This window comes from Camelina sativa, chromosome 10, assembly GCF_030686135.1.
Source record: "Camelina sativa cultivar CO46 ecotype springtype chromosome 10, ASM3068613v1".
NCBI lineage: Eukaryota > Viridiplantae > Streptophyta > Magnoliopsida > Brassicales > Brassicaceae > Camelina > Camelina sativa.
In genome coordinates this window covers 23,367,765-23,632,029 of record NC_141889.1, presented here as the reverse complement: position 1 = coordinate 23,632,029, position 264,265 = coordinate 23,367,765, and the positions used below count along the sequence as shown (strand labels likewise).

Genomic DNA, 264,265 nt, shown 5'->3' with positions numbered 1-264,265 from the left:
TTTCTTCTTTAGTTGCATTTCAAACGCCTGCATCATCCCAACAAATTGATTGTACTTGAGCTCATCAGAATTCAAAGACACATCTATAGCAGATCTGTGACGTTGGAACTTGTCAGGCAAACTTTTGAGGAATTTCTTCACCAACATCTTGTGCTTGTATCATTTTCCCAAACAACAGATTCTGGTGCAATACCACTCAACCAACTACTATAATCTGCCAGAGACTCGGTTTCAGTCATTTGCAAGTTTTCGAAGTTAGATGCAAGATTGTCCAGCCTTGTGAGCCTTACTCTGCTTGTGCCTTCAAACGTGACGACCAGAATGTCCCATGCCTCCTTGGCTGATACACATCCTTGAACTTGGTTGAAGATGTCTCTTGGCAGAGATTTGAAGATGATTGTCATCGCCTGCGAGTTATGCTTGGATTCTGTCGTTTCTTCAGCTGTCCACTTCTTTCTGTGCTTAGGCACCAGTTCACCTTTTTCATTCTTCTCAGTAGGATGTGACCAGCCATCCTCCACTACAAACCAGGTTCCATGTCGATGCTCGAGATGGCCTGCTTGAATGAAACTTTCCAGTAACCAAAGCATTCTGGATCCAGTTTCAATGGTCCTTGTAACACAACAAACTCCAGTGATTTCTCCATACCCTTGTCGCAAGATCTCACCTGTTGAAAAAGATACCAGAACTTTTATCATGTGTCCGCTCTGATACCAATTGTTACGGCATAGAGAACACCACACAACAACTAACACACTTGAAACGCGCCAAGCAAATGCTTTAATCAATCTTATATAAAAACTCTCGTTTCTTACAAGACTTGAAACTAAGCTCACTCTCCTATCTATTTAAAATAGGAAGAGTATGTAAAACATTGCTTTTAAAACAGAAGATTTACATTTTCCTAAAGTCCTACACATTCAACTATGGTGACTTGTTCTTCCAAAGATAGTTTTGGAACATATGCATGTTTTTATTGTTAACAATAAAATTTATGACGTTAAAAAAGTTTTAGTTACAAAATTCAGTCAAATACAAGTATAAATGTATAACTAAGGATGTACATTCATCTCAAAAATGAAATTTAAGATACAAAAATATCAAGTGTGGGAAAAGAGTTGTAAAAACGTTGTTAATTCAGGTGTTAGTCGCTATATCGTCGCAAAACGGATGCATAACGGTCGCAACATAGTTGCACAATGGTGGCAAAGTGTTACTCTTTTGTGACTATTTGTTTTTAGTCAATTTAAAAGTTTGATTTTCACACATAATGAGCTTATTTGCATCCATAAATCACTCATATTAGTAGTAAAGAGTATATAAAATAGGAAGAGTATGTAAAACATTGCTTTCAAAACAGAAGATTTACATTTTCCTAAAGTCCTACACATTCTATCATGGTGACTTGTTTTTCCAAAGATGGTTTTGGAACATATGCATGTTTTTATTGTTAACAATAAAATTTATGACCTTAAAAAGGTTTTAGTTACTAAATTCAGTCAAATACAAGTATAAATGTATAACTAAAGATGTACATACATCTCAAAAATGAAATTTAAGATACAAAAATATCAAGTGTGGGAAAAGAGTTGTAAAAACGTTGCTAATTCAGGTGTTAGTCACTATATCGTCGCAAAACGGATGCAGAACGGTCGCAACATAGTTGCACAGTGGTGGCAAAGTGTTACTCTTTTGTGACTATTTGTTTTTAGTCAATTTAAAAGTTTGATTTTCACACATAATGAACTTATTTGCATCTATAAATCACTCATATTAGTAGTAAAGAGTATATAAAATAGGAAGAGTATGTAAAACATCGCTTTCAAAATAGAAGATTTACATTTTCCTAAAGTCCTACACATTCTACCATGGTGATTTGTTTTTCCACAGATTGTTTTGGAACATATGCATGTTTTTATTGTTAACAATAAAATTTATGACCTTAAAAAGGTTTTAGTTACTAAATTCAGTCAAATACAAGTATAAATGTATAACTAAGGATGTACATACATCTCAAAAATGAAATTTAAGATACAAAAATATCAAGTGTGGGAAAAGAGTTGTAAAAACGTTGCTAATTCAGGTGTTAGTCGCTATATCGTCGCAAAACGGATGCATAACGGTCGCAACATAGTTGCATAGTGGTGGCAAAGTGTTACTCTTTTGTGACTATTTGTTTTTAGTCAATTTAAAAGTTTTATTTTCACACATTATGAGCTTATTTGCATCCATAAATCACTCATATTAGTAGTAAAGAGTATATAAAATAGGAAGAGTATGTAAAACATTGCTTTTAAAACAGAAGATTTACATTTTCCTAAAGTCCTACACATTCTACCATGGTGATATGTTTTTCCAAAGATGGTTTTGGAACATATGCATGTTTTTATTGTTAACAATAAAATTTATGACCTTAAAAAGGTTTTAGTTACAAAATTCAGTCAAATACAAGTATAAATGTATAACTAAGGATGTACATACATCTCCAAAATGAAATTTAAGATACAAAAATATCAAGCGTCGGAAAAGAGTTGTAAAAACGTTGCTAATTCAGGTGTTAGTCGCTATATCGTCGCAAAACGGATGCATAACGGTCGCAACATAGTTGCACAATGGTGGCAAAGTGTTACTCTTTTGTGACTATTTGTTTTTAGTCAATTTAAAAGTTTGATTTTCACACATTATGAGCTTATTTGCATCCATAAATCACACATATTAGTAGTAAAGAGTATATAAAATAGGAAGAGTATGTAAAACATTGCTTTTAAAACAGAAGATTTACATTTTCCTAAAGTCCTACACATTCTACCATGGTGACATGTTTTTCGAAAGATGGTTTTGGAACATATGCATGTTTTTATTGTTAACAATAAAATGTATGACCTTCAAAAGGTTTTAGTTACTAAATTCAGTCAAATACAAGTATAAATGTATAACTAAGGATGTACATCTCAAAAATGAAATTTAAGATACAAAAATATCAAGTGTGGGAAAAGAGTTGTAAAAACGTTGCTAATTCAGGTTTTAGTCGCTATATCGTCGCAAAACGGATGCATAACGGTCGCAACATAGTTGCATAGTGGTGGCAAAGTGTTACTCTTTTGTGACTATTTGTTTTTAGTCAATTTAAAAGTTTGATTTTCACACATTATGAGCTTATTTGCATCCATAAATCACTCATATTAGTAGTAAAGAGTATATAAAATAGGAAGAGTATGTAAAACATTGCTTTTAAAACAGAAGATTTACATTTTCCTAAAGTCCTACACATTCTACCATGGTGATATGTTTTTCCAAAGATGGTTTTGGAACATATGCATGTTTTTATTGTTAACAATAAAATTTATGACCTTAAAAAGGTTTTAGTTACTAAATTCAGTCAAATACAAGTATAAATGTATAACTAAAGATGTACAGACATCTTAAAAATGAAATTTAAGATACAAAAATATCAAGTGTGGGAAAAGAGTTGTAAAAACGTTGCTAATTCAGGTGTTAGTCGCTATATCGTCGCAAAACGAATGCATAACGGTCGCAACATAGTTGCACAGTGGTGGCAAAGTGTTACTCTTTTGTGACTATTTGTTTTTAGTCAATTTAAAAGTTTGATTTTCACACATTATGAGCTTATCTGCATCCATAAATCACTCATATTAGTTGTAAAGAGTATATAAAATAGGAAGAGTATGTTAAACATTGCTTTTAAAACAGAAGATTGACATTTTCCTAAAGTCCTACACATTCTACCATGGTGACTTGTTTTTCCAAAGATGGTTTTGGAACATATGCATGTTTTTATTGTTAACAATAAAATTTATGACCTTAAAAAGGTTTTAGTTACAAAATTCAGTCAAATACAAGTATAAATGTATAACTAAGGATGTACATACATCTCCAAAATGAAATTTAAGATACAAAAATATCAAGCGTCGGAAAAGAGTTGTAAAAACGTTGCTAATTCAGGTGTTAGTCGCTATATCGTCGCAAAACGGATGCATAACGGTCGCAACATAGTTGCACAATGGTGGCAAAGTGTTACTCTTTTGTGACTATTTGTTTTTAGTCAATTTAAAAGTTTGATTTTCACACATTATGAGCTTATTTGCATCCATAAATCACACATATTAGTAGTAAAGAGTATATAAAATAGGAAGAGTATGTAAAACATTGCTTTTAAAACAGAAGATTTACATTTTCCTAAAGTCCTACACATTCTACCATGGTGACATGTTTTTCGAAAGATGGTTTTGGAACATATGCATGTTTTTATTGTTAACAATAAAATGTATGACCTTCAAAAGGTTTTAGTTACTAAATTCAGTCAAATACAAGTATAAATGTATAACTAAGGATGTACATCTCAAAAATGAAATTTAAGATACAAAAATATCAAGTGTGGGAAAAGAGTTGTAAAAACGTTGCTAATTCAGGTTTTAGTCGCTATATCGTCGCAAAACGGATGCATAACGGTCGCAACATAGTTGCATAGTGGTGGCAAAGTGTTACTCTTTTGTGACTATTTGTTTTTAGTCAATTTAAAAGTTTGATTTTCACACATTATGAGCTTATTTGCATCCATAAATCACTCATATTAGTAGTAAAGAGTATATAAAATAGGAAGAGTATGTAAAACATTGCTTTTAAAACAGAAGATTTACATTTTCCTAAAGTCCTACACATTCTACCATGGTGATATGTTTTTCCAAAGATGGTTTTGGAACATATGCATGTTTTTATTGTTAACAATAAAATTTATGACCTTAAAAAGGTTTTAGTTACTAAATTCAGTCAAATACAAGTATAAATGTATAACTAAAGATGTACAGACATCTTAAAAATGAAATTTAAGATACAAAAATATCAAGTGTGGGAAAAGAGTTGTAAAAACGTTGCTAATTCAGGTGTTAGTCGCTATATCGTCGCAAAACGAATGCATAACGGTCGCAACATAGTTGCATAGTGGTGGCAAAGTGTTACTCTTTTGTGACTATTTGTTTTTAGTCAATTTAAAAGTTTTATTTTCACACATTATGAGCTTATTTGCATCCATAAATCACTCATATTAGTAGTAAAGAGTATATAAAATAGGAAGAGTATGTAAAACATTGCTTTTAAAACAGAAGATTTACATTTTCCTAAAGTCCTACACATTCTACCATGGTGATATGTTTTTCCAAAGATGGTTTTGGAACATATGCATGTTTTTATTGTTAACAATAAAATTTATGACCTTAAAAAGGTTTTAGTTACAAAATTCAGTCAAATACAAGTATAAATGTATAACTAAGGATGTACATACATCTCCAAAATGAAATTTAAGATACAAAAATATCAAGCGTCGGAAAAGAGTTGTAAAAACGTTGCTAATTCAGGTGTTAGTCGCTATATCGTCGCAAAACGGATGCATAACGGTCGCAACATAGTTGCACAATGGTGGCAAAGTGTTACTCTTTTGTGACTATTTGTTTTTAGTCAATTTAAAAGTTTGATTTTCACACATTATGAGCTTATTTGCATCCATAAATCACACATATTAGTAGTAAAGAGTATATAAAATAGGAAGAGTATGTAAAACATTGCTTTTAAAACAGAAGATTTACATTTTCCTAAAGTCCTACACATTCTACCATGGTGACATGTTTTTCGAAAGATGGTTTTGGAACATATGCATGTTTTTATTGTTAACAATAAAATGTATGACCTTCAAAAGGTTTTAGTTACTAAATTCAGTCAAATACAAGTATAAATGTATAACTAAGGATGTACATCTCAAAAATGAAATTTAAGATACAAAAATATCAAGTGTGGGAAAAGAGTTGTAAAAACGTTGCTAATTCAGGTTTTAGTCGCTATATCGTCGCAAAACGGATGCATAACGGTCGCAACATAGTTGCATAGTGGTGGCAAAGTGTTACTCTTTTGTGACTATTTGTTTTTAGTCAATTTAAAAGTTTGATTTTCACACATTATGAGCTTATTTGCATCCATAAATCACTCATATTAGTAGTAAAGAGTATATAAAATAGGAAGAGTATGTAAAACATTGCTTTTAAAACAGAAGATTTACATTTTCCTAAAGTCCTACACATTCTACCATGGTGATATGTTTTTCCAAAGATGGTTTTGGAACATATGCATGTTTTTATTGTTAACAATAAAATTTATGACCTTAAAAAGGTTTTAGTTACAAAATTCAGTCAAATACAAGTATAAATGTATAACTAAGGATGTACATACATCTCCAAAATGAAATTTAAGATACAAAAATATCAAGCGTCGGAAAAGAGTTGTAAAAACGTTGCTAATTCAAGTGTTAGTCGCTATATCGTCGCAAAACGGATGCATAACGGTCGCAACATAGTTGCACAATGGTGGCAAAGTGTTACTCTTTTGTGACTATTTGTTTTTAGTCAATTTAAAAGTTTGATTTTCACACATTATGAGCTTATTTGCATCCATAAATCACACATATTAGTAGTAAAGAGTATATAAAATAGGAAGAGTATGTAAAACATTGCTTTTAAAACAGAAGATTTACATTTTCCTAAAGTCCTACACATTCTACCATGGTGACATGTTTTTCGAAAGATGGTTTTGGAACATATGCATGTTTTTATTGTTAACAATAAAATGTATGACCTTCAAAAGGTTTTAGTTACTAAATTCAGTCAAATACAAGTATAAATGTATAACTAAGGATGTACATCTCAAAAATGAAATTTAAGATACAAAAATATCAAGTGTGGGAAAAGAGTTGTAAAAACGTTGCTAATTCAGGTTTTAGTCGCTATATCGTCGCAAAACGGATGCATAACGGTCGCAACATAGTTGCATAGTGGTGGCAAAGTGTTACTCTTTTGTGACTATTTGTTTTTAGTCAATTTAAAAGTTTGATTTTCACACATTATGAGCTTATTTGCATCCATAAATCACTCATATTAGTAGTAAAGAGTATATAAAATAGGAAGAGTATGTAAAACATTGCTTTTAAAACAGAAGATTTACATTTTCCTAAAGTCCTACACATTCTACCATGGTGATATGTTTTTCCAAAGATGGTTTTGGAACATATGCATGTTTTTATTGTTAACAATAAAATTTATGACCTTAAAAAGGTTTTAGCTACTAAATTCAGTCAAATACAAGTATAAATGTATAACTAAAGATGTACAGACATCTTAAAAATGAAATTTAAGATACAAAAATATCAAGTGTGGGAAAAGAGTTGTAAAAACGTTGCTAATTCAGGTGTTAGTCGCTATATCGTCGCAAAACGAATGCATAACGGTCGCAACATAGTTGCACAGTGGTGGCAAAGTGTTACTCTTTTGTGACTATTTGTTTTTAGTCAATTTAAAAGTTTGATTTTCACACATTATGAGCTTATCTGCATCCATAAATCACTCATATTAGTTGTAAAGAGTATATAAAATAGGAAGAGTATGTTAAACATTGCTTTTAAAACAGAAGATTGACATTTTCCTAAAGTCCTACACATTCTACCATGGTGACTTGTTTTTCCAAAGATGGTTTTGAAACATATGCATGTTTTTATTGTTAACAATAAAATTTATGACGTTAAAAAGGTTTTAGTTACTAAATTCAGTCAAATACAAGTATAAATGTATAACTAAGGATGTACATACATCTCAAAAATGAAATTTAAGATACAAAAATATCAAGTGTGGGAAAAGAGTTGTAAAAACGTTGCTAATTCAGGTGTTAGTCGCTATATCGTCGCAAAACGGATGCATAACGGTCGCAACATAGTTGCACAGTGGTGGCAAAGTGTTACTCTTTTGTGACTATTTGTTTTTAGGCAATTTAAAATTTTGATTTTCACACATTATGAGCTTATTTGCATCCATAAATCACTCATATTAGTAGTAAAGAGTATATAAAATAGGAAGAGTATGTAAAACATTGCTTTTAAAACAGAAGATTTACATTTTCCTAAAGGCCTACACATTCTACCATGGTGACTTGTTTTTCCAAAGATGGTTTTGGAACATATGCATGTTTTTATTGTTAACAATAAAATTTATGACCTTAACAAGGTTTTAGTTACTAAATTCAGTCAAATACAAGTATAAATGTATAACTAAGGATGTACAGACATCTCAAAAATGAAATTTATGATACAAAAATATCAAGTGTGGGAAAACAGTTGTAAAAACGTTGCTAATTCAGGTGTTAGTCGCTATATCGTCGCAAAACGGATGCATAACGGTCGCAACATAGTTGCACAGTGGTGGCAAAGTGTTACTCTTTTGGGACTATTAGTTTTTAGTCAATTTAAAAGTTTGATTTTCACACATTATGAGCTTATTTGCATCCATAAATCACTCATATTAGTTGTAAAGAGTATATAAAATAGGAAGAGTATGTTAAACATTGCTTTTAAAACAGAAGATTTACATTTTCCTAAAGTCCTACACATTCTACCATGGTGACATGTTTTTCGAAAGATGGTTTTGGAACATATGCATGTTTTTATTATTAACAATAAAATGTATGACCTTCAAAAGGTTTTAGTTACTAAATTCAGTCAAATACAAGTATAAATGTATAACTAAGGATGTACATCTCAAAAATGAAATTTAAGATACAAAAATATCAAGTGTGGGAAAAGAGTTGTAAAAACGTTTCTAATTCAAGTGTTAGTCGCTATATCGTCGCAAAACAGATGCACGGTGGCAACATAGTTGCACAGTGGTGGCAAAGTGTTACTCTTTTGTGAATATTTGTTTTTAGTCAATTTACAAGTTTGATTTTCACACATTATGAGCTTATTTGCATCCATAAATCACTCATATTAGTAGTAAAGAATATATAAAATAGGAAAAGTATGTAAAACATTGCTTTTAAAACAGAAGATTTACATTTTCCTAAAGTCCTACACATTCTACCATGGTGACATGTTTTTCCAAAGATGGTTTTGGAACATATGCATGTTTTTATTGTTAACAATAAAATGTATGACCTTCAAAAGGTTTTAGTTACTAAATTCAGTCAAATACAAGTATAAATGTATAACTAAGGATGTACATCTCAAAAATGAAATTTAAGATACAAAAATATCAAGTGTGGGAAAAGAGTTGTAAAAACGTTTCTAATTCAAGTGTTAGTCGCTATATCGTCGCAAAACAGATGCACGGTGGCAACATAGTTGCACAGTGGTGGCAAAGTGTTACTCTTTTGTGAATATTTGTTTTTAGTCAATTTACAAGTTCTATTTTTACACATTATGAGCTTATTTGCATCCATAAATCACTCATATTAGTAGTAAAGAATATATAAAATAGGAAGAGTATGTAAAACATTGCTTTTAAAACAGAATATTTACATTTTCCTAAAGGCCTACACATTCTACCATGGTGACATGTTTTTCCAAAGATGGTTTTGGAATATGCATGTTTTCCAAAGATGGGTTCCAGCGACGACTTTGCTACTAAATCATAATCAAAAAAGTCGTTGCAAATAAGTCTGTTTTGGGACATATTTGCGACTACTTTGACGGACCAAAATGGTGTTGCAAAGTAGTCACAAAATTCATATTGTTTTGCGACGAAATAATATCCGTCACCAAAGAGTCTGTATGCGGTCGGAAAAGTGAGACGTTGTTGTGACTGTGTTGTTTCGTCGTAATTTTGCGACGGGTTTCCTTCTGTATTTCATACGGTCGTTAATAAGTATTAAATCAGTTGTAAAACCGTCGCAAATTACTGCGACTAAACAATCAGTCACAAACGGTAGTCACAAATGGCCTGTTTTCTTGTAGTGTCACTCATTGGCGCATCTTAATGTTCAAAGTTCTTTTGTTGACGGTGAAAATAGTATATTGAAATCAAAGAATGAGAAATCAAAATTTGATACCTCGATGGAATACAATATGATGTCTATCAACGAGACAATTAACGCACATGATAAGGGTGCCTCTGGATCTAAATGGTGTGAGAAGAATAAGTTATGGATGCAAAGATCTAACACGACAAAGGATTAACTTTCGAAGATCATTTTATAATTAATATTTTAATTTTTTTAATAATACCTACTTTATTTAGTAGTTATGATCATGATGTTACTATAATCCATTATTGAATTATTACAAGAGATTTTCTCATTTTCATTAGTTTCTCAATATTTTGTTTCGATAACACATTGAAATAGCTTTTTAATAATGATTACTATATGTTAATACAACCAAACCTATATTAATAATATAATGTTGCTAATAAATAATTAAATTTAATAGGTTTATATAATTTATTTGTAACTATATATATGTTATATTAATCCGACCAATAGTATATAAATAAAGTAATGCTTAAATTTAAATCCAATATTGATATGTAGGATTATGGAAGTATAATTAAATAAAATATTGATAAACTTCAAGAAAGTAAACCTTAAAAAATTGTATCAAAGATCTGTATACATAATTAGAAACATAAATAACAAATGATTTTTTCCAAAAAAAAAGTTAAGAGGATATATAGAAACATAAGTTAATATTCGTCTATATCAATAATTAGTACATTTTTGGTTTAGAGAATATATACGTACCATCTTCCTATATAAATAGACCTAACAGCGATATTCACTAAATGACTTCAGAAAATTAAGGTATAAACAAGAAGGATCATAATTAGTCGATTATATGAATTCTTGATCCTAGTTTCGTTTATTTTTTGCATATCGCAATTCTTGGCGTCACATAATGAGACCTTCGAAGATTCTATACTGAAGGAAGAATGTATCGACACATGCTGTCTCTAGAAAACGTAATGACATTTTCAATTTTTAATATTAAGAGATATAATATATTTAAATCTAAGATATCGTACGCAATGACAGTGAAATTCAGGTGTTAGTTCTACGATAAATCTTCCTGCTTTTACGAATGCATTGAATATTCACTATCCTGATCCACATAAGATGGCAAGGTTGAAAAGAATGGAAATATTGAAGTCTAAAAGGGCGAAAAGAAAGAAAAGAGGTCATATGTCCGGAAAGGAATTAATTAGTATTTATGTAAATAAATAAATGCCAAGTAACTAATTCAATCGTTAATTTTGCAGAAAAATTACTTCTTCCAGGACTACACGAAGATTTCGCATGTTACGTCGCAACTGATTCGGATACGAATGTTGAAAGCGATTCTGATAGCTCTACTGATGAGAATTCATGTGAGATAAATGAAAAAAATACGACATCTGACAAGTTTCTTGGGTTTCCTCCCATAAAAGCTGAGTTACTAAAAAATGGTATATCTCGATGCATATGTGAATGGTTATATGATAGTTTTGTCATTATGTATTTATTTAACTAATATATATTTAAAATATTAACAAATATTTTTTATAGGTTATTATGATGATGGAGATCCTTATTTTTTTTGTGAAAATTGTGGAGCATATATGTGGTATGGAGAACGGGTGAATAAACGGACTAAAAAGGCAAAGCCGGATTTTTCATTGTGTTGCCATCGTGGCAAAGTAATACTTCCTACGTTGAAGACTGCACCTAAAACGTTACTACCGTTGTTTTATAATCACGACGACCGAAGTAAAAACTTTCGTGATAACATACGAGCATACAACATGATGTTTTCGTTCACATCTTTAGGTGGTAAAATTAACCATTCCATAAATAATGGTAGAGGTCCTTATCTATTTCAGATGTGCGGGGAAAACTATCATCGTATTGGTGATATTTTACCAGAACCTGGCAAGGAACCAATGTTTTTACAATTATATATACATGACGTATATAACAAAGTATCTAATAGAATTTCTGCATTTAGGTAATTATTAATAATGTTAAATATGTATATAAATATTTGTCATATTTTATAAGTATGTAAAATATCTTTAATATATGTTATATTCTACTAATCAAAATTATTATATTTTTAAAATTGGCATTAATATAGGACATCTGGATCTGCAGGAAATTTAAGACGTGAGATTGTTGAGCTTTTAAAAAAGATGCTTGATAGTCATAACCCGCATGTTAAGGCGTTTAGATCGGCACATGAAATATTTAATATAGAAGACGGTAGCGAAGGTTTGCGATTAATGTTACCTTCGGAAAGTACCACTAATGCAAGGACTCATAATCTTCCTACCAGCAAAGAGGTTGCTGCTCTAATTCCCGGAGAATTTACGGCTGGTGTAAATAAACGTGACATTGTTATAGAAAGTCGTTCGGGAAATTTACAGCAGATAAGTGAACTTCATCCTGTGTACTTGCCTTTACAATACCCATTGTTTTTCCCTTATGGTGAAGATGGTTACAGATTAGGCATCGATATAGGGTTCGTGGATACCCGTGGACGTAAAAGGAAAACGGTCACCATGAGAGAATTTTATGCATATAGAGTATTTGAAAGATATGAAGAATCTTCGATTATTGTTATGGCAGGCAAATTATTCCAGCAGTTTTTAGTCGATGCATTCACTACAATAGAATCAAACAGGTTGAACTACATTTGGATGAACAAAAGCAAACTCCGAACTGAAAGAGTTGATAAGATAATTGAAGCTGCTGAAAAAGGACATGGAGATCTTGCACAACACGGAAAGAAAATTTATATTCCGTCATCGTTTACAGGTGGAAAGAGATATATGATGCAACATTATCTGGACGCGATGGCTACTTGCAAGTATTATGGATTTCCTGACCTTTTCATAACCTTTACGTGCAACCCAAGATGGTCTGAAATAGATCGTTATCTACAAAGGCATCGTCTTAGTAAAGAAGATAGACCTGATATATGCAGCCGAGTTTTCAAGATGAAACTTGATAGATTATTGGACCAAGTGACAAAGGAAAAAACGTTTGGTATCATAAATTCTAGTATGTTTTATAATATTTATTATAATTTCAATTAGTCCGGAAAGTGTAAATATATTAATGTTTTTTCCAGCAATGAATACAATAGAATTTCAGAAAAGGGGTTTGCCTCATGCGCACATGATTCTGTTTTTACATCCAGACAATAAGATGCGTACAACGGACGACATTGATAAATTCATAAGCGCTGAAATTCCTGATAAAGAGGTGGATAAGTATTTATACGAAGTTGTTCCTGATGTGATGATTCATTGTCCTTGTGGTCCTATGAACAAAGATAGTGTCTGCATGAATAATGGAAAATGCACTAAATTCTTCCCTAAGCCATACATGGATAATACTATTGTCGATGATGCTAATTATCCAATATATAGACGACGAAACGATGGGAGAGTTGTGGAAAAAAGGGTTTTTCAATACGATAATAGTTATGTTATTCCCTATAATTGTGATTTGTCTCTCCGTTTTCGTGCTCATATAAATGTTGAGTGGTGCAATCAGACATGTTTAGTCAAGCATTTGTTCAAGTACATCACTAAAGGTCCGGATTATGTTAGAGCCAATGTAGGAGGAGAAGATCAAGAAAATGAAATAAAAAAGTATTTCAATTGCAGGTAATAACTGTTTATACAAATTGTCAAACATTCTCATATTTTTTATCCAACTAATTCAAGCCTTTTTAGATACGTATCTGCATGTGAGGCCTCTTGGCGAATATTTGCTTTCCCGATTTGTTATCATACTACACATGTAGAAAAGCTCCTGTTTCATCTTCTAGGACAAGAATTAGCTATTTACAACGAGGATGGTCCAATAGAAGATGTCTTGCACCGTACAACGAACAGAACTTCTAAATTTTTGGGCTGGATGGAATGCAACAAGATATATCCCCAAGCTAGATAACTCACCTATGCTGAATTTCCATCTAAATTTGTGTAGAATAAGAAAGAAAAACTTTGGAAGCCAAGGTCGGAGAAGCGGAAAAGTTTTGCAATAGGCAGGATTACATACGTACCGCCATCTGTAGGACAAGCCTATTACTTGAGAGTTTTGCTTAATAAGATTCTAGGACCAACAAGCTTTGACTATGTAAAAACAGTCAACGGTGTTCTTTATAAGGATTTTCAGGAAGCTTGGTATGCATTGGGATTACTAGACGACGATAAGGAATACATTGCGGCTATAAATGAAGTAGGTGAATGGTGTTTTGGGGAATTTTTAAGAAAATTATTTTTGATCCTACTGCATACAAAGAGTTTAACTGTTCCTCTTGAAGTTTGGAATAAAACAAAGGACATCTTGTGCGAGGATATTTTGTTTAAAGAAAGGAGACGCAGAAATGATCCAAGTATATCAAAATGATTTTATTTTAATCGAAAATATTTATTTTTTTCCGCAAGACAAGATTATAAATAAGTGTTTAACTTACTGTGGTAGGTCTAATGTTGACACGGGCTCAGACAGAAAATATATGTTTAACTGAAATAGAACTTATGTTGCGATCAAATGGGACGTCTCTTACAGACTTCGAGAAAATGCCTAAACCAGATGATAGTATCATGAACACAGGAGTAAATAGGCTTATTGCAGATGAAAAAATATATAAGCCTCATAAACAACAGGAATTGTAGGATAAGTTGTTACCAATGCTAACTGATGTGCAAAGACGTGTTTATGAAGAAATCATTCACTCTATGAATCACGACAAAGGTGGTATGTTTTTTGTCCATGGTTTTGGTGGTACTGGAAAAAATTTCATGTGGACTATTCTTGGTGCTGATATAAGAGCTAAAGGTAATATTGTTCTGAATGTTGCTTCAAGTGGTATAGCTGCATTGCTTTTGGAAGGTGGAAGAACTGCTCATTCAAGATTTGGAAAAACTGCTCATTCAAGATTTGGTATTCCAATCAATCTTAATGAATATTCTGTGTGTTCGATCGATGTCGAATCTGATCTTGCTGATTTAATTAGAGAAGCAAAGCTCATAATATGGGACGAGGCTCCAATGATGAACAAGCTTTGTTACGAAACTTTGGATAGGAGTTTGCGAGATATCATGAAGTGTGACCAAATATTTGGAGGTAAAGTAGTAGTGTTAGGAGGTGATTTTAGACAAATACTACCTGTTATTACCGAAGGAGGAAGATTGGCGACAGTTTTAGCATCTATAAACTCATATGTTCTTTGGAATAGTTGTAAAGTTCTTAAACTTACCGAAAATTTGAGACTTCGCAAGGCAAGTAATAGTATGGACGCGGGTGCTCTCGCTACTTTCTCAAAGTGGCTTCTCGATATCAGGAATGGCAAAATCAACGAGTCAAATAGTGGGGATGTGGAGATTGAAATTCCTAATGATTTATTAATTAATACAAGTGGGAATCCTATTGAAGCAATAGTTAAAGAGATTTACGGAGAACATTTTGCAACGAGGACTGATCCAAAATTCTTTAGTGAAAGAGCTATTCTAAGTCCAAGGAATGACGATGTTGATAAGATAAATCAGTTTATGCTTACTAAGCTCCCATGTATGCAAATTAAATAGAATATGGAATATGGATATTGGAGAAAAAGTTTTTATTTAAAAATATGGATATTGAAGAAAAAGTTTTTTTTTAAAAATGTCTATTAAAACATACCTAAAATTCTTTATTTTTGTTGATCACAGGTGAAGAGAGGTGATATCTTAGCTCTGATAGTATTTAAACGTCTGACACAAGCGGACATGATGATATGATCTACACTCAGGAATTCTTAAACAGTATATAGGTTTCTGGATTGTCAAGCCATGTTTTCACGTTGAAAATAGGAGCACCTGTCATGTTGTTAAGGAATATAGATCCAAAGGGAGGTTTGTGTAACGGTAAGAGACTAATTATTACTCAGATGGCCAATCATGTAATCGAAGCAAGAATCGTGACAGGAAAAAGGTTGGTGATAGGGTACTTATCCCTAGGATGTATGTTAGTCCACCTGATGCAAAGTTTCCCTTTCGTATGAGGCGACGACAGTTTCCTATTACCGTGGCGTTTGCAATTACTATAAACAAGAGTCAAGGTCAAACACTAGAACATGTCGGATTGTTTCTACCGAAACCGGTTTTCACACATGGACAGCTTTATGTTGCCTTCTCTAGAGTCACAACCAGAAAAGGGCTAAAGGTGTTAGTTACAGATAAAGATGAGAAGTGTGACAATAAAACACTTCATGTTGTTTACAAAGAGATATTTGAGACTGGCTAATTATGGTTTGAAATTGCATTATTGTTTTGGATTGTTAGACTTGAACTTTGTTTTATCTTTTAAAATAAATTGGTTTTAATTATATTTATAAAACTTTGTTTGCCCCATTTTTTACTATATTTTACTTTAACTTCTCTCAAATGATAAAAATGTTATGTCAGAAGGGTGTAGACTTTCACATTGGAAAAAATCATATCCTTAATATCCTCTTATTCTATATTATAAAAGAAGGACTAGAGGAAAATATCACATTTTATTAGTTTCAACAATGTTGATTAAAATTATGTAATTGTTAGATATATCTTAAGTTTATATATTAACTATAAAATGCTTAACTCTAACATATCTCAAATAATAGGATTGTTATGTCATTATGATATAAACTTTCAATTTAGAGAAAACCAAATTCTAATATTCTCTTATTCTAAGGGCATCTTATTTTAATTTTTACACATCATTACATTTTATTAGTTTCAACAATGTTGTTTTGAAAAATAAAATTGTTAGTAATACCATTATTACATCTTTTATTATACATACAATAATAATTTTTAAAATACTTAACAGTCTAGATAAAAGGTAAGAGACGCTAACACGTATAAGACGCAACGTTTAATCGTGACTGTTTGTATTCTTACAAATCTCCAATCCCCTTTTCGATTTCGTTAACAGAAGATAAACAGGAAAACCCTAATTAGTGGAAATCATGAAGTACGATTCTATATCTCATCTTCATCCCGACAGGACGAGATGGTGTATCTACGCCAAGGTCTTAAATTCTTGGTATGTCAACGAATTCTTCACAAAACGGGTTCTTCTTCTTGTGGATGAAAAGGTTAGAGTAGTTAATAGAACGAGAATCTACTTATGTTTGATTTAAAACAGTTCTTAAATCATAGTTTTCTTACACAATGTTTATCAATTTTGAAGGGTGACACAATTGAAGTTTCCTTTATACCAACTACACTACTCAAGCTCCGGAAGTACACCTACGAGGATGAATGGTATGATATTAGGAATTTCAAAATCATCAATCCAACCCTCAAGGAGAGGAATACCCATCATCCTTATCAAATCAAGTTTACGGATGAAACAACCATGACTCTAAAGGAATCGATAAATTCCAAAAATTATTTCCGATTCGAAGATTTGGATGATATTTTACGAGGAAGAATCCACCATATCATCTCTTTTGGTACGTTTTCCTTAAATTAGTTTTAAATATATTAAGTTGAACTCCGTGAATTTAGGTTTTTGATATCCTTGTGTTGAGAAATCTAGAGTCTTTTTAGGAAATTTGGAACTTTCTGTAATGGTCCCTTCCATAGAAAAATACAAATTGAACTTTAATACTAAAATAGTTATATGTGAGTGTTAAATAGTTTTGGAAACATTCATTTATTTCAATGTAAAGATAATTTCTGACTTTTTCTCAAAATAGATGTTTTAACTCTGTTAATATAGTTATGAAATCTTTGTGTTAAGGAATCTTGAGACTTTTTAGGATATTTGGAACTTTGTGTATTGGTCCCTCCCATAGAAAAGTACAAAAAGAACTTTTTACCAAAATAGTTGTATGTAGATGATAGATTTTGGAAATGTTCATTCATCTCATTGGGGGAAAATATGACTTTTTGCCACAATAGATGTTTGTGGATGTGTAGTAGCTGTGAAGGACAACAGAGATCATTATAATGAAATTGTCTTCACGCTATTAAATGGCAGGTAAAATACATTTATTCCACCTATCATGTTACTAAAATTTAGAGTTTGACTATTTCATAAAATGTTTCGACTATCTACATTTGAAGGAATAAAACTATCAAGTGTCGTGCAGTAAGCGACTGTGCTACCCGTTTTATGTGTTTATGTGAGGCATCTGGATGCCATCTCACATATCATACCGAACCGGTGTTTTGTGTACTGCGTTTCTGGAAGGTATATGAAGGTATGTACTATTAATAACACTCGCTTGATTGATCAAATGCTAAACACTATGTGGTATAATCATTTATCAAACTTTTATACCTCTTAAAACATCGTTAGGTAAACCGTGTATTGTAAACACACTGGCCTCCTCCAAGATATTTATAAAACCGGAGTTTGAAGGGCTTGAGCATCACAAGGCCATGTAAGTTTTGAATGTTCATTAATATCAAGTAGTGTATCATGCTAGGGTTTAACTTATGAATGTGTTTTCTATATCTTCAGCTCGGAATTTGCTGGACGTTATTACATAAATCATGTAATGGAGCATGAAGGAGAAACTACATGGACGTAAGCTGAAGGCACATTAGTTTTCAAATTTTGTGTATATGCAAACTTGATAATATGTTGAATGTTTGTATGATCAAGTACTAGAAACCCTTATATGGGTTGCTTTCTATATTAGCTTAATGGACTAAACGAAGGAATTCAATTAGAACATTAGTTCATATATTTTTAGATCAAAGAATTAACCAAATAACATTAGTTCATATATTTATAGACAAAAAAATAAACTAAAGTACATTAGTTCATTGATTTCAGAGATCAGAATGATCTCCTTTCCTATATTATTCTAATTAAAATTATTCATAATGAATGTATTGGGCTTATTAAATACTTGAAATTTTGAAAATGGGCCTTTAAATCTTAATAAAGATATTGCATATGTAGAATACTATAGTAAACATCTTATTGAGTTCTTTTATTTGTTTCCATTTTAAAAAATGGAATTGAGAAAATTTAAACATTAAAAAAGAAGAAAAAATTATTTTAGTATTTTAGAAAATAAAATTAAATTTATTTTCTATTAAATTCCTGCCTGCACAAGCGTGCGGGTAACTCTCATAGTAATTCATACATCAAATAGTATTGTGTCACACCTTACCGACGGAATTGAACATTTAAGTAAGAGATATCGTTTATTATTTTCAAAATAGTAAGAGATACATGCTTTATTATTTGAAAGTGGTAAGAGTAAGAGATAATCATTTTAATTTTGTTTTATAAGTAGTAAGAGATATATCATTTATACTCTAGATAAGTAACTTTGGTTCCAGCTGCTACACTTGGAAGTTCACGTTCGATTTGTACTTCGCACCGGGTTGCCAGCCGACAGGAATGACATCGGTAGCCACAACAGTCTGGCCGGACTCCAGCGAAGTCACTCGGAGAGACAGCGGTGCCCGCAAAGGTGACGACACTTGAAGCTTCCACACAGCGCCCCATAAGTGGCTCATAGACATCCACGTATCAGAATCTAGAGCTTGTTTGATTTCGACTTGGCCAATTTCTCCGTCTCCATACGCAACCAAAGCCGCGAAGTAGTGGTCGTTTGAACCTTCTTCCACTCGAAACGTTACCGTTTCACCAGCAAAGTTGCACTCAACTCTACACACACATCAGTGGAACACAATAAAAAAAAAACAAGTAAATACATAAACCTAAGTAATCATGAAATATACTCATCATATAACTTGTTAATGTCAAATCCTTAATTAGATACATACTTTTTGTAAAGAATCTCCAAAACACCGGCATTGCGAAGCTGACTACCTTGACCAGAAATCGCCATGGCCCCAAACGCTGTATCACTCAAATCGAAATGACCGATTCTCTATAGCAATCAAGACATGCGTCTGTAATCACTACCGTAACCGGATCTTTCGAACACTCCGAGTTCGAAGTGCATTTAATCTGTACGTACACATATGATCAGTATATATAAATATTTCATTTTAAATCTCTTCTGCTTAATCAATTGTAATTAGTAACCTGGTAACATGCGCCACATCCTATCCCTGACTTAAACAACGAAGCACCTCCGGCTGATACCATGCTCGAAAACGGAGGTTGTGCTACAGCGGTTCTATAACCACAAGCTCCAGCTTCATTATAATCAATATATATCGTGGTTAGTACGTAATTAGTTAAATATATAGCTAGCATAGTTACTTGCTTGTTTATTTAGAGATGTAATTGACATATATAACGCATGTATTATGTATATATATACCGTCGCTTCCGTATCCGTTGGGCTCGCCATAAAACGTAGCTGCAGCGATAGACCAATCAGAATCGTTGGTCGTGACGGCTGAAACGTTGAGTTTCTTGGGGCTAAAGCAATGAGTTAAGTTTGAGAAATGACAAGTTAGAGCAAAGAGCAAGGCCATAATAATTCTTCTTCGTTTCCCCTAAACCAAGGTAATTTGCAATGATATTGATGGTGAAATTTGTACGTTATAGTAGTGTAGCCGTGAATGGTAGTTTGCTTGGTCGTTGAATCCTAATCGCACGGTTGAAAACATGCATATGTACAAACTTGTTTAACGTGTTTGAAAATAATCGCAGAATGTTTAACGTAATTTGGCGTAAATCAGGTTTGTCATGACGATTTACAGATACAATTTTGTTTTCATAAAATAAAAACATCAAGGTCTAATGAATTATGTTATCAAGCAAGTTGTATTGTATATATATATACGCATATATATAAGTGATACATAAACAATTATGTTTATTATGTTACAGTATAGAGAACACCACACAACAAATAACACACTTGGAATGCGCCAAACAAACGCTTTAATCAATCTTATATAAAAACTCTCGTTTCTTACATGACTTGAAACTAGGCTCACTCTCCTATTTATCTAACACACAACCTTGAAGGTTTACAATTCTCACAACTTTTATCCCACGAGTGCTAACTCTTTTTGCTGTTGCCCTCGTCTACTTATACCCGCACAAATGATTTCTAACCTAAATCTTTGTGCATCCTAACTAAAAGGAAATATTCCTTATCCCTAAGAATATATCCTTCCTTATCTCTTCTAACCAAATATACTCTCAATATCTTCGAGTATATCTTGATCTCTTCTTCCTTCCTTCTCACGCATCTTGTCACGGCGTCTCACAATCTTTCTCCACATCAGCACTTCACGCCACATCAGCATATCGATCTCTGAGACACTTCACAACCTCCTGTTATCTTCGGAGCTCTGACGTACTTTCAATCTCCCCCTTTTTGACTGAACTTGTCAAACAAGCACCCATTGCATTTAACCTAACAAAACAACCAGCAACAGCCAAAAGCGACAAAACTGTACCAACAGTGCATCACATCTCTAAAGCAACAAACAGTTAAACGATCAACGGATAATCATTAAGACCAATCAAATTATATGACAAATCCAAAACAAGTCTTAAAATCTAGTTAACCAGAGACATAAAACAAGTCTGAAAAAAAATAAAACTACAGAGAGCAAAAGCAAAAACAGCTAAAAGGGCTCCCCCACAGCTCAAACTCCCCCTCAAGCTTCAGAATCAGACTCATCTCCTCCTGCTTGTTTGGCACGGATTAGTCAAAAATACCAATAAAAATAAGCCTAGGAAAATTCAGATGGATGAAACACTAGGCCTAGGGAAATTCTCAGGAAATCATGGAAAATTAGATCAATTAATTAAGTAAGCAGGATTCAACAATTAAGCACCGTTCTTGAACTCTAAACAAAATTATAAAATAAATCAGTTCTCACCGCAAATATTATCTAAATTTAAAACCATAAAATCTAAATCTCTTTGTAAAATTCTAGGTTAAAAATCAGCAATAAAATCGAGTTTAGGTAAGTTCACAAAACTATTAAATCAAATCTCTTTGCAAGAAGTAATTTTGCTCACCAAAGATTTTTGTCAGAAAAATCAATTATATTCTCATATCAATTAATAATCCTAAGATCTAAATCCAGATGACTAATCAAAGATCTAGCATTAAGAACAACATATGATGAAGAACAAGAAAGATAATGAATCCAAACAATTAATCAATCTAACAATCCATGAAATCCCTAATGAGAAACCCTAAATCTAACAAGCAGATCTACTCAGACATAATTGTAAGAACACAAATCATGAATAAAATAGATAGCATTAAGAGATTAAAGGAAAAAGAAAAGGAGTTATGGATCAGGGAAAACTAAAGCTTAGGCCTAAAAAATGACCATAAAAATCCTATATATATTCCTAAAACACGTCCAGGAACTAATGATGCAAATATGGAAAACTTTTGATTTCTCTTCTTTGGCATCGATCGACACTATCAATTGCATCGGTTCATGCACTCTCTGAATTTGTCTCCCAACTTTGCAGCTTCAGCCTCAATGCTTGAATGTATTCCAAATCCTCCTATTTAGCTCCATTATGCTCCCATCCATGCTAAATCCTATAACACCTGTAAAGACTCTTAAAAACTCTAAAAACACCTAAAATACTCTATAGATAAGACTTATATCATCGCTAAAAACACCTCAAAACCATGATATCTCAATTCCCCCACACTTAGCTTTTGCTTGCCCTCAAGCAAATCAAGAACTTAATATGTGGAAAAGGATTGAAAACGCGTAAACTCCTTTTCTTCTTAAAGTATTGCTTAGCAGATAAATCCAATTCGAACCGCCTTGTACTTCTCCGTTGACATTCGTAGCATCCCAAATTCAAACCAAATTCCACTACTTCCTCCACTAAGCCTTCATTGGTGAGTCTCATCAATTTGATCAATGTCAAGAACCTTCTAGAATCATTCCCGTACTATACCATAACAAGCAAGATATAACCGTGTAAACATGTGGTACTCTTTCTCTCCCCCATACTTAGTCTATCTAATCTTCCTTTGAGATTTGCTTCATTTTTTAGCTATTTTTTTCCTTTTATCAAAGGTGTAGGCGAATAATAGGGTCATTGGTAATTTACCTACCCCTCGCTTCCAAGCTTTGTGTGATCATTTGAGTCAAGAGTAGAATAATGAGGTCACTGGTAATTTACCTCCCTCTCTAAACTGATCAAAATCATCTCATCTTTTATTCTCTCTTTTTTTTTTCTTAAGCAAAGCTCTGAGGAAAAATATTTTAAACTTAAACAAAGGAGAGGAGTACCAATTTTTTCTGAAATCCTACTTGTGAGGTATGAACATGGAGTCAAGCTCTATGAACATCAATCTCCTTGATGAGGTAAAAAGAAAGACGCAGAAATTACCTCAGGCTTTTGTGGATTCTGTTGGAAATTTGGATGTCTCTAGTTTACTGGTCAGCCATTGGATTTTTCATTAGTCGGATTGTGGATTCAATCTGCAGCATTAATCAATCAAGGCAATATACTAAAAAGAAAAATCACAGTCCCCAACAAATTTTGACTCAATAATACAATATTTTTTTTTGACTGACTCTCAAAAACAAAAACGTAGTTAGTAACTGGCTCCCCCAGACTTAAACAACACTGCCCCCAATGTTATCAAGTAAGAGATTGGCGAATAAAATAAAAGTAAAAATAAAAATAAAAATAAATCAAAAGAAAAAGGAAAAAGAAAAAACCTACCAGTGGGTTGCCTCCCACTAAGCGCTTGTTATCAGTCATTAGCTTGACTGTGTTGGATTTCAGGTATCTGGTGGATCGGAACATGGCAATGAATGCCTTTCAGAAGAATGTCTCAAATCCATGGGGGGGGGGGGGGTATAAGCTTTAGTTGGATGAGGTGTGCCAAGGATGTGAGGAGCATGACCAGGGCGGGACTGAGGTATGGGTGACATTCTTTTATGTCCTGCAAAATCATCAGTAGAAGAAACAAGTGCTCTACGATAATCTCGTGGTTTGGTTATCTGCAAAACAGTTTTTGTACCTTTGAAATTCTTATTGATGAATGGAGAAGGTTGGGGTGAAGAAGATGCATACCTTGGCCTTACCTGTGGGTTCTTGACTGTGGAATGATGAGATTTCAACTTTATAACTGGTCTAGGACTTGCAGCTAAGGAATCAACTCGAGAATCTTTGGTTTAGACAAGTCCAAGTCGACTCGTGGAGGTGTGTCGATCGATGCAACAGCTGCATCGATCGATGCTAGGCCTGCAACTCGTTTTTCTTCAATGATTCTGCAACTAACCTCAACAATCCGTGTTTCAAATACAAAAACGCCATCTACCAGCGACTTGTCATGGATCAGAACCTCATCATGATCTCTAGTACTAATTAGATGATCTCCACTCCAATCTTCAAGCTTAACAACTTGCTTACTCACTTCCTCAACAGGCTTTAACTCTTTGACATACCCAGCAGTATTGTCTCCAAGAAGCTCAATGATCAGATCATCATCAGAAGGAATTTCCACAGAAAATGTATGACCATCAATAGTGGGAGCTCTTTTCAGCTTGTCCATCTCAAAGTTCATGACCAAATCATCCACATTCATAGATATATGTCCCTTCTTTACATCTATGATAGCACCAGCTGTAGCCAAGAATGAGCGTCCTAAGATGAGAGGATCACTAGGCTCTTTGTCATATTCCAACACTACAAAATCAGTGGGAATCATGCAATCTCCAATCTGAATCGGAACATCTTCTAAGAAACCTTCAGGAATCCTTCTAGATTGATCAGCTAAGATAAGAGAGATCTTAGTTGGCTTGAAATCTGTCATCCCACGTCTCACAGCAATAGAATGTGGCATTAAATTGATACTAGAACCGAGATCACAAAGTGAGTGAGCAAACCTTCCTGCAGAGATAGAGCAATCAAGTACAAAGCTTCCAGGATCTGGTAATTTCTCTGCAATTCTACTCTGAATCACTGCACTCACTTTCTCAGATACAACAACTTTCTCTTTCCTCTCCTTCTTCCTTTGTGGGGGCTGATTCAACAAGATTGAGCTGACATCCTTGGTTAGCAAAGCTCCTTCCTCAGGACTTAAACCATTAATGACCATCCTCTTCACATATCTCTTAATCCGAGGAGAAAAATTGACTGCATCTATCAAAGGCATCTCAATCATTACCTTGTCCATCATAGCCTTGCATCTTGCTTCCTCAAACTCCTACTTAGACCTCCTAGGCTTAGGAAAAGGGACCTTGGGCTTATAAGCTTGTTCTGTAACGATTGATGGAACTAGAAGAGAAACCGAAGCTGTTCGTGGGGGTGTCGATCGATGATGATATTGTGTCGATCGACGCTTGATTTAGTTTGCATCGATCGATGCTCTTGTGTAGTGTCGATCGATGCTGGCTCGACTAACATATCTTTGTCTCCTTCCTTCACCAAAATTGCATTACAAGCATGCTTGGGGTTCGACTTTGTTCTTCTTGAAAGAAGTTCATCTCGTCTTTTAATAGACCCAGCAGTCTTAATCACTTGATTCTCCAGCTTATTGACATGAGTGTTTAATGCATCAAACTTCACAGTCAGCTCAATGTATACATAATCAATCTTCCCATTGAAGTCTACTGTTAACTTCTGTTGACCTTCCAAAATCTGTCCAATCATTGATTCCATCTTGCTCTCTGAATTGGGTGGAGGGAGGGGTTGGTAAGAAGAAGAACCATAGTTCCTAGTGAAGTTGTTGCTTGGATTTTCTGTGAATGAATTCTTCTGACCAAATCTCTGATTTTGATACCCAGCTCCATACACATAGTTGACATCTTCTTTTGTAGTCTCTGGCTTTGGCTCAAAAGTCTAAACATTCTTAGTATTGTTGCTTGAGGCTAGCCTTTCTATCAACTGTTCATGTTCACTAGCAGCATTCAAAGCCATCTGATACCGCCAATCAATACCACTGAAAAAGATACTAATCAACTGCACCTCTGAGAACCCATGATGCGAACAGTCTCTCTGGTATGCTTTGAACCTCACCCATGCAGTTTTGTAAGATTCAGCTGACCCTTGTCAAAATGTGGAGAGCTTAATCCTCAGCTCATCGGACATCGCGTAGTTGAGGAATGCCACCTTGATATCATTCCAGGTCTTCAAAGATCCTGGTTTCAGCTGCCTTAGCCAATGAGATGCTTCCCCATCAAGAGAGTAAGGGAAAAGCTTGCAGTAGAGATAGTCCTCTATGACTCCATTCGCCTTGATGCTTGTGACTATGTCCTCAAGGTGCTCAATTGGGTCTAGAGGCTTCTCATGTGGCAAGTTTTAGAATGGTCTTTGTCCAACAAGAGCAAAGTAGGCAAGCTTCAACTCAAAATCATTCCTTGGGAATGGAGGAGGGACAATTGCTAAACGGTTCTCATAGAACAAGTCTGGTTTATTGAAGTCCGCAAGAATCTTAACAAGCTCTTCATTGTTATACCGTCGCCTCTGAACATTCTCTGCATCGGCTCTGGAATTGCAACGATCGACGCTAACGTTGCATTGGTCGATGCCCTCCTGGTTGCGTCGATCGATGCTATCGTTGCGTCGGTCGACGCAACGTGCATTCTCATCGACCATGACGAGTTCTTCCTGAATAACTTGTCCTTCAGCATCATGTTTTTGGCCTTGCTTGTTGTGCACATTACCCTCTTGATCCTTCAAAACTCCAGCCTCATCCGGTCTCAATATGATTGGATTGACCATCTTTGCTGACTTGGCTGCTTTCTTGTTGTCACACTCTAGTTGTCCTAACTCTTGGTTTCTAAGCTTCACAACTGGACCAGTAGGATTTTTCCTGGTGCTAGGTTTAGGCATGTACCTGAAATACACAAGAGAAAAGAAACAAAAGCGTGTGAGTAAAATAGAAAAATAAAAAAAAATTAGACAAAATCAAAGACTTTAATCTCATGGTGAATCAAAAGAGTCCCCGGCAACGGCGCCAAAATTTGATATGCTCAAATTTACCCTAGAGCTAGTCTCTCAAATTAAGAGTTCAATTGTAGTACTTAGGAATCAAATCCACAAAGACTCTAGATTCACACAATAGATTTAATAATCTTTTCATTATGCTAAATAAAAATATTGTAATTAAATTGCAAGATTAAACAGAAAATAAAAGAGTTGTAACATTCAGATGGATGAAACGCTAGGCCTAGGGAAATTTTCAGGAAATCATGGAAAATTAGATCAATTAACTAAGTAAGCAGGATTCAACAATTAAGAACCGTTCTTGAACTCTACACACAATTGTAAAATAAATCAGTTCTCACTGCAAATATTATCTAAATTTAAAACCAGAAAATCCAAATCTCTTTGTAAAATTCTAGGTTAAAAATGAGCAATAAAATCAAGTTTAGATAAGTTCACAAAATTACTAAATCAAATCTCTTTGCAAGAAGTAATTTTGCTCACCAAAGATATTTGTCACGAAAATCAATTATATTCTCATATCAATTAATAAACCTAAGATCTAAATCCAGATTACTAATCAAAGATCTATCATTAAGAACAACCTATGGTGAAGAACAAGAAAGATAATGAATCCAAACAATTAATCAATCTAACAATCCATGAAATCCCTAATGAGAAACCCTAAACCTAACAAGCAGATCTACTCAGACATAATTATAAGAACACAAACCATGAATAAAATAGATATCATTAAGAGATTAAAGGAAGAAGAAAAGGAGTTATGAATCTTCTCTGAAGGAGTCTTGATTCTTCTCTCCAAAAGCTCTCAGGGTTCTCTCTCAAAAGCTGCAGGGAAAAATAAAGCTTCGGTCTAAACAGTGACCATAAAAATCCTATATATATTCCTAAAACACGTCCAGGGACTAATGATTCAAATATGGACTCTTCTTTGGCTATGCATCGATCGACACTATCAATTGCATCGGTCGATGCACTCTCTGAATTTGTCTCCCAACTTTGCAAATTCAGCCTCAATGCTTGAATGTATTCCAAATCCTCCTTTTTAGCTCCATTATGCTCCCATTCATGCTAAATCCTATAAAACCTGTAAAGCCTCACAAAGACTCTAAAAGTACCAAAAAGACTCTATAGATAAGACTTATATCATGGCTAAAAACACATAAAAACCACGATATATCAATTTTCCCAAAGTTAGCTTTTGCTTGCCCTCAAGCAAATCAAGAACTTAATCTGTGGAAAAGGTTTGAAAACGCGGAAAGACCTTTTCTTCTTGAAGTATTGCTTAGCAGCAGATAAATCCAAATCGAACCACCATGTACTTCTCCGTTGACATTTGTAGCATCCCAAATTCAAACCAAATTCCACTACTTCCTCCATTAAGCCTTCATCGGTGGGTCTCATAAATTTGATCAATGCCAAGAACATTCTAGACTCATTCCCGTACTATACCATAACAAGCAAGATAGAACATTGTACACCATGTGGTACTCTTTCTCTCCCCCAGAATTATTATATTTAATCTTCCTCTGAGCTTTGCTTCATTTTTTATTATTTTTTATTTTTATCAAAGGTGTAGGCGAATAATAGGGTCATCGGTAATTTACCTACCCCTTGCTTCCAAGTTTTGTGTGATCATTTGACTAAAGAGTAGAATAATGAGGTCACTGGTAATTTACTTCCCTTTCTAAACTGATCAAAATCATCTCATCTTTTATTTTCTCTTTTTCTTTTTATTTTCTTAAACAAAACTCTCACGAAAAATCTTTTAAACTTAAACAAAGGAGAGGAGTACCAATTTTTTCTGAAATCTTACTTGTTAGGTATGAACAAGGAGTCAAGCTCTATGAACATCAATCTCCTTGATGAGGTAAAAAGAAAAGCGCATAAATTACCTCAGGGTTTTGTGGATTCTATTGGAAATTTGGATGTCTCTGGTTACTGGTCAACCATTGGATTTTTCATTAGTCGGATTGTGGATTCAATATGCAACATTAATCAACCAAGGCAGTATACTAAAAAGAAAAATCACAGTCCCCAACAAATTTTGACTCAATAAAACAATTTTTTTTTCGACTGACTCTCAAAAACAAAAACGTAGTTAGTAACTGCCTCCCCCAGACTTAAACAACACTGTCCTCAGTGTTATCAAGTAAGAGATTGGCGAATAAAATAAAAATAAAAATAAAAATAAACCTACCAGTGGGTTGCCCAGATCGAGAAAACACACGTGAGCAGTAACATTTTTTTAAAATTTTTTATTATTTTATTATATTTTTATAAAAAAAAAACTAAACAGAACAAGAAACTGAACATACCTTTGCTGTGTCAACTACTTGTTCAGAACCTTTGCCAGAAGCTATAAAACCTCTTGAATTGTTGAAGATCAGGGACTTGCTGCATATGGGTAGTCTTTCACACTGTCATGCCTTTAGTCTGCAGTCCATCCCAACATGTTAAGGCAGCTGGAGATTCTCTCTTTGAAGAGCACATATATATTTGTTTTTTTTTTTTTTTTTTGTTTTCTTTTTTTTTTTATATATTCCACTCAGCCTTCTGCTAGCTGTTTCACCATCTTGAACATCAGTGACATCACTTGAGTTTGTCAATCACTGATTCCAGACTTGTGATCCATTTAGAACATTATTCCTGAAAATGTATGTGCATGTCTCTTCACAGCTCTTTGACCTCCTTAAATCATGACAACATTTAACAGGATGGACAGACCGGCATGACAGGTAGCTATTTACCACAGTTGCTTTCAGAGTGCTGATCTTCTATATATTCTAGGATTTCCATGATTTGTCCTAGCTCACGTTCCTGTCTCAGATCAACACAGCTTAGGCAAACAGGTTAGAATTCACAGACACCAATGGACTTCCTTAGATTCACAAATCTGTTGAAATCCAGAGGCTTGGTAAATAAACCAGCTAACTGCAAATCAGTGCTCACATGATCAATCTCAATCTGTTTCGCCTCAACTAGTTCACGAACAAAGTGGTGTCTAATATCAATGTGTTTGGTTCGCGAATACTGAACAGAATTCTTTGAAATATTTATTACACTCAAATTATCACCATGAATTAGAAGAGTATCAGAATCCATACCATAGTCAGAGGCCATTTGACGCATCCACATGAGTTGTGTGCAACAGCTTCCTAACGCAATGTATTCATCCTCAACGGTTGATAGAGAAACACTGTTTTGCTTGTTGTTGTGCCATGATATCAGGTTGTTGCCCATGAAGAAGCATCCTCCACTTGCACTACGACGATCATCCACAGATCCTGCCCAATCAACATCACAATACCCACTCAGACTGATGTTGGTATCTTTGGTATAGAAAATAGCAAAGTCCAATGTTCCTTTGCTGTACTTGATGATCTTCTTTACAGCAGGTAAATGTGACATCTTGGGCTGGACTTGATAGCGTGCACATATCCCTACTGACAGACATATGTCTGGACGGTTAGCTGTCAAATACAGCAGGCTCCCAATCATCCCTCTATTTAATCTCTAATCTACATCATCTCCTTCTTCATCCTTTGAGAGTTTGTCATTTGTGCCCATAGGAATATTTGCTTCTTTACTCTTCCCTAATCCAAAGCGCTGCACTAACTCCTTAGTATAGGTTCTCTGAGATACAAAAATCCCATCAGCTGATTGTTCAACTTGCAATCCTAGAAAATATCTTAGCTCTCCCACCATACTCATTTCAAACTCCTGATACATGCTTTCCACAAACTGTTTTACCAGAGGTTGACAGGTGGAACCAAAGACAATGTCATCTACATAGATCTGAGCAAACATCAGTTCATTGTTGTTGTTAAGAACAAATAGCGTTTTGTCAACACTTCCTCGACTGTATCCCTGGTCCATGAGAAAAGTAGTCAGCCTCTCATACCATGCTCTCGGTGCCGGCTTTAGACCATACAAGGCTTTCTTCTGACGGTAAACATGTTCAGGATGTTGTGAGTTCTCAAAGCCTTTTGGTCAACATAAACCTCCTCTTGTTGTATTCCGTTTAGGAAGACACTTTTAACATCCATCTGATGCAAGGTAAACTTAAGAGTGCACGTCATACCCAACATAAATCTGATTGATTCCAACCTTGCTATCGGATCAAAAGTTTCATCAAAGTCAATTCCCTCGATTTGAGAGTAACCTTGAGCTACCAACCTTGCTTTGTTCCTCACAATGTAGACACTAGCATCACTCTTATTCTTGAATATCCCCTTCGTTCCTACTACATTGACGTCAGTAGAACGCTGAGTGAGTTCCCATACATCACTCCGTTCAAATTGTTCCAGCTCATCTTGCATAGCAGCAACTCAGAACTCATCATGAAGTGCCTCCTTGTGATTCTTGGGCTCAATAGAGGAAACAAAACACGGAAATTGAACTAAGTCAGAGTCGTGAGAGACCGACTCCGAAACAACAGCCTTTTGTTTCTTTCCTGGCAGCTGAAAAAAATCAATATGCTTTCCTCTGGTAACTCTATCCCCCTGAATTGCACCTATAACATCAGTTTAGGAGTGATTCCGATGAACCTGAGAAGAGACAGGGACTGAATCCAGAGATGACACAGACCTGTCAGAGACAACACGGCTAGAAGATTATGGCACAGACTTCTCATCATCAGTAACCAGGTCCTTGTCGGAGACGACATGCACCAATGCGACTCGTAGAAATGAATTGTCGTCAAACACGACATTGACAGTCTCCTAAACAGATCGCATGCGTTTGTTGTAAACACGAAAGGCAATGTTATGTCCAGAATAGCCCAGAAAGATGCCTTCATCGCTCTTGGAGTCAAATTTACCCAACTGATCTTTATCATTCAGAATATAGCAGAGATATCTAAACACATGGAAGTAATGGACGGTTGGAGACTTCCCTTTCCATAGCTCATAGGGAGTCTTGTTGGTCCCGGGGCGAACATACACATAATTGATGATATAACATGCTGTGTTCATAACTTCATCCCAGAACCGATGAGGAACCTAATTTCCATGCAGCATACCTCGTGCCATCTCTTGAAGCGTCCTGTTCTTACTTTCAACAACTCCATTCTGTTCTGGTGTTCTTGGTGCAGAGTATTAATGAGTAATGCCTTGATGCCCACAGAATTGGTCAAACTTGTCATTTTGAAACTCACCCCCATGATCGCCTCGAATGGTTTCGATCGAACACTTCTCACTCTTGATCTGCAAGGCAAGTATACGAAAACACTCAAGTGTATCAGATTTATCACGATGAAATCTTACCCAGGTGTAGCGAGTGAAGTCATCAACCATCACAAAGATGAATCGACGGCCAGATATACTCTGAGTTTTGATAGGACCCATTAGATCCATGTGAACAAACTGAAGAGCACGACTTGTGCGAATGTCTATTAAATACCCATGAGATGCCTTGATATGCTTGCCCTTGTTGCACAGACCGCATATGAAATGTGGATCACCCTTCAGTTTAGGCAGTTCACGTACAACTTCTTGGCTTGCCAACTTCAGCATTGTGCGAACATTCAAATGACTAAGTTTCTGATGCCATAGCTTTGTGTTCAACTTAACAGTTGTTGGTCAACTACTTTACGGTCCTTCTTGGTAAAGGTAACATCCAAGCCTTCATCACACAACTGACTGACACTGATTAGATTGGCCTTCAAGGCATCAACCAAGAACACATCCTTCAGATGTGGTTGAGTGTCACCACTAGTTTCTCCATTTCCTCGGATTGTACCCTTTCCTCCATCTCCGAACGTGACTCTTCCACCAGCAACATTTTCTCTATGGGACAGATTATCAAGAGCACCTGTCATATGTCTGGAGCACCCGAAATCAAAGTACCATTTAGCCTGATCAACCTCAGTTCTACCAGCTGTGTATGCCACATGGCAGTACAAATCATCTTTCCTGACATACCCCTGACTAACTCTTCTTACAGCTGGATAAAAACTACCATGCTGCACCAGATTTGCCACACGGTTCTAAAACTTGTAGCACTGAGCCTTATAATGATTAAGATGACCACAATATCAACATCCTCTTCTTCTGCTGAGTATAACAGGACGCTGAGCAGGCTGTTGATAACCGTGAGAACCATATGACTGTCTTCCCGACAACCCATGCTGCACACTTATTCGCCTGTGATTCAGATTCACATTAGGGAACTGATTACGTTGACAGGTTGATGTAGTCAGAACCTGTTCTTTCAGTTTTAGCTCAGACTTCTGCCATCTAACGAATTGAGTAGACTTGTCAGAGTTGGTTCCTTGATAACCAAGACCCCACTTAACAGTGCTTGGTTGTCCAGTACTAAGTAAGGTATCCAGATCTTTAGTTCCCTTACTCAGCAGCCTGATATTCTTCAGTTGTTCCTCCAATTGCTTCTCAAGACGCATAGACTTGGCCTTTTCTTCACTCAGTTTTTTAGAAAGCATTGCAACATTCATCTGAAGTGTATCTCTCTCGGTAGTCAGCTCGCTGTTGTCTTGAGTCTTTTGCAACACTATCTTGATAAGAAGCCCTATCTGATCTTCCGTTAACAAGTCAACCTCCTCTCCATCTGAGTTAGACTCAACCTTCTTGTCTAAGTCTTCTTCTAACAACAGAGCTTCGTCTTATTCATCTTCTTCAATGACTCCCAGCAGAGCCACAAAATTGTTCAGAATCTCACATTTGTTGTCTTCTTCATCTGAATCACTTTCACTCCATGTGATGTAGGATTTCTGCTTGTTTCCACGTGAAGGACAATCAGTCTTGGTATGACCATAAACCTTACACCCATAGTATTGCAGAGAGTTCTTACGTTTGTTGTTTGGACATTCAGCCTTGTAATGCCCATACCCTTCACACTCAGCACACTGACGCTCCTGCTTATCACCTTTCCTGAACTCCTTATCAGAATCAGTATTTGTGAGTAGCGTTGTTCCCTTTCGCTGACCTCTCTCAATCTCACGAAAGTATTTCTTAACTTACAGACCCACTTTTTCTTCGTCTGCAACCTCCTGAGATTCAACAAGTCTTTGTTCTTCTATAGCTTTGAGAGCAAATGACTTTGTGTTCGTCTTCTCTTTCTTCTTTAGTTGCATTTCAAACGCCTGCATCATCCCAACAAATTGATTGTACTTGAGCTCATCAGAATTCAGAGACACATCTATAGCAGATCTGTGACATTGGACTTGGCTGACACACATCCTTGAACTTGGTTGAAGATGTCTCTTGGCAGAGATTTGAAGATGACTGTCATCGCCTGCGAGTTATGCTTGGATTCTGCCTTTTCTTCAACTGTCCACTTCTTTCTGTGCTTAGGCACCAGTTCACCTTTTTCATTCTTCTCAGTAGGATGTGACCAGCCATCCTCCACTGCAAACCAGGTTCCATGTCGATGCTCGAGATGGCCTGCTTGATTGAAACTTTCCAGTAACCAAAGCATTCTGGATCCAGTTTCAATGGTCCTTGTAACACAACAAACTCCAGTGATTTCTCCATACCCTTGTCGCAAGATCTCACCTGTTGAAAAATATACCAGAACTTTTATCATGTGTCCGCTCTGATACCAATTGTTACGGTATAGAGAACACCACACAACAAATAACACACTTGAAACGCGCCAAGCAAACGCTTTAATCAATCTTATATAAAAACTCTCGTTTCTTACAAGACTTGAAACTAAGCTCACTCTCCTATCTATTTAACACACAACCCTGTGTAGATCTTAAAGAGTTAAACACACTCACCTTCTAAGCTTTTTGTGATCTCTTGAAGATTTACAATTCTCACAACTTTTACCCCACGAGTGCTAACTCTTTTTGCGGCTAGCCCTCTTCTACTTATACCCGCACAAACGATTTCTAACATAAATCTTTGTGCATCCTAACTAAAATGAAATATTCCTTATCCCTAATAATATATCCTTCTTTTATCTCTTCTAACCAAATATAGTCTCAATATCTTCGAGTATATATTGATCTCTTCTTTCTTCCTTCTCACGCATCTTGTCACGGGGTCCCGCAATCTTTCTCCACATCAGCACTTCACGCCACGTCAGCATATCAGACCTCTGAGACACTTCACAGCCTCCTATTATCTTCAGAGCTCTGTTGTACTTTCATATTACATTTTGATGAAGATGTTAAAAACAGAAGAAACTGATGATGCACATCCAGCCCACAAAATATACCTTTAGATTATGCCAAAATATCTACTAGACCGACCAAGTATAAATTAACCAGACTATTAGAGCATGTACAATGCACATAGACTTACAAGGTCTCTCAAAAAATAGTATTTAATTACTTTTAATTTATTTTAATTATTTATTTAAATTTTAAATAAAAATAAAAATTTAAACAAATCATATATTGAAATGTGGACAACACTATCTCTCAAGGCTTCTTAAAACTTCTCTGTTGAGAATTGATTTTATATCTCTCTTACTTTTAAGTATTTTATTAATTTATTTTTGTGAGAACTAATTTGAGAACCTTCTATTGCACCTGCCTTTATGCCCATGAATTTTTGTATTTTTAGGCACACCGCACATGCAAAAATATGAAATGTGAATTTCACTATTATAAAAATGATTGATATATAAAAATACCGTTAAATCCAATTATCAAAGTCGTAGAATAATAACATTGAAAAAGACAATAAAATCAAATTCCATTAGTGAAGATTGTATATGTATAGTAAAAAAAAAAAGGCTTTCAATGACTAAAATAAAACAATCCCGTGCATTGCGCGGATCTCCTCCGTAGTTTACTTAATTACTCTTACCTTTCTTGATCTCCTCTCCCTCCTCTGTATTCTTGTAACCAAGTTGTTATTAGTTTTATATAATAGTTACACTAAATTCTATCTCCATAATAAAATTGTATTATATAATTAGTCTGCTGTAACGGCTATTTCCACTAGACTTCTTTTTGCTTTCTTATGGATCATAATATTTTAGTTAAGCTTAGATAATTTCCGATTTGGTTTATTCCACTAAATTTACCTTTACTGAAAAAGAATTGTTGATCGCGGAACCGACTCTGACAGTTCTAGAGTTCTCGAGGTGAGCCGAACCTACCATATTGTAAAATTGATCCGGTTTATCTCGGTTTACTCCACTGAAATTACCTTTTCTGAAAAGGACTTGGGCAAATAACTATTTTCCTTTTTATTTTGGTTAAAGAAACTATTTCCATCTCAAAAAAGGAATGGTTGATTTTACCGACTCGGGCATATAAATACGGCGCATAGGGTTCACAACTTCATTACCTGACAAACAATTTAATCGCTCTCTCAATTCTTAAACTTTTTCTCATCAAAGAAAAGATCTCACCCCACAAGAAACAGACTATGTCGACGAAGAAGATGATCATGTTGAAGAGCTCCGATGGTCAGTCGTTCAAGGTGGAAGAAGAGATCGCGATCCAATCGCAGACCATAGCGCATATGGTTGAGGACGATTGCGCCAGTACCGAGATCCCTCTTGCTAACGTGACGAGCAAGACTCTTGCCCTAGTGATAGAGTACTGCAAGAAGCACCACGTCGATGACGCTAACCCAATCTCCGAGAAGCAACTCAAGACCTGGGATAAGGAGTTCATGGAAACAGATCAATCCACGATCTTTGATCTCATTCTTGCTGCGAACTACCTAAACATCGCAAGCTTGCTTGACCTGACGTGCCAAACTGTTGCTGATATGATCAAGGGCAAAACTCCAGACCAGATTCGTGCACACTTCAACATTGAGAACGATTTTACACCTGAGGAAGAAGAAGAGGTTCGTAAGGAGAATCAATGGGCTTTTGAATGAGCGGATCATGGAATCAAACATTAAGCACCTTTCTTTCTGTTTCTTCAGTGTGTGTTTTTTTTCTTTTCGATTTCTTGATCAATGTATGATGATGATGATGATCTTCGTCTACTTTGTTTTTTTTTTTAATAATTTCAACGAGATAATAAAACCAATGTTTCTTTTTCTTTATATACCCTAGTAAGTTAAACTACCTACCTGAAGCTACGAACACGGTTATATAATAGATAATTAATCAAATAAATTAGAAAATATAGAAAATTAAAATTAATACCTAATATTATATATAATTAAATCTATATTTATATGCCCACCGCCTAGGTTTTTCTATTCTAGCTTTCGTCTAGTTCCTATGTGTGTGCGGCTGTGTGTTTTTTCTCGTCTAATTAATTCGTTTAGTTTGCATTCTAGTAACAATAGCTTGGGTTTTGTAAGATATGGACAAAATCAATGGATTGCCTGATGATGTGGTGGTGAAGATATTATCATTTCTTCCGACAAAAGAAGCTGTATCCACTTGCGTTTTGTCTAATCGATGGGAGTTTCTTTGGATGTGGTTAACTAAACTCGAGTTCAATTCTATGTCGGATCCAAGGCCTGGACTTGGGGATTTTATAGACAAGAAGTTGCCATTACATAGAGCTCCCGTCATAGAAAGCTTGCGTCTCCACATAACTTGTAATTCACATATTAAACCTAAAAACGTGAAACGGTGGATTGAAATCGCAATTTCTCGCTGTGTACGTGAGCTGGAAATTGATTATTATCCCATTGGTGAAAATTTTTTCATATTTCCGAGTAGCTTGTTTACATGCAAATCGCTCGTGACCTTGAAACTCCAAAAGATAACTCACATGGATGTTCCCTCTATGGTTTGTCTTCTCTCTCTTAAAACTTTGCAACTTGAGACGACGGCTAGTTCTTGTTGGTTGAAAGTCGGTTTGCGCCCATGATTTATCAGCATACCGAACCGGTTTAGTTGACCGGTAGTTATGTAAGTTAAGAGTCATAACTCTACGACTAACTCATTTGTGTCCCTTCGTAAAGACACTTATCTTTGTCTATAAAAGAGGGAATGTAGACAAACAAAAAAAAATAACTTTGTGGGTATCGACACAAAGACAAAGAGAGAAATTAGAGAGAATACGTTCTAGAGAGAGAAAACTTCGAGAGATCAACGGAAAGGGCACTTGAACGGTGGCTTGTGGTTGATTTCCATCTGTGATTTCAACCCCGATCTCTGCATCAGTTCTCAGACGATTCATGCCATATTCGTCACTAAACCGGTGAAGGTACGTTTCCGGTTTCACGCTTCCGCATAGTAGTCTAACAGTTCTTTTTTGTAGATGGAGAATCTCTTCAACGACTTCTATCTGGTTGTCCTGTTCTTGAAGATCTATCGTTGTCTTTCGAAGCAGATGAAGAACAAATGAAGGAGTTCACTATAATCATCCCGTCTTTGGAGAGTTTATCACTCTTTGTACGTACTGATGGGAATTTTGATGGTTATGAGATAGATACTCCTTCTTTAAAGCATTTGAAACTAGTGGACTGGACTCATGAGCCACACCATTACTCTTTAATCAAGAATATGCCTAAGCTGAGGGAAGCATATGTCGATGTTCTATCCTCTTATCCAAAGAATCTTCTTCTTGGATCAATCACATCTGTCAAGTGTCTTACAATATGTTGTTTAGAGGTAACTTACTTTTCATTTTTATCAACTGCGAGACTTCAATCTCATTTATAGACTTCTTTGTTAATACGTACTGTTGATATATATTGTGGGCAGGTTTTGGATGGTGATGGTTGTGTTTTTACGGAGCTTGAACATCTAAGCCTATGTCTGTGCAAAAAGGATTCGTGTAAACTCCTTGGCCAGTTTCTCAATGGTTCTCCTAACTTACGAGTATTAGACATCTGTGTTATGAAAGTAAGTTTCATAATTGATATAGAATTTCTTGTTTTTTAATAACCATATATCGTTTTTAGTTTAATTCTTCTACTTGGTCTTAGGGTCATTCGGTTGATATGAGTAATGGTATGCTTTGCTGGAATCAACAGACTTCTGTTCCTGAATGCTTGTTGTCGAGTCTACAGATTTTCAGCTGGTCACCATACTTTGCTAGACAGCAGGATAGAGATATTGTGGTTTATATCTTGAAATACGCCTGTCACTTAAAGAAGGCAACAATATTGGTTAATACATGGAATAATTATGTTCCAGAAGTGATCAATGACTTGAGACTTCTTTCCCGAGCTTCAACCACATGCCAACTAAGTATTCGCTGAGGGACTTGGATCATACTGAGACTTGAAAAACATTAGATGCTTTTTTTTTTGTATACCAAGAAATCTATTTTCCCATCTATTCCCATTTGTGTTCAACAAAGGTCGTATTGTTTCGAATTTTAGTAAAGTGGCGCGATCGAGGTCCGAATTTTAACAACTTGCTTTCGAAAAATATGTAAAATTTTTTATACACAGCTTCAAAGTATGGACTCTTATAAGAAACAAAAAAAATTTCGCCAAACATTCCAAATAAAAACTTTTCTCTCACAGTTTAACAAAATGAAAGATAGCTTCCACAGATTAGCCACCTCTTAAAAATAGACAACTATATCATTATAAGTTGTAACTAGCCAATTCTAGTTCTGTTTTATAACCCAACTGATGCACTGTTACAGTTAATTAAAAATATTCATCTAATAATCATCTGATGCACTGTTCAATTAATTTAAAAGGTAAAAAAAAATTAAAAAAGATAAAAGGTAAAAAAGAAAAGAAAATATATTTATATTAATTTTATTTTATTTTTTTTGATCAAATAAAAGTGAATAAAATTAGAGTGAGATGATTAGTTAATTAAATTTTGTCACACAAACATACTAACTCTTTAGTAAAAAACATATACATATATCTCGTAATAATCAATATTTATTTATTATATATTTTTATGTGAATAACAATAATAATAAAAAGTCCTCTAAGTTGGTTTATTTACAAACTGTAAAACTGCCTTTTCAAGTTTTATAGATTATACCTTATTTCAGACTAAACTTTATTAAAAAAAAATCAAAAGATTCAGAAAACTTTCTTCATTGTTGTTGTGTACGTAGATTATAATATCTTCGATGCAACGTTGATATGTCTATATTTTGTCTCTGCTAAACATGTATTTGTCATGCATTTAGTTAGGATAACTAGTTGTTTTGCATAAATTTCTAGTCTCTTTTGTACACTTTGCATATTTAGGTAGTTCTTGCATCATCTTTGCATACATTGTACATTTCGGAGTATTTCAGGTGTTTAGGAGACGTCGGAGTCGCACCGTTCGAGTCACCCACTCGAGCCACCACTAGATCTGTTCGAGTCGACGTTGTTCGAGCCAACACCATAGCCGTTTGAGTCACCTAGGTCGAGCTACGATGACATTGCATTCCACTCGATGTACACGGACTCGATCACACATGTCATGAAGAAAGATGTTTGGTCTCACACGCTTGAGGGAATTCCCAAAACCGACTCCTTACCTTGTCGTTTTAAGTTTTATGGTTTTCCATGTTGGACTACTATATATACATTTTGTTAAGTCTTTGCCGAGACATGACATCTTTTATCTTGCTTTTTCTTAAGGTTTTACCTAGCCACCAAAACCGCACTCCGATCTTGTATTCCAGATAGCTTTCATTTTATTGAGTTTTTGTATTGGATTTCTTCTACAAAGTTGTTCTTCTCATTTCTATTAATCATACTATGTTTTGTTCTATGTTTTCTGGGTTTGCATTTTTGGTGATGATTTCCGGATCTGAGTAGTGCTATAGTTCTTGGGGATGGGATAGACTAGGTGGAGGATCATATGATGCAGAGTGTTTAAGCTTTGATTTGTATGATTCCCTTCTGGACTAGTGTTATAAATGCTAGTTTCTCTCTGATCAATTGGAATTAGGTTCGAGACATTTCCACACCCAAAAGGTGTTTGATGAAATGTCTGACCAACTAGTGCCAGAGACTTACGTTCCTAGCCTAAGATATTAGTTGTCTAGGATGTTTGTTGACGTGAATGAACTTGTTTGTCATGCCTGCTCAACCATGTTTCTCTAGCGAGGGCTGGGTATGGAAGTGGTTGAGTCTGAGTAGCTTTTGCCAAGAGGTTGGATTAGCTAAGTCGTGATGTTCATTGTGTAGGGATAAATTGCTTGTGGCATGTTAAACCCTCTGTCGACTAGGATACTCCACATCAATTACTCCCATCCTTAGCACTTCTTTCTTTCTGATTTTTATTACATCCTGAACTGTTTCTGATCTTGCTATCTAATTCTTGCTTAGACTCGTTTTCTGTTTTCATTCATTTTCGCTTCATGTCATACATTATCGTTTCTAGTCCCTTAGCTCATCTCTTTAAATTGGCCTGACTTGTGAAATCTTGATTGCATCTTGAGTGACTAGCATCATCCCATTTGGATTGACACCTTAAGTACTACAACTACATAAGGTTAATTGAACCTGCTAGGATAGACACACAAAAACCTTAGTATCAATTTGGCGCTGTTGTGGGGTAACATATGAAGATTGGCGAGCTGGAGAATGGACCGGAGAAGGTGTTCGTTGGTGAGTTCGCTCGAGGCTCGTTGAAGCACGACCTTGCATGGGTCTGGTGTCCTCGGGGACAGACCTAAGGATGGCGGTAGTGGATGTCGAGCAGCTGAACTTCCGCATGAAGTTAGTGAAGGTCTTGGTGAAACTGGTGAGCGCCTTGTCTCTTTCCTTCCCCCATCGCTGAAGCTTGTTGAGGCGATCGTGAGCTGCTCTGACCCCTTTGGCCATTTGTGGTTCTGTCCCCAAATTGGAACTGCTCAGGGCGGTACTCAAACGTACATTTATTTGTTTCACTGGTGTTGTGTACATATATTGGAAAAGAGAAATTTGGTACACCGATTTATTTGTGTCATTGTTGTTGTGTACGTACACTATAAGTAAATTTGATGTTTTGTACATCTATTTATTTTATTATTGGTTTGTACGTATATTTGATTTTGTTTGATATATGTAATGTACGTACATCAGAAACTTAAAGTATTTATTAAATACTAAGTGATAATTGATGTACGTGATATAAGTACATCGGTTACTCAAGGGGAAGAAATATAACTAGATAAGGTTTGGTTTCTTTGTTTAAAGGGTATAATTATCTTAACATTGGCAAGTAGCTAATATGTGAACCCTAAACGTAAAATGTAACCACTTCGCGACTAATCCAAATTATAAAATCTCCAATCCTAGTGGCACAATAATTAATAAAAACGAAATCCTTAGCGACTACATAACGAGAGTCTTAACTTAGTCGCAATAATAAAAGACTAATTTGCGACTCAACTACCACTACAATAAAACAGACTTCACAACCCTTTTGGGACTAATAAGTTGTCCGTAATCAGTCGCTAAACCCATACACTCCCAAAACCGTCGCAAGGATACGACTGTTATATATAGTCACAAAATTGTCCTTATGTAGACTTCGTTGCGGTTTAGTCGAAAATGTACAACTACCAATTCTAGTCACATTTTTAACTCTAATATACGACTATATCATGGAGTCCGCAATCCGTCGCAAATCAGCAACCTTGTTGCGACCTACATATTTTGCGACCGTTTTTTTTTTGTGACCATCGGAAATAGTCGCGAAGTAGTCGCAAAACCCTTATTTGCGACTAATGAGAGACTATTATAGGAGTCGCAAATGGCTTGTTTTATGGTAGTGACATAATTTGTTTCCTTAATTTTTTTTGCTTTTTAATTTAATTTTGATTTATTTTTAATGAAATATTAGATAAAAGATTCTGATTGGTTGATAGGGGAGGAGGTGAATACAAGCGTACCTAAGTATTTTTCTATAAACATTACCTGAACAAAACAAAACAGGATAGTCATAAAAACAAAACATATACTAAATTATCTTATCTAAATTACATGAATCTAAGAAAAAGTTCGAATCAAATCCGACTCAAATCTTGAATGCCCATCCCTAGGTAAACTAGGATAAAAAAATAAGTTCGCTTCTAAATTGTACGTAAATTTTTTGGATTTTTGGATTGTATTTTTATAAAGATACATTGCTGCAAACATATTTTAAAAGATAAATATACAAATTACTTAACTATTTACGTACACGTAAACACAAAAATTATTACCGTGTACGTACACATGAGTAAATGATAAGTATTAATTTTGAATAATATTAAAAAAACAAGTTAGAACATAAATTATAATTCAATGTAAAAAACAAATTAAAAAATGGATCTTAAAAGATAGAAAAAATGATTTATAATTATAATTACAAAAATAAAAAAATAGTCATCAAATTGAATAGAGAGAAAAAATGAAAAAAACAAAAAATAGAGAAGAATAATAGTAAACTAATCTTAATTATCTAACACATTTATTTTTCTCAGTTCAGTCGTTACATTGTAACAAAAGAGATCAAATTTGTTGTAGGGACATTTCTGTCCAAAAAATTCTTGTGGCTAATAGGTGGAAACTCCATTTGACTTTGCCAAATGGTGGTTAAAAAACATCAACCCTGGTTACTGTGTGCAATTTACCCAACAAACAATTAGTGTATCTGTAGCTACACACCTGGACTACATTGGTTCAACTACTAAAGAGCTTTTCAACAATTCAAATCTGAGGTCCACATACAACTAAGTGTTGATGATCTTATGTAAGTGTTGATGATCACAAGCAAACATAATCTTGTATCATCAAAGTTAAGTCGTTCCGAAGTATCTCCCATTGTCGTCACTACTTCAGTTGCTTCTTTTTCCATATATTATTTCTATTGTTGCAGGCTGTAGCGTCTGAATTGTCTTTATAGAGAGGTATGATGATCTCCTTCATTCTTCATTAAGTGCAGTTTTCACTATACGATGCCTCTTCCTGTGGAATTGTTAAGAAACAATCTCTGACTTCAACCCAAGACGACCAAAAAAATATGAACAACGTCACTTAAAGACTTGTTAAGAAAAATCGGACACTTTAGGATTGTATATATAGGACTTCGAAGCTAAAAATAGAACAATTTTAACAAAGATATGAAGATTGAAAATACCTTAGTCCTGACTCTGTATATACAAACAAAGACGGTATTTAACTAAATAATTTTTCAAGACGCTGCAAACTAGTTAATACACCCACATAAAATTGGACTAAAAGTATCCCAAAAATCCTCTTCTGGTCAAACTACAGTATTAGTTGTATGGTTTGGTCAAGTGAAGAGTTCAAATCCTAAAGCAGCCATCTTTGCAGATTCACCTAGAGGAAAACTACAAATATGTAGTTTTATGCTTCCTCGATGGAGAAATCTACCCATCAAGTTAACCACCGTTTTCATCAAAAACTTTCATTATGCTACATGCTAATGGCAAAACTAACAAAGGAAGACTTACTCAACGTTCTTTGTATCCCTACATTTACTAATCTTAAATCAAAGTAACCTACAAACCTGAAAGTTTTCTCTTCCGAGGCACTAGAATATGACAAAAAAGAGTAGGCATTGGAATAGTGGTGCATTGGAAAAAATAACATATAGAAATGTTAATTAAGTGTTTGTCATTTGGATTTTAAATAGAAGAATATGATGATTTCCGTATTACAATGACGTTTATTTACCAAAAATGATTCAAATTAAACGACAGTGGAACATATATATATATAAAATAAAAATTACCTAGAATGAACCATATCTTTGTGAAAATAATTAGAATGGTTCTGTTATGGATGACATTACGCCTGGGTAAAATACCTGAACCTAAAATCCTGATCTAAACCCGATTCAAAAAATCCGACCCGAACCCGTATCCAAAATTTAAAAATACTCGAATGGGTCTATGACCTATTAAGATTCGATAACCAAATCTGATAGGGTATTATCCGATATTCGAACGGGTATCCAAACTAACCCGAACATGTAACTTTGAGCATTCGAGTATCTGATCAGATTCAGGTTCGGATGTTTTGGTGCATTCGGGTTTGGATAATCTCGGGTATACCCGAATTGATAAAAAGAAATTTCTTTTTTTCTGTCTTGGAAAAAACAAAAATTTACCTTTTACCTTGTTCTTCTTCGTCTCCCTCTTCTTTCATCTCTCTCTACTTCAGCCAAAAACTCTAGATTTGTTCATCAATGTCAACCACTTCAAGAACCAAATTCTTCAAATCTCCTACCAAATCGAACAACATCTATAGCAAATTATATGATATGATTTATATTTATCTCTATTTCGAACCTAACTCACTCCTCAAATCCCACAAACTATCACTCTTTTTTTTTAGATTTGCTTGTCATGTTTCTCGTAAAATTGATCTGGGTAATGAAAAAACTAAATCGATTACAGATTTTAGAGTTCTTATATTGATTGAGAAAGGAAAAAATAAGTCAATTATGGATTTTGATATATATATATATATATATATATATATATATATATATAACATTTTCATACTAGGATAGAATAACTAAGGTGTCAAAATGGTTTGCACCAATAAATGTCTAGGATAATGTGTTCGAATGCACTTAGGTGCATTTCTGTACTTATTTCAATTTTATTCAGGTCTTCTTCGGGAATCCAAATCTCAGAGAAACTTAATCCGATCGGGTATTACATACCACCCGAATCCAAACCAAACTGTTTATTTCGGGTCGGGGTCGGGTTTCGGATTCAGTGAATATGCCCATGCATACGAACGTATATAAGAATTATCCCTAAACCAATGAAAATAGTCACAAGTGGGATTCATACCCATCACCTAAAGCATTTAGTGGATGCATTGTAACCATTTTGCCACTTTAATCTGATAGGTTAATACTAAAGCCTCAGGTATTTGTATATTACTAGGCGGATCTTTTTTTTTTTGGAATTTTAGATATAAGAGATTTTACTTATTTTGTAGAGACTTAATTGTATTTTTTTTTTATTTCACATTCATGAAATCTAAAATCCAAAAACAAAATTCTACATATTAAATATATAAAAATGGAAAAAATGCAAAACAAATAGAATATTTTCAACAAATAACGTGTTTTTCATAACTTTTCTTCACCTTTAATATCGGAGTCGGGGAAATTTGAATTCGGATTTATTTGGAATATGGATTAAAGTTGAGTTGTTTGTTGAGCTTAAGATGTAAATTATCAACACCAAACCCAAATCTGAAATATATTTTGGGAATTGGGTAAAATTTGAACTCGATCCGAACCTGCTGAGTGTTTATCCAAAACTCAACCCGAATACTAGAAATACCCAAATGGGTCTAGGACCCCTTTACAAAAATACCCAAAAATCTAAAATACCCAACCCGAACCCGAACCCGAACCCAAACCCGAACAGGTACCGAACACAGAGGCCTTAAGTTGTCTGTTATATTTACGTTCAATGAACTAAGCTTGAGAAGCAATGCTAAACACTTATCCTCACACTTGTCACAAATGTCTTCATCTCTACCATGATGGATGGTTGAGATTAAAGTAGAAGACAAAACCCTTATGAGGAGTGAGGTTCTCTTCCCTCCTATAAATAGATGGTTTGCTCCATCACAAATCATCATAAAAACAAAACAACACATCAAAAAAGTGTTTATATGAAAGGGGAGAGAAACTTTATCTTCCATCTAAAGATCATCTAATAGTTCATTTTCAAGTCTTCAAGCCATCAAAAAAGAAAGCTTCAAGAAATCATTCAAGGGTGCACCATTTCTACAATGAGTGGAGGTATTCCTTTAATTCTCTTTACGTTCTATTATCTAATTAATATAGATGTTTATGATCTTAACGTTCATGTTAAAAGTATGTTTAACATGTGGTATTAGAGCTTATGGTTATGAACATCTAATTAATCTATTAAGAATAATAGATCTATGGTTTAAAGAACTGAAAATTAAAGCTTTAAGTTATGATGTTTGTACAATTGAATTTTTGTTTGATTTAAGCTTCAAGTTACAATCTTTGTTTAAATTATAAAAAATTTCTTAAGTGATAAAAGATTGGTTTTTCTTAATTTTCATAATTAAATTGATATCACCATACTAGTTTTATCTTATAATGATTTGCACATAGAAAACCAAAATATTTAAATGATTGTAGACGATTAATTTCTAGTCTAATTTATCCTAAATTTATTACCTGCTCAGTATGGACCATTTCAGATCAATTATAATACAATTTATTAAACCTAGACATCTAATGAATTGGCTAATAAACTAGTCCAAGGGGAGGCTAGACTTAGTCGTGAAGGCATTAGTGTTTTCCATTATGTTCAAGGAGCTGGACCCAAAATTGGGAAAAGGCATGAAAAGAGCCATCAAATAGCACCACCTACAATGAATGAATTCGATCAAGTTTATCTAAAGAAAAAGGCAAACAAAGATTACATATGCAAATTTTGTAAAAAGGTGTAACATCCGCGAACCAATTATTGGGTTTTTGGGATGGGTGTCGATTGACACCAAGGTGGTGTCGGTCGACACCAACATTTTCTGGTTTGACCAGTTCGATTTAATTATCGATGTGGGTCGGTTTGGTTTAAGGAAAACCATTAAACCAAGATATTTAAGTGGATTATCGAGATAAGGGTTTTGGCAAGTTATGTTTGTCGCCGTTCTCTTGCTTTCGAGAGAAAAGAGAGAAAAACCTTGTTCTTGAGATTTTGGTGATTTTTGAGAAGATTGTTAGCTGTTCTTGGGAGATCTGAGGCTAGGAGGGTGATAGAAACTTGCTGGGAGTGTGGGATTCGTCATTGTTGGCCAGAAACTTCCTGCAAAGAGGTGAGTGCATGACCATGGCTTATCTAAGCTAAGATCTCTAGTTTTTTCTGTGATTTGGTGCTTATGTGGTTGTTTCTTTGAGTTCTCTATGGTATTTCGTGGCTGCTATGACTGGGTTTTGCTTCTGAGGATGCATGGAGCAGATTGGTGAAGCTTGGAGGCAAGATTCGGAGTTTCTGGTAAAAGGAAATCGATGTTCGGCATCGGTGTCCATTGACACCAGTTGGGGTGTCGGTCGACATCAACGCGAGGATGGCTCGACAACTTTGGCGAGGGTCGATCGACACCATGTGGAGGTGTCGTTGATGTGCGTGGTTTATTTCGCTCCAAAATCTTTTACCTTAAATAGACCACACAACGGCTGCAAATGCACATCTAATCGGTAGTAGTATTTAAGGATCGATCCCACAAAGAGAGAGAGAGTTGTTGTTAAGAGAATCCGTCCGAAGAGATGTAAGGCTAGGACTCAATAAAATGGGGGTTTTGGTGTCACGGTCGTAGTAAGCAATAAACGTAAATAAAAAGCAAGTAAAATAAATAAAACAAGCGTTGGGCATCAAGGGAAATCACATGGGTTTGATGATCTATCTATCTAGGAAAGTTTAGGATTAGTTTGTTTATCTAAAACTCGGACTACGAAACACGAATGAACCGTTAACTTATAGTTCACAAGCTAACCATCTAAGATCACTATACTCTGTTACTCAACTGTCTCAGGCAACAATGCATAGATCAAAGCATTTAAAACAGGTTCGATTCTAATCCATGAAATTCCATAGGTAAGTGATATGTGCTTCCTATGACTCCGCACACATCTAAGCTAGGTCAAGCACACATGCAAGCTTTTGACAAAGCACACACACTTTAAATCATAGTTAGTTCTTGAGGCTAACTTAAAGCATTAAGCAAAATCTTAGAATTAAAGCATAGAATAAATTAGAATATAAATCTAACAAACCCTAAAAATTGCTGCATAAACTAAGATCATCTTCCCCCTTTGATTATCTCTTTAAACCCAACTAGAATACTACTCTAGCATGTTTAAGGGAATCATCAAAGCAAGGTTTAAACAATTCATAAACATAAAAGAATAAATAGAGAAAAAGGATTTAGATATTACTTCAATGATTGTCAAACAAACTTGTAGGATGTTCTTCCTTTAGAATCAAAGATCAAAACAAATAAAATAGAAAGAGTTGGTGGATTGAAAGACCCCGACCCGGACGTCCCAGCGTCCGCGGTCACGGCTTCCATTCGGCCCCATTCCCGGCCGAATATCCTTTGATTTGGTCACTAAGCTTTGGCTCATGGCCTTGCTTCGTAGACCCCTTTACGCAGCAGAATATAACTTTAACCTTGACCCATCCCTTTGTGCTTAGCCATACAACCAACCAACCCCACTGACTTGCACATATTAGGGATGGGGACATATTGTCCCTTCGGTGCACGGTGAACGGTTGCTCTATCGGCTTCCCGAACCACTCGCGTACCCAAAGCTCGGTATCGGACGTACCGTTTAAATGACCCATTGGTCATACCATTAATACCCCGATTAACTCGTCGGTCTTGGTATCAGAGCCAGGTCCGATCAACGATCCGACCCCATAATCGAAACGCTGATCAACCACAGACCTGGGCCGATACTTCCGACTGACTTGTCGACCACTTGACCACCCGACCGATCAATCCAACCTACGGCTCGTATCGTCGATCCTTTGATCACCCGATCCGACTAGCGATTGAATCACCGGTCAACTCTCGATCGATCCGTCCATTGACGTGGATCGTCGATAACCTTTCGATCGGTCCGACTCTCTGATCGAACCGTCGATCATCCTGCGATCGGTTCGTCTCCCCGGACGAACCGCCGCCTATCCTACGATCGGATCGGCCCGCTTGCCGAACCGTCGCTCGTCTCATCGTACCTTCGATAGAGAGGTAGCATGCGCATCAGTTCGGACGAGTAAACTCGCCGAGCCGCATCCCCTTTTCTTCTTAGGCTTAGATGGACGATGGAAGGATGATGGTGTGTTGGAATGAAGGCCTTGCCCTCTATTTATAGTGCCCTGGCCGAAGTCTAGGCTCCAAAAGGCACCTGTCCATCAAGGCCCTTCATTCGTGCACGTTCGGACATGCCTGTCCGTCCGTGCCTGTCCGGCCATGCCCGTTCGGTCATGCCGTCCCATTACCGTCCACGAGCTCCCCAGCTGGCCCGGAGACTGTCCACCACCGTCCAGCTGGCCGAGCTTAGTCGAGCTGACGCTAGCTGGACGCTAGCTGGACGAGCTGATACTAGCTGGCCTAGCTGTCCACAGCTGGTCCATAGCTGTCCGCAGCTGGCCTATAGCTGTCCGTAGCTGGCTGATAGCTGTCCATAGCTGGCCAATAGCTGTCCGCAGCTGAACTACTTGTTCATCGAGCTTGTTCAGCTCATTCAGCTCGTATTCCAGCTATTTGAGCTAGTAGCTTAGCTACTTAAGCTCATATAGCTATCGATTTCCTTAAAACAAACTGCCCCTCCTTTCGGATCGCGGGACGCGGGTGTTACATGGATCTTCAGAGCTTCAAGAGATGAACGAGAGAGGGCTCTGGTCGTGGCTGCTTCTCTGGTCGTGATCTCTTTGGAGGCAGGTGAAGGCACTTTGAAGGCACACCCTAAACCCTAGGGCTTAGAAGAATATTTATAGGGTTTTGTCTAAGTTTAGGGTTTTGTAAGGGTAGAAATGTCTTTTCTTGTTGAGTGCAGGACAAGGGGCGGCATAGGAATGTTCTGGAACATCGTGACTCCTCTGGACCGGGCCGCCGTGATGGTTGCTAATCGGGCCGTCATTAAAGTCCACTTGGCTGGTTGGTTCTCCTTACGTTGGTTTATAACACGTATTGGTAAATCGGGCATAACTTCCTGATGAGTGATCGGATTGACTTGACTCTCTCAGCTTTCCATTGACACCAATCACGTCAAAATGTGAGTTCTTGAAGTTCTTCAAAGGTTGCTCGTACTGTAAAGCTCTGAATCTGTCCTGAAACGTATTTTCCTTGTCTTTTGGTCTTTTTTGCTATAAAACCTGTAAAACCTTCTTCAAACCTAAAATACTTGATAGTAGACATTAAAGCCTTGAATCATGTCAAACTCTTCCTAAATGCATACTAAAACTATAGCTAAAATGGATAAAATAATGATGTTGTCAACTCCCCCAGACTTAGACTTTGCTTGTCCTCAAGCAAACAATAAAAGTAAATCATGGAAAAGAGGTTTTGAAAATCACGGGAATTCACTTATCTTTGGGGATATCGTCTTTGGACACTTCTTCGCCTTGACATTAGGAACTTACATTTGTAATCGTCCATGATAATCATCAACGCTCCTTGATCCCACAATTCTTTAGAGTCTCCAAAATCTCCATTGTCATCTCTTTACATAAATTAAAGCAATAATAAAATCGATCAAAGGCTTGCAGACTCTCTTCAAGCCAAGACTTTCTTCATATGATTCCTTTCGTCTTCCTTTTCTCACTTCTTCCCTTTTTTTTTTAAATCAAAGGTGTAGGCGAATATTGGGGTCATCGGTAATTTATCTACCCCTCGCTTCCAAGCTTTGTGTGATCATTTGACTCAAGAGTAGAATAATGAGGTCACAAGTAATTTACCTACCCCTCTAAAATGATCAAAATCATCTTTTATTCTCTCTCTCTTTTTTTTTCCTTTTTTTAGAGTATTGAAGGGAAGAGAGAGAGGGGAACATACTATTGAAGAATTACAATGTCTTGTGTGGCTTGAATGTGGAGATCTAGTCCAATGTATACCAATTCCCATGGTTGAAAATTAAGTCCGGTTTAGGTGCTATAAAAGTTAGAGACAGTGTTAGATCATCTGAATATCCATCGAATAGGGACGTGGAGGATTGTTGAGTCGGCTCACAGTCTTTCCAAACTTTGGTTCTGTTGTCAAGCATAATTAAAAGTCATAAGGGTGTTAATCCAAATCAAATAAACCGTTAGAATAAGATCCTAATCCCCTACTAGTTTTGACTCAATAAAAAAATGTGACTCGATAAAAACGTCAAAATTATTGATGTAAAAAGTGGAAAAAGGTCTCAAGTCAACAAAATAGCAACTATCATTAGTATAGGATGGAACATCCTCCCCCCCCCCCAGACTTAAATCACACGTCCTCGGTGGGAAAAAAGAAAGAGTTGAGGATTAAAAATCATAAGGAAAATTGTAGGGTTAAAGAACAATGTCACCTTGATGGAATGATGTTATGTCGACTCTTAGATGTTTAATGGTTGCCCAAAAATTGTCTAGAGGTCGGCTGTGGTATGAATATGTGGTGACTAACCGTTTGTACTTCCTTTGGTGCTTGCATCCTCCTTGAAACAATAACCTAAAACCATCAATAATATTGAGAAAATAAAAATAATAAAAACATACCTAAATAAAAGAATGGTGATGGTTGGTGGTAGGATGGTGTGGGTTCAGAATTGCCTCACGGTACACGGATGAACGGTCGCAGACATAGCAGTATTTGGTGGGTATGGTACGCGGTACGCAGGACATGGTACATGGTACATAGGACATGGGACAAGGCATCAGTTACGGTTGGTACAACTAGTGGGGACTCTCGGCATCGATCACATGAGGATTGTGATTGATCCGTCGCCTTCGGCTTGCTTCGGTCATGTTGAAAATGGCCGGTCAGTAGGTGGTGCTTGCCATTAGATATAGTGTGCATAGTCAATCCATGGATCTTCTTCTTCCTTCTCTTTTTTTTTTGGCTTTTCTATTTTCCATTTTTATTGTTTTTTTTTAAAACTTGAAACTAAAATGCAAAAATATTAAAAGTAAAAGAAAATAAATCCTAAAATTAAATCTTACTAGACATGGGTTTCCTCCCAAGTAGCGCGCTTGTTTAACGTCGTTGGCTCGACGTTAGCTTGCTTTCTCAAGCAGGGTGAGGAGAGTCTATTGTCCTAGCTCTCTTGGATCTTTCTCCAATGTAGGCATCAGGTGGTTCTCTAGCATAATCTTCTTCTCTACATATTCGAGTAAGCGGGTTCAATGGTTTAGCTTCATAGAAAAGGTCTCCATTGATGTTGGTAAGAGTCATTCTTTGGTTAGGCTGGTCCATGACGGCTCCAGCAGTGGCTAGAAATGCTCCTCCAAGGATAAGTGGTGTAAACCTTCCTTTCTCGGCATTGATAACTTGAAAGTCGGTTGGAACATTGCAGATTCTAACTCGCACATGAATGTCTTCGACCATTCCTTCGGGTATTGTGAATGAGGAATTAGCGAGTCCTATGCGTATGTCTGAGGGTTGTAAGTGTCTCAAGACAATCTTCTTAGCAGCATCGTTTGACTTGATGTTGATACATGAACCGGAATCACATAATGCATCTTCAAATTTAACACCATTGATAGAACAAGTGATGAGGAATCAGCCAGGGCTCTCCACTTTGTGTAGTGTGTTGAACGACCATGGGTAGTGTAAGGCTTGATCATAGAGCTCTTTCATATCTTTCCTTGACTCACAACTCTCAAGAAAGAAACGGTCAATATCACTACAGGAAAATTGGGCATTGATAGCGTCCAATAAACGCTATCGATGTTTATAGTAGCGAAGTTAGAAACGTTATGTAATCGACCGCGACTATAGGTTCACGATATATTGTAGCGGTTTTTTTGTTATGCTACTGTATGGTTCTTTACGATAGCGCTTTCTAATATGCAATTGTAGATTTTATAATAGCTTTTTATAAGCGTTATCTTTTCTTTAATTATACGTTATAATTGATGTGTATATTGTAGCAGTTTAGCTTTGCAATAAATTGGACTGCTATCTTTTGTTTGCAATGAGAACCCAAACATTACTTGCATTGGGACCCAAAGCGACAAAATGAACTCTATCTTCTGGATTTGTTGAGAAAACTCGACCGTCTGCAACCTTTTCCCCAGAGCGTAGGTGATCTAAAGGAATGCACTTTTTCTTCTCATTTGTGTTGGTGTTAGAGCTGTTACCTACAATCTACAAAGAAAATTATAGACAATTCATCACCAGTCCAGTCAAACAACAAATCATTCAATTAAAGTAGAAAATTTCATAAATGATTAAGAAGATTTTAAGTCTTACCCCAGGTGATCTACTTTTTGAAATCATTTCATCTTTGCTTGGTTGTACACTCTACAAACAAAATTGAAGACAATCTTATCACAAGTCCATCACAACATCAATACAACATATATTTTTAAGACTAAGAAAGTGTAGAGTCTTACCCCAGGTGATTTACTTTTTGACATCCTTTCATCCCTGCTTGCCTGTACACTATAAGCCATTTGAATATTATGGCTAGGCCATGGGATGTTCTCACCAAGTGCCTTCAGATCCTGTTTGAATTCTACTAGCAGTCCCTTCCTCCACATTGTTGTCAAACCAAACTCTTCGTCGTCGGTAAGGATGCCCAGGCCTGAGTCGTCTCCTATTGCCCATATAGACATGCTTCCGACTAAACTTCAACCACCTAAAAGGTGTATCCTTTCCACATACATTACAAGCTTGTTTCCCTTTAACTTTACAACCAGCCAAGGTCCCCAAACCTGGATAATCGATGATACTCCACAACAATATTGCTCTTAGTTTGAAATTCTCCTGGGATAATGAGTTAATGGATACCTTCATTCCACAAATCATTCAGATCATCAATCACTACAAGAAAATCGTATATTCTTAGCATCGGGAAAACGCTATCGAGCAATATCATAGCGTTTTAGTAAACGCTCTATCATCGCCCATGATAATAGGTCTGAGACATTAGATAGCACTTTACGACATGCTATTTTGTCTTCATCAAATATAACATTTTTTTCTATGCAATTGTACATTCAATAATAGCAATTGTAATTTGATGTTAAATGTAATACTAAATTTTATTGAATTACAATTTTCTGGGATATTTTTTTTGGTTTTTGGATAATTTGAAAAATTAAACGAAAAACATGCCATAATTAAAAAAAAAATATTATATATATATGAAAGAGGAGTACAAAATATCTATATTACAAAGTAAAAATACATAATTAAAAATAAGTTCAAACAACTCTTGTATATTAAACTTGTAAATTTTCCACACTCTTGAAACTTCTTTGATATCATCACTTAATCAGCTTCAACTTCAACCTGCAACAAAATAACACAAACACATGAAGAGAAAAGAAGCATTAATAATCTAAGTTTACAGAAAATGATATAGCAAAGTGATAAGCTTTTTGGGAGCATGTTTTGAGTACCTCTCGTGAGTTGAGCCTTGAGTTCTTAAAGCCGCCTACTGCTCCAATAACCTTATGAACACAACAAAAATTAAAGAGTTAGAAGATACAAGAGACTAAGTCAAATATACACTAACACGTACCATTAACCAGCCATACAATTCAATCACTGCTCAACAAATAAGACAACAAAAGTTCTCCAGCTCCACTCAACACGTCTTCTTAGTCAAAATCATCTTATGAGTCCTAAGAAGAAGGTAATGCAAAATTCCAATATTCAGAAACTCTTAATTAAATATTATAAGAGACTAGTAGTCAATGAAAAGAAAGACTATTATATTAATTCACGACAAAGAATTGTTTGAACCCACTTAATTATACAACTTCGCCATTGCAATTTCTGATGAAGTGTCTCTAAGTCTTTAAAGGTCATCTCGAAATCAAGCTACCATATTGCTATAAAGAAACATAAAACCCACAACAAATTATCGAATTATTGAGAGCTAATAAACAAGATTAGGGTTGAAATTAACATCTGAAGTACAAGATTTTTCCCCTTTTTCTTCAGAACAAAATCTCCATTGAAACCCAGAAAAAAGTGGTTCAAGACTTCAAGTCCCGTTTACTTTTATCTGCAATTCGATAAACAAAAAAAGGGAGAGTATAATTAGAAGTTCTGAATCAAAGAATCAAGCAGATAACATCCTTTTGCAATAAATAAATCAGATCTACAAGTCAAAACCATTAATCACAACTGGAGCTGCAAAGACGACAACATAATCTCACTGAACCTAACCACATAAAAAACCTTTCTCAATGTACTTCTTGAAATCAATCCCACACTCGGAAGAAACGAGAGACTTGTACGGAGATCTCTAGATCTGCAAGCGAGACCTTCCAATCTGATTTCAAAAGACCAAACACATAGCTAAGCGATTAAAGTGAAACGAAGATGTGCAAGTATGTAATTACCTTACATTTCACAATACATATGAAATAAAATGAACAGATCTAGTAGAGACGAAGAGAGATCTATACGATGGTGGGTAGGGTTTCGAGTCCCAATCTCTCTTTCTTCGACGGTGGCTAGGGATCGATTTCAAAAGGAAGATGAGAGGGAGAGAAACAACATGATAAAAATATGGATTTACTGAAGAAGAGGAAGATTATTCATCTGGTTTTGAATCTGCGCAAGGATTTCATCGGATGAGTAGTCTGGTTCTAAATCTGGGGAATTGATAAGGAAAAAGTAAACGAGTGTGAGAAAAAGCTTGAGAAGTGAAACAATGGAGTGAGAGGGAGAATGAAAATTTGTTAGCGGCTCTATTTTTTCACCAAGTATTTAGCAAAAAAATAGATTTATTTTTCCGCCTCAAGTATACATAGCGTTTTAAAAATACCAATGCTATGTATACTACAATTAAAAAAAATTACTAAAAATAAAATATTACTATTGAAACATAGCGTTTATATTTTAACAAACGCTATCTAAAACTAAGGGGTATATCAACTATAGCAAAAAGACATAAAACGCTATATTGTAGTGAATAAGAGGAGCCAGATAGACATCGATGTTGTTACTCGGTGCAGTGGGTCCAAGAATCAGAAGGGTTACCATTATGTTCTCTTACTTCATACACATAGTTGGAGTCATTTTGTAATTGACCAAAAATATTGGCCATGTGCTATACTTGGTGTTCTGGATAGCAAAATGATTCACCCCATCTTTACATATACCAAGTCGAAGGTTTCTCGGGTCAGCAGCGAATTGTGGCCATTTAGCATTGACATGTGCCCAAGTCAATGAGTCCACTGGGTGTCTCATTGTTCCATCTTCAGAACCATTACCAAAATGCCATTGCAAATTCTTAGCCATTATCTTCGATCTGAACATCCTCTTGAATCTTTCTTTTATTGGGAAGTACCTAAGTACCTTTGTTGGAATCCCATTCTTTGTCTCACCAGACTGCTTATCAATTTCCCATCTTGAAGCACCACATATTGGGCAGCTACTCATCTCCTCATACTGCTTCCAGTAAAGAATACAATCATTCTTACAAGCATGAATAACATCATAACCAAAACCAAATATCTTCAAGAATTTCTTAATCTCATATGTGGATCTTGGAAGCACATTATCTTCAGGAAGCATGTCGTGAACCAAAGACAAAATCTGATCAAAGAAATTCTCTGAAATCCCACTCTTAACTTTGATGTGGTAGACTCCCATAATTGCTGCAACTTTGGTGTAGTTTTGGCAGCCCGAATATAAAAGAGTTTCTGCATCCTCCAATTTCTTCTTAAACTCGAATTCTTCTTCACCTTCAACCGCTACAGGTTGTTCTCCATTCGTATTCGAAGACTGTAAATTGTCTTCATTTTCAAAGAAGGCAGATCTAAACAACTCATAGGCTTATAAGTCAGCACTTTGATCATCAACTGTCTCCTCAACCCTTATGTTTCCATGAATGCTCCAACAAGTATTCCTCTTGTACTTCTGATCCATACCTCTAACTACCAAATGATACAGTGCCGTGTTTATATCTTGATGACATACATTCTGGAAACCGATACATGGACACATATCTTTTTGTCTGGCATTGCTAGTTTGCTAGAGTTGGGTCATTAGAACATTGCTAGGTTGCTGGTTCTATGTTTCATGTTGTTTGCTATTTACTATTGGATATTTATTGGTTTAATGGTATGGTTTATGTTATCAACGGTTGTGTGATTGTGGTTAGGCAGCTAAGGAATCAACTCAAGAATCTTCGGTTTTAGATGTTAAGCCTGCAACTCGTTTTTCTTCAACGATCCGTGTTTCCAATACAAAAACATCATTTACCAGCGACTTGTCATGGATCAGAACCTCAGCATGATCTCTAGTACTGATTAGATGATCTCCACTCCAATCTTCAAGCTTAACAGCTTGCTTACTCACTTCCTCAACAGGCTTTAACTCTTTGACATACCCAACAGTAATGTCTCCATGAAGCTCAATGATCAGATCATCATCAGAAGCAATTTCCACAGAAAATGTCTGACCATCAATAGTGGGAGCTCTTTTCAGCTTGTCCATCTCAAAGTTCATGACCAAATCATCCACATTCAGAGATATATGTCCCTTCTTTACATCTATGATAGCACCAGCTGTAGCAAAGAATGAGCGTCCTAAGATGAGAGGATCACTAGTCTCTTTGTCATATTCCAACACTACAAAATCAGTGGGTTTCATGCAATCTCCAATCTGAATCGGAACATCTTCTAAGACACCTTCAGGAATCCTTCTAGATCGATCAGCTAAGATAAGAGATATCTTAGTTGGCTTGAAATCTGTCATCCCAAGTCTCACAACAACAGAATGTGGCATTAAATTGATACTAGAGCCGAGATCACAAAGTGAGTGAGCAAACCTTCCTGCAGAGATAGAGCAATCAAGTACAAAGCTTCCAGGATCTGGTAATTTCTCTGCAATTCTACTCTGAATCACTGCACTCACTTTCTCAGATACAACCACTTTCTCTTTCCTCTCATTCTTCCTTTGTGGGGGCTGATTCAACAAGATTGAGCTGGCATCCTTGGTTAGCAAAGCTCCTTCCTCAGGACTTAAACCATTAGTGACTATCCTCTTCACATATCGCTTAATCCTAGGAGAAAAATTGACTGCATCTATCAAAGGCATCTCAATCATTACCTTGTCCATCATAGCCTTGCATCTAGCTTCCTCAAGCTCCTGCTTAGACCTCCTAGGCTTAGCAAAATCGACCTTGGGCTTATAAGTTTATTCTGTAGCGATTGGTGGAACTCGAAGAGAAACCGAAGCTGTTCGTGGGGGGTGTCGATCGATGATGATATTGTGTCGATCGACGCTTGATTTAGTTTGCATCGATCGATGCTCTTGTGTAGTGTCGATCGATGCTGGCTCGACTAACGTATCTTCGTCTCCTTCCTTCACCAAAATTGCATTACAAGCATGCTTGGGGTTCGACTTTGTTCTTCTTGAAAGAAGTTCATCTCGTCTTTTAATAGACCCAGCAGTCTTAATCACTTGATTCTCCAGCTTATTGACATGAGTGTTTAATGCATCAAACTTCACAGTCAGCTCAATGTATACATAATCAATCTTCCCATTGAAGTCTACTGTTAACTTCTGTTGACCTTCCAAAATCTGTCCAATCATTGATTCCATCTTGCTCTCTGAATTGGGTGGAGGGAGGGGTTGGTAAGAAGAAGAACCATAGTTCCTAGTGAAGTTGTTGCTTGGATTTTCTGTGAATGGATTCTTCTGGCCAAATCTCTGATTTTGATACCCAGCTCCATACACATAGTTGACATCTTCTTTTGTAGTCTCTGGCTTTGGCTCAAAAGTCTCAACATTCTTAGTACTGTTGCTTGAGGCTAGCCTTTCTATCAACTGTTCATGTTCACTAGCAGCATTCAAAGCCATCTGATACCGCCAATCAATACCACTGAAAAAGATACTAATCAACTGCACCTCTGAGAACCCATGATGCGAACAGTCTCTCTGGTATGCTTTGAACCTCACCCATGCAGTTTTGTAAGATTCAGCTGACCCTTGTCAAAATGTCGAGAGCTTAATCCTCAGCTCATCGGACATCGCGTAGTTGAGGAATGCCACCTTGATATCATTCCAGGTCTTCAAAGATCCTGGTTTCAGCTGCCTTAGCCAATGAGATGCTTCCCCAGCAAGAGAGTAAGGGAAAAGCTTGCAGTAGAGATAGTCCTCTGTGACTCCAGTCGCCTTGATGCTTGTGAATATGTCCTCAAGGTGCTCAATGTGGTCTAGAGGCTTCTCATGTCGCAAGTTTTAGAATGGTCTTTGTCCAACAAGAGCAAAGTAGGCAGGCTTCAACTCAAAATCATTCCTTGGGAATGGAGGAGGGACAATTGCTGAACGGTTCTCATAGAACAAGTCTGGTCTGTTGAAGTCCGCAAGAGTCTTAACAAGCTGTCAATTGTTATCCCGTTGCCTCTAAACATTCTCCGCATCGAACTGGCATTGCATCGATCGACGCCAACGTTGCAAGATTCTCATTGGCCATGACGAGTTCTTCCTGAATAACTTGTCCTTCAGCATCAAGTTTCTGGCCTTGCTCGTTGCGCACATTACCCTCTTGATCCTTCAAAACTCCAGCCTCATCCGGTCTCAATATGATTGGATTGACCATCTTTGCTGACTTGGCTGCTTTCTTGTTGTCACACTCTAGTTGTCCTAACTCTTGGTTTGTAAGCTTCACAACTGGACCAATAGGTTTTTTCTTGGTGCTAGGTTTAGGCATGTACCTGAAATACACAAGAAAAGAAACAAAAGCGTGCGAGTAAAATAGAAAAATAAAAAAAAATTAGACAAAATCAAAGACTTTAATCTCATGGTGAATCAAAAGAGTCCCCGACAACGGCGCCAAAATTTGATATGCTCAACTTTACCCTAGAGCTAGTCTCTCAAATTAAGAGATCAATTGTAGTACTTAGGGATCAAATCCACAAAGACTCTAGATTCACACAATAGATTTAATAATCTTTTAATTATGCTAAATAAAAATATTGTAATTAAATTGCAAGATTAAACGGAAAAAAAGAGCTGTAAAATTCAGATGGATGAAACGCTAGGCCTAGGGAAATTCTCAGGAAATCATGGAAAATTAGATCAATTAACTAAGTAAGCAGGATTCAACAATTAAGCACCGTTCTTGAACTCTAAACACAATTGTAAAATAAATCAGTTCTCACTGCAAATATTATCTAAATTTAAAACCAAAAAATTCTAGGTTAAAAATTAGCAATAAAATCACGTTTGGATAAGTTCACAAAATTACTAAATCAAATCTCTTTGTAAGAAGTAATTTTGCTCACCAAAGATTTTTGTCACGAAAATCAATTATATTCTCATATCAATTAATAATCCTAAGATCTAAATCCAGATTACTAATCAAAGATCTAGCATTAAAAACAACCTATGGTGAAGAACAAGAAAGATAATGAATCCAAACAATTAATCAATCTAACAATCCATGAAATTCCTAATTAGAAAACCTAAACCTAACAAGCAGATATACTCAGACATAATTGTAAGAACACAAACCATGAATAAAATAGATATCATTAAGAGATTAAAGGAAGAAGAAAAGGAGTTATGAATCTTCTCTGAAGGAGTCTTGATTCTTCTCTCCAAAAGCTCTCTAAAAGCTCTCAGGATTCTCGCTCAAAAGTTGTAGAGAAAAATAAAGCTTAGGTCTAAACAGTGACCATAAAATACTATATATATATATTCCTAAAATACGTCCCAGGACTAATGATGCAAATATGGAAAACTTCTGATTTCTCTTCTTTGGCTATGCATCGATCGACACTATCAATTGCATCGGTCGATGCACTCTCTAAATTTATCTCCCAACTTTGCAGCTTCAGCGTCTGAAACAAGTCTTTTTTGTGGGTGTGGTGATGAATGATGTATGGAATGATGACTTATGAATGAATGGATGGCAGGATGTTTCAATTCCCCTTATGCAATTGTCGTATAAGAGGTGTCAATCCAATCTGAGTGTTTGTGATCAATCAAGATGTGCATATGAGTCTAAGTCAAGCCAAATGTAAAGGTTGTTTGTCACTAACAATCCTATGATGAAATGTAAAATGCAGAAAGTAAAACTACAAGAACTAGGAGCTAAATGCAAATGGAACAGAATGATTATGCAAATTATGAAGCTAAAACAGAAATAGAAACTATGATAATGCAAGTATTGAACTAATGCAAGGTAAGTAATGAACAGGATACTAAATGAATGCAACAGAAATGCAACTAGAGTGAAACAGGACAAACACAAATCATAAACACAAGTTCTGGGTTGGAACTTGAGCAAGCACTCGATCGAGTGCAGGGTCGAGCTGGACAAATACGCAAAACAGAGCAACACAAGAAAAATAGAGCAATACCAAAACGAATCAAACAATGATCAAACAACAGGATTTAAGCTAAGAAATCAATAAACAAGGAAGGTCTTGAGGAGGGATTCATGGGCTGGACTATGATTGAGGTCATCTAACTTGGTCAACAAATCTCAAACAACTTGAGCTAATCTCTAGACATATATTTCTAAGACATATTTAATCCACTCTCATAGCAAGAAACAATCAAACTCATGCATCTATAGACTTGTTCTCACAAAGTAAAGAATCTACACAAGCAGGCATTAAGCAATATGTCAAAAATCAAACAAGACTTCTAATCTCCTAGCAAGCCTAATGATAGTCTCTAGATCTAGCCTTATCTATGCTCCTTAGACATTGGTGTGATGCTAAGAGGCTTGAAATCAGATCCTACCCTCTCAGATATAGGATCAGCATTAAGAACATGAGGCCTAGAAGAGATCTACAACAATCAAGCTTGACCAAATCAAACAAACCTCAAACACAATCCAGCCTAACCCATCCTCAAGATCCTAAGCAACTACTCACAAGTACACATGATGAACAACAAATTCATAAACCCAGAAAATACTGAAACTTGCATCATTAGAAAGATAAATCAAAGATCTACAATATTGAAGAAAGAACCAAACTCAAATTCTCAATATTAAGAAAGTTATGAAACCAACAATATTGAAGAATTTAGTCTTTTTCTCCTTTAAAAGAAGTACAAGATCTTAGAAAAATAAAAGTGCAAAAGGAATAATTCTAAAAAAGGTAAAAACTAGGTTTTTGACTCTCTAAAAAGCTGGACTCTGGTGGCTGCAGGTACAAGCCCTTATATAGAAAAAGTAGTGGAAGCCCTAAAAACGCTAAAAGACAAAATAGCCAGGCGGCTCGACCAACTCGACCTGGTGCTCCTCCCACTCGGTCGAGTTGGCTCCTCTTGTGCTCCTCCCACTCGGTCGAGTCCCTCTCAGCACACGGTCGAGTGTCTGTTCGAGTGGGCAGTCGAGTTGGACTCCGGACCTTGGTTCTTCAGCCTTAGCTCTCTTGCTTTCTTCTCATGATTGCTTCACTTCTCCTCAGCATTGCTTCCATGCTCCTTAAGCTCCAAAATCACCTGTTTATGCATGAAAAGATGCAAATGCAATGCAACTAAACTCTAATGCAAGAACAGTCCTAAAGCTATGCAATAATGGTCAAAATGGATAGCAAAAGATGCAAAAGAAGTGAATATATTAAGGGAAAACAGGGTAAAATATATGAACATCAACACTCCCAAACTTAGTCTTTGTTTGCCCTCAAGCAAATGAACAAGACATAAGAAGGTAGGTGAGGTTTGGAAGTGGGATCTCAGCTCCTAAAGCTTGCAAATAGACCATCTAGAATCAATGTCCAAGTTACTAGTACTATGATGCAAGTTGAATGAGATGTACTTAAAGATTTTAGACAAGCATATCACAACCTTTACTGATTTGAGCCTTAGATGTCCACATGCATTCAAATCAACCATTTCCTTTAACATTCATTAATCAAGAACATGAATCAATTATATGCAATGCTTAAACTCATTTGGCTTGGTAGTAAAAGGTTTAGAGACAATGATGGTCTCTCTTTAGAGTGGGGCTTATCAATATCAAGGTTCTCTCATAAAAATGGATTGAGCTTTAGAAGAATGCTAAAGGTAAGAACAATTAGACACATACAAGAACAAAAACTTGTCTACCCAAAGGCACCCAAAGTGTTTATCCTATCAATCTAAACTCAATTGATCCTAGTGCTACCCTTTAACTTCTTCTCTTCTCTTTCACCCTTTTCTCTTTTGATTTTAAAGTTTTAGGAGAGGTTTCTTATTTGATTTTTCTAGTGGAATGGGAGATTCTTACTTATTTGCTATGGTTTTATTTTCTTCTTATTCTTAAGACATAAAAGCATTTTGCTATACTCTTCTTTTTCTTTCTTTATTTTCTTTGACTGAAACCATCTTTAAACAATATCATACTTCCCATTCTTTCACTAGATTTTGATTTTACATAAACACATTCCCCTCCTAAAGACTCTAACCTTTTCTTTCTCTTTTCCTCTTTTCTTTTCTTTCTTTTTCAAACAACCAAATCCCAAACCCAACAATGAAATCACCTAGTCCTATCTAGCTTGAAAAATGCAAACTAGAACTACACAAGGCTTTACTCTTGTCAGTTCAAACCTAACACTTTCTACCAAGCTCAATCCCAAAAAATAGGCCTCACACACACAAGAACAAACATGGCTTGAAAGAAGGGTTGGTTAATGGGTAGGGAAACTGATTTTAATGTCTTAATCAGCTACTTGGATCACCAAGAGTGGTAAAAAGGAGAAAGATGATCCAAATATGTATATGGTATCCATGAGTTTAAAGCAATGCACATATTGATAATTGTAAGTTAATATTAGGTTCTTATAAGTAGGAAATGGTGTCAAATCATAACATGCTTCAATTTAGACCAAATGCAATGCAGGAATTCAAGGTTTGGTTCAATCTTATGCTTCTAACTACTCAACTAGCATCAAAGTACTATTAACTTGGGCATTGATCCTAGTCTAGTGAATAAAACAAGCTAACAAGGCAAAGCTCATCATAGATCCCTAATGCAAATATTTAACAGTCCTACATGAAACATGCTAAACAAGATGCTATTATGCAATGCAAACTACATGAACACTCTTTTTTTTATAAAGATTTTTACAAAAAATTTCAAATTTTTAGGGGTTTTCTATGCCTTAGATGATATGCAAATACTAACATGATTATGCTAAAAATTTGAAATAAGAAAACAAAACACAACATCAAATGCTATCTCAAACCCTCCCCCAAACTTAAATCACACAGTCCTCTGTGTGAAAGAAATTTGTAAAAAAGGATTCAAGACCAAAAACAAAACACAACATCAAATGCTATGGTATTTACAAGGGAAGGTGATAGTGGTACCTCAAGGATTGGAGAAGAAGTTGTCCACATCCTCTTGCATGCTGTCAAAAGTGTACTTGGGGTCTTGTTGATGACTTGGAGGTGGAGATTGGGGCAGTTCGACGATGGGAATCGACCCAGACTCGGTCGAGTACATGCTCGAGTGGGGGGGTCGAGCTGGACCGCGAATGTCAAAATTCGGACCTTGCTGCTGGTAGAACTGCTGGTAGAGTGCTGGATCCATGAAGTACTGGGGTGGGATGGGAGGGTAACCTGGATATCCTGGATAAGCAACTGGAGGTGGGAAGCCATAAGGTGATCTGGGCTGGAACTCGGCAGAGTGCATCTGGGGTGCTCGGTCGAGTGGGTGCTCGAGTGACCCGGTCGAGTGCCTCGAAAATTGTTGTTCTCGGCTACTTGAACTCCTCTTCCTCTTATTTGGCTTGTACATTGAAGCTCTAGCTGGTTCCACAGGGTTTGCAACTCTTGAGAGTGCTCTAGTTGAGCTACTCCTCCTCAAAGGACTTGAATGGCTTGGAGATGAGTTTGCACTCTTCAGCTCAGCAATCTCCCTTTTTAGGCCCTTGATGGACTTAGCCATATTGGTCACCTTCTTCTTAAGCTTATCAAACCTCTTCCCATGCCACTTGCTCCACTTTTGTAGGAGAGTCAACCTCTTGCTAGTCTCTCTCACTCCTCTACTATCCCTTGGGTTGGGCTCATAATCTTCAAAGTAATACTGCTCCTCCCCATCAGTCATTTGTACATCTCCAGCTTCATCAACTCTTGGTTGAACTATCCCATCAAACAAGAACTCATCAGCTGGCCAAAAGTCAATGTTTGCTCCTTCTTGAATGGTGGTGAGCTCTTGGTTAGGTAAGATCAACTGTTTTTTCCCAACTGTTGGAAGCTCAAAGTTGAAGATGTGATTTCCTTGATGCATTTCCTTGGACAATATGAGAGTAGAGGTGAGGTAGCTTGAGTCAATCCATCTTGGCAAAACCTTCTCTCCTCTAAGTGGGACCTTGGCAGCTTGTAGTATTGGAGTGATGATGCCTCCAATGTCTAAGGCTCCCCTTGACCCTTTGTTTTGTAGCTTGCTTACCCAACTTCTCAAATATATCATGTGGTCAATGAGCACCATTGCAAGGTCAGTCTCCACAGTGGTCCCAAGAATGATGGTTCCATTTCTTGTCTCAAGGATGATTCCATTGAGAGCCATGTCAATTATCTTGAGCTCACCCTCATTGAGATTTCCAGTCTCCTTCCTAGCAAAGAATGTATTTGCTAAGGCCTTGTGGAAGTACCTTAGGACTGGGCTTCTTATCTTTGAACTCTTGGTCTTGGAGGATGAATAGGTAATGTTGTCTCCAATGGTTTCCCAAATGGCATAGATCTCCTCTCTTGGTATCATCAAGCTCCTATTACTACCAACTTCAAAACCAAACACATTTGCTATCTTCTTCAATGAAAGCTCATAGTTCTTCCCCTTGATTGTGAAAGCAATATGACCAGCTCCAAACTCATCATCCTTCCTTGCATATATGTGTAGCTTGACTGTGGCTAGAAACTCGCAACTTTCTTCTTTATACCCATCCATGCAAAGCCCCATGAACTTGGTTAGGTTGCTCTTCTCAAAAAGATACTCCACATCTTCATCAATGGCTAGCTTCTCCATTGTTTCCTTGTGTGGATACCTAGTTCCCAGGAACTCCATTCTCATGAAGGCTTCATAAATTTGCCTCTTTTTCAATCCACAAGATTCTGCTTCTCCATCATCCTCTCCCTCTTCTTCTTCATCTTCTTCTTCACTCTCACTCTCAACCTCCTCTTGTTCAATCTCAACTGCTGGCCTCTTCCCTTTGGCCTTGTTTCTCCTCATGAACTCACTAAGAGTTGGCTCCCTTTCTTCTTCACTTTCAGTTTTCTCAGGATCTTCCTCAACTGACTGATTTCTCGAACACGGCATCTGACTCGATCGACCACTCGGACCACCACTCGATCGAGTGCATGCTCGAGTGGGGCGTCGAGTGGTTCTTCCAGCTTCTCCTCTTGATTGTAGGCGATCATCAAAACGTTCCATGGAGCTTGCAGCCGCTTGTTGATACTTCCTTGTATTCCTTGAAGACATTTTCGAATAGAACTAAAGGGAATAGACTCAAAGCTTAAGTTTAATAGGTTAGTGACCCAAAAACTTAAAAGAGCTAAGCTTGAGCAAAAGATGAACTTTGAGAGAGATTTTAAAACTTGATTTTAGTTGTTTTGAGCAAATGAGAGAGTATAAGAGACATAGGATCGTGTAAGGCTTTATTTAAAGAAGCTAAGGGTAGCCTGTGGATGTTGTCAATAGGCCTTTGAAGATTTCTTTGCCTTTTGACCTTGTGTGCAGCAACAAACTCGAGTACAGACTCGAACAGGTACACGGTCGAGCGCATGCTCGAGTGGGTGGTCGAGTCGACTGGGAAGTGATGGCTATTTGGATCTGGCTTCTGACTCGATCAAGTGCTCGATCACTGCTCGGTCGAGTGGGTGGTCGAGTGGGTACCTGAAACTCAAGACAGCCAAGCAAAAGAAGATTCGAGTTCAGTAACTTCACAAGTGTATAAACGAACTTAATCTTAGACTAATAATGATCCTAAATGTCACAAAACAAACTCAAATGGGCAATGGCGCCAAATTGAAACATGTCTTTTTTGTGGGTGTGGTGATGAATGATGTATGGAATGATGACTTATGAATGAATGGATGGCAGGGTGTTTCAATTGCCCTTATGCAATTGTAGTATAAGAGGTGTCAATCCAATCTGAGTGTTTGTGATCAATCAAGATGTGCATATGAGTCTAAGTCAAGCCAAATGTAAAGGTTGTTTGTCACTAACAATCCTATGATGAAATGTAAAATGCAGAAAGTAAAACTACAAGAACTAGGAGCTAAATGCAAATGGAACAGAATGATTATGCCAATTATGAAGCTAAAACAGAAATAGAAACTATGATAATGCAAGTATTGAACTAATGCAAGGTAAGTAATGAACAGGATACTAAATGAATGCAACAGAAATGCAACTAGAGTGAAACAGGACAAACACAAATCATAAACACAAGTTCTGGGTTGGAACTCTAGCAAGCACTCGATCGAGTGCTGATCGAGTGCAGGGTCGAGCTGGATAAATACACAAAACAGAGCAACACAAGAAAAACAGAGCAATACCAAAACGAATCAAACAACGATCAAACAACAGGATTTAAGCTAAGAAATCAATAAACAAGGAAGGTCTTGAGGAGGAATTCATGGGCTGGACTATGATTGAGGTCATCTAACTTGGTCAAAAAATCTCAAACAACTTGAGCTAATCTCTAGACATTTTTTTTTAAGACATGTTTAATCCACTCTCATGGCAAGAAACAATCAAACTCATGCATCTCTAAACTTGTTCTCACAAAGTAAAGAATCTACACAAGCAGGCATTAAGCAATATGTCAAAAATCAAACAAGACTTCTAATCTCTTAGCAAGCCTAATGATAGTCTCTAGATCTAGCCTTATCTATGCTCCTTAGACATTGGTGTGATGCTAAGAGGCTTGAAATCAAATCCTACCCTCTCAGATATAGGATCAGCATTAAGAACATCTAGCCTAGAAGAGATCTACAACAATCAAGCTTGACCAAATCAAACAAACCTCAAACACAATCCAGCCTAACCCATCCTCAAGATCCTAAGCAACTACTCACAAGAACACATGATGAACAACAAAGTCATAAACCCAGAAAATACTGAAATTTGCATCATTAGAAAGATAAATCAAAGATCTACAATATTGAAGAAAGAACCAAACTCAAATTCTCAATATTAAGAAAGTTATGAAACCAACAATATTGAAGAATTTAGTCTTTTTCTCCTTTAAAAGAAGTACAAGATCTTAGAAAAATAAAAGTGCAAAAGGAATAATTCTGAAAAAGGTAAAAACTAGGTTTTTGACTCTCTAAAAAGCTGGACTCTGGTGGCTGCAGGTACAAGCCCTTATATAGAAAAAGTAGTGGAAGCCCTAAAAACACTAAAAGACAAAATAGCCAGGCGGCTCGACCAACTCGACCTGGTGCTCGGTCGAGTGACCGGTCGAGTTGGCTCCTCTTGTGCTCCTCCCACTCGGTCGAGTGTCTGGTCGAGTGGGCAGTCGAGTTGGACTCCAGACCTTGGTTCTTCAGCCTTAGCTCTATTGCTTTCTCCTCATGATTGCTTCACTTCTCCTCAGCATTGCTTCCATGCTCCTTAAGCTCCAAAATCACCTGTTTATGCATGAAAAGATGCAAATGCAATGCAACTAAACTCTAATGCAAGAACAGTCCTAAAGCTATGCAATAATGGTCAAAATGGATAGCAAAAGATGCAAAAGATGTGAATATATTAAAGGAAAACAGGGTAAAATATATGAGCATCAGCCTCAATGCTTGAATGTATTCCAAATCCTCCTATTTAGCTCCATTATGCTAAATCCTATAAAACCTGTAAAGACTCTAAAAACACCAAAAAGACTCTATAGATAAGACTTATATCATGGCTAAAAACACCTAAAAACCATGATATATCAATTCCCCCAGACTTAGCTTTTGCTTGCCCTCAAGCAAATCAAGAACTTAATATGTGGAAAAGGTTTGAAAACGCGGAAACTCCTTTTCTTCTTAAAGTATTGCTTAACAGATAAATCCGAATTGAACCACCATGTACTTCTCCGTTGACATTCGTAGCATCCCAAATTCAAACCAAATTCCACTACTGCCTCCATTAAGCCTTCAACGGTGTGTCTCATCAATTTGATCAATGCCAAGAACCTTCTAGACTCATTCCCGTACTATACCATAACAAGCAAGATATAACCTTGTACAACATGTGGTACTCTTTCTCTCCCCCAGACTTATTATATTTAATTTTTCTTTGAGCTTTGCTTCATTTATTATTTTTTTTTCTTTTTATCAAAGGTGTAGGCGAATAATGGGGTCATCAGTAATTTACCTACCCCTCGCTTCTAAGCTTTGTGTGATCATTTGACTCAAGAGTAGAATAATGAGGTCAGAGGTAATTTACTTCCCTCTCTAAACTGATCAAAATCATCTCATCTTTTATTCTCTCTTTTTTCTTTTTTTTTTCTTAAACAAAGCTCTGAGGAAAAAGCTTTTAAACTTAAACAAAGGAGAGGAATACCAATTTTTTCTGAAATGTTACTTGTCAGGTATGAACAAGGATTCAAACTCTATGAACATCAATCTCCTTGATGAGGTAAAAAGAAAAGCGCAGAAATTACCTCAGGCTTTTGTGGATTCTGGTGGAAATTTGGATGTCTCTGGTTTACTGGTCAACCATTGGATTTTTCATTAGTCGGATTGTGGATTCAATCTCTAACATTAATCAACCAAGGCAGTATACTAAAAAGAAAAATCACAGTCCCCAACAAATTTTGACTCAATAAAACAATTTTTTTTTTTCGACTGACTCTCAAAAACAGAAACGTAGTTAGTAAGTGCCTCCCCTAGAGTTAAACAACATTGTCCCATGTGTTATCAAGTAAGAGATTGGCGAATAAAATAAAAATAAAAATAAATCAAAAGAAAAAGGAAAAAAGATAAAACCTACCAGTGGGTTGCCTCCCACGAAGCGCTTGTTTTCAGTCACTAGCTTGATTGTGTTGGATTTCAGGTATCCTGTGGATCGGAACATGGCAATGAATGCCTTTGAGAAGAATGTCTCATCATCCATGGGAGGGGTATAAGCTTTAGTTGCATGAGGTCTGCCAAGGATTTGAGGAGCAGGACCAAGGCGGGACTGAGGTATGGGTGGCTTTCTTTTATTTCCTGCAAAATCATCAATAGAAGAAACAAGTGCTCTACGATAATCTCATGGCTTGGTTAACTGCAAAACAGTTTTTGTACCTTTGAAATTCGTATTGATGAATGGAGAAGGTTGGGGTGAAGAAGATGCATACCTTGGCCTTACCTGTGGGTTCTTGACTGTGGAAGATTTGCCTGACTCACCCTGAACCCTAACCGCTGGAAGTTTTGCCCAGAACTCATAAACCACATCAGAATCATAAGATCCAACTTGGGTGACGGTTTTCAACAGACCAGCCTGATCGATCAGCTCTCTAACTTGATCATCCGCTGCCAGAGAGTAGCAAACTTCAGAGGCAAGGGTTTGAGAGGTAAAGAAACCATACCGTCGAGCAGCATCAGATGATATGAACCGTTTTGGATCAAACTCCTTTGAAGGAGCACCTGGAGAAGTGGAAATACCCTTATCCTTGGCGAGAGACGGACGCTTGGTGTCGCAGTTGTCGCCATCAGCAGTCGATTGTCTCTTGCGCAGACGCGACGAGATTCCCTAACTCGATAGAGCAGACATAGGCACATCACCGGTGGTTCACCGGTGAGAATAACCAGCGGAAATCGGGATGGCACCTTCCTTTGCGGAGAAAACGGAGAGTTGCATGTCTCGTGGTCCACCTCGATGAAGGTAGGCATGGGCAGCGGATTCTCTAGTGCCGGGTTAGCCAAATGCGACTCATCTCGAGGTTCGTAAACCACCATCACCGTGGTTGGATCAATCGGAAACTGAGGAGACGGTGGAGGCAGTGTCGATGGGGGGTGTGAAGCTCCTAATCCGAGCTAGAATCATAGTGGAAGCCACTAAAGACAGATTTCATGGTGATTAGAGGTTAGAACACTAAATCAAAAAAAGAAGAGAAAGTAGAGGCTTAATCGACAATGAGTTGAAATCGCAAGGAGTATGAGGAAAACTCCAAAACCCTAGCCGCTCCCTTTTATACACCCTCGCGCGACCTAATGGGCTGTAGGGACTCGGCCCAATAAACATCTCAATCCTGAAAACACTCAATGAATCTATTAGTGTACATCGAACCTTTTTCCTTTCTCGTCTCAATTGCATTAATCACAGGATCTTAATTAATCACATCTTTCTCCCCTTTAACGGAAACTTAATCTATCCATGAACCAAACACATGATACACATATCCACTAAATGTGAACGTGAAGGCACCCAGGTCGAGAAAACACACGTGAGCAGAAACAGTTTTTTTTTAATTTTATTATTTTTTTATATTTTTATTAAAAAAACTAAACATAACAAGACACTGAACATACCTTTGCTGTGTCAACCACTTGTTCAGAACCTTTGCGAGGAGCAATCAAAACCTCTTGAATTGTTGAAGATCAGGGACTTGCTGCATGTGGGTAGTCTTTCACACTGTCATGCCTTTAGTCTGCAGTCCATCCTAACACGTTAAGGCAGCTGGAGATTCTCTCTTTGAAGAGCACATATATATTTGTTTTTTTTTCTTTTTTATATATATTCCACTCAGCCTTCTGTTAGCTATTTCACCATCTTGAACATCAGTGACATCACTTGAGTTTGTCAATCACTGATTCCAGACTTGTGATCCATTTAGAACATTATTCCTGAAGATGTATGTGCATGTCTCTTCACAGCTCTTTGACCTCCTTAAATCATGACAACATTTAACAGGATAGACAAATCGGGATGACAGGTACCTATTTACAACAGTTGCTTTCAGAGTGCTGATCTTCTATATATTCTAGGATTTCCATGATTTGTCCTAGCTCACGTTCCTGTCTCAGATCAACACAGCTTAGGCAAACAGGTTAGAATTCACAGACACCAATGGACTTCCTAAGATTCACAAATCTGTTGAAATCCAGAGGCTTGGTAAATAAACCAGCTAACTGCAAATCAGTGCTCACATGATCAATCTCAATCTGTTTCGCCTCAACTAATTCACGAACAAAGTGGTGTCTAATATCAATGTGTTTGGTTCGCGAATGCTGAACAGGATTCTTTGAAATATTTATTACACTCAAATTATCACAATGAATTAGAAGAGTATCAGAATCCATACCATAGTCAGAGGCCATTTGACGCATCCACAGGAGTTGTGTGCAACAGCTTCCTAACACAATGTATTCAGCCTCAGCGGTTGATAGAGAAACACTGTTTTGCTTCTTGCTGTGCCATGATATCAGGTTGTTGCCCATGAAGAAACATCCTCCACTTGTACTACGACGATCATCCACAGATCATGCCCAATTAGCATCACAATACCCACTCAGACTGGTGTTGGTATCTTTGGTATAGAAAATAGCAAACTCCAATGTTCCTTTGATGTACTTGATGATCTTCGTTACAGCTGGTAAATGTGACATCTTGGGCTTGACTTGATAGCGTGCACAAATCCCTACTGACAAACATATGTCTGGACGGCTAACTGTCAAATACAGTAGGCTCTCAATCATCCCTCTGTATAATCTCTCATCTACATCATCTCCTTCTTCATCGTTTGAGAGTTTGTCATTTGTGCCCATAGGAATTTTTTGCTTCTTTACTCTTCCCTAATCAAAAGCGCTGCACTAACTCCTTAGAATAGGTTCTCTGAGATACAAAAATCCCATCAGCTGATTGTTCAACTTGCAATCCTAGAAAATATCTTAGCTCTCCAACCATACTCATTTCAAACTCCTAAGACATGCTTTCCACAAACTGTTTTACCAGAGGTTGACAGATGAAACCAAAGACAATGTCATCTACATAGATCTGAACAAACATCAGCTCGTTGTTGCTGTTAAGAACAAATAGCGTTTTGTCAACACTTCCTCGACTGTATCCCTGGTCCATGAGAAAAGTAGTCAGCCTCTCATACCATGCTCTCGGTGTCTGCTTTAGACCATACAAGGCTTTCTTCAGACGGTAAACATGTTCAGGATGTTGTGAGTTCTCAAAGCCTTTTGGTCAACAATAAACCTCCTCTTGTAGTATTCCGTTTAGGAAGGCACTTTTAACATCCATCTGATGCAAGGTAAACTTAAGAGCGCACGTCATACCCAACATAAATCTGATTGATTCCAACCTTGCTACCGGATCAAAAGTTTCATCAAAGTCAATTCCCTCGATTTGAGAGTAACCTTGAGCTACCAACCTTGCTTTGTTCCTCACAATGCAGCCACTAGCACCACTCTTATTCTTGAATATCCACTTCATTCCTACTACATTGACGTCAGCAGGACGCTAAGTGAGTTCCCATACATCACTCCGTTCAAATTGTTCCAGCTTATCTTGCATAGCAGCAACCCAGAACTCATCATGAAGTTAGAGTCCTTGTGATTCTTGGGCTCAATAGTGGAAACAAAACACGGAAATTGAACTAAGTCAGAGTCCTGAGAGACAGACTCCGGAACAACAGCCTTTTGTTTCTTTCCTGCCAGCTGAACAAAATCAATATGCTTTCCTCTGGTAACTCTACCCCCCTGAATCGCACCTATAACATCAATAGAGGAGTGATTCCGATGAACCCGAGAAGAGACGAGGACTGAATCCAGAGATGACACAAATATGTCAGAGACAACAGGGCTGGCAGATTCTGGCACATACTTCTCATCATCAGTAACCAGGTCCTCGTCGGAGAAGACATGCACCAATGCGACTCGTAGAAATGAACTGTCTTCAAACACGACATTGACAATCTCCTAAACAGATCGCATGCATTTGTTGTAAACACGAAAGGCAATGCTATGTCCATAATAGCCTAGAAAGATGCCTTCATCGCTCTTGGAGTCAAATTTACCCAACTGATCTTTATCATTCAGAATATAGCAGAGACATCCAAACATATGGAAGTAATGCACGGTTGGAGACTTCCCTTTCCATAGCTCATAGGTAGTCTTCTTGGTCCCGGGGTGAACATACACACGATTGATGATATAACATGCTGTGTTCACAACTTCATCCCAAAACCAATGAGGAACCTGATTTCCATGCAGCATACCTTGTGCCATCTCTTGCAGCGTCCTGTTCTTACGTTCAACAACTCCATTCTGCTCTGGTGTTCTTGGTGCAGAGTATTGATGAGTAATGCCTTGATACCCACAGAATTGATCAAACTTGTCATTTTGAAACTCACCACCATGATAGCCTCGAATGGTTTCGATCGAACACTTCTCACTCTTGATCTGCAAGGCAAGTATACGAAAGCACCCAAGTGTATCAGATTTATCACGAAGAAATCTTACTCAGGTGTAGCGAGTGATGTCATCAACCATCACAAAGATGAATCAACGGCCAGATATACTCTGAATTTTGATAGGACCCATTAGATCCATGTGAACCAACTGAAGAGCACGACTTGTGCGAATGTCTGTTAAAGACCCATGAGATGCCTTGATATGCTTGCCCTTGTTGCACGGACCGCATATGAAATGTGGATCACCCTTCAGCTTAGGCAGTCCACGTACAACTTCTTGGCTTGCCAACTTCAGGATTGTGCGAACATTCAAATGACTAAGTTTCTGATGCCACAACTCTGCATTAAAGCATTGCATTTCAGATTTCCACATATAGCAATTATTACCAGATCGTCTTCCTCTGAGTTTTACAGACCCTTGCTGGTCAACTGCTTTACAGTCCTTCTTGGTAAAGGTAACATCCAAGCCTTCAACACACAACTGACTAACACTGATCAGATTGGCCTTCAAGGCATCAATCAAGAACACATCCTTCAGATGTGTTTGAGTGTCACCACTAGTTTCACCCTTTCCTCGGATTGTACCCTTTCCACCAACAACATTTTCTATATGGGACAGATTGTCAAGAGAACCTGTCATATGTCTGGAGCACCCAAAATCAAAGTACCATTTAGCATGATCAACCTCAGTTCTAACGGCTGTGTATGCCACATGGCAGTACAGATCATCTTTCCTGATATACCCCTGACTAACTCTTCTTACAGCTGGATAAAAACTACCATGCTGCACCAGATTTGCCACACGGTTCTAAAACTTGTAGCACTGATCCTTATAATGATTTAGATGACCACAATATCAACATCATCTTCTTCTGCTGAGTTTAACAGGGCGCTGAGCAGGCTATTGATAACTGTGAGAACCATATGACTGTCTTCCCGACAACCCATGCTGCACACTCATTCGCCTGTGATTCGGATTCACTTTAGGGAACTGATTACGTTGACAGGTTGATGTAGTCCGAACTTGTTCTTTCAGTTTCAGCTCAGAGTTCTGCCCTCTAACGAATTTAGTAGACTTGTCAGAGTTGGTTCCTTGATAACCAAGACCCCACTTTACAGTGCTTGGTTGTCCAGTACTAAGTAAGGTATCCAGATCTTTAGTTCCCTTATTCATCATCCTGATATTCTTCAGTTGTTCCTCCAATTGCTTCTCAAGACGCAGAGACTTGGCCTTTTCTTCACTCAGTTCTTTAGAAAGCATTGCAACATTCATCTAAAGAGTATCTCTCTCGGCAGTCAGGTCGTTGTTGTCTTGAGTCTTTTGGAACACTATCTTGATAGGAAGCCCTATCTGATCTTCCGTTGACAAGTCAGCCTCCTCTCCATCTGAGTCACACTCAACCTTCTTGTCTAAGTCTTCTTCTAACAACAGAGCTTCATCTTATTCATCTCAGCAGAGCCACAAAATTTTTCAAAGTCTCACCTTTGTTGTCTTCTTCATCTGAATCACTTTCACTCCATGTGATGTAGGATTTCTGCTTGTTTCCTCGTGAAGGACAATCAGTCTTGGTATGACCATAACCCTTACACCCATAGTATTGCAGAGAGTTCGTACGTTTGTTGTTTGGACATTCAGCCTTGTAATGCCCATACCCTTCACACTCAGCACATTGACGCTCCTGCTTATCACCTTTCCTGAACTCCTTATCAGAATCAGCATTTGTGAGTAGCGTTGTTCCCTTTCGCTGACCTCTCTCCATCTTACGAAAGTACTTCTTAACTAACCGACCCACTTTTTCTTCGTCTGCAACCTCCTGAGATTCAGCAAGTCTTTGTTCTTCTATAGCTTTTAGAGCAAATGACTTTGCGTTCATCTTCTCTTTCTTCTTTAGTTGCATTTCAAACGCTTGCATCATCCCAACGACTTGATTGTACTTGAGCTCATCAGAATTCAGAGACACATCTATAGCAGATCTGTGACGTTGGAACTTGTTAGGCAAACTTCTGGGGAATTTCTTCACCAACATCTTGTCCTTGTATCATTTTCCCAAAACGGCAGATTCTGGTGCAATACCACTCAACCAACTACTATAATCTGCCAGAGACTCTGTTTCAGTCATTTGCAAGTTTTCGAAGTCAGATGCAAGATTGTCCAGCCTTGTGCGCCTAACTCTGCATGTGCCTTCAAACGTGACGACCAGAATGTCCTATGCCTCCTTGGCTGACACACATCCTTGAACTTGGTTGAAGATGTCTCTTGGCAGAGATTTGAAGATGACTGTCATCGCCTGCGAGTTATGCTTGGATTCTGCCTTTTCTTCAACTGTCCACTTCTTTCTGTGCTTAGGCACCAGTTCACCTTTTTCATTCTTCTTAGTAGGATGTGACCAGCCATCCTCTACTGCAAACCAGGTTCCATGTCGATGCTCGAGATGGCCTGCTTGATTGAAACTTTCCAGTAACCAAAGCATTCTGGATCCAGTTTCAATGGTCCTTGTAATGCAACAAACTCCAGTGATTTCTCCATAACCTTGTCCCAAGATCTCACCTGTTGAAAAAGATACCAGAACTTTTATCATGTGTCTGCTCTGATACCAATTGTTACGGTATAGAGAACACCACACAACAAATAACACACTTGGAATGTGCCAAGCAAACGCTTTAATCAATCTTATATAAAAACTCTCGTTTCTTACAAGACTTGAAACTAAGCTCACTCTCCTATCTATCTAACCCACAACCCTGTGTAGATCTAAAAGAGTTAAACACACTCATCTTCTAAGCTTTTTGTGATTGCTTGAAGGTTTACAATTCTCACAACTTTTACCTCACGAGTGCTACCTCTTTTTGCGGCTAGCCCTCGTCTACTTATACCCGCACAAACGATTTTTAACCTAAATCTTTGTGCATCCTAACTAAAAGGAAATATTCCTTATCCCTAATAATATATCCTTCCTTATCTCTTCTAATCAAATATACTCTAAATATATTCGAGTATATATTGATCTCTTCTTCCTTTCTTCTCACGCATCTTGTCATGGCGTCCCACTATCTTTCTCCACATCAGCACTTCACGCCACGTCAGCATATCAGACCTTTGAGACACTTCACAGCCTCCTATTATCTTCATAGCTCTGTTGTACTTTCATATTACATTTTGATGGAGATGTTAAAAACAGAAGAAACTGATGATGCACATCCAGCCCAAAAAATATACCTTTAGATTATGCCAAAATATCTACTAGACCGGCCACGTATAAATTAACCAGACTATTAGAGCATGCACAATGCTAAGAGACTTCCAAGTCTCTCAAAAAATAGTATTTAGTTACTTTTAATTTAGTTTACTTATTTATTTAAATTTTAAATAAAAATAAAAATTTAAACAAATCATATATTGACATGTGGACAACACAATCTCTCAAGGGTTCTTAAAAGTTCTCTATTGAGAATCGATTTTATATCTCTCTTATTTTTAAGTTTTTGATTAATTTATTTTTGTGAGAACTAATTTGAGAACCTTCCATTGCACTTGCCTTTATGCCCATGAATTTTAGTATCTTTAGGCACACCGCACATGCAAAAATATGAAATGTGGATTTCGCTATTATAAAAATGATTGATATATAAAAATACTGTTAAATCCAATTATCAAAGTTGTAGAATAATAACATTGAAAAAGACAATAAAATCAAAGACTTAAATTCCATTAGTGAAGATTATATATATAAAGTAAAAAAAAAGGCTTTCAATGACTAAAATAAAAATTAAAAAACATAAAAGAAATTGTTAAAAATATAGATCACTTCCTTAATAAATAAAAGACAAAATTAGCAACCACTTTATAGCTTGACTCATGCTCGTTATGCTCAATTGTAAAACAGTTTAACACAAAATCAATAAACTATGAGTCATATAAAAAAAAATAATAATAAAAAAAAAAATTAGTTAGAAACAATCCTTACACGTAGTGCATGGTCCAAGCTTATTAGTAACTCAAGCAAATAAATTTATTTCAAAATTATTTAAAAATATGACAAGAAAAAACAAAATGAGGAAAATAAAATAAAAAATGAGTTCAGGGTGACAAAATAAAGACTAAACGAAAAGTTTAACTTATTTATAACTTAACAATAAAAACATTCATTGACAATAAAAACATGCCCAAACTAAACCAAAAACATTCATTGACATATGATAACAACAACACCATGCACACAAATGAACAAATAAAATATAAGATTAGAATAAAGAAAATAAATAAAATATAGCCAAACTAATTAAAAAAAATATACAAAAAATCAGCATAGGTATATTGCCAACTTATAGAATATAACAATAAATAGAGAACCATAAAAGATATTAACAATAGTAAACAATCTCGTGCATTGCGCAGATCTCCTCCGTAGTTTACTTAATTACTCTTACCTTTCTTGATCTCTTCTCCCTCCTCTGTATTCTTGTAACCAAGTTGTTATTAGTATATAATAGTTACACTAAATTTTCTCTCCATAACAAAATTGTATTATATAATTAGTCTGCTGTAACGGCTATTTCCACTAGACTTCTTTTTGCTTTCTTATGGATCAAATATTTTAGTTAAACTTAGATAATTTCCGATTTGGTTTATTCCACTAAATTTACCTTTACTGAAAAGGAATAGTTGATCGAAGAACCGACTCTGACAGTTCTAGAGTTCTCGAGGTCAGCCGAACCTACCATATTGTAAAATTGATCCGGTTTATCTCGGTTTACACCACTGAAATTACCTTTTCTGAAAAGGACTTGGGCAAATAACTATTTTCCTTTTTATTTTGGTTAACGAAACGATTTCCATCTCAAAAAAGGAATGGTTGATTTTACCGACTCGGGCTTATAAATACGGCGCATAGGGTTCACAACTTCATTACCTAACAAACAATTTAATTGCTCTCTCAATTCTTAAACTTTTTCTCATCAAAGAAAAGATCTCACCCCACAAGAAACAAACTATGTCGACGAAGAAGATGATCATGTTGAAGAGCTCCGATGGTCAGTCGTTCAAGGTAGAAGAAGAGATCGCGATCCAATCGCAGTCCATATCGCATATCCCAACCCCCATACCTCAGAAGTCGACTAAACTCCAAGTCAAGCTCCCGCACTGACCGAATCCCCTGAGCTAGCTGAAGGAACTGCATCTCCAACCTATCCAGTGCCTCTCTAGAGAAATACTTGCGGTTGAACTCCAAGACGAAGTCAGCCCAAATCATCTCCCTCTGCACTCTCCTGGTTGCCACAGAACTCCACCACAACTGAGCATCACCAGTCAAATGGTGGACCCTAATGTCCACCCAAAACTCCTCAGGACATCTCATAGTATGGAAATTACGTTCCACACTCGTCCTCCATGCCTCCGCAGCAGTAGGATCAGTACCTCCCGAAAACCGCTCGGTACGAATACGACCCATCTCTGTCACCATGCTGATATAACGAGACTGGACCCCCACATCCACAGCCACTGGCTGCCGCTCCTCCGCCACCACTGGTGGCACTACCTGAGCCTCAACCGGTGCCACTGGCGGCAACCGCTCAATAAACTGTGCCAGCAAACCCGCAAGGTCGACAACCGGGACTCCACCCACTGGAACTCCCACACCTGGAGCCCTAACATCACCGGCCACGGGAGCATCAACACCGCCCCCTCCGGCCACACTCACGGAATCCCCCTGGACACCCTGCGACTCGCCGACACCCTCTGCTGTCACACTCTGGTCCTCGGTCTCACTAACCAGTGGGGCTCTCCCCCTACCACGGCCACGTCCGCGTCCACGACCATGTCCGCGTCTACGACCACGACCAGCAACAGCATCCTCTCTAACCATCTGCACTACCATGAACAGAAGGCTAAGCACACAATTAACGAAACACAAAAACATGAACTCACCGTGGAATCACACTGTAGGCTCGAAGAGGATGTTCTAGGACTCCATGCCACACACAATTGAATAACTCACATAATCAATCAAGACATGCAATCCCAACATCAACAACAGAAACCTAGTGAACCCAAACCTAGAACCGTAAGGGCTCTGATACCAAACTGAAACGACCTGACCCGTTTTTTTGTTTTTTTAATAAACAATAAAAAATAAAAAATAAATAAACTACAACTAGTGGTCCCATATCCACTAGCCATCTAGCCACAAGCACAACCAACAGCGGAAATAACAGATACCAATATCCAAATAATAATCTAATAAATAAATCATAATCATTCCAATAACTAACATTAAACCAAATCTTAAACAAATGATCCAAAGAGCATAAAACAGAGAACCATCAATTCTAAACAACATTCTAGGACTCAACTTTAGCAACAACAGAAGCCAGACAACCAAGCAAACCACTAGAACATCCTCCTCTTCATTGCCTTGATTCCACGATCACACTTTGCCTTTACCTGCATCACAAACACAAATTGCAATGCATGAGTATTTTATAAACACTCAGTAAGGCAATCCTCCCATCTACTGGGCTATACACACAAGCAATAGAGATACTCTAACCATCAAACAACAATCAACAACCAAACCAGGCTCTGCATCGACCGACACAAGATTGCTTCGACCGACCCCATCAGGGACCAACATCGACCGACACAAGATGTGCATCGATCGATACCAAGTTCAATTGCATCGATCGATACCATGTTCAATTGCATCGACCGATGCTTCCACTCGCATCGATCGACACATGCTCGACATCAAGCGGAAACCCTAATCGCATCGACCAATGCCTCCACATGGCATCGACCGATGCTCCTAGGTCAAACCGCGCCGTCCTCGCACTAGCATCGACCGACGCACATAGTGCATCGACCGATGCTCATGTCGAGCATTGTTTTCCCCGAAACTTTTCGCCGGATCTTCGTTCCTGCAACCACAAGAATCGATCCCAAGCCGCAAGAAAGCTTCCTAATGCCTCAAATAACATACTAGCAAGCCTAACAACACAGAAACAAACAGATCAGAGTAATCTCAAGCTTAGATAAGCTATGGTCATGCACTTACCTTTGCCACAGAAGGAATCTGACCTAAACACAGGAAGAAAATGTTCCTTGGAAGCTCCTACAACGATCCCAGCTACAGATCTCTACAGGAACAGCTTGAAATCTCCCAAAAACTTCAAGAACGCTCAAGAACACTTTCTCTCTTCTCTTTTCTCTCAAAAACGGCTAATGTCGTCTAATGAGACAAAAGAACGACTTAAGGGTTTTTCTCCTTTCTCTTTGCCCAAAACGCAGCGTTTAACTTAAATCAAAACGCAGGAAATTGAGTCAGCATCGACCGATGTTCGTCCAGCATCGATCGATGTATATCCCAAACCGGGATTCCGGTTAGCAGATGTTACAGTAGACACGTTCCTTCCAATCCACCTCTCTCTCTTCCTCCGTACAGAGACTCACCCGAAACTAAATGAAATCTGTTTTGAAGATTTGGATTCATTTCACGCCTTGTGTTCTTCTCTTTCTTCATCTTCTTCTTCTTCTCGTTTGAACTGGTTCTTATATTTATCTCTCCGGACGAATTTGAATCTAGCAACCATCCATTATTACTCTTCTTGCATCTGTGTGTTTCGTTCTTGGAGCTGTATACGTTTATATAGTGTAGTCGATTTGGTTTTTAGCTTTTTTATTCGTTCGAACTTGGCTATTTTGGGAAATAAATTAGGTGATTTGCTTCTGAATTTAGGAAATTATTTAATATCTAAAGAGTTTAGTTTCTGATTTGGTGATGCTTCTTAGAGTTTTGGGTTCTTTGTATTCTTGGTAAAGTGTCATACTTTCAGCGGGAAGTTTTGTACGCAATCAGTGGAATGATTGCGAATCTTTAGTAAGTCATCATCATCAAGAGTGTCTTTTTTAGGCTTAAGAGTGTGATTCCAGATGTAGAATGGGTTATGGAACTTTTAGGTTCAAAAGGGTTGTTAAAAAAACATGAATTTATTAGGATTATGGTTCAGTGCTTATACTCATTAGGATCCAAGTAAGTCTGCTTCTTGTTTGGAACACGAGTCGAATCTTGTTTAAGTCAGCCGATTTCGGGATTCTCGAAAAGCAAGTTTTGAGTGGGAATTGGGATAGTTGCGTAGCACAGATTTTTTATAGTTCCAGTGATGACACGAGAAGCACAGATTTATATCTAGGATAGTGGTTGTTTTTTGTATTTTCTTATTTTAATTATTTTTAAGATAATTTTTATTTGGTGTTTGTAATTAAAAATCATTATTAATATAGTTTTTGACAATTTTTATTGGTAATATTTTGTTTTTAGGTTTTTGTTATTATTTATTTTTGGTTATTTTTTATTTTATTATTGTAATGAAATTATAGACTAAAATCAATTTTGTTTTTTATTGTATTATGATGCATTGGAACACCATTATTAGTGTTAGCTTTTTCATCATAGCACATAAAAACTATGAACTATTATAATCAATCTTAAATTTCCAAATATAGCAACATGTATAGGAAGAAATTTAAACAGCCCTTCCTTATATAGGTAATGAGCATAAATCACTGTTAAAAAATAACCATACTTGGAATATATCCTATATGCAAATGCAACAAAAATAAACAAACAACTTGATTAGTTTTATACATATCATACAAAATGGGTATGTGCATTATTTTTTGTAAGATGTGTTTAAAACTAATTAAATAAACAATATTTTGGTGTTTTAGTCTCTAACACTTAAACTAATGTTATTTACTCTAGAATCATGGTCCCTTACGTATTCTTCTTTTGAGAGAATCAAGACAAAGTTATAATTTTGATACTTGATATCAAACCATTTATATTAAATTATAATTTTTAAAAAATCAAGTTATATTTTTGTATTAAATAAAAGAATTTTAAAATAATTACATGGCATAGAGCAGGTATAAACTTAGAACAAAACATAAAAATGATTATGATACAAGAAAAAAAAAACAAAATTGATTTTAGTCTACAATTTCATTACAATAAAAAAAACAACAACAAATAATAACAAAAACTTAAAAACATAAATATTACCAATGAACATTGTCCACATCTATGTCAATAATAATTTTTTATTACAAAAATCATCCTATAAATAAAGAAAATAGAAACAAAACAAAAAAAAATCTGCGGCGTAGCGCGGGTACTATCCTAGTATATTTAAATACATATATGGTGCTACTAACAAATTCTAAACTTAATTAGCAATTTTATTTTTTTTGTTTTGAATATAAATAAAGGACAGTTTTGGAACTACGAAATTTTTTAAACAAGAAGTAAGGTATATGAGAATTAAAATTAAAAGAATTTATCTGGGCTAATCCTAAAAAAAAAACGTAATTTTTTGTTAGCTTGTATACCCTTTTTTATTGCTAAATAATTTTTTTTTGGTGAAATATGATTGGTATCCCAGCTTATTTTTCTCTAAGATCACATCTATAGAAAGTATTAGAATTGATATCATCACATTGTGGGGTATGTTGTAATTGTATACAAAGCGTCTACACCATCAACAAAGGATTAGCCATTTTGCAACCAGAAGCTCATGAAAAATTTCTTACAATACCATTAGATTTTTTGTGATAATTGTGTAGTGTTTCGAAGTAATTCTAAGTCGACCTAGTGATTTTAGATAATTGATTTACTCTGAATCAATTATTACGGTTTTTGGTGAAAAAATAAAAGAATAAAGTTGATTTTTAACAATTTCAATATATTGATGATAGACTTCTTTTTAAGTTGTTTGTTTGGAGTCTTATCTTTTTTGGGAAATTGTTTCGATCAAAAAGGGGTATGAGATTTTAGTTAATTGTAATTGATACTAGAACAATAGAGATCGAAAACACCGAAGAAAGATTAATGGCTCAGTTCCTGGACGGTCTACAAGACTGCATTGCGCGAAAGGTGGAACGCTTGACGTACAACTCCTTTGATGAACTCTTGCACCTCACGATGCAAGTCGAGCAACAGATCAAGAGAAAGGTCAGCACCATCAACCGCTCTCGCACTCAAGGAACACCGAGCTGATCGCCTAATTCGTCCCCAGGCGCCCGAGTTCCGGACACCAACGACGCTATGAGCCGGATCCGGGAGGAACGTCCGAAGAAGACGATGGCCCACTGTACCAAAGGAGATGTCATCGCCATATGGACAAACATGTGGATGATCAACCCTACCGTCCGGTTGAACCGGGTCACAAACTCACGGCTCCGACGTTTGCCGGAAAGGTTGATCTGGAAGCTTACCTTGACTAGGAGGGAAGGATGGACCATATATTCGCCTGCTACAACTATCCCGAACCATAGAAAATCGCCTACGCAGCCGTCCAGTGCACAGGCAACGCCCTTACGTGGTGGGACCATACCGAAGCTGACCGAAGGATACCGCGGACCAGAAAAATCAAAGGCCGTCACCATTGACTCGCGATTCAAGCCAAGGGACCAGAACAAGGACGCTTGTACCGATCCCAGTCCGCAACCGACCGAAGGACGTAGCCGAGATATTATCTGCTTCAAGTGCCAAGGTCGGGGCCACTATGCCCGAGACTGTCCCAACCCGCGTACCATGACTATTACCGCGTCGGGAGATTTTGAGTCCGAGAACAATGACGAACCTGACGAGCCGAATGATGCTAAGGAAATCGAGGAAGTCGTAGCCGAACCTGACAAAGGAGAGCTACTTATGATCCGGCGGGTCCTCAACACCAGCCAACTTCCGGACGACACGCACCAGCGGTGTAATGACCTTGACTAAGGGCAGAAATCCCAAAAATAAAAGTTCGAAGAAATGGCCGGAAACGACTTAGAAAGGAAGAGGAAGAAAAACAAATAAGAAGGGCCGAAGGATGTCCGAGGAAAAATTTACGAGTCGTAGAATGGCCGAGCCAGGACCGAAGTGACCGGATGAGCGATTGAGACCTTAAGACTGATCGGGAGTTGGTGGTTTACGCGGAAAACTGCGTACATGGAAGATACGGTCAAGTACCGAAAAAGACGATACGGTCCGAGAAGTGTCGGAAGGGACGGTGATAGACAGGTTTTCACCCAGGGTATCAATCCCCTATACAGTTGTAGTAAAAAGGGTTATCAATCCAAATGGTTGTGTATTGCTAGCAGGAAGGATATGATCAGAACAATGCAAGTAAAGCCAAGCAATTAGGGTTTTGGTTCTAACGATTCCTAAAATAAACAAAGTAAATGAATATAAACAAGTAAACCACACGACCTAAGCACTTGATGCAAGCAATCGAGTACAGGATCAACTGGGGTGATCGAGTATGCAAGTGAGATATGAACAGCTCGAGATATTACTCGATACAGGTTGTCGTGTACCTGATCGGGTAAGTATTCGAGTAAGTGAAAGAAATGCAAATAAATGCAAAGTTCCTAAGGATGGGGATGATCGAATCCTAAGTGTTCTAGACCAGTACGGATGCCTTACATGCCTCAAGCAATTATTTCCTAGACAATGAACCTCTAAGACCTTGTCACCACACTTTCGCACTAGCAACAATCAACCTTGAACACATTACCACACTGTCTAACTAGCAATATAAACAAACATGCATTAAGAACGTATCATTATTGTCAGTAGACTTAAACTCATCTAATTTTGTTACTCAGAGTTAAGTAAACCTCTAGCATTGGCTAAATCAAGCATTTATCTACTCTTTTTGGACTGTAGCATTTGTAAACGCCCTAGATCGTGTATCCCTTCGGGTTGGGCGTCGGGTGAGCATCAGAATGGCTTCTCCGCGATGCCTCAGGTCGGGTGATGTTCTCCTCGGCTTGGGGCTCGTATGATGATGCTCTGTAAGGTTCTGGAGGTGGCATTCCTCGAGTTCCTCTTAGCGGTCCGCTTCTTCCCATCCAAGTTGGTGCTTGTGTCGAGGTAGGAGCTGAGGCACAACTTGCCTTATGTTGCAACTCCTTGATTTGAACTCCCATTTTCTTCACCGAACCGGTAAGATCTTTTACTTTCTTCACCAAGAACTTGTTCATCCTCTTCAGCCAGCCGATCCTCTTGTGAGCTTCCCTCACTCCAACCGGTTGCTTTTGAGAGCATACATACTCCTTAAAATAGAACTCCTCCAAGCTATCTCCCTGTCTCTGCCCGGTCTCCTCTCTCTTCTCAGCTTCGGACTCCTCCTCCGGGTTGTACAGCTCCTCCAACGGTGGTGCAAAGTCAATGTTGTCACCCAGCTGAACCTTGGTGCATATGACATTAGCTAGAACCATTTGAGCAGCTCCGGCGGTTGGATGGACAAACTTGAACAGCGTTATGTCATTAGGCCTCTCATGGGCCAAAAATCTCGCCAGCACGAGGTAGTCCGCATCCAGCCATCTTGGTTCATGAACAATTCCCTTTAAGGGCACATCGCATGCCACTAGGATTGGTGTGACTAGTCCCCCAATGGAGATCTCTCAGCCTCTTTCTCTTCTTTTCACGGCCCACGATTTCAGGTAGAGGAATTGATCGAGTAACACAAACAACATGCTTGTATCCGCAACATCTCCAACTAGTGGTGTACCATCCCTAGTATTGTCCAAAACTCCACACAGTGCAATATCTAACAGCTGGAGCTCATGGTCGTTCACATTCCCAGTCTCTTTTCTAGCAAAAAGAGTGCATGCAAGGGACTTGTGAAAATACCTCAAGACAGGGCTCCTTATTTGAGCGGATTTGGAGCTTGTGGACTTGTAGGGGTTCTTGTCTCCTATTGTCAGCCATAGGGACCTCATTTCTTCTTTGCCTACCTCCATACCTTCCCCACTACCAGATTTGAAGCTATACAGTTTCTCCATCTCTTTGAAACTGAGTCGGTAGTCCTTGTTCCTCACAAAGAAGGTGATGAACCTGATCCCCCCATCGGGTAGTAGGGTCGGGTGGTCCTCGAAATAGTGTAGCTTCAAGGTTGAAAGGAAGTGTACCGTCTCCTCCTCATATGCTTCAAGGTGGGCTCGCATCAATTGGCCCAGGTGGCAAATATCGACCAGGTACTCGACGTCTCTAGCGATGCCCAATTGCTTTATTGCTTCTCGGTGAGGGTAGCGGGTACCAACAAAGCTCATCTTCCGGAAAAACTTGAAGAGTCTTGCCGTAGTATCCACTTCCTTCTGCTTTATCCTCCAGGAGGCTTGGCGGGTCCTCTCTCTCTGCTCCTCTTCTCTCTCTTGGTCCTCCTCCTCAGCGTGTTGGTCCTCTTCCTCAACTGCTCTCTCAACCACCTTCTCAGCCTTCTCCGATTCCGTTCTCTTCCCCCTTGCAACCGCAGCTCTGCTCCTTGATCGAGAGGTGTGGATCTCCCCTTGCTCTTCTCCTCCGGCATCAGAATCGACCTCCATAGGGTCGGTAAGGGTCTTTTCGGACATAGACATGTCCCTACGTCGAGGAGAACGGTGGACAGCACTCGCCATTGGACTCGGTGAGCGAACTCGGGGGCCTAATCGATCGGTTACTCGAGAATCAGGTCGGGTGGTGGATCGGGTTGTGCATCGGGTTGGGGAGGCTAAAGGTCCACCCAACGGTTGGGAATGTGGAACGATTCCTCTTCCTTGAGACTTTCGAATTTCGACGGCATCACCTCCGGTTGTAGCAGCGGCGGAGGTTGATCTTCTTCCCTTCCTTTGGTAGATTTTAGCGATTGGTTCCATGTTTGATTCCTTGAGAAGAAAAAGGCTTTGTCTCAAGGTTAATAGGGTTAGTCCCAAAGAAATCGAATAAAGCTCGAGTCTGAGAGATACTTATCGGTGATGGAATGGGAGAGAATGTCGAAACCCCTTAAATAGGCTAGGGTTTGGTTGGTGGGCTTCACAGAGAGTGGGCTTAGGTGCATAACCTTGGTTGTATTGGACAAAAGGCTTCTGTTGGATCTGGTTCCCGTGAACTGCAGATGGGTAAGTTTAGTCCTGAGGATTCGCAACATTCGGGTTCCAATAAGACAGATTCGGATTCGGCTTGAAGTTGTTGTACCCTCCTTGGTTGTTGATATAGTTAACATCCTCTAGTTGAATAGTCTCCTCATCTTGTTGTTGAAACTGCTATTCCTCTGATATAGCATGAACATGCTTCTGCTGGTTGAGGAGCTGATCGAGCTTGTCATTGAGGGCTTTCATGTCCCTCTTGTACTTGGCATATTCCTCTCCTGTAGATCGCATAGAGCGATCATATTCCTCATTGTAGTTGCCATCAGACTGAGCCAAGTTCTCAACTAGGTCCCAACCGTCATCAACATCTGTGTTGAGGAAGTTACCATGGCTTGCGGTGTCCAGCAACATCCGTATCTTGGGGACCACGCCTCGGTAAAGTGTGCTCAGCAATGAAGCATTACTGAAGCCGTGATGTGGACATCGAGTAGTGTATCCCTTGAAACGTTCTCAAGCTTCACTGAACGTTTCGTTGTTCCTCTGAACAAAGCCGGAAATGTCATTTCGCAGCCTTGCGGTTCTGGAGTTGGAGAAGAATTTGTCCAGGAATGCCTTCTTGCACGCTTCCCAAGTGGTGATGGACTCCTTAGGGAGCGATTTCTCCCAGATTCGTGCTTTGTCTCCCAAAGAGAATGGGAAAAGCTGGAGCTTGAATCCATCTTCACTGACTCCATTGATCTTAGTGAGGCTACAGAGCCTATCAAATTCATCCAGATGATCCAATGAGTCTTCCATTGGCAATCCATGAAACTTATTGCTCTGTATCATGTGGATGAGACTACTCTTGATCTCAAAATTATTGTTCTGCATAGCTGGTGGCACAATGCCATTCCTGCTCCTATATTGGTCCTTGCTTGAGGAGCTGGTGGACCGTTCTGATTATTCATCTTCTCCTCAATGATTGATGGTTCTTGTTGAACTTGTTGTTGTCTGAGTAGCCGAGGTCTGTCGATGTTGTCGATGAAAGGACTCAGGTTCTGGCTACCTCTGGATCATGTTTGCATGCACATGTATGTGTCCGAGTGTGTACACGAGGATCAACTCGATCCAGGTGATCGAGTGAAGGGTCGGGTGGGTGTTCGGGTTGTACCTGAGATTCAAAACAAACAATGTGATAGCAAACAAGTCAGTATCCAAACCAAATATAAACAAACGAACTTGATCTAGCAAGCGCTGAAATCTGAAACGTAGAAAAAGTAAAACAACCAAATGGCAACGGCGCCAAATTCATAGACAGGTTTTCACCCAGGGTATCAATCCCCTATGCAGTTGCAGTACAAAGGGTTATCAATCCAAATGGTTGTGTATTGCTAGCAGGAAGGATATGATCAGAACAATGCAAGTCAAGCCAAGCAATTACGGTTTTGGTTCTAACGATTCCTAAAATAAACAAAGTAAAAGAATATAAACAAGTAAACCACACGACCTAAGCACTCGATGCAAGCAATCGAGTACAGGATCAAGTGGGGTGATCGAGTATGCAAGTGAGATATGAACAGCTCGAGATATTACTCGATACAGGTTGTCGTGTACCTGATCGGGTAAGTATTCGAGTAAGTGAAAGAAATGCAAATAAATGCAAAGTTCCTAAGGATGGGGGTAATCGAATCCTAAGTGTTCTAGACCAGTACGGATGCCTTACATGCCTCAAGCAATTATTTCCTAGACAATGAACCTCTAAGACCTTGTCACCACACTTTCGCACTAGCAACAATCAACCTTGAACACATTACCACACTGTCGCACTCGCAATATGAACAAGCAGGCATTAAGAACGATTCATTATTGTCAGTAGACTTAAACTCATCTAATTTTGTTACTCAGAGTTAAGTAAACCTCTAGCATTGGCTAAATCAAGCATTTTATCTACTCCTTTCGGCCTGTAGCATTTGTAAACGCCCTAGATCTAATCTCAACCTTTCGGTCTGTTGACAGCATTAAGAGCACCAATCTAGAAGCAAATCTATCAATCATTTACAATCAACTATAGCATCCTAACCGATCAAGAACACAAAATCATCTATCCCATCCCTAGAAATTTTACTACACTACTAGGACATAGAAGCGAATAACAAAGCAATCAAAATGAACGAAAATGACATTGTATTAAAAGATAGAGTAGAGTAGAGAAAGTAAAGGATAGAAAACTAAGAAAACTACAAAATAAAAATGCAAAACAAGAAGAAAAATGTTGAGTCGCTCAGTTCTCTCACAGGAGCTCTCGCTCTCTGGTTTGAGGGTCTGCGGCGTGCTCCTTTGCAAGCTAGGGGAAGAGGGGGTTTATATATGGAAATCCATTTGACCTAGCTTCCCAGACTTGCCCGATGATCTACTCGATGGGGTACACGAGGGTGAAGTCGGGTTACTCCTCGGGTGGATCTTCGGGTTGCTCTTCATGCTCTTGGATCCTCCTCGATCGTGTTGGGGTTCGGACTTGTTCTTGCAGCTTGATGGCTCCTTCGGGTACATGCTCGAGTTGTCCTTGTTTTTCCCATTTTTGGCTCTTTAGCACATGTTTTCATCCAAAATATGCAAATGCAGAAATGCAACACCCTGAATGCTCTAAAAGTGAATTCCTACAGTAAATGACCTAAAAATGCTAAGTTAGAGGTATGAACAATGCAAAATATGGACAAAAAAGGATGCTAAAAACATGTAAATTAGAGAGTTATCAGACGGGAAGGGCCGAGGAGTACGAACCGAGACGTCCGAGAGATGTCTGAGGAGTACGGACCGAGACGTCCGAGAGACGTCCGAGAGCGGACCTATACGCCGAGTAATGTCCGAGTGTTGTCCGAGAGAAGACCGAGGGAGTCCGGAGGAACCGAGAGCAGTCTGGACCAAGACCGAGCGATGACCGAAAAGAATCTGAGCGATACCGTATTTATCGGACAGAAGGACGGGAAAGCTTTTGCCGAAGGAAGAAGAGATAGTGGCGACATAATCATTGTATCTCTATGATTTGGACCAATCAAATTTCATGCAAGCTCATGCATGACAAGTGGCCGGCGAGTGTAATACATCGCCACATGCAAGCGCATGCATGCCATTTGTCAAAATGCACTAAGGGAGAAGAGAAGGGATGCTCGCCTATAAATATCGAACTTGAGATTCATTTTCTTTCATTTTCGCAAACTTAAACTCAAAAAGCTCTCAAGTTTTAAGAGAGGAGAGAGTTGTCCGGAGGGTGACGCTGTCGGGAGAAGAAGGTGACGCTGTTGCGGCCGAAGAGGGATGAGAGAGGAACGCTGTCTGACGCGAAAAGGGGAAATTGTCTGATCCGCGGTGCAGTGAAGTCCGGCCATCATCAGCTGTGTTAAGGTGAGTTTTGCGGTAATTGTGTGTGGGTTGCTGCATTGATATCTAGATCTTTGCATGTACCATTTTGCTTGTTGCATTTAGACTAGATTCATGTTAGAATCAGTTTAATTTGTTGCATGCAAAATATGGTAGGATTCATGCTAGATTCACGTTTAAATGCACATAGAATTTGAGCTAGGAATCACCATGCAAAAATGAATTGGGATGCATTTTAAGTAATTTGGACTTGCTTAAAATTAGACGTATGGGTTTGCATGTATGGTTGAACTAGAAGGATTTTACTTGCAATATTTCTTGCATAAAATCGGTTACATGCATGAATTAAATTGGTGAAGTTTATTTGCAATTTTATTGCATAAAACTGGATGATGTTAGCTTGCATGCATAAATGGACTTAAAGGATTTATTTGGTTAAATCGCTTAAAATTGGCTTGCTTGCATAAGTGAACTTGTTGCATTAAAATTGCTTAAGTTGCATGAATTGTCATTTTGTTGCTTGTTGATTGTTGCATGTTATCTTGCTTGATTTTCTTGCTTGCTTAGCTTGATCTTCTTGCTTGATTTGTTCGTTGTATTTTAGCTAAGTCTTTCGAATATGTTTCTTGAGTCCTAGCTAGAATAGAGTAGTCGATCTTCTGTTCCAAATGCAGTTTGTCTCGCGAGAGTTCCCGATGACCACTCGCGCGGGACAATGTCACGACTAGCTAGCTACTAGTGTGACCGCTACATGACGATGTAGCATTTATGTGGGCTCATGCTGGTTACCTTTGTGGTTTCAGCATGGAGAATGTTGTGGAACGGAAAAGATTATCGAGGGCCCTTAGGTGAAAGAGTCTAGAGTATTTCAAGTATCCCTTGTTTTATTCTAGTCGTCTTTGCGAGTCGTGTAAGAGTTAAGAGTCTAAAGTGTCCAAGTAGTCCTTGTTCCCTTTAGTCATCTTTCTCCGTGAGTAGCAAGTCTAGATCGTCCGAGTCGAGTCGTGTTGATCTAACCTCTCTCGCTTATTTGTTGCTTATTGCTTCCACTATTGTTTCTGTTGCGTTGCTTTGATTGTTTGTTGTTTACTGCCTTGCTTGTTTCCTTTGCTTGTTGGGTTAGTCGGGTTGGAGAAGTAGAATCCTGTTTAGGAAAGGGATGCCCAGGCTCACTGAGTAATCTTAGATTACTCATGATATTATTTTGTCTTGCAGGAAGCCTAAATGAGTCTAGAGCTGGAGCAAACATTAGGGTACCGGATAGGGTTTTCTGTGTTCTTTGTAAAACCCTATATTTTCCTAAATGATATCTGTAAAGTTTACGACTATCTATGTATATTGCTTTGATGATTTACTTTCAATGTAATAAATTGTTAAAGTAATATATATTCGGTTTTCGGGGGAAAACATGGCTAGTTGCAAATGGTACTCGGTCTTGTCCGGGTCAACACAACGCGCGTGGGACGCAAGGGTTGCAAAGCCTAAGTGAACCTCAGCCGTGGACGGAATCACGTCCAGGAGGACTGGTCGGGAAGCTGCAGCTTTCGTCCCTCGACCGGACCATCAACACAACTCGCGTGGAACCGCCATACGGCCGGACAGGACCGCAGACGGCACTGGAACACAAACTCGACGCGCCAGGACCGCGAGGTGGAACTGGAGCACTGGAACCGCGGTCCTGTCATGGGAAGGTGCATATGATACAATTGGCCTTGTCCAGGCCAACACGACACGCCAGGACCGCAAGGGTTGCAAAGCCTAAGCAAACCTCGACCGCGAGCGGAGTCACGTCCAGGAGGACTGGTTGGGAAGTTGCAGCTTTCGTCCCTCGCCCGGACAACCCGGGTGCGATCTCCCACTGTGACGTTCCGCGGGATGTCCGTATCCTCGTCCGGGGCATAGGTACGGTTCGGGGGCGTTAGAGGATGTCTGGGTTTTCTTCCGTTGTGGTTCTAATTGGCAGCTTTGCGATTGCCAGGTAGGTTTGTTGCGATATAACTTCTGCTTCTGTTATGCGATTAGCTGTTTCATCAGTTAGATCTCTCTCTTCACCCTGGATTACTTTGCGCCTCCTTGCAGCACTCTCTGTTGGGTCTTCACAATTTACATATTGAACTGTGACTTCTATAAGTTCCCCTAGAACCACCTCTATAGTGGGGTGGGGGAGGAGGGGGTGGGTTCACTTCCGCAGAGGATAAGGTTCGTTCAAGCGGAGGTCATCTTGATCTTGAAGTTTCAGACAATTCCGGTCTTGGGGAGGGCTTTTCTCTCCACATCAGAGAGGACTGTCGAGGAGCCTCATCCCGCCTGTGGTAGTGATGTGACCCTGGACTACGGACGTGAACCACAGAGGTACAGACGAGCAAGCCAGCGGAGCGGATCAGAGGAACGGTTCGTTTTAGGACGTGAATGGATGAAGAACAGCGAACGGAGTGACGTATGGATGGAGACAATACCAAAGATGATAAGAACGAATGAAAAGAGGTTCGCGAGGAGATGCTCGACTCGTTAATCTCTCAACGGACAGGGGATATAGCAACACACGAGGGATGGTTCTCCTTGTGATACGGCTAAGCTAGAAGTTTACGAACCCAGTTCGTGAAGCTTCTAGGGTTTCGTCTCAACCACTGAAAACGAGAGGAAAGAGAGAACTTGTTCTATATTAATGATTGTCTACCTTTACATGATAAGGTCTAGGCCCTTTATATAGGGTGGATTACATAAGGGAGCTCTCAAAACCCTAAACACGTGGGTAAAACTAAAACGCAACGTCCAAAAAATAGTTTATAAAGACACGGTCATAAGCAAAATTAAACTAAGGATAGAATGGACACGTGGCCGAAGTGGTCCTTGGCTATGGCCATGCACTTGGGATTATAGCCTCATTAAACACCCTTGGTAAACCCATTGGGACAAACCCAAGGTGGGAAAACGAGTACTACTTTCCCTAATGACTTGGAGGTCTTCACCCTTGGGTGATGGTGAAGACCGTTAGAAGAGCCTCGGTTGGCTGTACGTCGGGTCGGTTGGGTCCGTGGTCGAGCTCCTCTTGTTCTTGGACAAAAGCTTGGACAAAACAAAGACATTTCTTCCTTGCGGTCCTTGCTGCTGTCCAGCCTCTTGTTGTGGCTTCGGGCATCAAATTCGGTGCTTGGGTTGATGGCCGTCTAGTTCCAGAAGTAGCCGCGTCCTTGGTTCCTTGTGCGCTTCGGTCCTCGTCTGTGTCTGTATGCTGGCCATCGTCCTGAGTTCCATCAGTCATTCTCCAACAGTCCTTGGTTCGGTGTCCTAGTCCTTCACACACGTCACAGTAATAACTGTTCCTGATCTGCAAGCGGTCTGGGTAAGTCACCCTCTTCCGCATAGTGACTCTGGTCCTCAGACGGCCTCTCGGCTGCGTAGTCACGGTCTGTGCTCCACGTTCATCTGTCCTTGGCCTCTTGGTACTACTCTCTCCTACCTCGAATCTGATACACTCTCGGTTCAGCCTCCTTGCTTTGTCCATCTTGCTGGTCATCTCCATGATCGGGTCTCTTGGTACTTCCTTCCTCCATCTCCCTTAGGTGGTTTAGCGACCTCTCATTACTTAGGTCCTCCTGCAGCATCCTCGGATCCCACCTTCCATAACTCGACAACTCTCCTTCCTCTTGATTGGTTTCTGGCTGCGGCAACACCATCCGCAATGGTATGGGTCGAATCGGACTGATTCGCTCTGGCACAACTTGGTCTGAAAGGGCTTGTTTTGGCACAACTCGGTCTGATCTGCGTACTGGACTAACAATGTCCCTTGGCTCCCTGGTTGGTTCGGTCTCCGGTACTGGGTCTTGCGGCACATCGTCTTGGTCACTCCTTAGCTCGATCACTATGGTCGGTATTGCATCCTCCTCGTCCGATGATATAATGATCACCTCCACATGTTCTTCCTCCTCCGATGTTGGCTCATAAGACTGTGAGTTTCCATCACTCGAGTTCTGGTCTCTCTCGGTCTTCGGTACCACTTCGTCACCACCAGCTTCATTCATTGGGTTAACCTCGATCAGAAAATTGAGGATTCTACCGATCGCCTCCGGGTGTTCTCTCATGTAGTCCAAGGCATTAGTGTCGTCAATATGATCCTCGACAAGTTCCAACAGAAAATGCTGCAAATTGTCCGCGATCTCGGCATTTTCTTCCCCATAGTCTCCAACTGGAACGGTTTGAAAGTTTCCTTGTGCGTCCATCCTGACTTGGATACGGCTCGGCTCTCCAATCTCCAACACCAATGTCTGGTCGTCTTGGTCCACTTCCATCTCCTCTGATCCTTCTAGACATTCCGATGGATCAGTCTCAATAGACAGGTTGGCGTCACCTTCATCGAGCAAACCCTCAAAACTCCAAGTATCTGGGCTACTACTGCTCTCCGACTCTGTCGACAAGTAACCGTTGTGATTCTCATGATCCCCACATCTCGGCCACTCTCCTACTGAACCATCCCCATGTCTCGGCCACCCTCCTCCTGAACCATCCCCACAACCTGATTCACCTGAAGACATCTAAACACACACAAGGGTAGGTAAGTTGCTAGTCAATTCTAAGGTTTACACTCAAACTACACAAGCAAACTACCATAATCTAATTGTGTTTTTGCGACTCATTTAATCGATAAAACATTGAAAAGCACAAGTGCCCGCGGGTTCAAAATACCGCTCTGATACCACCATTGTAACGCCCCCGAACCCTACCTATCCCCCGGACGAGGACTCGGACAGCCCGCTGAACGTCACAGTGGGAGATCGCACCCAGGTGGTCCGGCCGAGGTTCGCTTAGGCTTTGCAACCCTCGCGGTCCAGTCCAGTCCTCCTGGACACGACTCCGCATGTGGCCGAGGTTCGCTTAGGCTTTGCAACCCTCGTGGTCCAGTCCAGTCCTCCTGGACACGACTCCGCATGTGGCCGAGGTTCGCTTAGGCTTTGCAACCCTCGCGGTCCTGGCGCGTTGTGTTGGCCCGGACAAGGCGAATTGTATCGGATGCAACTTGCCATGTTTCCCCAAAAACCGAATATATTACATTAGTAAAATAGTACATTGAAAAATAAGTTATCAAAGCAATATACATAATAGTAGGATACTTCCATTGAATACATTTTAGGAAATTATAGGGTTTTACAAAAATACAGAAAACAATCCCTATCTGGTACCCTAAGTTCGCTCTAGCTCTAGACTCTTCCTATACTTCCTGCAAGACAAATAATTATCATGAGTAATCTAAGATTACTCAGTGAGCCTGGGTCCCCCTTTCCTAAACATGCTTCTAATTTTCCCCACCCCGACTACCTCAACAAGGAAGGAAACAAGCACGGCAAACAATCAAAGCTACGCAACAGAAACGATAGCGGAAGCAAATAACAAATAAGCAAGCAAAGAGGGTTATACAAGCAAGACTTGAATCAATAACCTAGACTCTTCACTCCTACGCGATGAACAAGACGACTAGAGTATAACAAGGGTAACTTGAATACTTTAGACTCTTTCACCTAAACAACACAAGACGACTAGAATAATCAAGGATTACTCGACTACCCTAGACTCTTCATCTATGGGCCCTCGATAATCGGTTTTGTTCCTTACCTCTGTCCATGCGGAACCACAAAGGTAACCCGCATGAACCAACCAATGCTTACGACGTCAAGTAGTAGTCGCTATAGTAGCAAGCTAGACACGACGTGTTCCCGTGTAAGTGGTCGTTGAGAACTTCCCACAAGACAACCTTTCAACAATAGGAACAGAAGATCAAGTACTCTATCCTAGCTACGACTCGAGAAAAATAACAAATATAATTCAAGAGACTAGCTAAAATATGTACTAAACTTCTAAGAGTAAAAATGAAAAGAATTTAGTACTACAAACAAGCAATTCAAGCAAAATAAATAAAGCATAACAAGCAAGAAATCAAGCAAGAAAATCACACAACATTCATCAGGAAACAAGAATAATAATTCAAGCAACCTAGATTGTTCTACATGCATGCAACCATTTTAATCCGATTTTTAAGCAAGAATTATTGCAAGTAAAAATCCACCAATTTAACTATGCATGCACGTCCATCATCAAGAAAATATGCAGTCCAACTCTTATCAATTATCAACAGGCATGGTGATTCCTAGCATAATTCTATGTGATTTAGACATGAATTCTAGCATGAATCTTACCAATTTAATGCACGAAACATTTAAATGATCCTACCATGATCCTAGTCTAAATGCAACACACAATGGGTACATACATGGTCCATAGGAATCATGCAGCACGCCACACAATACTACCACAGAACTCACCACGGGACTCACAGTGATTCAGCAGATTGATGATCAGACTTGACGGCACCGCGGATCAGACAACTTCCTCTTCGCGTCAAACTGCATCCAACAGCGTCCATGAACTGCGTCAAATAGCGTCCACGAACAGCGTCTCCGACAGCGTCCAACTCCGGTCTCCCTCTCCGACTTTCAGAGAGCTAATACTTCGAGAACTTTGTGTTTTTCTCCTTTGAGTTGAGAATGAGCAAAGTGAGAAGGGAGAATCTCTCAAGATCTCTCAAGATCGTTTTTCTTTGGTCTCCACGTTTTCTCTTCCTCCACTCCTTTTAGGCAACACTTGGTGCGCAAGTCTCTCAAGATCGAGAGAATCTCCTTTTACTTGCATGGGTGCGGATTGGCTGATTTGTAAAGGAAGAATCTTCCTTTGTCTCCCACTTTTTGGTGCATGAACTCCCATTGGTCATCTTCTTAAAGACACAATGATTATGTCTCTCCATTTTTTTTTTCAACTACCTAATGATTACTTCTCGGCACTACGTCCGTCGATCGTCCGATACATTCCACAAATTCTCGGTCTCGTCCATAGTTTCTCGGCAGTACCGCAACTTATCGTCAGTACCGCAACTTCTCCGTCTGTACTGCGAACATCGGTCTTTACCGGCTATACTTGTCCTTTACCGTCTTGACTTGGTCCGTGCCATCTTCGTCCGTGTACGTCCGACCTATGCGTACCGTCTCAGACCGCGTACGTCTGACCTGTGTGTACCGTCTCCGTCCGCGTACGTCCGATGTGTCTGTATCGTCTCCGACCATGTACGTCCGTCCGTACTGTCTCCGATCATGTATGTTCGTCTGTACCGTCCCTGTACGTGTACGTCTGTCCTAACCGTACCTTGGCCTTTTTGTGGTTTTTGACCTGGCCATTCTTCTTCTTCGACTTCTTTTTGGACTTGGCCTTTTGACCTCCGGCCATTGGCCATCTTTCGACTTGTTGATTTTTCTTCGGACTTCCTTCGGTCGTTCTTCTTATCCTTCTCTTCTCCTTCTTGCTAAGTCTTTTCCGGGTCTTTTTCTCCAAAATTTTAATTTGGATTTTTACTCTTGGTGAGGGTCATTACACAACTGGTCCCTCCTTGTCGAAGAAACTCCAACATTAGCATCCGCACAAAAAAAAAAAAAAAAAAGAGGTAGACCACCTCTCCAAAAACCTCAAAACAAAACCCATTGAGACTTTCAGGTGCTAAATCTAGCAAAAGGAATCTCTGCCTGGTTCAGGGCTCACCTAGAAGAAGAACACACCTGAAGGGAGGATCTGCTACCAAAGGTGAATCAAGCATTCCATGCCCCAAACATGTACCAAAACAAAAAGCTATTAATCATAAGATCGGGGGAAACCCATCATCAAGGAGAACTGGCCCAAAAGGAAAAATCATATCGGCCATGGTTAAGAAGAAGGTGGATTTTCACAATCCACCCAATCCTCTTCCTTAAAGGTTTTGAGTTGGAACTGTTGTGGTTTGGGGAATCCCATAACAGTCCAACGACTTCAAGAGATCAACTCCAAGATCTCACCGGAACTAATATTACTCATGGAGACAAAGAAACCTGATGATGTTGTGCTCAAATCTCTACAATGCCTGAACTTTCAATCCCACCACCTTGTCTCTCCACATAGTCTAGGAGGGGGAGGTCTAGCTTTTCTGTGGAAACAAGAGGTAGAGGTCTCAATCATCTCGAGTTGTCACAACTACATTGATACAAGGATTAAAGCAGAAGGAAAGAGTTTCTTTGCCACTTTTGTTTACGGAGAGCCAGACAGAACAAAAAGGAAACTTATCTGAGACGAGCTAACCCTACTGGGGCAGAGCAGGGAAGACCCTTGGTTCCTTACTAGGGACTTTAATGACATCATCGAGGCATCAGAGAACAAGGAGGCCCCATAAGACATGAAGGGACCTTTGTTGACATCAAATCTTTCATGGAAGAATGTGATCTATATGATTTACATCACTCTGGTGATTTTCTGTCATGGAGAGGACAAAGGAATAACCATCTTGTACTCTGCAGACTCGATAGAGCAATGTCCAATGGCTTGTGGGCAGAGAAATATCCTTTTAGTCACTGCGAGTACCTAAATTTTGAAGGGTCATACCACCGTCCCCTGATCACTCAATTGGACCTAACCAAGAAGAAGAAAAAAGGTATATTCTGGTATGATTGAAGGCTCAAACAACACGACAAAGTTTAAGCGGTGTTGATCTGAAATCATTTTGTGGTCTAAAGCTAAATACCTGAATAGCCGCCACCTGATTGAGGATCTCAGAGGGAAACTTGAGATGGCAATGTCAAGCAAAAATCCAAACCAAGGGGATATCTCATCCTTGAACAATGCACTATTCTTTGCATATCAAGGAGAAGAGGAATAATGGAAACAAAGAAGTCGTCAGTTATGGTTAGCTCTTGGTGATAAAAACAAGAGATATTTTCATGCAACCACCAGAGGTAGAACGATAATAAATAAATTCTCGGTGTTAGAGGATAAAGAGGGCTTACCTGTACATGAGGACCCCGATAAAGCTCCGGGACCCGACAGTTTTTCTGCCAGTTTTTCCAATCCAATTGGAACACGGTAGGACCAACAATCTATCAATAAAACTCATATTCGGCTTATCCCAAAAATACAGAGCACACGATTGCGTTGTGCTCTGTCTTCTATAAAATTATTTCCAAGCTGCTGTCCAGAAGACTCCAACCGATCCTGCAAAACATAATATCTGAAAACCAATCACACATGTGTTAATCCGGATGCTTACGTCTGTATGGTATGATCCCTGGATCTCTCTTACCTCTCATATTACACCCATGGGACAACCACCAAAAGATTCACTACATATGCGAGTTCAAGATCTCATATGTCCTGTCTCTAAGGAGTGGGACCAAGAGAAGCTATGGCAAATCCTACCTTACCACGAGGGAGAGATTCTCCTACTCAGACCAAGTAAGCTAGATGCACTTGATCGATAACTCTGGCTAGCTACTACATTAGATGATATGGGGGCGGAAGCAAAACTGGATCGATACTCTGTTTTGATGAAGAAAAACAGAGCAAACGTGAACGGTGGTGGTGATGAGAGAAGATGAGGCAAAAACGAATGAGATGAAGTCGATATCGAGTTTATGAGATCGAGATCAACGAGGTTGCAAGTCCTCCTTGTAGGGCTTCGACAAACAAAGCTCTTTTGGTAATTAAGACTACCTCTTTTTTATCTTTTATTGATGCAAAATTATGAATGAATATACAATGCTGCTGCGTCCTCTAATTATAGAGGTGCAGTAAAATCCAAAACAAAACCCTAGTCCCTAACCCAATGATGATAAAACCGACATAACCGTAAAAGAAATAAAGCCCAAATAAAACCGTAACTTGATGGCCAAGCAACACATAAAGAAGGCCCATCAAGGATCGTCCCTGTTGAGAAGGATTCGTCCCAGAATCAAGATCCTCATTATCCCCACGAAAAGGAGACAAATGTTTAACGTTGAAAACGTTGTGAGTTCGTAAGTGAGGCGGAAGTTGAACGCGATAAGCATTGTCATTGATACGTGCGAGAACCTCGACGGGACCAATTTTTTTGGACTTGAGCTTGTTGTAATCACGAAGTGGAAGACGGTCCCTAGTGAGATAGACCCAAACCAAATCCCCGGGCTAAAACACAACGGCACAACTTTTCCGATCCGCCGCTTCTTTATACTTGGCAGTCGCTTTGTCCAAATGCTCCTTCGCCTGTTTGTGCATCGTTTGTAATTCCTCGACAAAATCAAGAGCATGGCCATGCAAACGAGTGTGATCTGGGAGCGTCGTTAAATCAAGAGGACAGCGCAGCATTACACCATACACAACACAAAAAGGACTGAAACCAAGGATGCGGTTAAAGGCATGGTTCTGCGCAAATTTGGCTTGACACAATTTAGCATTCCAACTCTTAACATTATCACCCACTAAACACGTCAACAAGTCACCCAATGTCCGATTAGTCACTTCAGTTTGACCGTCTGTTTGAGGATGATATGCTGAACTCATTTCCAAGCTAGTACGTAACAATTTCCACAACGATCTCCAAAAATGATTCAAAAAATCTGGTATCACGGTCAGACACAATGGACTGCGGAAGCCCATGTAGACAATAAATCTCACAGAAAAACAATGTAGCCACCGTGGATGCATCTGTTGTCTTCTTACATGGAATAAAATGTGCCATCTTCGAAAAACGATCAACAACGACAAATATGGAATCATTCACACGCTGAGTTTGCGGAAGGCCCAACACAAAATCCATGCTAACATCAGTCCATGGTTGAGTAGGAACGGGAGAGGAAGATACAGCCCAGCGTTGGATGCTTTACCCTTAGCCTGCTGATAAATACGACAACGTTCGACATATCGTTCCACATCACGTCGCAACGTAGGACAAAAATATGACGATGAGACCAACTGCAATGTACGATCACATCCCACATGGCCTTCCATATGAAGTTCTTGAATAATTTGTAAACAAAAAATAGACTCCGGAACACAAATATGTAAGCCCTTGAAAAGAAAACCATCATGAATAGAGTAGTCATCGGAACTGCCTTGTTCAGCTTCTATAAACACACTAGAAAAGAAAGGATCTGTCTTATACAACTCAGCAAACATTGCAAATCCCGGAACAAATATATGAACAGTGGCTAACAGAGAATGTCGTCGGCTTAAAGCGTCAGCCACCCGGCTTGTCTTTCCCGACTGACGCTTGATAGAGAATGTAAATTGTTGCAAAAACGCAGTCCAAGAATCATGACGAGAAGATACCTTAGCTTGACTATCCAGATGTCGTAAGGCGTCATGGTCGGTAAACAACACAAAGTTGCGGTGGACTAAGTAATGACGCCAATGTTTAATGGCTTGAACAATTGCGTAAAATTCAACATCATAAGTGATGTAGCGTTGTCGTGCTCCATTTAATTTCTCACTATAAAACGCCACCGGTCGGATTTGATCACTAGAACAGCCCCAACTCCCAAGTTAGAAGCATCACAATGGAGCTCAAAGGTAAGAGAGAAATCAGGGAGGACCAAAATCGGAGCTGTAGTGAGCTTATGTTTGATGTCTTCGAATGTCGTATTAGCGGCTGGAGTCCACTCAAAATGTCTGTTTTTCATGCAATCAGTAATGGGAGCCATGATGGAACTAAAATTGTGGACAAAGCGTCGATAGAAGGAAGCAAGGCCGTGAAAACTGCGAACAGCAGTGACTGAACGTGGGAGTGGCCAGGAGCGAATAGCTTCGACTTTATCACTGTCAACGGACAAACCTTTGTCGGAAACAACATAACCCAAAAACTTGACTTCCGACGTCCCAAACTCACATTTTTGACGACCGCAAACAATTTTTCTTGCCGCAAAACAAGGAGTATGTCACGAAGGTGGGAGACGTGTTCATCCAGCGACGAACTAAAAATGAGAATATCATCAAAATACACCACCACAAATTTACCAATGAATGGACGAAGGGCCTGATTCATCACACGCATAAAAGTACTCGGAGTGTTGGATAACCCAAACGGCATGACCAGCCACTCAAATTGACATTCCCGCGTTTTAAAGGCTGTCTTCCACTCATCTCCGGGGCAAATTCGAATTTGATGATACCCGCTCTTCAAATCTATTTTGGAGAAAATACAAGCTTTGCCAATCTGTTCAAGAAGGTCATCTAGACGCGGCATCGGAAAACGGTACCGGACGGTGATCTTGTTGATGGCACGGCTATCAACACACATTCTCCATGAACCATCCTTTTGTGGAATGAGCAAAGCAGGAACTGCACACGGACTAAGACTTTCTCGGATATGACCTTTGCGTAGTAAGTCCTCGACTTGCCGACGCAACTCTTCATGTTCTTGTGGACTCATGCGATAATGTGGCCGGTGAGGAAGTGTAGCTCCAGGAGCAAGATCAATTTGATGTTGAATATTACGAAGGGGTGGAAGTCCCAACGGTAATTCATCCGGAAACACATCCGCAAAATCAACCAAAACAGTCTCCATGGCGGCGGAAAGGGGAGTAGAACATGCGACATCCATTGGTGGTACTGTGATCAGGGCAAACGCGAGATCAGCATTCTACATTTCCTTCTCAAAAACAGAGTGGGAACAAAAAAATGATGGTGCCGATGACGTAGACTTCTTGGAGGAATCAAAAGTGTCTGATGGAGCTGGCGTCGTCGTGAACGAGTGCTCTCGCGAAGGTAGGAGCAGAATATTGTGTGTTTCCCAAATGAACTGATAAGTGTTACGGACCCCATCGTGATTATCTTGCGATCATATTCCCATGGTCTTCCCAAGATGAGATGACTTATGTCCACTGGAGCAACGTCAAAGTAAAACCGATCCTTGTAAAATGGTCCAATGGAGAAAGGTACCAAAGCTCTTTGTGAAACACGAGTAGCTATTCCATTTTGAAAAAAAGAAAGAGAATAAGGTCTTGGATGAGTATCGATCTGTAAACCAAGTTTCTTTACCGCAGCGTCGGCGATTACATTACGACAACTCCCTGAATCGATAATGAACGTACAGATCTTCCCGCGAATTGTACATGTGGAACGAAAGATGTTTGTGCAGAGCCAATGTTCCTCACGTTGTTGGGGTGTCAAACACACATGTTGAATAACAAGGGACGTGCCTACATCACGAGTTGTATGATAAATGTTCTCCGCATGGTCTTCATGTTCCTCGTCCGATGAAGGTGGGTCCGACGTGTGACTTTTCTCTTCAGCAAGCAAGCCACAGAGAGTCTGTTTTGGACATCCGGTTTGGCGATGACCAGGTTCGCCACATGTATAGCAACGAAGGGCATTGCGGGCAGAGCGACGTAAGCCGTGTTCCTCCTCTTTTGTTGTATTACCTGAATCAGGCCTGTGTTGTTATGTCGTGTCCCGCAACAATGGTGGAGGTTGTTGTTTGGTTTACCGTGATCTGTAAGTAGAAGAGTTCCAGGAGGATGTCCTTAGTTGATGTTCAAACGACGAAGCGCGTCTGTGAGCTTCAGCTATTGTTGTAGGGTCAAACGGAATTAAAAAATTCTGGAGTTGTGGCTTTAAATGAACCGTGAAACAACCTGAACTTGGGTATCAAAAATCTCATTCCTAGTTAGCAATAAGTAAAACTCTTCTGCATACTCATCTACCGAACGAGCTCCTTGTTTCAAGTTTTGAAACTTTGTGTATTGAAGACGATCATAGTTGTGGGGAAGAAAAGTCTCCCTCAGCTTTTTCTTCAATTTTTCCCACGTATGTATTGGTGTTTTTCCCGCACGCGAGTAGTTTTGGTTTGCTGCCACCAGGAGGCTGTATCACCACAAAATTTCATGGCGACTAAGGCTACTTGACGTTCGACGGGAACCCCTCTAAAGTCAATGATTTCTTCCACCGCTACCAACCAATCAAGTAAATTATCTCCACGAATACCACCGTGAAACTCTGGAATGTCCACGCGAAGACCCTGTTCCCAACGTGAGTCGTTGTACCGCTGTTCTTGTGGGCGGTATTGTACAAGGTCGCGCCGTGGAGGTTCCTCTATAACCGCGAGATTCTCTTTCCGACTTTGTGGACGCTCACCACCCACCATGAGTTGTTGATTAACGTTGAGCGGTTCTTGTTGTCCATCGACTGCAACAGCTGCAGCTGAACGTGCGGGTTCGTTACCGAGATGTCTGAGCAAAGTTTGGCTTAACTATTGGATGGAAGTCTGCATAGCCAGTTGAGAAGCGAGGAGAGTGTCTCGGAAGTCGATCCAATCAATGGTCGGATCAGGTTGATGTTCTCCACCAGTCTCGTTCTTTAGTGGATTAGGAGGCATGATCAAATCCAGGAACGAAATTGAATCTGATACCAACTGATATGGGGGCGGAAGCAAAACTGGATCGATACTCTGTTTTGGTGAAGAAAAACAGAGCAAACGTGAACGGTGGTGGTGATGAGAGAAGATGAGGCGAAAACGAACGAGATGAAGTCGATATCAAGTTTGTGAGATTGAGATCGACGAGGTTGCAAGTCCTCCTTGTAGGGCTTTGACAAACAAAGCTTTTTTTAGGTAGTTAGGACTACCTCTTTTTTTATCTTTTATTGATGCAAAATTATGAATGAATATACAATGCTGTTGCGTCCTCTAATTATAGAGGTGCAGGAAAATCCAAAACAAAACCCTAGTCCCTAACCCAATGATGATAAAACCGACATAACCGTAAAAGAAATAAAGCCCGAATAAAACAGTAACTTGATGGCCAAGCAACACATAAAGAAGGCCCATCAAGGATCGATGTTATGCTGCATCATTAGGGGTATACACTGCCAAATGAGGATACAATGAGGCATCAAAATACGAGAAGCGCTAGTCAGGCCCAGATGTGACTCTACAAGACTTTAATTGGCTCAAAGAGGTCTGGAATCTCCGATGCTCCCCAAAAGTGAAATTTCTGCTCTGGAAAGGCCTAAACAATGCTCTCCCGGTTGGAAGCAATCTTCAAAATAGAAACATCAACCCGGTCGCTTTGTGCCCCCATTGTAATGCACATGAATCATGCCTCCATTTGTTCTTCAATGTCCATTTGCCAAACAAGTATGGAATCTAGCTCCTCTTAAACACCCTATGACCTCAGATCTATTCAGCAGCATGCGCCAAGGTATCGAAGCCACCAAAAATATAATTTGCTTACCTCCGACGGGAATAGGACAAGGCACTTTCTCACCATGGATTATGTGGGCATTATGGGTTACCAGGAACAAGAAGATCTTCGACCACAAGTGACCTGGAAACCATAAATTTAGCCATACACCAAGCGAGAGAATGGTTAGCAGCACAAGATCCGCCTTTACAGACTCCTAAAACTACTCAGATCCAGACAAATCCGGCGATTAGTCCAGACACGATCTGATGCTTCTTCGACGCAGCTTGGCGGGGCTGGGATGGATATTTCTCGATTGTCTATTGAAATCGGAGAAACAGGGCAGTACAATGGCACAAAACGTGAGTACCCCCTTCTGGCAGAAGCACTGGCCTTACTCTCTGCTCTCCATCAAGCCCTCGATCTGGGTATCCAAAAACATTCTTTTGCTTCAGATTCGCAACAGCTATTCAAAGCACTCAATTCAGAGCCCTTTACAAAGGAACTCTACAGGATTCAACACAACATCCTGAATCTATCGCTTCGTTTTGAGATATGTAGTTTCCATTTTGTTAAGAGAGAAAACAATAGAATAGCCGACGGTTTAGCTAAATCGGCTCTCATCTCTCTCCCAGTTTGTAATACTTAATTTAATTGAAATTTTTGGTTTGACAAAAAAAAATCCTCTCACTTTCAATAATGAAAGCTAGGGTTATCTATATAAGATGTTCATGGAATTCGTTTTGATTTTGGGAAATTGATGTTTGATAAGTCATTGATCAAGTAAAAAATATTAACGCCTTGTTATTTTGGGAGACGTCCGATCCTTTTAAAAGTATGACTGATATTTTAGATCTCTCAATTAAAATTAAAATTTTATCCTTTCCGTGAATCAGCTTCAGCAATGGCTTCTGATCGTGCGATTGTTGGAACTTCAAAATAAGGTATGCATGCAGGCGCTAATAGTTCTAACGATTCTTAAATCCTATTTTTAAAATCGCGCGACAGAAAAACATGGGAGATAAAGAAGAGTAGAAAAAGAAATCAAGGCCTTTTTTATTTGTTTCAGTCGCAATCTCTGCGACTCATTGCCAAATGCCAAACATGGCCATGTCGATCGGGGGCATTAAGATCTATGTGCCGCCAAAAAGATACTAATTAGTATATGAAACATTATCACAGACACAGAACAAAAGCACTTCGAAGATTTTTCATGATTATTTTAAACACTTCGAACTCTATATAATTCAATGAAAAATGTTCCTTGTCCGCAAGTTTTAGTTTTTTATTAGTAAAAGTTTATATTTTAAACTTTTTTACCTATTTCATTGGATATCTCTTTTACGTTTAGTTAATTTATTTAATTAGGTTTGGTGTCTTGTTTTCTGATAAGTAGGGTTTGAAGCTCGTTTGTGAACCTCATACATATATGAGTTTGGGAGGGACTTAGGATTTATCGGTTAAACCGAGGATAAAGAGTCATTCTCTTTAGGAAGTTTTTTTGTTGTTTTGTTTTCATCTATATAAAAAGGTTTTAGCTGTTATCAATTCCATATCAAAGTGCAGTTGAGAGTAGTATTATTGTACATGATGATTGGTAAAGGGCGAATTTTGACATAGGAAGGTCTCTCAAAAGAAGATTGTTAAAGGTTACTGCCGGTTCAGATTATGCATCAAATCATAGATCATGATCAAAGTAGGTTTACAACAATCTTTAGTAAAAAAACCGCCAACTCTTTTAAAGAAATAAAAAAAGTTCACATGAAGTCTGGCCCACGCTCAGGCCCACTAGAACATTCATGGTTTTTTATTTTCTAGGGTTTTTGTCCATTCCAATGTGCTGTGTTCTGTGTTTTCTCTTGGCAGTTCGTTTGCTAGGGGTTAAAAAGGAACCTTATTGAATTTGTGGTGTTGTTCTCTTTTTCAGTACCAGTATCTCTATATGGACAAAATTAGTGCATTGCATGATGACTTGCTGGTTAAGATATTATTGTTTCTTCCGACTAAAAAAGCTGTGTCCACTAGCATTTTATGCGTTGGGAGTTTCTTTGGATGTGGTTGCCTAAACTCAAATACAAAACAAAGAGGGGGTTAATTAATTACAGTAACCGAGGCCTTCGTAATTTTATTGACAAGAAGCTGCCATTACATAGAGCCCCGGTCATTGAAAGCTTGTGTCTCAACTTATTTGGTAAGGATATTAAACCTAATTATATCAGAAAGTGGGTTGAGATTGTAGTTTCTCGCCATGTACGTGAGCTGGAAATTTCTTATAACTTGGCTAATGGAAACATATTCCCGAGTAGCTTGTTTAGCTGCAAATCGCTTGTGATCTTGAAACTCAAAGACATGGTTCTTATGGATGTTCCCTCTACGGTTTGTCTCCCCTCTCTCAGAACTTTGCAACTTGAAGATGTGAAACTAGTAGATGAGAAATCTCTTCAAGAGCTTCTATCTATGTGTCATGTTCTCGAAGACCTGTCAGTGTTTTTCTATGAGGGTAACGATATCAAAGAGTTCACTATTATCGTCCCGTCTTTACAGAGTTTAAGGATCTTTATAGCTAAGGACTTGCGTGTAGATGGGTATGTGATAGATACTCCTTCTTTGAACTATCTGAAACTTGAGGATTGGAATTATTTTCAACACCATTGTTTTATTAAGAATATGCCTAAGCTGAGGGAAGCATTTGTCAGTGTTTTTGAATTCCCTGATCTAATGTGTCTTATTAGATCAATCACATTTGTCAAGCGTCTTAGAATATGTTCACAGGTAAGATAGTTTCGATTTATCAACTACAAGTTGTTAATCTCGTTAATTTATATCTGTTAAGAATTTTGGTTTTGTGGGCAGGATGTGTACGGTGATGGTTTTGTTTTCAACCAGCTCGAGCATCTGAACCTATGTGTGTGCAAAGAGGATTCGTTGAATCTCCGTGGCCAGTTGCTTAAGGATTCTCCTAACTTACGAGTATTAAACATCTTCCTTGATGAAGTAAGCTTCTTCGATAAACTACTACTCTTTTGGTTGTCTGATACGGTTTTAATCTAATTCTTCTGTTTGGTGTTAGGAACATGAGGATGATCAGGAGCATGAATTTATGATTTGCTGGAATCAACCGAGTCTTGTTCCTAAATGCTTTTTGTCCAGTCTACAAATTTTCAACTGGTCGGGATACTTAGGAACACCACAAGAGAGAGACATTGTGGTTTATATCTTAGAAAACGCTTGTCACTTAAAGGTGGTAACAATCTCGTTTCCACCAAGTTTGTTTCTAACACTTGACATGTTAAAGGAGTTGGCATTTTCTCCCCGAGCTTCAACCACATGTCAACTTGTTTTGAACGGAGGGTTTAAATCAATAGAGTATTAAATTTATGTGTATGTGTATATTTTTAAAGATACATTAAATCATGCAAAAGAATATACAAGAAGGGACATGTTTTAAGGGGAAAGAAAAAGTGGCATAAAACCATTAAAACTACTAAGGGACAAATCTGGACTGGTCACGACTTCCCCAGCTACTATGTGACTGTGACCGATCAAAGAAGTCAGAACTATAATCTTGACTACCAAAAGCCATTCTCTGAAACATCCTTATCTGAGCAGATTGTTGTCTCGAGTCATACACTTGGCTCTGTCCTGGTCTCATTCCGTTCGTTATGTCCGTTGCTTCTTCAAGTGTGTCTAAAGCTCTCACCACTTGGCTCATCTTTGGTCTTTTTGCAGCTGAGTGGCGGACACATGCAGCCGCAGCTTCTACCATTCTGAACATCTCTCCTGGGATGAAGTTGTTCCCTAGCCTCAGATCGACTAGTTCGTCAAATTCTTCCTTTTCGATTGCTTGACTAAGCAAGGGCCTTGCCTGGAAAGATTTTTCCAACCAGAGGGGGTTAAAGGACACTTACCAAATCATGGAAATTCAAGAAATATCAGGTCACCACTCTGCAATTTATATTCAACTTAGAGCTTACCCACTCAACAAGGCTCTCATCACCAAGTGGCTGAGACGTATCTACAGGTTTGCGGCCAGTTATAAGCTCCAACAGTATTACCCCATACGAGTACACATCCGCTTTTTCAGACAGCTTTCCACTTGTTGCATATTCAGGAGCCATGTACCTAAGAAAATTCAACAGTTAAAAAAAGGTTAGTTCTTCTGTGAGTAGTTGATTTGCACACAAAGAACATTCTAATAAGTAGTGCATAACACACACACCCAAAGGTTCCCATTACACGTGTAGAGACGTGTGTGTTTAAATCCAGTTCTTGTGCTATTTTAGCAAGACCAAAATCCGCAACCTGTGAAAAAACTTTCTAAAGAGTTCAGTAAGGTGAAACAGAAGACTGTTTAATGACTAGAACCAAGCTAATATGATGTTACCAAGGCTTCAAAGCTGTTATCTAAAAGTATGTTGGATGATTTAATGTCACGGTGAATAATGCGGGGATGACCTGCCAAAGCGAGAAGCAGAACATAAGAAGGAAACAAAATTAATATCATAACCAAAATCAAAAAGCAGCAGAAAAAACTTACAGTCTTCATGTAAGTATGCGATTCCACGAGCTGCGCCAGCAGCGACCCTTACCCTAGTTTCCCAAGTCATAACTGGTCTTCCTGGAGCTGTGAAGACACAAGCATTGAAGTTTATGTAGCTATAAAAAAGATAAGTTTATGGTTTAAGAAGATGAGGCATGTACCATGGAGATGATAATGGAGAGTGTTGTTAGGTACATAATCATATACAAGCAACCTATGTTGCTCGGAGATGCAATAACCAACTAGTGTAACCAAATGGCGGTGATGAACCCGAGAAATGATTTCAACTTCTGCTTTGAACTCTCTCTCTCCTTGACTTCCACCAATCTTCAACTGTTTAACTGCCACTTCCCTACCATCTGCAAGAACGCCTTTGTATACACAGCCAAACCCTCCTTCACCGAGAAGATTCTTCTCAGAGAACCCACTTGTGACTTGAGATAATTCATCATATGAAAACCATGATCTTTGGTTGCTAACCATCCCTGAATCAGACGACGCATACATGTAATCGTTACCAGAATGGCTTCTCATTTTAGGTGGAGCTGAAGAATGCGAGTTGAATAGCACTACATCTGTCAACACGAGTTTCAAGTTAATAAACAACTTGATAATGCGTTAATCAGATAAGAAAGAGAAATGATGGATGTCTTGGTTCATGCATTTGATGATTAGCACAGAGACAATCTATAAACCTACACAACTGATCAGGGCCGTTCTCTTCCTTATGTAGTTACATACTTACATATATGGCTTTCTATCTTAGAGTGAAAATTGTAACCACAACACTGTACCAGCAAGACACAGAGACACACATCAGAAGCTAACTACAATAGAAACGTGTGATCAGATGCAGATCAATCAAGACATTAATCAAAATCAGCCGCCAAAACTGAGCGAAACACTCAGTACACATTGTGCAGACAAGACAACAGAAACACAGTGTCAGAACTTCTGAATAAGTGTACAATCAAATCTACATTAATCTAGACAATAAGGAAAAATAGCATTCCAAAACTCAGTGAGTGTCCCATGCTCATTAAGCTTCGGAAACCGTACTACTCACAACACTGAATACACACTTCTCTCAACACTTCTCGAGCTGTGAAGGAAGGAACGGACTCAAGCTTCTAACCGTATTCTAAATGCAAAAAGAGCTTAGATACACAATGGCGTTACAGAACCTGAGGTGTGTACTTATGTGTTATATTTACCTGAGCCTTGAGGAGATGAATAAGCGGAAGGAGGCATAGTATATCCAACAAAGGTGCCAGGGTCCTTTCGCTTTCGTTTACGAGTAAACCACACACCCAACACAAAAAGACTAAGGAAAACCAATCCCACAATCACTCCAATAGCTGCAATACCACCAGTACCAACTCCACCGCTAGGCGAAGAATCAGTGTGCAAAGTGTCGTTACCATTGTTTGATGCTGGTCCAGTTGGTTTAGCAATTGGTTTCTCTCTGGGAACAACAGGTAATGGAGTTGGAGGAGGAGCTAAAGTAGAAGGATCAGTTGGATTTGAAGCCGGAGGAGAAGTAGAGGTAGCTGGAGGAGGAGGAGGAGATGTGGTTGTAGATGGAGTTGACGGAGAAGGTTTAGGCGGTGAAGGTGTTTCTCCCGGTGGTGAAGGAGAAGGTTTAGGCGGAGGAGTTGTTGTTGTTGTTGGTGCCGGAGGTGAGGGAGAATCATCAGGAGGTGGAGGAGGTGAGACAGTTTGCGGAGGAGCTGGTGGTGTTGTCGTTGGAGTTGATGGAGGAGGTGAAGCAACCACTACAGGAGGTGGAGGGGAAGAAGCAACGGTTGGAGGAGGCGAAGTAACGATAGTAGGTGACGGTGGTGGAGAAGAAGAAGGCGGAGGTGATGAAACAACCGGTGGTGGTGGCGATGATGATACTACCGGTGGAGGTGATTGCGGCGGAGAAGGAGGTGGTGTGATTGTAACTGGAGGTGGAGCAGAAGGAGTGGTGGGTTGAGATGGTAACGGAGGAGGTGCGGTTGTTGAAGAATTTGACGGCGGTGGTGATAAAATCGGTAAAGGAGGAATCAAACTCATTTCGAATAACGAATCTAAAGCAATAAACTTTTCTTCTTAACACCTTTCTCGTTATCGATCCATTTCCAAAAAAATTGAAGCTTTATGAACAAACAAACAAACAAACCCTAATTCCACAAATCAGATTCAATTCCCTAATTCTGCAACCTCAAGTCAAACCTACTCAAAAGGAAAACCAAACCTAATTTCTCAATTCCAAAACCCAGAAGTAAAAACTCGAACTTTGAGCTGAAATGAAGCTACACGCGCAATTCAGAGCAGACCAAAGTGTAGAAAGTTCCAAACTTTGCAACTTAAGCTAAAGAGGTTAAAGTGGGAAAAGAGAGACAGAGAAGAGAGAGAGAGAGTGAGTCTTGTCTGGACAAACGTGGAGGCAACTCTGTCTCTTTTGGTCAGGGAGATATTTGACAGAGCGATTTACGCCTATAAGAGAGTCAGACATGTGCGGAAGAAAGAGATTTTTTGAGTGTTCCTTTGATCTCATTGATAGCATTTTTTTCGTCTTTTTCTACATTGACTCGAAGCTTTTTTTTTTTTTTTTTTTTTTGGCAAATCTCAAAAGTAAATCAAATTATTCACACATCATAACAACACAAAATGCCACGTGCTTTATTATGTGTGTACGTTTTAGAATTTTTGTGTCTTTTTCAAGAAAACTTTATTTAAAAAAAAACAAAAGAAATTTACTATTTTCAAGAGGAATAAATATAAAATTAGAAAAAAAAAAAAGAAGGTATGGGTAGAAAAGGGATAATGAAAAGTGTTGATGGTAAATTAGTAAAGTAATAAAAAGAGTGTTTTTATGGTGTACATGTGCATTTATAATCATCATGGTGATGTTTGAAAACTTTGTGCGCATGTTTGTTCCCTAAATTTGCTCCTTTAATTATTGGCTATTAATATTTTACTTTGGCAATTTCGGATTAATTAACCGAAGTAGTGAGAGAATACAACTCTGATTTTTAAAGAATATTCAAATGTTTTTAAGCATATATGAACATGCTTAGTTAGTGGAGTTTTGTTATCAGTGATAAGAGTTTCTGTGCCATCGAAAGTCGGTTTAGCTTCGTTTTTGGTATTTGATCAGACATATTTGCTTTTTTTTTTGTCCTTTTCCTTGGTATTTATTCTAGTTGGTATTTGGTAATATGAAAGCTCGACTTTGTTGTATCTATAAATCACTATAAATATTCATGATAAATTCTAAATAAACTGTTATTGAAATTAGGCTCTTGGTTTAAATTAAACTAGTTTTGTGCATGTTTAATGACGCAAAAGATGTTTTTATGCTTATGGGAGACGAAGCTTTTACCTCAATGCAAGATTTTTTATGTGTTCTATATATTTTTCCAAATTCATAGCAAAGTCTCCACTTAGAGAGAATCAAAGGCTAACGAATCAACTTGGATAATGGATATATACTAAGATGTTATCTCAAAGCACATATTCTTTATTTTTGTGGATGATTGAAAAAAAAAGTTCATGCGACGTAGAATACATAATACATTGGTTCGAAACCCTTTAACAAAAACTAAAATAATACATTGGTTCGTATAATTAAACTCGTGCATCCGTTATTTATTTTAACACAAGTTAGACCTTGGTTCGTATAATTAAACTCGTGCATCCGTTATTTATTTTAACACAAGTTAGACCTTTTAAACTAATAAGTATAACTGTTAGACGTATATGGATTGACTGTTAGACGTATATGGATTTAGCTGGTGAAATTGGAACTAGGACAACTCTTCTTATTGTTAGCATATTTAAGTATCATTTAAGACATCTTTTGGTAAGAGTTAGTAACATTCAAACGCTCAATTTACTTTTACTTTTACTTTTCACTCGAACAATATTTTGGCTGGTTTGGAAGAATTGAGGGCTCATCATCGTCGAGCTTCATATATTAGTTTGCAAAGCTTTGTCTAATATCTCCATTCCCAATTTAACACTTCTTGTCAACTTAAATGAATTCACGTCAAGGAAAGATTGAATTTACACAGAGAAAATTTATGTATTCTCTTCTACAAACTTCTGGCGGTGAGCCTTAAAAGACCTTCACAATTTAGATACAACTAGTAATAACTATCAGAATATTCAAATATTCACAAACTTTGAGAAAACTTGTATAACCTCCGGACAAAAGCCCCACAAAAACCCGGGTTTTTGTTTTTTTAATGCATTTTGATTTTAAAAAAAATAAAAAATTAAATAGAAACATAACAATGGCATTCACCATAATTTTTTTCTATTTTATGGTGAATGCCATTGTTATGTTTCTATTTAATTTTTTATTTTTTTTTAAAATCAAAATGCATTAAAAAAACAAAAACCTGGGTTTTTGTGGGGCTTTTGTCCGGAGGTTATACAAGTTTTCTCAAAGTTTGTGAATATTTGAATATTATAGAGCAACAATTACAGAGCAACAATTACACCAACCTACTCTATATCATACTCTAAATAGAAGAAATTATGAGATTGCTCTATATTTAGAGTAACTATATTTTTTTACACTAACTCTATTATAGAGTCAAAATAGAGTATCACATTGGAAAAAATCATGCTCTATTTTAGAGGTACTCTATATTAAAGTAGAAAAATAGAGATATATATTTTAGGTGGTCTTATATGGTTCTAGGAGATCCTACAAAACTGTTCATTAATTATTACTCTCTTTGTATCATAAAGAATGATTTTCTATGAATTCACCTAAACTAAGAAAATATTCAATGTTTAACTATAAACGCATTATTTATCTATAATAACATATTTCTCATAACTATTAAACAATAGTAATTCATCAAAAATTTTAATTCTCAATTAATGAATCTTGAAATTTACAATTTTCTAACATTAAATGATACTAAAAGTTTACCGAAAATCAATTTTTGTGATACAAAAAAGAATCCTAGAAAATCATCATTTATGATACAAAGGGAGTATTATTTTTATTTTCAGTGCATTTTTCAAATGTCTAGTTACGTAGATATAAATTTGTAAGTTTTCAAATCATTCTATCGATGAAGATTAGTAAATCCTTTAAACTGGATCAATTGATTTGTCATTATTCTAGATCAGGGAGGTATTCGGTCAAATCCGGTAATCGGCTTGCACGTGAATTAATTAAAGAGGTCGAATATGGACCGACGTGCACGGCTCTTAGGGCACAGGCTTGGAATCTTGAGGTTCCCTCGAAGATACAATATTTTTTCTGGCAAATTGCCTCCGGGTCCCTCCCGGTGTTGGAACGTCTGGCTTATTGATACTAAGATTTTTTGTGTGTTCTAGTAGGTCTCAATTAACCTAATGCAGTTGTAATACAGAAGGTGTCAATCCAATTGGGAAACTTTACTAACAATCAAGATGCATTCAAGTAGTCACAAGTTAAGCCAGATTCAAAATGAGTTTTTTTCTAACAACCTAGAGTGAACGATATGCAAGAAAAAAACGAGTTTGTAAAACAAGAGCTAAAATGCAATAACGAGAGAGAACAAAAACAAGCTAAACGTGCAAAGAAAAATGAGCAAGCTATCGCAAGTAAAACAAAGAAGAAGCTTAAAGATGTAGAAACAATCAGATAAGTAGACGCCTTAAGGATGGGGTTATTGATTTCGGTGGAGTCTCTTAATCTACCTAGAATGTCTAACAGAACACAATCAAGCTATCCCTAGACAACAAACATCACAGCTTAGCTAATCCAATCTCTTGACAAAAGCTACTCAGACTTAATCACTTCCAAACCTAACTCTCGCTAGAGAAACATGATTAAGCAGGCATGACAAACAAGTTCATTCACGTCAATAAACACCCTACAAATCCAATCTCTTAGGCTAGGTATGTAAATCTCTGGTATTAGTTTGTTCAAGTATCGCATGGAACACCTTTTGGATGCTGAGATGCTTAAGATCTAATGCCAAATGATCAGTAAGAAATTAGTGGTAAGAACACTAATCTAGAAGGGAAATCAAACAATCTAAGCTAAGCATCCTATTAGACTAAGATTCTCCACCTAATCTATCCCATCCTCAAATACTCTAGTTCACTACTCAGATCCGGAAATCATCATCAAGGATGCAGACCCAGAAAACATTAAATCAAGCATCCTCAGATAGACAAAAATGAAATGAACAATTTTTGTAGAAGAAATCAAATGCAAAAACTCAATAAAACCAAAGCTATCTGGATTACAAAGTCTCAAGCATTTTAGGTGGCTCGGTAAACCTTACGGAAAAGAACCAAAAACGAGATAAAAGATATCTTCAGCCAAGACTTAACAAAATGTATTTATAGTAAAACATGGAAATCCCTAAAACACAAAACGACAAGATAGAGCGTCGGTTCGGGAACCCTTTTCGGACGCGTCTTCAGAACAGACCCGGGACGTCAGTTTAAAAGCATCGATCGAGTCGCATTGTGAGAGTGTCAATCGATTCGGATTCTAGGAAGTTTGATCGAATGGCGGCTTAAAATCGTTGATCGAGTGGCAGCTTGAAATGGTCGATCGAGTGGCAGCTTGAGAAGTGTCATCTGGAAGCTGCTGATCGAGTCGCATCTTGAGGGTGCTAAGGATCCCTCCTGGGACGTCTTGGTCGACTCGCTACTAACATATCCGATTGAGTGGAGCTCTCCTTCGTGTGCCGGTCGAGTCGTAATTCAGAATGTATGTGCATCCACCAAAATGGTGATAACGTTTGAATTACGACTCCGATTGGCTTGATATCAATGGAATTGGAAAGGTGACTCAATTCTCTACAACTTTGATGAAGACGTCAAGAGCTCAATCCCAAAGCAAAATCTTCACTCGACTCGATCAAGGACGTAGAAAGTTGGGTCGCTCTAGGTAGTGTAAATCGAGTCGCTGGACTGCTCTCCTGCTTCATGTTTGCTTTTGATGGTTTGGACATATCCTAAAATACCTGAAACAACTCCAATATGCAAGATGCATGCAAGACCAATGCTAAGACTACCTAAATATGCATATTATGCAAAAGTGATGAAAAACAATGCAAAACAATGAGTTAAGAGAACAGAATGAATGAGAAATGCATGATGAAAGACTGTAAAATATACACATATCACTTATAGGGGTGTCCGGTGTGATCCTCTTTGCAAAAGATGTGGTCTGGCGGTGGAGACCATTAATCATGCACTTTTTGAGTGCCCCCGGTCACGTCGGATTTGGGAATTTTTCTCACTGGATTTCCCTATAATTCTGTTTTCACGCACTTATATTTCCTTTATTGGAGGGTGCCGTCCCAGTCGGTCGCCTCGGGTATAAGTTTTAGGTTACCGTGGCTTGTCTGGTCAATTTGGAAAGATAGGAATAAGAAAGTTTTTCAGGGTATTGAGGCGCAGCCAGTTGATGTTATTAATCAGGCGACGTCAGATAAGCTGATATGGGAAGAGGTCAAATCCTTCAATTTGGTTGCTCTAGATCCCACATCTTTGGAGGTTCGGAATCCTGTCCCCCAGTGTCAGGTTGATGGTTTATGGAAAGCTTCAGATCCCCTGTAATGATTAGTCTGGTGGCTTTGTAATAGTGAGGATATAACGTTGTTATTAGGAGCACGAAGTCAGCTAAGTGGTCCTTCACCCCTACACTCGGAGCTACAAACGTTGATTTGGGCGATGGTTTCCATATTGGAAGCAAGGACAGACTGTTAGACTTTCGAGACGGATTGTGCAGAATTAGTGGCGATGGTGATATCTCATGAGGAGTGGCCCGCATTCTCCAATTTATTGGATGAGTTCAGCTTGCTCTGTTCATTCTTTCCTTCCTTCAAGCTATCGAGGATTCCGCGCACGAACAATGTATAGGTAGATTGTCTTGCTTGCTCTTCGAGATCTTTACTTACTGTAATTTCTTTTGTAAACTCTTTTCCTCTGGTTTGGGCTACCAACTTTGGAGTTAGCTTCTCATTTAATGTTTGGTTGACAAAAAAAAAAAAATTGTAAGTTTTAACTTCGTATACATATATGGCTATAAATTTTAACATGTTGTTTGATAAGAACTAAACAATTTTTTTTGTCTAACTCTTGTTGACAAATATAATACATTTACTTTTATGATCGATGTTTTGTATAACTTTTATAAATAACTAGATGAGGAACCGCCCGATGTGCGGGTTTAAAATTTTATAAATGAAATGAAATTTATTAAAATTTGTTGTATGTTATATATAAATTTTTTTTTTGTTATAATACACTGATTTACATCCATTTACAAATCTTTTATGTATGTTACTATTAAAAGTATATTTTTTTATACCTAAATGTACTCTTGTATTTTACAAAAATATTCTTTATCACCGTCTAGAGACTGTCTATATAAACACATTAAGCCAAAGTATATTACTTTCACTTCTGCATAGTTTTTAAATTACTAAAATTGTTGGCTCAAAAAATATTTTGAATAAAAAATATATTACATAATATACTAATCAATGATGTATCATCACAATAATGTATGACCACTATGGAGAAAAAATCGGCTCCGCCTTCATCCCTTATGGAGAGAACCTTGCGTTCAACCTCCTCCACCATGGAGAGAACTTTGGCTCTGCCTTTCTCCCTTGGAGAGATAACCTTGCGTCCAATCTCCTCCACCTTCCTCCCTTGCGGAGATAACTTTGTGTCCAACCTTCTCTACCATAGGGAGAACCTCGGCTCTGCACTCCTCCTATGTGAAGAAAATATGTTCACGTCTTTTTGCTATCTCAAAATGGCTTGTTCTGAAAATTAATGAAAGTAAAAACAATTTTCTAAATTCACAAAAAATCTTTTGATAGTAACTAATGTTAAATTTTCCAATGTATTCGTGATAGTAACTATGCCAAAGTGAAAGTAAAATAGTGTGCTTAATGTGTTTATAGATAACATAATATACTAATCAATGATGTATTATCACAATAATGTATGACCGCCATGGAAAAAACCTCGGCTCCGCCCTCATCCCTTATGGAGAGAACCTTGCGTCCAACTTCCTCCATCATTGAGAGAACCTTGGCTCCGTCTTCCTCCCTTGGAGAGATAACCTTGCGTCCAACCTCCTCCACCTTCCTCTGTTGGGTAGATAACCTTGTGCCCAACCTTCTCCACCATAGAGAGAACCTCGGCTCTGCCTTATCCTGTGTGGAGAGAAAATGTTCACGTCTTTTTGCTATCTCAAAATAGCTTGCTCCGACGACCAATAAACGTCAAAACCTTTCAGCCATTTTCTAAAATTTTCTAGCCGATGTGAGATGTTGTAAATATTTCTTTTATTTCTATAGATTTTACTTTTTTTTTTCTAAAAAATCTTAATATATAGATTACTACTATATTTTCAAAAATGTTATTAGTGAAATATCTAATTCTTATTGATTTTTTTAAAATCCTATATAGACACCTTTATGAGTTTATAGCTTCAACTTTTTATTAGTATAGATATAATGTCTTAAATTTTCTATGGAGGTTAAGTAATTGTAATGTTTTAAAACATTCTATGAAGTTTAAATATTTTTAATATTTGAACCTTTTAGAATTTTCAAGTTTCAATATTTATAATATTTTAAACTTTTAAATTTATAAATTATAATTTTTTAAAAACCTTTTAAACGTTAAGATATTTTTAAAATTTTAAAATTATAATATTTTGAAACCTTTTAAAAGCTAAGACTTTTAGAAATTTCAATATTTATAATATTTTAAACTGTTAAATTTTAAAAATTATAATATTTAAAAACTTTTTAAAAGCTAAGAACTTTTAAAAGTTTCAATATTTATAATATTTAAACTTTTAAAATTTTAAATATTATAATATTTTTTTGAAACTTTTTAAAGTTTTAATTTGATCAGATAAAAAACCGGATCAAACCGTATAAAATTTTTAAACTTGGACGCCTGATAAATCAAGCTTTTCTGCTCATTCGTTGTTGGAAGCATATTAATCTTATTTATAATGGTTCTGAACCATTGTCTAAAAAAATTCTAGCCGATGTGGATATTGTACATTGTTTTTTTATTTGCATAAATTAAAATTTTCCTTTTTCTAAAAAATTCTGTAAATTTTAAAAATGTTAATGAATGTCATGCCAAATCCTAATTGGTCTTTTAAAAAATATCTTAATGTACAATACTTTAGAAATTTTAAAAATATTAATTAGTGACATGTCGAATTCCGATTTGATGTTTAAAATCCTATGTGGACAGCTTTAGGAGCTTATAGCTTATACCTTTTATTAGTATAGATTATTAAGTGTTGTGGTAACATTTTTTTTTCAAATTTTGCAGTTTGAGATTAACCAGTTAAAAAAGGAATATCTAGTATATGTTGAATGTTGCTACAATGATGCGTTTCAAGTCATTCAAGGGCTTCAACTCAAAACTAACCTCAATAGATCTGTTATGATGGGGTATAAAAAGGGCAGGAAGTTTTCACTTGCATCCAATGGAAATAGGATCGTTGGGTTTCATGGATATGCCGACAAAACCCTAAACTCTCTTGGAGCATATTTCAGTACGGCCACTACTAATAAATTGGAATGCCATGGTGATCCTACAGGACTGCCTTGGGATGATGGTTGTAATTATGATGGCGTAAGAAAGGTGTATGTTGATAATTTAAGCGAAACTGTATATACTGTCAGATTTGAGTACGATAATGGCGGAAAAGTGGAAAAGACTCCCTACCGACGTGATGTTAAAAATGAAAAGGAGGTCATGATTCTTTGAAACTAATTAAGAATAGTCATCGACCTTTCATATTTATATGGGTACTTTGAGACGTTATACATAGTTTTTTGTGATTGCAATTTGTGCTTGACTATCCAAATGAATTTATCACGTCTGTGGAGGGGACCTTAGCAGCTCCGAAGAGTGCCAACGTTACATGGATTACGTCATTGACATTCAAAACATCAAAAGGGAGAACCTCTCCAACATATGGAAGTGTATCTAGTGGTAGAAAATTTGTGCTGGAGAAGAATGGTAGCGCTCTTGTTGGGTTCTATGGATATAATGGTGTATGTGATACTCTTAATGCTCTAGGGGCATATTACTGCCCGTTCCCTCCTACTCCTGATGCAGCGAAACTAGAAGCACAAGGTGGTGATAGAGGAGCTTCTTGGGACGACGGTGGTACTTTCAACAGTGTTAACAAGATTTACATTGGACTAAGCAAAAACGTTATTGACTTTGTCAAGTTTATGTATTTCAAAAGCGCTAGTGTGGTCATCGGAGATGATCATGGCAACAAGACCATGCTATCTGATGTTCAAGAGGTCACTCATTCAATTTCCCTATTTTAACGTTCTAGATATATAGTTTAACTTTATTATCATTCTTCATGTACAGTAGAACCTCTATAAATTAATAAGGTCGGGACCATGAAATTTTATTAATTTATAGAAGTTTTAATTTATCGATAATTTAATAATTATTAATTTATCGATAAATTAATAAAATATTAAATTATGAAGATAATTTTTTATCAGAAATTCAGATTTTAGAAGAAATTACTGTTACTATTTTTCAAGGTGATGATGAAGTTGAAGAAGATATGACGATACCTTTAGAACCAGTTACACATAAGGAAGCAATTATCGCGTCAAGAATTCTCTACAATTTTTGGATGCGATATGAGAAGACAACACCAGAAGTTTTTGATGCAGTCAGAAAGATTAGAGATGCTCTCCAACAAGAATGCAAATTCAAGAACAAACAAACAACAATATATTCATATTTCACTAAATATTCTTATATATATATATATATATTAGTTTATTTGATTATTAATTTATGATATTGATGGGACCATATTTTTACATGGGATTTTTAAAAAAGTTATTAATTTATTATTTTATCGAATAATGTCCAAAATTACACTAGTCCCAACTTGGGACCAGATAAATTTATTGATTTATAGAGGTTATTAATTTACCGAGTATTAATTTATAGAGGTTCTACTATGTTTTTCTTTTTTTGCAGTTCAAGCTGGATCCGTTTGAAAAAAATTACATCAGTGGAGGGTACTTATGATGATAAATTAGGAGGTATAACCATGCTTAGGTTCAAGACCGACAAAAGAGACTCTCCATACTTTGGATTCGGTTCAACACCAACCTTCGTGCTTCACAAGGATAATCACCAGATCGTTGGGTTCCATGGAAAATCTAGTAACATGCTTCATCAACTCGGGATCCATGTTCTACCCAACGGTTTTAAATTTGTTTTTTAATGATGTCTTACTTTTTTTAACTATACTATGTGTTGGGTTTCTCATATTTGTAATAAGTCATTTTTTTCACATCGTATGTTCACCTCTGTTCTACTTATTGCGTCTCCTATATCTGTAAAAATGTGTCTTTCAACAGCACTATCACGTAATACAGTTTTTGCTTCCTAAATTTTGAGTTCTGATGCTTCTCCAGTTCTCCAACAAGTGTTGATATTCTTACCCCAAGCTGAAAAACCACATTGTCTTTATGTTTTGGTTCAATAATACATTTCTGAGCTACACTGCCTACACACACATACATATAAAAATTTAGGCAATGCCTGTTATACAGTAAAAACTAATTTAGTGTTTCTTTCTACTTTCGGAAATATAACGAAACAGATTTCTTATGCAGCTTATTTCTAGAAGGACACTTCCTAAAACGCTTTGCGAATTTAGAAATACAAGGAAATTATCAGTTTATAAAATCCTAATGATCGAATATATAGTATATATACGGCAAGATGGTTCCATCTCCTTGACAAAAAAGGTAATAAAATATATGCGTTGAAAAAAAAGTAATGATCGAATAATGTAAGGCAAGATGGTTCCATTTCTTGTTTATTAAACCGTCGCACGTCAAGTTGGATGCGTGTATTATTGTTTCCCCGAGTCCCCCCCCCCCCCATCAAACAAAGACTAGGAGGCGGTGAAGGTCCATGATTTGCCGATAAATCGATGAGAGTTTGTTAGGGTGGATTTTCATTCCTCCAAACAAGGCCCAGCCCACGAGCAGTAGACAAAAGCCCAAAACTGTTAGGATATGAGTGAGGGCATTACGGTCTATCCGATGAACGAACCAACACAGTATCCTATAAATATGGACGTACAACGTCTGAGAAAAAGGACCTGAAAAAGAAGGAAGAAAACGGTTAGAGAAAATGACAAGTGATTGACGGCAGACTCATCGATAGCTAAAGTTGAACGAGCTACCTGATTCGTCCATTTTCTTTTAACTCGTCATTGTTCCTTTATTTAACTCGTCATATCAAACTTTGTAGCTCGACTTTCAAGTGTTTTGGTACGAACTATAAAGAGAGTTTCAACATCTTTTCCACTGAAGTAAAACTCTAATTTTGACCGATCTGGACATCAAAAATTTGCGCTAGGTAGGGGGAGCCAAGTCGAAGTTTTCTTTAAATTTTGAAAGACGGACCTATGAAAAAACTGACGAGATGACTGCACTTAATAGTAACAAGGAAACAGGGTTTTCGGGGAGGGGGGGACAATTACTCCGTCGATGGAGAAAACGAGTGCGACCATCCTTCCCACCACAGACGCTCTAAGGAAGGTTGTGGCTGCAGAAATCTTAGAGGGATTCGTCATTGCAACGAATCTTACAAGCCCTGCGATCACAGAAGCAGCACAGACTCCGGCAAAGCTTGTGTTGATTGGAAATCAACCAATCACCATCATCAGCAAGTTGTTCCATGGGATAATGGGACGCCTCGACCAGCAAGAGCAACAGACCAATAATCGATTTGATGCTTTAGCCGTAGCTCATGCCAGTTGTTATCAGGAAGAAATAAACCACCTCCATACAGCTCGACAAGCCCCAACGAATTTTGTTCCAATCTCAAGGTCGCAGGCGCAGACTGCCAACCCAGGAAATCGATCGACCACCAGTGTTGACGAACTAAGCAACAAAGCAAAGGATAAAGAGTTGAAGGAAATCAAGGAAATGGCAAAAATGTTCCATAAAGCGATGAGCTGGATCTCGTACTCGAAGCAACATGGCGAACGCCATTCTCTAGGAGGATCGCAACCACACCGGTACGACGGGGATCAAGCCCAGACTTGGTTATTACGACGGAACCATCGACCCACATGATTTTCTTCTATCCTTTGGAGTAGCATTAGGACCCCTACAACTCAGCCCGAAAGAGTATGATGCCGGCTCTTGTCAGGTATTTGTTAAGCATTTAATAAGGACGATGTTGAGTTGGTTCTCCCGACTTCCATCTGGCACGATCGATAGCATTCAGGACCTGATTATAGAGTTCCTGAAGCAATTCTCTGTGTTAATGGAAAATTAAAAACTCGCATGCCGACCTTTACTCCCATACTCAAGAGCCCAAGGAGTCACTCCGATCGTTTATCGGGTGTTTTAAGGACATCGTTGTTAATGTCTCTATACCAAATGCAACAGCGATCATCACACTCAAAAACGCGATGTGGTACGAGTCTTGATTTAAGGAAGACTATTTTTATCACACGTCAAAACAATAGCGGATGCATTATGCCGAAAGACGAAGCACATCGAGGTTGAAGAGGAAAAGGCCGTCCATGCCAGGAAACACGCAGCAGCATAGAACATCACGGCGAAAGAGCCAATTGTTCCCGTTCCAAAGGTCGATCACGTCGAACCACGACAGCACTATAACTGCTCCGAAGACCGTAATCGCCGAACCTTTGCTATCGGTGGAAATGTACAGCAGAACCAACCATGGAACAAGTATGTCTGAAAAGAAGGCACATAGGGCAGTGTGGCCCAGTATTGCGACTACCATAAAAGCAACACTCACGCGACCAAAGAAGGCCGCTACCTCCAAGCCCTCCTGATGGCGAAGTATAAAAAGGGCGCAATAGCCGTCGAGTCGGACATGAGCAAGTCGGAAAGGTCTGGAGGGTGGAATGACACCCAACGAGCTAAAACATCGCCCGAAAGTTTATTAAGGACCAGCAGCAGCTCGACCACCAAAGTAACGACGAGCAGGAATTGATTAACGGGGGTACTCATGAGAAATGGCCTTGCTCAGAACGACAGCCCGAAAAACACCCTCCAACGCCAACAAGACGGATCAACATGATAATGGGGAGGATTAATGGGATGTAGCGATTCAATCAGGTCGATAAAGGACTACACTAAGAAAGCCGAGATGAAAAGATCTTCGCCGTCAAGGGTCGCAACTCCGATCACGTCGATATTCTTTGACAACAACGACCTAGAAGAATTGGATCATCCACATAGTGACCGTTAGTCATTGAGCTCCTTATTAGCGAGAGCCAGTTCACGAGAATCCTGGTCGATACTGGAAGCTTGGTAAATGTTATCTTCACGAACGTCATAGCACAAATGGAGGTCAGCGAGTGCGACATCAAGCCAGACTGTCACTCGTTAACAGAATTCGATGGAGATTTCATCATGTCCAATGGTATGATCGACCTACCAATTTTTGTCGGCGGTACAACATGATACTATTGGTTTGCTATCATCGATAAACCGACGATCTATAACGTCATTCTTGTAGCTCCTTGGGTCCATAAGATGAACGCAATCCCGTCGACGTACCAGCAATGTGTGAAGTTCCCAACTCCGAAAGGTGTGTACACACTTTGAGGTAACCAGCAAGTCGCACTGCAATGCTTCCTCATCAAGCATAAGATCCATTCGACGAAGAAATTATAGCAACCACAGAGCAAGGTCGGCGTCAATAGTCCTTCACCAACCGATGGAAGCTGACCGCTATTCAACAACGTGTTGCCGCAATAGAAGAAGTAAATATCAATGAGTCCGATGTAAAGTGGTTTGTGAATATTGGAACAAAGATAACTCCGGGATTGCACAACGAGCTAATCTTTTTCTAAAAACCTACGTCGTAACCTTCACATGGTTAGTGAACGATATGAAAGGGATCAACCGAATAGTCACAACGCACGAGCTTAATGCCGATCATACGCATAACCCCATTAAGCAGAAAAGGCGAATACTAGGCCCGGAACTATCGCGTGCATTAGATGACAAAGTCGAAAAACTGCTCGGACCTGGATCCATTATTGAAGTAAAGTACTTAGACTGGCTGGCCAACCCTATGGTCGTCATAAAGAAGAATGGAAAATGGAGGTGCTGCATCGATTTCACCGACGTGAATAAAGCTTGCCCAAAGGACAGCTTCCCGTTGCCCAGAATCGACCAACTCGTCGAAGCAACCGCCTGCAATAAACTTCTGACAGTCATGGATGCCTTTTTCGGGTACAATCAGATCCTCATGCACACAGACGACCGAGAGAAGACCTCGTCATCACTGACCGAGAAACTAATTGCTATAAGGTCATGTCCTTTGACTTGAAGAATGCTGGCGCACCATATTAGCGGTTGATGAACAAAATGTTTGCATAGCAACTGGGCAGAACAATGGAGGTGTATATAGATGACATTTTCATATTCATAACCTATGATTTAATGGTTTAGAGATGAGATGTATTATTTATACCCATATAAGTGACACAAGGCTCAACACGGAGCATATTGTTCATTGTAGCCTTGTTGACTTTTAAGAAAGTCGACAATGAAAATTAGCAATAGACATGAAAAAATCAAACATTATGCACAATTTTTTTTGTTTATGGTTATTGTGGCCAAGGAATGTAATGATACTTTTTTATCAATGGGAGAAAAAGAAAAAGCAGATTCCAACTATTAAGTCATACTAACTAATTAAGATTCTAGCTGACGTGAACGCCGGACGGCCTAAAGGCTCGGACGGAGTTCTAGATCGTTGGACGGACGGAAAGGCGGGTGCTTTGCTCAGACAAAGTGAGGTGGGGTGAGATTAGAGTGAGGATGGGTTATGGAGATGAGATTTGAGGGGGAATGGAGGAGTAGAATACGAAATAGAACGGAAAGGGGTGTGAAATCGATTGTACGGACGACTGGACGCGGTAGCGGACAGACGGACCGGGGAGTACGGACGGCGACTAGCGAACCAAGAAAGAATCTTGACCTTGGTTCACTAGATAAACATGGATTTGAAGTGGAACACAACTAACGATCTGAATCGGACGTCGTGCGGTGACGGTGGTATGGATTGAACCGGCGGTGTACACGAGCGGTGGTGAGCGTCGTACGCCAACTAGAAGAAGAGCGATCCCAGATCGATCCTTCTAGGGTTTCTTCAAGCCAAGTCACGGACTTTGTTAAGAGAAAGAGGGTTGAGACAAGAATCAAAGATTCACTCTTTCGAAAATTATGATTTCATTCAAGTCTAAGGAGAATAAGCTAGTGGCGTGGGGAGCTTAAATAGTGTAAGGGTTTAGAGGGGACAGACGTTTGCCCTTGACGCGTCTCCACAGACGGTGAACACGTCGCCCTCTATGTGGTTTAAACAAGACCACACACGTCTCACTATTCCATCGTTCACAAGGGAAGACTCTAGATAAATTCAAAACGCAAAGTTTAAAGGAAAAAGACAGAAAGAAAGGCCGCGTCCTTAGGCCGAGTGCGGATTGCCATGTCACCGATGTTAAACACGGCGTTTCATGCGTCCTTGGGTTAAATGCGGCGTTGTGCGGTAGGACCTGTCGCCTCGTTAAAACCTTCTCCGGTAAACCTCATGGGAAAAACCCGAAGTAAGGAAAAAGAGTACGAGTCATGATCCTACCGTCTTTGGCGCCCTTATCCTTGGGTAAGGAAGAAGGCCGTACGGAAGGTCTCGCCGATGGTTGCCTTTGCCGAGTCGATCTCTTGGCCTTCTTGGATGAAGGCTTGGACGAAGTGGTTGATCCTTTGCTTGGAAGTTCTAGATAAGATCTTGCTCCGCGTGGTTGCACCGGGAGTGATCCTCGGCATGCTGGCTCTGAGTTGTCCCGTGGGTAATACAAATGTTCCATCGGTGTCTGGGTTTGGTGCGAGTGTTCCTGGCCGCATCTTCGGTCAGGTGCTCACATCATTATCTCCCTATTGCGTAGGTTTTGTCCCCAAAACATCTTCGTCGTCACCTGCATTAAACGATGTTGATGTGTTATACTCATCGGGAAGCTCAAGTCGATAGGCGTTGTTGTTGATCTTCTCGACGATCCGAAAGGGTCCGTCGCCGCGCGGGCTGAGCTTGTCCTTCCTTTTCTGGGTAAACCGCTCCAGCCGAAGGTGTAGCCACACTCAATTGCCAGGTTGGAAGAGCATTGGCTTGCGTCTTTTATTGGCATAACGAGCATATAGTTCGTTTATCCTCTCGATCGGATATGATAGTCTGTGGCAGGCCGTGGAGGCGCACTATGTGGCTAAAGAACTGATCGACAATGTGCACCGCGTCATGGCTCTGTTGGCACGGGATGAAATGAGCCATCTTTGAGAATCGATCTACCACTACCATGATGGTGTCTTTCCGATATAACGGTGGCAATCCGAAGATGAAGTCCATGGGCAAGTCAACCCAAGGACCTGTCGGGACCAGTAACGGGGTCTAGAGTCCGTGAGGATGAGTGGTGGATTTGGAGGCTGGAAGAAGTGCTCGACCATTCTCCGCATCTTTGGCCAGAAGAAGTGCTCTTGTAGCATGGCTATAGTTTTAGCCACGCCAAAATGTCCGGTCAGACCTCCACTATGCGCTTCTCGGATCAATAGGTCGCGAATAGAGCCGGTTGGGATGCAAAGACACCGACCTCTGAATAAGTAGCCCTCATACACATAGAACTCCACATAGTTGCCTTTGCCAAAGTTCTTGAAACATTCCCCAAACTCAGCATCATCGGCGTATACGTCCTTCATGCTCGCGAATCCCAATACTTTGGCGTTCATGGTGGTGATCAAGGTGTGTCTTCGGGAAAGGGCATCAGCTACGACGTTTTTGGACCAGCGCGTACAGCTCCTTGTCATAAGTCGGAAGGTTGAGGGTGGCACCGCTATGCTTCTCGCTGAAATAGGCCACCGGTTTACCTCCTTGCGTGAGAACGGCTCCAATGCCAACGCCGGATGCGTAGCACTCCACCTCGAAGGTCTTGTTGAAGTCGGGTAGGAGAAGGAGGGGAGCTTGATTAAGACACTTCTTGAGTTCCAGAAAAGCTCGTTCTTGTTTGGTTGCCCACTTGAAATCCTGGTTCTTCTTGATCACCGCAGTAAGGGGGCGACGACCGTGCTAAAATCTCTCATGAACCGTCGGTAGAAACTGGCTAGCCCGTGGAACGATCGAACTTGGGAGATGCTGGTGGGCGTGGGCCATTCTTCGATGGCTCGGATCTTCTCGCCGTCCACCTTTAGTCCCTGTTCACTGACAACAAAACCTAAGAAGACAAGTTCATTAGCCGCAAAGACACAATTTTTCAAGTTAGCGTACAGTTGCTCTTTGCGGAGGGTGTTTAAAATATGCCCTAGATGTTCGACATGATCGGACAGACAAGAACTGTAAACGAGGATGTCATCGAAATAAACCGCAACAAACTTGTTGATAAAGCATCTCAAAACATGGTTCATCAATCGCATGAAGGTCGAAGGTGCATTAGACAAACCGAATGGCATAACCAACAATTCGTACAAACCTTGCTTGGTTTTGAAAGCAGTTTTCCATTCGTCTCCTTCCTTCATCCTCACTTGGTAGTAACCACTTTTGACGTCGTGTAACACCCCCTACCCGTCCAAAAAATAATAACAAATCGGAAGCGCTACGTAGGACCTTCGTAGTCGGCCAACCAAGGCTTTCGGAACAAATCCAATCACCCTAGTCGTCCAACCGCGAGTGCCCAACCTCCCGAACATGGCCTAAGGCTTTGCAACCTGTACCGCGAGCGAGAGTTGTGTTAAGTCCGGACAAGACTTAATATCAGTTGGAAATAACCATTTAGCTTTTGGAAAATTCGAGTCTTACATATATATAGTATACACGCAAATCATTACCAAAACGTTTATATAGCTTTCAGATCCTTTTTGAAAACCATACATAGTATACATAGTAGGAATTTACAAAAGCTGTAAAACCTACATTGATTCACCTAGGTCACCATGCTTACTACAGAGATCTTTCGGCTAAGGATTCCAGGAAAAATGGAGTAGAATCATAAGTAATCTAGCATTACTTAGTGAGGCCGATATCTAAGGAAATCCTACCCCGACTACCTACCCCCAAGCAACAAGCAATACGAACCCAACAACAAGCAATGACCCAATGCAACAAGCATAACGAAAGCAATACATGAAGACTCGAATTAAGTATGCAGCAGAAATAATGAATATGCATGCGGCTATCCTAAGTAAGGCCTTCTACGAATCCATGATATCCCAAGGCAATGTCTCCCACCTCTAGACACAAAGTCTAAAGGATACATTCCTTCATATTACATCGTCATGTAGCGTCCGGTCGGGCTGACCCGCTCCGAACCTTCGTAAGCCATAACGTTACGGAGTTACATGCAACGCACAACAGACGGCAGGATCCTCATGATTCGGCTAATGCAACTACCTAAATGATGCTAACTAACATGCAACAAACAATAATATAGCAGTCGGACAGCATAACAGTAATGCGACTAATCGTACAGCATCACGGCTATACCATCGCGACGCTATATCAGACCTAGTACACATGCAACATGACAATAATGCAATACAAACATGCACTAATGGAGGAATGCAGATGGTACCTAAAATGATGCACACCAGAATCACACAACATGCAATTGAGCAAGCAAGAGTACCAAGTCACACAAACAAACGCGTACCAATCAATCACACCACAATAACCAAGGAGTTCCATACTTAAGTACTAATGAATCCTACACCGTTCTAACTTAGAGGCTAACTACTAAGCACTCCTAACCAGGCATTAATCACCACTAAATAATTCTAATCCTAATGCTAAACACTAAGCAGTTCCAGCTTAAGGACTAATCCTCAACTTAATCTCTATTAACTAACTTAATCCTAATTAACTAGGCTTAATCCTAATTAACATAACCTAATCTTAATTACCTAACTTAATCCTAATTATCCTAACTTAATCATGATTAACAACCTTAACCATGATTAATTAACTTATCCTACTTAACTACCCTAATCTCTCTTAACTACCTTAATCCTAAACTAAACAAGTAATTAAGGCTCACCTCAATTAAATAAATAATAAAATTAAACTAACTTACCCACGTGCTACTCACACGCGACCGGGAAACTCACCTTAATTTTTCCATCGCTTCGCAGCTCTCTGCGCGATCCTAAAACTAACGTTTTCTAAGGTGGTTTTTCGGGACTGATGGAGAATGAACGAGGGGGGAGGGTTTATATAGCCTCCCAAGGTCGGTTACCCTAAGCAGAAGGTGGCACTCGGCGGTCCTTGGCGCGACACATGGCGGACACTCTTCGCGGCTCCGGTGGCGACCCATGTCTGACGGATAAGGACGAGCAAACTGGATAAGTTCCACGGCCTAACGGATAAGGATGGAAGATAAACGGATAAGCACCACCTTTGCTAAGATCCTGGCCGTCCATTTCCTTAGTTAACGCCCTTGTATCACGATCGTCCGTTCGTTAGCGTACCGGTACGGCCGTGTCCGGCCCCCGGGTACCAAACTGACGGGTGGTACGTAAGGTTAACTACCCACATACTAGCTTAAGGAAATGATACGTACCGGACCACTCTTTTATTCGTGCAAATTACCCATGGCAACCCGCATCGACCGGTGGTACCACTGTCTGCATCACCGATAGCCAACCTGTACAGGCCAGTATCACCATTGTCTGGGCTACTATTGACAATCCGTGTTAACGAGTACTGCCATCGTCTAGATCATTGATTGTGAGCCGTGTTAGCATGTACCGCCACTGTCTGAATCGCCTAACGCAATCTATGTCCGCTGGTCCTACCATGGCCAACCATTGCCTTAACCCGTACCATCCTGCCTCAGTCCATTTTCCTTGACCCTTCCTAATTCCCTAGACCAACTAAGGTTTCCTAGGTAAGTCTAGTCCTAAGATCTTACCTATTGGTTCCTCGACCAACTTAGGGACATTGTCGATAGCCTGGCTTTCCATACCCTCTTCCCATTTGACGGAGAATCAATCTTGGTATAACATTTCCTTCTTGGTCCTTAGGTGTGCCTCAACTCCCTCTTGCATTGGCCCTTTGAATGTCCGAGCCAAAAATGTCCTTCCTTGACAGAAGAATGGGTTTTAGTTGGCCAGTTGTGGTGAACGTTGCTCCGTCCGGGACTTAGTCTTGGTGAGGGGTATTACAGGTCGATCTATGAGAAAATGGTTGAACTGCTCAGCTCGTCCAACATGTCGTCCAGTCGTGGAATCGGGTGCCGGTACTTGATCGTGATATTGTTTACGGCCTGGTAGTCGACGCACATGCGCCATGATCCGCCTTTCTTCAGGACAAGCAGGACAAGGACGAAACATGGGCTAAGGCTTTCTCGGAAATAGCCTTGGGACATGAGTTCGGACACTTGTCGCTCTAAATCCTTGGCTTCGTCTGGGTTCACTCGGTACGCGGGACGGTTGGGCTGTAGTGCTCCAAAACCAAGTTGATCTGGTGCTCGATGCCCCTGAGTGGTGGTAAACCTTCGGGCAGTTCATCTGGGAACACGTCCGAGTATCTCCTAAGCACGTCCTTGATGACGTCCGGAAGTGTGTCCTCTATGCCGCCTGTTCCTTTAACCAGCAAATCTCTAAAAACCATCAATAACACTTGGTTGGAGTCCCTAATGGACTTTCTAACGTCACTTGACTGAATTAGGAAGTTCATTTTAGGGTCCGAATCCTTAGACAACTTCATTTTCATTTCACTAACTTGTGTTGGAGTTAAGGGTTTTAAACTTATAAGTTTGTTATCGTGTACAAACGTATACTCGTTGGTGCGGCCGCAATGTGACGTTCCCTTATAAAACTGCCATGGTCTTCCTAACAAGAGGTGGCTAGCTTGCATCGGTACTACATCACATAGGACTTGGTCCTTGTACGGTCCAACACTAAAGGGGACGAGGACTTGGTCCTTGACGCGTATCACGGTCTTATCGTCCAACCACTTAAGTATATAGGGCTTGGGGTGGCATGTGGTTGGCAAAGAAAGTTTCTTGACCATGGTGGAGGTCGCTATATTTGTGCAGGAGCCTCCGTCAATGATCAACCCACATACCTTCCCGCTCACCGTGCATCGCGTGTGAAAGATGTTGTCGCACTAGTTGGAGTCATCCGGCTCTTGACTAGTATTGAGGATGCGTCTGATCATCAGAAGTTCCCCAACGTTAGGTTTGGATATGGCCTCCTCCATGTCCGCTACATCTAGGTCTTGTTCCTCGGTCGTTTCTCCTTTGGACTCGAGCTCTCCGGACTCGATGATGAGCATGTGCGGGCGTTCGGACAGTCGCGGGCATAATGGCCTCAGCCTTGGCATTTGTAACAAATGATGTCCCGGCTCCCCACATCATTGGTCATCTAGAAATGATCTTGTCGGTTGTGCCTGGTCGGCTCCTTGGGCTTAAACCGCGAATCGACAATGGCCACTTTAGGCTACTCTTGTGGCCGGTTGGATGGTGATGCGTTTGGCGACCAGTTAGGAACTCCTTGGGTTTGGGTCCGTCTTGCGGCTGCGAGTTTCTTCTTGATTTGGGTCTCTATTTGCATTAAAAGATGCAATAGTTCCTCAAATCCTTGGTATGGTTGACGCTCGACCTTGCACGCTATCCGGTCTTGTAGACCATCGAGAAACTGAGCCATGAGGGATTCCTTGGTATCCTCTACTTGGAGCCGGTTTCTTAAGTGCTCGAACTCCTAATCGTATTCCTCAACGGACCGCGTGCCTTGGGTGAGTCTTCTAAATTTCTTTTGGAGCTAGTGAAGGTAGAGCGGCGGGACGTAGCGTCGCCTCATAACGGCCTTCATGGCTTCCCAAGTAGTAAGAGGTTGGTCATGGTTGCGGCGTTCGTCCGTAACAAGGCGGCCCCACCATGTGAGTGCATAGTCGGTAAATTGTGCCACGACATAAGAAATCTTGCGTACTTATGTGTAGTTGTAGCAAGAAAAGATGTGGTCCATACGGCTCTCCCAGTCGAGGTACGCCTCGGGGTCGGACTTGCCGGCAAAAGTCGGAGCCCTTCATCTTGTGTTCTTGTTTGGGCGGACGTGGAGCCTCTTCGTACCGATCATCGCGTCGGTAACGTTGCCTCGGTCGCGGCTCATACTCGTCGTCGGACTGGTCACTCTATGCCGGTTCTTGTCGTCATCGTCGTACGGGCGGTGGATCTTCTCTCGTAGGGTTGGCGAGTTCAAGATGGGCAGTCGTTCGGCTAGATTTTCTATGTCGTTACGAAGGGCCGTTAAGGTGGCACCGATCTCTGACGGTGGTAACAGAATCTCCAGTGGTCGTTGTGCGTCCATAGCTTCCGTGGTACGGATGGTGGTCGTACGGACTGATGGTGGAATGGTGTTTGGGGTCGTGGACAGAAAACTTGAACAGCTGATGTCTCGCACAGACTTCGGGTCACGGACGGTTGATATCACATTCGGGAGATGGTTCTCAAACGATGACGTGGACCGTGTCCGTACGTGATATGCTGGTCGAGTGATTCACGTACCTCGTGAAAACAAAAACGAATATTCTTGAGTATAACACGTCTAAAGCTTGCAGATAAGATATTATCTGAGCAGTCAATGATTGAGGACAGCAAGGCATACGTACAACCTATGACTAACAAAAAGCAACTACACACGCCTAAAAGCAATCACACACACAAAAAGTAAAAACTTTTGGGACCACAGCATGAACGGACAAAAGTCGCTACTGTACGGATCTAACAAGACCTAGGCAAGAACATCGACGAACAAAACCCAGAAACAAATAGAGCAACGATAGAACAAACAATCCAAAAAGGATGCTATGCATAAAATGAAAGCTAAGGGACCTATGCGACTCTAAGGACGAACTAAGGAACCACAAGAGACTCAAAAACGAAAAGCTTAAACGAAAGAAAAGAAAAGATCTGGAGTTTCAGAAAGATACAACATTTGGTAGAACCTTTTAGCTCTGATACCAGCTGACGTGAATGCCGGACGGCCTAAAGGCTCGGACGAAGTTCTAGATCGTTGGACGGACGGAAAGGCGGGCGCTTTGCTCGGACAAAGTGAGGTGGGATGAGATTAAAGTGAGGATGGGTTATGTAGACGAGATTTGAGGGGGAATGGACGAGTACAATACATAATAGAACAGAAAGGGGTGTGAAATCGATTGTACGGACCGCTGGACGCGTTAGTAGACAGATGGAGTACGGACGGCGGCAAGCGAACCAATTAAGAATCTCGACCTTGGTTCACTAGAGAAACGGGGAGTCGAAGTGGAACAGAACTAATAATCTGAATCGGACGTCATGCGGTGACGGTGGTATGGATTGAACAGGTCGTGTACACGAGCGGTGGTGAGCGTCGTACACTGACTAGAAGAAGAGCGATCCCAGATCGATCCTTCTAGAGTTACTTTCAAGCCAAGTCTCGGACTTTGTTGCGAGAAAGAGGGTTGAGACAAGAAGCAAAGATTCACTATTTGGAAAATTATGATTTCATTTAAGTCTAAAGAGTATAAGCTAGTGGCGTTGGGAGCTTAAATAGTGTAAGGGTTTAGAGGGGACTAGGGACACGCGAAGTCGTTATAGTCCTCACACGTTTGCCCTTGACGCGTCTCCACAGACGGTGAACACGTCGCCCTTTATGTGGTTTAAACAAGGCCACACACATCACACTATTCCAACGTTCACAATGGAAGATTCTAGATATGTTCAAAACGCAAAGTTTAAAGGAAAAAGACAGAAAGAAAGGCCGCTTCATTAGGCCGAGTGCGGATTGCCACATCACCGATGTTAAACACGGCGTTGCATGCGTCCTTGTGTTAAATGTGGCGTTGTGCGGTAGGACTCTTCGCCTCGTTAAAACCTTCTCCAGTAAACATCATGGGAAAAACCTGAAGTAAGGAAAAAGATTTCGAGTCATGATCCTACCGTCTTTGGCGCCCTCATCCTTGGGTAAGGACGAAGGCCGTATGGATGGTCTCGCTGATGGTTGTGTTGGCCGTGTCGATCTCTTGGTCTTCTTGGTCGAAGGCTTGGACGAAGTGGTTGATCCTTTGCTTGGAAGTTCTGGATGAGCTCTTGCTCCGCGTGGTTGCACCGGGAGTGATCCTCGGCATGCTGGGTCCGAGTTGTCCCACGGGTGATACAAATGTTCCGTCGGTGTCCGGGCTGATGCGAGTGTTCCTGGCCGCGTCTCCGGTCCGGTGCTCACATCATTAGCAGTAAGTGATACCCTATCAAAAGACTCATCTACACAAACACTATAAGAGCCATAGACACGAACCTGTCTCTTTGACTTTGGGTCAAGAACATTAATACGACATCTATTTGAGTTCCTCATTATGTTTTCTTTGCATTTACTCATCTAGACCACGGTAGTGATTAACAAACTCTTTGAAATTGCTTTGTTAAGTGATTAACAAAGTGAAAAATCAAGTGGTCATCAAAGTAAACAAAATGGAGATTAATGTGTAATATATAGACTATAGAGGATCGAAGTAAGTTGAGAGAGCTCCTCTCCACAGAATGTATCAAAACGTTGTCTCATTAGAAAAAGTTATATGAGGTCAATAGAAAATTATGTATCGGGTCATATTTTAACCCGCGTTTTGTATAAACGCGCGGATCTGGTATCTATTGGGTCGGGTAATTGGTCTTTCCTTCTTCTAACGTTGGATGGCAATTTGTGTATATAGAGTGATGATTTCGGACATTTTTAATAACATACTCTTCTTTTAACTATACAAAGGGCAAGAATAGGCATCACCATACGATCGATCGCAAGCATCGCATTCCAAACCATCACGAAGCTCAACGATGGATAAATGATGTATGTGACCTCCCTACTTATAATAAGCCATGGCGGTGCAAAGGTGGAGAGAAGACAAATTAGTGTTTGGGTAATTGCTCTTTGGTTTCGTGTAAACAATGGACCAATATAGTTTTTCCTTTATATACTTTAGTTATACCAATGCTACTTGTTACATTGATCGACGCTGATAAATCTATAAGTCGGTTAGTCTTTGTTTAATTTAAACACTTTTAGTCTTTGTTTAATTTAAACACTACTTAATACGATTGTCTGCCATGTTAGTTTTTATCTTCTTTATTTTCTATGATAAGCAATAGTCATGCTTTACTAATCGAAGCTATTAATAAAAGCAATATACCATGGGAATTCGGACTTCGTATTTTTTGGATTCAGATAGTTTGGGTAGAAGAGTTTATTATTTGTTTGAGTTTTATCATTTATTCAGTTTGATTTCAGTTCAGTTCGTTTAAGTATCGGTTTCGTATCGGCTTCATATGGATAACACCTTGATTTTATAAATCAATAGATAAAGATCCGTCTGAGGTGCGGGTTTAAAGTTTTATAAATAAAATTAAATTTAGTAAAAATTTATTAAAATTTATTGTACATTATTTATAGTTTTTTTTGCTATAATACACTGACTTATATCCATATACAAACATTTTATATATGTTATTATTAAAAATATATTTTTTACACCTAGGTATATTGTATGTTACAAATACATTATTTACCACCACCTTGAAAAAATATATATGAACAAATTAATTCAACTATTATATGTCTCTTTACATTCACTTTTGCATAGTTTATTTAATCACTAAAATTGTTGGCTCAAAAAATAAATTACAGCACAATAGTGTATGACTAAACATGGAGGGAACCTAGGTTCTACCCTCCTTCCTTATGCAGAGAACCTTGCGTCCAACCTCCTCCATCATGGAGAGAACCTTCGTTTCGTCTTCCTTTCTTGGGGAGATAACCTTGTGTCCAACCTCCCCCACCTTCCTTCCTTGGCAAGATAACCTTGTGTCCAACCTCCTACACCATAGAGAGAACTCGGCTATGCCCTTCTCCTGTATGGAGAGAACATGTTCACGTCTTCTAGCTATCCCAAAGTGGCTTGCTCCAGCAACCAATAAAACTATAGACCCTTTTCCAACGTCACAAAATCTTTTAATAGTAACAAATGTTAAATTTCCCAATGTATTTCATGAAAGGTTTTTTTGACACACCATGATGTAGCCTCTGTCTCCAAGCTCCTATGGATATATCAACAACGATTTATGTTTTTCCAATCTATCTATGTTTGTTGTATGCTTGTGTTTGATTAGCCTATTTTATCCAACCATTAGGTTGATAACCTTCTCCTCTTTATCTTCTTTTGAGATTGAACGAATGGTAACAATTATGTTTGCACACAAAAAAAGGTTTGTGACCAACCAATCAAGGTTGAGAAATTAGAAAAAAAATAATTTGACATAATTAATGAAATAATATAAAATTATAAGCACAATAATATATGAACCTCAAATAATTCAAAGATGAAAATATAAATTAAATAAAACAATCTAAAACTATTACAATAAATTTTAAAATACAGTATTAGAAAAAGAAGATTCATATATTAATCTTCCTATTCAGCTATTCCAAACTGAAAAAAGTAGAAAGTAGCAATATATTTTTGTTTAAAAAAATAAGAAAAATTTGTCTTCCCGTTAAAAAGTTTAACCAATAGAACAAATTTGAAAGCAATAGTTTTGAATAAATTATTTTGTTAGATAGATAATATGAGACGATCTATGTTTATATAGAAGTGAGTATTTACATTTTCTGTAATTAATAATTTTCGGTATATTTTCCTTCATCTTTTTCCTATTTTATGAGAAAATTTATTCCAATGAGCTCATTGTTTTTTTAAAAAAATTTTTGCTTCCCATTTTCTTGTAAGACGTACTATCATTCGACGATAACAACGCTTTCGTTTTAGCAGATCTTGTATTATATAATCTCTGTTGTTATCTTGCATTTGGGAATTCATCTTTTTTTGTGCTACATGTCCTGCAAATTAATAGAAATAATAATAACACCATGTGTTAATTCCAAAAACCTTAGTTATTATGCATGAGAAAATTTGTTCACACTTCAAAGTCAAAGATTGCATAGTATGCATTATGAAATTGAGAAACGAAACAAAATTCAAAGAAACGACGACAAAAACATGTGGTAATATCTAGGAATATTTTTATATAGTTGCTTCAGTTAGACAAGAAACAAATTACCTTCGAGCCTTATTCAAGAACGATGATGTGTCAAGCAAAAGGTTAATAAAAAAAACTAAGAAGAAAATTTTACCAACAAAAACAAAACTATTCGAAATTATTTTGTTTGGTGAAAAATATGTCATCATCTATTTGACGGGGCCATCGTTCATCTTGAAGAGCTTGTTTCACGGTTTGAGGTTCACCTGGAATAAGCTTGGAGAGAGCAGCAACATAGTTGTATCGTGGATTAGGTTTGTTGATGTTGTTTTTCCATCGTGTGATCATGAGATGGTTATTGACTGGCGGAGCAGGATGTTCAGGTGAAGCTGGATTTGTAGGTGAATCATGAGAAAGACTCGATGATGGAGATACAAAGGATGTCACTGGAACAGACGAAACATCGCTTGAAGGAGAGGCTGGTGTAGTTGGACATGTGAACTTGGACTGTTTGGTGGAGTTGCGTGAGAATGGGCCAATGTAGGCCTGATGTTGCAGAGGCAGAATGAGTATAGGTCGCTGGAGCAGAGATTTTCTTGTTCTTGTCCAAGGCTGGTGTCGTTGTCAAAGTTTCCTCGACCTGGTGAGAAGTTGAGCTCATGGATCACGGTGTCGTTGGCAACACCAATGGCGGCTGAGGCGAGGGTGGAGGTGACAGATGGAAATGTAGTGAGGCGAGTTCTGGGATTGAAGAAGATTTGGCTGAAGAAGATGTTGATTGAAGGGAAGGGAAAACTCTCTCATCAAATTTCACATGATGGGAGATGTATATGCGGTCTGAATTTGGTGGTAAACACAAGTATGCAAGAGTATCCAATGAAGAGACACGGAGTTGAACGATCTTCGAGCTTGTTGTTTGTGTAAGGGTGTAGTCAGGGGAAGCAAAGACACCCAAAATCGCGAAGCTTTAAGAATTTCGGAGTTGTGCCAAAGAGTTTCTGGAAAGGAGTTTCCATACCAAGCACAGACGTGGGGAGACGATTGATGAGGTAAGTTGCGGTTGTAAGTGCATATGTCCAGTAAGTCTTAGGGATAACTGATGTGTGAGTAAGGTGAGACCAGTTTCCACCACATGCATGTGTTTTCTTTTCGGGATGCCTTTTTTTTCTCAGGCGTGTGCGGTGTTGTTGTTAGATTAGAGATGCCACCGGCGGAGAGAAACGATCAAAAAGCAACAAATTCGTCTTCATTATCTGAGTAGAGAATGCCTATTTTGGTGGAGAAGCAATTTTCAACAACTGTTTGAATGCTTGAAAGGCTTCACGGACTTGGGATTTGAGTTTCAGAGGATATAACGAGGTGTGTCTGTTGTAATGGTCAAAAGGGATAAGGTAGTGATTCTAATTGTCAATAGAGAGAATAGGAGAGCTCCAGAGATCCATATAGATGTAATCTAGGGGACGAGAAGAGACAATTGAGTTTTGAAAGAAAGGTAGTTTATGAGCTTTATTGACAGTTTAATCAGAACATAAAGTGTTTAAGGTTAAAGATTGTTTGCAGGGTAAAGAAAAACGAGAAATAACGGTGTTTGTGATAGAAGTAGATGGGTGACCAAGACGACAATGTCAATCAGCCTTACTGGTTATTGGTTTGGTGGAAGCAAAGAAAGAGGAGAGAGTTGATGGTGAGGCTGGCCACTCGTATAAGTTACCCATGGTCTTGCCTTGGAGTAATGAGTCCCCAGATCTCAAGTTCTTCACTTGAAAGTGAGCAGGGAGAATTCAACGAAAACCTTATTAGCATTGCATAAGTGATCTACATATATGACATTTTCTGTATATTTGAAACACACAAGACATTGTTTAGATATAGAGCACGAGAATGAGAGGGTAGAAATCTAGAACCATTGTGAGTGATGGGAAAACCAGTCCCATCGCCAATGATAAAATTATCACCACCATTGTATGGCTAATGAAGTGACGGATTGGAGAGATCGCTGGTGAGTAAAGCCAATGTCCATTACCCATGGATTAAAATAAGCTGCTGCAAATTTTGCACGCGGATGCCAAAGACGAAAAGGATACAGGAGTAGACCAGGCTGAGATGCAGGATTAAATTGTTGTAGCTGACTGCAACGTTTAACATTATGTCCAAAAACACCATAGAGCTGACACTTGCCTTGATATCCACGAGAGTTACGGTTGTCAGGTCTTGAAGACTGATATTGTTGCTGGTTGGTATTATTCCAAGGTTTAGTCTGGCGCTGAGTTTGTTTACCATTGAATTTGTGTGATTGGTGTTGACATGAGGGAACATTGGCGAAGGCTGGAACTGAAGTAGAGATAGAGGATGCAGAAATCATCAGTTTTGCTTCGCTAGTGAAAAGTTTTTCATGAACCTTGGTGATGGAGGGAGGCTTTTCACGTCCTTCAATCTGGTCAATAACAAACTGGTAGTCTTCAGGTAAGCCAGCAATAATGAACTCAACTTTCTCTTCACGTTCAAGCGGTTTTTCTATGAGAGCAAGTTGATCAAATTGAGTGGTAAGACCCTGCATATAATCATCCACACATTCATCACCTTTGGGATATTGCTTAAGTTGGAGGCGAAGTTGTTGAATGTATCCCCAACTGGGATTGGCATATGTGGCAGCAAGCCTGGTCCACAGTTCTGTTGTAGTCGTGGTCTTGGTGAAAACATGTTGAATGGATGGAGATAGCGTGCCGATAAGACCGTTGTAGATCAACTTGTCTTGTCTGCGCCATTTGGTGTAGTCTGCATTTGGTGTCGTCTCATTATTGGCGGTGACAGTCAAAGCTGGTATGGAGGTGGAGCCATGGACATAGTTAGCTAGATCATGCCCATCGAGTAGGGAGTGAACTTGAAGACTCCATGTTATGTAGTTGTTGGGCGTGAGCTTAGTGATGTTTATCATATTGATGTTGAGAGCATCATGAGGTGTGACAATCCTGTCAGTGTTTTAAGCCATGGATCATCATCATGGAAATACTCTCAACGTCCCAATCCTGTAGTGTTGAGAGCATCATGATGCATCGACACCACATTCACAGGCAAGGTGGAGATGTGGTTGATGGTCCGTATCAAGATGACATTGGGACGTTGAGAGTATTTCCATAGCCGAGAGACAATGGTTTGATCGGCTCATTAGCAAGGAGGAGGGTGGTTGAAGGACTCAAGTTGGGCATCCGGTCTCAGAACAAGTAATGTAGGGTAGCAATTGGGGTAGTTGAGGGCGCAGCTGAGAGAGATCAAGTAGACGTAAGAGGAACCGGTAACCATCTCTCAACAGAGAAGAGGTCATATTGACGGTCCTCCTCAGTCTTTGGTGGTCAGAGGTAGGGACCCAAAGCAATTTTAATGACAGGGTTCTCAAATAATCTTTGCAATAATAGAGCAGCGATGAGTGATTATGTTCAAACTGCAGTCTTCGGACAATTGAAACAATAAATCTACACAAAGGTATGTTACGGGAAAGCAATTGAAGACTTGGAACAGACCTGGATTTTTGAAGAACATAGATTGGGTCTCGAGGGCTTGTCAAGGTCCTGCACAGCTCCAGCGTCAACACAGAGCTCCTGCCCAACTGCGATCAAACAAACTGCTTGGTGAAGGGATCTAGATCCGAGGAGCATAGAGATGATAAAGTTGACTTCAAGGGACATTGGTGGCAAGGATGTAACACAAGGTAAAGAAGGCGATTTGCAGTCTTAGATTTTGCGTTTGGAGGCTGGTAACTCTTGAGAAACACCTCACTGGGAGAAACCACCGGAAGAGACAGAGGGAGGGGGAGGGGATGAAGATGTAGCATGGTTGGATTCATTGAGCGTGGGCTTGATGAACCTCCCGTACGTTCATCGTTGAAAGAGACAAAGAGTAAGTTTAGGTAGAAGAGGAGAACACGGGGATGACAAAGCAGTTTCTCTATATATAAGCACAAATTCAAAGAGATAATATGAAGAAATATAATATAAAGTTTTGTGTTCTTTTATAAACTCTGATTGGAACTTATGAGAGTACAATATTCCAAAAATAAAGAATAATATAATAAGCATAGATTACCCTATTATTGGTTTAGAATTAGAGTACAATGTTACAATGTCCTAGAAAAAAAAAACTAATAATATTAAGCATAGAGTACAATACTCACCATTATTGGTATATAGTACAATGTTCCAACTGGACTTTATTGCACAGCCTTAATACAAACATCTTATCAAATGATCAACACAATCTTGAAAGAAAAACAAACAACCAAAACCACAAATCTTTCTTACAAAAAATTAAAAAAGAATAATAAAAAAAAAACATGTTTTTTTGAGTTCATAATCTCCTCCCACACAAAATCAAGTATTGCTTATTTTTTTGTAAACTCTGAATCTATTTGTGGAATTCGATAATAGAATACGTATAAGAAAGATCAGTTATTTCACATTTATGAAAACCCGAAGCAGAGGCTAAAGCTTCAAACTGAGAAGATGACCTCATTTCACCACCGGAACATTGTGTTAACATCAACATGTCCATACCGAAGACAATGTTAGAGAAATTGTCGTCGTCACTCTTTGGTTCTGATGGTGCAACCGTGTCAACTATTATTACTTTCCCCTTTTCCGGCAGACTCTTCCAACAGTTTGTTAGTATCTTTACACAATCTTTCTCGTTCCAATCACGTAACATCCGCTACAAACATTTTATCCATCTTAATTAGTTAGTTTGTAAATATATTTACTTTATCCATTAACCTTTTTCATTCAAATGTAGTTGTATATATAACTTACTCTCAAGAAGATTGCATCTCCTTTTGGAACTTCTATAAACATATCTCCTGATACATGCTCCACTCCTATATATAACAAATTTTAGTAGGACTAAATAAACATAGATAAATAAATATATAAAAAGGTTATGGAAAACACCATTCAGTTTAGTACTTGTCAAATTTGTATTAAATGATAGGTACCTGGATAAACATGAGCAGTGGCTATAATTGCAGCTAAATCGAAATTGATGCCCTTTATTTCAGGGTACTTGCGAGTAACAAGATTCATTATGGTGCCAAGTCCTCCTCCGATATCAACTAAAGTCTTTACATCTTTGAATCCTTTGTATATTTCTAAAAACTTCTTCATGATCATGGTAGAAGATTCTGACATTGCCTTGTTAAATATACCAGCAAATTGTTCGTCCAACTCAATGTATTCGTAAATTCCCATGCCATGGGCAGAACTGAATGCATCTTTTCCATCTTGTATCACATCCTTCAGATGTGTCCTGTAACATTAATTCAAAGATTATCAATTAGCCGGTTTGATACAATTGAGGCTATCAACTACTATAAATTGGCTGATCTGCAAATAAATAAGGCACGTACCAAGTTTTGAAAAAGACCTCGCTCTGGAGCAACATGAATTGGGTCATGAGCGAACCCGAGTCATCACCGCGGTTTAAGAAAAACCTGCAAATGGGTTCGGCTGCATATACCCTTTGGGTCATTCCGGTTTGATCGTTACCCCCGGTTTCAACTACACGACACTTAAAGATCGAGTGGCTGACGAGTAACCGTAACATCCGGTCTAACAAGATTGGCGCCTCTGGGTTGATGGGCTTGGTAGGGAGAGCAAAAGCTATCTCGGAAGAGGAGAGCCACGCGTCTTTGCCTAGCGCAGCGACTGTGTCAAAGACGCCAAGCTCCAAGGCAGCTTTGAAAACCATGGGAAAAGCCAATGAGTTGGCGATCCTGAACGCTTGCAAGCTCATCAACTTTTCGTCAAGTTGTTCCTGTTCTTTGGTTAGACCCGGTTTGGGGGAAGTGGTTAAAGGTTCTTGAAGATGGTTCGTCATTATTGTTCTTGGTTGGAAATTTGAAGAAGGTAGAGATGGGAAGGAACTAGGAAAATAGGATGGCTTTAACAGTTGGGACTTAGAGCGCCATTTTATAGGGAGATATCTCAAACCAAGTGTCTTCAACCATCCTTAAGACCTTAACCACTTGAATAAATAAAACTTAGATAAATAATCATTAAGAGAGTTAAATAATACTGTGGTTATAACATAAAGTAGGTAAAACATCCAACGTTGGTAATACGACACACAACAACGCTTATGGTATATTATTTAATAAAGACTGAGAAATACGACACACAATACTTATGGTATATGTTATTTAACTACGAGATAACCAGCGGTGCTGCGGCTTAATTTTCTGTACTTTTTATTATTATTTTACATTTGTTTAGTATTATATAATTTAATTCCAATTTGTAGTATTTTAGAACAAAAAAGGGTTTCATGAATTGGTTTGTGTATGTCTATATTCTACTAATACTAAGCCCCCAAACAAATTGTAACTGCATAAATTCGTTTAATAAAAAAACGAATATGTAGAAGTAACTTTAACAATAATCAACTAAACGCAATGCACTAAACTACGGTATGTACGGCCGCTGTAAATACGATACAATATGGCAAACAGTAAAACCGTCATCACATAAAAAGAAATACAATATGGGAAAACAATAATACGAGAAGACTTCACCATTTAAGTCTTTGGATAATGATTTATTGAATAATTTATGTGACTGAGTTTAATGTTTATTTAGAGGCCTCATAAAAAAATGCAAGCAAGTAGGGAAAGAATAATGGGTGAATTAGGTAGGTCGCCAAAACTGGTATGCAATGAAGAATATAGCACGTTAAATCTGGATATTAGGTGATTAACCAAAGATCAAAGAGAAATTACCAAAATATTCTCAGTTGGTTGGAGGTGGGTGGTCGGAAATGTCTGGCCGCAGGTAGGTGATCGGAGGTGGATGACGGGTGGTGGTGGCCGGAGATGACTGGCCAGAGATGAGTGGCCGGAGGTGGCTGGTCGGAGGTGGCTAGCCGAAAGTTGCTGGCCGGAATTGGTGATCGGAGGTGGCTGACTGGAGCGGTGGTCGGAGTGGTGGGTGGTGGCTGGCCGGAGCAGTGGTCGAAGTGGTGGGCAATGGCTGGTGGTGGTAGGGATGGTGGCTTTAAGCGTGATGGTTATAAAGATGAAGTTGTCAATAATACCTAAAATACATCCTATATAACCTTTTGATGATTATAATGGTTAGCAAGTTAAATATATATTTTTTTTTTGCCTTATTTCTTCCAATTTCTCAAGAATAATCATAGGACAGAAAAAAAAAAGTATGAATTCATATACAATACAAACACAAGTAAACAGTATAGAAAAAATAACATTCAATGTGGACATATGTACTATATTATCGAAATTGTGTTCAATACAAAAAAAAATAGAAAAAGATTAAAAAAAGTTAAAAATTGTTTAATGATCACAAGTTGGATATAACTAACTAACTTTATAGAATATTATGACAAAATTTACAGATACTATATATGACACTAGATAGAAGAAACCTAGATCTAAATCTATACAAAGCATGGGAAAATGGCAAAAATCAACCCAAACTATTTTTCAAACGCTTTTTTAAACTTGAATTTTGGTACTCTGTAAAAATCAACCAACCATCCAAAAATTCAAATTTTAAACTTGAACTATGTAAATTTGGCAGATGTCAACATCTATTTAAACGGTGTTAATTAGCGGATTAAAGGTGCTGAGTCAGATGACTAACAAACAAATGAAATTAAAATGAGTCAAAACGTTGTCGTTTTGAAGTGAAAATAATATTGTTGGTTAGAAGATGGACTCGAACCTGCGGAGCATAAGCCACTAAAATTACTCTCATACCACTGCGCCATATTGATTCATTATGAATTATCTCACAACGCGTCAATATATATCCTATTTGTTTTTCTCTCTTCTTCTTTTGCTTCCCATCGGGACTGAGACCAGCCGCCGGGACAAAAGCTCTAGAATCCAAAAATCAAACTGGAAAAGAAGCCCATGTTAACCCCAAGTACTTCCAATAACAATCATGCTAAGAACAATTTGATTTATTCATATCAATTTGATTCATAAATTGGCAAATCATAATCGAAATTAGAAAGATTGTCTCTACTCTTAATTTGAAAACGACACGAGGTCAATAGCTTCGACGGAGAGAAACCAAACACTTTTCGCCGGAGTCCACAGATCTGGAGATTCCTCGGCATAGTAGAAGAAGAAACGACGTTAAATGAACAAAGCGGACGATTCGCTAAAGGAAGTGATACTTGTGACGACAAAAGAGAGATGATTGCAGGCAGAGAGGAGAGACAAAGATGACAAGCCCGACAAGTCCAAATTATTGCTCTACAGATAACTCTGTTTAATAATTTATCCTACAAAAGAAAACCCAATAAGTCGCTGTGTCCGAGTGGTTATAGCGGAGAAGTTAATTTTATTTGGGCTTCTTCCACCCGAGTTCAAATCCTATAATATGTGATTTTATACTATTTTTAAAACTAAAACGACGTCGTATGGAAATTCTTGCCATGTGTTTGCCACAGTGTTATCTGACTCAGCACCGTTAACCCGCTAATTAACACAGTTTAAATAGATGTTGAAATCGGCCAAATTCACATACTTCAGATTTAAAATTTGAATTTTTGGATGGTTTACGTTGATTTTTACAGGGTACCAAAGTTCAGTTATGAAAAAGCGTTTGAGAAATAGTTTGGGTTGATTTTTGCCGTTTTCCCATGAGTTTGTCTATATATAACGCAACGACTTATCCTAACTATTAATCCAAACAATAAATCATAAACCTGACCCCCTCAAAAATGACCAGGATTTGTTCCTGCAACTTGACTTTTTAGTATGCGGCTAGCCAATGTGGATACCCTTTATGGTGAATTCGACCTACAAGTTTTACCAGTAGGTTTCCTATGGACCCTAGTCTACATCTTACAACCAGAATGGGAACACCTTTACATAATCCCCGTTCCTATAGAGAACTTATTGGTCGACTTCTTTATCTCACTATCACTAAGCCGGATATCACCTTTGCTATCCATCAACTTAGTCAGTTCATCTCTGCACCTTCTGACACTCATCTTCAGGCGGCTCATAAGGTACTCAAGTACATCAAAGCTAATCCTGGACAAAGCTTAATGTACTCTGTTGATTCTGAACTGTGCATAAATGGTTTTTGTGATGCTGACTGGGCGAATTGTAAAGGCACTCAACGATCTATCACTGGATATTGTGTTTATCTTGGTAACTCACTTATCTCCTAGAAGTCTAAGAAACAGGGTGCCACCAGTCGGAGCAGCACAGAATCTGAATACCGTAGTATGGCTCAAGCGACTTGTGAGATCATATGGTTACAACAGCTGTTTAAGGATCTTCACCTTCCGGTAACAGGTCCTGCTAAGCTTTACTGTGACAACAAGTCGGCTCTGCATATTACCAGGAATCCTGTTTTTCATGAGCGGACGAAACATATAGAAATTGACTGTCATACAGTCCGAGATCAGATCAAAGCTGGACGTCTTAAAGTCTTTCACGTTCCTTCGGAGAATCAACATGCTGATCTTCTTATCAAACCACTCCATCCAGGTCCTTTCTATGGATTGCTCTCTAAGATGTCATTATCAAGTTTGTATCTTCCGAACTAGACACCTTGGAAGCTACAGACTTGAGAGAGGAGTACTAGGATACATGAGGATTGGTTATTGACTGGTTAACAACCGGTTAATCCTGGTTCAATTAATTTGGTTAATACATGCTAGTATATAAGGAGATGAGATAAGATCAATGATGGTTAAGCTTTGTAATATACACATTTATTTCTCGTTGAGAGAGTTTGTTAGAACCGGTAGTGGTTCTTTGCTTCTTCTTCTTCTCCGATGTATTCTCCGGTGAATCGGATTCTTAATACCACTCCTAATAAACTGGAATACCAAGGTGATCCTAGAGGATTGCTTTGGGATGATGGTTGTAATTATGATGGCGTAAGAAAGGTGTACGTCGACTGTACAGGTACTATATATAGTGTCAGGTTTGAGTATGATAATGGCGGAAAAGTGTAAAGGAGGAATGCGTGCCGACGTGATTTAAAAATGAAAAGGAGGTCATGATTCTATTAACCTAATTCTTTTTTGTTTTTTGGATTTCTATTAAACTAATTCAAGTAACAATATTTATCGACCATTCATATATATACATATATATATATATATATCGGTTCTTGAGGCGCTTATACAAAGCTTTTTGTGATTGCAGTTTGTGCTTGACTATCCAAATGGAGGGGACCTTAATAAATCTGAAAAGTACGACTCTTAAGACGACGTGGATTTCTTCATTGATTTTCAAAACATCAAAAAACAGAACCTCTCCAACATTTGGGGAAGTGTCTGATGGTAAAAAATTTGTGCTGGGGAAGAATGATAGCGCTCTTGTTGGGTTCCATGGATATGATAATGTTGGTTTGAGTACTCTTAATGCTCTAGGAGCATATTACAGCCCGTTCCCTCCTACTCCTGATGCAACGAAACTAGAAGCACAAGGTGGTAATAGAGGAGCTTCTTGGGACGATGGTGGTACTTTCAACAGTGTTAACAAGATTTACATTGGACTAAGCGAAAACGTTATAGGCTTTGTCAAGTTTATGTACTTCAAAAGCGCTCGTTTGGTCATTGGAGATGATCATGGAACTAAAACCATGATAACTCGTGTCGAAGAGGTCATTAATCCAATTTTCCTAATTTAAAGATATATAGTTTAACTTTATTATCATTCTTCATGTATTATGTTTTTCTTGTTTTGCAGTTCAAGTTGGATCCGTTTGAAAAAATCATCTCAGTGGAGGGTACATATGATGATAAATCAGGAGGTATAACCATGCTTAGGTTCAAAACCGACAAAATAGACTCTCCATACTTTGGATTCGGTAAAACACCAACCTTCGTGCTTCACAAAGATAAACACCAGATCGTTGGGTTCCATGGAAAATCCAGTAACATGCTTCATCAACTCGGGATCCATGTTCTACCCAACGGTTTTAAATTTGCTTTTTAATGCTCTCTTACTTTTTTCTTCACTCTACTACGTCTTTGGTTTCTCATATTGTGTGGCGTGCGTGTCTTGCGACAATCTCATGTAATCAATAACTCATGTTTTCATGACATCGTATCTTCAAATCTCTTCTACTTATAGCGTCTCCTATGTTGTTTTGTATAAGTGTCTTTCGACAGTACTATCACGTAATATAAATTTGGGTTCCTAAAATTCAAGTCTGCAATAGCTTCTCCAGCTAGTGTTGATCTTCTTACCCAAGTTGCAAAACCACATTGTCATTTGTCACAAATGCATCTTATGTTTTGGTTCAATAATACATTTCTGAGCTACATACACATACATATAGAAATTTAGGCAATGCCTTTTGCATAAACTTTGAAGCTTGAAGCCCAAGATATCATTAAGAAGTCGGTTAATAAATAAGCTAAAAGGAAAGTTGTAATTACATTAAGAATAAGAAAAAGAAGGTTTCTAACTATTTTAGGATGAGTAAAGGAATTCGTTCTACAAATATGGTTGTTAAGTTGTGACAATCATACAAGAGAGATCAGAGAGCTTTGTGTGTTTAGTTTTGAGAGAGATATTTTCTAAACATTAATAAAGAGAGTTATTCTTTATACACAAAGCTAAGTTTCTATTCGAATTATTTGGTATCAGAGCATCAGGTTAAAGCAATCCGTGTTGTGGATTTGATCTTAATGATGGGAAAAATCACAGCCTCATCACGTCCAAAAGAGTGGGACAAGGCTGTATCTATTCAATGTCCTCTACTTACCACCACAAATTACACAGTATGGTGTATGACGATGAAGATCATGTTGCAGATTCATAAAATTTGGAAAACAATCGAACTAGGTTCAGCCGACCCTGACAAGAACGATGTTGCTAGCTTCAATCTATTACAGAAGCTCTTATATTGCAAGTTGGTGATTTGGCTTCTCTGAAAGATATTTAGAATTCAATCAAGTCAAGGAATCTGGGAGCAGATCGTGTCAAGGAGGCACGGTTACAGACTCTCATGTCTGAATTTGAGAAGCTAAGGATGGTGGATCCAGACAAGGTCGATAACTTTGCGGGAAAGTTATACAAGATAGCAACAAAGATTACATCACTTTGAGAATCAATTGAAGAACCTAAGCTGGTGAAAAAGTTCCTAAACAGTCTTCCTAGAAGCAAGTTTATTTATCTTGTAGCTTCTCTCGAGCAAGTATTGGATCTGAACACAATAAGTTTTGAAGACATAGTAGGAAGATTCAAGGCCTACGAAGAAAAAAATACTTAGCGAAGACAAGCAGGAGGATATACACGTGTCAATTGTATCAATAAGATATTGATGTGTGTCCAAATTACTGCTTAACATGATTGCGACATGTGTCAATGATGTGTATGTATTTTATAGGATTTTAACCATAGTTTTTACACTTGTTTTGAGTCTTTTATTGAGTCCAAGTGTGTTTTAGAGTCTTTTTAGTCTTTTGTGAGTCTGTACAGGTTGTAGGTTACTTTTGAAGGAAACTGAGTGTTTTGGGGATGAAAACAAGCATCTGGAACAAATTTGGTGAAGACTGGTCGGACTAGCAAGCAGATGGAGCAAACTCAAAAAAATCATCCAGGAACGGCTGATCCTCATACGAGATCGACCGATCTTGTACCCGAATCAACTTTTCATTTCTTGTTTTAAACTGACTTTTAGGGTTTTATTTTAGTATTTAAGCACGAGGCTCGATCTCTAGAAAGACACATTTTATTCTTCGCAACTTTTGAGCACTTGTAAGCTTTGGGAGAAGATCTATAATCCTTTCAACTTCTTTGGAGAAGATTTTTGAACTCTTTTACTTCTTTTTGCAATTCAATTATGTTTTCTTCATCTTTAATTTGTTGTTTCTGTTTCTCCATGTTTGAGTAGTCTTCTTATTGGGTTTTGGGTTTTAAAGGGGGTTTATGATTTTCTAACTAAGGTGTTTTAGATTTCAGGTTGATCTATTTTGTTCTTCATCTATTGTTGTTCTTAACGCTTAAGCTAGATTGATCACCTAGATTAAGATCTTAGGTTAAACTCATCGTGACACCAAAAGTGTTGTTGAGTTGATGGAAAAGATCATAGGTGAGCAAGGTGCACCTTAGCCAACGGAAGTTGGAGTTTAGGAACCTTGTGAACAGATCAAACCTAAACTTTTATTGCTTACTTGGTTTGCTAGGTCCAAACGACGGTTTAGGGATTAGCAGATTTAATTGCATAGATAGTAATGCTGCGGAAGTATGTTAGCTTTACAACAGTGATTTTGTTTCAAGTGCATGCAAACAAGAAGCCACAAGCCTACTGATTTGCGTAATCTGGGAAACAAGGAGTTAGCATAGCTTGAACGCGAAAACCGAAAAGCCAAAATCCAGACCGACGCTATGGCTGACGGAAACAAAATGGAGGCTCGCAAACCCAACCCTCAAGTAGCTATCACTCGACAACAGCAAAGACAACTCCCACAAGAGCGAAACAAAGCTGATCCGAATCCACCAGCAAGGCGAGCCACCTTGAGGGATGATGAAGCTCACAATAGGTTGTTTGCAAATCGATCTGCGATCCAGCCACCAGCTCCTGCGAGACAAGATTATGAGATCAAGAACAACCTTATCAACTTGTTTCAGAATCATGTGTTCAATGGGATATCGTCGGAAATTCCTCTAGATAACATAGAAGCTTTCGAAAGATTGACCAGTACGACGAGGTCCAATGGTGTCCCCTACGACTACCTTATGCTAACACTTTTCCAATTTTCTCTGGGAGACAAGGCGCTTAGATGGTTGAACCTCCTGGATCCAGGATCAATCACCACTTGGGAGCAGTGTAGAGCCGCTTTCCTGAATCATTTCTACACTAAGTCTCGATCAGCCAAATTGAGAAGAAAAATCACCACTCTCACAAGGTGGTATAGAGACTTTTTGCGAAGCATGGGAGAGATTTAAAGAATACTTGAGGGACTTTCCCCATCATGGCTACACACAAGAGAACTTGAGGAACAATTTTTATGGAGGTATTGAGCAAAGGTACCAAATGGTGCTGGACACAGCTAGTAGAGGAGATTTCTCCACTAACACCGCCAATGAAGCAAATCTTCTGATTGAGAATCTCGCTGCAAGCAACAGCAACCATGGTATAGACTATGACCGATCGGTAAGAGTCAATGCTGTCGAGACTGGTGCCATCAAAGACCTCACGACCAAGGTAAATCTCCTCCTAAAAAGAGACCACCAAAGTGTCAACATGTGTGAAGAGCAAACTGGAGTGTATGCAGATTTTGGGGTTGATGCCTCTCAAGATGTAACTGAGGAGGTAAACTACATAGGAAGACAAGAAAATTTTCAGAACCGCGGTTTCAATCAGAATTTCTGAAACCACCCGAATTTATCCTACCGAAGCACTAATGTTGAGAATCCTCAGGACCAAATCTACCCACCGCGACCTCAGCATAACAACTTCACACAAGGATTTCAAGCCAAGGGGACAGGATTTGGAGGATCAAACTTTCAGCAAAATCCTCAAGTGAACAGATTCTCACAAGGTTTTCAAGCACCACAACAACAACCTGCTGCCCCACAAGAAAGCAAACTAGAGCAGATGATGCAGGATCTGATGGATGATCAGAAGAAAAATGCTAGAGAGATTAATGTCAAGATAGACAACATGTATTCGGAGCTGAATGGGAGAATCAAAACGCTGAACACTCACGTGAGGGTCTTAGAAAATCAGGTGGCACAAGCTTCAACAAGAGTCAAGGCACCCCCAGGAACACTACCATGCAAGTCTGAGGCCAACCCAAAATCATTCCTGAACGCCATCACTCTCCGAAGCAGGAATGAGATAGAAGGACCACAACTGACAAAAAGGACTTATCGATCCTCCGAGCAGACTGGCCGAACCGGGGTGTGCGAACAGAACGATGACCCCATCAGAAATACTCAAGAGAATGTGGATGATGTTGATATTTCTAGTACTAAGGAGGCTTATAAAGAGCCAAACAACAAACCCCAGCGGCCGTATACACCCAAGCTTCCTTTTCAGACCCGCCGTAAGACCAAGATACAAGAGCGAGAATATGCAAAGCTAAAATCAGTGGTGGTAGAGCTTCAGGTCCGACTACCTTTCATCGAAGCAGTGCGAATTGTTCCATCTCTCAAGAAGTACATGAAGGAAATCCTGACCGATAAGCTCAGTTTGGAAAAAAGAGTGATGTATCTTACGCATGCGTGTAGCGCCACACTCCAAAACCGAATGCCATAGAAGTGTGGAGACCTAGGTCCTTTTACTCTACCCTACACGATTGGTGAGCTCACGTTCAATCATTGTCTATACGATCTTGGAGCCAGTGTAAGCTTGATGCAACTAAGCGTAGTGACTAGACTGGGATTGTACACCTTTAAGCCGACTCAAGTCACCCTCGTTCTAGATGACCGTTCTACTAGACGTCCAGAAGGGTTATTGGAGAACCTTCCAATACAGATTGGGAACTGCTATATACCTACAGACTTTATTGTTCTGAAGCTCGATGAGGAATCTCAAGACCCTATCCTACTTGGTAGGCCCTTCTTGGCTACTGCTGGTCAATGATAAATGTCTGTGAGGGAAAATAGATCTCCATATGGATGATTTGGTACTGCAATTCAATTTGGAGAAGCCGGCTAAGAAACCGACCATTGATGGCCATACTTTCTGGATTAATACGGTCGAGGAGATAACAACCAAGATCTATGAAGAGGTTTGTTTGAATGACAACTTGGCGGTAGCTTTGACAAAGGAGGAACCAGAGCTAGGTTACTTGGCTGAAGAAACTGCCAGAATGACAGAGGCACTTGACGCTGCAGTGCACCTCGAACGTGAAGTCTTGTTCCTCAACATACAAATTGGATTGCCCAATCCAGCAACCAGATTGGCCGATCCGGTCTCTTCTGTGGAGACCACTGACGAACATGGAGGATCAACCTTTCCTGTCTCTGGATTGGCCGATCCCAATCTTTGCCCTATCAAATTATGCAGGACATTTTGCCACATTCAAAACTGCGACTAAAGTACTTCAAGTCGGCCTATGGTGGCCTACCCTATTCCGTGATGCTCACGACTTTTTCTCCCGATGTGATGCTTGCCAGCGAAGAGGGAACATTAGCAAAAGGAATGAGATGCTACAGAACTTCATTTTAGAAATTGAGGTGTTTGATTGTTGGGGAATCGACCTCATGGGGCATTTTCCACCTTCTTAAGGCAAACTTTACATACTTGTGGCACTGGATTACGTCTCTAAATGGGTAGAAGCATTGACAAGCCCAACCAATGACTCAAAGGTGGTCCTTAATATGTTTAAGCATATAATTTTTCCACGGTTTGATGTGCCTAAAGTGGTTATTAGCGATGGAGGGAATCATTTTATCAACAGGCTCTTTGAGAATCTGTTGAAGAAGCATGGAGTTACACAAAAGGTTGCCACACCATATCATCCTTAAACCAGTGGGCAGGTTGAGATCTCAAACCGTGAGATTAAAAGCATTTTGGAGAAGACAGTGAACTCTGAAAGAAAGGATTGGTCTGCAAAACTCGATGACGCATTGTGGGCCTACCGGACTGCTTATAAGATGCCTATCGGAACCACACCATTCAAGTTGGTATCTGGGAAATCATGCCATCATCCTGTTGAGTTTGAGTACAACTCAATTTGGGCGACTAAGCAAATGAACTTCAACACCAAGACTGCAGCCGAGAAACGCCTTATCCAGCTGAATGAACTTGATGAGACCCGCATGAACGCATATGAGAGAACCAAAATATTCAAGGAACGGACGAAGGCATTGCATGACAAGAAAATTGTTCCAAAGATTTTTCCTGGCACACTACGCTCTCATTGGTTCGGACCCTTATGGATCAAAGAAGTTATGGCTTACGGTGCCATCTTTCTGGGGAACCAAGAAGGAAAGGAGTTTACGGTTAATGGCGAACGCCTCAAGCCATATCTTGCTGAACATGCTCCAACAGAGGATTCAATCGTCCATTTGATGGACCTCCGGGCTGCTTTAGCAGCAGAACAGTCAGGCTCGCGACTTTAAACAAGCACTCATGGGAGGCAATCCAATGGGGTTAGCTCTGCTTTCCCTTTCTTTTTATTTTTCTCTTTAGAATTTTTCTTTCGTTTTGTTTTCTTTAGGATATACTCGATGGTCATGTTGCTACACAGACTTTATGGAACAAGTAAGACTTTGGTTTATCTCTGTGTTCAGTCTAAGTAACTGTTCTTTTTTTAACAACAAATATGAAAGATTGACTCAAACGAGCCAATTGGGAGAAGAACTGTTTACATAGGTAACTGCATGCGGTTGAGTATGAACGTGTCGTCCTATCTGCAAGCACATTTACATTCCTTGAAATCAAAGTCAATGAGAAACTTGAGAATTCCTCCATATCCACCTCTGACTGACTGTTTTAATTAATTAAAAAAACATTTACTTTTAATATATCAAAGCCAAAAAAAACAAAGAAAAACAGAGTTTTGTTATAAAATTGTGTGAGTATACATCACCACAAGTGTCCCTCCTTCATGCAATCCATCACAACAAGTATCCCTCCTCATGCAATGCATGTGACACTTGTTTACTTGATTCACCACTTGTCACCAACCCCTCTATGCTTGTCTTTGTCTCCTCCCTCTATAAATAAGAGCTATGTAAAAGAGAAGGAGAGTGGTGAGAAGTCTTTCTATCTCTAGTTTCTCTCTAGCTTCTCTCTAAAGTCCATACACTCATCTCTCTAGATCTCTTCTCTTTTGATTCTTCTCAATAAACATTTTGTTACCTCCAAGCTTATAATATAGTTCATAACACGTTATCAGCATGATGTCTTTACCGCTAGAGCTTTTACGAGGTGAGTAAATTTATATTGTTTCAATTTCTGTTTATAGAACATAAATATTATAGGCATCGTGAGATTATGTCTTTTTCTGGATTGATTCTTATAAGTAGTAGGCTTTGTCTCCTTTACAATCAAATGTATAGCTAAGTGATTTCCGGACCGATCATGAGATATATGGTAGGCTCTGCCTCCTTCATGATCACATAAAAGCTTGTCTTTTCCGGATTGATCGTTATATATGGTAGGCTTTTCCTCCTTCATGATCAAATAAAAGCTTGTCTTTTCCGAATTGATCGCTATATATGGTAGGCTCTGCCTACTTCATGATTAATAAAAAACTATGTCCTTTCCGAAAAGTTTGTTTTATATGACAGGCTCTGCCTAATTTATGATCAAATAAAAGGCTTTGTCTTTGCCTCATTAAAATGAAAATGAGGCCTCCTCAATTCTTACATGGGAAGCTATGATTTCTATTTTATTTTCTAAATTTCTCTATCTATTTCTTTTATTCGTTAAATAATAAATATATCTTATATGAGATTTAAAGACAATGAAATGTCTTTAAGATCAAAAATATATTTTTCGTATGAGAATATATTAAGCCCATGTAAATATATTTTAGACAGTGCAAAAATAATTTGAAGGTCTAGATGAGTTAGTCTCTTGACTTTCAAAGGCATCAGATTCATAATTATCGATGTCTAGTGTTCTCCAAAGTCTCAAATAAACTCATGCAATTCCAAAGACATTTTGTCTGCGTAAAATTATTATATTGAGACTATAAATAAATATTATATCGCATGTTCGACCATATTGGAAACACGCATGTATATATAATTGTATTATGCAAACAAAGATGGCAAAATGATAATAAATATGAAATTTACTAATTGTTGCTTTAAGAATAGCAGAACTCGTCAAGCCATCATGATCAAAAAAATTATATATAATATCATTGAAATTTATAATAAATAAAAAGAAGTTTATTCAAACATTGCATGACTCTATTCATATTTTCTGAGGTAATATCTAATTTATGTTGAATTCATTTCAGTTTATTTAAATTCATTTAAATTTCAATTTATTATTTACGGAGTCGATGGTTGTATGCCTCCTCCTTAATAATTTGGTAGGCTATGCCTCCATAGTCATATAATCTTGGCCAAAATCACCATTTTTGTTTAAACAACCTCATAATGTATATGATGGTTCATTTATTTTCTACTCCCCATATTAAACCCCGAATACAAACGATGTAAAATAAGATTTGGTCAAAGGTGAATGAACATAAAAGTCATCATCTTGAGAGGGGTGATACTAATCTTACATCTTATATGGATCTAAGATAATACACATGACCGAAATCGGTATGTTGTTGATCCTTAAGTGGCATTCAGTACGAGATGTATGAACTCCAAGAGTTATCATCTCGAGGGAGAGAATTAAAGAATCCCAAATTGATAATAAGTTGATAAACTTTGGTGAATTTCACACTTCATAGCGATTTAACTTTGGTGAAGTCATATCCCATAAATTATCACATATATGTCACATGTAATAAAGTGTAACATCCATTATGTTCACTCTCAAAATGAGCTATGATGAATCGTTCATAGTGCAACTCCAAGAGATTGCAAAACGATTCATGGTTATGTAGTCTCTATATTTTTACATGGAACATGCAACTTTGCATGTAAAATATATTATATATGAGGCTAACGGTTCGTAAGAAATATTTCTCCCATGTTATATATTCATGGTTGGAGATTAAATATTTTTCATTTTGAATCTTATGCGTGTGTGATATATGTTGTAAATGCTCCTCTACATCGCATAAAAATATCATCCAAAGAGGATGAAATATATAGATGCGGGAGATGAGTCTCCGCTCTAATAATATAGAGTCATCTTATGAGAGAGATGTGCGTATTGCAACATTTGCATATCATCATGTTGGATGATAAAAGTTCTCCTTCTTATGGGAGAATCATTGAATAGTTTTGGATCTTTGAAAAATGAATATAATATATATGAACTTGTAAGTTCAAAAGTTCAAAAGATCACTATTCAAATTATCTATTTCAAATCAAAAAAAAAAAAAAAAAAGCTGATGGATGAGATTTCATATAATTATTGATCCTCACATAAATGAATATGAACTTGTAATTCTGAGAAATCTTACATCCCAGCTAGAAATGCTCCAATAAAATATGTCTCTGACGGATGACATACTAACTCTATGACACATACGAAACGTGATAGACTACTTTGGTTCCTAAGATAAATAAAATCATTGAAAAGAAAAAGGAGCAAATTAAAAAGAAGATTATACTCTCAAAAGAGTAAAGAGGAGTAGATAGACTCTTTAAGAAGAGCTAATAGACTCCTAGAGAGGGGCAAATAGACTCATAAAGAGGATCAAGATACTTCTCTAGATAAGTAGAGAAACCGATTGATATAGTTAATAATGAAACCAGGTACCTGTATAAAATCATTTATATAATGATTAAAGAGATCTTGATTAACAATGTCATTATGGGAAATATGGAACCAAAGACATACATGTCGACAAGAAAAATGATCTAGGCCGCATTGTGATTAATTAGGATCATAAATCTCCGCTCGGTGAGCGTATAGAGATATATCTTGGTGCCAATAAATAAAAACGGCATTCAACTCTGTATTAAACTTGTATGAAAGACAAGTCGTATTTTGGACTAGTGGTTCAAACATCAAAAGGGTATAATGATATATAACAAAACTATTTTGTTTAAATACCCTATATCAAACAAAACTGATGATATGACTTGAAATATGCTTCATGGGATGCTTCAAGAGCTTATCCCACAAAATAAATGATATCATAATTATGTTCTCGAGAACTCATAACAGTGATGAATTTGAACATTATCAAAACTCTTGAAAAGTAATTGGAATAAAAGATTTTGGAAAGACAAATATGTCTCTAGATTTTCCAAACTAAACATCTATTGAAATAGATGTTATACTAATCACTTCTAAAGGAAGTCATATATATATATAGTCATACAAAATCATATATAAATGCTGACGAGCATTTATATATTTTATGAATTTTGCATAGCATTTTCTACTAATCTCGTTGCAGAATATAACTCATTCTCTATGAGTAGATTTTGAGATGAGTTAAAACGTATCTTCTATTGCAAAGGTATGATTAACTTGGACTTATTATATTTTAGAAACCCCGAATTTGGATTATTTGTTTTTGCAGATGGAAGATTTATATCGGATCTATATAAAGATGTATAGAAAAACAACGACTTCGTGACGTTTTAGTAACAGACTTTGGTCGTCGCTTATTCAAGTCATGCCAAAATAATTGTGCTTCATATGCCATATCGAGAATCTATAATGGCTCAGATGATGCCCGAACGTCAACCAATAGTTACATGCCTAAGACTGGAGCCTCGTAACATGTTAGCGAAGAACTTCAAACTGAGGGTTCGATCAGCATCAGCTAGTTAATGCTTGTTGAGACCCATTAGCAAGAAGCAACTAAAAGGCAACAACACTGTTATGAAGACTATGTTGCATATGTCGCCCAAATCAAAGGAAGCTACACCAAGAGTGACAAAACAAGACATATTCCTCTCTTACACTCAAGAATTCGAGAAGAATAAAGAAGTTGATAGTCAGTCCATCAACTCAAGCAACAATGAAGCAGATCTATTTACAAAGGCACTTCCTACTTCAGCATTCAGAAAGCATATTCATAATATTGGAATGCGGCATCTACGAGATCTGTGAAGTTTTTTCGAGGGGGAGTTTACATTACTGTACTCTTTTTCCCTTGTCATGGTTTTTATCCCATTGGGTTTTTACATGATGAGGTTTTTAATGAGGCAGTATGTAACTCATCACTGGTGATGGATACTCAAGGGGGAGTGTTATAAAATTGTGTGAGTATACATCACCACAAGTGTCCCTCCTTCATGCAATCCATCATAACAAGTATCCCTCCTCATGCAATGCATGTGACACTTGTTTACTTGATTCACCACTTGTCACCAACCCCTCTATGCTTGTCTTTGTCTCCTCCCTCTATAAAATATTAGCTATGTAAAAGAGAAGGAGAGTGGTGAGAAGTCTTTCTATCTCTAGTTTCTCTCTAGCTACTCTCTAAAGTCCATACACTCATCTCTCTAGATCTCTTCTCTTTTGATTCTTCTCAATAAATATCTTGTTACCTCCAAGCTTATAATATAGTTCATAACAAGTTTATAATTTTTGTTCTTTAACAACAAAGTTTATAATAATATCAAACCAGTACTATAGGAGCTAAACAACATGAGGAACCTTGGACAGAGACTCTCGTATATTCTCTTCGCCGAATGATAAATCTATCAATTCGCCTCGTAAATACTTGTCATAAGAGGTAAGGTCGAAGTGGCCATGTCCACACATTGCCATTAGTATCACTTTTGCTTCTCCTGTTTCTTTGCATCGGAGAGCTTCTCTTATGGTTGCAGCAATGGCGTGAGTCGGTTCGGGCGCTGGTATTATACCTTCTGTTCTTGCAAACTGAATCGCACCTGCAAGAAAATTAGACCGGAAAGTTGATATTACAGTTCACTGAAGATACAAAATTTAAAGTTAACTAAAGCTAATGGAGGCGTTGGTGAGATTTGAGTAGTCGCGACTAGACGAAGAACCACCTTGGAAACACTCGATTTGAGGAATTGAGATTGCTTCCATGAAACCTTGTTCATACACATGTGAAATCAAGGGTGCCATCCCATGGTACCGTAATCCACCTGTCAAACGAACCAAAATATAAAACACAACAAATTAGCCAAAAGGAAAACAAGATTTCAAGAACACAAGAAATCAAGAATCAAGAAACAAGATACAAGAAGCAAGAAGTCTGAGAAGCCTTGAAGTGTGTTTATCTTGGGTTTTAAACTTGCTTATCATTGGCATAGATAAAGAAGAACAAAATGAAAAAGAAAGAAAAAAAAAATCAAGAAGTGAGGAAACCAAGAAATTAAGTATCCAAAAGTAGAACTCTTCACATTTTGTGTCTAAAATGTTGGGGTTAAAGCTTATTTTATTACCGGCGTGGATAGGATCAGGAATGAAGTCATGTCCTAAAGTATGCATCTTCATCAAAGGAGTTAATCCAGCCGTATCACCGAAATCATAAGCGTAAACCCCTTTGGTCAGGGAAGGACAAGCCGAGGGCTCAACCGCTCTTATAACAGGATTCATCTTGCCTTTGAGTTTCTCCCGGATAAAAGGAAAACTCAAACCAGCAAAATTTGATCCTCCACCAGTACACCCTATAATCACATCAGGTGTTTCGCCAAAATTCTCCATTTGTTGAATGCACTCTTCTCCAATAATTGTTTGGTGTAACAACACATGGTTCAGTACACTCCCTAGGCAGTATTTTGTATCCTCGTTTCTCGCAGCAACTTCAACAGCTTCTGAAATCGCAATGCCTAAACTTCCAGGACTTGATGGATCGGACTGGAGGATTCTTCTACCTGCTTCAGTGAGATCTGATGGCGATGGATGAACCTTTGCTCCCCAAGTTTGCATCATCAACCGTCGATATGGCTTTTGGTGATACGAGTTGGCTACTTGCCATACCTATAATGTTGGAATAACGTAAAAGAAACAGAACAATTATCAAAAATGTATAAAATTCACTGGAAGAATCTAATATTTATATGCTTACTTACTTCGCAGTCAAGGCCAAAGAGACTAGAAGCAAATGCTAAAGAACTGCCCCATTGGCCAGCACCGGTTTCTGTCACAACGTTCTTGATGCCTTCTTTCGCGTTGTAATAAGCTTGTGGAACGGCAGTGTTGGGTTTGTGTGAACCAGCTGGGCTACCACCTTCATACTTGAAGTAGATCCTTGCAGGTGTTTGTAGAAGCTTCTCCAATCTCTTTGCTCTAAAACCAAACCAAGAACACGAAATTCATATGGAGTAACCAAAGATACTTCAGCTAAAAAGAATAGATTTGGACTCTGGATTAGAAAGAAATCAATAAACTAAGCAAGATACTTTTAACTCACCCACAGACCAAAAGGCTCCAGTACAACCCAATGATCTTAAGACACCTAATGCTTCTATTCCTAGTCCAGGCCAGGTATTTTTATATTTGCATTTAGATAAGAACATTATTTATAAAAAAACACATTTTTAGTTTTCCGTAGGACATTTTTTTCAACGTGCATACGCAAACATCAAAGCATGAAGTATCTTATCTAAAACCAAAAGCAAACAGATGAATCAAAATTATCAAAAATTACTTGATTTGATAGCATGAACCTGATTAGAGGAAACATTGATGACATCTTGGCCTTAATACATATTAATATTATTCATATCCATCACTTTCTAGTGTATATCATAAACATATATAAGAATTGAAAACAAGAACCTGATTAGAGGAGTTGGACGCCAAAGCTTATAGATTTCAAGAACTTCCTCAGGGATATCAATAAACCTTTCTTGTGCTGCTTCTTGTTTTATTAACTCGTTGGGGAAAAGATGTGACAAATCTTCGGGTTTGATCGGTTGAAAAGTCTTGGGATGCAACGGTGGTGGAGGCTTCACTGAAAGATCAGCGACAAGATTGTACCACTGTTTTGGAATCTCAACGAATGATTTGTTGTGAGTAGATCTCGAAGTTGCTTTTGCTCTTAAGCTAAATCCATTAGAAACCTTTGTTGGTTGAGTTGATCTTCTTTTCAGCGTCAAATCATTCAATCCTTGATAATCACCTAATCAAATTAAAATAAAATAAAATAATAGAATATCAAGACATCATATATTGAACTTTAATGCCAAAAAAAAAGAAACAAAACAGAATAAATTTTGACTTAAAAGAATGAAGATCAAAAGTACACTTACCAGTAAAGAAAATTTTAGCTGAGACTGATTTAGTGAATGGGTTTGGAGGCAAAAGCAATTGAGAGGCCATTTCTTGTTTCGTTTATCAGTTTCAAAGATATGAATTAGGGATTTTATCAAAGATAATATAGTTTAAATCTTTGATGACTATAGAATCATAGAGAGAGAGATCGGTGAAGCATTTAAATAGTCATACTCCAACGAATACTTCCCGGCACCCAACCATTTTAATACAATTTTGTTTTGTCTTCTTATTATTAGTTTTATTTTATTTTTGTTGGCATCAACAGTTTTGATGAAAATTGAAAAAAGTAACCATGGTCAATTTCTACTGCTAGGTGCCTAATTATGGTCATTGATATCTTATATATCATTGACCTCCCTATATTATGGTCAATGGTATATTTTGTTTATTAGGAAATAAACTTGGGGTGTGATTCCAAATGCATACTCACATTTGAAATTATGCTCTCAAGCTTTACTCTACAAAGCCTAGATGGATAATGATGTACCGACTTAGATAAAGATTTCTCTTTTTCTTTATTCTGTAGTTTTCTATTTTTAACATTACAAATTGATATTTTTCTTTTAATTTTAGCTATAACATAATGGGAACTTTACAATTTTTAGAAGGGTTAGATATTTGATTATTCTCTATATAAGAAAATCAGTTCTTTGAATGTAAAACAACTTTCTTTGATTTAATAAAAACAGAGCTTTAAAACTCTTTCTCTCTTGTCTTCGGCTAGAACAGAGGTTCTCAACGAGTTCAAGAATGCTTATTTGTTTGGGTATTCACAGACTAAACAATTGAATTTGCTTTACTATCCCTACGCTACTCCAGTTGGTATCAGATTCCAGCACTTTGATTCCTCAATCAATGTTCGGTCCTGTGTTTGTTCTTCCTTCGACGATGGCTCCCCGCAAACCCACGATTGAAGACCACCAAGCTGAGTTCCATGAAACCTTGGAGAACTTCACGAACAATTTGCACGATGCTCTTCAACACGCCATCAAAGGTGCGTTGACGACGGTGTTGCAGAATCAACCAAAGGTTCGTCGTGAGAGACAAGCGGAAGTTGACGAGGACGACGTTGATCTTCATGAAAACCTCTTTGCTGTTCCGGTACAACAAGATGAACAGCGTCAGCTCCGTCATCCTAACAACAACGACGACATCTTTGTCCACAACAACCATGGGTCTCATAGATGGGATTCTGGTTTTAAGTTGGATATTCCAGAATTGTTTGGCACGACCAAAGCTGAAGAATTTATCGATTGGCTCAATATTGTGGAAGAGGTGTTGGACTTTAAGAAAGTTCCTGATGGTGATCGAGTCTCGCTGGTCACAACAAGGTTCAAAGGTCGGGCCATGTCTTGGTGGACTCAGCTCAAAGAATCTCATCGCAATTCCAACAAATCAAAAATTGATTCTTGGGAGAAGATGAAGAAACATATGCGTCGTAGCTTTCTCCCTTATAACTATGAGCGGACATTATAAGCTTCAAATTGTGCGTCAAGGCTCGTGAACAGTGGATGAATATGCCTCTGATTTTTTTGAGATGGTTGCACGTACGACACTGGTCGAGACAGAGGAGCAGCTTGTCTCTCGTTTTCTTGGTGGACTGCGGACTCAACTCCAAATTCCTTTGCAACAGTTCAATCCCACTTTTGTTTCTGAAGCACATCAAAGAGTGTTGGGCATGGAGCTTCAATACAAGTCTCATTGGACGTCTTCGTCGTCTCGGACTCGGTTATTTCCCCAAGCTTCGAATGACACCGTTGTTGCTTCCAACACCGACCCTTCTTCCTCGTCGCGTTCAGCGTTACCAAAGCCAACCGTTCCATCAGATTCAATTGCTGCATCTCGCCAACCACGAACAGGTGCTTTGCGCTGTTATAGTTGTGGTGAATCTGGTCATCGACAGACTGCTTGTCCCAACCAAAATCGACGAGGTTTGCTAGCCCATGATACAAAAGTTGTTGATGAGCCTCGGTTTGATGATTCCGGTTCCGAGTCTCAAGATCAGATGGAGGAATTAATTTCTGGTGATACAGGTATTAGTTTGGTTCTTTGTCGCAATTGTTTGCTACCAAAAGCTCCGAATGAATCATGGTTAAGGTCTGCGTTATTTCGTTCTACCTGCACTATTAATGGGAAAATTTGCAAGCTGATTATCGACTCTGGGAGCTGCACTAATGTTATTTCTCGTGAAGCAGTTCATAATTTGGGGCTTAAAACCGAACCACATAATTCTCCTTTCAAGCTTGCATGGTTAAACAATGGCAATGAAATGAACGTCTTACGTCAAGCTTTGGTGACATTCTCTATCGGTTCTTACAAGGATGAGGTTGTTTGTGCTATATTGCCAATGGATGCTTGTCATATTTTACTAGGACGTCCTTGGCAGTTTGATCGTGATGTTCACCATAAAGGACGTACTAACTCTTATAGTTTCTCTTTTGGAGATCGCACTGTTACTTTGCTCCCTTCTAAAGAAGATACTGAGGCTGCACTTCCTTCTTGTGTGGCTGAGGATGCTATCACCACATCTAAAGGGTTGACATCTTTGTTGCTTGTTCCTAAAGCAACTTTTGAGTCGCAGTTATCTGAGACAGATACTGTGTGGGCTTTGGTGACAACTCCGGCAACTAGCATGCAGTCTTCTGAACCTTCTTTGCCCTTCCAAGGTTTGCTACAAGAATTCGATGATGTTTTTCCCACTGATTTGCCTCGTGATTTACCACCATTACACATCGTATCGACTTCGTTCCGAATGTTGTACTCCCTAACCGACCCCATTACCGTATGAGTCCACAAGAACATGAGGAGTTGCGTCGTCAAGTGGAAGATCTTTTGGCTAAAGGGTATGTTCGTGAGAGTTTAAGTCCAACTGTGGTTCCAGCTTTGCTTATTCCAAAGAAAGACGGTTCATGGAGAATGTGTGTTGATAGCCGCACAATTAACAAAATCACAGTGCGTTATCGATTTCCGATTCCTCGTCTTGACGACTTACTTGATCAGATTGGACACGCTTCTATTTTTTCCAAGTTGGATTTAAAGAGTGGTTATCATCAAATTCGGATACATCCTGGTGACGAATGGAAGACGGCTTTTAAAACTCGAGAGGGTCTTTTTGAATGGATGGTTATGCCGTTTGGTCTCTCTAATGCTCCTAGTACGTTTATGCGCGTGATGAATCAAGCCTTACGTCCCTTCATTGGTAAATTTGTTTCTGTCTATTTTGATGACATTTTGATTTTTAGCAATGATTTGGCCAGCCATTTATTACATCTAGCGGAGGTTATTGGTGTTTTGCGGCGTGAAAATTTTTTTTGCCGCTCAACATAAATGTGTTTTTGGAGCACCGCAGGTTATGTTTTTAGGTTATCTTATCTCAGCCAAGGGATTAGAGATGGATCCAAGCAAAGTTGAGGCAATACGATCATGGCCTACACCAACAACTCTAAATGATGTTCGAAGTTTCCATGGTTTAGCATCGTTTTATCATCTCTTTGTTCATCACTTTAGTAATATTACAGCCCCGCTCACAGATTGTCTAAAGGGTTCTACTTTTGTGTGGTCTGTTGAAGCAAATATGGCTTTTGAACTCATAAAAGAAAAGTTGACTTCAGCTCCAATATTGGCTTTACCGGATTTTTCTGTTGTCTTCGAGCTGCATTGTGATGCATGTAAGTTCGGCATTGGCGCTGATTTGAGTCAGCACGGATGTCCTGTTGCATTCTTTAGCGAGAAGATAGCTGGTTCTCGAGCTCGTTATAGCACTTATGATGTTGAGTTCTATGCTATTGTTCAAGTCATTAAGCATTGGCGCCATTATTTTTTTCATCAAGAATTTATTCTCTACATGGACCATGATGCGTTAAAACATTTGGGTAGTCAAGACAAGATTTATGCACGTCATGCCTCCTGGATTGCCTTTTTACATAAGTTCATGTTCGTCATCAAGCACCAGTCGGGCCGTATGAACAAAGTAGCTGATGCTTTGAGTTGTCGAAGTCATCTTCTAGCAACTTTGCAGGTTTCTGTTCCCGGGTTTGCTGTATTGTGTGATTTATATCCTATTGACCCTTATTTTGGCAGGGTTTGGGCAGATTTACAAGCCGGGATTCGTTCATAATTTGTTTTGCAAGATGGTTTCATATTTTGTGATCGTCGCTTGTGTGTGCCCGAGTGTAGTTTACGACTACAACTCATTCGTGAACTTCATGAAGAGGGTCATGTTGGGCGGGACTGAACTCTACACTTGTTAAACAGGATGTCGCCCGTTTTGTCGACCGATGTGTGGTTTGTCAACGTTCGAAGGGGCATGCGTCTAATAACGGTTTATCTATGTCGTTACCAATTCCGACACAACCATGGACGGATATAAGCATGGATTTTGTGTTAGGACTTCCTCGTACTCAACGTGGCAATGATTCTATCTTTGTCATTGTGGATTGATTCTCTAAAATGGCACACTTTGTTCCTTGTAAGAAGACGACAGATGCTGTTAAAGTGGCTACATTATTTTTCCGAGATATTTATCGTCTTCATGGTTTGCTGTTGTCAATTGTGTCTGATAGAGATTCACGGTTCTTGAGTCACTTTTGGCGTTCCCTTTGGCGTTTGTTGGGTACAAGTCTTGACATGAGCTCCGCTTATCATCCACAAACAGATGGTCAGACAGAAGTTACAAATCGTTCCTTCGGAGATATGCGTTGTTGTTTGGTTGGTACCAACATTAAGTCGTGGGATACAGTGTTGTGTAAAGCTGAGTTTGCTCACAATCATGCAGTTAATCGAAGTACTCATTTTAGCCCATTCCGTGTTGTTTATGGCATCATTCCTCGAGGACCTCCTGATCTTGGGGTTACTCCAGATGCTACTTGGGATCATGGTCAGGCTAGTGATTTCGTCATAGATTTGTCTTTAATCCATTCACAGGTTCATGACAATTTGCAGATTTCTTCGGCCAAATACAAGTCAGATGTTGATCGACATCGGAGAAATGTGCAGTTTCGTGTGGGAGACTTTGTGTGGGCTGTATTAACTCGGGATCGTTTTGCTCCTCGTGAATATAACAAGCTGAAAGCACGGAATATTGGGCCTTTGGAGGTGTTAGAGAAGATCAATGCCAATGCTTATCGCCTTTGTTTCCCTCCTAATATTCGTTTTTCGGATGTGTTTAATGTCAAACACCTTGTCGCAGATGTTACACAAGATGAGCTTGAAGATTCGGGACGAATCTTTTCCAACGTCGGGGGACATGATGCTGGGTGTCAAGGCGGTGCCGACTTAGATAAAGATTTCTCTTTTTCTTTATTCTGCAGTTTTCTATTTTTAACATTACAAATTGGTATTTTTCCTTTAATCTTAGCTATAGCCTAATGGGAACTTTACAATTGTTAGAAGGGTTAGATATTTGATTATTCTCTATATAAGAGAATCGGTTCTTTGAATGTAAAACAACTTTCTTTGATTTAATAAAAACAGAGCTTTAAAACTCTTTCTCTCTTGTCTTCGGCTAGAACAGAGGTTCTCAATGAATTCAAGAACGCTTATTCATTTGGGTATTCACAGACTAAATAATCGAATTTGCTTTATTATTCCTGCGCTACTCCAGATAAGTAGTGGAATAGTTTAAATTGTAAGTTGTAAGAAATTTGGATAATGAATAGTTGAAGTTGAGGAAAAGAAAAATGCATCCTCACATTGCTAAGCGGTTTGTGCAGATTTTTCTTTAGGATAACGTCATCTTAGTAGATAGTCCTAAAACTAACTTCAAGATTTCTTTGGATTATAGTCCTTAGCGCAATTAATTTTTTACATGTATCCTCTTCATTGTGCTGATGATATTGCATCATGAATGCTCTTTAAAAGATTCAACAACCAAAAAATTGGTAGATGTGTGGCCAAAAATAGCTTCTAACAGCTCGTAAAGTGTCTTTTACTTACCAACAAAAATTCTAGATGGACCCCTTCATTAACCAACAAGTCAATTTCATCATTTATATTTTATAAGGATCCTTTTAACAAATTAGTACTATATATCCATATATCTTCCATTCCATAAACAGATGCATGAAGGTACCAATATCACAATTCTCATCTACTACTCAATGACATTGAGCTTGATTAATAAGCGTATCTGCTAATTCATGACTATGTTCAGCCAATTTTAGTAATGTACAACTGAGTTGAGCTTTTAGCTTCCACATTTATGTTGCTTCTTTTTAAAAATTTCTTCATAGTTTAATACTCCATAAAGAAAAAACTCTTTGACCAACTTACAAACTCTCCGACTTGCTTACAAACTTGGTACATTCAGACACAACGAATTCTGTGTCAAGAACTTGGTAACTAATCTCTGTGCTCTACCGTTAATCATGATACTATTTTGATGCTGTCTTTGTTTCCAAAAAGTCGCACATAAACATTTATAAACAAGTGTACACCGCCAAGCAAATCAAAACTAGGTGGAAGTAAGTTGAGCCAACCATGGAAGGAGACGCTCGTGGACAAGATCGGGGCGATCATCTTGTGGGCAATGTCCAACGCCTTGTAGAACATAGAGGTTGAAGTTAGGTAACTGATCCGGAAGGGATGTGAAGTACTTACCAACAGGACCGTCGAGAGGGGTTAGTCCATCTTGGTCTCCCCATAAGACAAGAACCGGTTTGGTTATTTCCGGAATCAGTTTAATCGGGTTTGGTCCAGGTGGACCCGTTAGGATTGAAACAAATGCATCTAGCGCACCTTCCGTATTTGCTGGTCCAGCGATGATCTGACATAACATTTTCACATAAAAATTCAATAAAAGTTTCATTAGTTCTTTGTCTTTGAGAATGAGTAATACGCCAATACCTCTACAAGCGTATCATCTACATTGTCCTTGTTCCCATAAACATTTGTCAAGATGTTCTTCAGATTTTCCCTGCGTTTTGTTCATCCATCAATGCGTTAGAGCTCTCCATTAAATCCTTTCAAAGTCAAAGCAAAAAAAGACGGTTGTTATTTGTAACTCGGCAATGAAGTGAAGTATGACATACTTGTCTTTAACGCGGTTGAAGAGTGCAGAAGCAATTCCTCTCTGCTTGAGTAAAAAGTCGATAAGCAAGAGTAAAGGCATCAGCAGCTTGATTCTCCAGTCATCAAACACGGCTTTATTATTCATACCACCAGCACAGTTCAATAGAACAAGACCTTTCACCAGATCTTGTTGTGATTCTGTTTCTTTTATCATAATGTCAAACACGTACACTCGAGTCTCAGTAGATAGCGGATATAACATACAACATGAGAGTGATCAATCAATAGCTAAAACTTGAGCATTTCTACACTTTCTTATCCTTTATAACATAAGATAAACCATAGACGCCTAACCAAATTATATCTCATAAAAGAACATAAGATAGCTCAAGCACAAGCTCTTCTACTTGAAGTACATATTAGACGTATAGAGACAAAGAAATGTAGTGAAAAGGGCTTAAAACCTGAGGCAGCGATGACACAAGCAAGGCTTCCAACAGAGTTTCCAATCAAAATCGTCGGTTTCTGAACCACCTCTTCCAAGAAGTTGAGTATCAACTGCAACAAAAATAAAGTCAATAAACAGAACAAACCACAAACACTTCATTAAAACAGAGTAGTTTCACAAGATGGTTATACTTCAGCCCATGACTCCATTGTATAGCTAAAACCAGGTGGCTTGTCGGAAGCACCAAACCCAAGTAGATCAATCGCATACACTGTATGGTTTTTAGACAGAGCATTTATGTTCCTGAAAAACAAAACTTTAGTTTCTTATTCATACATTCACCACTCTTTAAGACATGAGTGTTTCCTAGTTGTTACCTTCGCCAGTGAGGAACTGAAGCGCCAAAGCCATGAACCAAAAGAACAGTTTGACTCGCCGGAGTAACTTCCTCCGGCGAATCTTTCACGAAGTAGTTGACGGAATATTCTCCTTTCCACTTCCATTTCTTGCTTCTCTCTCCTATCTCTACCAATTCTACCGCTTCTACGCCTGAAACCGCCGCGCTTGAAGACGAAGCAGTGGCTCTAACACAGACGCGATCTCTCCGAAGACTAATCCGTCGTGAGGTAACCGTCGAAGTCGTCGTCCGGAATAGCACCGTTGACGGCGGCGCTAATCCCGTCCATGTTAGAGCTCTCATCTTTCTCTCTCTTCTCTCTTTGCTTCTTCTTCTTCAATGTTTGTTATCTTCCTGCCATCAGAGAAGATGAATCTTACGTGGCTATCGTTCTTCCCAATCAATGGCTCTTACTGGTTCGAGTAGTTTCGGTACAAACCGGTTTAAAGCTAATTCGATTAAACCAAGCAAGCGCTTCAATATGTAAAATTGAGATGAAGTGGAGAGGAGACCATGCGAATCCCGTAGGACAGCAACAACCACACCTCGGGTTTCGGGACTGAATGGAAAGTTCCACGTGGCATGGTTTATGATGATACGATCGAAGTAAAAAATAAAAGCAATTGTCATAAATACCATTAAAATCTATTTTTTTCAAAAATATATTTTTTAAATACCATAAAAATGTATTTTTTTTTAAAATACCATATAACTGAACTAAATTTTTAATACTAAAAATTAATTTCTCAATTCTAAATATTAAACTTATTCCCTAACAACTATATCCTAAAACTAAATATGTCAACCCAAACCTAAAAAAAACATTTTACATATTTAAAAATCAATTTTTTGATTTTGTAGTAATTCTAAAAAAAAAAATTGTGGTATTTTTGAAAAAAAAACATTTTTAGTGGTATTTAAAGGAATTTCTCAAAATAAAAGGTATTGGAAAATAATTTTTTTCTTTAAAATGTTTATATAAATTAAATTAGGATTTTGAATGAAAGGACGAAAAAACACAGTTGATCCAGGATATTATTCAAATATATATGCACCACAAACACAATGAGAAGCATGAGTGTAATCAGAAATACCCAATGTGGCGATCATCCCATATACGAGCTATACACACAAGTAAATCAAGAGTAAAACCACAAATAAAACATAAAGAACTAGCTAATATATAGAACACTCAATAACACATTCACCACACCTACACATCATCACACAAAACAAGTCATACAGCCCAATCACTCAGATAAGCTCATGATCACCATTCACCTTAACAAAGGTGATTCACAAAAATAACTACAACCAGAAGAAAGACTCTCCAATTTCCAGGAACAACTCAACTCGCTCCTACAACCAAACAAAACAAACACACCTTGAAACAAAACTGCTATGAAACACAGAAAAGAACAGTCTCGTAGGTGAAAACTCGAAATCGAAACGAACCATTAAATTTCCAATCTCTCCGATGAAAATCAAGGTCTAGACGTCCTGAAGCTTCCTACAAAATCTTGTAATGATCGGATCTCAGACAAACCTGAAATCAAGCCTCCAACACCCGCTGATCTCAACTCGCGACTAAGAGAACGTATCCCGCAAAACTACATATATTTCATGGAGCATTAACTCAAATGTGATTCAAGAAAAAGGAGAAACTACGAAAAATGTCTTAGCTACAACCCTACCAAAAATCAATAGCTTCCGAAACGATTTGAGCAGTCGAATCTTCCTTCTCCCAAACCTTCACAGTTATGTTTCTCTTTTTACTCTAAGAAAATAAGCTTAATCTCCTTCACTTTCTCTTTCACACCAAATAACCAAGAGTTCTCTCTCTTTTTCTCCTTCTCTCTGATCAGAAAATTTCGACAATAACACATATAGAGAAGAGGCGTCGACTTATAGGGGATATTATGGATTTTTGGTTTATTTATAGTAAACCAAAATGTAATTAAATAAAAAATCAATTAAAATTCAATCTTTGGTTTGCTCCACACCTTACAATCACAATTTTAGAAAGCGGGTGTTACAATTAAGGACTCTGCATTGCAATTGATAATGAATAAACCTCAACACTCGGTCTCATGTTAAAAGCAAGTCTTTAATGTTTATCAATTATCATCGCATCTCATGTGTATGTATCTTCCCGCCCTGTGAGTGTCCACGTCAAAGTTTCTTTAATCACATTTTGTGCCGCTTCCACTCAAGTACTTTTGTATACAAGCGTCAAAATTAAGCCATATGCTCTTAAGTCTTTTTGTATCTTGTTTCATTGGATTATAACTAATCATTAGAACCCTTTTTAGGGTTTTAGTTTTTTTTCTTCTCGGATCAGTTATTACTCTTTTATTCCATTACTCTAATTGTCGAATGAGTGTAAATGAAAAATATTTTTCATGGTTTTTTTCAATTTTTTCATAATATATATTTCTCATTTATAATTGTAATATATAGAAAGAAAAAAGGGGCTTTTGTAAAAACAAACCAAATGGTCAATTCTTGAGTTGTACTTTGTGAATCAGTAGTACTTTTAAAAGTATCGAACCAAAAAAAAAAGAACAGAATTGAACCAAAACCTACAAAACTGAATGAATAGTAAATTCAAAAACCAAAAAAACTGAAATCGAACCGATACCAAACCGAGAATCGAATGGGTACCGAGATACCTAACATAAAGTTATAGATTTAAAATATTAATTATGTTTATATTTGATATAACCCAATTACCAAAATTACAATTATAAATAAATAAATATCAAAATATTTAGACCAAATAACCAAAAATATGCAGTAGTTTTTAGATATATTTATCAAAATTCAATCAAATTTTGTTCATATTTAACCATTAAAAAAACAATTATATCCTATTTTGAATATCCAGAACCAAAACGAAAAATAACAGAGCTGACCCAGAATCGGAAATCTAAAATAATCGAATGGATTCTATTTAGAACCGAACCAAATATCCAAATGCCCATGCCTGTCTCGGTGGTACTCGGTTAGTCGGTTGTGTTCAAGAAAACAAATAGAGATATCCGGTGCGTTTATTTTTTGTCAGCAATAAAATATCCAAAGCGACCAAATTTGAACCATTAAATAAAAGTAATGTTTTTTTGGTTGCTTTAGGTTCTGTTTCTAAACGTAATTTTCATATGACACTGCTTCGTTACACGAACTCCAATTTTTCCTAATCCTCGCAACCACAAATCTTCAATCTTTAAGATTAGATAGGATCAGGTTCTGAGTTCTAAGGTAAAGCTTATCACTTTTTTTTTTTTTTTTTCTCAAACTTCTGATATTTCCCAGTTGTTTTTGGTTCTACTCCCTCGAATTCGTTAATTGACGACAAGCCTGAAGGAAACGGTGAGGAAGAAGACAATTTCTCAATTCAAAGAGCTTGGCTTTTGTTACTCGTTTCGCTGTTGGGTTCTTGAAAAAGTTATGCCCTTTTGTTGTTTGATTAAATGGCCCAATGAGATTATCCTGAATCTGATCTCTGTATCCCAAATAGGTTTCTGTGATTAGGGCTGAGCTAAAGTTTCGATTTTTTTTTAACTTGTTATATGCATCTCTAAAGTTTGTGTTTTTTTGAATGTTTTTGTAAAATTCTGCTTTGGGTTTTGGTGAATGAAGAGATATATGATGATGAGATGTTGCTATTTGACAGGACCTGAAGAAGATGGCACTGTTTCCTCTTCATCATGAAGTTCCTTTTAAAGGAGAAGTATTGTTTGATTCAAATGGTTTAAGACGTTTTTCATCTGGTGGTAGTAGTAATGGTCTGAAACATAGAACAATGGCTGAGGCAACCACGCTTGGCAGGGATTGTTGGATGAAGAGTTGTAAAAAACCAATCCCGTATTGCTATTCACTAAGAGGGAAATTATGCTTGGTTAGGGCGTCGTCAGAGAACAAGGTTACCAAAAAGAGAATTCAACTGTTGGATTCTTACTTTGGGAAACTTCGGAACGAGGATGATAAGCCTTCTATATCAGCAGGAGATGATATTGATCAGAAATTTGAAACCAATGCTGATAAAGAGTTGGATTCTTTGAGTGTTTATCTTGACAAACTCCAAAAAGGTATAATACCATATTCTTGAATCTTGAAACTGGTGTTCTTTTTGTTAATGCCACCTATTTGACCCTCAGATGCAAAATCTAGAGGTTTAGTCTCATCTACCTTGGAAGTAGCAAAATCAGAAGGCGGTTCACTAGCAAGCAAATTGAGGAAGACTGGTATCGAAAGCAATAATAATCCTTTCCAGCAGCTTGATGATGATCAATCAGAAGATACGTTGAACTTCTATGTTGTGTAAGAACTCTTAATCACTTCTTGTTCGTTTTTGATAAAATGCCACAAGGTTCTTATTGATGCTTAGAAATCTCTTTTTGTCTCCATTAAAATTGCAGGAGCATATTAGCATCCATAAATGTTGGAGTATGCCTTTTTGAAGCGGCAGCGCCAGTTAGGAATAACGATATGGGATTGCTATCACTCCCTTTGTTATATGGAGCAAAGATAAATGATTTAATCGTGGCTGGAGAATGGTGGAGACTGGTCACACCCATGTTTCTGGTACAAGACCAACAAATTGGGTCTGTTCTCCCATTCTTTACTGTTTTAAAAACACACTCAACCAAAACACACTCAAGACAACTTAACTGTCAAAACTATAAGTATATATTGTTTTTTTTTTCTCATGCCGCTGCATCTTTTTATATACCACATTTAGTACTCTTGATGACTTGGTTTCATGTGATTTTTCCTTTTTGTCTCTGAATCACTTTTATTGTACGTTACAGCACTCTGGAATTGCTCATGTAGCCCTTAGCTCCTGGGCTCTGCTTACTTTTGGACCAAAAGTCTGCCGTGACTATGGACTACTCACATTTTGTCTCATTTACATTCTCGGAGGAGTCTCTGGTAATTTCATGAGCTTTCTGCATACACCAGATCCTACAGTTGGAGGAACTGTAAGTTAACTTGTTTGTCCCATGTGATGTTACCAAATTGCACTATATGTTACTGTTCTTAATCGTATATGGGTCGGTGCAGGGACCAGCATTTGCTTTAATAGGAGCTTGGCTCGTTGACCAAAATCAGAACAAGGAGATGATCAAAAGCGATGAATATGAGGACTTGTTTCAGAAGGCCATCATTATGACAGGACTTGGTCTCATATTAAGCCATTTCGGCCCAATTGATGACTGGTAAGCTTCCAACATCCATCAGCTAGTTGTTTCTTGCTAAGCAATTTTTACGATTAAATACCTAATTTAAGCAGCCTCAGTTCATTAGAAATAATCATGACACTTCTTCACATTTGGTTTTCCATCATAAATACCAAAAGATTGACAACATAGACTAGACTTGATTACCAAAAGAACTAACCTGAGGTTGGTTTGTTATAGAGCTGGTGTAGCTGCAGCGAACCTAGGCTAGTTACTATAGTCTTGAGCGAAACTTAAACGAGAACATCTTATCACGGATGGTGTTTTCTGCTTCTAACATATGAGTCGTGACAGGACTAATCTGGGAGCACTTATAGCTGGGATTGTGTACGGATTCTTCACTTGTCCGGTGCTTCAACTTGGAAGAGGAAGTGAAAGACAAGAAGGGACTGTGACGGTTGGACCAGAGAAAGAGAAGAATGCTGATCCCTGTAAATCGTTTCTGGTTTTCACAATCTTTATCGCGGTTCTTGTGACTTCTGTGCTACTCCTTGGGGATGGACCATTGGACTTCCCAACGTACGATGATGTTGTCTATTCCCTCATTTAGTGTATCATCAAGGAACTATATAAAGAGACTTGTGTGTGGTTTGGTTATGTAGTAGAAAGCTGAATGTGAGTACTGATAAGCAAATTGAGAAAATTTGTGTATTGTATTCCTCTCACCCTTTGGTTTTTTATATCTCAAGTTTTGTTGGTTTCTCTTTACCTATTTTATGCAATTATGGGCGATAGAGGACTCTAGATCTGGAGACCTTTAAATTGTGGAACGAAGTCGTCCAGGGTAACCATTTAAATAATAAACAAAATTTTGAATAAATTTTTTGAAAAAGGAACGAAAAAACGAGGCTGCAAAGAAACTTCCTAAATTTTTTTCACTACTTCTCTTTGCATTCTCGGAGAAAAGCAAATACCAAAAGGGACAAAATCGTAATTATAACATTACCCTAAGCATCCATATTAACTTGATCACAACGGCTATAATTAGTTACTAATCACAATAATTAAACCACTAAACTCAAAAGAAGAATGGAAAAAACAACAAACCCTACCCCTAATGTAAGTATATAAGCAAGAGAAGGCACTTGTTCTCTTCAGTTTCGATCGTTTAATTTCTCTTCTCCTCTCAATAACAATTTCCTTCTTCGTGATCACATCTTTCACTCTCACAACTTTTTGAGATTCTTTTAATTCGATCACCATGAGTATGAATCATCTCACGGTCACGGATTCAGGTAAGGATATGTGGTCGAATATGTTTTTACTTGCGGATACTGCGGTTATGGTACAGGAAGAAGAACAACGTCGTCGTCGTGGCGAAAAAGATAGCGAGAAGAGTTTCTTCTATCGTTTCCCGAGGAAGAAAAGGTCGTCTTTGGTTAAGAGAAGATACACACAACAAAACCCTAATGGGACTTCTAGAATGTTTTCTTCTCCATCGCTCGATGATGATCACGAGAAGAAAATTACACAAAACCCTAGTTTTTTTGATGAGCTTGTGGTGTATGATGCAGAGCTACAACATGCAAAGAAGGGGAAATCTAAGATCGTCTGTGAAGGTTATGACTACCGCGGAGAGAGTGATGATGCGACGAGACTCTTTGAGAAGAAACTGGTAAGAAACCTAAGACGAAACTTGGATGATCTTGATGGGTCGTCGTCTTTTATGTCTTCATCGTTCCTGAACCATCGTTGTTATAATTACCCTTCGTTACTCCTCGGTTTCAACACGGCTAAGTATGAGAAGACAGAGACGAACGACCCTAGTTCCGAACCATGCCTAAAGGAGAACACAACAAGCCGCAAGAGGCGTGCCGTGCAACAGAGGAAGAGTGGTGGTAGTTTCAAGAAAGCAAAGGTTGCAACTTTCCCAAGGAGGACGGATGCAGAGGCACCAGAGTGGATTTTTCAGGTGATGAGGAGAATGAGAGCTGATGCAGCAAACCCGTTGCTAATCTTTGAGAAGGGTCTAAAAGCGAGTGATGTGAAATCAGGCCAGAGTCGTCTCTTAATCCTATTCCAGCAGCTCATCAGGAACGACTTCTTGACGCCAGGGGAGTATCGAGCAATAGACAAAGACGAATACAACGAAAACGACGATGAGAATATTGGTGTTGGAGCGATTTTTGTAAACCAAAGATGTGAAAAGTGGGGTGTGCGTTTTAAGATATGGGCGATGGAGAAAGACAGTGGACACGGGACCTTGAATTACGCTTTGAACTGGGGGTGGAACGATGTCGTCAAGGGTAACCACTTAAAACAGGACGACAAGATCAGTCTTTGGACTTTCAGGTGCCGTGGAGTACTCTGCTTTGCTCTTGAGACATACTAAGCTTCTTCATTAATTTGCTATATATCTGATAATATTTCTTCTGCACAATCATTGAACTTGAGAGATTATGGTAAGTAATAACTTCTAGGAAGTGTTAATTAGGTAGTTACATTAAGGGGGTCTACTATGGTTTTGATGTTAAACTCGGTTGGGTTCATCTCTTCTATTATATTAGTAGTAACTTGTCTAAACCAAATGTTGTTTCAGATATTTTCTCTCGTCTGAATTGAACGTTTTTTTCATAAATAAATATGGTTTCTTGTTTTGTCTACTTTAGTTATTACTGCACTGTTCAATACCTTTGCGATGGAAATAATCAACACAATACACAGAGCGAAACAATAAAATCATGACAAACAAGTTTAGATTACTGCACCTGTTCACTAAGGTATTCAGGTGATTATTGAGGTTTTCCGTATATAGTAGTAACTTCTTGGAAGTCTTACTTCGAATGTGAGTGTAATGTATTTCTCTCCTCTATTATAGTAACTTGTCTGTCCGTCTCCTCTGTAACTGTCTCATTGTTTGAACAAATTGTTACAAAATAAAGTGACTTCTTCTGCTTCCATGCTGCCTCCTTGATCTCATCTCCTGCTTCGTCCTAATGAGTAATGACCACAAGAAAGAAACAATCATGTCAAATTACAAAACTAAGGATTGCCATCTAAAGTTGAGGTTGCTTTATGGAAATGTTCAGTTCTAATAGGGAAAGAAATATGAACATGGTGATCAAATGTACATTGTGTAGATGCTGCATAATCAGAGTACTGTCCTTGTATGATTCAGAGTCTTCACTCCTCTATACGTTTGATATGCAGAGCACTAGTAGGCCATGGCAGATAGTGATTGTCCTATAATCGCAGCCACTCCGTCTCATCATCTTCTGATGAAACAGAACAAGAATCCCGGAGTTGTCGTATTTGTGAGAAACAGAAAAAGAATCCTGGAGTTGTCGAATTCGTGACATTGTTTCGAACTAAAATCCATGACTTAAAGGCGATTTCTCTGCTTATGTTGTTGCTTCCTTCTTCTGCCTCGCAGAAGCATTTTGTCGAACACCTTGTAGGCATCAAAGTCCACCTTACCATCAGATGATATATTTTAGCTTGAATCGAAGCAAAATCAACTCTAATGTTGCAATCGATTCAGTTTCACCTAATGAAACCTCAACAAAACTCATTGTCACGTTCGTCGGACCGAGCTCACAACGCACCACCATTGTTAAAGGGTTTAGAGTACTCATAGCGTTTCTTTCGCAATACCATCAATCATCAGCCAGCATAAATCTCAATATATAGATGAAGAGTAGTAGACTCCGTAACAGCAAAGCCTCTGGCTTACTCAGAGTCTTCACCCTCTTGTGCCACACCTCAGCATTTGCCCCTGTTTCACTCTTCTCAATTCCTTGAATCGTATGATCAGTATCCAACTCAGCAATAGCATCATCAAAATGAAATGCCTTTCTCAGATTCAAAAGATAGTTCATTCAGTTTCACATGACGTAAAACATTGCTTTGCAAGGCTCCAAGCGTTAGCAGGAGTAAAAACACTGAGAAGTTGTGGGCAAGACCAAGCCTAAAGTCAGTAAAGAATAACTTACAGAAGCAGACTTCTAAGCAACCAAAGTGCTTTCATGAGCAGCTTTTCCTCACTCAGCACCAGACTTAAACTCAGCAAAATACCTGTCTGTGGCTGTGATAATCATCCTTCATTTTTAGGTAAAACACTTTTTGGTTTAGTGGTATAGGAAATTGACTCACATTTTTGGTTTATATACCTCAAGTTCTTTTTTGGGTTTTCATCAGTTATTTTCATGCAATTATATGTTCAAATCTCATGTTTTATGTAGACATGTCTCATTGTAAAGTTGTGACAATACGGTTTGGTTTGTAATGAAAAAAACTTTTGAGACAATCCACTGTTTTAGATTGTATGAAGTCGAACGTAAATCCCAAAAGACTTAATAAAACAACTAAATACACAACAACAACAACAACAACAACAAAAAACAATGAATCAAAAACGAAGCTGCAGAGAAACTTTCTAAATTTTTATCACAACTTTTCTTCTCATTCTCCGGAAAAAGGAAATACCAAATAGTGACTAAATCGTAATTATAGCATTACCCTAATCATCCATGTTAACTTGACAACAACGCAATAATTAGTTACTAATCACAATCATTAGTTACTAATCACAATAGTTAAACCACTAAACTCAAACGAAGGATGGAAAAACAAAAAACCCTAGCCCTAATGTAAGTATATAAGGCAAGAGAAAGGCACTTCTTCAATTCTCTTCAGTTTCGCTTGTTTCTCCCTCTGAATAACAATTTCCTGATCACGTCCGTCTTTCACTCTCACAACTTTTTGAGTTTCTTTCAATTCGATCACCATGAGTATGAATCATCTCACGGATTCAGGTAAGGATATGTGGTCGAATTTGTTTTTACTTGTGGATACTGCGGTTATGGTTCAGGAAGAAGAACAACGTCGTCGTCGTGGGGAAGAAGAAGATAGCGAGAAGAGTTTCTTCTATCTTTTCCCGAGGAAGAAAAGGTCGTCTTTGGTGAGGAGAAGATACACACAACAAAACCCTAGTGGGGTTTCTATGATGTCATCTTCTTCATCGCTCGATGATCACGAGACGAAAAGCACACAAAACCCTAGTTTTTTAGATGAGCCTTTGGTGTCTGATGCGGAGCTACTACGTGCAAAGAAGGGGAAATCTAAGATTGTCTGTGAAGATTACGACTACCGTGATGAGTCGAAGAGACTGGTAAGTAACCTAGGACGAAACTTGGATGATCTTGATGGGGCGTCGTCTTCTATGTCTTCATCGTTCCTGAACCATCGTTGTTATAACACGGCTAAGTCTGAGAAGACAGAGACGAACGACCCTAGTTACGAACCATGCCTAAAGGAGAAGACGACAAGCGGCAAGAGGCGTGCCGTGGAGCAGAGGAAGAGTGGTAATGTCAAGAAAGAAAAGGTTGCTTCTTTCCAAAGGAGGACGGATACAGATGCACCGGAGTGGATTTTTCAGGTGATGAGTAGAATGAGAGCTGATGCCGCAAACCCGTTGCTGATCTTTGAGAGGGGTCTAACACCGACTGATGTGAGTTCAACTCAGTGCCGTCTCTTAATCCCATGCCAGCAGCTAATCAGAAACGATTTCTTGACGCCGAGGGAGTCTCGAGCCATGAATAAAGAGGAATACATCGAAAACGAGGATGATACTATCGGTGTGGGAACAATTCTTGTGAACCAAAGATGTGAAAAGTGGGGATTGCGTTTCAAGCTATGGCCGATGGAAAAGGAAACTGGACATGGAACCTTGAATTACGCTTTGAACTGGGCGTGGAACGATGTCGTCAAGGGTAACAACTTAAAAGCCGGGGACAAGATCAGTCTTTGGACTTTCAGGTGCCGTGGAGTAGTCTGCTTTGCTCTTGAGACATACTAAGCTTCTTCATTAATTTGGTGTCTGATAATGTTTGATTTCTCTCTTGACTCGATTTAACTTGATTGATCTAGTTTATTTCTTCTGCACAGCCATTGAACTTGGGGTTTTGGTCTAGTAATAACTTCTAGGAAGTGTTAATTAGCTAGCTACATATTAAGGGGTTTTATTATGGTTTTGTTCATCTCTTCTAATATTAGTAGTAACTTGTCTATCCCTGGTGTTGTTTCAGATATTTTTTTTTTCGTTTGAATTCAACATTTTCTCATAAATATGGTTTCTTGTTTTATCTACTACCGCACTGTTCTGTTCAATACCTTTGTGATGGAAATAATCAACACAATACACTAAGCGAAACAATAAGATCATGACAATTTGTCATTGACAAACAAGTTTAGGTTTCAGGTGATTCAACAATTATTAGTGTTGTTCTTTTAAACTGTAATTAGAACCAAAAAAATCGACTGATAAGAAAACTGCAGTGTCAGAAGAAGAAAAACAAGTTTTGATTTCATTTGGAGAATAGGAAATTTTGAGGAACCTAAAGGAAGAATCAATTGCAAGTAGTTTTCAAATTGTTTACCAAACAAACAAACAACAATAAAACTGTGTCCTTATAAGAATCCTGAGCTATCCCTCACTCAGATTATCACATGAAAGTTTCTACTTTTTATAAAATAAAGTGACTTCCTCTTCTTCGGGTTTACTCTGCGCCATCAGGCTTCGATGCTGCCTCTTTGATCTCCTCTCCTGCTTCGTCCTAATGACCAGAAAGAAACAATAATGTCAAATTACAGAACTAAGAATCTCTTGATAACTATATCGCCATCTAAAGATCCTATGTTGTAGTTTTTGTAAGGTAAACAATGGTCAAATGTATATTGTGTTGATGCTTACTGTCATATCTGAAGTCCAGAGAGTGAGATTGTCTCTAAGAAGCTGCATGATCAGTGTACTGTCCTTGTATGATTCCTCACCCAATGTATCCAACTCAGCAATAGCATCATCAAATGCCTGAACGGATCCAGAAGGACTCATTCATTGAGACTACAGTTAACAATTTCACACGAAGTAAGAAATGAATGGTGTACACAAACCTGCTTTGCGAGGCTGCAAGCACGATCAGGCGAGTTCAGGATTTCATAGTAAAACACTGAGAAGTTGAGGGCAAGACCAAGCCTTATTGGGTGAGTGGGAGCTAACTCAGCAGTGGCAATGTCCTGGATTATCACAGAGAATATAACAACAAGAACAAAATCAATTATAGCCACACAAGACATAACAGTCAAATATGTTGTAATGATGAAGTAAAGAAACACTTACGGAAGCAGACTTGTAAGCAACCAAAGTGCTTTCAGCAGCCTCTTTCCTCTCAGAACCAGCCTTAAACTCAGCAAGATACCTGTGATAATCTCCCTTCATTTTAAGGTAAAACACTTTGGATTCAGCTGGTGAAGCAGATGGGATAAGATGAGCTTCAAGAACATTCAAAATCCCATCACAGATTTTGCTAAGCTCAGTTTCAATCTTTCCCCTGTAATCCTTGATAATAGCAACATGGTCTTCGTTCCCTTTGCTCTCTTCTTTCTGCTCAATCGAAGAAATGATTCTCCACGAAGCTCTTCTTGCTCCAATCACGTTCTTGTAAGCAACAGAGAGAAGGTTCCTCTCTTCAACAGAGAGTTCCTCAACATCAACAGTTTTCGCAACTTTCTCCATGAATTCAACCATTTCTTCATAACGTTCAGCTTGTTCAGCTAGTTTCGCCATGTAAACATTCTCTTCCCTTGATGATTCAGTCGACATCTTCGATTAAACAATCTAGAACAAAATCCTACAAAATCAGAAACAACTGAATCAAAACCAGAACTCAAATTAACATCTCAACACTCATTTTCTTAACCAAGTTCATCACGGATTAAAAATCAAGAAGTAAATCCAACAAAGCAGAAACAACTAATATCACATCTACACCACTAAATCAACCTCTTCACAGATTAAGACTACAGAGAAAATTTCACATATACACATTCATCCAGTTAATCAAGTTCTCCACGGATTTAACAACATAAAGCAAATTCTAAAGGCATAACAAATTGAATCAAACTAGAACCCTAAATTAACATCTACACACTCATCTACTTAACCACGTTCTTAACAGATTCAAGAACACACTCAAACTCAACACTAAATCTTCATAGATAACGAATCTAGATCAAATCCTTCAACGCAAAAACAATTGAATAAAAAAAAACGAGAACCATAATTAAGATCTACAGATTACGAATCTAAAGCAGAAACTACTGAATCAAAACCAAATCCCCAAATTAACATCAAACACACCAATCGGAATGAGAAGACACTCGTACTCACACTGAATCAGTGATAAGAAACAGCGAAAACTTAAACGAATCGGATCAGATCGATCTATAGAATCATCCGATCTACACAAACAAAAAGCAAGAACGAACGAAGATTAGGGAGAAAGAAGAGAGAGATCTAACCTTTTCTTTTTGGTTGGATTGAAGATCTGATTCGAATTGCTACAAGTGGTTTGAAAAAAATGGGAATAAGAAGAGACTGAATCGAAAATGGAATAAATAAATAAAACTGTTTTCGAGGCGTAGAGTTAAGAGCTTCCACTGAAAGGCTGACAAGTGTCCGATGCTGAAGATGACTGATTCATTGAATCTGACACGTGTTTAGCCACGCTAGTGGGGTTAAGATCTGTGTTTTATTGAACTCTGAGATCTATATAAATGGGCTAACGGTCCAATAGTCCAATGGGCTTAACGGATTACTATTTCGAAACACTTACGACGATTCTTTTTTCTCTCGTTTTTTAGTTACAAATTTGGATACCGTTATCGTTTTTTTAACGGCAAATCAATTTTATTATATTATAAAAATGTTACATGATACATTATACATCTATTCAAATACAACTATCGAATCAAATAAAGAAAATTAAACACAATTTCGATGTGAAGTAATCCTGTTTTCCAAACGAAAGTTTTACAAATCTGTAAAATCCCTCTTCATATACTTGTTAAGGGCTAACACCTTATAGATGAAACTCCCAGATGCTTCTTGCATCAATTTGATTAAACATAAACACTAATATGTTACTTAAAGTGGATATTGATCATGTTTTCTGGGATCCCATACCCTTCTCTGCCGGTTAGTTTCACACATCACCTTACCTTTCATCGATGTGTTGTTCCTATATATACTTGACTTTCCAGGATCCAATATTCGCCGACCAAAACACCAATATATTCCTTGAATTTTATGCTTTATATCTTCTTCACAAGAATATTGAAAATATTGGTCATCATGGAGAGTTGATAAACTCTTCACGGAGATCACGAGCTTGACTTGAATAAATCCAGAAGAAGAAATCACATTTACTCGCCAAGCAATAATAGGCTCCACTATTGTTGGAGTAAGCTTGAAGTAAGCTTGGAGATCAAGCTAACCAAAGAGAAATGGAAATTGGAGATTATATTTAGGAGATATCTAAATGTAATAAAATAAGAAGTTTTCCATTTAAGATTAGGAAAATATACTTAGGAGTTTTATATATAATGAGATGCTAAGATGTAGCATAACCTAAGAGAGTTTTTGAGTTTTAGAGAAGAGAGAGCTTAAGTTTTGAGTTATTTTCTTAAGCAATAAGAGAGTTATTCTTATAATTTTTCTTTCAATTCTTCTTTAAATTCTATAATTGGTATCTGAACCTTACAAAGCTTATCAAGAGGATTTGTAAGACGCCATGGGTGAAATAACGGAATCAACAAACACGTCGCTGGCCAAGCTACAAGAGGGAGGCAGTGGCTCTTCCTCATCAATCAAGTGTCCTACCCTAACTGCAACCAACTACACAATATGGGCTATGAAGATGAAAATTCTTCTTAAGGTACACAAAGTCTAGGAAATCATTGATGAAACATCAACCGATGCCGAGAAGAATGATATGGCCACAACTCTGATTTTCCAATCTATTCTGGAGGCGCTTGTGCTACAAGTAGGAGAACTGGATAATGCAAAGCAAGTTTGGGATGCCATAAAAACCAAACACGTGGGTGTGGACAGGGTCAAGGAAGCCAGACTGCAAACATTGATGGCTGAGTTCGATCGCTTGAAGATGAAGGATACAGAGACAATCGATGACTTTGTCGGCAAGCTATCAGAAATCTCCTCTAAATCAGCTGCTCTTGGGGTAGAAATTGAAGAACCCAGAATCGTGAACAAGTTCCTAAAGAGTCTTCCAAGAAGAAAATTCATACATATCGTGGCTTCACTTGAAAAAGTCTTAGATCTCAAGAAAACAAGCTTTGAAGATATCATCGGACGTTTAAAGGTTTATGAAGAACGTATTTTTGAGGAAGAAGAGGCTCAGGAAGATCAAAGCAAACTTATGTATGCAAACTTGGACTCAACAGCGAACCGTGAGTTCACCGGAGGATACAGAGGACGTGGTGGACGTTTCTATGGCAGAGGAAGAGGACGTGGAAGATTTAATGGCAGAAGAGACAATTCAAAGGTGACCTGCTATCGATGTGATAATGTGGGTCACTTCGCCTCCAATTGCCCGGATCGGCTCTTGAAATTACAAGAAGTGCAAGAGAGTGACAACAAGAGTACAGTAGAGGCGGATGAGCTCATGATACACGAGGTAGTGTATCTAAATGAAGAGAAAGTTGTTCCTAGCATGTATGAGACTAATGGCGGAAGAGATGATGACTGGTACCTCGACAATGGAGCCAGCAACCACATGACTGGAGATCGACGATACTTCTCCAAACTCTACCGGGAAAGTGCGTTTTGGAGACGATTCCCGCATAGACATCAAAGGAAAGGGATCGATTGAACTCATTGATCAAAACGGAGAGCTGAGGATAATAACTGATGTTTATTTCATTCCTGGATTGAAGAGCAACATCATTAGTCTTGGACAAGCTACAGAATCAGGGTGTGATGTTAGAATGAGAGGAGACAACTTAACAATGCACGATCAAGATGGAAGGCTGCTTGTCAAAGCTATTAGATCAAAGAATCGACTCTAGAAGGTGAATATGCGGATCAAAGACACAACATGTTTGTACTCAGAAACAACAAGTGACTTGAGCAGATGGCACGCACGGTTAGGTCACATTAATCATGAGAACATGAGATCCATGGTGCAGTGAGAACTGGTCATGGGAATTCCGATTACTAACTTTGAAAAGAAATTTTGTGGATCATGTTTACTTGGAAAGCAAGCAAGGCAAGCCTTCCCACACTGTACTATGTTTCGAGCAACCAAAGTACTTGAATTGGTGCATGGTGATCTTTGTGGTCCCATAACACCAAGCACAATGGCTGGAAACAAGTATGTTTTTGTACTCATTGACGACTATTCGAGATATATGTGGATAACTTTGATGAAGGAAAAGAGTGAAGCTCTTAACAAGTTCATGAGATTCAAGAGTTTGGTGGAGCATGAAACCGGTGAAAGAATTCAAACGTTTCAGACAGATATAGGAGGTGAATTTGTTTCAAAGGAGTTCAATGATTTTTGTAATTAGTCAGGCATAAAACGACATCTTACGGCTCCATACACTCCGCAACATAATGGAGTTGTTGAAATGCGTAATAGGAGTTTGATGGAGATGGCCCGGAGCATTCTCAAACATATGCGTGTCCCGAACTCTCTGTGGGGTGAAGCAGTGAGACGCTCTATGTATCTCATAAACAGAGTCGCTACAAGATCCATCTAAGAAACCAAATGTTCATCATCTAAGGGTGTTTGGCTGCATCAAATATGCGAAAACTGAAGCTCCACACTTGAAAAAACTGGATGATAGATCACGAGTGTTAGTCCATCTTGGGACGGAGCCAGGATCCAAAGATTACCGTTTATATGATCCACACACTAAGAAAATAGTGGTAAGTCGGGATGTCGTTTTTGATGAAGCAGCAGGCTGGAATTGGAGTCAAAGTAGTATGGAGCAAGGAGAAGCTGGAGAATTTCGAATAAGCTTTGAAGTTTTTGGAAATCATGGTATCGATGATTCTGAGCCGCTCAATGCAGAAGCGAGAACAGAGGTAGGTAGTGAGAACAGAGGAAGTGCGAACAGAGGAGGTAGTTCCAACTACCTTAAATCATGATCCCGATAGTAATACTGAAGACAGTGATGAGAGTGAAGAAGACAACTCTGATGATGTCAATCAAAGTACACAACCGATGCTTAGAAGGTCAACAAGAGCAATTACAAGACCCAAGTACCTCAATGATTACATTTTATTAGCTGAAGCAGAAGGAGAAATGTTGATAAACGAAGAGCCAAAAGGGTTTTACAACGAAACAGAATCGGAAGAGTGGATGCAAGCTTGTGAGGATGAGATTCATTCTATTACAAAGAACACGACTTGGGATCTTTTTGAACTTCCACCCAGAGCAAAGCCAATAGGACTAAAATGGGTCTTTAAGCTTAAAAAAAATTCTGACGGTAGCATAAACAAATACAAGGCTAGGCTTGTTGCAAAGGGATAGGTCCAGAGACATGGGATTGATTTCGAGGATGTGTTTGAGGTACTTGCGAGGAATAACCACACTAGGTTTAACGTTTACAAGGTCAACTACATAGGTGACAAGTCTGATTGGTTACAGTGACAGCATCCATAACGTAGACCCGGACAATGATAAGAACACAACAGGTCACGTGTTTTATCTTGGAAACAGTCTGATTTCTTGGTGCTCACAGAAGCAAGGGATGGTGGCCTTATCGTCGTGTGAGGCGGAATTCATGGCGGCTACTGAGGCTGCTAGATAAGCGATATGGCTCCAGGAGTTACTTAGTGAAATCACCGAGATACCAAGTGGAAAGGTAATGATTCGAATAGATAATCAATCTGCAATTGCTCTCACTAAAAATCCGGTGTTCCATGGTCGGAGTAAGCACATACACACGAGATATCACTTCATACGTGAGTGTGTAGAGAACAGACAAGTTGAGGTTGAGCATGTTCCCGGAGATGAACAAAAGGCAGACATTTTGACAAAAGCTCTCGGAAGAATCAAGTACAAGGAAATGAGAGAACTCATTGGTGTTAAGGACTTTGGAGGAGAAGACTTCAAGCTTAGGAGGGAGAATGTTGGAGTAAGCGTGAAGTAAGCTTGGAGATCAAGCTAACCAAAGAGAAATGGAAATTGGAGATTATATTTAGGAGATATCTAAATGTAATAGAATAAGAAGTTTTCCATTTAAGATTAGGAAAATATACTTAGGAGTTTTATATATAATAGAATAAGAAGTTTAATAGAATAAGAAGTTTTTCATTTAAGATTAGGAAAATATACTTAGGAGTTTTATATATAAGGAGATGCTAAGATGTAGCATAACCTAAGAGAGTTTGTGAGTTTAAGATAAGAGAGATTTGAGAGAAGAGAGAGCTTAAGTTTTGAGTTATTTTCTTAAGCAATAAGACAAATATTCTTATAATTTGTCTTTCAATTCTTCTTTAAATTCTATAACTATCAGAGAAAAACGCCAGAAAGGATTTCGTTTCAGATCACCATAAGAAAAGACTCTAATCGAAGTTGGTTGCGTTTGACTAATTGTTGACGCCGTTGGAAACAAATTCAGTCTTGATTGACTCTGAATCTGATCAACCCAATTCATTGGTACAGTCACCAACACAACCATCACCACGAGAAAGGGAAAACAAACTGCAATTAGCCATCGTAGAACACATAAACCTATAATCAAATCAATCGATGTAATCATCTCTGGGAAAGGTGTTTCTGATTTCGGATCTGGCAAAGGTTTTGAAAAAAAAGGTAACCGTTTGTCTCAATTGGGAAAACGATCACAAACGTTGCTGCCATCCTGAAGAAGAAATTTAATCGGCAAATCCGATGTAATCCCATACTAGTTATTAGTAAATAAGGAAAAATAATTAAAAAACTGGACAGGAACCACCGGCAAACACCGGCGGCCCGGAAAAACAAGAAGAAAAAGTGGTTTTGTTTGTTCGCTGGGATATCGCCTCGGGAGAGAAGGAAGAATGATACCGTCATCGTTATTGACGTTATTCCCACTTGAAGTCTTGAACCATTATGTTAACTCTAGTAACTGTAAACATTGAACTCTAGATAGAATCCCATGAAAATATTTTTTAAAAATATCTAATATATACTTATCGAATACAAAAAAATTGTCCTAGCACAATGGCTAAATTTCTATTTAAAAACTTTTGCCTATTTTTTTGTTATCTTGTTTTATAAATAAAATCAAAATTGATGTATATATCTAATATATATTCATTTTTAACAAGCACAATTCGTTTGTAGCACATTGACTAAATTTCTTTTGGAAAATATGAAATTCCGGATTCAAATCTTGACAAAACAAAACTTTTGCTTCTTTTTTGTTATTTTGTTTTATAAAGGAAATAATAGTTTATGTATATATCTAATATGTATTCATTGTTAAAGAAACAATCCTCTGTAGCACATTGACTAAATTCTCTTAAAAGACTGAGAGGGGGTTATTGGTTCTATGATTTTAATGGATTTGGAAATCCAAACAAAAATCATGTGTTATTCAATCATTGATTTTAAAATATTTATCAAAATTATGTGTTATTGGTTCTATGATTTACAAATACTTGTTAAAATCCCATGTTATTCATTTAATGATTTGTTTTTGGATTTCAAAATCATTAGTATGTTTTAAATGGATTTGTATGGATTTGAAAGTGTAAAATAAAAGGATTCAAATCCAAGGATAAAACATGTTATTTCAAAATCTATGTGTTTTGATTTTTAGAATTTACAATTCCATATGGATTTAGAAATCACCTATACAATAACAGCCCCTGAATTTCAGACTTCAAATCTTGGAACTTGTTCTTTTGTTTCATAAAGGAAATTAAATTGATATATATATATATATATATGTAATATATATTATTTGTTTAACAAACAATCCGTTATAGCACATTGGCTAAATTCCTATTTGGAAACTATGAAATTCCGGGTTCAAATCCCGGCAGCGGAAATCTTTTGTAGTGCACTAGCCAAATTTCTCTTTGAAAACTAAAATTCTAGGTTCAATTTCCGCAGCGAAAATCTTTCGCTTAATTTTTGTTTTTTGTTTTGTAAAGGAAACTTATATATGTAGTATATATATATTTATTGTTTATAAAGGAAATTAAACTGATGTTTATGTGTAATATATATTCTTTGTTTAACAAACAATCCGTTCTAGCACATTGGCTAAATTTCTCTTTGTAAACTATGAAATTACGGGGAACAATACTTGGTTTCACCCCTAGGGGCGAACCTCTTCATTCACCCACCCTTTTCTAAAATAAGGAAATAAAATATGTATACATTATTATAAAATTAAAAAACTTAAACCGTTCTTTATAAACCCAAACCGATATATAATTTCATTCTAATTATAAAATTTAAATCCTAACCATCTTATTTATAAATCCAAACCGTCATATACTGTAATTTCATTCTAATTGTAAAATCTAAACCCTAAATATCTCATTTGTAAACCCAAACCGACATATAATTTTGTTCAAATTGTAAAATCTAAACCCTACCCATCTCATTTGTAAACCCAAACCGACATATAATTTTGTTCTAATTGTTAAATCTAAACCCTAACTATCTCATTAGTAAACCCAAACCGACATATAATTTCGTTTGAATTGTAAAATTTAAACCCTAACCACCTCATTTGTAAACCCAAACCGACATATAAGTTTGTTCTAATTGTAAAATCTAAACACTAACCACCTCATTTGTAAGCCCAAACCGACATATATTTTTTTTTAATTGTAAAATCTAAACCAAACCAGTATTTAATTTCTCTTAAATAAAAGTATACATAATTTGTTTCCTTAATTTGTTTTATTTTTTAATTTAATTTTGATTTATTTTTTAAATGAAATATTACATAGAACATTCTGATTGGTTGAGAGGGGAAGATGTGAAAACAAAGGTTCACCCTTCCGGGTTAAAATCCCCGCAGCGGAAATCTTTTGTAGTGCATTGGCCAAATTTCTCTTTAAATACTAAAATTCTAGGTTCTATTTCCGTCTGCGAAAATTTTTCGCTTAATTTTTGTTTTTTTTTGTTTCGTAAAGGAAACCTATATATGTAGTATATATATTTATTGTTTATAAATAATCCACTGTAGCACATTTACTAAATTCCCTTTGAAAAACAAAAGTTTGGGTTCAAATCCTCGAAGTTGTTTTTTAGTTTCATAAAGGAAATTAAACTGATGTATATGTGTAATATATATTCTATGTTCAACAAAAAAATTCGTTGTAGCACATTGGCTAAATTCTTCTTTGGAAACTATGAAATTCTAGGTTCACATCCTGGCAGCGGAAATTTTTGTAGTGCATTGGCCAAATTTCTCTGTGAAGACTAAAATTCTAGTTTCAATTCCCGACAACGAAACTCTTTTGCTTAATTTTTTTTTTGTTTCATAAACGAAACTAATATTTGTAGAATGAGGTTGTTCTTTAGTTTCATAAAGGAAATTAAACTGATGTATATGTGTAATATATATTCTTTGTTTAACAAACAATCTGTTTTAGCACATTGGCCAAATTTCTCTTTGAAGACTAAAATTCTAGGTTCTATTTTCGCTGCGAAAATCTGTCGATTGTTTTAGCACATTGGCCAAATTATATGTTGTATATATATATATATTTATTGTTTAAAAACAATCCACTGTAGCACATTGACTAAATTCTCTTTGAAGACTAAATTTTTGGGTTCAAATCCTCGAAATTGTTCTTTACTTTCATAAAGGAAATTAAACTGATGTATATATGTAATATATATTCTTTTTTGAATAAACAATCCGTTGTAGCACATTGGATAAATTTCTCTTTGCAAACTATGAAATTCCGGGTTCAAATCCTGGTAGTGGAAATTTTTTGTAGTGCACTAGCCAAAAATCTCTTTGAAGACTAAAACTCTAGGTTCTATTTCCAACTGCGAAAATCTTTCGTTTAATTTTTTGTTTTGTTGTTTGATAAAGGAAACTTATATATGTAGTATATATATTTATTGTTTATAAACAATCCACTATAGCACATTGACTAAATTCTCTTTGAAGACTAAAATTTTGGGTTCAAATCCTCGAAGTTGTTCTTTAGTTTCATAAAGGAAATTAAAATGATTTATATGTGTAATATATATTCTTTGTTTAACAAACAATCCGTTGTAGCACATTGGCTAAATTCCTCTTTGAAAATTATGAAATTCTGGGTGCAAATCCCGTTTTCAAATCTTGGCAGCGGAAATCTTTTGTAGTGAAGACTAAAATTCTAGGTGCTTAATTTCTATTTTTTTTGTTTCGTAAAGGAAACTTCCTCCGGTTATGCCGTCTTTCTTGGTGATAGTCTGATCTCTTGGTCCTCCAAACGCCAACATACGGTCTCTCGCTCTAGTGCTGAAGAAGAGCACACCAAACAATTGTTTACCGAGTTCACTTCCATTAACGAGGAAGCTACGTCTGGGCCGGGATCTGTCTCCCGGAATCCACTGATCACAGAGTTTAACACAAGGAAATCTCTCACCCACTGAACCCCTTACAAGCTCACTCGATTCAATCTCTCTTGTCAATCTCTGTTTCCCCAAGAACACAAAACACAAGATTACTCTTTGTTTTTTTTTCTCTCTACTTTTGCTTTCACAGGCTCAGCGGCAAAAACGGTTAGCTGCTGCTTGTGGTTCTGAACGTGCTGGCACTACTTGTCCATCACACTTCTTTTGAATTTTTGTCTCGTTCTTTGTTCACTAATTCCTAACAAAACTCCACCTAGTGAATCAAGAACAAAAATAAGAAAACATGTCAAGTGTACTTACTTTTAATGAGAGAGAGAGAGAATCTGGTTTGAATAGTCTTTGGATTCCATCCCGGTTCCTGAGTCTGATTACTCAGTCTTCACACGTAGCAAGTTCAATGCTGCTTGAAACTTGCTAACGAGCGAAACCTTGGTGAAGATATCTACTTGATTTACATTCGTGGATATCTTTGTCACCTCCACAACTCCATTTGCTACACAATCTCGGATCTTGTGGAACTTGATGTCAATATGCTTCCTTTCATCATGCACATTGTTCTTTGAAAGAGCTATGGCACCTTGAGAGTCAAAGAAAATCTCAACTGCCTTCTGATCATAACCAAAGTCTTTTAGTAAACCTTTAAGCCATAATGTATCTCCTACTGCTTCACATAGAGACATGTACTCGGCTTCAGTGGAGGATAAAGCCACTACTTTTTGTAAACTCGATCTCTAACTGATAGTATTTCCACCAAGGGTGAAAACGATGCCACCTATAGACCTTCTCCTATCAACATCTCATGCATAGTCATTGTCAAAATAACCTATGATGAGGAAATCAGACCCTTTTCTATAGCATATCTTCATCTTTTGTGTTCCCTTGATATATTTTAACACCCAATTGACTCCTAACCAGTGTTCTTTGATCGGTTTACTCATAAACCTGATAATTACTCCAACGGGTTGGCCAAGTCAGGCCTTGTCCCGATCATAGCATACATAATGCTCCCAACGACATTAGAGTATGGAACTGTCTTCATGTGCTTCTTGTCTATGAGCAGTTGCTCTTCAGATGCAGCCTGCATCTTCAGATGACCTCCTAGTGGAGTATCTTGCTGTTTAGCTTGTTCCATCTTGTACAGTTCCAAAACCTTTTTCTTGGGAGAGCTTCAGTGTTCCTCTTTCTCGGTCTCTTATGATCTCCATGCCGAGTATCTTTTTTGCTGCTCCCAAGTTCTTCACCTCAAATCTTTCATTGAGTTTCTATTTCAAACTTGAAATCACACTCATGTCTTTTGCTGCCACCAACCTGTCATCAACGTAGATGAGCAAGTAAACTTTAGAACCATCCTCAAGGGTCTTGATACACTTGTCACACTTCTCAAAACCAATCTCAGTCATAAAACTGTCAAATTTCTGATTTCACTTTCTTGGTGACTGTTTCAGGCCGTATAGTGACTTGTTGAGTAGACACACTTGTCATGGCTGGAACTGACTCTCAAAACCTTCAGGGATCTCCATATAGATATTTTCTTCTAACTCACCATGGAGAAATGTAGTCTTGACGTCTAACTGCTCCAACTCATAATTCTCTTCTACGACAATGGCTAACAAGATCCTTATGGACATATGTTTCACCACTTGTGCGAGAAAATCATTGTAATCTACACCTTCTCTTTGTGCATACCCTTTAGCAACAAGCCTGGCCTTGAATCTCGGCTTCTCAACTTCAGGAATCCCAGGCTTATGCGTGAAAATCCACTTGCATCTGATGATTCTTTGTCCTTTAGGTGGTATGACTTCAGTCCATGTGTGATTCTTTAATAAAGAATTCATTTCTTCGAGCATTCCTCCTCTCCATAATTCCCAATCAGCATCTTTTAGTGCTGCTTGATAGGTTGCCGGTTCTGCAATGTCTCCATCGATTGTGGTGACCAGAGCCTCTCCATCAAATTCGTCTTCATCATTGGTTTCTTGGTTTCTTCACAAAAATAGCCTTCCACATCAAACCTCCTATGAGCAGTGATATGTTTTTTAGCTCTATTTCGAACCAGATGATAACTCTCAGGTGAATCATGTTCGGAATCTTGAGGAACTGCGTTCTCCTCTGTAAGGTTACCATCTTGGAAAGGTGAATGATCTCCTAGGGATCCTCTTTCTTCTGAGAGATGTCCACCCAAGCTTGTGTCACCAGTATCTTCAAGATCAATGTCCAGAGAACCGCTTGAGGTTTCTTCTTCAGAGTTTTGATTTCCTTGCATCTGATCCTTGTAGACTGCATTCTCTTGAAATAACACATTTCTACTTACTGCAACTTTCTTTTATTCTAGTAGCCATACCTTATAATCTTTCACTCCTTATGGATAGCCTAGAAACACTCCTTTCTTGGCTCTAGACACTAGTTAGCCTTCATCTGCATGAACAAAAGCAACACATCCAAACCTTTTCATATAATTGTAAACTGGAGACTTACTTGTCCATCTCTTGTCATGAATCTCAAATTTTACTACAGACGAGGGTGTTTTGTTGATCAATATAACTGCCGTGTTTGTAGCTTCAGCACAAAATTTCTTAGGCATTCCAGAATCACTTAACATGCTTCTTACTTTCTCCATGATCGTCCGGTTCATTCTCTCTACATCGCCGTTCTGTTGGGGCGTGAATGCGTAGGTTCTGTGTCTCGCTATGCCTTTCTCCTTGCTAAACTCATTGAACAAGTGATTGCAGAATTCTAGAACGTTGTCGGTCTTTAAGATCTTGATCTTCCTCTCTGCTTGATTCTCCACCAAGGTTCTCCACTCGACACATTTTTCAAATGCCTCATCCTTGTGCTTGAAGAAGTAAACCCACGTCTTGCATGAGTAATCATCAATGAACGTGATGAAGTACTGACACCTCCCCAAGGATAGTGGAACTGATAGAGCCCCCCATAAATCCGAATGTACATAGTCATGTTTGTCTTTAGTACCATGGGTAGCTAAAACGAAACTGAATCTCTTTGCTTTCCTGTATATACAGTCTTCACAAACCGTTAAGGTTGAGATCTTCTTCTTGTCGAGAAAGCCTTTCTTTACTAAGATCTCTATGTTTTTCTGACTTATGTGGCCCAATCTCCGGTGCCACAAGAATGTATCATCAAGTGATCTTTCAACTGCGAGACACTGACCAGTTTCAGGTCTTCCCTGAAGAAGATAAAGTTTCTCATGCCTCTTTCCCACCAAAATGGTCTGGTTTTCTTCTTTTATTTTTAGGATCCCATTCTTAGATTCAAAGCTGCATCCCTTCTCTTCCATTGTTCCCATAGATAGCAAATTTTGGTCCATATTAGGAATGTATCTCACATGTGTTAGAAATACTGTAGATCCATCCTCATTTATGATCCTGACATTACCGATGCTTCTGACCTTTGATGTAGTTTTGTTCCCCATCCTCACTGATCCTCCAGCATCTTCACTTATCTCTTCAAACCAGTCTCTCTTGTGAGTCATGTGGTAGCTGCATCCTGTATCCATGATCCATTCATTCTCCAAATTTACATTTGTAGAATGTAATGCTTTGGACACATAAAGCCCTGCACCATCAGCTGAGTTTCCTTTCACCATCGCAACTTCTCCTTTGCTGCCATTTCCCTGATCCTTCTTATTTCCTTGCGACTTGCCTTTGTTTGGATATGCGTTTTTGAAATGTCCTTCTTCTCCACAAGTCCATCAACCTTTTCTACTCTTAGACTTAGATCGGGACCTATTCTTGTTTCCTTTCTCCTTTTGCTCAGGCCTTCCTCTGTTCTCAGTTTTTTCTTTCGCATACAACACTTCAGCTTGACCTTTGATACTCTTCTTATTTGACCCAAACTCTGGCTCCTTAGAGTATATAACAGCAAAAACCTCATCTAGTGTTAACCTAGTTCTTCTAGTACTATATTTCAGGGTGTCTCTTAACTGATCAAACTGCCTAGGAAGCGACATAAGCAACAATATAGCATGATCCTCATCTGATACTATAACTCCTGTATTCTCTAGATCAGCTATAAAATGAAGGAACTCTCGATATTACCATCAACAGACATGTTTTCATTCATTTTGCAACCGTAGAGCTTCTGCTTCAGGTAGATGCGGTTAGGAAGAGCTTTAGACATGTACAAGTTGTCTAGAGCTTTAATCATAGAAGCTGCAATCTTCTCTTTCTTGATCTTCCTCAGCACTTGGTCTAAAACGCTCAACACTATGGTGATCCTTACCTTTCTCCTCTTCTCCGCTAGAAGCTCGTCTATCTCCTTTGCTTATTTCCCCTTTTCTTTGGTTCCACCTTCGTCACCCTTAGTCTCTTTGGGAGCTAAGACTAAGCCTGTGTTTCTGAGAGAGCCACCGTTATACCCAAAATTTACAAGTGAGCCATCAGCTTCTCCTTCCACATCGTGTAGTCTCCTCGTCCATCAAACTTCTCCACCTCGATCCTTGCTGACGACATGGTTCCTCTGCTTGAGTGGACTTTACAGAACGACCAAACAACGCAACCAAAGCTCAGATCACAATTTGACAAGCTAAATAGATGCTAAGTTGATGTCTTTAGCTTGAATGAGCTTAAACCAAGGATTTGGAGAACTTAACTAAGTTTGTAAAACACTCAACGAACTCAAAACGCAACAAAACCAAGAAAACATAACAAAACAGAGCAAACCAAACAAATGTTTACCTAGTTCACTTCCATTAACGAGGAAGCTACGTCTAGCCGAGATCCATCTCCCGAAATCCACTAATCACAGAGTTTAACACAGGGAAATCTCTCACCCACGAACCCCTTACAAGCTCACTCGATTCAATCTCTCTTGTCTCTCTCTGTTGCCCCAAGAACACAAAACACAAAGTTTACTCTTTGTTTTTGTTCTCTCTACTTAACCTTACCTCTCTCTCTCATACATACACTTCCTTTAAATAGATGCTTGCTCAATAACTCTAGTTCCCCTTCTAGCCGCTTCTACAAAATTGCCACTCCTTGGTGTTATTGTAGTGACATCACCTGATCTCTTTGCAGGGAGCAAATAAGTCGAATACCCCTTTTACTTTTATTTTTATAAGCTCGGCGGCAAAAACGGTTAGCTGCTGCTTGTGGTCCTGAATGTGGGTCATCACCTGAGCTGGCACTACTTGTCCTTCACGTAGATATCATCTGAGCTGAGCTGAGCTGGCGCTACTTGTCCTTTATGCTTTTTTTGAATTTTTGTCTCGTTCTTTGTTCAATAATTCCTAATAATAGGAAAACATTTTTTAATGGGTGGAATTTATAGTAACGTAGATATCACATAAGTAACTATATTAACTACAAGACAATGAGATGAGACATAAAGGTAACTTATCAAGCTCATGAACCCATTTTTATATAATTATTAAAGTAATTAGGATTCCTTTTTCAAGTTTACTTATTTCGGCGATAAGGGAAGGTAACTATCAAAACTATCCTTATTTCGGCGATAGATATATATGAAAACCGAAAGCGACTCATGTGGGTGAAGAAATGACTCAAAACTAGGTTCGTCCAAGAAAGAATCAACCAGTACATTTATCCTCCTGTAATTTTGTTTATCACATACCCAACCTATATTAACTACAAGACAATTAGACATAAAGGTGAGTAGCTGACGGTAATAACTATGAAGCTCATAGACCATTTATATATATATATAACTAGGAGATATTCCGTACTTAAAGCACATGTCAACATTTTATAAATTTTTTTAAATATAATAATAAAAATTATTATTATATTTTTTTAAAGTTATTTTATTTGATATAATATTTATTTTTAATTGTTCTTTAAATCTATTAGTCTTTTTAATCTCTACTAATTTTAGAATATTATAGTATTTTATTTTTGACGTATATTACAGTTTTATATTGTTTGTTTGTTGCATTTGCATCATTATTTTGTGAAATATGAAATAATAGTTTTAATATTATAATTGTGAACAAATACAAATTATTTATTTATCATCTATATAAATTTAGTTTTATCAACCAGCCAATGTGGAAATTAAAACACACATTTTTTATAGATTGAATAATATATGTTCGTTTTAAAAAATTTCATATAACATATGCAGAAAAAATTCTGCATTTTATTAATCATAAGTATTATATGAAAATTCAAAAAAAAATTGTAAATAAAAGAAAATAAAGATGATATATAGGAGAATCATAATTTGAAATCTTAACAAAATGTTCAAGAATTAGTTATTAAAAATAATTTTACTGTGTACTTGGATATAAAATCTAAGTTTTTGAAATTCTGATTCGTTTATATTTTTTTTTTAAAATATTTAGTAATTTTCGTCCATAATTTATTAGAGAGATAAAATATATTTTTCATTTTTCTAGATTTTTTTATATTTGATCTGTCAGTTTTTTTCTTATTTAATTAATTATTTTTATTTAATTAATTAACTAAGCTTAATTATGTTTTTCTAAAGTTAATTTCATATTTGTTCTTCTCAATTAATTAATGTAGTAGGATTATTAAAGTACATTAGGATTGGTTCAATTTAAAAATAATATTTACTAAAACCCAAGTACCCGAAATTTTGATCCGAACCAAACCGATTTTTGTGCTACAAAGTAAAGGGAAGACGGTGTGTGTGTATGCCCTTCGACTCGAGGAGGGAGGTCCCTATGGACAAGGGAATCATCGGCAAACTCGTCGGTGAATGAGAGAGAAAAAAGAGTCGTCGAACATCAGTCAGATCGGGGTGGGGTGGTAAATGAAAGAAAACAAAATGTAAGGAGAATAAAAAGAAAAAAGAAAGGTAAATGTGTCGGACCCGAGAAGAAGGAGGTCATATCTATGGAGTTTTCTTTATAAAGTATCTCCTCTCTCTCTCTCTCTCTCTACTATCTGTCTGAACAAAACGAAATTTAGGGGGTTATGGAAGGAATCGTGGAAGAGAAGAAAATTGTGGGTGAAGCTCCGCCGCAGGCTGAGGCTGGTGGAGCACTTGCCGATGATTATGAGTTTGGCCGACGCTGTTACATGGTGAAAATATATATATATTTTTTTCTCGTGATGATGGCTGAATTTTTAATTCTCAGCATGTTTTTGCAATTATTTTGATCCTGGTTTAGTTAGTTGTTCTAATTTTTCCTTTGTTTTTTTTTTGATGTAGATGCCAGAAGAACGTGATAAAGAACCCCGATCCTGGAGAAATCTGTCCTATGTAATCATCTCTCTCTTCGGAATTGCTTTCCTGATTCCTCATTTTTTATTTTGATTTCCTTCTCTTTTAGGTTTAGTTAGTTGTTCTCTCACCGATTATTATTATTTTTGTTTTTGTTTTTCTCTGAGTAGGGTTTTGATCTGGATTACTCTTCCGATCCTTGTACACTAGTTAAGTCTCGTTGGGGTAAAGATTATGATATCGCCCTTTTTGGTAGGCTTGGAGTCCTCTGCCACAACCTTCACAAGGTTTACTCTCTCTCTCTCTCTCTCTCTCTCTCTCTCTCTCTCTCTCTCTCTCTTTCTCTATCTCTCTCTCTCTCTCTCTCTCTCTCTCTCTCGTCAAAATATTTTACCTTAGTCTCCCCTCCTTCTTTCGTCAGGGGACCAACTTCAAGTTTGTCCGCTGGGAAAAGTATAATATTATGAGTACTGCATACACCAACTTCTACATTACTTTGGAGGCTATGGATCCGGCCACCAACTCCGTCTTCTCTTTTCAGACGCTTTTTAGCGATGTTGGATGTTCACCCGGTATCTATCTCATCTGGAGGATCTTAGTCTGTAGAATCAAATGTAAGTCAGTGTGTATCTACCAGGGCCGCCGTATCTTCTTAGCATCCTTAACTTAATCGTTCTTTTAGGAGTCTTTGTGGTTTTATAAATGGAGAACACTTTTTTTTCTTTTCAAGGTAACAATCCTCCGGATGCTTATTGGGACAAGACATCGTCAATAGATGATTTCTACCTGCGTCCCATGCCCAAATGGTTTTCTGATCATGAATTTGCCAGTGATCCTAAAAGGTTTTACGAGGTACATATGTCATGTCATGTGCTTGACTTTAAATTTTGGTTTTTTTTTTTTTTTTTTTTTTTTTTTTTTTTTTTTTAATTAAGTTTTTCAATTAGGCAAGTTTGTATGTGAAATACAATTTTGTTGGAATCATCATTAGGCAAGTTTGTTTTTTTTTTTTTTTTTTATGATGATTCGATCGTGCATGTTTTGTCTGAATTTTTAATTCTCTGTAATTATAATTGAAATTGATCCTGGTTTAGTTACTTGTTCTGATTTGGTGTTGATTTTGATGCAGCTGCGAAAGAAGAAATTAGCTAAGAAGGCACATGCCTGGGATGATGATGATGATATAATCCGTCTTGCACCTGTTTCAGATTCGGGAGTAATTATCTTTTGTCTATCTTTTTTTTGTTTAACTATATCTATCTCAATGCTTTTATTTAATGTGCATAGGGTTCTGGTGAGGACGACATATCGCCTTATGAGTGGCGTGTTTATTACGACAGTGGCCTCTGCGGCAGACTTGGACTTTATTGTTACAATTTTCAGAAGGTTTGTTTTTATCTTCTACTCAATAACATTGGCCTCTGCGGCCCACACTTTCTCTCGTGAATTTAAATAATTAGGTCCAAACAATAAAAAAAGACAGATGTTAGATAGATAACATGCAAAGTGTCATCTCTTTAGCGGGAGATTATTGAGTAGAGGCCCATAAAACAAACAAACCAACTCTTAACATTTCTTTTTTCCATTCTTCCTTGATTAGAGGCCCATAAAATTCATTTGTACTTTTGGATTTTCATATCTGCTTAGTTTATGGTCTTTAATCTTATACTCCCTCTGTTCCCTCAAATATTGATGTTTGAGGGATTTCACACAAATTAAGAAATAATGATTATTAATTTTAAATATAATAAAATTTTTATACTAATTATCTTATTATATAAAACTTAGTTCTCAAAGTTAGTAACTCACCAGATCGTGACATGTGTCAATTAAAAAAATTACTTACACATCAGATCATGACAAGTGTCAATTTTACACAAATTTTTAATTTTAAAAGAAAAAAATCTTATTAACTCACTAGATCGTGACATGTGTTAATTTCAAAAAATACTAACTCACTAGATGGTGACAAGTGTCAATTTTACACAAATTTCTAACTTTAAAAGAAAAAATATTTTAAAAAAATCAAGAAATAAAAAAATTACTAATCTTAAAATCTTATTATAAAAAGTTGGATTTTCAAAATTAGTCTTTAACAAGATCATGACATGTGTCAAGTATACTGATGAGATGTTGACATGTGTCAAAAAATTATTATTTTTTCAAAACAGCTAATTAAGATAATAACATTAAATCTACATAAAATTTACAAGTTTATATCTAAAAAGAAATTTCCTAAATCAAAAAGGAAAATTAACAAACTAATATATCTTTCATTGTACGCTAATTATATTATACGTGTTTTTTTAATTAGATGTTGACATGTATAAACAAAAAAAAAATAATTCATTAAACATGTATATTATTATTATTAATCAATAAATAGGGAATACCAAATCTAAAAAGAATAACATAAAAATGTCAAAAGAATTGTTACTTTTGAAATGTAATGGGACAGCTAATTAAGAAAATAACATTATATCTACATAAATTTACATGTTTAGAAAGCTTTGATCTTTGATTTTTTCCTGATATAATTTTGCTTATTTATTGTGGGTCTTTTATTCGTGCAGGTTCTTCAATGGAAGCTATTATATGCAATGAAATGGAATCAAAGTCTATAAAGCCCGCTAAATAAATCGAGGATGGAGATACTGATGGATGTTCCAAAAAAGATTCTACAGTTAGTAGCATTATAAGTTTCGAAGATTAATCGATGGTTGATGTTTCTGGTCAAAATCTAGAGTTTTCTCTTCTGGATAATGTCAATGATTCTAGTACTAAAACAAAAGCTACTTGATCGAGTAATTGAGAAGCTATTTTGAAATTTGGGAAGTTAGAACCGTAAACCGTTTTAAAATTTGTTTCAAACCGGATTTATGGGATTTTTATCGGATTTGGTTCGTAAACCGTTTAAACCCAGGTATATAGAGAAATATATGAGAACTTTTGACTAGGTAAAAATAAGTTGAGAACTTACGATTCGAGAATATTTGAGACGAGGTCATAGTTCTAAGTAATTTTGGTACAATGTGATACTTCTGAGGAGTAAACAGGTCATCGATCCTTTAACGCGATTATGACATATATCATGTTTTTGATTGTTTATAAAGTTTTTATTTTGAATTGTTTATAATTTTCAAATTTTTAATTTTATTAAGTTATATTAACTTTCTTTCAATTTCTCAGTAAAAAACTTTTATTGGATTGGTCATAAAATCATTATACTCAAGTAGATAATTTTCACCAGTTGTTCATCCAAAATATTTTTGCAGTAAAAAAATTTAACCATAAATTTTATGTTGTTTTACCAAAATGAAAGTAAAACAACATAAAATTTGTTTAAAAGACATTTTAGGTGGTGATAAAGAGCATATTTTAATAATAAAATAACTTTGGGTGTAAGAGCATATGGTAAAACATACAGTAAAATTGTACATGGTTATTAATTATATGTTGTTTTGATGAATTATTTGCATGTAAAATATTTTGTAATAAGTTGTGAAATGTTGTTGAAATTTGACAACAATAATATTTGTAGTGATGAGTATTTGGCAAAAGTTTTGGTGGGATATAAATTAGCGTTAGATTATTGTAATAATTGTTATAATATATTTAAAATATAAAAATATAAATAAGTGTATGAAGGTAAATACAAATATGATTTTTTTTTCTAACTAAAATTATTAAAATACTTACTTCAAGAAATATTTTTTTGTTTCTATTTTTAAAAAATTGTTTAAGGTTTAGGATTTATTTTATTCATCAATTTTAAAACCCACACATCGTGCGGGCACTTATCTAGTTATTATATATGTCTTATCACCCCGTCTCACTTATGATCTTGTAGGGTACAAACTACGAGTTTGAGTTTCTGAGCAATATATATACCACTCACAATACCAAGTTTTTCATTACAATGGACGCTGTGAATCCAGCCGACAATTATTCTCCACTCTCTCTCAAGACGTGGGTTAAGCATGATGAGCATGCAAAAACTGAGCATTTATCATGGGAGACATTCTTTTGCGACGTGGAAGGTAAAAACTGCAGTTAATACCACCTTTTTCTAGGTTGTGACGTAAGACTTTGTTTGATAAAAAAAATAGATTGGCAAGAGGCGGATCATGAGTGGGACAATGAGGCAATAGATGATTTGTACAAAGTTGAACTGCCAAAATGGTTGCCTGATGAGAATCTGCAACATTGCTATGTGGTAACACTCTCTCCTGCTGCAGCTGCGCGCTAGTTAACTTATTATATATATATATAGGGACTATGTGGTTTTTGACCAAGTCATGTCTTGTTAATTGACTGTTGGCTCAGGTGAGAGATTCAAAGTTGATGGACAGGGAAAATTGGTGGCTGCATCTCTTCACTGAGTTTGCATTCTACACGAAATGGTCTAAATTGTTGGCACTGAACGCTATTGCGGAATGCCTGCCATTGGAGACTCAGAAGGTGGTTGTGAAAACTCGAGGAGAAGCTGAAACAGAGCCGCGTGAGAAGCTCAAAGCGGCAAATGCAATCTTGTACATAAGTTTTGAATGTGGAAATGATCCAATCACAGGCAATGTGGCTAATTACAGAGCCATTGTACGAAAGACAATGGATGGGAAACAAGGACACATGCGCCTCGAGGTTAGGTGCTGGAGCATCTAATCGATTGGAAGAAGGCAATCAAAATTAGTTTCAGTAGCTTTTAGTAAGAGGTTTGAATAATCAAATTCTGAACTTTTATCTTCTGGCATATATGCTTGTGGTCCTAGTTAAGAAGAATGTCTTGGGAGACTTATTTTCTGTTAGTTAAGAAGGTACCCATACCGCTAGTTGTGGAACTTGTCTGTTTTCCGAAATTAAGTGATGGAACCCGGGTCCTGGCCGTACCGCGGTGAGAACCGGTACATTGGTACCATCGCCTAGCAGATCGCGTAGGAGCATAAAACTTGGTCCGGAACATCAATGTGGTACCAACGAGGCCCAAGGACCACCAAGGAGAGCAAGGCAAGATCATATAGTACGCGTCCCAAGGACATCCATTCGAAAAGCCAAGCTCCAACCTTACACCAATGGCTCATGGCTAGCATCACCAATGAAGATCCTTGGGTGCGACCAGCTTTGGGAAGCTTGATTTGTGAGTCTTCACCATCACGCTAGCGTGAAGACACCCCTAAGTCATTAGAAGGAGCTGTACTCTTTTTCCTACTTCGGGTTTGTCCCAATGGGTTTACCGAAGGGGTTTTAACGAGGCAACGAACTCTAGTGCATCTTCACTTCGTTCCCGCTTGGCTCATGACTTGGAAACTTTCATTGACAAGATAATGGGCCAAGGAAGTGAAGATCCTATCAGTCACGTCCCACCAATGACGTGGTAACCCTATCTCCTTCCTTCCTTCCTTTATTTCCTTTGAACTCTCTTATGGCCGTTGGATTGGTCTTTGCTTTGATTTACTTTTGCTTTTACTTTATGGCCAAGTGTATGGTTCAGATCATGGCCGCGCGTCTAGGGTTTTAGTGTCCCCCTTATGTAAGCTTGCCTATATAAAGGCCTAAACCCTCATTGTAAAAAGAGGACTGGAATATAGAAATTATTGGCCCAAAGATTGGATCTTTGTCCATTCCTCTCTTCCTCTCAAGTCCGGGACTTGGCTCTAGAGAAACCCTAGAAGGTTCAAGAACCGGGTTCATGACCTTCTAGTCCGACCGTATCACGGGCCGAGCCATCTCCCGTGTGTCGTCGACTCAATCCACCGTCCATTCATCCGCTGCGTCCGTTCCCATCCGCTTCCTAACTAGAGCCGAATGAGTCGAGTATCTCCTCGTGACTCCCTAGTCCATCCGCGTTCAATCCGCTCACTCGTCCATCCGACGCGTCTGTACGTCCGTACGTAGCGTCCGTTTCCATCCGCTTCCTAACTAGAGCCGAACGAGTCGAGTATCTCCTCGTGACTCCCTAGTCCATCCGCGTTCAACCCGCTCACTCGTCCATCTGTCGCGTCCGTACGTCCGTTTATCGGCAGCGTCCGCTGCGTCCGACCATCTGTCCGTACGTCCGCTGTTCTGCGTCCATTCGCGTCCATTCTCGTCCCTAACCGAACCGCTTCTCCGATCCGCTCCACTGTATCCTCCGTCCGTACGCCTGTGAACCATGTCCGTAGTCCGGGGTCACATCATTAAGTGTTTTACGAAACTTCTATATGTGAAATAAGAAATCGTCCGCTACTTTCGAAAGATAACTTCACTCCCAGTAAGTCATATAAATGGTATTTTTCAAAAGTGTAAATAAAAACAGGGCATTTTTCCAAATTTACTATTAAATCAATTCATTTCTATATTAACATTTTTGAAGTACATTTTGTGTTATGCCCTTTTAATTTTGCTTATTTAATTTTTTATTTACAACATTAACCCTTCCAAAATTTTCAAAAATAACATTGCACATAAACTCAATTACTAAAACTTCTTAAATTGACCAACATTTGTTACGTTTATTGCCATAAAATCTTAACAACATCTATATATTTTGCGTTTTCCAAAAACAACTCTAACCATTAAAGTTTTAACCCATAAAATCTCCAAAACTATCTTTAGAGATGCTATAATCTCTCAAATTTAAATGATACAACCGATTTTCCATAAGAAAAGTTTACAATCTCCATAATTATTTTAACGTTAATAAAGTTCCTAAAACCGAGAACCCAATTTTATCAATTCGATTAGATTCAATTCGGTTCTTATTTAGAAAATAAGTAACTCCTTTTCACATTTTCAACCTAACAACAAATATTCTCAAAAGATTTTAGGGGGTTGTATTGGATTCCAATTTATGAAGATTTTTGAAGAGTTCAACAAAATCATTAAAGTGAATAAGTGAAAGATTGTTAAAGATTGCTAGAGTTCTTTTTTCAGACTAGTATGTTCTTTCTAGGGGGAAGGATGTTCCATCATTATAAAGATTGCTTGAGACCTTTTTCCACTTTTTACATCAATAATTTTGACGTTTTTATCGAGTCACATTTTTTTATTGAGTCAAAACTAGTAGAGGATTATGATCTTATTCTAACGGTTTATTTGATTTGGATTAACACTCTTATGACTCTTGATTATGCTTGACAACAGAACCGAATTTTGGAAAGACTGTGAGCCGACTCAACAATCCCCATGTCCCTATTCGATGGATATTCAGATGATCTAATGTCGTCTCTAAATTTTATAGGACCTAAACCGGACTTAATTATCAAGCCCTGGGAATTGGTATACATTGGACTAGATCTCTACATTCTAGCCACACAAGACATTGCACTTCTTCAAAAGTATGTTCCCCTCTGTCTTCCTGATAGTTGGGTTTTCACCCAGGCTATCAATTCCCTATGCAGTTGTAGTACAAAGGGTTATCAATCCAAATGGTTGTCTATTGCTAGCAGGAAGGATATGATCAGAACAATACAAGTCAAGCCAAGCAGATAGGGTTTTTGTTCTAACAGTCCTAAAATAAATAAAAAAAATATATAAACAAAGAAACCACACGACCTAAGCACTCGATGCAAGCAGTCGAGTACATGATCGAGTGGGGTGATCGAGTAAGCAAATGAGATATGAACAGCTCGAGGTATTACTCGATGCAGGTTATCGTGTACCTGATCGGGTAAGTGGTCGATTAAGTAAAGAAAATGTAAACAAATAAAATACGAAAGCTCCTAAGGATGGGGTAATCGAATCCTAAGTATTCTAGACCAGCACAGATGCCTTACATGCCTCAAGCAATTATTTCCTAGACAATGAATCTCTAAAACCTTGTCACCGCACTAGTAACAATCAACCTTGATCACTTACCCCACTCTAGCACTAGCAATATGAACAAGCAGACATTAAGAACGATTCATTATTGTCAGTAAACTCAAACTCATCTTATCCCTTACTCAGAGTCAAGTAAACCTCTAGCATTGGCTAATTCACGCATCTCATCTACACCTCTTGGTCACTGAAACACCCTAGATCTAATCTCAACCTCTCGGTCTGTTGACAGCATTAAGAACACCAACCTAGAAGGAAATCAATCAATCATTTACAATCAAACTAAGGCATCCTAACCGATCAAGAACACAAAATCATCTATCCCATCCCTAGAAACTTTACTACACTACTCGGACATGATAACAAGGAACAAAATAACGAAAATGAATGAAACTTGCATTGTATTAAAAGATAGAGTAGAGTAGAAAGAGTATAAGATAGAAATCTAAGAAAACTATAAAAACTATGAAATAAAAATGCAAAACGAAAAGGAAAATGTTTGAGTCGCTCAGTTCTCTCACAGAAGCTCTTGCTCTCTGGTTTGAGGGTCTGCGGTGTGCTCCTTTGCGAGCTAGGAGAGGAGGGGGTTTATATATGGAAACTCTTTTGACCAAGCTTCCCAAACCTGCCCGATGGTCTACTCGATGGGGTACACGAGGGTGAAGTCGGGTTACTCCTCGGGTGAATCTTCGGGTTGTTCCTCATGCTCATGGATTCTCCTCGATCGTGTTGGGGTTCGGACTTGTTCTTGCAGCTCGATGGCTCCTTCGGGTACATGCTCGGATTGTCCTTGTTTTTCCCCATTTTTGGCTTTTTAGCACCTGTTTTCATCCAAAATATGCAAAGCAGAAATGCAACACCCTAAATGGTCTAAAAGTGAATTCCTACAGTTAATGATCTAAAAATGCTAAGTTAGAAGTATGAACAATGCAAAATATGGACAAAAAAGGATGCTAAAAGCATATAAATTAGAGAGTTATCACTTCCCTTCAATACTCTAAAAAAAAGAGAAAAAAAAAAGAGAAAAGAAAAAGAAAACAAGAGAATAAGGATATAGGTAGCAAAGAAGTGAGACAAGGGATACTTTGGATTTAGATTTCATGGATGCATGTCCAGTATATATATATATATATATATATATATAAAAGAGCAAGGGATCTATAAAAAAAATGATACCCTAGAAAATTAAGGAGAAATAGATTTCTTGGAAGTGAGAAAAGGGAGAGGAAAGGAGTCATACAAAGAAAGTATTGGCTTGAAGAGAGTCTACAAGCCATTGATCGATTTTTCCTTGGTAATATTTCACTTTTTATTATTGTTTAATTTATGTAAAGAATATGACAATGGAGATTCTGGAGATTCTAAAGAATTGTGGGATCAAGGAGCGTTGATGATTCTCATGGACAATTACAAATGTAAGTTCCTAATGTCAAGGCTAAGAAGAGTGCAAAGACGATATCCCAAAACTTTTTTTCCATGATCATGATTTATTCTGATTATTTGCTTGAGGACAAGCAAGGTCTAAGTCTGGGGGAGTTGATAACATCATTATTTCACCCATATTAGCTATAGTTTTCATATGCATTTAGGAAGATTTTGATAAGATTTTGTTAAACAAAGAATATATATTACATATATACATCAGTTTAATTTCCTTTATGAAACTAAAGAATAACTTCGAGGATTTAAACCCAAAAGTTTAGTCGTCAAAGAGAATTTAGTAAATGTGCTACAGTGGATTGTTTACAAACAATAAATATATCTACTAGATATATAAGTTTCATTTACGAAACAAAAATTAAGAAAAAGATTTCCGCTGCCGGGCTTTAAACCCAAAATTTCATAGTTTCCAAAGAGGAATTTAGCCAATGTGCTACAACAGATTGATTGTTAAAAAAAGAATAGATATTACACATATACATCAGTTTTATTTCTTTTATGAAACTAAAGAACAACTTCAAAGAGGATTTTAACCCAAAATGTTAGTCTTCAAAGAGAATTAAATCAATATGCTACGGTAGATTGTTTATAAACAATAAATATATAATACTACATACATAAGTTTCCTTTATGAAACAAAAAATCCAAAATTCGCTGCCGGAAATAGAACCTAGAATATAAGTCTTCAAAGAGAAATTTTGTCAGTGCACTACAAAAGATTTCAGTTGTCGGGATTTGAACCCGGAATGTCATAGTTACCCAAGAGGAATTTAGCCAATGTGCTACAACGGATTGTTTGTTAAACAAAGAATATATATTACATATATACATCAGTTTAATTTCCTTTATGAAACTAAAGAACAACTTTGAGGATTTAAACCCAAAATTTTAGTCTTCAAAGAGAATTTAGTCAATTTGCTGCAGTGGATTGCTTATAAACAATAAATTTATCTACTACATATATAAGTTTCATTTACGAAACAAAAACAAACAAAAATTAAGCAAAAGATTTCCGATGATGGGCTTTGAACCCTAAATTTCATAGTCCAAAGAAGAATTTAGCCAATGTGCTACACCAAATTGTATGTTAAACAAAGAATATTTATTACACATATACATCAGTTTAATTTCCTTTATGAAACTAAAGAACAACTCTGAGGATTTGAACCCAAAATTTTAGTTTTCAAAGAGAATTAAGTCAATGTGCTACAAGGGATTGTTTAAATATACTACATATATAAGTTTCCTTTCTTAAACAAAAAAACAAAAATTCGCTTCTGGAAATAAAACCTAGAATTTAAATCTTCAAAGAGAAATTTTGCCAGTGCACTACAAAAGATTTCCGTTGCCAGGATTTGAACCCGGAATTTCATAATTTCCAAAGAGGAATTTAGCCAATGTGCTACAACGGATTGTTTGTTAAACAAAAAATATATATTACACATATACATCAGTTTAATTTCCTTTATGAAACTAAAGAACAACTTCGAGGATTTAAACCCAAAATTTTAGTCTTCAAAGAGAATGTAGTCAATGTGCTACAGTGGAGAAAATATTTCTGCTGCCAAGATTTGAACCCGGAATTTCATAGTTTCCAAAGAAGAATTTAGCCAATGCGCTACAACGAATTTTTTGTTAAACAAAGAATCCCCTATATATTAAAAGAGAAGCATTTTGGAGAAAAAGCTGATGTGTCGTCGCTAGAGAGCACAATAGCCAATTTATTATTCACCCTTAATATTCCATAAAATTACATAAAACTGCCACTGACTATATATAAATTTTTTTTTGTCAATTGCCACTGCTCTTCAATTTATTTATATACACAACATTTTGCTCCTATAAATTCTAAAATTGGTGAATATTATTAAAAAATTGATAAATATTACCCTACATATTTTCAAAATTAAATTAAGTTCACTATGTATTGTAATATAATAATATGAATATATTATGAGATGTAAAAAATATATATATTGAAAATCATATTTTCAGAAATATAAATAATGTTACCTTTATAATAATTTTATAAAGCTCTAATAGTGAAAGAATAGAAGATCATTTGAAACTGTCTCAATGTTTATTCTTTTGCTAAAAACAATAACTGTATTTGCCCAAAAGAACATATGATCACCAATTGAAATGACATGAATATATACTTTAATTTGGATAACTAAGTAGTTAAACATTATATATAAATCTGTAATTATAGTGTTTTTATAGAAAACTTAAAATTTAGAAAATTCAGTTCAATAAAAATGAAAACAAGTAATAATATTATACCAATAGCTGAGATATATAGGGATCTAATGACCAATAAAAATTTATTAAATCCAGTGATATAATATTGTAACTAAGACCAATTATATAAGGGATTTAATGACCAATTATAGTCTTCCCCCTCACGAAACAATTTTATAATTTTATATCTCCATCAATTACAAGCACATATATTACTTTAAAAAAATAAAAATATCCAAATTAATAGAATTCTCCTTAATAAAATACCTTCTGGTATCTCTTATATAAAATACTTTATATCCCATTTTCTTATTTGCCCTTCTTACACTATATTATTTTCATGAAATTGTCATTAATATAACTAAGGAATATTACATTCAATAATTGAAGGAAATCTATATTATTAACTGGGGAATACACTTAAGGGTTAAAAAAAATCATATCAAATATCGATGTCACCAAACTGACCCAATTTACATATTAGGAAGAAAAAAAACATTAAACAACAGATTTATTATATTTTAGGAAATCGTTCAAATTAGTTCCATAATAATCAGGTTATGAGAATCATGTATGACAAAAACGGGACGAGAATTTTCAGAACAAGAATTTCAAGTAGAACATATGCGTACATACTATTTACTCATGTAAATTACAAGGAATGGGTTTTTTGGGTCAAAAAAAAATAAATGTTGCAATCAGACATATTAGACGGGTCTGATAGCTTTACAATTATGTTTTTAATAAAATTATGAAAAATAACTTCGCACGTACGTGCGGGTCCGAACCTAGTATATATTACACATATACATCAGTTTAATTTATTTTATGAAACTAAAGAACGACTTCGAGGATTTAAACCCAAAATTATAGTCTTCAAAGAGAATTAAGTCAATGTGCTACAGTGGATTGTTTATAAACAATAAATATATAATACTACATACATAAGTTTCCTTTATGAAACAAAAAAAACAAAAATTCGCTGCTGGAACTAGAATTTAAGTCTTCAAAGAGAAATTTGGCCAGTGCACTACAAAATATTTCCGCTGCCGGGATTTGAACCCATAATTTTATAGTTTTCAAAGAGGAATTTAGCGAATGTCCTACAACGGATTGTTTGTCAAACAAAGAATATATATTCCACATATACATAAGTTTAATTTCCTTTGTGAAACTAAAGAACAACTTTAAAGATTTAAACCCATAATTTTAGTCTTCAAAGAGAATTTAGTCAATGTGCTATAGTGGATTGTTTATAATCATTTAAGCTAGGACGTAAAAAATTATGCATACCTCTTTGTCCATAAGATTCCTTGGTAAGATCCTAACCCATGAAAGCAAGCGAAATGGAAGCAAATTACACAACTATGTAATTATTAAAGCAGTGAAGAGCAAGAAACTAAAGAGGTCATAGAATTGGGCATACCCTACCTAGTACATGTCCTCCAGCTTTATGAACAACTTGTGGGACAAAACCCATGAGACCAATGATTCCTCCTCCATACACAAGATTCAATCTCCTCGTCACCTGTTTCACAAAACAGAGGAAAGATCAGTTGGCATCAATATCGTTATCTATACTATTAAAAGGGAAGCATTTTTAATAAGTAGACATAGAATTTGAGATTATTATAATGAAATGCCACTGAAAACAGAATAAGTATATATAGAATTCATGTAGCCAAACAGATTGATAATAATTATACTAGCCAAACAAATATTAAATGATAATAACACATAATAATCGGAAACAATTAAGACCTACTATAAAATCGGAAACAATTAAGACCTACTATAAAATCTAAATAAACCAACCCACAAAATTAGCGTAGAAAATTTAAACAACTAATTAAAACTAATTAGCACTTAATTTATAAGGGAAGTTCATAATATAATCTTAGCAACTTAATCTAGGAAAATCTCGGAAATTAATATCAAAATCTCGAAAAAATCAATTAAACATAGATAATAAGGAAATCAGAATCAAATATATCCCAATAATTTATAACTAATCGACAATTAAAAATCAAAACAGTCACACAGTATACCATTTTAATAACAAACTAATTGATTGTTTCTTAAAATATCTACCAATATAACAAATGTTTTTCCTTTATCAATCACAGTTGTAAATATATTTCTGAAAATTTAGAATTATTTATTTTCCTAACCTACTAAACATTCTGAGTAATTTTAGGAACCATAACTATGAAGAAAAATATATTTTTAACTATGAAAGATTTTCTATAACCCTAAATGACAGCTTATTTGTTTTTGTATAAATATTGCTTCTATTGACAAGCCGATCTGAAACGACCCGACCCGTTTTTTTTTTAAAAAATACTATATATATAATTAAGCATCTCATACTACTTAATTAAATCAACCCAAACCACAAAACATCATTTAAACCAACCATAACCATCTTACACAGCGGAAACGTACAAACAATACCAAACCAATATATCCTTAATACAATAATATTCCTAACCATTCTATCCAACAACCTATCATAACTCTAACCAAGGTTCCAACACATAACCATAAATAGCCAACAACACACAAATGAGACCCTAGATCATCCTCGTCCTCATCGCCTTGATTCCACGTTCACACTTGCCTTTATCTGCACCGCAAACACAAATTGAGATGCATGAGTATTTAATAAACACTCAGTGAGGCCATCCTCCCATTTTACTAGGCTAAATACACAAGCAATTGAGATTCTATTATTAAAGCCAACAACCAAAACACAAACAACACAACAAACCAGGAAAACAAGACTCGGTTAAGTCTGGTGTCGACCGACACTAAGTCGGTTTCGACCGACGCTAATGCGTCACTGGTGTCGACCGACACTAGGTCGGTGTCGACCAACACTCAACCAACATGGTGTCGACCAACACTCAACCAACATGGTGTCGACCGACACCAACTAGTGTCGATCGACACCACCTTCGCAGAATCGATCTGCACGAAGCTGAACGACGAACCTCCGTTCCAAACCGCTTCGAAACCCTCACAAACTCTTCCAAACTTCTCAGGAACCTATGGGAACATGAAAACAACCAACCCACACAAGCAAAACACCAAAAACACAAAGAAACAGCCAAAACAACAGAGATCTCAGGCTTAGATCAGCTATTGTCAAGCACTCACCTCTTTTGCAGGAAGATTCTCACTCAACAACAACGAATCCAACACTTAGAAGCCTTCTCCTTCGTTTCTAACACAAGATCTTCACTCCACAGCAATAGGTCTCTCAAGAACAACAAATTATCTCACAAATCTCTCTCAAAAACGTTTTCTCCTTCTTCTCTCTGCTTCTCTGTCCAAAAATGGCTAAAAGGACGAAATAAGTCGAGTTCCCCTTTTAAACTCGAGTTTAGGGCTTCTCTTAAATCAACCACGCAAACCGGACGATTAAAGTCGAACCAATCGAACCGTCAGCAAACGGTGTCGACTGACACCACATGTGGTGTCGATCGACACCCTAACCAAAATTCCAGAAATTGGTTCGCGGACGTTACACGATCACTCAGATTCATCGTTGTAGTTCTATTAAAATATTTTTTTTGGTGCTTTTTTTGTAGTGTTTTTTTGGTATTTATTTTTGTGGTGTTCTTTTGGATTATTTTCTTAAGCCTATGTTTTTCCACATTTTTTTTTTGTGGTTTATACATAGTGACATGTAAAGCCAAAATCCTAGGAAAAACTGTTACAATGTTTTCAATCAAAAAAACTTCAGAATACACAAGCTACACCGTACCTTTTGCACAACTCTACAAGTTTTATTTTTTTATTATAACTTATATATGTTATAATAGAATATAACGTTACTGTAGTCGCAACCCTCAAGTTTTCAATAATATATTATAAGGTCTGTTCGTTTCAACCCTCAAATTACAAGTGAGCGACTTAAAAGCAATGAATTCGGTAATTAGTGTCGCTAATACTAAACCAGAGACAGATTAAGAATGATTAAACGAACTGGCCCATAGTCTAATCAAAGTTTTGAAATTGCATGATTAAAAGACTTTTAAAAATGATTTACGATTGTAATGACTGTATTTTCTAAGGTAAAACAGGGAGGAGAAAAATCAAAGCACTTCTTGACGTGTAGTATACTTTACTTGTGATTGATTTTACTGTATTTAGAGTTATATAGATGAAAACAACATGTAATTATGTACTAGATTTATGCATCTATCTACAAATAGTAAAAGATATATATATATATATATATATGCGTGATATAAAAGATAAATTGTTTTTTAATATATTACATAAATTGTAACTTCACATATTTTGTTTTACATTTTAGGGGTAGATTATTTTTGATTGGAAGAGAAAAAATCAAAAAGGTAATTTTGTTTTGTTGGTCGTAAAGACCAGCTAATTTTTTTGACCCGTTGGATCCTGGTCATATAAACTTGTGGATCTTTGTTTACAAATTACAAAATATTAATGAAAGTCGTTTTTAAAATTGTTCATAACTAATAAGATTATTAATATTGGTGATGTATATATGGAAACTTATTTAATTTTGGTAGTATATTATTTGATATTTCTAAAAGGACCATCTAATTTAATATTTATATAGAAAGAAACATGTAATTCAGAGAAAATATATTATCTAAACTATTTTGGATAAAATATGAGGATGAGAATTTTGGGTAACACGGATTCAAGCATGATAGATTCAGACATAACATTTACTTATGTGGATTACATGGGACGGGGGTTAATATAATTTAATCTATTGGAGGGCAGGCATAACAGACGAGGTTAATCTGCTTGAAAACTATATTAAAGTCATCCGGTTCATGAATTTATAGCTAATTGCTAATCTTTATCACAATCGATCTGGGTTCGTTATCATGTCGATCCAAAATTTATAGTGATAACAATATTATGAAAGCAACCCAATATAAGTTTATGTTCTAAATGTCATATCAAATAAATATATCTACCAATAAAACTTCGTACATATATGCAGTTCCGAATCTCTTACATATTTTCTTATTTGTTGGACTAGAATATAAGATCTCAAATATTAAAAATTTAAAATTATTATTGAATCCTTAGTTATGAGATAGAATATAAAATCTCAAATAGTTAAATCTATACTATTAAAAGGGAAACATTATTCACTATGTAGACATAAAGTTGGAGATTATTATATCAAATGCCATTACTAAATTGAACAAACAAAAAACAGAAGAAAGGTTAGATTTGTATTAAAAAAATATTGAAAAAGACGCAGACTCTATATAACCCGATCCGACAATTCGTGGGTTGAGAAGCATTTAATACATAGGATCCAAACACGTGTTGGGCTAATTTATACAAATCAGCCCAATAGTAAATTACGTGTCCAATATATTGGACCTTTATTTTCTGTACTATTCATTATTCTTTAAATCAATAGTTAATTCATCAGTTCATAAATCATAAATCACGAGAATTATGGAAACGTATATTATGTGATTACGCAAGGTATCCAAACAGGTATTTATTAACTGAAAGTTAGCCTAATCATTCCTACAAATTAATTAAGAATGACAATTAAATTAGATTACTCTCCCAAATACGGCATATCAAAGATCTGTTAAACAAACGAATTCCCCATTACCGTAATTAGTGCACATGAATTTATAGGAATGATGTTTTCAAATTAAGAATTGATTATAAAGATTATTTGAAACCGAACTTATGCATTCTTAATGTGTATACTATTCCCCTAAATGTGTATACTATTCCCCCTATGATTTTTGAAGAGTTCAACAAAATAGAAAGTAGCATTAGTATAGGATGGAACATCCTTCCCTCTAGACTTAAATTACACCTTCCTCGGTGGGAAAAAAAGAAAGAGATGAGGATGAATAATCATAAGGAAGAGTGTAGGGTTTAAGAACAATGTCACCTTGATGGAATGATGTTGTGTCGACTCTAGACGTTTAATGGTTGCCCAAAAATTGTCTAAAGTTTGGCTGTGGAATGAAAATGTGGTGACTAACCGTTTGTACTTCCTTTGGTTGCTTGTCATCGAGTATGAACTAAGCTAAGTTCATTCGGATTCTATTTGTTATATGTCTAAATGCATCCTCCTTGAAACAAAAACCTAAAACCATCAATAATAATGATAAAATAAAAATAGGAAAAGCATACCTAAATAAAATAATGGTGATGGTTGGTGGTTGGTGGTAGGATGGTGGTGGTTCGGGGTTGTCTCACGGTACACGAATGAACGGTCGCGGACAGCAGCAAATGGTGGGTATGGTACGCGGTATACAGGACATGGTACATGGTACATCGGACATGGTGCGCGGTAAATGGTACATATTACATGGTACATGGTACATATATAGTACGCGGACGCGGTACGTAAAACATGGCATTGGCTACGGTTGGTATGGCTGGTGGGGACTCTCGGCATCGATCACTCAAGGACGGTGATGATCCGTTGCCTTCGGCGTACGTCAGTGATAGCAGGTTTTTTCACCCAGGGTATCAATTCCCTAGGCAGTTGTAGTACAAAGGGTTATCAATCCAAATGGTTGTTTATGCTAGAAGGAAGGATGCAATCAGAACAATGCAAGTCAAACCAAGCAAATATGGGTTTTATCTAACAATCCTAAAATAATAAAAGAAAAGAATATAAACAAAGAACCACACGACCTAAGCACTCGATCCAAGCATTCGAGTACAAGATCGGGTGGGGTGATCGAGTAAGCAAATAAAATATGAACAACTCGAGGGATTACTCGATGTAGGTTATCTTGTACCTGATCGGGTAAGAGATCGAGTGATGAATGAAAATGCAAGCAATTAAAATACGAAAGCTTCTAAGGATGGGGTAATCGAATCCTAAGTGTTCCTAACCAGTACAGATGCCTTACATGCCTCAAGCAAATATTTCCTATACCGATCAAGAACACAAAATCATCTATCCCATTCCTAGAAACTTTACTTCACTACTCGGAAATCATAGCAAGAAACATAACAACAAATATGAAGGAAAATTGCATTATATTAAACGATAAAGTAGAGGGATAAGAGTACAAGAATGAAATCTAAAGAAATGATTAAAAGTTGTGAAATAAAATCCAAAACAAAAGGAAAAAGTGTTTGAGTCGCTCAGTTCTCTCACAGAAGCTCTCGCTCTCTGGTTTGAGGGTCTGCGGCGTGCTCGTTTGCGAGGAAGGAGAGGAGGGGTTTATATATGGAAACCCCTTTGACCTAGCTTCCCAGACCTGCCCGATGGTCCAATCGATGGGGTACACGAGGATGAAGTCGGATTACTCCTTGGATAGATCTTCGGGTTGTTCTTCCGGCTCCTGGATCCTCCTCGATCGTGTTGGGGTTCGGACTTGTTCTTCCAGCTCGATGGCTCCTTCGGGTACATGCTCGGGTTTGTCCTTGTTTTTCCTAATTCTAGGCTCTTAAGCACCTATTTTCATCCAAAAAATGCAAATGCAAAAATGCAACACCCTAAATGGCCTAAAAGTGAATTCCTACAATTAATGACCTAAAAATGCTAGGTTAAGGGTATGAACAATGCAAAATATGGACAAAAAAAGAATGCTAAAAACATGTAAACTAGAGAGTTATCAGTCGGTCACGTTGAACATGGCCGGTCAGTAGGTGGTACTTGCCAATAGTCATAGTGTGTTGCCAATCCATGGTATTTCTTCTTCTTCTTTTTGGCTTTTATGTTTTCTATTTTTCTGTTTTGTTTTTTTTTTTGCTATAAACCTGAAACTAAAATGCAAAAATATTAAAAGTAAAAGAAAATAAAAACTTACTAGACATGGGTTGCCTCCCACGAAGCGTGCTTGTTTAACGTCGTTGGCTCGACGTTAGAGGCCAAGTTAGGCTTGAGAAGAGTTAGCTTTGGGAATCAATGCTCCTTCAGCTCCTTTGATATCTTGATAATCTGCTCCAGCTTCAATAACAAGTTGTCCTTTTGCAGAAGTTTCGAAAACTTTTGCATGAAGAAGAACTTCTTTAGTATGCCTTATCATCTCTTGGATCTGTTCCTTGCTCTCACTACTTAGCTCAGGAGGAACTATGATCTTGATCTTGGATATTTGAGGTGGCTTAGGCGGTTTAGGCGGCTTGGGTAGCAGGTTGTTGGTACTTGTGGATGCTCCTTGGTTTAATTGCTTCAGCTTGTTGATGTTAGGATCCATCGACTCTTCATGTAATGGGTTGGATGGCCACAGCTTCGACTTAGAGATAGTCGGATATGACTTCTTCTTGTTGATGTTAGCAAAGGTTGTCCTCTTTTGACTTGTGGTCTATGATTTTTCCAACAGTAGCTAGGAATGTTCTTCCTAAAATCAAAGGTCTCTTGGTATTTTCTTCCATCTCTAAGATGTGAAAATCGGTAGGGACTATACAATCTCCTAAGAAAAGTTGTAGGTCTCGAACTAATTCGTCGCGAACCTTTTGTGATGAGGCTCCAAAGACTAAACTGAGGTTGGATGGCGATATGTCTCGCAATCCTAGTGTATCAGGTACACTTCTTGACATAACATTAAAATTATAACCAGAATCACAAAGAGAGTTAGAGAATTCAATGCCTGTTATGGAGCATGAGCAAACAAAACGTCCTGGATCTTCATCTTTAGGTAGTCTCCTTAAGGGGTAGTGGCTTGCGGTTTCTTCATAAAATGGACATGTCATGCGAATAACATCTTCATGAGAGTCAAAGAGTGGTACCATAGGCTTGGCTTCACGGTAGGTGAGGCTGGTACGGCTGAGATAGCATTGCAATATCCTTTAGGATTCTCTTCGGGTTTTCCCAGAAGTACACCAACTTGGCGTGGGACGGCATTAGCGGTTTGAGCAACTTGAGTTTCAAGCTTCTTGACATGGATAGAAATGCTTTCAAACTTCCCATTCAGTTCAGTATAGATGTTATCCATCCTTGAGTTGATCTCTCTTGATTGCTTTTGAAAAGCAACAAGGAGTTCTTGCATCTTTATATCGACGTAGGCATCAGCTTGAGAGGTAGGCGCCTGGGCTGGTCCGGATTGGAAAGGTGGCTTGTTGTTGTTGAATTGAGCTTCTGGCTGAAAGTTGTTGTTGTTTCCACCGAAATTATTGCCTTGAAAGCGGTTAGCTTGCTGAGGATAATTCTGATCTTGGGAATTCTCCACATTTGGGCTCCTATAAGAAAGATTAGAAGTATTTCTAAAATTGTTGTTGAAGTTGTTGTTGTACCCTCGGTTTTGGTAGTATCCTTGAGCACCAACATAGTTGACTTCTTCTTCTTGGTCATAAGAATCTTCTTGGAAAGGCTCCATGTTTCCATTGTTAATAGTCTCACAAGATTTTACTCCACGTTGTTGGTTCCTTAGAAGTTGGTTCATCATGTTCTTAAGATCAGCAATCTCCTTAGCATCGGAATTGCTAGTACGGATGGTTCTATCAAAATCGGTACAAGTGTTGCTACTACTTGCGGCAAGGTTGTCGATGAGAGCTCGTCCTTCTTGAACAGTATTCGAAGTAAAATATCCATTGCTGGCCGTGTCGAGTGAAAGTTGATACTTAGGGTGTATTCCTCTATAGAAACTACTTAAGAGGTTACCTTGAGCAAAACCATGATGGAGGCAGTTATCTTCATAGTCCTTGAAATGTTCCCATGCTTCATACAAAAATTTGACCAGTCCTTGTTGAAAACTTTGCAGCTTGTTGCGAAGAGAGTTGGATCTCGAATTTGTGTAGAAGTGGTTGAGAAAGGCTGACTTGCATCCTTCCCAACTAGTAATCAATCCAGGAGGTAGAGACTTTAACCATCTATGAGCCTTGTCAGCTAGAGAGAAAGGAAAAAGCTTACACTTCAAGTAATCTTCGGGAATTCCATTGGTTCTTGCTGTAGAGCAGATTTCTTCAAAAAGATCAATGTGGTACATCGGTTGTTCAGTAGTAAGGCCATGGAACTGATTTTGTTTAACCAAGCCAATAATTTGAGGTTCAATCTCGTAATCACGTCTAGGAGGATGAGTGATTCGGATAGCAGCGCGGTCTTGAACAAATTGGTTAGGAGCATCATAGTCGGCAATGGTGAGGAGAAGTGAAGCAATCATGAGGAGAAAACAAAGGAGTTAAGGCTGGAGAAACAAAGTCCGGAGTCCCACTCGACTGCCCACTCGACCAGAAAACTCGACCGTGTGCTGAGAGTGACTCGACCGAGTGGAAGGAGCACAAGAAAACCCAACTCGACCGAGCACCGGGTAGAGTTGGCCGAGCCGCCTGGCTATTTTGTCCTTTAGCATTTTTAGGGATTTCCCTCCTTTTTCCTATTTAAGGACCTTGTACCTGCAGCCACAAGGGGGCAGCTTTTTAGATATTCTCAAACCTAGTATTTTACCCTTTTGGGAATTTATGCTTTTTGCACTTTTATTTTCTTAGATCTTGTACCTCTTTTGAAGGAGAAAACACAAGATTCTTCATACTTGTTTGTTTAATAACTTTCACAGTATCAAGAATTCGATTTTGATTCCTTCTCCAATATTGTAGATCTATGTTTTATCTTTCTAATCATGCAAGTTTCGTGTTTTCTGGGTTTATGACTTTTCTGTTCATCATGTGTGATTGTGAGTAGTTTCCTTAGCTCTTAGGGATGGGTTAGGCTGGGTTGTGTTTGAGGTTTGTTTGATTTGGTCAAGCTTGATTGTTGTAGATCTCTTCTAGGCTAGATGTTCTTAATGCTGATCCTATAACTGAGAGGGTAGGGTTTGATCTCAAGCTTCTTAGCATCACACCAATGTCTAAGGTGCATAGATAAGGCTAGATCTAGAGATTATCATTAGGCTTGCTAAGAGATTAGAAGTCTTGTTTGATTCTTGACATATTACATAATGCTTGCTTGTATAGATTCTTTACTTTGTGAGAACAAGTCTAGAAATATATTAGCTTGATTGTTATTGCCATGAGAGTGGATTAACATGTTCTTAGAGATTATTGTCTAGAGATTAGCTCATGTTGATTGAGGTTTGTTGATCAAGTTAGATAACCACAATCTAAGTTCAGCCCATGAATCCATCCCTAAGACCTTCCTTGTTTATTGATTTCTTAGTCTAAATCCTGTTGTTTGATCGTTGTTTGATTTACTTTTGTCTTGCTCTGTTTTGTCTGCATTGCTCTGTTTTACGTTTTTGTCCAGCTCGACCCTGCACTCGATCTACACTCGATCGAGTGCTTGCTCGAGTTCATTCCCAGAACTCTTGTTTACGATTTGTGTCTGTCCTGTCTTGTTTCTTATTTCATTCTAGTTGCATTTCTGTTGCATTCATTTAGTTTCCTGTTCATTACTTTCCTTGCATTAGTTCATTACCTGCATTACTATAGTTTGATATCTGTTCTAGTTTCATTATTGCCATAATCATTATGTTCCATTACATATAGTATCTTGTCCATTCAGCTTTTACATTCTGCAATAGGTTGTTAGTGACAAACACCCTCTATAATTGGCTTAACTTAGACAAGTATTGCACACCCTGATTGCTTGCATTCACTCATTTAGGATTGATACCTCTTATACTACAATTGCATAAGGGGAATTTAAACACCTTGCTTTCACCATTCATCATCATCATATCATTCATTCACATTCCATTTCACACACACACAAGAAAGATACTAGTTTCATCGGGCATATCTTCCGGATGAATAAATGGATCTACTTGATTTAACTTCAAGGATAAAGATGACTATTTCGGATTTCCATAGACACCAAGCACGTTAAAATGTGAGTTCTAGAAGGTTTCCAAAAGTGGCCCGTACTATAAAGCTCTAAATCTGTCCTGAAACGTATTTTCCTTGTCTTTTGGTCCAAATTGCTATAAAAACCTGTAAAACCTTCTTGAAACCTGTAATACTTGATAATAGACCTTTTATACCTGAAATCTCATCAAACTCTTCCTAAATGCATATGAAAACTATAGCTAATATGGGTAAAATAATGATGTTATCAAAACTTATATATGTAGTAGATATATTTATTGTTTATAAACAATCCACTATAGCACATTGACTAAATTCTCTTTGAAGACTAAACTTTTGGGTTTAAATCCTCGAAGCTGTTCTTTAGTTTCATAAAGGAAATTAAACTGATGTATATGTGTAATATATATTCTTTGTTTTTGTTTAACAAACAATCCGTTGTAGCACATTGGCGAAATTCCTCTTTGGAAACTATGAAATTTCAGGTTCAAATCCCGGCAACGGAAATCTTTTGTAGTGCACTGGCCAAATTTCCCTTTGAAGACTTAAATTCTAGGTTCTATTTCCAGCAGCGAATTTTTTTTTTTTTTGTTTCATAAAGGAAACTTATATATGTAGTATATTTAAACAATCCACTGTAGCACATTGACTTAATTCTCTGTGAAGACTAGAATTTTGGGTTTCAATCCTCGAAGTTATTCTTTAGTTTCATAAAGAAATTAAACGGATGTATATGTGTAATATATATTTTTTGTTTAACAAACAATCCGTTGTAGCACATTGGCTAAATTACTCTTTGGAAACTATGAAATTTCGGGTTCAAAACCCGGCCGTGGAAATCTTTTGCATTAGTTTTATATTTTTGTTGCGTCAAGGAAACTTATATATATAGTATATATATTTATTGTTTATAAACAATCTACTACAACACTTTACTAAATTCTCTTTGAAGACTAAAATTTTGGGTTTCAATCCTCGAAGTTATTCTTTAGTTTCATAAAGGTAATTAAACTGATGTATATGTGTAATATATATTCTTTGTTTAACAAACAGTCCGTTGTAGCACATTGGCTAAATTTCTCTTTGGAAACTATGAAATTCCGGGTTCAAATCCCGGCAACAGAAATCTTTTGCTTTATTTTTGTTTTTTTTTGTTTCGTAAAGGAAACTTATATATGTAGTATATATATTTATTGTTTATAAAAAATCCACTGTAACACATTGACTAAATTCTCTTTGAAGACTAAAATTTTGAGTTTAAATCCTCGAAGTTGTTCTTTAGTTTCATAAAGGAAATTAAACTGATGTATATGTGGAAAATATATTCTTTGTTTGAAAAACAATTCGTTGTAGCACATTGGCTAATTTCCTCTTTTGAAACTATGAAATTCCAGTTTCATATCCTCGCAGCGGAAATCTTTTGTAGTGCACTGGCCAAATTTCTCTTTGAAGACTTATATTCTAGGTTCTATTTCCAGTAGCGAATTTTTGTTTTTTTTTTGTTTCGTAAAGGAAACATATGTAGTATATATATTAATTGTTTATAAACAATCCACTATAGCACATTGACTAAATTCTCTTTGAAGACTAAAATTTTGGGTTTAAATCCTCGTAGTTGTACTTTAGTTTCATAAAGGAAATTAAACTGATGTATGTGCGTAATATATTTTCTTTGTTTAACAAACAATCCGTTGTAGCACATTGGCTAAATTCCTCTTTGGAAACTATGAAATTCCAGGTTCAAATCCTCGCAGCAGAATACTTTTGTAGTGCACTGGCATCGAATTTTGTTTTTGTGTTTCATAAAGGAAACTTATATATGTAGTATATCTATTTATTTTTTTATAAATAATCCACTGTAGCACATTGACTAAATTCTCACTGAAGAGTAAAGTTTTAATTTCAAATCCTCGAAGTTGTCCTTTAGTTTCATAAAGGAAATTATGATGTATATGTGTAATATATATTCTTTGTTTAACAAAAAATCCATTGTAGTACATTGGCAAAATTCCTCTTTGGAAACAATGAAATTTGGGTTCAAAACCCGGTAGTGGAAATCTTTTACTTTATTTTTGTTTTGGGTTTCAATCCTCGAAGTTATTCTTTAGTTTCATAAAGGAAATTAAACGGATGTATATGTGTAATATATATTCTTTGTTTAACAAACAATCCGTTGTAGCACATTGGCTAAATTACTCTTTGGAAACTATGAAATTTCGGGTTCAAAACCCGGCCGTGGAAATCTTTTGCATTAGTTTTATATTTTTGTTGCGTAAAGGAAACTTATATATGTAGTATATATATTTATTGTTTATAAACAATCTACTACAACACTTTTACTAAATTCTCTTTGAAGACTAAAATTTTGGGTTTAAATCCTCGAAGTTGTTCTTTAGTTTCATAAAGGTAATTCAACTGATGTATATGTGTAATATATATTCATTGTTTAACAAACAGTCCGTTGTAGCACATTGGCTAAATTTCTTTTTGGAAACTATGAAATTCCGGGTTCAAATCCCGGCAACAGAAATCTTTTTCTTTATTTTTGTTTTTTTTTGTTTCGTAAAGGAAACTTATATATGTAGTATATATATTTATTGTTTATAAAAAATCCACTGTAACACATTGACTAAATTCTCTTTGAAGACTAAAATTTTGAGTTTAAATCCTCGAAGTTGTTCTTTAGTTTCATAAAGGAAATTAAACTGATGTATATGTGGAAAATATATTCTTTGTTTGAAAAACAATCCGTTGTAGCACATTGGCTAATTTCCTCTTTTGAAACTATGAAATTCCGGTTTCATAGCCTTGCAGCGGAAATCTTTTGTAGTGCACTGGCCAAATTTCTCTTTGAAGACTTATATTCTAGGTTCTATTTCCAGTAGCGAATTTTTATTTTTTTTTGTTTCGTAAAGGAAACATATGTAGTATATATATTAATTGTTTATAAACAATCCACTATAGCACATTGACTAAATTCTCTTTGAAGACTAAAATTTTGGGTTTAAATCCTCGTAGTTGTACTTTAGTTTCATAAAGGAAATTAAACTGATGTATGTGCGTAATATATTTTCTTTGTTTAACAAACAATCCGTTGTAGCACATTGGCTAAATTCCTCTTTGGAAACTATGAAATTCCAGGTTCAAATCCTCGCAGCGGAATACTTTTGTAGTGCACTGGCATCGAATTTTGTTTTTGTGTTTCATAAAGGAAACTTATATATGTAGTATATCTATTTATTTTTTTATAAATAATCCACTGTAGCACATTGACTAAATTCTCACTGAAGAGTAAAGTTTTAAGTTCAAATCCTCGAAGTTGTCCTTTAGTTTCATAAAGGAAATTATGATGTATATGTGTAATATATATTCTTTGTTTAACAAAAAATCCATTGTAGCACATTGGCAAAATTCCTCTTTGGAAACTATGAAATTTGGGTTCAAAACCCGGGAGTGGAAATCTTTTACTTTATTTTTGTTTTGGGTTTCAATCCTCGAAGTTATTCTTTAGTTTCATAAAGGAAATTAAATGGATGTATATGTGTAATATATATTCTTTGTTTAACAAACAATCCGTTGTAGCACATTGGCTAAATTACTCTTTGGAAACTATGAAATTTCGGGTTCAAAACCCGGCCGTGGAAATCTTTTGCTTAATTTTTGTTTTTTTGTTTCGTAAATGAAACTTATATATGTAGTATTATATATTTATTGTTTATAAACAATCCACTGTAGCACATTGACTTAATTCTCTTTGAAGATTAAAATTTTGGGTTCAAATCCTCGAAGTTGTTCTTTAGCTTCATAAAGGAAATTAAATTGATGTATATGTGTAATATATATTCTTTGTTTAACAAACAATCCGTTGTATTACATTGGCTTAATGCCTCTTTGAAAACTATGAAATTTTGGGTTCAAAACCCGGCAGCGGAAATCTTTTGCTTAATTTTTGTTTTTTTTGTTTCGTAAATGAAACTTGTATATGTAGTATATATATTTATTGTTTATAAACAATCCACTGTAGCACATTAACTAAATTCTCTTTGAAGACTAAACTTTTGGGTTTAAATCCTCGAAGTTGTTCTTTAGTTTTATAAAGGAAATTAAACTGATATATATGTGGAATATATATTTTTTGTTTGATAAACAATACGTTGTAGCACATTGGCTAAATTCGTCTTTGGAAACTATGAAATTTCGGATTCAAATCCCGGCAGCGAAAATCTTTTGTAGTGCATTGGCCAAATTTCTCTTGGAATATTTAAATTCTAGGTTCTATTTTTGGCAGCGAATTTTTGTTTTTTTTTGTTTCATAAAGGAAATTTATATATGTAGCATTATATATTTATTGTTTATAAATAATTCACCGTAGCACATTGACTTAATTCTCTTTGAAGACTAAAATTTTGGGTTCAAATCCTCGAAGTTGTTCTTTAGCTTCATAAAGGAAATTAAACTAATGTATATGTGTAATATATATTCTTTGTTTATTATTTGTTTAACAAACAATCTGTTGTAGCACATTGGCTAAATTTCTCTTTCGAAACTCTGAAATTCCGGGTTCAAATCCTGGCAGCAGAAATCTTTTGTAGAGCACTGGCCAAATTTCTCTTTGAAGACTAAAATTCTAAGTTCTATTTCCGGCATCAAATTTTTGTTTTTTGTTTCATAAAGGAAACTTATATATGTAGTATATATTTTTATTTTTTATAAACAGTCTACTATAGCACATTGACTAAATTATTTTTGAAGACTAAAATTTTGGGTTCAAATCCTCGAAGTTGTTCTTTATTTTCATAAAGGAAATAATGATGTATATGTGTAATATATATTCTTTGTTTAACAAAAAATCCGTTGTAGTACATTGGCTAAATTCCTCTTTGAAAACTATGAAATTTCGGGTTTAAAATGCGGCAACGGAAATATTAGCTAATTTTACCCCTAAAACCGAAATTTACCCTTACAATAAAAGAACTACCCGAAATAACTGAATCCGAAAATATCGAAATTATCCTTAAATAAACAAAAAAAAACAAATCTAAGGGGTAAATTTTTTCTTAGAAATTTCATTTGTAAACTTTTTTGTAGAGTTTCTTTTAAATTAATGTTTAGTTGAAAAAAACTAATTTTGGTTACTATTCAGTAAAAAACTAAAATAACCGAACCAAAATTTATTTCGGTAAAATTCACCAAAATAACCAAAGTACCAGGACTGGTTTTTCCCATCAAGATAATCAGATCATGTCCAAGTGTGAGACAGAACTGGGAGCGTCGTGATTTTCTCCACCACTAGCCATTGCATGCGGTTATCACAACAAACTCTGTAGATTAAAGAAGAATCTTCACCATCTTTCACAAAAAATGGAGCATCTTTTGTTTTAACAAGTAGCGCCAATATATGGATCTGAATGGCGGTTTCATTTTACGCCAGCTCTTTTAAACCAGGTTAGACACAGTTCAATTAGTAAAAGCAGAGGAATATCTGACCTTTCTTAACTTGAAATGAGTCAATAGCTCCAAATCTCACACTGTTAATCTACCTAATAATTGTGCAATTGGGAAAAAGGGAGATTCAAAGCCTATGAAAAAGAGAAGAACATCTTCAAACCAGATAAACTATGATAGTTTTAAATGTAACATAAACACATCCGACTCCCATGAACATAAACATGAAAGTGTCAAATGGCATTGGAGAAGAGATTATCATATTAAAAAGAAGAAGAAAAAAAAAAGGAAGAAAAAGAAACAGAAAGATGGGTCTCTTGAGTTTAGGAAGGAGGAGGAATGGATTTGCTTTGTTTCTTCATCCATTATTGGTCTTCAAACTCGTGCATGTGGTCTAGAAGGTAGTTAGCTGCAAGTTCTTCATTCTTGTTACACGCAAAGAACACCTCTAAGACCATGGCACGATCAAACCCCATCGCTTCAAGCTGTGCCCCCGAACAACAATAACAATATCACATTTCAATACAATACAGATATTTTGAGGAGCAAGTGTAGCTAGTAATGCCATCTAGTTAAGTACAAATGTAAAAAAGATCAGAGGAACAAACCCGTTCAATGGCTTCACGCTCTTCAGGTGTAACGGTAACAGCTTGTGGCATTGCTGCTTCCAACTGTTCCATAACATTCCTGGTGGCATTGGTGAGATAATGAAATGTCAGCTTACAGGCTTTGTTGAACAAAGAATATGATATTAAAAAGAGAATGATGATCTAAAACTCACTCTTCTCCCTCGACAGGTTCATTTATCAAGCGTAGGAAGTCAGTCTGATGCTCTTGAATTAGTCTCACAAGCTGCGGGTTTTGTTTACCGAGCTCCTGAAGCATAGGCTGTAGAACAAAACAGTATCAAGTGGAAAATCCATGCCATATAAACTACCCAATAAAGACTAAGAGGTTTATAATTTTACCTGTAGAATTTGTGGGTTTGCTTGTACCATAGCTCGCAATGCTTGGAACTATGAAAATGTAAAAGAATTACAAATGTCACAAGAGAGAAATGAAGATTTCTCTTCTTGAATGGAAAAGAATTTGAAAATACCTGCTGACTGTTACGTAGGAAATCAAGATTACCAGCTCCAGCACCAGCATCTGCAGCGGGCATGCCCTGGGAGCAGATAGATAAGAGTGGATGTCAATAAAACAAATTCACAAGGGAAAACTAACAAAACAAACAGATGCACCAGTTTAAAATATATACCTGGGGGAACAGGTTTAATGGATTTGCGTTTGGGCCACCAGTTGCAGCTGCTTGTTGGGGCTGTGCTTGAGGATTTGCTGCCTGTTCACCAGTAGATGGGGCTTGAGCAACTGGCGGGAGTTCAGCTTGAGCAGGGATACCCTGAATTGTATCAAACAAAATTTCAATTGATTAGACACAGAGCAAATGTTGATAAAGTTCTGGCAAATCGAAAACCAAAGGTAAAAACATTATATCAAAGAAAAACATAAAATGAAGAAGTGAAATGAAACATACTGAGTATAGATATTCAACAGCTCTTTCAGGATTGTTGAAGGCAGCCCTCAGAGCACGAACAACAGTGTCACGGTCCCAACTACCTCCACCCATGTCAAGAATTTGCTGAACAGTGGACTCTAAAACAGTTCCAGCAACAAGGTTTGACGCTGCTTGACCATACACATCTGTTTGAACCCTATTTTAACCAAGGAGGAGGACAACAATTTTATATGATCATCAATCAGTTAAGCAGAAATTCGAAAACAAATATAATACAATTCTGAAAAGTTCTTACGAAGCAGCAGCAGCTGGAGCTGCAGCAGTTGCAGTTACACTTGTAGGCTCTGGACTGCAAAACGCAAGTAAAAAGAAGAGAAAATCAGCAAAGAGGCAAATACAAAAGAAGCTGACAATTTCGCTTTCAAATCAATACAAGAAGAAGGGCAGGAACTCACACTGAGACAGTTGGAGCAGAAACCTGAGGGGTAGGAGCAGGCTGAGACTAAGAATCCAAGCAATTCCATTAGACACAAAACTAAGAATATGATCTACATATACTTGTTTCTTGTCACTTACAAATAGACCATAACAATAATACATAAGAACTTTATTCACCTGGGTAGCACTAGGTGTTGGTGCTGGTGCAGATGCGGTTGATGCCCCACTTGGAGAAGGCTTGGTCTGCATTCCATCAAGATAAAAACTCGTTAGCATCCGCTAATTACTAAGAATCCTGTTACTAATACTAATACTAAAAACAGTGGACCTAATACATCACCTTGGACAACATGATAACAATGAAACTGTTCTCAACAACATTGTTCTCTTCCAATGTAGTCTCATCCTTTAAAACCTTCCCTTGGTGGATCAGCATCTGCTTAGCAGCAGGGTATTGCGCACCTTGAACAGTTTCTATAGCTTGTTTAACATCAGAAACCTGGCATCACCCAAATATATTATTCAAGTGCCTCAAGATTAAGTGAATCGATTAGAACTATACAAATCAAACCAGATTGGGATCCCTAACATACTCTTGATTCGATACAACAACCCATACAAATCACTAGAGTTACATGCTCACGAAAAACCCTAATTCGTAATTCAAAATCAGTTTACATAAAACACGAATCGTCACTAAAATTTCCCAAACCCTACAAAACGAAAACCTAGAATTTCAAATCAAAGAGCCACGAGATTCACTAATCCAACCACACACACAAAAAAAAAAAAAAAAAAAAAATCCCAAATCAAAATTACGGAACCAAATCAGACCTAATAAACAAGTTTAGAGAAACGGAGAAGACGATTCGAATTCGAAGAAAAATCATAAGTATTACCGTATCGGCAGGTTTAACTTCGATCTCGAAGTTGGTACCACTGAGCGTCTTCACGAAAACCTTCATCGTTTTGGAGAGAGTTTTAGGAAAAAAAGAAAAAGAAAACTTGAGGAAGAAAAAAAAAAAAGAGAAAAGTTTAGAGAGAGAAGCAAAGTATAGAGAGAGACCGCTTTTGGGGTATTGGACTCAGCTTATATATATATCAACAAAGTTAATACGTACAGGTTAATCTTCTATATGCACGTCTATAATAACTTTGGTGTGTCGAGATGAAACAAGTGGAGATTAGGTGCGTGTGATGGTTTCTAAGCCGTTGGATTAAAAAAGAGTATGGGATGCGGTGGAGATGGGTACAGGCGATAGGAGACTCCTTCCCAAAATCAACTTATTTACTGCTTGTATTTGTTGAATATTTGAGTATATCTTTTCTATAATTTTGTTGGCATGCGATTTTTTTTACTCAATAGTATTCAATAAAACATAGTAGAGTATTTTAACCATCGACATTAGTGTATTTTTCCCACAAATGCTCAATTAATGCATTTCGAAGTGAGAAATGAGCTTATTTATCTTTGATTTTTCGACCTAGAAATTCTTGGAATCGGATATCATCATCTTCCGCCATTTGGACTCCTGGAGGTGGAACTTCTCTTTCAACTTCAATTGGTGCATTGAGATCACGCTCCTCCTCCATCTAAGTCGTTTGGTTCAATTGGACAAATTTTTAGGGATATTGGTGGATCCAGAAGTAATTTACCATAATATTAAATAATTAGTCTTTGTTGTATTAAAAATAATATTATGGTATGAATAAAAACTAAAATATTTAAGAGAATTGAATCTTACTACAAACTTTCAGTATTGTGTTGTTCAATACAAAACCTCCACTTCATTAAATTATTATTAAACTATTTAAATATATATTTTATTTATTTTGATCAAGGATCATTTTATAAATAAAAAAGTTCACCTCTATTATAGAGGAAAAAATAGAGTTCTTCTATATATAGAGGAAAAAATATAGATCTCTATTATAGAAGTAGAAATAGAGATGAGTTGGAGTAAATTTTACTCTAAAATAGAGTTAAAAAGCAAATATATAGGTGGGTTGGAGATGCCCTAAATCACATTTTGGATATAAAGTGTCAATGGATTTCTATAAATTTTAAAGTGTCAATGGATTAGCTGGTCACATTTTTTCTTGGGTCTTTGAATCTTTAATAACTTTAAAGATGAAATTAAGCTTAGCCAAAACACAGATTTTTGGAGAAACAGTGCATATGAAGATGAAACATGAAAAATAAGATTCAACGATACCACATTATTGAATAGTGCGTGTTCTTGTACTTTTGCAGATAGAGGGTAAATTTGCAAAACAATTAAAAATAACGGGGTTTTTCACAAATTTCACTAAACCCAAACTTAGACCGATCCCTAAACCGATTTTGCCAACTCATCCAAACATCACGGGGTCGATTTTGCGATCAGCTCAGGCGAGAAAACTAAACGGAGAAGACAAACAAAAAAACAAAGATGCCGAAGAAGAAGCCGGTGAAACATTCCGGCGACGATGACATCGCAGCTCCGGTATCATCGCAAACCGGATCTTCGATTGATAATTTTTGGTGGTGGTTAACACATAAAGGAACCACCACTTCATTCCTCTGCATCTCACTCTTCGCATTACTGATCCGATCTGCTGTATCGATGTATCCATACTCCGGCGCCGGAACCCCTCCTAAATTCGGCGATTTCGAAGCTCAGAGACATTGGATGGAGATAACCACAAATCTTCCGGTCATCGATTGGTATAGAAACGGCACTAACAACGATCTCACTTACTGGGGATTAGATTACCCTCCTTTAACTGCTTACCAGAGTTACATCCATGGAGTCTTACTCAAAATCTTCAATCCTGAGTCTGTTGCTCTTCTAAGCTCTCGTGGTCACGAGTCTTATCTTGGGTAAAATCATACTTGATCTGATCCTTCAGTTTGTTGCTTGATGTGTAATTTAGCTTACATTGGGTTTTTTTGTTTTGCAGAAAGTTGTTGATGAGATGGACTGTTTTATCATCTGATGCGCTCATATATTTCCCAGCTGCTCTCTTTTTTGTGTTGGTGTATCATAGGAATCGAACTAGGAGTAGTAAGAGTGAAGTGGCATGGCATATTGCTATGATTCTCTTGAACCCTTGTTTGATCCTCATTGATCATGGTCATTTTCAGGTCTGTATTGACCGTTACCTCTCTTCGGTATATTGTGATTTTGTTTGTATATATGATTCTCATTATAATTATGTTTGTTTTAGTACAATTGTATCAGCTTGGGACTTACACTTGGTGCTATTGCTGCGGTACTATGTGGGAGCGAGGTTCTCACTTGTGTTTTGTTCAGTTTAGCTCTCAGTCATAAACAGGTGACTTTGGGATTCTACTTCTGTATTCTTATGTTTGCCTATAATAGAATGTTTGTGTAGTTTGCTCTATTTTACAGAAGGTTTAAGCTAGCGCCGATCCGTTTATCTGACGTGCAATGGCTTTATAGAATCTCATAGCCTGAAAAGTAGATGGTTCCAGTTCCTTGGAAAATATAAGTAGTTGATCTTTAATTTGTTGAGGTTGTATTGTAGTGTTTATGGCCATACATACTTCCCATCGTTGCATTTGTGTACAGTATTGTATGCATACAATATGTTCAATCTTATGCAGTGATAGCTTGTTGGTCAAATTGTGTTCCAGTTTAACATGTTGGTCATACTGTTTGGTTGTGTCTACGTCGCAGATGAGTGCATACTTTGCTCCTGCCTTTTTCAGCCATCTACTGGGAAAATGCCTAAGAAGGAGAAACCCAGTACTTGCTGTGGTTAAGCTTGGAATTGCAGTCATAGCCACGTTTGTTATTGTTTGGTGGCCATATCTGCATTCTTTGGACGACTTCTTAATGGTAAATACGTATTTGATAATTTGTCGAGAAAGAAAAACTAATTATCTGTCTCTGGTAGAACTAAGAAATTGTACTTTTTGCTTCCTCTGATGTAAATTGCACACACCCAATATGTCTCATTCGTTTGTTTGCTCAATTATGTGAAGCAAATTGCTAATGATGCAGGTTCTCTCCCGTCTTGCTCCATTTGAGAGGGGAATATACGAGGATTACGTGGCAAATTTCTGGTGCACTACGTCCATACTCGTAAAATGGAAAAAACTTTTCACAACACAATCCCTCAAGTCTATTAGTTTAGCTGCAACTATATTGGCTTCTCTCCCTTCAATGGTTCAGCAAATCTTGTCACCAAGTAATGCAGGTTTCCTATATGGGTTGCTCAACGGTTCAATGGCTTTCTACTTGTTTTCCTTCCAAGGTATATATATATTTCAATTTGATCTTCAATCTCCGCAATCAATTTCACCATATTTTCCATTAATTAATATCTCGCTTGTTTTGAATCTGCAGTGCATGAGAAATCAATCCTGATGCCTTTTCTCTCTGCAACACTATTAGCTCTCAAACTCCCTGACCATTTCAGTCATTTAACATATTACGCTCTCTTCTCGATGTTCCCTCTTCTTTGCCGTGACAAACTCTTGATCCCTTACTTAACACTATCCTTTCTCTTCGCCATCATCTATCATTCACCCGGGAATCACCCGGTACAGAAAACTAAAGCTTCATTTTTCTCCTTCAAAAACTTTCCGGGTTATGTATTCTTACTACGAACCCATTTCTTCATCTCCATAGTTCTTCATGTCCTCTACCTTACCATTCAACCTCCTCAAAAGTACCCTTTCCTATTAGAAGCACTAATCATGATTCTCTGTTTCTCATACTTTGTATTGTTTGCCTTTTACACCAACTATACGCAGTGGACTTTGTCAAGGTATTTCAGGTCCTCTGGTAAAGAAAAGAAACACATCTGAACATCTGAAGACAAAAGACAGAACTCTTGAGAGCAAGGTTGTTCAACTCAGTTCCATTTTTTTTTTCTTTGTTTTTCTTTTTGGGTAAATTGAATGTAGTGTAGGGTCTTTACCGAACCAAGTCAAAATCATCACAGTAGAATCGAGCTAGACAGAACCGGTTTACCCAAACCGGTGGTTTATCATCAGACTTGTTGTATTTAGTCCACGTCTACTAGATGTTGTTATCTATTCCAATGCCTAGAAATTGTATTATGATGTAGGATTCTTTTGAGTTAAAGATTAAACTTTTCATGAAAGAAAAGTAGAAAACGTAAAGTTTTTATGGAATTTTGTGGTCCAATCGTGTACCCGAATTTATAGCGCCCCAGGCACAGGTCCTAGCTATCAGATTAATATCTTGTCCACTTATTGAAGAAGGCCAGGATCGAACTTTATATATATGTAATTAAATTGTGACAGTACATAAAGATGTTGATGTTATGATGTACGGCATGATGAAGTTTTTTGTTTTTCGTTTCTAATAAAGAGATCTTTGTTGTAAAACGTGGATATCCATAACCGGCCCATGTACAGCCCATACCGGTTCATGTGCGTCCTAGAGATTACGGCCCATGGCCGAAGGCCCATTACTTGTTATCTATTTCCTAGTCGGTTTTGTACTTAGGGTTTGTTTCTACTATATATATGTAACCTCTATTCGATTTAATCATTGATAAGAAGAAGAGAACACAACCTTGTCTCTTACTTTTACAACACGTTATCAGCACGAGTTTGCCCGAAAATTCCAACTGAGAACCATAAAAACCCTAAACCGCCGCCGCACCAAAGTCCTTGTTCGTCTAAGCTCGGCGATCAATTCCCGTCCGAGTTCGTCCAAGTTTGTTGACGGCTACCGTTCGTGATCAGATTCTCGTCCGCGACTAGTCTGAGTTCGTGGTCCGATTTTGTCCGGGGTGAGTTCTGTTCGGAGATCCGTTCGTGATCGGTTCTTCCTGCTACCGAGGCCGAGGTTTGTGATCGAGAGAAGAGTAAAATCGAGGTTTTTAGCTCCCGGTTCATATCCAGTCAACCCCAAAATCGGTGAAGGTAAAATCTAAACCCCCTTAAGAACATATGAATCGAATCTGATCATGGATATTAATGGAACCCTAAAACCTACAAGTAAAACAATCAACAAACAGAAACCCTAAGGTTTAGACCCTAAAACCCTAAAACTTTAAAACTTTAAAATCGGATATTGTGAGGTTAGGGCTGCTTAGATTGTTTGCGAATTAAACCAATTATGCAAAGATTAAAATTGATTGTTTGCTTGTTGCATAAGAACCCTAGAACTAGAAACCTAAATCCAAAATTCATAAAGAGAATATTAAACCAAATTGTTCTAGGTTGTTAGAATCCGATTAAGATTGTTTCTGAAATTCAAACCCTAAAACTAAGACATTAAAATCGGAAATTATAGCATGTTTGCATGAGAAAATAAAATAAGGATAACCCCTAAATTATTTCTAGAAATTATCCTAAAATCCTAGAAAAATATTTCCTAAAACTTTGTCTTAATCCTAATCTAGAAAAAAGGAAATTATAAGAAAAAGGAAAATTTGGTAAAAGGAAATCATTGCATGCTAGATTAAAATTGTTGTCTAGGATTGTTATCTCATGCATATTAATCCATGAAATTAAGAGATAAAAACAAGATACAAACCACAAAAATTTGAGTATAAATTGAACGGCATGCTACGTACTCAAATACCTCATGGCCTTAAGTGATTGGCATGGTTCGGTCTCCAATACCGTATGTCCTAAAATTGTTGTTGCATGGTTTGGTCTTAAATACCGCATGCCCTAAAATATGTTGCATGGTACAGTCTTAAATACCGCATGCTAATAAACGGTTGCATGTTCTGTTTTGTAGATGGCAAAGCTCAACAACCTCTCCTATGCTGTCCTTAATGTTTCTGGAGACAACTACTTGCGATGGGCTTTGGATACTAAGATCCATCTAAAATCAAAAGATTTATGCGAGTGCATTGAGGAAGATGTTGAGTGTTCTGAGAAGAACAAGTATAAGGCGATTATGCATATACGCCACCACCTCGCTGAGAGTCTCAAAGACCAGTACCTTACTATTGAAGATCCTCTTGACCTTTGGACAGAGCTGAAAAGCAGATATGGACACCAAAAGACGGTGCTCCTAGCAAAGGCTCAATTTGATTGGAAAAACCTAAGGATCCAGGATTTTAAATCCGTGGACGAGTATAATTCAGCACTATTTAAGATAGTGTCGATTTTAAGGTTGTGTGGTACTGAGGTTACGGAGAAGGATCTGCTAGAGAAGACATTCTCTACCTTTCACTCCAATAACATACTGCTTCAACAACAGTATCGTGAAAAGGGATTTAAGACATATGCGGACCTCATCTCTTGTTTGCTGCTTGCTGAGCAGAACAATGAGCTATTGATGAAGAACAGTGCTTTGAGACCTCCAGGTACAGCTCCATTACCAGAAGCTCACAAGGTGGACATGGCGAAGAAAAATCCTAAAGAGCCAAAAGAGCCGAAAGAGACTAAGGAGTCTAACTATGTTCATAGGGACAAGTTTGGCCGTGGCCGTGGGAGAAGTGGACGTGGTGGTCATGGTCGTGGTAGTTACCAAGGACAAGGCCGTGAAAACCGATCGGCTTCGGCCGTGGTCGGGGAAGAGGCCGCAGTGTATTTAAACCGCAACATAAGGCCAAGTCCACTTGCCATAGATGTGGTATGGAGAACCACTGGGTCAAGACATGCAGAACTCCTAAGCACCTTGTTGATCTCTATCAAGAGAATTTGAAAAAGGATCCAGAAGCTAACTTGGTTCATCTCGATGGTGAAGGGGATTTTGACTATGAGAAGGATGACCAATTAGATTATGAAACCCCTGATTGTTTAAGAGAGGATAATTAAACTCAAACGTGGTCTTGTTTTAATTTTATCTTTTATGTTTTGCATTTGCTTGGATTGTTGTTTTGGATAATTATTTTGGTTTAAATTGAATTATTTCCTTCATTATATTTGTCTATGTTTTAAAATATAAATTCTTGTCCATTATTAGAAATGGCTGAGGACAAGAATGTACTTGTGGTTGATTGTGGATCAAGCCACACGATTTTGAAGGATAAGAGATATTTTGTTAATCTCATAATAAAAAATACCAATATTAGTACAATTGCGGGTATAGCGGGCTTGATAGAAGGCTACGACCAAGCTCATATTTTATTATCTAATGGCACACATCTTGAGATAAGTGATGCCCTATATTCACCCAGCTCTAAGAGAAGCTTATTGAGCTTTAAAGACATTCGTTTGAATGGTCTACATGTTGAAACTAAGGGTGAAGGAAACCAAGAGTTCCTACAAATTACTGAAATCACCCAAGGATCTAAGAGAATCCTAGAGACTATACCCGCATTAGCTACTAGTCCACTGGATAATGAGATATATATGAGATTACCAGAGGGTATTGAGCTCAAAGATAAGATCGGTTCTCGAGAACAATAAGGCTAAACAAATCTCTTTATGGACTGAAACAAAGTGGGCGAATGTGGTACAATAGGTTAAGTGAATACCTAGCCAAAGAGGGCTATAAGAATGATCCCATCAGTCCATGTATATTTATAAAGAAGTTTGCAAACAAAGAGTTTGTCATAATAGTAGTATATGTGGATGATTTGAATATCCTAGGAACCTCTGGGGAAATCGCCCAAACAGTCGAATATCTAAAGAAAGAATTCGAGATGAAAGACCTAGGCAAGACAAGATTCTGTTTGGGATTGCAACTTGAGTACATAAATGATGGAATCCTTGTGCATCAAATGGCATATACTGAAAAGGTACTCAAGAGGTTTAATATGGACCAAGCTCACCCATTGACTAGCCTGATGGTTGTGAGGAGCCTTGATTTAGATAAAGATCCATTTGGTCCGAAGAAGGCCGATGAAGAAGTTCTCGGTCCGGAAGTGCCATATCTCAGTTCTATAGGAGCGTTAATGTTCCTGGCTAGCCATACTAGACCAGACATTTGTTTTGTCGTGAACCTCCTAGCTAGATTTAGCTCTTGTCCGACCCAAAGGCATTGGGACGGTGTTAAACATATATTGCGTTACCTACAAGGTACGACAGATTTGGGTTTATTTTATATTAACCATAACAAAGAAGGTTTAGTTTTTTTTGCTGATGCAGGTTATCTATCGGATCCGCACAATGCTAGGTGGTACAGCTATTTCGTGGCGTTCTATGAAGCAGACCATTGCAGCCACATCATCTAATCATGCCGAAATCTTAGCAATGCATGAAGCCAGCCGTGAATGTGTGTGGTTGAGGTCAATGACCAACACATCCGATCAGATTGTGGCATGGCCGACGATAAGGAGCATACGGTTCTCTATGAAGACAATACGACCTGCATCGCACAACTTAAGGAAGGCTACATCAAGGGAGATCGGACGAAGCACATTTTACCCAAGTTCTTCTTCACACACGAGTTACAAAAGGCCGGAGAAGTTCGAGTGGTACAAGTTCAATCATGCGACAACTCAGCCGATCTCTTCACCAAGTCATTACCGACATCAACATTCAAGAAGCTCGCACACCAGATTGGAATGCGGAGACTTAAGGACTTCTAGGGATGCTTGGAACATGGGGAGTAATGCGTGCTGTACTCTTTTTCCTTCACCATGGTTTTGTCCCAATGAGTTTTCCTGGTAAGGTTTTAATGAGGCAGCACTCCCAAGCTCATTACCGAGATCCTTCCTTGCACTTGCACGGTTATGTCATCTAAGGGGGAGTGTTGTAAAACACTGGATGTGGATATCCATAACCGGCCCATGCACAGCCCATACCGGTCCATGTGCGTCCTAAAGATTACGGCCCATGGCCGAAGGCCCATTACTTGTTATCTATTTCCTAGTCGGTTTTGTACTTAGGGTTTGTATCTACTATATATATGTAACCTCTATTCGATTTAATCATTAATAAGAAGAAGAGAACACAACCTTGTCTCTTACTTTTACAACAATCTTATTGCATATGATGTTATATAGACCCTTTTTGTGGGAGTAGAGATACTTTAGGGGTTTATTAACTGTTCACTTCATACTCTCAATACTCTCTTCCAAAATGAGAACACAACGCACATGGACACATTTTGTGGATAGATTAATTAGGGACACGTACGTGAGCATGATCGTAAACAACCTTAACATGAACGTACCGAAAAGACATGTATTTGTAGAATTGTAGACAATTATTGTAGACGTGTTTCTAGTTAATATGGTTTTGTGAATCTTATTTGTTACCTTCAAATACTCTTTTGAGTCTTGATGATATGAGTTTCTCTCAAAATATAAGCTATGCGATATGCAGGTAAATCAAGTAAAAGACGAACTTGAAGCTGAGCATGTAACTATTCAAAACAACACGTTGTGGAATTCAACTTGTGCAAAACAATAGAAAACGAAATCACCAGTAAAATTTTAAAGATGGTTCAAATATGGTTGCACTTTGACATATAAAGTGCTTTCTCAAATGGCCTTGAGATCTTCATCGATTGATAATCTCCCCCGCCGCATAAACAGTTTTTGAGGTTTGGCGAATTCTTGTCGTTGATATTCCACGTCTACGAGATTGAATTTACGAAGTTCCTCTAGTAAGCAATGTAATATGACAGAGAATATAAGTAAAAAAAAGCCTAACGCCAAAAGGGCGAACATCAATTGCACTGTACTCACCGTCAAAGCCATAACCTCACTCTATTCACAACCAAATTAGCTAGGGGTTTCTCAAAGATTTTAGTATATTTGAATTGGTAAAACATCGAAAAGAAACCAAGTATATTTTCTTTCAAGAAAATTTGTTAGAAATACTTTTTTTGATACTCTTTTCAAAAATACTTTCTTTTTTTAAAACATTTCATTTTTACTCTCTATAACACAATTACAATATATTAAATTAATTTTGAATTTTTTTTTTAGGTTTGGGTTCCCTATTTTACAATTAGGATATAGTTTTGAGGGGTTAGAGTTTAGTATTTGGAGTTTAGGACTGAGAATTTAGTTATTTTATACATAGAAAATGAGTATTTTTGAAAATGGACAACAAAGAGTATTTTTACAAAGTGACATACGAGAAAGGGTATTTTTAAAAATTTCCCTTTCTTCAAACTCATAATTTTTTTTGTTTCAATAAACTCATACTTTGCAAAGCTTGACACATGACACTTTTGTTTTTTTTGACATATGTCTTTTCTTTTAAACTCAAATACATAATTATCTATTTTAAATTTAAGTAAACTCTTATATCTTTAGATTCTTTAAAAATAAAAACCCTTATTTAAGTTTCTTAGATTTGATTGTATTATTATATAGGTATGAGAGTCACATTTTTGTTTCTTTTTATAAAAATGATAAATCAACATAAAATAAATTTATAATAATTAATTAACAATCTGTTAGATATTCTGATATCTTTATGACATGTAATATTCCTAGATTATTTTCTATTTTTTCCTACGTTCTAAAACAGATAATTCACATAATTTATTGTTTCGCTATTTTTAATGTCTTTATAGTAATTTTTTTCTAGTGATGTATAATTTAACAATATTTAATCATTACTTATTATTTAAAAAATACTTTCATGAAAAACTGAAAATTTTAAATAAGCGTTTCACGTGACATCATTAATTTTCTTTTAAGTGTTTATCCTGTCTTATCTCCATTAAAAAAAAAAGAAAGAATCAATTGACTTTACAATTGATATACTCCATATTTACTGCATTATTAAGGTTTGTTAGTCTCCTTTTTATCATGTTTAATTGGTATTTTATTGTGTTTTGATGCATTTAGTGTCCAAGTGAAGTCTTCTAGTATTTTAGAAGTTCTACAGTATCTTTATATGTGTTTTGGTGTGTCTTTGTGTGTATTTTTGGCCAATTCATGTTAAAATAAGGGTAACACACATTTCAATGCAAAATATGCAAAGAAGAGAATTGATTAGCCCTGGGATTTCGGTTTGTTCGGTTAATTCGGTTCGGTTAATTTGGTTTTTCGGTTTTTTTGATTTTTGAAAATGTTGCCGAACTAAACCGAAAAAAAATCGGTTTGGTTCGGTTCGGTTCTCGGTTATTTCGGTTTTTAGATTAAAAACCGAAAATAACCAAAATTTTGAGATTTCTATTTTCAGAGTAAATTAAATGGGCCAAAAACAAATCCATAACCATATATATAAAACTTAAAAAACAATGGGCTACCAAATCAACCGTAAGTCCACTAACTCAATAACTAAACCTAATTATAATTGTGTGATAACAAAATAAAGTAATAAACTTACAGCCGCTCAACAACTAATATTTCCCAAAGATGAATCTCGCTGTTCCAATTCACGACATAACGTCAATCTCGACCATTTCGTTTCTTCTACATGAAGAAGAAGAATACACGAAGTGACGAAGAGGAAGAAGAAGCACTGGCGGCGAGTGAAGACACAAAATAAAGGAAGATATTATTAGGGTTTATAATATTTCGGTTAACCGATCGGTTCGCTCGAACCAAACCGAATTAACCGATAACCGAATTCCAATTATAGATGTTGTCGATCGGTTCTGTCCTTATAACCGAAACCGAACCGAACCCTCAAAATTTTGGTTTGGTTCATTCGGTTCGGTTATTAATCTTATAGCTAGAATTGATGATTCAAAACCAGTCGGAAGTCCCTAAAAGACCGACACGAATAAAGATCTTACCTTGGGATTTAGCTTCAAAGTTCTTCATCAAAGTTATAAGAAATTGATTTAGCCTTCGTATGGAGATGACTTCAAGCAAACCATAGGTATGGTTCAAGAGTTATGCCTGATTTAGTGATCCCATATACACCCACGTCGAAGATTGGAGCCACGTAACATCTCAATCGACCAAGAGGTCAATTGGGATTAAAACAGGCTACGGACGAATCTTCAATCTTTGATCAACTGATCACATATGAAGTTGTTCGGGTTTGACCCGGTTTGTATCAGGTCGATCCGGTTTGGTTCTATTTTATATATAAACAATATTTATATACTTTGTAACCTAAGTTTTCCTTTCTAGAGTTAGATTAGAACCAAACTCTCTTCTTGATATTTTGGATTGATCTTCAAAGATTTATGCCACTTTAGTGAAGAATTCAAACTGTCGTCTTTAATGTATTGCTCTTTTACCTTTCATCTATACAATTTACTAATTTCCAATTTTCCCTAGAAACTTTTTTAAAAAGATGGAAAAACCTTTTTACAATGTATAGATGTAAAAACTTTTTTTAAAGATCTTTTATTTCCAATTTTCCTAGAAACATTTCTTAAATTTTTAGGAACCCCCATGCTGGAAAAGAAACACTGTTGCAATCCTTAGTGAACAAAAATATTTGTGGTTATTTTGGAAACTTTCCAAAGTTGTGGTATTTTTGAAAGATTAAAACTTATTTTGTAATAATTTAGAGTATGATCTCTTAAAATGTGAATTAAATGGCAATGTGTAGCAAAGTAAGGTAAAAAATATCAAGATTTACTGATTTAATTATCCCATATCTTCTTCCATTTCTTTAAATGAATAGTGCAACTAAGTACCATAATTAGTTTTTTCTAGATTTAGTACCCTACTTGATTTTTAATTTTATTTTTTATTTTATATATATCTCGATCGATACTAGCTCCGTTCCAACACTATAAATACACCGTTGTTCTCTGTCTCTCCCTCTTAAATCTCTTACTCTTTTTTTTTTTCTAATCTTTGTTGCTGGAAGAAAAAAAAAGAACCAAAAATGTTGCTTACAATATTAAAATCACTCCTCGTGATATTCGTGACCTTAGTATTGAGAGTTTTATACGACACCATATCGTGTTACTGGCTAACACCTAGGCGAATCAAGAAGATCATGGAACGACAAGGCGTAACCGGTCCTAAACCACGTCCGTTAACCGGAAACATCCTTGAAATCTCGGCCATGGTTTCACAATCCGCTTCCAAGGATTGTGACTCTATTCACCATGACATCGTCGGCCGTCTTCTTCCGCATTACGTTGCTTGGTCCAAACAGTACGGTATGGTCTTGAATTGTAATAAAATGGTCGTCAATTCAAAACATAGATCATTTTGTTATTAAGTTGTTTCGTTAATTGTAATTTGTAAGTGACATTCTGACAAAAATACCCTCCACGGAATTAACTTTTTCGGGCTAGTGGTTCATTGTATTGCAAAAACTTAGGAATAATATTTTAGCCTTTAAACTTGATTACAAAAGATTGTTGAAGGAGGACTAAATGTAATAAAATGAATAAACCTTAATTATATAACGTTTTGGTAATACAGGGAAGAGATTTGTTGTGTGGAATGGGACGGATCCTCGTCTCTGCTTAACGGAAACAGAATTGATAAAGGAGTTGCTGATGAAACACAACGGTGTAAGTGGAAGATCGTGGCTACAGCAACAAGGGACTAAGAACTTTATCGGCCGGGGTCTCCTTATGGCTAATGGTCAAGATTGGCATCATCAACGCCACCTTGCTGCACCGGCATTTACTAGTGAACGACTCAAGGCACGTCAATAAACCAACCTCATGCAAAAAAAAAGAAATGCAAAGTTACTTGACGTTTGAATGACAAAAAGCCTTATGATGTAGGGATACGCAAGGCACATGGTGGAGTGCACAAGCAGGTTAGCGGAGAGGCTGAGGAAGGAAGCTGGGGAAGGAGGACGTGAGGTGGAGATAGGAGAGGAGATGCATAAGCTCACAGCTGATATTATATCAAGGACGGAGTTCGGAAGCAGCTTTGAGAAAGGCAAAGAGCTGTTTAACCATCTCACTGTCCTCCAGCGCCGTTGCGCTCAAGCCACACGTCACCTCTGCTTTCCCGGCAGCCGGTTCGTTTTCTTCTTCACCCGCAAAATTGTTATCTCTATTCTTTTCAGTGATTGAAAAATATGAATTCTTTAAGGTGATAGCGGAGAAGATTTACTAGGTCCGACTACCGACTGCAACCATACGAATTCTAAAATTAAACTTCATTTTTTTTTAAGCAAAAAAATGTAACTAATACTGTATAAAATTTTAGAGATGTCAAAAATATTAATTTTTTTTTATAATTATTTTCTGTCACTATTCATCCATATCATGATTTACAATGTATATAGTTTTTATGATTATACTTTTAACTGTGGTATGTCTAACGTTGACTTCATGTCAAATATTTTGTATCTAGGTTTCTACCAAGCAAATACAACAGAGAGATTAAGTCCCTCAAAATGGAAGTGGAACGTTTGTTGGTTGAGATCATACAAAGCAGACGAGACTGCGCTGAGATGGGTCGGAGCAGCACTCAGGGTGACGACCTTCTCGGGCTTCTTTTGAACGAAATGGATAGCGACAAGAACAACAACAATAACAATAACAATCTTCAGTTGATAATGGATGAATGCAAGACGTTCTTCTTTGCTGGCCATGAGACCACGGCGTTGCTCCTCACATGGACAATGATGCTCCTAGCCGATAATCCCACGTGGCAGGAAAAAGTCCGCGATGAGGTCAGAGAGGTCTTTGGCTGTGATGGCCTTCCCTCGGTCGATCGACTATCCAAGCTAACCTCGGTACGTACAATAACTTTTTTTAGATACATACATGATATACAACTTATAACTTCTAAATTAAGTTATACTTAAGTTTCAAATGGTCATAGCAGACAAGACTGAGTAGTCTACTTAAGTTTCAAATGGCTAACCCATTCATGAGTTTGGTGTTGATAAAATAATATATATATTTTTGGGTACGGTCTAGTCTACTAATCCGCTTCAACTGTTCAACCTTACGTAGTTACGTTTTTCTCTGACCACATTTTTTAGATTTTGAATAGGACTCGAACTCCACTAACTCATAGATATAAAAAGATGATATTTGTTGTTTGCTCCAAATAACAATTCTATAACCATATCATATAGTAACGTATTATTTTATTTGAAGTAGTAGAATTAGCTTTATGATGGATGGATGGGTGCGTGTGGGGTATTAACATTTAACACAGTATAGGCAATGCCACTAGCATCGTAGTGCGTCTTCCATAACTAAGCTCTTAACATAGTCATCGTCGGCACAGAGGATCCCTAATGAGTAGATATCATTTAATTTTGTCTTCATGCTTTGTCTTCATTCCAAGCCAAAACCCGATTAAAGACTCTAACGAAATGTCTAGGTTTATTGATTTTTACATATACATTCATTTTGGGATCAATCAGTATATGTTTATAACTGATTTTACAAAGAATCATACTTTTCTTCATAAAATTAGTTATATTAGTATTCAGATACGATTGACATTGGTTAAGCCAGCTTTGAGATTGGATACGATCTAGAGATTGGTAAATAGATTTTTCAGGCATTAAAGAAATGGGGTAAATAATATATTTCTTCCATTTGTTTAGTGATCAGCACTAAGGCATGCTTTGCATAATATATTATCTTAAAGATCTAAACCTGTATTAACTAATGATTAGATTTGGACAGCTTCATTGATAGTCTTTTTCAAAAGGAAAAGTCAATTCCCAAACTAACAAAAAGATGTTTGAGAAAGAGTCAAGAGGCACTTCGCTTGATTACAAAGATATGATTTCCAACAAAAATTAATATAATATTCTGCTAACCTTTTTTTTGTTTTTTTTTGTCTTTTTTCTTCTCTTTGCAACAGTTAAGTAAAGTGATTAACGAGTCACTAAGACTTTACCCTCCAGCCACCCTTCTACCAAGGATGGCATTTGAAGATCTAAAACTAGGTGATCTAACAATTCCCAAAGGTTTATCAATATGGATACCGGTTCTTGCCATCCATCACAGTGAAGAGTTATGGGGTAAAGACGCAAACCAATTCAACCCCGAACGTTTTGGAGGTAGACCATTTGCGTCCGGTCGCCATTTCATACCATTTGCAGCCGGTCCCCGAAACTGCATTGGACAACAATTTGCATTGATGGAAGCAAAAATAATATTAGCCACGCTAATTTCCAAGTTTAACTTCACAATATCAAATAATTATAGGCATGCCCCAATCGTTGTGCTTACTATAAAACCTAAGTACGGAGTTCAAGTGATATTGAAGCCACTGGATTCATGAGGATTTTGCAGCTACAATAATGTTTTGGAATGCCTTGGTATAACACTGGGAGAGGAAATATATTTTGGGGTTGAGAGGGATACAAATCGGAATAAATGTTGTACTAGTATGACATCAAATTATGTTAATTCTTTTTCCTCAAAAAATAAAAATTCTATTGTTTTTATCAGTGTTTACTACAACATACGAAAGATATTATTCAAAATGCGACGAGAACAAACTCAAAACCCGCATGACTGTTTTAACATGTTTTCTAAATGTATAGTATGTGCTTGTTTCCTAGATTTTTTTAAACATAAACTTGTTAGTAAGAGAATTTAATATGATCTATGGTGGATGTTGATGACGATAAAATTTTGAATTGTATTCTTAAACTTCTTTTGTACACAGACATACTTTTAAAACTTCAGAAAACTATTGATATGCCAAAAATATGTATATTAAGGAGATTTCGAAGTAAAAAGGCTGGAAAGAAGATTTCGAACTAATGACTTATATCATTACCACATCTTCCAAATGATTATGTTTTTCTTTAGGCCAAAGCTTATGTTTTATTGTATTCAACAAAAGACTAGTTGTAATCATATAAATAAATATTTTAGTTATAAATTAAACACAGAAATATATGAAAGGTTATGACTGTTGTCTTTGTGTAAGGTCATATTATGTTCTTTGAGACTGCAAATGGTATCAATAACTTTCTGGCATATGGCCAAAAGCATATGTCCATCGATCTGCTTTATTGGCTTAGAAAGTGAAGTCGAAATTCAATAATAATAAAAGTCATAATGTTATATTTAGATGGGTTCAATCTTGATAAGCCTTAAAATAATAAACAAACATAAACACAAGAAATATAATAATCAAAGAAACAAAAAGAATGATTAGTGATGGGGGAAAAGGAGTTCATCTTTCATTTTTCTTGGTTAAGTTTGGTGGCAGCCTTTGCACTTACAGTGACTAAGGTTGATTCTTGCTTCTTTATCTTGTTATTTTTATGAATATAATGGGGTCGAAGTAACCTTTGAAATTGATTTCAGAAATTTAAAAACTAGGTATTTTCTTCAATCATTAGGTCTTAATAGGAGAGCATGAAAAAAAAAATCTTATGTTATGTGGGTGTGGCATATATATCATTTTGTTTACACATTGCAGAAAGATAAAACAAGTTTAAAAAGAGACACTTTCATGATTTTAAAATCATAGATAATCTCTTTCATAGGTATATATTGATCATGGTTGTTTTTGAACATTTGTGTTGCTCATGTGTTTTCATTCACTGAATATAATTTTGCCTTCTAAGTATGTTTACTCGAGTTGTATATTATACATTTTCTTGACAATGAAAAACTTATTTATTGGTATAATTCATAATTATTACTCCATCCATTCATAGTAAGTGATGTTTTTAAAAAATTGTTTCATTTTAACTGATGTTTTAAAAAATTGTTTCTATTTGTCTCCTGCTGTTCAATTTATTATTGGTTTAATGCTATTTAGCCAAATAAATATGTATATATATAAATTTAAAATCAACATATTTTTAATAAATGAACAAGATATCAATTTTTTTTTTTTTTTTTTTTTGAAGTAAAGGGAGTATATACTTTTTGGACAATGGATGATATAATGCCCGATTATTGGGTCTTAGCAAAATTCAGTGGAACATTTTCTGAACTGACAATTCAAAAACATATCGTCATAGATACACTCCAATAAAAAGCATATTAAACAAATTACATTGATCAAATTTTCTGTAACGCAATAAAATCCTATGCAAATCAGTTCTTCGTTGTCGTGAGATTTGGATAAACAATCCCATTTAGATCTCTATGGTCTAACTATTTTTTAAAGTCAGAATGCATATTTATATGAGAGTATATTTTTCTTGTTTTTAGAAAAATATACACTACAATATAATGTATAAACTATCTAAGAAAATATATTTGTAAAATGAAAAACATGCACACGCGTGTGTATCTAAATTAAATAGTGACATTGTATCTTGTTTGACGATGGTAACCAAAGATCCCTCCACTATCAAAACATAACAAATCTTTGGGATTATAGAAGATTTGGTGCAAATTGTGAAAATACTATTTTTTTCTTATACATATTTGACTTGTTTCTATTGTATTCGGCGTATAAAATTTGAGAAATATTTGATAATGATTTTTTGATAGATGATTTTAAGGTTATAAATTTATTCATATAAAATCCATAATATTAGTTGTTTTTCTTTTGAAATTTTATTTTCGATTTTGTACTTGTTTATTCTTAGACCATTCCGGTACAACTGTTTTAAATAAACTACATGATACGTCTAAGGCCTTGTTCGTTTGCCCATTCAGATCATTTTTTTTTTCATTTGATCATTTGATATTCAGATGTATCATTTAGATGAATCATTTGAATATATCATTTGGACGAAGAAGCCACCAAATGACCAACATGTCCTAAGTATGTTACAGATAAAAAACCAGTTATTTTTTTTTTTATTTTTTTATTATTTTTTTTTTTTGTGTTACGTGCAAAATGGCTAAGTAGTAGATATCTTAATTAAAGTGACTAATTAATTCAAGTAATATGTACATTTAAAATACAAAAAGAGAAAAAAAAACCCAAGATAGATTAACCATAAATCTATAATCATTATTTCAACATCATAAATCCATCATTCATTAATTATGAAAACCATAAAATTTGAATTATTACTGATGCACGAGAAGGTTCCAAAGCCTAATCCATTCTAGCTTACAAGTTATTTTTAGAAATTTTTCTTTTCCTTTTTCTATTAGGATTCTAGTAACTTTCCTTCTTTTCTAGGAATTACCTATTTTAAGTTTTAGTTTTCTCTATATTAAGAACCTTAGGTGATATGTTTTAGACATATTATTATTATCATTCTTATAAATCAAAGTTTTCGAGTTTTCGAGCTTTATCTTTTTTGGTGGATTCCAGAACTTTTCTATCAAGATCATCGCTTGTGATCTTGATTTTCATTCTAGGTTCAACGCTTGCTAACCTAGTGCATTACGACTGCGTCAAATGGTATCAGAGCAGGTTTTCTCCGACTCTTTTCGAAGCTTGATCAGCCATGGGTGATCAACCATCAACCAAAGCAGATATTGAGGCTTTAGGAGCTCTGCTGATAGCGTTGACTAATCAAGTTGTGGCTTTACCCCAACAGATTGCTAATGCGATGCAAGGAGGAGGAGAACAAAGGGAACCAAATCCAAATCAACAGGGCGGAAACAATCCGGTCATTGAGGAACCAGCCCGGGTCCAACAAGGTGGTAACAACCGACAACATGGTGGAAACAATCGACCACAAGGCGTGCACAATCATGTTGTTGTTGACAATTCCAGCGCGGAGGAGGACTCGGAAGAAGAAGATGAAGAACAAGGGAATCAAAACAATCATGATTACCGAGTGAAAGCAGATATTCCATTGTCTATGGGACTATGGGAGTAGAGGAATTTCTTGACTGAAAAATTGATGTTGATCGATTCTTCGATGTTGTGGGTGTCCCGGAGAATATACAGGTCAAAATGGTGGGAATCAGATTGAAGAAGACCGCTGCTGTATGGTGGGATAAACTATTCCTCCAAAGACAAAGACAAAGGAAGAGTCCAGTTAGAACGTGGCGTCGAATGAAACAACTGATGATGGAGCGTTTCTTACCGGAAGATTACGAACAGATTCTCTACAAGATGTACATTGATTCTGTTCAAGGAAACAAAACAGTGACGAACTATACGGCTGAATTCTTACATTTCTCTGAACGTAATGATTTAAATGAAACAGAGATTCAGAAGGTGGCTAGATACAACAGTGGTTTAAAGGGCTCTCTTCAAGGAAAGATAGGGTTACAGACTGTATGGACGGTGCAAGAAGCCTCGAGTCTAGCTTTGAAAGCAGAATTGATGGAGAAATCATCTCGGGGGTTCTCAACCTTCAGGAAGCCCTCGGTTCAGAACAGTTTCGAACCAATTGGAGAGAAAGACAAAGGCACAACCAACAGGGATCGAAACACTGGCAACAAAGGAGCTAGTAGTTCTAATAGCAGCATTCAACATAACAAGACACCCGCTCCTAAACAGAATAATCCTCATGCTAGGCCAACCATCGACAAGTGTTTCCGTTGCCAAGGACAACCGAGGGTCTGCTCGATGGGGTGCACGAGGATGTACTCGGGTTGCTCTTCGGGTAGGCTCTTAGATTGTTCTTTCTGTTCTTAGCTCTTCCTCGATCGGGTTGGTGTTCGGGCTGTTCTTCCTGTTCCATAGCTCCTTCGGGTACATGCTTGGGTTCGACCTTGTTTCTCCCCATTTTCGGCTCTTAAGCACCTGTTTTCATCCAAAATATGCAAATGCAAGAATGCAACACCCTAAATGGCCTAAATGTGGATTCCTACAGTAAATGACCTAAAAATGCTAAGGTTAGGGTGAAAACAATGCAAATTATGGACAAAAAGGGATGCTTAAACATGTAAATTAGAGAGTTATCAAAGACACATAAACTCTGTCCCATTATCACCACGAACCATTCGAACAGTCTTGCCAAACTGTTTCTCCGTGTACGCAAAAAATTAGTAAGGACTCCACGAACTTCTGATTTGGCGGGCATGGGATAGGTCCATACAGCCCTCGAGAAATCATCTACTATTGATAAAAAATAAACTGCCCCATAAGAAGATGGAACACGGTACGGACCCCAAACATCACAATGAATCAAAGAGAAACATTCTGTTGATTTATTAGAACTAAGAGGAAAAACATCTCTTGTTTGTTTGGCTCTAAAACACACGTCACACGAACGAGAGCCAACATTTTTAAAAGAACTAGAAAACACCGGTAAAGACGAAAGGACCGAAAATCTTGGATGTCCTAAACGCTGATGCCACAAGGCCTGATCAGAAGAAACATTTGTGGAATGAATCCTATCCATTGCCAAATCCGTAAGATAATAAACCCCATCATGCTCTTCACCGCTTCCAATCAAAGTCCTCGTGAAACAACCTGCAAAACACAAATTGTATCAGTGAAGGTAGCAACACACTTTGTTTACTTCACAATTCTAGAAACAAATATCAATGTGCAGGTCAATGTTGGAACATAAAGAACATCGATTAATACAACTCTGTTCGAAAGAGGAAAAACTCCCATGGTAAGAGCAAACGTTTTGCTACCATCCGCAAACCCCACCAAACAAGGAGGTATAGAGACAACATTAGACAAGAGGGAAAGATCCCCAGTCATATGATGACAGGCACCAGTGTCAAGAACAACATTACAAAACTTTGGCTTATCGAACAATTTATCCGAAGATCCGCTGGTGGTTTGTCCTTTGAGCATTTGTGCAAGAGCTTGTAACTGTTCTTGTGTGAATTCAGGGAGGTTCGATGAATTGGAGCTCGTTGCGTGAGTTGTCGTGACATATCCTCTTCCACGTCAAAGACTGCAACCTCCTCTGCAACGAGTAGCAGACCCACGTCCACCACCGTTGCGCTCAGTCCACCATTCTGGAAATCCAACAATCTGCCAACACTCCTTCTTTTCATGTCCTGAATGTCCACAATGAGAGCAGATGGAAGAACGAGACCTGATACTTGAAATATCCAATCTTCCTCCACTCCGCATCTCTGTTCGGGAAGAAGGAAGTACACTATGTTCGGTTTGAGTCGTGAAACCCACGACCTCTTTACGCTGATCATGAACCCGAGATGAAGCTAAACGCTGTTCTTCTCTAATAACTCTGGAATAAATTTCCCCAAGAGAAGACAATGGATCCATTGCAACAATACTGGTACTAAGACCTCCAAAGCGAGAATCGTCGAGACCCAAAATAAATTGGTGGATCTTCTCCTCCTCTCTCTCTTTAGCAGATTCAAGAGTAGCACCACACGTACACGAACCACACTTACAAACTGTCAAGGGTTTGTAAGTCTGCAGTTCGTCCCAAAGATGACATAGTTTGCCGTAGTAATCAATTACGGGTTGTCCAGCTTGTTGACACGCTGCAATTTGAGCCTTGATTAGATGTACTCGCACCTTGTTTCCCATTGAGAAACGTTGCTTCAAATCAAGCCATAGGGCACGGGCATCAGATATGAATGTAACAGTGGACTTCACTTTTGGTTCGATGGAAGTACGGATCCATCCAACAATCATCGAGTTCACCGTCTGCCAAAAAAAATTTTAGAGAAATTTTGTGATCTTAGCTCTGATACTATGTAGAATTAGATATCAAACTTGTTTGGCTTTATTGATTAACAATGACTCGATATTTATACAGACCGGACTGACCACAAGATAGACTCTAAGTCCTAATATATCGGGACATAAGACTTATCACAATAGGACTTTAAACACAATACTCATTGATACGTCGTTATCCCGTAAGATCCTCCGCAATAATATCACAAGGCAAACACTCAGACTAATGGTGTTGTGTCAGTTTCTCTTTTGGGAATATTTTCAGTTTGAATTTGAACTTGCGGCTGAATAAATATCAGTCTTGTGACTGATATTGGAAACATAAATCTTTGGTTGGATTTATTTTAGTACCCATGGCTAACATTTTGGTTGGATGTTAAAGTCTTTTAGACATAGAAGCAGAACACTTTGGTTGGATTGGTTTTGGTTTAGAAAAAAAAAACATAGAAACAAGTATGGTTTTGTACCTTTAACCGTGGCAATTTTAGAATCATATGGTGAGCATCTTGCCAAATTCTTCTTTAAGATGCTCCTGAGATTAACCCTACACAGTATTTTTGTTCTTTGAATTAACTTTTAACAAATTTAAGTCTCACAATCTTTTAATTTCAGCTGATGATTAAACAAACATAGAGCAACCTCAGATCTACAAATTAAATTAAATTGTATACATGAGTTTAGTGAATGGCATAATAGCATGTGAAAATAACGATACATGAGTTTGTGATCACATAAATATAATTATGAAAATAGCAACCTCACAACTACAAAATCTTAAAATCGAAATCCCAAGCTGAAACTAGAATACCTTTGAGCTCTTGTGACACTCCAGTTTCAGGGACATTCAGAGAGGTTTAAAAGCAATGATCTGGCCACCTATGTCACCAAAGTGCACTTATCTTTTCGGTCAAGGGGCCTGAGAGGACTCCAAAATTAAGTGTGCTTGATGTGGAGTAGTCTCAGGATGGGTGACCTTCCAGAAAGTGACTGTCGGAACTGTGCGAGTGAGTACAAAACAAAGGGAAAAGATCATGTGGTGATTTGTAGGGACGGTAACAAGTCTTTAAAGCCTCCCAAACGTTGCAAACCGGCCGTCAGATATAGATGAGCTACGGGCCTAGTGAGAGGACGTGAGGCCCATTAAGGAAGGTGGGCCTATGAAATGGAATTGGACATGTGACCCACTAAGACCATCTCCAATGGTTTTCCCTATTTTTACCTCTAAAACAGAGGAACTCTATAATAGAGGTGACTTTTGCTCCAATGGATACCTCTATTGTTTTCTCTAAAAAAGAATATTCCGTAGAGATTCCTTTTTATTTTACTATTAAATCCTTTTACTTATAAAAGTTGCAAACTAACCATTTATTTTAGTATTTGTGAAACTTTCATAAAATTATGATATTATTTAAATTTTTAATATTCATAAATATTATTTAAATATCACATTTATTAAAAGAAATACATTGCATCATATAAAATAATTATTACTAAACTATTTCAATATATATTTTATTTAGTTTGATCATAAATATAAAAGTGTTAAAAGTTCAAGGACCATTTTATAAATAAAAAAGTTTAACTCCATTATAGAGGAAAAAATAGAGTTCCTCTATATATAGAGGAATAAATAGAGATCTCTATTATAGAGGTAGAAATAGAGATGGGTTGGAGTAGATTTTACTCTAAAATAGAGTTTGAAAGCAAATATAGAGGTGGGTTGGAGATGCCCTAAGAGGTGGCGGTCGGGGCGTTACAAGTGGTATCAGAGCCGAACCCAGATGAGTGTGGATTCGAGTGGGCTCACACCATCGGGGGGTGACGGTGTTGGTGCGCAACGAGGACGTTGCGATCTGTTAGTGGGGGTGAATGTGACACCCCGGTTTCAGAGACTTGCAGAGAGGTTTAAAAGAATTGATTTAGCCACCTATGTCACCAAAGTGCACTTATCTTTTGGTCAAGGACCTGAGAGAACTCTGCAGTTAAGCGTGCTTGATGTGGAGTAGTCTCAGGATGGGTGAGCTTCTGGGAAGTGACTGTCGGAACTGTGCGAGTGAGTACAAAACACAGGGAAAGATGATGTGGTGATTTGTAGGAACGGTAACAAGTCTTTAAAGGCTCTCGGACATAGCAAACCGGCCATCAGATATAGATGGGCTGACAGGCCTAGTGAGAGGACGTTAGGCCCATTAATGAAGGTGAGCCCATGGACTGGGATTGGACATGAGGCCTACTAAGAGGTGGCGGTCGGGGCATTACAGCTCTTCCTGAAAAATTGAAAAATAATTGATGGATTACTGCCAAATTATCTACACTAAACCTTAAATATGTGCAAATAAAAAAACCCAAACAAAATTTCACCTTATATGTCAAATTCGACCACAACTATTCGATTTACAAAGATGAATATGACCATAATTAAGAAGAGGGAACGAGATTGAGAGTGGGAGAACGAGACAGAGAACAAATAACATCACAAAGATTGAAAACGAACAATAATGGAGATTGATAAAGGATCGAGACTAAGATTGATAGGTTGAGACAAAGACTGTAGATTTAGAGCGAGGGAATGAAATTACAATGATGGAAATGTGAAAGTAATATGATAGGGATCGAGCGGGTGGGTGAAAGAAAGAAGAGAGGAGAGAAAGCCAAAAATAATTTATTTTCTGTTTTTTTTGTAATTGTTACTAAAGTTTTAAAAATCTATATCTCTAAATTTTAATTGTATAAAATAAAAAATATTTTTAAAAATATTATAAAATAACTTTCTATTTTACAATGGGTAGTTATTATCATTATTAGTATATATCACTAATCCAAATTAAATTGAGTAAAATAAAATATATTTAATATATTAGCCAAACCAAATATCTTACTTTATTTCATAAAACACATTATTTTGTTAATAAAATATATATATTATTTTATTTTAAATAAAATTGTCATGTGATTGTGTGATAATTTTCACAAACCTGAAGTACATGGGATGGGATGGAAGGAGACGAAACGAGATGACAACATAAATTTGCAAAAAAACATATCTAAAACTTGTTACAACTAAAATAAATTAGCGCTTGCAATCTTATATCTAACATATTTTTTCTTCCAATTTATCGAACGCAAAGCGATAAAAATTATAAAAATAAAATACATTAATTGATATTTTTAATAGTTTAAAAAAGCTAAAAAAATGTAATCTTATATAAATGAGTCAAATATAAAGTAATAAGAAGAAAGAAGTCATTAATTTTGTTATATTTTTACTATGACATATGATATAGAAATATACTATATATTGTATATTATATTGTGTTTGTCCAAAACAGGAAGAATTTTTGTTTTCGTTTCGTCCTATTTTTAAGGAATACAAAATGTTTCCCATATCAGGAATATCCCATATTGGGAATGCAATGTTTCATGCAATATTCATTTGAGAACATGTATAGGATAGAATGGGACATGATGAAAGGAAACATGAATTATTTTCACTCTTAAAATATTCGTGTTTGTTTTCAATCGTTTCAATAGTTTTATATCCATTATGATAGGACTGGAACGAGTTCTTTTGTCTTGAATAAACTTACTATATTTCTCTTACTATATGTTAGTGTAGTTACAGTAAAACCTGTATAAATTAATAATATTGGGACCATGAAAATCTATTAATTTACAGAGGTTTTAAGTTTTCGATAAATTAATAATTATTAATTTATAGAAAAACTTTCCTAATTTGGTAAAAAATATTAAAATAAGATTTAATGGTTATAACTAATATTTTTATAAATTCAATTACAATGAAAATAACAATTATCATGTTTTGACGATAACACTGAAAGATTTTTATACAATAAAAATATCAAAAATGAACTCTAATAAAAATTAATGTGTCGATATATACATATATTTGGATAATTCTATATAATTATTAATTTATATTATTGATGGGACCATATATTTACAAAGGATTTTCAAAAAAAATATTATTTTATTATATTATCGAATAGTGCCCAAAATTACACTAGTCCCAACTTGGGACCGGAGAAATTTATTAATTTATAAAGGTTATTAATTTACCGAGTATTAATTTATAGAGGTTCTACTTTTTTTTTAATGATAACAAAAATTAATTCGATCATTCTTTTTGTCTGAATTGAATTAAAAACAAATTAATATTATTCCTAAGAAAAGTATGTTCAAAAACCGATTATCAAATTTAGTTTTTCCACTCTCGGTGACAGCGGTCATATCCTTAAGGTCCAGGAAGGGGCTAAGGGAGGCCACGGTGGGGCAAAACCACCAAAACCGAAGGTCTTTAAATGAATATTTTGAGTTGGAATTGTCAAGGTCTCGGGAATAAGGTCACAATCGGGAATCTTCGGGATTTATGGAATAAGCATAGGCCAAATTTTTTATTTCTTATGGAAACAAAACAATCTTTTTCTTTTTTGGAACAATTTGTAGGCCATTTTGGCTATAAAAATTTAAAAACTGTGGAACCTATTGGTTGTAGTGGAGGCTTGGCCCTCTTTTATAATAAAGATTTTTTTAATGTGTCAATTTTATTTGAGTCCAACCGTTTAATTGATGTTGAAGCTGCTTATAATGGTCGGGTTTTTCATTTAATCTTTGTTTATGGTGATTCTGTTCCTAAGAATCGGGAGTTATTTTGGGAAAGATTATTAAGAATCAGTTATTCTAGGTGGAACCCCTGGTTTATTGTTCGAGATTTCAATGAGTTAACAGGAAATCACGAGAAGAGAGGAGGGAAGCTTCGCCATGCTTCTTCGTTCCTTTCTTTTAATGGGATGATTCGGGATTGTGGTCTTTTGGAATTTCCATATCTTGGAGATTGTTTATCTTGGAGGGGTTGGAGGGATAAAAAACCGATACGTTGTCGTTTGGACAGGGCATTAGGTAACAAGGACTGGCATGATCTGTTTCTGGACACGGTTACAGAATATTTGCCAAGGATCGCTTCCGATCACGCCCCGCTTATTGTTAGTATAAGTGCCAAGAGACCGCTAGGAAGGCGTTCTTTCATGTTTGATCGTCGTTGGGTTGGTAAGGCGGGTCTGATGGAGACAATCTCGCAGGGTTGGGTTGGGGACCAGCATGGGGGTCCGACAGCTTTTGTGGACAAAATTGTGAATTGCCGACGAGCTATCTCTCGGTGGCGTATAGCGCAAGTTCCTTTTGGACGAGATACTATTGAGGACCTTAAGCGCCAGTTGGCTGTGGCTCAAGCGGATGATACGGTTGTACCGGGTGTCATTACTGACTTAACCACACGTATGCGGGACGCATATAGAGTTGAGGAGATTTATTGGTATCAGAAAATTCGTAATAGGTGGATGCGGGTGGGGGATAAAACACAAAGTACTTTCAAGCTCAAACAAAGCAGAGAAGGGCTCGTAATCGGATCACTGGTCTATATGACAGGAATAATGTTTGGTCTACAAAGGATGACGATATTTGCAATGTTGCGGTATCGTATTTTGAGAAACTGTTTACTTCTATTAATCCGTCTAATTTTGAGGATGCTTTAAGTGAGGTCCGAACGGTAATTACGGATGAGGAAAATGAGAGATTAACAGCCCCGGCAACGGAGGCGGAGGTCCATAAGGCTTTATTTATGATGTCCCCGGATAAGGCACCTGACCCGGATGGAATGACTGCTTTGTTTTTCCAGAAGGCTTGGAGATTTGTCAAGGAGGATCTTGTGGCCATGGTCAACCGGTTTTTAGAAGAGGGTGTTTTTGATAAAAGTTTGAATAGGACACATATCTGCTTAATCCCGAAGGTGGCCAAGCCAACCCGGATGGTGGAGATGCGTCCTATTAGCTTGTGTAATGTGGGGTACAAGATCATTTCAAAAATCTTGTGTCAACGGTTAAAAATAGTATTACCCGATCTTATCTCGGAAACGCAGTCCGGTTTTGTTCCAGGTCGCCTGATCTCAGATAACATTCTCATCGCCCAGGAGATATTTCATGGTTTAAGAACAAATCCATCGTGTAAAGGGAAGTTTATGGCGTATGATAGGGTGGAATGGAGTTTTATTGAGGCTTTGTTGCGGAAAATGGGCTTTGGGGAGACGTGGATTTCCAGGATTATGTTTTGTGTTACTTCTGTTGAATATAAGGTCCTTTTCAATGGCCAACCCCAATGGTAGGATTGTCCCAGCAAGGGGTTTAAGGCAGGGAGATCCCCTATCTCCTTATTTTTTTATTTTGTGTACGGATGTTTTAGTGGCAAACATTCGGAAGGCAGAACCGAAAAAACAGATTACAGAGATCAAAGTGGCGAACAAGTCTCCGCCAATTACGCACTTGTTGTTTGCGGATGACAGCCTTTTTTCTGTAAAGTAGATAAGGATCAATGTGGGATTATTTTGGATATCTTGAAACAGTATGAGGCTGTTTCGGGTCAACAAATAAATTTCGCCAAATCTTCAATCCAATTTGGTCATAAGGTGGATGAGGTGATGCGGACGGAGATGCAGGAGGTGTTGGGGATATCAAATTTGGGCGGCATGGGATCCTATCTAGGGTTACTGGAGAGTTTAGGAGGGTCCAAGACAAAGGTTTTTTCTTTTGTTCGGGACAGACTTCAGAGTCGAACGAAGGGTTGGTCGGCAAAACTTCTCTCCAAAGGGGGAAAAGAGGTGATGATCAAGTCAGTAGCCACGACGGTTCCGACTTTTGTAATTTCTTGCTTCCGGTTACCAAAAACAATAACGTCAAAATTTACGAGTGCAGTGGCGAATTTTTGGTGGAGTACGACAAGGGAGTCTGGGGGGATGCACTGGTTAGCTTGGGATAAAATTTGCTGTAGTAAGTAGTGGGGGGGGGTTTGGGTTTTAGGCAGGTTGATTATTTTAATTCGGCATTATTGGCAAGGCAACTGTGGCGGCTGATTGAGGCTCCGAACACACTGTTTGCTCGGGTTTTCAAGGGCAGGTACTATCGAAATTCTAATCCTTTGGAACCAATACCGTCTTATTCTCCATCTTATGGGTGGATGAGCATTATTTCCGCTCGATCTTTGGTTAATAAAGGGCTTATTATACGGGTTGGTTCAGGAGAGTCCATTTCCATATGGACAAACCCCTAGGTACCAGCTCAATCCCCAAGACCAGCTTTCAGTAAGGGTCCTTTTAAGGACCCTTCTCTTCAAATCTCTCATTTAATTGATTGTCACACAAATACTTGGTGTACGGATATGCTTAAGGAGCATTTCACCCCGGAAGATGTTGATCTGATAGGGGCTATACCTTTAGGAAGTTGTCGGCCAAAAGATTCTTTTGGCTGGCATTTTACAAAATCAGGAAAGTATACAGTTAAGTCTGGGTACGACACAGAACGATGTGCTGCATCACGGCTTAGTACGGTATCTCGAATGGGTCCGGAGATTACTCCTTTCTTGGCCGGCGTCTGGGGTGTTCACTGTCCACCAAAAATTAAACATTCTCTGTGGCAGGTTTTGAGAGGGTGTATTTCGGTCTCGGCAAATCTGCGGCGACGCGGCATTGCGTGTGATTCAGTGTGTGTCCGGTGTGGAACGGAGGAGGAAACAATGAATCATGCTATTTTCCGGTGTCCACCGGCTCGACTGGTTTGGGCTTTAGCTCACGTACCCGTAGGTCCTGATTCTTTCCCGACGA

The 264,265-nt window shown here is 37.6% G+C and overlaps 16 protein-coding genes, 3 non-coding genes and 8 pseudogenes across 24 annotated transcripts; 17 read left to right on the top strand and 10 right to left on the bottom strand.

Moving 5' to 3' along the window:
• Positions 1-10,938: 10,938 nt before the first annotated feature.
• On the top strand, positions 10,939-18,379 carry LOC109126890 (uncharacterized). The gene is made up of 11 exons (XM_087468720.1): positions 10,939-10,999; positions 11,082-11,267; positions 11,953-12,846; positions 12,932-13,422; positions 13,798-14,060; positions 15,053-15,384; positions 15,525-15,534; positions 15,643-15,786; positions 16,843-16,933; positions 17,029-17,102; positions 18,310-18,379. Exons 1-11 carry the CDS (start codon positions 10,939-10,941, stop codon positions 18,377-18,379), a joined length of 2,616 nt encoding a protein of 871 aa, XP_087324846.1.
• A 641-nt stretch (positions 18,380-19,020) lies between these two features.
• LOC104719525 (putative expansin-B2) lies at positions 19,021-24,910 on the bottom strand (annotated as a pseudogene).
• A 4,625-nt stretch (positions 24,911-29,535) lies between these two features.
• On the bottom strand, positions 29,536-30,183 carry LOC147937245 (secreted RxLR effector protein 161 pseudogene; annotated as a pseudogene).
• A 5,769-nt stretch (positions 30,184-35,952) lies between these two features.
• Positions 35,953-36,662, top strand: LOC104719524 (SKP1-like protein 11). Its single transcript, XM_087470077.1, has one exon. It carries the CDS (start codon positions 36,030-36,032, stop codon positions 36,489-36,491), a length of 462 nt encoding a protein of 153 aa, XP_087326203.1. The 5' UTR covers positions 35,953-36,029; the 3' UTR covers positions 36,492-36,662.
• A 266-nt stretch (positions 36,663-36,928) lies between these two features.
• Positions 36,929-37,444, top strand: LOC147937244 (FBD-associated F-box protein At5g38590 pseudogene; annotated as a pseudogene).
• A 144-nt stretch (positions 37,445-37,588) lies between these two features.
• Positions 37,589-38,937, top strand: LOC104720584 (putative FBD-associated F-box protein At5g38570). Its single transcript, XM_087470757.1, has 3 exons — positions 37,589-38,190; positions 38,284-38,424; positions 38,508-38,937. Exons 1-3 carry the CDS (start codon positions 37,921-37,923, stop codon positions 38,781-38,783), a joined length of 687 nt encoding a protein of 228 aa, XP_087326883.1. The 5' UTR covers positions 37,589-37,920; the 3' UTR covers positions 38,784-38,937.
• A 49,899-nt stretch (positions 38,938-88,836) lies between these two features.
• Positions 88,837-88,943, top strand: LOC147937243 (small nucleolar RNA R71). The gene has a single exon (XR_015569757.1). It is a non-coding gene; the product is annotated as a small nucleolar RNA R71 (small nucleolar RNA).
• A 14,275-nt stretch (positions 88,944-103,218) lies between these two features.
• LOC147937242 (uncharacterized) lies at positions 103,219-105,684 on the bottom strand (annotated as a pseudogene).
• A 2,978-nt stretch (positions 105,685-108,662) lies between these two features.
• LOC104720583 (FBD-associated F-box protein At5g38590 pseudogene) lies at positions 108,663-110,093 on the top strand (annotated as a pseudogene).
• On the bottom strand, positions 110,073-114,051 carry LOC104719522 (proline-rich receptor-like protein kinase PERK8). The gene is made up of 7 exons (XM_087469678.1): positions 112,475-114,051; positions 111,422-111,835; positions 111,258-111,344; positions 111,105-111,175; positions 110,940-111,022; positions 110,695-110,842; positions 110,073-110,585 (listed from the first exon to the last, which is right to left on the bottom strand). Exons 1-7 carry the CDS (start codon positions 113,316-113,318, stop codon positions 110,205-110,207), a joined length of 2,028 nt encoding a protein of 675 aa, XP_087325804.1. The 5' UTR covers positions 113,319-114,051; the 3' UTR covers positions 110,073-110,204.
• Positions 114,052-118,040: 3,989 nt separating this feature from the next.
• On the top strand, positions 118,041-151,324 carry LOC104720581 (jacalin-related lectin 44-like). Its single transcript, XM_087468719.1, has 5 exons — positions 118,041-118,054; positions 118,565-118,796; positions 121,590-122,013; positions 122,109-122,578; positions 151,076-151,324. Exons 1-5 carry the CDS (start codon positions 118,041-118,043, stop codon positions 151,322-151,324), a joined length of 1,389 nt encoding a protein of 462 aa, XP_087324845.1.
• LOC104719521 (indole glucosinolate O-methyltransferase 1-like) lies at positions 144,534-147,415 on the bottom strand. The gene is made up of 5 exons (XM_010437460.3): positions 147,113-147,415; positions 145,745-146,361; positions 145,334-145,644; positions 145,152-145,216; positions 144,534-145,053 (listed from the first exon to the last, which is right to left on the bottom strand). The coding sequence occupies exons 2-5, from the start codon at positions 146,212-146,214 to the stop codon at positions 144,751-144,753; spliced, it is 1,149 nt and encodes a 382-aa protein (XP_010435762.2). The 5' UTR covers positions 146,215-146,361; positions 147,113-147,415; the 3' UTR covers positions 144,534-144,750.
• A 2,889-nt stretch (positions 151,325-154,213) lies between the features above and the next one.
• Positions 154,214-154,318, bottom strand: LOC147937241 (small nucleolar RNA R71). The gene has a single exon (XR_015569800.1). It is a non-coding gene; the product is annotated as a small nucleolar RNA R71 (small nucleolar RNA).
• A 2,625-nt stretch (positions 154,319-156,943) lies between these two features.
• LOC147937240 (uncharacterized) lies at positions 156,944-157,411 on the top strand. The gene has a single exon (XM_087468718.1). It carries the CDS (start codon positions 156,944-156,946, stop codon positions 157,409-157,411), a length of 468 nt encoding a protein of 155 aa, XP_087324844.1.
• Positions 157,412-162,408: 4,997 nt separating this feature from the next.
• LOC104719520 (uncharacterized) lies at positions 162,409-165,367 on the bottom strand. The gene is made up of 6 exons (XM_010437459.3): positions 165,119-165,367; positions 164,646-164,988; positions 163,937-164,153; positions 163,307-163,844; positions 162,908-163,006; positions 162,409-162,784 (listed from the first exon to the last, which is right to left on the bottom strand). The coding sequence occupies exons 1-6, from the start codon at positions 165,186-165,188 to the stop codon at positions 162,531-162,533; spliced, it is 1,521 nt and encodes a 506-aa protein (XP_010435761.2). The 5' UTR covers positions 165,189-165,367; the 3' UTR covers positions 162,409-162,530.
• Positions 165,368-171,352: 5,985 nt separating this feature from the next.
• On the bottom strand, positions 171,353-174,045 carry LOC104719519 (uncharacterized). 2 transcript variants are annotated; one of them, XM_010437457.3, is made up of 6 exons: positions 172,977-174,045; positions 172,791-172,902; positions 172,616-172,709; positions 172,172-172,355; positions 171,987-172,056; positions 171,353-171,906 (listed from the first exon to the last, which is right to left on the bottom strand). In XM_010437457.3, the coding sequence occupies exons 1-6, from the start codon at positions 173,297-173,299 to the stop codon at positions 171,595-171,597; spliced, it is 1,095 nt and encodes a 364-aa protein (XP_010435759.2). In that variant the 5' UTR covers positions 173,300-174,045; the 3' UTR covers positions 171,353-171,594. The 2 variants fall into 2 exon arrangements, with proteins under 2 accessions (XP_010435759.2, XP_010435760.2); XM_010437458.3 differs by having other exon boundaries at positions 172,172-172,349.
• Positions 174,046-175,978: 1,933 nt separating this feature from the next.
• Positions 175,979-178,944, top strand: LOC104719518 (RHOMBOID-like protein 9, chloroplastic). 2 transcript variants are annotated; one of them, XM_010437455.2, is made up of 7 exons: positions 175,979-176,254; positions 176,670-177,084; positions 177,154-177,316; positions 177,415-177,580; positions 177,808-177,978; positions 178,061-178,215; positions 178,531-178,944. In XM_010437455.2, the coding sequence occupies exons 2-7, from the start codon at positions 176,682-176,684 to the stop codon at positions 178,784-178,786; spliced, it is 1,314 nt and encodes a 437-aa protein (XP_010435757.1). In that variant the 5' UTR covers positions 175,979-176,254; positions 176,670-176,681; the 3' UTR covers positions 178,787-178,944. The 2 variants fall into 2 exon arrangements, with proteins under 2 accessions (XP_010435757.1, XP_010435758.1); XM_010437456.2 differs by having other exon boundaries at positions 176,097-176,365.
• A 493-nt stretch (positions 178,945-179,437) lies between these two features.
• On the top strand, positions 179,438-180,568 carry LOC104720579 (putative B3 domain-containing protein At5g35780 pseudogene; annotated as a pseudogene).
• A 2,327-nt stretch (positions 180,569-182,895) lies between these two features.
• Positions 182,896-184,130, top strand: LOC147937239 (putative B3 domain-containing protein At5g35780 pseudogene; annotated as a pseudogene).
• Positions 184,131-184,560: 430 nt separating this feature from the next.
• LOC104719517 (14-3-3-like protein GF14 psi) lies at positions 184,561-186,752 on the bottom strand. Its single transcript, XM_010437454.3, has 5 exons — positions 186,535-186,752; positions 185,354-185,864; positions 185,128-185,250; positions 184,928-185,044; positions 184,561-184,790 (listed from the first exon to the last, which is right to left on the bottom strand). The coding sequence occupies exons 2-5, from the start codon at positions 185,834-185,836 to the stop codon at positions 184,734-184,736; spliced, it is 780 nt and encodes a 259-aa protein (XP_010435756.1). The 5' UTR covers positions 185,837-185,864; positions 186,535-186,752; the 3' UTR covers positions 184,561-184,733.
• A 1,053-nt stretch (positions 186,753-187,805) lies between these two features.
• On the top strand, positions 187,806-188,903 carry LOC147937238 (uncharacterized). Its single transcript, XM_087468717.1, has 2 exons — positions 187,806-187,949; positions 188,043-188,903. Exons 1-2 carry the CDS (start codon positions 187,806-187,808, stop codon positions 188,901-188,903), a joined length of 1,005 nt encoding a protein of 334 aa, XP_087324843.1.
• A 13,280-nt stretch (positions 188,904-202,183) lies between these two features.
• LOC104719516 (UPF0725 protein At5g63820-like) lies at positions 202,184-209,090 on the top strand. Of its 3 annotated transcripts, XM_087469294.1 has the most exons (10): positions 202,196-202,642; positions 202,773-202,823; positions 202,955-203,071; positions 203,206-203,398; positions 203,515-203,636; positions 203,914-204,000; positions 204,072-204,170; positions 206,635-206,824; positions 206,894-207,000; positions 207,111-209,090. In XM_087469294.1, exons 1-10 carry the CDS (start codon positions 202,535-202,537, stop codon positions 207,444-207,446), a joined length of 1,410 nt encoding a protein of 469 aa, XP_087325420.1. In that variant the 5' UTR covers positions 202,196-202,534; the 3' UTR covers positions 207,447-209,090. The 3 variants fall into 3 exon arrangements, with proteins under 3 accessions (XP_010435753.2, XP_087325420.1, XP_087325419.1); XM_087469293.1 differs by lacking the exons at positions 206,635-206,824; positions 206,894-207,000; positions 207,111-209,090 and adding an exon at positions 205,358-205,611 and having other exon boundaries at positions 202,196-202,415; positions 202,529-202,642; XM_010437451.3 differs by lacking the exons at positions 206,635-206,824; positions 206,894-207,000; positions 207,111-209,090 and adding an exon at positions 205,358-205,611 and having other exon boundaries at positions 202,184-202,642.
• A 14,775-nt stretch (positions 209,091-223,865) lies between these two features.
• Positions 223,866-223,974, top strand: LOC147937237 (small nucleolar RNA R71). The gene has a single exon (XR_015569799.1). It is a non-coding gene; the product is annotated as a small nucleolar RNA R71 (small nucleolar RNA).
• A 7,603-nt stretch (positions 223,975-231,577) lies between these two features.
• Positions 231,578-234,473, bottom strand: LOC104719514 (ubiquitin receptor RAD23d). Of its 2 annotated transcripts, none has more exons than XM_087469291.1 (12): positions 234,294-234,473; positions 233,735-233,893; positions 233,572-233,637; positions 233,412-233,458; positions 233,252-233,305; positions 232,975-233,152; positions 232,699-232,839; positions 232,540-232,605; positions 232,409-232,456; positions 232,222-232,328; positions 232,049-232,127; positions 231,578-231,925 (listed from the first exon to the last, which is right to left on the bottom strand). In XM_087469291.1, exons 1-12 carry the CDS (start codon positions 234,357-234,359, stop codon positions 231,806-231,808), a joined length of 1,131 nt encoding a protein of 376 aa, XP_087325417.1. In that variant the 5' UTR covers positions 234,360-234,473; the 3' UTR covers positions 231,578-231,805. The 2 variants fall into 2 exon arrangements, with proteins under 2 accessions (XP_087325417.1, XP_087325418.1); XM_087469292.1 differs by having other exon boundaries at positions 233,412-233,452; positions 234,294-234,468.
• Positions 234,474-235,683: 1,210 nt separating this feature from the next.
• Positions 235,684-238,517, top strand: LOC104719513 (putative dolichyl pyrophosphate Man9GlcNAc2 alpha-1,3-glucosyltransferase). The gene is made up of 6 exons (XM_010437446.3): positions 235,684-236,257; positions 236,338-236,521; positions 236,605-236,712; positions 237,078-237,239; positions 237,405-237,657; positions 237,750-238,517. The coding sequence occupies exons 1-6, from the start codon at positions 235,827-235,829 to the stop codon at positions 238,211-238,213; spliced, it is 1,602 nt and encodes a 533-aa protein (XP_010435748.2). The 5' UTR covers positions 235,684-235,826; the 3' UTR covers positions 238,214-238,517.
• A 1,611-nt stretch (positions 238,518-240,128) lies between these two features.
• LOC147937236 (uncharacterized) lies at positions 240,129-241,156 on the top strand (annotated as a pseudogene).
• A 5,783-nt stretch (positions 241,157-246,939) lies between these two features.
• LOC104719512 (cytokinin hydroxylase) lies at positions 246,940-250,546 on the top strand. Its single transcript, XM_010437445.2, has 5 exons — positions 246,940-247,322; positions 247,591-247,817; positions 247,902-248,143; positions 248,482-248,866; positions 249,958-250,546. The coding sequence occupies exons 1-5, from the start codon at positions 247,043-247,045 to the stop codon at positions 250,378-250,380; spliced, it is 1,557 nt and encodes a 518-aa protein (XP_010435747.2). The 5' UTR covers positions 246,940-247,042; the 3' UTR covers positions 250,381-250,546.
• Positions 250,547-264,265: the final 13,719 nt, after the last annotated feature.

Coding starts and splice junctions, on each gene's coding strand:
- LOC109126890 (XM_087468720.1), top strand. CDS start 10,939: ATGGCAAGGTTGAAAAGAATGGAAATATTGAAGTCTAAAAGGGCGAAA. Junction 13,423..13,797: donor CGGATTATGTTAGAGCCAAT/GTAGGAGGAGAA, acceptor AAATTTGTGTAG/AATAAGAAAGAAAAACTTTG. Junction 15,787..16,842: donor AGAATCGTGACAGGAAAAAG/GTTGGTGATAGG, acceptor TCATCCCGACAG/GACGAGATGGTGTATCTACG.
- LOC104719524 (XM_087470077.1), top strand. CDS start 36,030: ATGTCGACGAAGAAGATGATCATGTTGAAGAGCTCCGATGGTCAGTCG.
- LOC104720584 (XM_087470757.1), top strand. CDS start 37,921: ATGAAGGAGTTCACTATAATCATCCCGTCTTTGGAGAGTTTATCACTC. Junction 38,191..38,283: donor TTACAATATGTTGTTTAGAG/GTAACTTACTTT, acceptor TATTGTGGGCAG/GTTTTGGATGGTGATGGTTG. Junction 38,425..38,507: donor TAGACATCTGTGTTATGAAA/GTAAGTTTCATA, acceptor ACTTGGTCTTAG/GGTCATTCGGTTGATATGAG.
- LOC104719522 (XM_087469678.1), bottom strand. CDS start 113,318: ATGAGTTTGATTCCTCCTTTACCGATTTTATCACCACCGCCGTCAAAT. Junction 111,023..111,104: donor ATAACAGCTTTGAAGCCTTG/GTAACATCATAT, acceptor GTTTTTTCACAG/GTTGCGGATTTTGGTCTTGC. Junction 110,586..110,694: donor ATGAGAGCCTTGTTGAGTGG/GTAAGCTCTAAG, acceptor AAATCTTTCCAG/GCAAGGCCCTTGCTTAGTCA.
- LOC104720581 (XM_087468719.1), top strand. Junction 118,797..121,589: donor ATCCTGTCCCCCAGTGTCAG/GTTGATGGTTTA, acceptor CAAATTTTGCAG/TTTGAGATTAACCAGTTAAA. Junction 122,014..122,108: donor TGATGTTAAAAATGAAAAGG/AGGTCATGATTC, acceptor TTTTGTGATTGC/AATTTGTGCTTGACTATCCA.
- LOC104719521 (XM_010437460.3), bottom strand. CDS start 146,214: ATGACGAACCATCTTCAAGAACCTTTAACCACTTCCCCCAAACCGGGT. Junction 145,645..145,744: donor GAGGTCTTTTTCAAAACTTG/GTACGTGCCTTA, acceptor TTAATGTTACAG/GACACATCTGAAGGATGTGA. Junction 145,054..145,151: donor GAGATGCAATCTTCTTGAGA/GTAAGTTATATA, acceptor AAATGTTTGTAG/CGGATGTTACGTGATTGGAA.
- LOC147937240 (XM_087468718.1), top strand. CDS start 156,944: ATGCCTATCGGAACCACACCATTCAAGTTGGTATCTGGGAAATCATGC.
- LOC104719520 (XM_010437459.3), bottom strand. CDS start 165,188: ATGGCCTCTCAATTGCTTTTGCCTCCAAACCCATTCACTAAATCAGTC. Junction 163,845..163,936: donor TCTTTGGCCTTGACTGCGAA/GTAAGTAAGCAT, acceptor CCAACATTATAG/GTATGGCAAGTAGCCAACTC. Junction 162,785..162,907: donor TCAAATCGAGTGTTTCCAAG/GTGGTTCTTCGT, acceptor ATTTTCTTGCAG/GTGCGATTCAGTTTGCAAGA.
- LOC104719519 (XM_010437457.3), bottom strand. CDS start 173,299: ATGAGAGCTCTAACATGGACGGGATTAGCGCCGCCGTCAACGGTGCTA. Junction 172,710..172,790: donor CAATGGAGTCATGGGCTGAA/GTATAACCATCT, acceptor TTTTTGTTGCAG/TTGATACTCAACTTCTTGGA. Junction 172,057..172,171: donor TTCAACCGCGTTAAAGACAA/GTATGTCATACT, acceptor AACAAAACGCAG/GGAAAATCTGAAGAACATCT.
- LOC104719518 (XM_010437455.2), top strand. CDS start 176,682: ATGGCACTGTTTCCTCTTCATCATGAAGTTCCTTTTAAAGGAGAAGTA. Junction 177,085..177,153: donor TCTTGACAAACTCCAAAAAG/GTATAATACCAT, acceptor TTTGACCCTCAG/ATGCAAAATCTAGAGGTTTA. Junction 178,216..178,530: donor TTCGGCCCAATTGATGACTG/GTAAGCTTCCAA, acceptor GAGTCGTGACAG/GACTAATCTGGGAGCACTTA.
- LOC104719517 (XM_010437454.3), bottom strand. CDS start 185,836: ATGTCGACTGAATCATCAAGGGAAGAGAATGTTTACATGGCGAAACTA. Junction 185,251..185,353: donor TTGCTTACAAGTCTGCTTCC/GTAAGTGTTTCT, acceptor GTGATAATCCAG/GACATTGCCACTGCTGAGTT. Junction 184,791..184,927: donor TCTGGACTTCAGATATGACA/GTAAGCATCAAC, acceptor TCTGGTCATTAG/GACGAAGCAGGAGAGGAGAT.
- LOC147937238 (XM_087468717.1), top strand. CDS start 187,806: ATGGGTGAAATAACGGAATCAACAAACACGTCGCTGGCCAAGCTACAA. Junction 187,950..188,042: donor AGATGAAAATTCTTCTTAAG/GTACACAAAGTC, acceptor TCTATTCTGGAG/GCGCTTGTGCTACAAGTAGG.
- LOC104719516 (XM_087469294.1), top strand. CDS start 202,535: ATGGAAGGAATCGTGGAAGAGAAGAAAATTGTGGGTGAAGCTCCGCCG. Junction 202,824..202,954: donor CCTGGAGAAATCTGTCCTAT/GTAATCATCTCT, acceptor TTCTCTGAGTAG/GGTTTTGATCTGGATTACTC. Junction 207,001..207,110: donor ATCTGCAACATTGCTATGTG/GTAACACTCTCT, acceptor CTGTTGGCTCAG/GTGAGAGATTCAAAGTTGAT.
- LOC104719514 (XM_087469291.1), bottom strand. CDS start 234,359: ATGAAGGTTTTCGTGAAGACGCTCAGTGGTACCAACTTCGAGATCGAA. Junction 232,840..232,974: donor CTGTTGAATATCTATACTCA/GTATGTTTCATT, acceptor GATACAATTCAG/GGTATCCCTGCTCAAGCTGA. Junction 232,457..232,539: donor TCCTACGTAACAGTCAGCAG/GTATTTTCAAAT, acceptor ACATTTTCATAG/TTCCAAGCATTGCGAGCTAT.
- LOC104719513 (XM_010437446.3), top strand. CDS start 235,827: ATGCCGAAGAAGAAGCCGGTGAAACATTCCGGCGACGATGACATCGCA. Junction 236,522..236,604: donor TTGATCATGGTCATTTTCAG/GTCTGTATTGAC, acceptor TGTTTGTTTTAG/TACAATTGTATCAGCTTGGG. Junction 237,240..237,404: donor CTTTGGACGACTTCTTAATG/GTAAATACGTAT, acceptor CTAATGATGCAG/GTTCTCTCCCGTCTTGCTCC.
- LOC104719512 (XM_010437445.2), top strand. CDS start 247,043: ATGTTGCTTACAATATTAAAATCACTCCTCGTGATATTCGTGACCTTA. Junction 247,818..247,901: donor TTACTAGTGAACGACTCAAG/GCACGTCAATAA, acceptor CTTATGATGTAG/GGATACGCAAGGCACATGGT. Junction 248,144..248,481: donor CTCTGCTTTCCCGGCAGCCG/GTTCGTTTTCTT, acceptor TTTTGTATCTAG/GTTTCTACCAAGCAAATACA.